The sequence below is a fragment of the Pelmatolapia mariae genome, linkage group LG13 (assembly GCF_036321145.2).
Source record: "Pelmatolapia mariae isolate MD_Pm_ZW linkage group LG13, Pm_UMD_F_2, whole genome shotgun sequence".
NCBI lineage: Eukaryota > Metazoa > Chordata > Actinopteri > Cichliformes > Cichlidae > Pelmatolapia > Pelmatolapia mariae.
This window is the reverse complement of record NC_086238.1, coordinates 11,336,685-11,579,220: the sequence shown is the minus strand read 5'-3', so window position 1 is coordinate 11,579,220 and position 242,536 is coordinate 11,336,685. Positions and strand designations below refer to the sequence as shown.

At 40.0% G+C, this 242,536-nt stretch overlaps 10 protein-coding genes and 1 non-coding gene across 18 annotated transcripts; 6 read left to right on the top strand and 5 right to left on the bottom strand.

Annotated features, from left to right (window-relative positions):
* Positions 1-208: 208 nt before the first annotated feature.
* On the top strand, positions 209-27,834 carry LOC134639693 (ATP-binding cassette sub-family C member 2-like). 2 transcript variants are annotated; one of them, XM_063491029.1, is made up of 32 exons: positions 209-253; positions 949-1,125; positions 6,022-6,162; positions 6,244-6,381; positions 6,565-6,687; positions 6,778-6,833; positions 6,919-7,174; positions 7,326-7,504; positions 9,141-9,318; positions 13,500-13,754; positions 14,245-14,310; positions 14,465-14,602; positions 14,683-14,829; positions 14,909-14,993; positions 15,111-15,177; positions 15,331-15,457; positions 16,392-16,568; positions 16,794-16,961; positions 17,504-17,687; positions 17,920-18,061; positions 18,159-18,261; positions 18,355-18,574; positions 19,884-20,038; positions 21,653-21,808; positions 21,911-22,110; positions 22,220-22,346; positions 22,463-22,564; positions 23,408-23,551; positions 24,568-24,726; positions 24,814-24,980; positions 25,195-25,389; positions 27,705-27,834. In XM_063491029.1, exons 1-32 carry the CDS (start codon positions 209-211, stop codon positions 27,832-27,834), a joined length of 4,707 nt encoding a protein of 1,568 aa, XP_063347099.1. The 2 variants fall into 2 exon arrangements, with proteins under 2 accessions (XP_063347099.1, XP_063347098.1); XM_063491028.1 differs by having other exon boundaries at positions 17,504-17,707; positions 17,931-18,055.
* An 887-nt stretch (positions 27,835-28,721) lies between these two features.
* Positions 28,722-28,815, bottom strand: trnai-uau (transfer RNA isoleucine (anticodon UAU)). The gene is made up of 2 exons: positions 28,778-28,815; positions 28,722-28,757 (listed from the first exon to the last, which is right to left on the bottom strand). It is a non-coding gene; the product is annotated as a tRNA-Ile (tRNA).
* A 1,526-nt stretch (positions 28,816-30,341) lies between these two features.
* On the top strand, positions 30,342-33,281 carry LOC134640417 (pyrokinin-1 receptor-like). Its single transcript, XM_063492213.1, has 6 exons — positions 30,342-30,491; positions 30,686-30,782; positions 31,668-31,873; positions 32,176-32,397; positions 32,478-32,655; positions 32,911-33,281. The coding sequence occupies exons 1-6, from the start codon at positions 30,342-30,344 to the stop codon at positions 33,279-33,281; spliced, it is 1,224 nt and encodes a 407-aa protein (XP_063348283.1).
* A 2,295-nt stretch (positions 33,282-35,576) lies between these two features.
* On the top strand, positions 35,577-40,865 carry LOC134640416 (rho GTPase-activating protein 19-like). Its single transcript, XM_063492212.1, has 11 exons — positions 35,577-35,623; positions 35,944-36,191; positions 36,725-36,805; positions 37,294-37,503; positions 37,610-37,836; positions 37,977-38,063; positions 39,196-39,261; positions 39,640-39,828; positions 39,919-40,005; positions 40,208-40,294; positions 40,860-40,865. The coding sequence occupies exons 1-11, from the start codon at positions 35,577-35,579 to the stop codon at positions 40,863-40,865; spliced, it is 1,335 nt and encodes a 444-aa protein (XP_063348282.1).
* Positions 40,866-47,562: 6,697 nt separating this feature from the next.
* On the top strand, positions 47,563-131,372 carry slit1a (slit homolog 1a (Drosophila)). 4 transcript variants are annotated; one of them, XM_063491087.1, is made up of 37 exons: positions 47,563-48,282; positions 59,099-59,170; positions 61,402-61,473; positions 62,948-63,019; positions 95,394-95,465; positions 96,244-96,315; positions 97,320-97,391; positions 98,181-98,344; positions 102,105-102,252; positions 106,301-106,372; positions 109,115-109,186; positions 109,274-109,345; positions 109,596-109,739; positions 110,751-110,914; positions 111,933-111,956; positions 114,878-115,022; positions 115,177-115,251; positions 115,353-115,496; positions 115,582-115,725; positions 115,811-115,977; positions 116,672-116,804; positions 118,436-118,504; positions 119,122-119,193; positions 119,300-119,371; positions 122,872-122,943; positions 124,233-124,396; positions 124,492-124,616; positions 124,720-124,817; positions 124,898-125,037; positions 125,178-125,271; positions 125,364-125,501; positions 125,604-125,832; positions 125,934-126,064; positions 126,166-126,320; positions 127,415-127,703; positions 127,790-128,001; positions 128,099-131,372. In XM_063491087.1, exons 1-37 carry the CDS (start codon positions 48,074-48,076, stop codon positions 128,335-128,337), a joined length of 4,608 nt encoding a protein of 1,535 aa, XP_063347157.1. In that variant the 5' UTR covers positions 47,563-48,073; the 3' UTR covers positions 128,338-131,372. The 4 variants fall into 4 exon arrangements, with proteins under 4 accessions (XP_063347157.1, XP_063347155.1, XP_063347158.1 ...); XM_063491085.1 differs by having other exon boundaries at positions 126,166-126,359; XM_063491088.1 differs by lacking the exon at positions 111,933-111,956.
* A 1,656-nt stretch (positions 131,373-133,028) lies between these two features.
* On the bottom strand, positions 133,029-158,932 carry LOC134640127 (ligand-dependent corepressor-like). 3 transcript variants are annotated; one of them, XM_063491742.1, is made up of 7 exons: positions 158,815-158,932; positions 150,324-150,389; positions 148,875-148,954; positions 148,359-148,491; positions 147,637-147,957; positions 147,419-147,515; positions 133,029-139,446 (listed from the first exon to the last, which is right to left on the bottom strand). In XM_063491742.1, the coding sequence occupies exons 1-7, from the start codon at positions 158,909-158,911 to the stop codon at positions 134,868-134,870; spliced, it is 5,373 nt and encodes a 1,790-aa protein (XP_063347812.1). In that variant the 5' UTR covers positions 158,912-158,932; the 3' UTR covers positions 133,029-134,867. The 3 variants fall into 3 exon arrangements, with proteins under 3 accessions (XP_063347812.1, XP_063347813.1, XP_063347814.1); XM_063491743.1 differs by having other exon boundaries at positions 158,819-158,909; XM_063491744.1 differs by lacking the exon at positions 133,029-139,446 and adding an exon at positions 140,315-146,029.
* Positions 158,933-162,706: 3,774 nt separating this feature from the next.
* morn4 (MORN repeat containing 4) lies at positions 162,707-168,804 on the top strand. The gene is made up of 5 exons (XM_063491745.1): positions 162,707-162,904; positions 163,857-163,930; positions 166,120-166,234; positions 166,324-166,433; positions 166,508-168,804. Exons 1-5 carry the CDS (start codon positions 162,732-162,734, stop codon positions 166,654-166,656), a joined length of 621 nt encoding a protein of 206 aa, XP_063347815.1. The 5' UTR covers positions 162,707-162,731; the 3' UTR covers positions 166,657-168,804.
* A 1,371-nt stretch (positions 168,805-170,175) lies between these two features.
* On the bottom strand, positions 170,176-172,765 carry ankrd2 (ankyrin repeat domain 2 (stretch responsive muscle)). Its single transcript, XM_063492211.1, has 8 exons — positions 172,700-172,765; positions 172,089-172,235; positions 171,888-171,995; positions 171,704-171,802; positions 171,456-171,554; positions 171,241-171,339; positions 171,048-171,146; positions 170,176-170,372 (listed from the first exon to the last, which is right to left on the bottom strand). Exons 1-8 carry the CDS (start codon positions 172,763-172,765, stop codon positions 170,247-170,249), a joined length of 843 nt encoding a protein of 280 aa, XP_063348281.1. The 3' UTR covers positions 170,176-170,246.
* A 1,311-nt stretch (positions 172,766-174,076) lies between these two features.
* On the top strand, positions 174,077-176,473 carry st3gal7 (ST3 beta-galactoside alpha-2,3-sialyltransferase 7). The gene is made up of 8 exons (XM_063491813.1): positions 174,077-174,155; positions 174,382-174,547; positions 174,659-174,785; positions 174,874-175,211; positions 175,319-175,505; positions 175,645-175,785; positions 175,984-176,136; positions 176,226-176,473. The coding sequence occupies exons 2-8, from the start codon at positions 174,399-174,401 to the stop codon at positions 176,310-176,312; spliced, it is 1,182 nt and encodes a 393-aa protein (XP_063347883.1). The 5' UTR covers positions 174,077-174,155; positions 174,382-174,398; the 3' UTR covers positions 176,313-176,473.
* A 223-nt stretch (positions 176,474-176,696) lies between these two features.
* On the bottom strand, positions 176,697-185,334 carry hps1 (HPS1 biogenesis of lysosomal organelles complex 3 subunit 1). 2 transcript variants are annotated; one of them, XM_063491505.1, is made up of 18 exons: positions 184,998-185,334; positions 183,035-183,225; positions 182,796-182,927; positions 182,224-182,366; positions 182,037-182,145; positions 181,763-181,923; positions 181,510-181,612; positions 181,335-181,419; positions 181,080-181,135; positions 180,823-180,990; positions 180,409-180,579; positions 180,112-180,188; positions 179,886-180,023; positions 179,667-179,731; positions 179,319-179,464; positions 177,571-177,684; positions 177,386-177,468; positions 176,697-177,310 (listed from the first exon to the last, which is right to left on the bottom strand). In XM_063491505.1, exons 2-18 carry the CDS (start codon positions 183,149-183,151, stop codon positions 177,148-177,150), a joined length of 2,031 nt encoding a protein of 676 aa, XP_063347575.1. In that variant the 5' UTR covers positions 183,152-183,225; positions 184,998-185,334; the 3' UTR covers positions 176,697-177,147. The 2 variants fall into 2 exon arrangements, with proteins under 2 accessions (XP_063347575.1, XP_063347576.1); XM_063491506.1 differs by lacking the exon at positions 184,998-185,334 and adding an exon at positions 183,313-183,426.
* Positions 185,335-190,822: 5,488 nt separating this feature from the next.
* hpse2 (heparanase 2) lies at positions 190,823-239,924 on the bottom strand. The gene is made up of 12 exons (XM_063491755.1): positions 239,589-239,924; positions 237,802-237,956; positions 236,549-236,710; positions 213,239-213,412; positions 212,086-212,257; positions 206,732-206,779; positions 200,591-200,684; positions 199,607-199,713; positions 199,346-199,460; positions 196,270-196,415; positions 193,988-194,134; positions 190,823-191,813 (listed from the first exon to the last, which is right to left on the bottom strand). Exons 1-12 carry the CDS (start codon positions 239,849-239,851, stop codon positions 191,651-191,653), a joined length of 1,746 nt encoding a protein of 581 aa, XP_063347825.1. The 5' UTR covers positions 239,852-239,924; the 3' UTR covers positions 190,823-191,650.
* Positions 239,925-242,536: the final 2,612 nt, after the last annotated feature.

Sequence of the window (242,536 nt, the reverse complement as noted above, 5' to 3'; positions counted from 1 at the left end):
TAGAGGGAATAAGCAACTTTTTTTTCTGCTTAAAAAACCTCACGGATCAAAGTCCCTTACAGCAACATCCTACAATTGTCAGTGAAGTGTGGGTGGACAGAGGAGAAAGCAGCAGTATTTGACTCAAACACAGCAGTAGTGGGGCAGAGGGTGAGAGGCGTCGGCTTGTCTGATCAGCTGAGGTTGACTGAAGCTATCACTGTAAAGCATGTGTGCGGCAGCTCTGGAGGAGTACTGTGGGTCCACCTTTTGGGTGAGTTAAACAGACAGAAAGACTGAAGAATTAAGGTAAATTCAAACAAACATAAGACTAGCAACATACAAAGTAAATTGTCTGGAATGTATGTTGAGAATGACAACAAATAGACATATAACACCTTATGATACCATGTCAGGGACATGCTGATGTCATAGTTTTTGGCGTTTTGTTTTTTTTTAAAGATCTTTTTTTTCATTTTTTTATGCTTTGGAGAAATAAAAGCTTTAAGAAAAGTGAAGCTTTTTACAAGGCAGTAAAAATGAAAGATGTAGTTGTAAAAAGCTGTTCATGTTATTGTGTCAGCCTGTTCAACACAGATTGGACAAACAGGAAGGTCATGGTTTCTATTTGTCATAGCAACTATGAAAGACATCTTCCAAAAAGGCAGAAAAGAAAATGATTAACTTTCTGGTTTCAGAAAGTTTCTGGTTTCAGAAAGTTAAGTAAGTAAGTAAAGTTTATTTATTAAGCGCTTTTCACAGACAAACAGTCACAAAGCGCTGTACACAAATATTAAAATAGACAATAAAATCAATAGACATTATACACAACGTAAAAGATCAAATGTAAATAGTGTAAAAAATATAAAATATGTAGATCAGTTGCACTTTTAAGACAACTTTCTGGTTGCCTTAGAAGGGCAGCAGGACTTTGTTATGCATGTGTGTTTGTTTGTATGTGTCCTTCAGAATGCTTCATATCTGAAGCGACCAGACCCAGACCTCCCACTATGTGTGGAACAGACAGTTCTTGTATGGATCCCCCTTTGTTTCCTGTGGCTCTGTGCCCCATGGCACCTGCTGGCTCTCTGTCAGAGCGCAAAAGTAAACACAAAACAGCTGTCCAAGCTCTACATCTGCAAACAGGTAAGAAATACTATCTAATAAAGACATCTTCATAAAAAAATTGTTGTTTCAGTTTATAGCTTAGGTAGCTGTCTTCTAGTTTCAAATGTTTAACTGTATACTGTAAAGAAATATGTTTTACTGTAAAGTTTTACAGAATTTACAGGAAAACTGAATTTCTGTTATTTTTAAATACATAAAATATGAATCAAATTACAGTAAAATGACAGTAAAAGATGACAAAATGACATTAAAAGTAGTTTCTGTACCTTTACTTGGATTTGTTGACAATTAACACATGTTGTGTTTTGATGGAAGCATTTGTTGCACATTCTTTTTATCTTGGTTAAAAGAGGGACATATTCTGAATCCAAGTTTCTAATCCTTTATTGCCTCAAGCAGTTCAACCCATAAGCATGTACATGGATCTCTTTGATTCAGAAAACCACTGTCTGCAAGCAGTTAGCTGTAACCAACGTCCTGACAGAGAGCGACCTTTACTTAACATTACAGAGAATTATATATGACGCTTTTAATTGGTCAAAACTGTTGGGGAGACGCCATGGTTTAGACTTGGCTTTCCCTCGTTGGCCCACAGGCTGGTCGCAGCCTTCTGGCATTCCGCTTTCCTCCGGTCAGGCGAGGACACATCTGGGGTGGTAACCTGCCTCTCCTATTTCTGTATAACAGCCTGGTTTCATGTGATGGTGGTCACGGTAGTATGTGAGATGCATACTTATTCCAGGCTTCGTTATTGTTCACTATACTGCAGCCAAAATCATAAAAATGCATATAAAGTATGATTTATGAAATATTTGACCTCACACGTCATCCCAAGAAAATGGTGACAACATCTATAAATGTTTCTTTCATGAGTAAATAATTTCCATTTAGTATTTGTAAACCCTCATTGGGTATAATTATGTTAATTTCACAGATGGTGCATTTTATATTCATTATGTACTTTTTTAGAATTATTGACCAAAACTGGTAAATATACCATAAACCTATAAAAACAGAAATACATATTTTATATTATTCTCAAGATATATTAATGAGTTTGGACAATACATGTTAAATGCCTATGAAATCACAGGATTGTATAATTAAAAATACTATATGATTTAATAGCATTTTAAATAAAATTATTTTTTTAAATAAAATTTGTAACACTATAATGATCATAATGTATTTGTAATTGCTTAGTTTTTTTTAATACAAAAATGTCAGTAAGAAGTGAAGGGTTTAACTCCGGAAGATTTCACATTTTAGTTTTAAAAAGAAACAAGGCGTGAAGGACGGGCACTTTCCATCCAAGCTTAATAGCAGTTAGCTTTCAAGTCAGCAACGATACAGAAAGGAAACAGACTTTATATGGAGAGGTCATTGTGGATTATGGGATGCTTACAAACTGACAGTTTGGAATTTTTACCTTTTGGAAGAGAAGGTGAAGATTTTTCTCAAAAAGCTAGGGAACAATTCATCAGAGGAAAACTGATCATTTATACAAATTAACCCCTAAAAGACCAACCAGTGCTTAATTTTGTATAAGCACAGGCCAGAACAGTCTGACATTTTTTGTTGTAAAAACAGCAATATCTTATTTGAAAGGAGGAAAAAGGAGCAGTCACAGTCAGCAGCAGGGCACAACCGTATACACTGCACCTGCAAGTCAAGTGTAGCAAACTCATCGTTATTAGCACACTGTCTTTACTCTAGCGTGGCACTAAATCTCTATGACTATGACTAGTACTATTCTATATAGTTAACAGAGGTATTAGTTAGCTATTAAACCAACTCTTTCCCAGCATGATACTGAGAGCAGGCTTGGCTAGTGGTTGAAGTGATGTTAAGGGTTTTATCTTTTTGGCTACCTGCAATAGATACTGTTCAGTACAATTTTTTTTTTTTTTTTTTTTTTTTGCATTTAGGCAGCTTTCTTTATTCAAGCATTCCTCACTGTCTGTCTTTCTTATCCGCCCTAACACCAGCTAGGGAGGATAAGAAAGACAGACACAACATTGTCATCCCCTGTGTAGCCGGTGTATCAGAGAAACTCAGGAGAGTTTTCTCCAAGCACGACATCCCAGTGCATTTGAGGCCCAGCAACACACTCAGACAAAAACTGGTTCACCCGAAAGACAAAACTCCAAAACACAAACTTAACAATGTGGTTTATGCTGTACAGTGTAGCGAGGAATGCCCAGACCTCTACATTGGACAGACCAAACAGCCACTTCACAAGCGCATGGCACAACATAGAAGAGCCACCTCCACGGGACAAGACTCAGCAGTCCATCTGCATCTAAAGGACAAAGGTCACTCTTTCGAGGATGCCAATGTTCACATTTTGGACAGAGAGGACAGATGGTTTGAAAGAGGAGTGAAAGAAGCCATCTATGTCCACTGTGAGCGACCATCTTTGAACAGAGGCGGTGGCTTACAACACCAACTGTCTGCCATCTATAATCCAGTTTTGAGATCCCTTCCCAGACGCCTTAACGCCCACTCACATCCTGGGCCATCTGACCTCAGGAAATCACATGATAGGGTGGGGCCAGGTTTCACAATGAGCTCACCCAAAACCCTGGCTGATTGTGACCCACTCCCGTTTTCACACCTTGGCTCATGTGATTAGGTAGATGATCATCAGGGGGTCCTTTGTCCCTCTTTGGGGGGATACTCCCACTGGGTTTAAATCTGGGACTCTCCACCATTTGACCTTAGAACTGAAGAAGCTTCTCGGATGAGAGGTGAAACGTCTTCAAGCAACTTACAGAAGTCCAGACGCTTTTCTTTCCAAGCTCCTTAGACTACGATGACCTGGATGACTGAGAACCTTCACAGACACCATCAGGACCTACACAAAAATGAGGCACATTGCCAATCTGCACGCTGTGTAGCAGTTTGCAAGTATGAAAAATTACAGTGCTTTAAAGGTTTTGTTTACCGTTACCACTAACATTTTCTGTGACTTTGCAGGGACCTTTGTAGAACTACGTAGAAGTACAAAGTTACCGTAGTCCTGATTGTAGAACTTTGAAGTTTTTCTCTCAGTGTTTGCTCAATGTGCTCATTCAATGTTCTTCATTCTGTAAAGTTCTTGCCTCCCTCTTTCAAACTATTGTTTCTCATTCCCTGTTTTGTTTTTATTTTGCTAGTCATTTGTCTCCTGTCTCTTGCATTTAGTTTTGCTTTCTTTTTAAGTTGTGCTTTGTTCCCCAGCTATGTCCATTTCCCTTCATTCTTATGTGTGGTTTTTATAACCTATTTCCTTTGTTCTTTGTCAGGTCATTTGTTAACCTGCCTTCAAGTGCTCCAAATTCTCTGAAAAAGCTTGATTTTTGCTGTTCATTTCCCCCTATGGACTGTAATCATCCTAATTAAAGATTAGTTTTCACTTTAATCTGAGGGTTTCTCAGTATTGCATTAACATTCCCCTCTTTCCACACTTCATGCTAGTTCACAAATGCATTTTCAAATGCAGAAAAATAGCTACACAATGAAATACACAATCAATACATATATTACTCATTTTACAGACTGTGCAACCCGACTTTAAAGTACAGTAGTATAGGCCTATTTAACACCATATACAGTTTACACGAGACAATTTTATTTCTTATGTGAATGTTATTTATTTTAACTGTCATAAACAGGATGTGACAAGTGATAATAATAACAACTGTACTGCATTAAAACATTCACAGCAGGTGGCATATCCAGTCTTTAAGTGATGAACCCTGCCTTCGGGTCAAAACTACTCTGCATTTATTAAGGCTGTTGTGTTTTTAACATGTTTAATGCTTTGTATCTTGTCCTACTTAATCTGAACAAGCCCCTAAAAAAAGGCAGTGATCACTGTCGACCTCTCTCGGTTTTTATTACCACTATTCATTTTAAAACTCAGTTTTTAAAACCCTACAATGTAACAGCCCAGCCCATGCAGCAGTATATTAATGACCAACCTCGTATTGTGAATGGATTATCTCAGTAGTTCCCCTGACTCACGTTTGGTCCATTTACATCATCCTGACATGTGATTGCATTTGTCCCTAAACATTGGGAAACCTCACGTTAACTTTTGTCGAGTTGAAAAAGTTAGCGTTCATCCTCCAGCTTCACTGTGTTTATATTATGCTAACCATAGCTGTGTAGCTAGCCACCACGTAGCACATCATTATATACCAGCTAGTCCAACTACAGTAACCATATAAATGTCACTGCTGTTTAGTTTCCTGTCGTCATTTATGTCGAAAGTGATAGCAGAGCTTTACGTTTTAATTTTTCAGAAATCCCTCAATCAGAACATGGTATATTATTCAGTCTTCAAAAAAATTTAGAGACTTCCCGCGCACCACTAGAGGGAGCCCATGTACCACCAGTGGTATGCGTACCACAGTTTGACAACCTATGACCTACTAAATTTTATTCAGATGTGTTGCAGCAGGGACACATGGAAAAATTTGGGAACACCGTCCCTCGAGGACTGGAGTAATATGAAAAGAAAAATGTTTTTCCAAAGGTCAGTGTAAAAAAGAGTGTATATATTGAAGCTAAAACACATGTAGTGTAAATTCTCTGTTAAGGTCAAAAACACCAAGAGGCCTGTCTCTGTGAGTTTATTATAAATGCATATACTGTGTATGAAATATTCTAACATGGAAAGGACAAGTCATTTACAGCAAAAGGGCAAAGAGATGTCATTCCAGCGCTGCATATTTTAAGCATCTGTTATCACTTCTCTAAAACCTTGAAGGAATGAAGGGAAAGAACTTAGTTTTAAGTATTTGGTATCTCGTGAAAAAACAAAAACATAGTATTGGTTAAAAGTTTATGCAAAAGATTATAAAAAATTGTTTTTGCATAAAATAACATGATTTATTCTCCTGTCTGGTCTGTGTTTTCTTCCTTCAGCTTGTGGTGTCTCTGTTGTTCCTGACGGCCATAGCACACCTGGGAGTCACACTAGGAGAAGATTTTGGCCCAAACAGTGACCAATCTTCAAAAAATGCTGGTGTATACTACGCAAATCCGGTTTTACTTGCAGTCACATGGGTAAATAGAGCAACCTTTATATTTGATTATTTAAATTTGAAAGGATTTGTTTTTTATGTTGTGATGTGTCTTCTTTGTTAGATCCTTGTCCTGCTTTGCCATGAAGGATTAAGACGCGAAGGAGCAATAGACTCTGCCTCTATTTTCCTCTTCTGGTTGCTCCTTGTAGTGTGTGACATCTTTCCTTTCCAGACCCTCCTACGAGAGGCTGTCAGACTGGTATGAGTGAAGACATTTGATCAAGTTGGATTTAAAGTAGAAGACAAATAGTAGATTTACTCAGACATGGTGCAATAACTTGATATGATTGACTTTTAGCTCTCCATATGTTGCATAACACACTATTTTCAGTTTTTGTCAGGACCCTTTAAAGTTTTTCTTTCTCTCATTTTTGGGAATTAGGGCGAGGTCCGTGATGTCCCACGTTTCAGCCTTTTCTACATTTCTTTTGGGCTTGAACTGATTGCACTAGTTCTTTCTACTGTGGCTGATATCCCCCCAGAAGCTAAAGACTTTATAAAAAAGGTACCCTTTATTTGTTATTGTTTTTGTTTGTTTGTTTTCAGAGGTCAAAGTTCATAAGGAGTCGGACGTTAATCTTGTTTTTATCCACAGAATCCTGAAGCAGGTGCAGCATTTTTGAGCAGAATTACTTTAAACTGGTTAAACAGGTAACATTAAAGTCACTATAGTAGGAATCTTAACAAGCACCTACATATGTGCTCCATGTCTTCAGAGTTCTCTTTGTTTTTACAGTATGGTTTTAAAAGGCTACAAACAACCTCTGGTTCAGGAGGACATGTGGGATTTGAATGAGAGTGATAGCACTGCTTTCATCAATGAGCGTTTCCAGCATTTCATGAAGCCTGAGTTGGATGCAGCTAGGGTCCGCTTCCAGAACAAGATGAAAAAGAAATCAGCTAAAACCAGAGACAGTGCCCAGGAAGACCCACAGCAAAATGGGCTTTCCAGTGGTCTGGGGAAAGGAGTCAGTCAGGATGTACTAATGATGGTGAGAGCATTCAAACAAAAGCACTTCCACTCACATGTACACTATATTGAGCTACAGTCTAAACGGATTTTACTAACACCACTAATCAACATCACTATGTTTTTTTCTGAATAAATCTCATCAACTGTGCTTGAACGATCTGTTCCTTTAGGAGGAAAGGGGGAAGAAAGAAGATGAAAAGAAGAAAAAGGACAATAAGGAGGAAGAGAACTATCCCAATTCATGGCTGATTACCACCATTTACAAGACCTTTAAAAGGATTCTGATTGAATCTGTCTGCTTCAAACTTCTGCAGGATGTGTTAACCTTTGTCAGTCCTCAGCTTCTTAAGTGAGTAAGATATTACAGAACGTTACAGAAATAAAACAACAGATTTAAGAGAAGAACAATGTTGTGCTTGTACAATGTCGCTGGACTTAAACCAGCAACTCAGCTGTGTTGTACCCTGCAGTGGACTACAGTGGTCTCTTAATAGTTCACTGTTCTGACTTTCTGATGCATACTTTTCAAAAAGAAAAGGAAAGTATTGAACCCAGTTCTTTTTATTCTTCTGCTGGACAGAGAAGATGCAGACTCAGAGTGGTCAATGTATTTATAATCATTTTATTCAATATATTATCTTCCGGAAGAGAGATCCGCACGTTGGTAAGCATCTGCAGATCTGAAGCATTATAGCCTATATTATAGTCGGCTCCCTCCTCCTGTTATTTTGGTACTTACACGTCACACACAGTTTCGATCAAAACAACTTCTGCGCTACACTCTGCCTCTGCAGCTCTGCTCTGATGTGGCTGAGGGGGCTCGCCCAGCTTTAACGGTCTCAAAATCGTCTGTATGTCTTTCCTGCTTATCTGATAAAATCCGGGGACCTGAGTAGCCTTCCAGTCCTGGCCTCCGTCAGGAACATAGTTACAGCGGCTCTCCTCTTTATAGATGCGCTTGGTATTTAAGTGGGTTAGCTTTAGAGGGCTTGACAGTAGGCCTCAACTGTATGTTATGCGTAAAGGGCTGAAGTAACCTGTAAGAGCTATTTACATTAAAATGGGTTAATACTCAGATTTTTACCTGTACTGTTTCACAACGGGTTAAAAGGTGAATATCAACAATTTAGACTTTAATTGTAGGAAATTTTAATGAGTTTTTGCTGAGTTTGTTCTTAACATTGGAGAGGACACAGGCACATCCAGCTCTGAAGATGTGCTTATCTCAGTGTTCTGTAGTCCTGGCCTCCGTCAGGCACAAATTTCACTTTGAGATCCAATCTTCTGAACTGTTCATCTCACAGCAGACGAAGGGAAGAGCAAAGAATGCTTCTGGGCGGTCTCTTTTATACTCAGCCAAGTGCCTATTTGCCCCCCCTTCTCTCTCCTCCTATCTAGTCATTCAAACACATTGTTGACATAAGATCATCTGATGTCCAACCACACACTATCTATCTGATTTATCAAAGTTTACTTCAAAATCCCTTCTTTACATTTTCTTCGTAATTCTTAACATAGAAAATCTCATGACATTTGAACATTTAAGAGACATCCTCCACAGTGCTGACACCAATAGGTAAAGATCTAAGCTGGATCATGTCCACAGACACAAAATCTAGACTGTTTCACTACTCAAACTACATTTCTCATTTAACATATTGATCAAGCTTATATTTTGATTTATCTTTAAACAAAAATAAAAAACGATAAAAAATGAGGATAAAAATAAAGATTAAATCTATAAATCACTTAAAAAAAATGGATGTTAAGCCTTTTCACCCTCTCTCCAATGTGATACGAAGAAAGGCAAGGGGTCTTTAATTTCTCTCTGTCCCTCATGTGTTGACGCTAGTCATTCATAACCGATAACAGGAGTGGCAGGATGAAATGAGGACATTGTTAGATAAGTGCTAAAGATGAAGCAGGAGATTAGCATGTGTTGAGGCACTAGATCATGTTTTCTTCTTTTTTTCTATTTTTCCTAGATTGATGATCTCGTTCACTCAGGACAAATCCAGACATGCCTGGGAGGGCTATTTGTATGCAGTGTTGCTGATGGTGGTGGCTCTGCTACAGTCTCTGACCCTACAGCAGTATTTCCAGCGCTGCCATGTGCTGGGGATGAAGGTTCGCACTGCACTTATGGCTGCTGTGTATAAAAAGGTAAAAACAGGAGTGACAGAACACCATTTATTGACATTGGTGTGAAAAAAAAAATCAAATGCTGTATAATATAATTTACTGTTACACATTAGAAGAAAAAAAATTACTAGACATAATTTTATGATTAAGTCAGTTGTCAGATGTTTCAGTTTTGAAGAACTTTTATCAGCACATAGTTGTCACAGAAAAACTATTTACATTATTTCTTTTTTTTTTCTTTTTTTTTTTTTATTCTGTCCCATTTGGTTCTTTAGCCGTCAGAATTGTTGTCTGAAGACCAACAAGGATACCAAATGGATTTATTTTGCCAAATGAATCATCATGGCATTGCCGTATTGGTCCATTTGATCAACTTTTGTTGTTATTATTTATTTTATTTTCAGTAGTTACAGATGAGACAGACATGATTGGGGGATAGGAAAGGGAGAAAGAAAGAGAGGAAGGAAAAGAAAAACAGAAGGGAAGAGGGACAGTGAGAAAGGGCACTTACAAAGACAAAGAGAAAAAAAAAATCTCCTGGATCACCTGTTGAGAGAAAAAGAATAGAAAACAAGCAAAAAAAACAAAGCAACATACTAAACACAACACCATCATGTTAATCTAGCTAAGTGTAAACAGCAATAAATACTAAATATTGAATGTTGTTGTGCAGCACAGACAGCGCACAATGTGCTTTGAAGTAGCAGCTAAGAAAGGTGTAGTTTATGTCTACGAACAGTGAACACCCATGTGCACACCCGTGTGGATCAGCGCGCTTGTATACAGAAGGTTTCCCCATGTAACGGTCTGCTAGAGGGTGTGGAGGGCCATAGCCCCGTCCCCCAGGGCATGAAGCAGGCATGGAGAAGATCCAGGCTCCAGACATCCAGGGACCCCAGAGTGCGAGAGCCCAAGGAGTACCACCGGAGGGGCATCCGTGCCACCCTCCTGGGAAGGGCTGAGGAGATCCCCAGACGAGGGGTCACCCAGTAGCCACGGAGCAGAAGCCAGAGGGGGCTGCACTGGCGCGCCCGCCGGCTCTGCCGGCAGCCAGCTGTGCCAGAGTGAACCGAGCTGCAGGCCCCGAGGCCGGAGGTTCGAGGGCCTCCTTTGCCCCGGAAGAGGCCTGACCGAGCGACAGGCACCAGGCCCCGCCAAGTAGCCACCGCGAGTGAGCTGGTGTATACCTGAGCGCCCAGCCCCGGACACCAAGAACCACCAATGCACCGACCCCTGAGTGCATCAGTTACCGGCAGGGAGTGTGGTGAGGGGAGATAGGCCTCCACACTTTGGAGGGCCTGGGTGTTCCCAGGGAGGTGGAGTCTAAGACCTGACCTGACATATAAACACAGACAAACAGGCACACACAGACACAAACATGCATTCCCACCCTCATGCACACATATACAAACACTCAGCACTCATCCAACGTAGGAATAGACATATATGCACATGTACACACAATCGCACTCCCCAAACATACTCTATACCCCGGGTCCAGGTACCCTCGCCCCCAGAGGGGGAAACGGCACCCAGACCCAAGAGATGTGACCCTTTCCCCCCGGGGTGGAGGCAAGCAGACCGCCCCAGGCCTCGCAGAAGCAGGGAGGCCAATCTGTCAGCCAACACCTCCTCCCAGCCCCCCGCCCCGATGGCTGGCAGAGAACGGGGGTGTGTGAAGACCCCATACCTCCCTCCTCCCGCTCATGTGTAGTGTTGCTGCGTGTTGTTCTAAAGTGCATTTAAAACAGGGGAGGGCATGGTGCTGCTGCCGGAGAGCAGCAGGTGTTAGCACGGCCGCTCCCGAGAACCCTCAATGTCTACATGGATTTAAAATTGAGAGGTGGGCACCGGCGCCAGAGGTAGGGTTGAATACTCAGACCATTCACTGGACGCCGTTGGCGTGGTCACCCTCAAGGCCCTATATATATGTGTGTGTTATGACAGTGTGAATAATGTGGATGTCTAAGTTGTGGAATAAAATTGAGGCACAGGTGGCCAGAAGGGGACAGAGGGGGGGGATGTCTCCCCTGCACCCTGGTGACACACCCACACCCCAAGGCCCTACCTGTGTGGGTGGGTGTGGTGGAGCGGGAAGAGGGAGGCAGCCGGGGATGGGGAGGAAAAGAAAGGAGGGGCAAGATGCTCCTACCTAGGGCCAGCTCCCCCGCTGACCCCAGTAGGCACCCCCGTCCTCTGGCACCCACCAAGGCAAGGGAGTCCAGGCCCATCCAGACCGGGGCCTACGGCAGCAGCACCGCCAAGCCCCACAGGACCCAAGGAAGCCCACCCTACCCCACCGCAGAGGAAACTGTACCCACCCTAACATTCAATCATCTCCCAGACTACACAAGACAACAGACACCCAGGTTAGGTTTGTTCTCCACCTCTCCTATGTCTCTCCCCCACCTGCAGAGTGGACTTCTGCAAGGATGGAACAACCTCCCCGCCAGTTAAAGAGCCCCCCAGTTAGGCCGATGCACCAGAGGCCCCCTGCGCCAGGGCTGAGCCCCCGTGCACCCACCCGCCCACAACCTCGGCGACACACCGACTAGGACCGAAGCCCCAAGGCCCAGCCAGAGCCCCATCACGGAGACGAAGCACCCCCGAACCCCAAGCCCCCCCGCCTGCCCCGGATCCACTCAGGAGCAGCCAGGCCACCAGGCCAGTAACCTACGTCCGCCAGCACAGACCATCCCCCAACCCCCGCTGCACGCAGCCACGAGGAGAACACCCTCTAAGAGCGACCAGAGCCACTGACCAGGTTATGACCACAGCCCCCCGGGTTGAGCCCTCCCAGGATAACGTCTCTAGGGGTCCTCCAGGCGCCCTAAGCCCGTCCCAACCTCCACATCAACCACAATAGCTAAGACGGGACCAAACCACGACCCCCCACCCCCTCTAGGTGACGGAGCCGATCAAAGGAGCCCAGAGGGATTGATCTAATGTGGTGGCAGAGGCTGTATCAAGACTAATGTGATCTATTAGATGGTTTCTATATTGGCTAGAATTAAGATTATTTTTATTTTTCCAGTTCATGAGGATCGTTTTCTTGGCGATGCATAGGGCAGTAAAAACCATGTGGACTGTATTAGTTTCTGTAGTGACAGCATCCAATTTTCCCAACAAGCACACTATAGGGGAGGCTGGAATTTTACATTTCAGACACTTTGATAAGTCTTCACATATCTCACGCCAAAACTTCTGAACTGGTGAACAGAACCAAAGAGCGTGGATGTAATTGTCTGGTGTATTGCCTTGACAGTGTGAGCAGTTGTTGGAAGATGTAAAGCCCATCTTGAACATCCGATGACCAGTATAGTGCACTCTATGTAGTATTTTGTATTGTATTAATTGCAGACTGGGATTTTTAATCAATTTAAAGGTTTTTAAGCATACCTGAGACCAGAAGTTTTGGTCTAAGCTTACTGATAAATCTGCTTCCCACTTTGCAATAGGAAGGGATACTGATTCATCTATTTTAGAAAGTGTTCTGTATATTTTAGATAATAATTTGGGGGATTTAAGAGTAAGAAAATGTACCACACTTGGTGGTGTTTGTAATTCAGCTTGACTGGGGTAAAATTTCTTTTTTACTATGGATTTAATTTGTTGATATTCTAAAAACCTTTTCTTGTTGATCCCATATTGTGCAACTAGTCTGTCAAATGAAATAAATTCTGTTCCCTCTAATATATGTTCTAAGTATTTAATTCCTTTACAACTCCATTCTGGAAAATTAATCATATTATTGTTTTGTAATATGTCAGGGTTATTCCAGATAGGTGTACGTTTGCATGGGATTAATGAAGACTCCGTTATTTTTAGAAACTCCCACCATGCTGTCAGAGAAGAGCTGATGTTAACACTTTTGAAGCATTCATATCTTTTGATGTTTGAGCTGATAAATGGTAGGTCTGAAATCTCTAGATCATTGCATAGTGCCTGTTCAACATCTAGCCAGGGCTCATCTAAGAGGGTATGTTTTACATTATTTCTTAAAGAAAGTCAGCTTTGCTTTCTTCAATATATAGGGTTAGAGTAGGATTGTGATTTAAAAAAAACTGACACAAAGATCCATCTCCTGCTTTGTTGATGTACTAAAACATACAGAGTAAGAAAAAATATCACTTATATGCTTCTCTTACTTAATTTCCACCCCACTTTCTAATTAATATGCCCCTTTTTATCACTTTTCTAAGGCATTAGTGGTGTCCAATGATACTCGTAAGGAGTCAACAGTAGGGGAAACGGTGAACCTGATGTCAGCAGATGCCCAGCGCTTCAATGATGTGACCACCTCTATCCACCTGCTGTGGTCCTGCCCTCTGCAGATCATCATATCCATTGTTTTCCTGTGGCTGGAGTTAGGACCTTCTGTGTTGGCAGGACTGGGAGTCATGGTGTTAATAATTCCAACCAATGCACTGCTAGCAACCAAGGCCAGAAAACTCCAGGTCAGGGGAAATACTTGCCAAATCTTCTTTGCTTCTGTACACCTCTGTGCGAGATTCTAAATCAAATAATCAAGATGAGATTACACTGCAAATTTTAAAGTATTATTCAAGATGTTTAACTAAAGTATTGCATTGACTGTTTAATAGATTTTGATACAGTCCCCCACTTTCAGAGGCTCAAAAGTAGTTGGACAATTGAGTGACGCAGCATGCAGGCTCAGCCACGTGTCTCACAGTCAACATTCAGATTTGCTCTCATAGACCAGTCTCCCTTCTATAAAAAGACCCAAAATATCTTTGGAGTTTAATTAATATTAACATTAATGTGAAGAAAGAGATCTCAGTAACTTTGAACACGTGATTCTTGCTGGTGAAAAAGTTAGGTTTTTATTTTCAAATGAATTAGATAGAATAAATTGCTGTTCAAAACACTTTATTTAAGTATTGTCTTATTGCCTGTTTAACATGAGCTACATGTGTCTCTTTTCAGACAGAGAACATGAAGTTTAAAGATAAGAGAATGAAAATCATGAATGAAATTCTAAATGGGATCAAGGTGAGCTCTTTTGTTCAGTGTATTCATGGTGTATGTAGATGCCTTCCTCACATCTAAGACTTTGATGCTTCATGAAACTGCAGTAACTTGAACCATAAGTGCTTCCTTCTGCCTCACTGCCTCCTCCCTGTCTTTTTCTTTTGTCTCCCACCAGATTCTGAAGCTGTATGCTTGGGAGCCATCCTTCCAGAAGCAGGTGGAAGACATTAGAGGGGAAGAACTAAAAGTCATGAAAAAGTTTACCTACCTACAGTCCATCGCCATCCTTACCTTTCGCTGCAGTCCAGCTCTGGTGAGTTCTGTCAGAGAGCTTCGCAGAGATTAGAATCAAATAGTAAACAAACTTTTTTCTTAAACTGTCTGTACTTGCAGGTTTCTCTGGCCACGTTTGCAGTATTTGTTAGTGTGAGCAACGATAATGTGTTAACTGCTGAGAGAGCTTTTACTTCCATCTCTCTCTTCAACATCCTCCGAGCTCCTCTTGCTATGCTGCCCATGCTCATTGCTTCCATTGTGCAAGTAAGTGAACAGACCTACATGAGGCACATGTATCAAGCCTGTGATAAAATCACACTTAACCTGTTCTTTGAATTTTCAGACAGCAGTGTCTAAGAAGCGCCTGGAGAAGTTTCTTGCAGGGGAAGACATCGACAGTGACATTGTGCGCCAAGACCCCAGTTTCAGTATGTTCACCATTAGAATTTGCACTTGTTCTACAGCTGAAGATTGAAGCTTAGTCACAGTTTTTATGTGTGCGGATCACCTGTTAAGCTCTATTTTGGTCTGTGTTCATTTTTTAGATACTGCTGTGAGTGTATGTGATGGTTCCTTTGCTTGGGAAAAAGATGCAAACCCTCTGCTGAAAGAGTATGTCTGTGTTGGTCATCAAAAAGTTACTAGTTAACTTAATTAACTGTGAGATGTTCACCAGGTTTTTTTAGCATTGCTTCAGTTTTTCCAGTCTGCCTATTTGCCCCTGATGTGTTCACAGCATTGAGTATAGTTATTATGTGTGTCCAGTGTGAATTTGGACATTGAGCCTGGTCGGTTGGTTGCCGTAGTGGGAGCTGTTGGGTCAGGAAAGTCGTCTCTTATGTCAGCCCTCCTTGGAGAGATGCACAGTACCAAAGGTTTTATCAACATTAGGGTAATGGCTTTTTTTTGTATCTGTAGTGTGCGTTAAAAAACATGTAAAATCCAAAACATCTAATTACGTCTTAACTAAAATAACACACATGTTCACACAAATGTTTTTGTTTTGTTTTTTTAAACTCAACATGTAGCATGACTGTGGCATAATCAAATTAAGTTTGCTTCAGTTTTTACTTCAGCGCCTTCCCTCATCTCTCACGAAGGCAGACTTTTTCAGGAGATTATCAGAATCAGAATACTTTATTATTCCATAAGGAAATTATGTTCCTTATCTTTTTGGTTTTTAAATACAGAGAAAATCAATGTTGATTGAATCATTTACTGAGTTTATTTAATGACTAAAAGTATAAAATTCCTCTATATAGCAGTATCTTTCTGCATTCTCAATCATCCAGATAAGGAAATCCCAAAAAGTCCCACTGAAAACAATATGTCTACATGAAAAGCATAAACGTTTTGTGATCTACACAGTAGTAGTTACATTCAAGGAGGACAAAAAGCGTAGAAGAATTTAACAATCACAATACAATATTTTCTTTTTTTTAAAGAATTCAACAATTAAACATTAAAGACTTTAAAAAACAAAGTAAAGATGCAGAAATAAAAAAAAACATCACCAGCCTAATTCATTCAAGCCAGTTTTGATAATCTGGTCTAAACTCATCAGTACTGAAGGAGAAAACAGCAGAATAAAGAAATATATTTTTGCACAAAGTTTTTGAAATGGAGGCAGATGATTTGCTTATAACTCAAACCATTTTACCCACAGAATAAACTGTTCTCTTAGATTTCCAGCAAAATGATTTTTTTTTCACCTAGCCACTGCAGTGTTTGGTCTGGATAAAACCGTGTAAATGCCAGTTTTTTTTATGATAAGACAACAATGGAGTGAGACATCTGTAATTGAGTTATAATGTATTTCTTTCCAGGGTTCTCTTGCTTTTGTACCACAACAAGCCTGGATCCAAAATGCTACTTTGAAGGATAATATCTTGTTTGGATCTCCACATGAAGAAGAGAACTTCAAAAAAGTAATACAGGCCTGTGCTCTTGCCCCTGACCTTGAGCTGCTGCCTGGAGGAGACCTCACTGAGATTGGAGAGAAAGTGAGTTACACTTTAAATGGTTCAGGTTTTAGGTTACACAAATATTTTTCCTGTATGCAAATGCTGTGTATGGTGTTTATTGTAAACATATGTAAAATATTTGTTTCTTAAATACATGACAAAAAAGTAACAAAACAGAAGAGCTCTTCTGATTATATAAGAAAGGCTTCCTTGCATTAAATAGAATCCCGGTATCTCTTTTCCCCTCCTTTCTTCTCTTTTCAGGGTATCAATCTCTCAGGGGGTCAAAAGCAACGTGTGAGCTTAGCCAGAGCAGTCTACAGTCAGGCTGATATTTATCTATTAGATGACCCTTTGTCTGCCGTGGACTCCCATGTAGGAAAGCATCTATTTGAAAATGTAATTGGACCCAATGGAATACTTAAAAACAAGGTTTGTGCTTAACAACATATGCTAAACATTTCACTTTAAATTAATATTTTAAATAGAAATCAGTATTTAAAGTGAAAAAAACTCGCCCATTTCCCATTTAATTTCTTCTGAGGAATCTTGACATGAAATACTATCTGCACAGGATAGTCCAGCTGTTACTTGTTTTACCTCATTTTACCCAGGACCAGAGCATTACGTAAAGGTTACATGAATAGCCTAAATATCACACTAAATGACCAAGATAACTGAATAGCTAATAATGAAAGGTTAGGAATAAAAGCCACTCAGAAATGGAATTACAAATTAGAAAAGGTTTGGCTTTATAAATGCTTTTTAAATGATTAAACCAATTATTGTTAATTCAGTCTGTGAACTGAAACATATTCTCTTTTTGATAAATACAATTTATAAACATATTTAAACATAATTTATGTATTTTTCTTTCTTTTCCTTTAATACTTAACAATGTTGTTGTAAATCCTATCTAACCCTATTTGATTGGTGAATTCAAACCTGAGTCTCATATATCTCTGACCATACAGACTCGTATCCTGGTGACTCATGGCATAAGCTTCCTGCCTTACATGGATGAAATTGTGGTTTTGGAGAAGGGAGTCATTTCTGAAGTTGGATCCTATGAAAACCTTCGTGCCAGTGGAGGAGCTTTTTCTAAGTTTCTCGACACATATGCCAAAGAGCAGAGCAATCAGAGAAATTCAGAAACAGGTGATTACAACCTTTTCTTAGTATATTAGGAATATAATCTGCACACATCACATGTTTTTGTTAGCTGTACAACCAAAACCTATGCTAAAATTATACATCACAAATATGAATGAATTAAATTTCTTTTTACCATCTTTTATGGATACTTTGTGTTGATGTTGTTCACATATTTGACCCAAGTACCATAAATTACTGCCATATATGTAAAACACCATGTATATTGTTATTTTAGGTGAGGGCCAGGACGCAGAAGACTTTGAGCTCATCCCAGATGGAGACAATGCCCAACCTGACGGTCCTTTAGAGGACACTGTTTCTCTTACACTGAAGCGAGAAAACAGCATCCGCCGCAGCCAGCGCAATGGCAGGTTCGAGCTTGTTAAAGTTATAGATGAAACCAGGGAAACAGCTTGTCTCAAACACCATCTTTAGCAGAATGTCCATTTCATTTTTTCCTCAATTTTTCTTTAGTGTCAGATTAAGAAGAAATACTTCCATTAAAAAATCTGCAAATGCTTATGAACCACAGAAAGGCCAGAAGCTTATAGAGAAGGAAACTATGGAAACAGGACAAGTAATATAATGTTTTTTCTCTGCCTAAGTAATGACACAAATAGCACAAGATTACAACAAATGATAGCCTGTTCCGTCTCCCGCTGATTTCCAGGTGAAGCTTGCAGTGTTCCTGCAGTACCTGCGAGCCATGGGCTGGGGATATTCTGCCATGGTTTTCCTCAGTTACTTCACCCAGAACGCTGCTTTGATTGGTCAAAATTTGTGGCTGAGTGACTGGACCGGTGATTCTGTGGAGTACTACAACATGACATACCCTTCCTGGAAGAGGGACACAAGGGTGGGAGTGTTCGGAGCTCTTGGAGTGGCTCAGGGTAACTGAACAGTCATTCTTTTTCTATTTGCAAATATTTTCAGGTTTGTGCAAGTTAACGTTAAGGAACTGTGTGTCTTAAAGACAGGAAAATTCCGTACTCTGTTATTTAGGATCCACTCATTTTTAGAGCGCTATGTAGACAACCTAAACATCCAGTCTTTTTATTGTACTAGAGAACTTGTGCACTGTGTGCGTTAGGTCCTTTGTCACAGGGACCCATGCTGCAAAGTGCATAGGCACCTATAATTTCTTATGTCAATAATTAGGAGGAATTTATTTATATACAGAATTCTGTTAAGCTGAACTGAATCTTCTCAAGCTAAACTACCTAGTGTAATAAAAAAAAAAACTGTAATAAAACTAAACTAATCAATCAAAAACAAAACAAAACAAAAAATAAGGAGGATGCTTCAGAGCTGTTCGGTCTGGGCGAATGATGGGGCTGATGTAGCGGGTGGAGATGAGTATAAAAGTAGAGAGGAGTACAAAGAAGACATTTGTTATTTATTTGTTCTTTAACAGTATTTTATTTGCAACGTTCAAATATGTTTTTTCTTTTCATATGATATTAAAATCACAAAAAGTGTGTACATTTGACATACAGCACATTTCATTTTAATATAAATAAAAATCTAATGGAAGAATAGTTGATATCAACATACCTTGGGAAATTATTGAAATTATTATTGAATTGCAAATGCTTGTACAGATAACAATGAAATAGTGCTGGCTGCTCTTTCATATTGTGAATGGGTGACCAATTACAATGTCAGAGTGATACGTTTTATTCCAGCTGCTTTATATTGTAAAAAGACTGGCAATTTGGACCTTGGTTCATCTTGAGCTCAGCTTTACATGCAGTACATATATTACTGATTGAACTATTTTTTTTTTTTATAAGAATAAAAATTGAATATGAAAAAAGTGAAATACTATTTGATTTGTCAGTATAGCCCTGCGACAGACTGTCGATTTGTCCAGCTTGTACCTTCCCTCTTTCCCTGTGGCAGCAGAGACAGGCTCCAGCCCCTGCAACCCTGAATTTCATACAAGCTAAACTTTGTCATTAAGAATTTCTGAACATCCAAACCTGCTCTGGTCTCCAATTAACAAGATTCCTAGTGATAATTAGCATTTGCAAAAAGAAATATTATTTTGTAATAATAATAATAACAGCCATTCTATATCAGTAGGCAGGAAAAAGCACACCTGAGTGTTACTGTAAGTTCAAGGTTCTGTTCACGGTGGATTTGACTTTGTTAAAAATGTAGTTCTATTATTTAGAAACTTTCTTGTTTTTATTGCAGGTCTCTTTGTGTTCCTCAGTACACTGCTCCTAGCCAATGCTTCCATTGATGCAGCTCGTATCCTGCATTCACGACTTCTTAACAACATCCTGCGAGTTCCTATGGTTTTCTTTGACACTACACCTATTGGAAGAGTGATCAACCGCTTTGCAAAAGTAGGGTCTTGTAGTTCACTTTTTAAGGATTCTTTTCATAGTTTTCAATATTTATGTTACCTTCTTGTGGCTTGTATGTTTACAAATACAAACTATAACTAGTTTTTAATGTCATTTCTAAAATAACAGTGCTAAAAATTAAAAAACTAAACATTAAATTTAAAAAAAGGCTTTCTTTCTGTTTGCTGCGAGTTGTATATCCACTTGTATTATTTAATTTTTCCCACTTTATCTCACATTTTTTAATACAATCCTAAATATTCTTAAAATTGTTCTCTCCTTACGTCGTTCTTTAAAGAGGCTTTCTTCCCAAGTGCCTCCTCAAGTGTATAGTTCAGTTCAATTTTATCTAGTGCTGACACACAATAACAGACGCTAAAGGTACATTGTATTGTAAAGGTAAAGCTCTTACAACAATCGAGAAAAAACCCTCAAACAATTAGATGACTCCCTATGAGTCAATATGAATTTAATATGAATATATTAAATAAATCAATATGCTTTTCAATTCATTTCAATTTTATTTGCACAGTCCCAAATCAACCTAAAAAATCAACCCAATACTGTAATATGTGTGTAGATCTGTTGTCTCTGTTAGCTGCGGCTACTAAATTCAGCCACTTGTAGAAAAAGGGAAGAAGGAGCTAATTTCTCTTGTATCCTCACATCCTGCTTATACCAACAAAAGGGTCTTAATGGACTAATAATTAATCATTAAATTATTAAGTCGTTAGAATGGCTGTAAGTGCCACGGCTAGCGGGCCAAGCCATGTGGAGTTTGTGAGAGAGGACCCAAACGCTGGCACTAGCTTGGACGCAAGTGAGCTTTATTTACACAGAGAGGATACAAACAGAAGTGGCGATGGCATGTGCAGAACCTAAAGGAAACCTAAACTGGGGAAGCTAGTAAAACAAACCTGAAACCTTAATCCACAGAAGGACATGCAGGGGGAAACGCACGGAGGTAACACAAAGTGACTCAGGGAGACAACACAGACAGACCAGCGACGCGCACGAGAGGACACACACTACAGAGAGAAACAGGGAAACTACACACAGGAGGGAGACACAACTGAACCTAGTTAACATGACAAAACAGGGAGGGTGCAAAACTGAACACACTGACATCAGACACGGACTTTCAAAGTAAAACAGGAAATACACAGACTGGTCTCAGAGACAAGGTGCAGACGAAGAACAGAGGGAACACATGAGCAGGGATGACTAAACACTAAACAGAGGAAGAACAGAACCCGAAACCACAAACAGAATACATAATAATAATAATAATAATAATAATAATAATAAACACAAAATGCTGGGTCACATGACCCAGGACCACGACAGTAAGACTGTATTTTTTGGAACAGCTCTAATCTCAGGAACAACTCAAAACTTTAAAAGTGTTTAGCCACTGATGAACATCCATGACTTGTCATTTACATTTTCTCCAATATGATCTTTAGCTTTTATAATACTCGACTTCATTCTTCTAGTATTATTTACACTTAGAATTTTGCTAATTATGTACTTTTAATGTTTTTACATGTGCATTATAAATAAAATTGACGTTTGACTTAAATAAGTACTAACTCTCCAAATATTATCCTAAAGGACATTTTTACCATAGATGAGGCCATTCCTATTAACTTGCGCGCCGGCCTTCTGTGTCTGCTGGGTGTACTGGGAACAATATTTGTCATCTGCCTGGCAACTCCTTTCTTTGCCATAGTTATCATTCCTCTGGCTCTAATCTATTTCTTTGTACAGGTAAGCTAAACAAGGTAAAGAATATATGTAAAAAAGCTACCCTAACTTTCTTATAGTATGAAATGCAAACTGATTTTGTTTTGTCTTTCTCTCTACACCCAGCGCTTTTATATTGCCACTTCAAGGCAGCTGCGCCGGCTGGACTCGGTGTCTCGCTCACCGATATACTCTCACTTTGGTGAGACGGTGTCCGGCCTGTCAGTGATAAGAGCCTACAAGCATCAAGAAAGGTTTCTTAAACACAATGAAGTAACTATAGATGAAAACCTCAAAAGTATCTACCTGCGGATCATGTCTGACAGGTCAGACATTGAACAGTGTACCTGCAAACACAGATAAGCATGTGATGCTAATTGATGAGACCCTAAAATTTGTTTGTGTGCATATTTGTGGGGTTTGTTTTCTTGACAGATGGCTGGCCATACGTCTGGAGTTTGTTGGAAACCTGGTGGTGTTTTTTGCTGCTCTGTTTGCTGTCATTTCCAGAGATTCTATTGACAGTAATGTGGTTGGCCTATCTGTATCATATGCCCTTAATGTCAGTCACAAAAACACTCAGAATTTATCCCTATTTCATCAGTGTTTATGTATGCGGTAATACTAAAATATAGGAATAATGTAAACACAGACCTCTCTCCTGTTGGGGTTCTGCAGGTAACCCAGTCCCTCAACTGGCTGGTGAGGATGACCTCAGAGCTGGAGACCAATATTGTAGCTGTGGAGAGAGTGAACGAATACACTCAGCTTAAGAACGAGGCACGTAGAAATACTTTGTGAGCAAGACATTATTTATCCATCCATCCATTCTCTTCAGTCTATCTGGGTCACGGGGATGCTGGAGCCTATCCCAGCTACCATAGGGTGTGTGGGTGCTAACTACCGTGCTGCCATATGACATTATTTATACTTTGGTTAAATCAAAATCTACTGTTTTCTTAAATAGGACATGAATTTTAAGATTTCTACAGGCTGTGAGTTTATTGTAACTCTGACAGTTCAACAGGAATCTAATAAGCTTGGGTGCGACATCAACTGCAATGTTTGCTCACTGTACAGTGATAATACTTTTATTCCCAGCTGCTGTTTCTCCACTGTTTCTTAACATACTACTGATAACAATTCAGATAATTGTCAAACAAATGAGATTTTGATGCAACAGTTTAATTTTATGTTTCACTAACGTTTGAGTTCACATGTTTGAACTCCACCTGTTATATTTGAGTTGGATTGTTTATTCATAATGGCACCAGAGCTGCACTGATTAGCACGTCCCATCATGCCATTCATACTGAATTTAATCTGAGTTAGAATATAACATTGCACATGTACACTGGGCCTTAATTGTTAATCTTGGTTGCATATTTTCATTTGAGCTATTAAATTTTTTACCAAGCATGACATCTTTTTAAAGTTTTTTTTTTCTTCTTTATTTTAGTGGTGTATGCATGCATGTCTGTATGTATGGTGTCTGTATAATTTAGTTTCTTATTTATCTTGGTTTGAATATTAATGCACAACATATTCTAGAGCTATTTTAGCTCCCTTTGATAACTTTTGTACTATATTACATGTGTTCTGCTTCTTTTTCTGTTGGTACAGGCTGACTGGGTAGCTGACACTCGACCTCCACAGATGTGGCCAGAGGCAGGAAGAGTGCAATTTGAGAACTACAAAGTCCGTTACAGACCTGAATTGGATTTAGTGCTGCATGGAATCACTTGTGACATTGACAGCACTGAAAAGGTATGTGTGTGTGAGCGTGAGAGTCTCCATATATGTATAAAGTTCTTGTAAGAGTTAGATAGAGTTTACTGCATCTGTTATAATGTTCACAAAAGATACAAAAGCATATACTGCTAAAAAAAATAAAATAAAAAAATAAAGAAAAGAAAGAAAGATGTTGTTTTTGGATGGACATTGTTTAAATCATTGGGAGTTTTTTTTTTTTCCCCTCATTGAAAAATCCATAATATATAAAATAGTCCCACTATTTTTTTTAATTTAAAAGGTTAACTATTAACAACTTCTGTAAGTTTCCTGCTGGGCTGAGTTTGGCCAATTGTGTCTAAAATGTAGCTTCCAGTTACAGGCCTGAATATCCTTTTTTTTAATTTGAGTTTAGAAAAGCTGTTTAAAGTTGAAATTTGTAATTTGATATAACTTTGTGCTGTAAGACATTGACATTCTATTGCTTTGGGGTTTTTTATAGACCAATCTATTAATCATTTACTCAAAAAAATGCCACAGATCAATCTGTGTTGACAGTAATTACATATAATAAACTGCAAAAATAATGTGAACAATCAGTTTTTCTTTTAAGTTGTACATTATGCGTATTACTGTATATTAGAATCAGTCATGATATGTAAACATGTAACTAGTCTACGATTAGGGTGAGGTGAAACACTGACAACTTTGTAATACTGACGTCAAAGTAAAAATTAGAAAAGACTGTATATATTGCAACAACATATATCATGGAATCACTGCAAATAGCAGTAATGACTATAAGCACTATAAAATATCTGATGCCCCTGAAAAATGTTGCTTCTTTCTGTAACACATAACATTACTGAAATTACTAAGATCTTTTACAAACTAAGTAAAGACTGAGTATATTTGCTTATTATTGCATTATTTAATGCTATACTGTTAAATACGATTTATATCCAGAAAGAAAAATGTGTAGTTTTTTTTTTTTTTTCAAATATGCGCCAGCTGTTATTTTGATCTTATGTGTTTTCCCTCATTGCATTCAGATCGGTATTGTCGGTCGCACAGGAGCTGGGAAATCAAGTCTTACCAACTGCCTGTTTAGAATTATTGAAGCTGCTGAAGGTCGCATCCTCATTGATGATGTAGATATCTCTAAAATAGGCCTGCATGACCTGAGAAACAGACTCACAATTATACCACAGGTATACACATAAATATAAACAATAACCTTGTCAAAGAATTTGATATTTCTAAAAAGTACACTGACATTTGTAATCCCGTGTGCACAGGATCCCGTTTTGTTCTCGGGGTCACTGAGGATGAACCTGGATCCATTTGACAAGTTCAGCGATGAGGAGATTTGGAGAGTGCTGGAGCTCTCTCATCTAAAGAGCTATGTATCAGGGCTGCAGGAAGGATTACAGCATAAAGTGGCAGAGGGGGGAGAAAACCTCAGGTGGGTAATAAAATTAACAATACAGCCTCTGGGTATAAGTTATATATAAGTATAGGTTTTGCACAGTTCATTATTCTAAACCTTATGTAATGTTCTGCAAAACATACATAAACCTTAATTTTATTTGAACACATGAGTGTCATTTGTAGTTTACTTTTTTCTTTTGGGCTACAAAAACCCTCTTGAGATATTAAGACTAATACAATCTTCCCAGTGTTGGGCAGAGGCAGCTGCTGTGTCTGGCTCGAGCACTCCTGAGAAAGTCACGTATCCTAATTCTGGATGAAGCCACTGCAGCTGTTGACCTGGAGACAGACAACCTGATTCAGAACACCATCCGCAAAGAGTTTTCAGACTGCACAGTCCTTACCATCGCCCACCGCCTGCAGAGTATCATGGATAGCTCTAGGTGAGTTATACCTTTTCCCTTAACATTTTTGGATGATGTGCCCTACCTTATTTTATTTCTGTCAGGGTCAAATTTCTTTCTTTTCCAACCCTTCCTTCTCGTGCACATAATTTATGTGCATGACAAGGAATCAACCACAATTAATTTGGCTTTTTACACATTGTAATATCCTCAAAATTTGACTGCATCTATTTCCAGCATACAGAAAATGAGAAATATTGTGCAGTAAATAAACCCACTACGTCGTACCAATGACTGTATGAATGATCTGATCAAACATACATAATATAGCAGAGTGGTATTTGACAAAATAATCTAAACTTAAGGTTCACTGACTCCTTTTTCTTGACTTGGACTTTACCTTATCCAGAACTTCTATATTTTGCCTAAGAGGGGCCAGATGAAGAGTGTTTCAGAGATCCTCTGTGAGAGCTAACAGGGAACGTTCTGGCTGTTGTTTGTGCTTATGCACCAAATGATAGTTCAGAGTACCCAGCCTGGGTACTGGGAAGGGTGCTCCATCTGGTGACTACATCATGCTACTAAGAGGCTTTAATGCTCATGTAGGTTGATCGGAAGCCAAGTGATGTTCTGTTATTAGACTTCTGTGCAAATCACACGTTGTCCATAACGAACACCAGATTTGAACAAAGTATGTCCATAAGTGCACATGGAACCAGGACACCCTAGGTCCCAAGTTAGTGAACAATTTCTTAAGCATATCATCAGATCTGCAGCTATATTCTGAACACCTGGGTGAAGAGAAGAGCTGAGCTGTCAGCTGATCACTACCTGGATCAAGTAAAGGAGCATGATGCTGGACAAACCTGACGTCGGAGGCCCCGGTCTGCAAGCTTTCCACTCCTGGCAGAGCTTTGACAGCGCTCCGAGGGAGGCTGAAGACAATGAGTCTGAATGAACCATGTTCTGCACCTGCATTTTTGAGGCTCTTGCATGGAGCTGTGGTTTCAGGGGGGTTGGTGCATGTTGTGGTGGTAATCCCCAAAGCAGATGGTAGAGACCAGAGGTGAAGGGAGTTGTCAAGCTTAGAAGGAACCCTATTAGGCCTGGTTAGCTTGTGGGACTTCTGAGCTAACTGATAGATGCTGGCAGGCCAAGCGAAACATAGCTAGCTGAAGCAAAAACTCAAAAACCCTCAGACAATTCAGGAGGGTAATGCCCTACTCATACGGTGTATAGTGTGAGTGTGATGCTGCTGACTTCAACTGAGGATATTTTCGGATAGTAGAAGGAATACTTTGTCAACCTCTGTAATCCCGCTTACATGCAGTCTGAAGATGAGGGGGATGACTTGTTCATCACTAGGGATGAGGTCACTGAGGTAGTTAAACAATTCCTTGGTGGCAGGATCAATAGACTGAATGAGTTCTTTAAGGCCCCAGATGTTGTAGCGCTGACTTGGTTTACACACCTCTCCAAGGTTACGTGGAGCTCTGGGGCAGTGCCTCTAGACTGGGAGAATCGGGTGGTGTTTCCCAACTTTAGGAAGGGGGACCAGTATGTGTACTCCAGCTAAAAGGAGGTCACAGTCCTCAGCCTCACCAGGAAGGTCTATGCCAGGGTACTGGAAACGAGAGTTCATAATTCTCTTGGATCTTTGGATTCAGGATAAGCAATGTGGTTTTCGTCCTGTTTGGGGAACAGTGGACCAGATCTTTATTCTGTAGTCCTGTCAGTTTACAGCGAAGTGTGAAGTAGTGCAAATGTACCACTCCAAGTCTGTGGCCATAGGCCTCAGGCAGAAAAGAGTGCTTAGCCTGAGCCTGAGTATACGTTTCTCTGGGTGTTGTTCACAAGGGAAGTGAGAAACTGACAAATGGATTGGGGGTGATGCTGCAGTGATGTAGATGCTACTTAGGTCTGTAGTCGTAAAAAGAGAGCTGAGCTTTAAAGCGAACCTGTCGATTTAGCAGTCAGTCTATGTCCCCAACCTCACCTATGGTCATGAGTCTTTGGGTAGTGACCAAAAGAATGAAATCATGTCTACAAGTGGTGGAAATTAGCTTTCTCTTAAGGGTGGCTGGGCTCTCTCTTTGAGATAGGATGAAAAGTGCAGTCATTGGAGAGGGGCTCCGAGTACTGCTGATACTCCTCCACATCAAAAGGAGGGAGGCCCCAAAGTAGATCCAGCACATGCTGGAGAGATCATGTCTCTCAGCTGGCCTGGGCATGCTTTGGTGTTCCTCAGATAAGTTGGAGGAGGTGGCTGGGGAACACCAAAGCATTCCCTTATGCTAGACAGTATGGACATTGCTCATTGGATTACTATTAAAGTCTGTGCTTCTTTCCAACAGGGTAATGGTGCTTGATGCTGGAAAAATAGTGGAATTTGATTCACCGAACAACTTGCTTGAAAAAGAAGGTCATTTCTACGCCATGGCAAAGGATGCTGGGATAACACTAGAAAGCAGCACACATTTATAACTTTGTACTTGTTTTATATATGATTTAGCTCCAACAATTTCAGGTTTCAGGTTCCAGAAAATGTACTAATTGTGTTGTGAGATTGGGGTTTTTTTTTTTTTATTAGGATAGCTGTTGGAGAAAAAAAAATCACACAAAAAAATGAAAGATACAAAACAAAAGTGTAATGTCTAGTGTAAGGTGTGATTATAGGAGGTTGAGGGTCATATAAAAACTCGTCTGGGCTTCTTTTGCAGTTGTTGTACCATATGTTGGGTAACACTCTATACAGGGGTGGGAAAGTGATTTTCCCAAGGGACCAAATAAGAAACAGGCTCTGATGAGGAGGGCTGTTGTGAAGGGAGACAGACCCAGTTTCTCATGTGGCCGCTTGGGGAATTAATTGGCCACCATTGCTCTATCCTGTATTGGTTGCAAACTCCCTTCTACAATATTTTAGATTTTTACTTTGAGATTCCTTTAATTTCATGCGAACATCAACTGTCATTCCGTTATGTTTTGATTATTAGCATAATAATAGTGCTATTTCCACATGCTGAGTGCATGAAGAGTGATGTTGGTGACAACCAGATAATATTTTCAATTTTTTTTATTACAGTGTAAGATTGCATCCAAAAGCAGATATGACCTTCTGCTGTAATTAAGTGATATGAGACAATATATTGAGGAGAAGAGCAAAGAGAATGAAAAGAGTTGTTTGCACAAGACAACAAAGCAGGGGAATTGAATACATGTGTCTCTAAAGTATGAAGAACTATACTTGATGTATATTTATTTATCCATTCATCTGCCTTTAGTTATTTTTTGTTTTGTAGCACTTTATTCTAATTAATGGGGTTTTTTCATCATGTAGAATAGGATAGCACTTCACAAAATTGTGGAAAGACTGCTCCAGGTGAGGCTCGAACTCACAACCTCGGCATTGCTCTACAATGTACTGTCATATAAGTACCGCGCGCTAACCGATTGCGCCACTGGAGCTCGTAAATGGTTTCCCATATTGAATTAAAAACATACTTTTTGTACATTGATTGTTTTGTGGCTATTCTATACACACTATTTTACATGAAGCAGCTGTTTTTAGCCACTGCTAAATTTCTACTAGTCAGTCTTGTGACCATCTGGGAGTGTGTGTGTGTGTGTCATAAGAGAGGGAGATGGAGGAAGCGAGAAAGACGGTAAGTGAGCAAGAGGCAGAGAGAAAGAATAAGACTCACTGAGGGAAGGAGGGACCAAAGACTTGTTTTTTTGCCTGTGAAGCCTGCTGCCAGTCTTCATCCTGCATCTTCTCCCTAGAAGGTGAGTCTATATACTACTCATCAAATAGCCTTTACCTTTAAATAGAGACTTTCAGTTGCATATTATAGCTCTAAAATAGTCATTAGTTTGGTTTTAAATTATATGTTAGCTTATTGGTCATGTTACGGGTTGTAAAGAGCATGTATGTCAGCTTCATATTTAACTGAAAGACATGTTTGACATAATTACAGTATACTTTAAATGTTTCTAATTGGTATATTTTTAGAATATTGACCTTTACAGCATATTTTCTCTGCAAGTTCTTAGTTAAAGTGTTTTATCAGCATTACTGATTCAATTTATCCATTTATGAATGCCTTACAATCTCCTAATGTTAAGCTTCGTTTTATCTTCAATGTCTTTTACAAAGATTTTGTAGGTGACAGTAGATTTTTATGGATTTCAATATGAATTTTTTTAAAAGGAAATTAAATTATTTTTATTATTATTTTACAATTGAATGGAAGCTATTAAGCTGGCTTCTCCAATTATATGCACACAAGCTCTCCCTCTCTTCTTATTATTTAGCAAACACACTCTACCACTTTGTTTATTTAAGCTGAAGAAAAAAGAAAAATCTGATTTCTCCTGCTGTTTTAGCCACTCCACCACCCCCATCATCTATCTGTGGCTTTAGTGGATTTATTTTTGCATCACTTCCCAATTTTATGTCTAACATTTTGCAGGGAGTGATGAGTGAGAAACTATACAAAACTATAATTACATGGTTTGCTGCAATAACTCAATCATCAGCAATTTGACTGAAAATAATTCAAAAACATAATTAAATGTAAAAAATTGTGTGTCCCAGCTGCAGATTTATTCCTTCCTTTCTTTAAGCAAAATCGGTAAAGACCTTTTTAGAGAGACAAGTACAAAAATGCCTTTTATTTGTTTATTTGATATTATGGAAATAATAAATATTCCAGGATTTGTATAAAAAAGGCTTATTGAAAAAATGACATAACCTGAATACAAATAACGCTTTCTAATGACTGTTCTAATGATTGAATGATTGCGCATTTATGTACGTATGTATGCATGTATATATTTATTTATTTAAATGTCTGGCAATAAAAAAATAAAAATTAAAAAAATCAGACATTATGGAAAGACATTTTCTTTTTGGTACGCTTACCCAGCTTGGTCGTGAAATTTATGAATCATTTCTCTATAAAATCTCTCTAGTACGTTCCCGCTGCTTCACTATGAACTTCTCAGGGGAGATTTCATTTCTCTTCAGCTGTAACGTCAGCCCAAGTGCGACACCACAACTCGACATTAGTGTCACCAAAAGTGAGCCGCTGAGAATTGCTGTCCCCATGACCATCTTCTACAGCATCATCTTCTTGTTTGGAGTATGAGTATTACATTTACTGGATACATCATCATGCAGCCCAAGGCTATTAAATTGCAATGCACAATGTTGAATGGAATAATTATAATAAAACTAAAGCAGCATCACTAACCCACTATACTAGTCATGAAGAGCAAATATTATGCAGTGTTTCACACTGTACAGCACATAATGTTCTCCCCAAATGCTCTGCAGGTCTTATTTAACGGTGTAAGCATACTGACCCTTCTCATGGATGCCCACATGAGAGTCAGTGCCATTCGTTTCTACCTTCTCAGCCTCGTTATATCAGGTAGGCACTGTTAACACTCTTAAGAAACTCTGTTGACAGCATTAAACTAAAATCATTAAGGGAAATTATTTTTTTCCTATGTATCTGCATTTACTGTCTAAATTCAAAGTTAATAAAAAAAAATTCACCAGAAACAAACAATCAGTGCCAGCGGAAGTGTAGAGCTGCCACCCAGGCAAAAGAAAAATAGAGCTATATCACGTTATAACGTGAAAAGTTTATTGTTCTAACAATATACTTTTCATGTTTGTACAACATAATATCACATTATTACAATATACATAATTATCACGTTCGTACAATATAATATTTATATTGTACGAACGTGAAAGGTTTTTTGTTATAACGTAATAATTACATACAGAATATGTAAAACATACATTTTACATATTCTGTTATTGCCTTTATAATCCTTTAAGAACATCTGCTGCTGGTTTACTCAGTGTCTTTATTATTCATGTTATTTTTTTAGGTAGGTTTCATTTTAAGTCTTACCTTAAATTATTATTTACTCTTCTTTAGTGTAAAGCACATTGACTGCATTTTTATGTGTGAAGTGTCATGTCAATAAAGTTATTGAAGTAGTAAGAATTCTTCAAACATTATTTAATAATAATAATTTTACATTATTAAAAAATGTATGTGTGATATTAAAAATTAAAAGTTAAATTAAGAACACTGGTGTTGTTGTTATTTTGCAATGATTGAGTCTTAAAAGTAAAAAACAACAACAACATTGTTTTAATTTCACATTATTGTATATTTATTTAATAAATTTGCTAAAATATATTAAAATTTGACTGAATTCAGTATCCTCCAGCTTGGATAACAGGGAACCTATCTCCATCCAAATTTGCTAATTAACTTACTTCTATTAAATTTTAGACATTCTGCAGCTTTTGACCATCCCAGTAACATTGTATCGGTATTACTGGGAGAGCTACCCATGGCGTCTGGGTCAAGCAGTGTGCAAGGTCTACTTCATGATCCGCCAGTTGTACTGTGCCACCACAAGCTGGGTTATCGTCACCTTCACCACTGAGCGCTATGCAGCCATTTGCCACACCATGTGGTCTGTCACCAGCCTACAGGTTGAGTATTTGGACAACCAAATACAGTGTCTTATGTGAGGCAGTTTTCTGTTGTAAAATAGAATATTAAAAAAAAGTAAAATCATTAGAATTATTGATCATCTGTACTCAGAGTTGATTAACTTTAAATTTTGTTTATATATCAATAAAAAGTAAAGCATGTATCCAGCAGGATAATAAACAAAATAGGTAGAGAAAGCACAACGTACTGAATACGTTTACTGTTGCCATCTCTATTTTTGTATCATGTAAAGAAGAGTTAATAAACTAATTTTCCTTCCCTTTTCTTGTCTTTTTAAAAGAGGTCTCGAGTGCCGTGCCTTGTGTCAGTATGGATGATTTCTCTGGTCTCTGCTGTCCCCTTTGCACTGGTCTATGACCAGGCACGCGCTTGCATCCTGGACTACACAGCTACCACTCAAGAAGATGCCTTCCAAGTTTCTACCATGTGTGAGATGACAGAGCCAGATCCCGCGCATATCTACAAAGGCGCCTTACTTCTGAGAGCCGGGTTCTTCTTTCTGGTGAGATGAGTACCATTTAACAGGTTATGTTTTTGTGTCGGCGTAAAACAAAGGGACCTAACACGCCTCTCCAACAACAGGTCCCACTAGTGTCCATCTTTACTCTTTATATGCTCATCCTGCACTACCTGAGGAAGAATAGCCATCAAAGGACAAACATGGGTCTTATGCCACAGGATCCAGAAGGAAGGCAAACAATCAAGTGTCACCAGAATGGGAAACTGCTTGTAAATGAAAAGAGAGCTCTAAAACTAATGGGTGAGCGATAAAAAAGTTTAAAATCCTATTACTGCTTTGAAGGACACATACCAGGTCAATCTATAAAGTAGTGGCTTCAGTAATGGCAGAAAAGTATAGGACACTGCTCTTCTTTATCTAATCAATGAGACAATCATAAACAGCCTTGCTGTCCTGCATTTACTCCAGTTTATATGCAAATGAATTACATTAGTGTACTATTAAAAATCATTTCAGAATGTTGAATTATCAACACTCTCTCTGTTCTGCTTTCAGGTGCAGTCGTGGTGGCTTTTTTTGTTTGCAACTTTCCTGATATCGCCTCATCACTTATGCAGGTTTACGTGGTTGTGTGGTCCGACACGGTCCTTTCCATTTACACAATCTTGAAATCGTATTTGTCACTCCCACTGTGGTATATCAACGGTGCTTTGGACCCCCTGTTGTTCTGTATTTCCTCCCACACATTTCGCAGGGCGTGCTGGAGAACCTTGGGTAAGCTCAGACCTCACTGCTACTGGACCTATGGGCTCATGTCTCAGTTGAGACAGAGGTCTACGGAAGAAGAAAACGTGGCAGCCAGAGAGAGGATTGATGGTAAATTCTGTGAAGAAAAATGTGAAAAGAAATTTCAATATAGTGGCTAAAAATCAGATAAGAGGAGTGGATGTGATGGGGATAAACATGAAAGCCTCTTTTCAGTATGAGCTGCATTGATTAGCACTCTGAATTCTGTGCTATACTCTTTCATGCTATTGTATCGCTGCCTCCTTTCATTTCTTTCTCTTGTTCAAGGTTTTCTGAGTCTTTTTGTAAATATGGTAAAATGTTTGACTCTTTCTACAGTACATGTGGAATTCACATTTTCAGAGTCCTTTTTTGTGTAGCTACAGAAGAAAATGATTTTACAGCAACTGGTGTAAAGCTCACGTTGTGGTGTGCAGTCTTACATTTGTATATAAATTTAGAACACAGCATTTGCAAAGGATTACCAAACAAGATATTTATGAGTCTGTTGTTATAAAGAAGTTTCAAATATATGTTGAATAAGATTAATATTGAAGTTTGTTACAGGTCTGACATATTCATTTTTCAACATGGAGAAGATTCATGCGCTTGTATGCATAGCTGATGCTGCACTTGACTTTAACTGTTTTTTTGTTTTTTTAAGAAAAGGTAACTCCCTAAATGAGTCATACATGTGTTGTTTTCTGGCAGCACTGATTACACATGATTATGTGTTTTCTTCTCAGAAAACTGTTTAAAACTGGCTTGACTATTCCTACATTTTTAACATAAGTCAATTTGTCTGTACATTTCACGACAGGATATTTTCAAACTATATTTCAGACCTTTGAGACCCTTGTTGTATGTTTAATGCTTTATAAATTTATGTTTTTGTCAGATATGTTTATGTTTTATTCTTTGGAGCACACAAGTCAAGTTTGTGTTGCCAAGACAACCAAACACCAGGAGACCTGACTTGACTGAGAACACACCGATCAGTATTTTATAAATATAGACTCACTGAAGTATAACCTGTGGATGTATTGTGTTCCTGGACACAGCATGATGTTGATTTATATGACATTTTAGAGCACAAGGCTTCCGTTTAGTCATGATACACTTTTTCATTGGAAATTGGCTGCTTTTTCACTCATTTTCAGTTTAGCCCTTGTACCTGACCATTTTTAGAGGAATGCTTTCTTGTTTGTTAAACCACTTGGCACAGACATATGAATCACAAAAAAGGTACCTACTTTAAGGGATGAATCAGCGTTGTATCTTCAGATAACAGACAACCAAGTAAAGGACTTAATTTAGGTCTTTAGGTTGTATCTTTGGACAGATGAGACAAATACTTTTATTCTATATCAATTACTTTTCAGTCTTTTATTCATTTTTGCATACACACTCCTACACACATGTATTAGAAGAACAAAATGCCACAGATAATGGGCAAAAAAATCAGAGAAAGGGTAAGCTATAGAAATTAATTTTCAGTAGTCTTTTTAATTAAGCTGATTTAATAGGATGAAGGACGCTGTTCCAGAGTTTAGGTGTCAAAACCTCAACGTCTGGTGTTAAAATAACTGGATACCTGGTCAGATGATTGGAGAGACCGGCTGAAGTTATAAGGTCTCATTAGCTCTGCTATATACACAGGAGCAACCCATCTCTGTCTGAGGATCTTAATAATTTCTGCACCCGCCTTTAGAACTCCATCACCTGCTGCATCTGCACCAGACTCACCCTTACACCAGGTGAGCTACCCAACACTGTGACCTCAGCAGAAGTGAGGCAGGTCCTGCAGAGGACTGATTCCATAGCACTCTATAACACTGCAGGCCCTGACAATATTCCTGGACAGGCACTGACAGATTGTGAACATAAACTGTCAGAGGTGTTGACTGACATCCTGAACACTTCTCTCTCACAGGCAACAGTACAGGCCTGTCTTAAGACTTCCACTATTATTCAAAAAATCCACAGTGACAGCCCTGAATAACTATTGACCTCGCACTGACTGTCATGAAGTGTCTTGAAAAAATGGTTATGTTCCATGTAAAAAACTCCACTGATGTCACTGTGGACCTGTACCAGTATGCCATCTCATCAGTGGTTCATACAGCCCTGGAAACACCTGGAAAATAAGAGTTGTATTTATATGTGCTTTTCCTGGATTTCACTGCCTTCGACACAATCCACAGACTGTGGTGCAAAAACTCTCAACACTAGGTGTTTGTTCTGCCAATCAGAAAAGTGAGTGATTGGAGACTGTAAATTGCAGCCAGTCGCTTGAAATCAGAGTGGCGTTTTTTTTGTTGGGGTTTTTTTTTGGAGAAAAAATACACGGAACCGACGTGACGTGTGCATATCTCGGCCAATCACAAGTCAATGGGCGGGACTAAATATGAACCAGCGGAGAATTCAAAATGAAGATGGCGGCTGAAAATGGTTCCCCAAACAATCACAAACTCGAAAGAAAGTAAGGACCTTTTGATTAATTTGACAAAGATGAACAAGTTACAGTGCTGCTGAGTAAACTATGTGTCCATCAGAGGATTAGTACTAATAAAACAAAACAAAACTCTGTTTTCACTACTTTGCATTGGGACTTGTTTTTTCCCCGTTAGCAATAGCCAGTGGAGCTAAGTTAACCTAGCAACAGTTTATACTAACATAAGCTAACGTTAATTCGATAATTCACGCAAAGTCTTACTTTTAACGCTTTATTCTCGGGCCAGCTCGAAGTTTTATCATTTCAAGATGGACATTAATCTATGGCGTATGTGTTTCCTTTAACAGGGAGACAAAATGCAATGTGTTTATCAGTCAGGAAAAGCCGAACCAGCCTGTCATCTTTAACCCGGACTTCTTCGTGGAGCGGCTGAGACATGAACATCCGCAGGCTTTCACGGAGCTGGTACTTAGCAACATCAGTCGAATGATAGATCTTCCTGGGGACGAGTTTGCCCAGCTTACTGGAGACTCCGAGCCTAGAGTCCCCTCATCCAGCGGCTTTCTACGCTCCTTTAACTTCCTGAAACGGAAAGGTTAGGCCATAAGAGTCTTCGTTATGCACGCATTTTAACCGCCTTTGAAACGGTAGTTTGAACAAATATGATTTATGTAATACTTATATTCTTTTGTTATTGATTTCCTGAGGGAGAAAGCAGAGTTGTGTGGACTCACATGACTTTCTCAGTCATGTAATTTTATTTCTAAGCCTGAAATAATTAAGTAGTTAAGCAATCAGTACATAATTTACCATAAGCAAATATGATAAGATTGCTTGTTCCTGCTTATGGGGAGTTTAGGGGGACATGAAAAAGAAGGCAACATCTAACCCTCACAAATGACAAGCAAGAACAATCCAGTGTTTATTTTGGTTAGGCAAATCATCTCTCCTCTAATTATTCATCAGGTGATGAACAATAAAGACTGGAGACTAAAGCGCTTTTGAGTTTCATCAAGTCATCTTGTAGTTAGAATTTGCCTCTCACATCTTTCTATTTTGACTAGAATGGGTCCATTCGTACACAAAAAGCCTGCAGTCAGTCTTGATGTGTCATTTGATTTCTTGCAGACAAAGGAGTTGTTTTTGGTGCACCATTAACTGAAGAAGGAATCGCACAGATCTATCAGCTCATCGAGTACCTGAATAAAAGTGAGTATTGATTCACATGCTCATATAACGTGACATTAAATGAACCGTATCATCCAGAGTGTTTTGTGATATTGCGCCTTTGCATGTGTCACCTCCAGAGGCAAAGAAATTCTTAACAATATTATTTTTTGAAACACGATTAAAATAACTGGATTATTCTAAATTGTATATGTCAAGCATCACACTTTTTACTTGCTCTGTAACTTAGTTTAAGCATTGAATTGCCATGAGGTCATGGTTTATTTCTAGAAAGCAATGATGTCATTCACTGAAAGTGGACACTGGATGAAAATGTTTGAGTCAATAATTTATCTGAAAGCACTTTGCTCTTGCTGACTCCCTCCTTCCATTTACTTCTCTCCATCACTCACCTTACTGCTGTGTCTTTGGCTCTCTGCGTCTCCTTCACTCTGTGTCTGCCTACCTAAACACCCTCCACCCTCCCCCTTTCTGGCTGTCTCTCTCCATCTTTCTCTCCCACCCCTCAGACCTTCATGTGGAGGGGCTGTTTCGTGTGCCAGGCCACAGCTTAAGGCAGGCAGCCCTGAGGGAGATGCTGAACACCGGGGCAGAGATAGATCTAGAGACAGGCGATTTCCACCCCAATGATGCCGCAACATTGCTCAAGGCCTACTTGGGAGAGCTTCCAGAGCCTCTGTTGACACACAGACACTATCATGCTCATCTGAAGATTGGAGGTGCTGGTTGTCTCATGCACAGATCCTTGTCATTCAGATTAATGCATGGTCAGGAAAAATATTGCTAACCTCTGCTTTGTAATATTTTTTTGTCACTTGTTTTTAGAGTTGACTCGCTTTGATGATAAAGGGAATAAGACAAATGTGCCAGATAAGGAACGCCAGATCGAGGCGTTTCAGCTCCTGTTTATGCTTCTCCCACCTGCCAACCGGAGCTTGTTGAAGCTGCTGTTGGATTTACTGCACAGCACAGCTCGCAATCAGCACTCCAACAAGATGTCTGCTATCAATTTAGCCAAGATGTTTGCTCCACACATCATCTGGCCCAAAAATGTAAAGACCTTAGGTTCATTTTGTTCTACCTTCCGAAACACTGTTTGCAGTCAAATGAACCATCACAAATAATAATAATAATGATACTAGCTTTTTGTGTTTCTTTGTGACCTCTTCTTCTTCTTCTTTTAATTGTGCAGGTAATGGCAAGTGATCTTCAGGGAGACATAGAAAAACTCAATAATGGCATAGCATTCCTTATTAGACACTCACAAAAACTGTTCAAGGTAAGCTCCCCTGGCGTTGATCACTTATTGTATCAGTGTTGCTTAACTTATGAAAAGAAAATCAAGAAAAATCAAGATGTAACATTATTTCCTTTTAAAACAAAACCCAGGCAGGTCTTATCAATTAAAGGCTATTAGGTGTCATTTAAACAGGCACCTAGATGGTATCTCACAGCTATATGCCATGTATTATAACAATGTCTTCTCTTTACTTAAAGTTTCATAATAAGGACTATTGTTGCCAGGGTTACAAGTACAAACAAACGTGATAGAGAGCAAGAAAACAGAAATCATGTATGTATGTATTTATGTATGTATGAATGATTATAATCATTTAAATGTCCTGCAATCAGCCGCCATCAGGCTCTTTACCTGCACACATTGTATTTGACAAATTCCTGTCGATATAAAGTTTTGAGTTCAAGCAGGTTTATAGGAAGAAAGAAGTAGGCGGCTGATGTCGCCCTTTTAACTCAGTGTCTGAAGTGTAGGATTTTAAAGGTATTTGGACAGATAATCATCATCAAACTTAATATTTCTGAAAATTGTTGCCAGTCTTTGACCCACAGCCATGAGCAGATGCTTTGTATCTTTCAGGCCATCTTAAATCTCACTTGCTGTGATGTGTCTCAGATTGGAATTAAGATCAGGTTTTTTAATTAGTCTATTGAAAATATTTCACTTATTGGTATTTTTTTATTATAGCTGGGTCTTGTTTGGGCTTTGACTAATATGTTCACCTATATCCTACATTCTTGACTAACATTAAAAGTTTTTTCCCCATTAAACAAATGGTTTTCCTGGGTTTTTCCATGCTACTGATGCATTTGCTGTTTTCTAGTTTTGTGTGCAGATTTTTTTCCCTTTGGATATGCCCAACTTTTGATTTTATATGCTGTTAATTATTTTATATCTAACAAATACTTTATTCAGTACTAATTTGATTAAACTAGTGAAATGAAACCACAGGCCACTTTAATCGGACCCCTTTATGTAGAATGAATTACTTTATTTCAGTTTCAAAGTAGAACATAGTTAGCCTTAACGCACTGTGCTTTATGTCTGAATAGCTTCCACATTAGTATATTTAGTTGTTTCCAGAGGCTTTAATGTTTGTCTGTTTTCATTGAAGGCGCCTGCGTATATCAAAGAATATGCCCGCTTGTACTTCACAGGATCAAAAGCTCTTCAGTCAAATGTAAGTATTTTTGTTTTCTATTTCTAACAGAGTTTGTCTTAGTAGAAAAAAAAAAGAGAGAGTTAGTACTACATTGCATTTAGCAAATTACCAAATCCAGTCACTTCAGTGTTTGACTCATTTTAGACACTTGGATGTCTAACTCCAGAACCTGGAAAGGCTGGTGTCTTCTTCAAGGCGTTTAATAGAATAATTTTCAAACGAACCTGAAATAAGACTTTTAAATACTGGTTTGGTAGTTAGATTTTAAAGCTGTTTGTTTGTAAACTCTCACTTAGAGCAACAAGAAAATCTGTGCAGTTATCTCTCAAAAACTGTTTGATTTGTTTTGTTCTATGAAAACAGAATTTTGATTTTGCTTTGTTCTGACATTTTTAGGATGACTTGACTCTCTGTTCTGGGGCCAAAGAGGACCCTGTGACTGCAGTAACAGTGGCCTCCCCTTCTCCCTCCATAACAACAGTCACATCTGATACTCAGAGTTACACTGAATCAGCCCTCAGAGAGCTTTACCAGCAAGTGAGCAGCATGCCAGAGTCTGCCAAAAAGAAAAAACTCATCAGACAGGTACTCAGTGTAATGCTGCTGTGATAATAAAGACATGCATACAAGGTGCTTGGAGAACCAACACGTAAGGTGGTGTATTTTTGTGTGTAGATCGAGAAACAGACACCCTCAGCAGACTCTCGGGCACCATTCAGCAGGAGGCACTGGCGTTCACGCTCTTGGGGTGGAATAATAAAGGTTTGTTGACAGTATTTGTGTGTCTGCATTACCCGTCACATGATTTCTTGCCAACCTCTTATAGACACAAAGCTTTTCATATATATTTGCCTGTGATCCTATTAATCAGTGCTTTGATTATTCCAACACAAATTGAACAAAAACTAAAATCTGTTGATCTTGTTTAATAGTTTTCTTTTCTTAATTTTCATTTTTCTAACAGAAGAAAGTGTTTGGAAGCCAAATGTTAGCTGAGAAAGAAAATGGCAGACCACAAAATCATCTACCCAGCTGCTCTGCTGATGGACAGGTAAAAGAAGGAACCAGCTGTGCACAAACAAACACAAGTATATTTCAAAATAAGTCTGAGAGGGAGAACCTGCACCTTATTTAACATAGGTTTTGCTGCTGTAAAATATTAGCTAACAGAGTGAAAAAAGTCTTTAGCCCTTTTCTCTTCTGCCTCCAACTGAGTGACTGCTGCTTTGGATACTAGTGATCAGACAGGAAATAAACTGGGTGCAGGTGATAATCTTTAAAAAACAAACTGCTGGTAATAAACCCCTCATAGTAATGATTACAATGTAGAGTGAAACACTTAAGAAGTAATTCTTTTATTTTAACCATGACCAACTAAAATGTCACACTGAAATTATTGGGCACAGTTTGCTTTTAAAACTGTCATCGGCTACAGCGAGAGAGCAGTTTTCCTCATTACTGTGTTGAACTTTTCTGGCATTTCAGCCATCAGTCTGCGGTTCACCACAGGCGGTGCTTAGATTGTTAATGATGCCTGTGCTCAGCTGAAAGGACTGAACATTACCTAATCGTCTCTCTCTTTCTGTCTTTTTTTTTTTTACTCTTTCCTCCACCAGGATTAATTGTGTGTGAAAGGATGTGCGCCCCTCAACTTGGGAACCATCAGTCTGACTTTTATGTAAAAGCAATTAAATGATCATCTCGAGTTCTCTGTAAACAGAAGGTGTATTGTAAGGTTTTCTTTACATACTATGTTTAGATCATCTTTTTTTTTTTTTTTTGTCTCTATTTTTCGTCACAAAGTTTTAGACTTTGAGTTAAAGAATCTCGACCTTTTTTTATCGACCTTTTTTTTCTCTCAGTTCAGCAGATATAATTGGAGTGAGAGTGCTGATATGTTCTTTCTTTTTTTTCACTTCACCTCTTTTCAAGAGTTTCGTCTTACTTTCTTGTTCAGTGATGATGCTCCTTATTATGCAGAGGTAATTGCACTGGTGAAATTTGCATCCTTAGCTTTGTGATTGAGTGAAACATGTCTGATTTTAATTTGAAAAGCATTAATGTATTTATTTTTCATTGGACTTCTGGATGATTTCCATCAGGATCTCATTAGTATAGGGCATTGGATGGAAAATGTGATATACAGAGTTTCTATTTAAATGTTAAAATTGCTTGTAAGTTGTAGGTAGGATAATTAGTTAGATTTGGTCATTGAAAACCAAAGTTATTTAAATCCAAAGTGTGCCTTAAAATGAACATATCCGAAAGTTTTACGAAGATTTTCCTTCCCCAGTAGCTTATTTTATGTGTCGATAAAATAAGGGAGATGCTTAGTGAAAGGTCAGTGGAGCTTGTGTACTTTATGTCAATATTTGTTTCACTTTAGCACAAATCCATCTTGACGCTATGATCCCTTAAGCTACTGCTTCTTTAAACTGTACCTTGGTTTTCTGGGGTTGGTCTTAGATCTTACATCCGGTTTGAATTCTTATGCAGCACCGTATCTGGTTTTATAGCTTTATATTATTTTTTTGTTTGTTTTTTACCTTTGACGATACTGCAAGATTTTTTTTTTTAATCAGTTTTTATTGTTCATATTATAGTTATCGTTATTTAGTTTTAGTTTAAGTGAGTGGTTGAATGCAGATGAAGATGGATCGTTTACTTGCCTTCTGCTGTAACTGGTAATCCAGGTGTTTTTCTGGGAGAGTTTTGGCTACGACCACTTTTAACCCCACTTTGTTGCCTTACTCCATGAGTGAAACTCACTTTTCACTGCTGTTACAATTTAACTATAATGTGACCATGTAAACTGGTGAATCTGGTGCTACTGTGAAGCTATGCAACTCAATGTAATTAAAAGACATCAAGCTGCACTCCATAGTTGGCTCTTTTTTTCTTTTTTTTGAAAAGGCCAAACTTGAGTCATTGAGCATACAAACATAATTGTGAGCATGCTTTCTAATGATTATTATTCTATTAATCATCACAATTTAAGTACTTCTGCCTGAACCTCTGCAATGCTTTTATGTATTTATTTATATTTTTTTCCTGCCACAAGGTGGTGCCCTTTAGTTGTAAATAATCAGTGAGGTACAGAGTCATGGGTAGAGGTTATCCACTTTTGAGTCACTAGTGTATAAAGGTTGCTGCAGCTGTCTGTGTAGTGTAAGCTCTCAGTATTTATTAAAATAAGAAAATGACATGCCCACCATATACTCATATTCATATATAAGTAGCTACTTGAAAGGTTTCCCTGTACTTGAAACTCGTGCTTCTCTAACAGGACATATCAAAACATCCTACGTCCTGAAAGTTGTCAATAAAGTACATATGAGTTGTTTTAATTGTACCAAATAACCTGAAAACCTGCATTAAAAAGTTTAGGCCAATGATCAATAATGAATTTAAATAGAAGAAAACAACTTGCGAATGCAGTTATGGGGTGAAAGTTTGAGTAGCAAGAAAATGTTTTTTCCATAACAGCATGAATGTCTGTTTGTCATTATGGTGTCAATGTATGGTTGGTATTGTAAGTATATGCTGTAAACATGTATGGGGATGTTCCCCAAATCCTAAATATATATACAACAGACAACGTCCCCAATAGGAAGTGTATTGTTTTACAGCTAAAACTCCACAGGGGTTTTATTTAGCAATGAGCTTGATGACTGTAAAATGGCTCACTGGTACTGTAATCAACTTCACATTATATCAAAATATGTTTGTGGGTTTGTGAGTGGATGTGATTTTGCTTTGAATGTATGCATTAAAATGCCTTTTAGAGGGAGCTAATTCTGTCCATATTCTAAACTCACTAACCGTTCATTTGCGTTAAAAGGAAAACACAATTAAAATATTTTTTTTTATGCCTTTCCGAGGCACAGCTGTGTTAAGAGAGAAATACAAATGACTGGTCGGAAGCACACTGTGGAATTTTCTGAATTCTAAATTTGGTTTCTTCGTATTTTATTTTCAAGCATGTGTTGGTTTCTTTTTAGTTAACTACATAAGAACTTCTCAGTAGAAAAGTTGTTTTTTTGTTTCAAGTAGTTTTGGGTGAAAGATGTATGAAAATAGAGATATGCATAAATGTGGGAACCCCTGTTTAAGGTTTCTATAAATGTCAATTATTGAAGTGAGTGAAGGATGAACTAATCACAAATAAGCCTGTGTCTGCTAAGATGAAGATATTGTGGTTTTGTTTTACACAATTATAGAGTGAGGAAAAAAAGAGAGTTGGACAACGCAAAAATTTTATTCCACCCAAAAGGATTGAAGTGTCAGACAAGATGTTGCTCACAGGCATTGAAAAGGTGGTGCAGTTTCCAAAACACTCCTCAATCTTCCTCCTAGTCCCACTAGCCATAAGCTCTTTTAAACACACCTAAAATGCTGAAGAAGAGAAGATGCAAAAATACCTGTTTGCTTTTTGTTGTTGTTTTTAAATCTGTAATGTCAAGAAATGGCAATTAACAGAAATAATGAAGGCAGGCTGAGATGTAAAAGACACAACTTTCTATGAGAGCTATGCAGGATTGAACGCATCACTGCTTTGTGTTTGGGCTGGAGCCAGTGTCACCGGAGTGGATTCAGTTAATTAGCAGCAAATTCTAGCATAGTGTCTGTTAAGGAAAAAAAACAAAGCTGAAGCTGCAAAGAAGAGGATTTATTCAGCAACAGGATAATGATCCTAAACACACCTCGAAATCCACAGTGGACTCGAACTCTTGGAACTCTTGGCTTGGCTCCATGAAGCATTTGCAAGTTGTCAAAGAGGGTATTGACCACACACGGTACCACGCTTTTTGACCTCTGGCTTTTAAAACTGCAAAGATGGGAATAAAACATGTTTATCTTGCTTAAATGAATCAATTATTATTATTTTTTGTCATTTTATACCTTTTGGACTTCCTTTCCTTGGTTGGCTCTTCACAGTAACACAGAATTTAATCATGGGTGCCTAAGCATATGTAATGCTTCCACATTAATTGGGTTTCCTCATTTTATGTCAGTTCTTGGTAACATCTTCTGTTTTGCAAACTCTCCTCTGCCAGACTATTGTAATTGCTGCTATGTCGTCCTATGCCTTTGTAAACAGCAGAATTATTCCTTTTGCATATTTGTGTGCATTCCTCTCAAAGCTCTGTGAGAGCGGAGGGATGTTACCACCACCCCCTATTACCACTAAACACCACTGTCTCCTCTTTAATTAACCATTCATTGAAGGAAGCTCTATACTGCACTGACATTTTTACTGGGACAGATGGAGCTTTTACTGAATTGTTTCGAGTAAGTGCGTACACCTGCATGTGCGCATTCATATGTGCACGTTCTGAACTGGACAAGCATCAAAGCAGACAGATGCACACAAACTAAAATATATCATTACATCATCTGTGACTCTTTATTGTCTTTGTGCCTTTCATCAGTTAACGTGAATGGGGTGCTGTAAAGTTAAAGCACAAACTGCATGGCTCAAGCTGAGCAGAGCCACAGCTGAGGTGTCTGATACACACTATAGTAAAGATTTCAGTATTTTTATATTTTGAAAAGTGTGTTGTTGTCAGTCAAGGAGGAAAGGGTGAAGTGTTAATAATGCATAGCAATGATAATTCTTGACTAATACTTAAAAAAAAAACAAGTTGCAAAACCAGAAACGCAAATACAGACACCAACTCAATCACTTCTTCAGGCATTCTTGTGATAAATGGTGCTAAAAGGCATCTTGTCTTTGTCTTCATTTATTTGAAGTAAAGCACTGCCCATCTCTTGGGAGAACAGCTGATATGCAGTAATAGTGGCCTAAGTATTAATTAATGGTGCTTAATGGTTTATGAAGAGTCTTTAATTAAGTAGATGATCAGTATGCAAAATCGGAGACATGCACAGTGAGGAAGTCTGATCCATGGGAGTTATTCCTTTTCTTTCTTCATAAAGTTTCACATTTCATTTTAAGTTGTCACCTTTATTTTTAATGCTGTTTTGTAATATAAATGAACCCAGCAATTATGGCCTGAACTCATTAAGATCAAAGCTCCATTTTCTATCAAAATCTAGAATAGTGATTTGCAATTCAATGAAGTCCAAGTCGAAATGCATTTGGAGAGTTCCTGAGAGCTACAATTACACTGTCAACTTCAGTCAGTCTCTGATATATGTACACACAGTTTTAACTAAGTTAAAAATATTTATTATTAATTCCTGCAAAGGAAATGATTTCCTACATACAGTGGTGTGAAAAAGTGTTTGACCTCTTCCTGATTTTCTAGTTTTTGGGATATTTGTCACACTTACATGTTTTAGGTCATCAAACAAATTTTAATATTAGATAAACATAACCCGAGGAAATGCAAAATGTAGCTTTTAAATGATTTTATTGATTAGGGGAGAAAGGTTATCCAAACCTACTTGGTCCTGTGTGAAAAAGTAATTACATCTATAGTTAAATTGTGAATTAAATGTGATTTAATTGATGATTTTAGTGTTTAGTGTCACTAAACACACTCAGGCCTGATTACTGGCAGATGTGCTGAATCAAGAAATCACTTAAATAATACACCACCATTTTTAAGACTTTGGGGCTCCAATGAGCCACAGTGAGAACCATTATACACAAATGGAGAAAATTTGAAACGGGTAAAACTTCCTTGGAGTGACCAGCCTACCAAATTACTCCAAGAGTACATGGATGACTCATCCAGGAGGTTGGAAAAGAACCCAGAACAGCATTAAAGAACCGCAGGGTTCACATGTCTCAGTTAAGGTCAGAGTTCATGATTCAACAATAAGAAAGAGACTGGGCAAAAATGGCATCCATGGGAGAGTTCAAGGAGAAAACCACTGGTGACCAAAAAAACACAAAGGCTTGTCTCACATTTTCCAAAAAACATCTTGATGATTCCCAAGTCATTTGGGAAAATATTCTGTGAACCAGCAAAACAAAAGCTGAACTTTTGGAAGGTTTGTGTCCCATCACATCTGGCATTAAACTAACACCACATTTGAGAAAAGGAACGTCATACCAGTAGTAAAATATGGTGGTGGTAGTGTGATGATCTGGGGCTGTTTTGCTACCTCAGGACCTGGAAGACTTGCTGTAGTAAATGGAACCATGATTTCTGCTTTCTACCAAAACAACCTGAAGGAGAATGTTCGGCCATCTGTTTCTGACCTTAAGCAGAAGAGCATTTGGGTTTTGCAGCAGGGCAATGATCCAAAACACATCACCAAGTCCACCTCTGAATGGGTTAAGAAAAACAAAATGAAGACTTTGGATTGACCTAGTCAAAGTCAAAGTCCTGACCTGAATCCGATTGAGGTGCCGTGGCACGACCATAAAATTTTTTTGATGATCTGAAACATCTACGTGCAATAAACATACCAAAAACTAGGAAATCGGGAAGGGGGCAAACACTTTCACACCACTGTATGCCACATATTATTGTTTTGGGTTTTTTTTTTATGTTTTTTTCTATTTTAAATACATATATATTTTTTAGCTTTGAGTCCAGTGCATGATCCTGGCATTAAGAGACAGATTGTGTGCCAGTTGCTCTGACAAATTTAAAAATCAGAGCAGGTAAGATTGGGATTCTAGTGGTTTGCCTTTGCATTTGCATATATTAGATTATATTCTCTGTTCCCGTGGCTATGCTGTGTTAAAATATAATGTTTGATTTACTTTTTATGGCGGTGGTCTGCCTCTCCTGCAGATTCATGATCTGTGGAGGCAGACTGAATATATGTGTTTTTTTTTTTTTTTTTATTCCACTTCCCTGCTGCTGCTGCTGCTTCTGTCTGTGTGGCCACGCTTGATGTACATGTTAAGACCCACACTAACTGATTATTTATTCCGGCTTTTTGCCTCCCCGGACCGAGGTGTTGATTCCTCTCTTCCCTACTGGATACACACACGCACGCATGCACGCACACACACAGACCACTGTCTCCCCACAGCCTCTCCCTTCAGGCAAGGGTTATGCAGTGTCATGCAGGTTAGGTCTCTCTCTCTCTAGGGGTTCGCCTGGAGGCAAACCTGAGAGAAAAGAAGGAGTGGAGTGAGTGAGAAATGAAAAAGAAAGATACTTGGTGTAGATTTGTATTGTGAATAGAGTCAAGGGAATGAAAAGGGGATCTCAGGAATGAGAGTGAGTTCAGGCAGGGTTCTGGAGGGGGTGTTGCATGGGGAGTGAGAGGAGTGGGTGAGGAGAGGAGGGGTAGGGGTGGAGTCGGGGGCTCTGCTATTTGTAGATCCTTGTGATGGATGACTAGTGTGTGTGTGTGAGTGTGTGTGTGAGTGTGTGTGTGTGTGTGTGTGTGTGTGTAAGAGAGAGAGAGAGAGACTGGCATTTTTTTCTTTCCTCTCTTTGCCTATTCCCTCTCTCTTCAGGCGAGCAGAGCAGAGCGGGACTGAGTGAGAGGAGGACAGAGACGCAGACGTGTGCAGACCAGAGCACACCAACTCCACAAAGACAAGAGAGAGGAGAAGAGTTTGCAAGGAGAACATAAGAAACAACTGCTTATTTTTCTTTTCTTTTCTTTTTTTTTTTCTCTTTTACATCTCCAAACTGTGGTGGATATCAAACCAGCATCAAAAGAATTCTACAAGAACAAAAAAGGATTTGTATGGCTTTACAGCAGAGAGGAAAATATTAGCATTATCTCATGTGTAATTTTTTTTTTGTTCATATTCATCAAATATATGAATTTATTCTAGTGGACTTGTAAGGTGTAACAAGACTCTTGGAAGCAGACGTAGAGAGGGGAAGGTGGACACACAGAGAAGTAAGGGCTTGTTAAAGAAGAGCAGGTTGTCGTTCTGGTGAATATGGCCATTAGAGAAAGCTGGTTTGAGGCAGGCATGGGCAGGTTGGCCGGGCAGCCACTCTGGATGTGGGTGGCGATGCTCTCTGCCCTGATAGTGGGCAATGCCAGTGGCTGCCCAGCCCTGTGTACCTGCAGCGGAACCACAGTAGACTGCCATGGACTGGGTCTCAAAACCATGCCAAGGAATATCCCCCGCAACACTGAAAGACTGTGAGTACGATCTCTGCTTTAGTTACTTCTCTGTGTGGGCGCATGAGTGTGTGTTTGTATAAAAGAAGCTTTAATATCTTCGTTTCTTACTGGTTCCCTTCTATTTCCTTGGTACATTGTAGTAGTGCACATGACTTTGCTTAGACTGAAACAGAACAATAGCCCTGCCTGTAAAGCTGCGTGTATGTGTGTGCATGTGTGTCTGTGTGTGTGTATGTCAGAGAGAGACTGTGTGTCACTCAGGCAGTCAGTCACTAACTGGCATTCCAGTCAGGTATAAATAGGCATGAGGGACTGGCAAGACCAGAGGCAGATGTGTGCCTTTCACATGTGTCCATAATTTACTTATTTGTTTACACTTGCAGCATGTAGCTTCATTTTTTTTCTAAATTTTGAAGCTAAAATACATTTAAATCCCCTTTTCTCTTCACTTTTTTTCATATAAATGTAGAGTTTAAAAAGTAAAGTCTGACTTGAAGTTTAAGAACAAGGTTTGACATCCAGTCTGCGCCACACTGTGTCGCTTTGCCTCTTTCCTTACCTCTATTGCAGTTTTTACTTTTTCCGCCTCTCCCCGTTCTCCCGTCTCCCCTTCTCCAGCTCCTCAACACGCACTCCGCAAATTGTTAAATCATGGAGAAAATTAAGCAAATCGGCTACTTAGGCGAGTCTTGCACTAGTATCACGTAGCTGTCTTGTCAAACGGTGGGAGGATGGGAGACGGCGGGAGAGATGAGGCGGATGCTGGCTCGCAGAGTGGAGTTTCTCTGTCTTTTCTGACATTCTTCTGAAATATTCATCAGCAAATCAGAAGTGAGGAGTGCAAGGGGAAATAGATTGTTCTATTTCAGCTTTTAGAATATCAGTGCTGAATAAAACATGCTGTGGGAACAGAGGAGAGAAAGCCTGTGTCAGAGGCAGCGTTGGCATAGTGGGAGCCGGCTGCATATTTTATGGTTTTCATATTTAATTTCTAAGAACACCTTTTTTTTTCCCCCTGCTTCACGCTCTGCATGTTACCAGGTTGCATTTGTGCACATGCTGGTTTAACAGTGAACCGGAGAGGAAACATGGTTATTTTGTGGTTTCCTTTTACATGAATGGCCATTCACACTGGAACGATCCCCTGCCCCTCTGCTCAAGAGTATTTTTGTGTTAAAAGTTGTTTGTTCATTCATAGGTCATGTACAGCTGCACATTTTATCGCCGTAGCATCTCACTCAGGATGTTGCATTTTAAACACAACGTACTTAAAGGTCATGTGTAACTTATTCCTGCGTTGTTGCCTTTTTTCCCCCCCCTCTGGTTACGTGTGTGCATGTATAAGCTGTGTGTCTAGGTCATGTTGAGCGGTTCTGCTTAACAATAGAGACAATCCTCTGTGGGTTGTTGTAAAGGGTGATTCATCAAGGTGATTGCACAAATCAACACCAGCCCCACATGATGGTCCCATGTGCATAGCGAGATTTATGTGTATGTATTGGGAAAATGTGTGTTTATCTGAATGAACTTGTGCAGCCACTGCTGGGGTCAAGAATGAGTAATGACTTTGTCAAGTTTATGTAATTGTCCCAGAAGTTTGTTGCCCTCGTCTGTACCAAACGATGCTAACGGACACTTTCTTTTCATCAATTTGAATCATAAAGATTTTAATTGTGTGATGCTCCAGTATATATAACTGCTGAACTTTAATACAAGGGAATGCAGTATTAGTGTTAGGAGGCTAACTGAAAAGGCTAACGTCATACAAAAATCTGCACTTTACCTTGTAAGGCTGGTTTTGTGCTGCATTTGTGTGAATGGGTGTACTTGCTCTCATGTATACAATACTTTAGTGTGTGTTTGTGTGTATGTGTTAGAGGAGGAGGGGGTTGCTTTTGGGAGAAAGTGTTTGTGCGTGTGTATGTAGGCTGTTGAGACAGACAGCAGAATCCCATTTGCACTTGTCACTGTGGGTTTGGATCAGGTCTGACCCCTGCGCTCCTCAGACCGAAGCCTGTAATGAGACTGTGAGCTCCACGTGTTAAAATCACACCCTGGCGTGTATGGGCCGCTGGCCGCTCCCTCCCCCTTCTGCTTTCTCTCTGCATCCATCCTCTCTCGCTGTCTATTTCCTTGCCTCTCTTCCCCTTCTCTCTTGGCCTTTTATCAGGCAACACTGAGAGAAAATCTCCATCTGTAATGCTGATTAAATTGGCTCGCGCACAGTAAAGGATCTTAGTTAAGCTTTTTGTTTGACAGGTATGAAATTAAACTCTTCTCTCTCCTTGTTTTGTCTTCTTAACAGCCCCACTCTTTAGTTCGAGTGCGTGTCCCATCTGTGAATGAGTTGATTTGAAAAAGGGGAGGAGCTGTGTGTGTTTTTGCGAGTGTGTGTGTGTGTTTGCCTTCATCTAACTGCAAAACGTCTGTGCACTGATTATGTATTTTCTGTGCCAGAAGATACCTTGTACTGAGATGCGGGGGCATGTTGGAGCTCCTCCAGAGTAGAGGAGTTGGAGGCTGCACACCATATGTGTGTGTTTGTCTGTCTGTTGTGCAAGCCTAGATAAATCTGATGTTCGCTTTAGTTTGTGCATAAACCACAGCATGTGCTTCCATGTGTGTATGTGCACACAAGCAGAGAATAAGCGATAGCTAGATGAAAACACATGAGGATTAGTAGTGGTTGAAGATGAGCAGCCCGGTCGCTTTGATAACCACATCTATGCATTTTGGGGTTGGAGGTGGTAGGCGTGTGTGCCTGTGCCAGGGAATGCCTGTAGTGTTTCTGGCATCACCACATAGCTGGTACAACTGACAGCTCACTGGCCACCTGATCCATAATTTACCCTGACAAGACTGAACACAGCCTGCCTACTACCTGCCAACACTGGCTGTGTGACTAAAGTGGAGAGCGCAAGATGGAAAAAGACAAAGAAATGGGGGTGAAGGGTGGAGCTGAGGGGTTGGATTGAACGCACGATAAGAAGCCAAGGCTGGCACAGTAACTAAAGTGGTAATCACTAATGAAAGGATTACTACACCAGAGCAGTTAAGAGAGATGTAATTCAACCACAAAGCTAATGAATGAATAAACTAGATTATGTTATTTGCTATACAGGGCAGAATAGGTCTAGCCCTGAGGCAGACTGAATTTCATTCAGGTCTTTTTTACAGTCTAATATATCCATCCTCATAGCTGGTAATCCCATGAGGAGTGATAATGCCTGGAATGAAGATCATTCAGAGAATGTTTATGCACAGCGGAGCATTGTGAAATTACAGGCCTGGGACTCTGTCATTTCAATTTACTGCCTGTGTAACACAGCTGTGGTCTTTCCTCTTGTACTGAACACTGAGGTGGATGTCCTCTCTCTCTCGCTCTCTCTCTCGCTCTCTCCATAGCTGCCTTTTGAGCAAGGATTTTGTGAGCTGTAATGTACATGAGGTTTTGCAAGCTATAGTTCCTCCTATAGTCCACTGTGCTCTTTCAGTTTTTGTTCTAATAAACAGTGAGTCACATTTTTACATTTTGCATACATGTGTAGAAAGTGTGTTGCTTGACTGAGTGCGATGACTGACTCGTAAGCCTCAAAGCCACCAGCTGTGCTACTATACACACCGCAGGCCCACCGGCCCACTCTTCTAATGAGTACAGCTACTCTGTGGAAGTGTTTAATTGAGCCCGCGAGAGCTCGGAAATGACCCTATCGATATAACTTGAGTGCACGTGTCTATCAGGAAAACACACCAAAACCAAGGCATGCACTTTTTCACGAGGCTAACATATACAGTGTACATTACTGATTGCTCTGCATGCCTGTCTACGAGGGCCAGATTCTCAGAAGACCTTGAAAATCAAATTTGGAAAATCCACCTAGATCACCTTTCATCTCTCAGAAGACCATCTTTCCTTTTAACCCTACTGACTAGCCAGTAAGAAGCAGGAAAGTGGAGGGGCGGGTGATGTCTGTTCGTGTGTAAAACGTGCATCAATGAACACTCTGCTGATATTGTGGATATGCCTTCATAATCCACATTTCACGCTGCTCGAGACACTTCTGTTTGAGAGAAGTCTGTGAGCAAATTATGGGCAGCGTTCCACATGAGCTTGACATCTGCACTGGTCTGCACACTAATTAGATCAATATGGCGCAGGACCGCAACATTAGAGCTTCGATATTTATCAAGTTGTTCATTTTATAATTCTCAATAAATAATGCATCTATTAAAAATAAATAAAAAAATGAATCCACACCTTTAGAACTGATATTTTAAGATTAAATATGACACTAAGTTATTTAGAGCTTCAACTCACAGCTGTTTCTTTCTCATTTTATTTATTATTCCATTTTATTGTCTATCAAATATCAGAGAACTGAAGAAAAATCCTCACATTTGCACAGCTGCAAGCCGTCAGCTTTTGGTAACTGTCTGAAACGAGTAAACGATCAAAACGATGATAGATTTTCTTTTGAAAATATTTAAAATGGCTATGTTTTTGCAGTGGGGGTTATCCGTTTGTTGATAGGCTAACCTCTGCAAAGAGCTGGAGGAATGCTGATATCAGTGTGCTCTGCGGGGGTGAGAGTCATACGTATGGCAAGTCTTTATTCTTCGAGGCCATCAGATTTAAACACATATGGTGCGTCCATCAAATTACCAGTCAGTGCACATCTGTGAGCCAAACATCTTGTCAGTCTTCTGTTTGGAACAAATGAAACATAATAGATGTGGCTGTGCAGCTGTTTCATCCATAGTTTCTAGTCAAAGTACACATTCGTGTAGCTTAAAAGCCTTCATACGGCATGCAAAGCCACAATAGAACCTCAGAATCTGTCACTGAACAAACTACGGTTACAGTACAAACCATGAAAGACCCTTCAGTCTCTGCCTCTACTACAGCCCCGTGTGTGTTCCTTTTCCAGCCTGTGGCCGTAACACACATTGGAACAGATGTTTAATTGATTCAATTCAGCATGAGAAAGTGCCGTAAGTTATCTATGTTTGATCAGAAGCTGTCTGTATGCTACTTTACCCCCTGGTCTTTTCCCAGGCTCCTTAATTCCATCTCCCAGTCTTTCTCTCCATCTGTAAAATTTTTGCGTAGAGCAGCAACTGCTCTGAAGGCTCCCCCCCCCCCCCCCCCCCCCCCCCCCCAAAAAAAAAAAACCATCATAGTATCTTCTTGCCAGGAGTGTTGTTGTCGTCTGAAGGCCCAGAAAAGAGAAGCAAAAGTCAAATGTTTGGGTTTGGGTCCTTGACTTTTACCTGTAGCAAGACAGGATGCAGGAGACCATACTGTGGTCAAGGCTATGAGAAGGAGCTGTGTGTGTGTTTCTGTGTGTGTATGACGGCAATGCATGTGTGAGATACGCTTGATGTTTAACTTTCCTATCAGTAATCTTGCTCCTGGGGCCTGACTGAGCAGAATGAAAACTGTAAATAGCCCTCGAGGAGCCCAGGAGCCAGGAAAACACACTCAGACGGTCTTTACGCGCTGACTGCACACACAGGCAGACTTACACGATTACTGACACACACACACACAAACACACACTGACACACGCACACACACACACACACACACACACACACACCAAAAATGTACGGTTAAAGGCCTTAACTGCTTGTCTGAAAGCCACATTTCAATAGAGGGAATGTTTTGTTCAAGTTGAGCAGAAATCTGACCTCTTACTGTGGACAGAAGTGTTCCAGTTGGGTTTAAGGGTGTATTATTTTGGTCATGGTGGTCTTTCTTCCTTTCCTTCTCATTCTCACAGTCTTTCAGTATGAGACTGTTGTGTGCCCAGTCGACTGGTTACGTACCCCGTTTGACCATCTAGTATGTAGGTCACTTTCTTCTTGTAGTCTACCAGCCATTTAGGCCTCATTTCTCCACTGACATTTCCCAGACAGCCCGTCAGCTCTTCACAGCTCCCATGGCTAACGGCAACCCTCCGCCACACTGCTTCACACCGTCGGTTTTCGACAGCTAACAACGCCGTCAGAGTAGTTTTCTCCTTTTTCTGTCTCACAGTGACTGTCTTTCTTCCCCTGCTGTCTCCACCTGCGTGTTTTACGGCTGTCAAGCCCATATGCTGCCAAGTCTGCGGGAGGAGGAATGCTTTGCTTCTTCACAGCTTCTCAACCTGTTCATTCATTAGGATGTGTGCTCAGCGGTCTGGTCAAAGAGCATCATCAGTGTGTGATTGTGGTTAATGAGCATCCACATTTTAGGCTGTGGGACGTCAAGCTTGTGTTCATCAGATTGTTTCCACAAGAGGAGTTTGGACAGCGCTATGCCACCAATCCTCAATCAGCTGGCTTCTGTCCTCCCTGCCAGGCTAAAGCTGTCCAGGACAAATGGTCCTGTGGCGCTTACAGCAGCGATACAGAATGACTGCAGTTTTCATTTGCGGAAATACTTTTGCTAGCCTGCTGCATAATTTTTTGCAGCTTGTTAGTAAAATTTGCGCCTGTAAATATACGACTGTTAAAATGAACCACCTTCCTCAGACTCTCCTCAGTAACACCAGCAATGGGACTGCGATTATTATAGTGAACTGAAACTTATTAACAACTAATAGTAGGTGTGAAAAAAGGAAAAACAAATAAAGTTATGTAGTTTGAAAAAAACGTAATTAAAATAATAAAAAATAAATAAAGTTTTAATTCAAATAAAAAAAATGTGAATGAAAAACTTTCAATTTGGTCAAATTTTTCATCACAACATGCTTGTCAAGGCTTGATTAAATTGTTTTTTATTTCTTTTTACTTGGATGTCTGCTAGATGTCTGTGTTAATATAACAATATTTTTTTCTGAACTTAAAAAAAATCCCCACAATATGACTAAAACTAACACTGAAATTGATGAAAAATAAAAAAAAAATAAAAATAAAATTAGCCCAAAGTGTGGCAGCTGGGATTGTCAAACTCAATACCGACTCACAGGAAAATATTAGATACTATTTTTAATAGGATTGGAGAAAAAAAAAAAAGACAAATGCGTCTTAATTTTTGTCATAAAAACTAATTGGCTTTTTAAAAAAAATATTGAAACAATAAAAACAATAACATCAACGACAACACTATTTCTAAGTTGCCTGATTAAAAAAGAAATTAAGATTCTCTTAGGTGGTGAAAAAAAGAGAGACTATTTTTAGGCTCTCTGAGGTAGTGCTGTTTTTTCTGGTGACACAAATAATTGTGTTATCCAGCTAAATTAACAGTCTATTAACAATACAGATGGGCAGAACTCATTTGTAACCTAGCCTCCACATAGTTGCTAGCTGCTAGCTTATTGACGACAGATGGCTAATGTGGCTAATCAGATAATTGCTAATAGTTTAACAGCTAGCATTAACATGGGTACTGGCTAGATTAACATTTATGATAACTTTTTAACACCTGAATGTTGTTGGCATGACCTCTGACCTCTTGAAATTTGTCAAAGTGTCAAAGCCTTGTGAACAGGTGCTATTGGCAGGAGGGGCTGTGTGCCTGCCATTCTGCAGTACTGTGTGAAGTTGTGTGTCAGCTGGAGGAGGCAAACAACGTGCTGCTGGTATTAACACTGCTGCAAATGATCGTCTAACCCTTTTCAGTAGTGATTTGTATCTGAGTATAAATTTTTTTTGACAACCCTAGTAGCAGTAATATGGTTTCCGAATGGACTGATTAACAAAACCTGTGAGATGTGGGAACTCTAAATGGAGTTGTTTGCCTTATCCTGCTTTGTTTTAAGTAACTGTCTCATCATAATGACTCATTTGCTAGCCAGTGGTTCTGTGTTTGTTTTTGTTTTGAAGAGTTTCTGGCATAAATCGATTCTGCTGCTGAAAATCTCTGCAGCCAACAGTAGTTTCTCCTGTGACCATTTAGTTGTGATTTGGCTCTGATCTGAACACAATTGCCTGTCCCAGTGGTGCTGTTCATATACACGTCAGTGGGAGTGGTTCAATGCATTCTTTGGTCCCATATATTGAAATTGTAGTTGTATATATGTGTAAGAAAAAGAGCACATGTGGATCAATCTGTGTGAAAACTTCAGTGAGCCACTGTGCTTGCTTATTCTCTGACTGGGAGTTTCATTTCACATAATGTGGCTCAATTTGAAACAGGTCAGAAAAAGGCTCAGCAGAGGGACCCCAGCAGCTGGCAGATATAAACGTAATGAGTTTTTCAGCATTGTAGCAGTGTTTCAAGCTCCTTTGAATTTATAGAGATACAGGGCAATGGAGCATAGCTGCCACATGTCCACCCCAGGGAAGGTGCACCAGGAAATACTCTCAGGCATCAATCTGCTTGGGACAGAAGATGAAGACGGATTAGATTGTGATGTCATAAATCCGTTTTCTCCTCAGGAAGTGTGTCAGCATTGGGAATTCTTACAGAATTTCCAGAGGGTGGAATGGATTTGACTGAGACTGGGAAGTGGAAATCTTTTTACTGTAGGAACTCAGTCTGATACCTAATAATTTTCAGCCTCTAAAGTAATACTGCGGTACTGTAATGTGAAATCCCGCACAAAGTCAGTATCAGAAAACATCTGTATATGGAGGGAGTTAATATGCCTTTGCTGCAGTGCCAAAAGCCATTGCTTAGCTCTCTTTGATTGAAATAACAAAGGAAACAGCAATGACTGATACTGTAGCTAATAAACAGCAGACTTTTCCTTGAACTGGCACTAAATCTGACTTTGGCATACTGTGCCATTATTTAGATGTGGAATAAACACAGAGACAAGCAATGCTGAATCCAGAGTCATGGCTTAATCATGTCTGCAGGGCGTATTCTGCAATCTTTTTGTAGATCTGAACAATGTGACCGTTTGTATACCGCTGTTCTTTATGTGTTTTTCTTTCTTTTACTTACCATAGCTACTCCCTCCTTAAACAGAAATGGATGGGAATGCCAGAATTCTTTACATCAACCGGACATCCAAAAATCAGCCACACACACTGCCCAGTACATATATTTTTGAAATTCATGCTTAGGACAATGCAAGAAATATGCAATCTTACAGCTCAGTGTGGCACTGAACTGTCAAGGATTATGTCAATACGGCATCAATAAGTCATCTGTCCTTGAAGAAGATGAGCTAAGGTGGAAAGATTAATGTCGGGACAACTTTAAAAGGCCTGACTGTCATTTGAGCAATTTCAAGGACTTTGTAAAAAATTGCTTGATGTTTTCAAAATGTCAATCATAAAGGTCAGCCTGTGTCATAAACAGTATGAATCCATGGATTTATCCTGACTAAACACTATAGCCTGGTGGTGGCATTTGAGCATTGCCTAAATGTCACTGCTTTGCTGAACAGGTGTGTCCTTTAAGATGGCACTTCCTGCGGGATACTGCAGCATTTGAAGATGTTTCCAGAAAGAGTTAATTTAGTCCAGCCACCCAATATCAAGCAATATAAGAAGATTTTGAAATGTTGTTGTATAACAGCTTACATGCAGATATTTGACAGGCTTCTGTTTATATAACAAAACAAAACATCATTGCTAAACGGGAAAAGCATTTGTTTTCCGTATATTTGTTCTGTCACCCCTCTCTTTAATAACCTCCAAATCTTTGTCTCTTAGTCTTTCTTTTTTAATGTTGTCAGGGTTTCATCAGCGATGACCACCCTGAAGATAAGACACTGGAAATCCAAAAAGGCATGTGTGTGGGTGTATGCGCGTATCCTCGTAAGCACCTGTAATGAGCTCCACATGTGTGTGTATCAGAGCCCAGGCTAACGAAGCCCAGTCCATTATTTATTTTCCTGTGGTCCTGTCGCTTCGCCTATCGATGCACCTGTGTATACACGCACACACATCCACCATCTGTCTATAATGACCGTTCTCGTTCGTACCGCATAGCACTACGGTCCCTCGAGTGGTCATTAGACGAGAGAGCGAGAGAGTTGCTGAGGAAGGGAGAGCCGTGGTTTCGGTGTAGATTTGGAACTAGTTTTTGGTTTTACTTTGGGAAGGAGTGCCTGGGGGTCAGTGCAGGGTGGACACATAAAGCTCAGAAAGTTAATAGAACACACAAAGTGTGTGTTTTGATTACTCTCAGTGCCTTCGAGGCTTATATGATTTGCTTTGCCTGCTTTGTTTTTCCCTCTGTCAGGAGAATACAATCTACTATTGAGGTTTAAAGTAAATCTTACATTTACACAAACACAACGAATCCACCAAACAACCTTGGGTGTCGGAGTCAACTTCATCTGGTTAGGACTTGAAAACAAACCTAAAATTCAAATCACTTCTTCAATTACTTGATTTCCTGTTTATTTGCAGCAATGGCCAGCTCCCAGCAGGGAGCTGCTCCCATTATATCCAAAGCACTTAGCTTTCTGGCCTTGTGGCCCTACCCAAATCCCCTGTGCTGGCTCCTGCTAATCCCCACCGATTGTAGAAGGACATGGCAGACAGAGAGGGAAGGGGTGGGGGGCGGTGTTCGGTTGGAGGAGGCTGGAACAGAAAGACAAACAGGCAGCTCAAATGTGGCTTTAAAGGACGTCTTAATATCTCCCAATAGAGCTGGAACTTAGCTTGAACTTCCTTTTAGCACCTTGAGCCTCCTTGATTCTTTCCAACAATAAAACACTAGCTTTTAAAGAAGTTCTCAACATTTATTATACCAGGATTATGTTTTAGTAAAAACCTAAGTGCACTGTGTGTGTGTGTGTGTGTCACTTTTGTCAGAAGTGTGCAGTTGTTTTAATCCCTCAAGTGGGACAGCCTCTATGCTGCTATGCGCTCATTAAGCTATTACTGAATAGTTTCAGAGGTAAAATGTAATTATTCATTTTTGTTTGCATCCTTCTCTTTGCAGGGAGCTGAATGGGAATAACCTGACACGAATCACTAAGAGTGACTTTGCTGGACTGAAGTACCTCAGAGTTTTGTAAGTACTCACCTTCTGTTTATGGGCAGTAATGAACTGTTTGTACAGTAGGAGTATCTGTGGAGCATGTTGGTGGCTGAGTTTATCTAGCCATGCATATCTGAATTGTATCTACCCTAGCAGTTTGCAGCTATACTGACTTTCTGCTGATATTAGCATAAACCCACTGAAGTGGCAATGCATTCATCAAGAGTCCTACTCCAAAGTACATTAAGCTCCTGAGTGACTGCAACCACTGATGTAATGGACTTCTCTCTCACTGTATTCTGCCTGTTGTAGTTGCACTTTACCGTCCCTTAGACACACACATGCTCACTTGCCCTCTGTTCCCTCACATCAGCATGTAATGTGCACACAAGCGCCAGTCCTAAATGGGCTCTCAACACAGCTAACACATTCAGGTGAAGTCATCAATTCCCTCTCCTGTGAAATTAAACAGCACTTGTGACTTTGGGTAATAAAGTAGTTATAAAAGTTTCTCTGTGTGTATGTGCACACAAACTGGTGAGCACTGCTATAGGTGTTAAAAACGCTGCTAAAGGAGAAGCGCTGTAGACCCGAACATGTTTTAAATGTAACATGATCTCAGCATAATTCCTATTACCCTGCAAACTCTGACTGTTTTCAATCCTCATGGTTACTCGCCCATCCCCCCTGCCCATTTTTTTCCCTCTTGGTCCCACCGTTTCTCGTCCCCTCTTGTCTTCCTAAGCATGCCCCTTTTTCTGCACCACCTCCTACCCTCATGTGGAGGTTAAATGCCTTCGTGTCGACAGCTTGCTTCTAGCAAGTAAGAAGGAAACAAATTGCAGGGCTACCAAAAACAGAACTTCCCTTGCTGTTAAGCTTGTGATCCACTCTCACTGCAACAGTAAGGCACACATACATACACACACAGACGCACACACACACACACACAAGATTTCCTTCCATATACATGAAGTATGATAAACAAAATGCTGGTACATAGAAAGTCTGTGTGTTCAACAAAAAAACAAGTGTCTACATGTGTTGGCTTTGTGGGGCAACAACAGGTTGACCTCTGATCCTGCCCTCAGAAGGAGCAAGAACAGGAGCAGAGGTTTATCTTTACACTGAGCTGCCATCTCTTCTGTCAGTCTAAAATCAACACGGCTGATTTACATCCACCTATCCGAGTGCTTGGCTCTTCAAAATCTGCAGTGTGTCTGTTCTGTGAAATGCATAATGAGTAATAAAGGAACAATCAACAACAAGTAGATAGCAAAAGAGATCAGAGAAATTGAAGGTTATGCACCCGCAGGTTGCCTCAAAAAAAAGAAAAAAAAAGTTTTCTCAATTCAAAAGTACTCATCACAATTTTTCCGCTTCCATCTAAATTCATGAGAAAGAGATCTGAGATGAATTGCACGTTTCTCTCCATGTTTATGGAGTGTGAAAAGTGATTAGCATTTATATTCGATGGGGAGAAAGCCCAGACTGCTGAGTTGCAGTGCGCCATGGCCTCACAGCAGACATGAGAGGTTACCTTCAACACAGAACAGTTGTGTATGTAATGAAGGAGAGCGCTTGTTGCTTCTAAAGCTGCTGGACACTTTTCTCTCCTTCCTGATTTTGTGTTATTGTAACACTTCCAAAACTATCTAAGCCCCTTTTTTGTGTGTTAGCTTTGGCATTGTACTTGAGGAAGGGATGTGTTCCAACTTGTGTGCATGGATTCTGTGTTTGTGTGCATCCATGTTTGCTTGTTTATGTCTAATAGCCTTGATGTGGTGCCTAAAAACTCTGATATGGTACAGCTATGCTGTTTCACAGGCGCACGCACACACACACATCCCACTTTCCCTTGATTCAGTCAGATGTCAGAAACTTGGAGCTCACCTCACACTTTCTGACCCCCTGCCTACTTTTCGTCTCTTCTCCACCCAGCTACTACACTCAGTGGACCACACTAGAGCACCAGACACACACTTTCTGAACCACCTTGGAAACTTTCCTGGCTGCTATCCCTCCTCCTTTTGCCAAGATTCCCAGTGCCCCTCAGTCCACACCACTGCCCTCTGTGTGTGTGTGTATGTGGAAGAGAAGTGTTGAATATACTGCACCCTACTTGAATATATAAATACTGTACATACTGCAAAATCCCTTGCCCCCTAAACCCTAAAGCCAAGCCCATTACACAATTCTAAAGTCAGAGTGACCCCCTACAGACTTTGACGTGACATAACTTCTCGTTCCCTTCTTTTCTGCAGGCAGCTGGTGGAGAATCAGATTACTGTGATTGAGCGTGGGGCCTTTGATGACATGAAGGAGCTGGAAAGACTGTGAGTATGACCAATGGATGTCTTTAGATAGCCTGAACACACTTAAACTTGAAATGAAAATCCCACCCTTATACTCATGTGTTTTCACTCTCTGTATTTGTTGGGGGTAATGAGACTAACAGGAATGATACATAAAATCTTGCGAAATCAAGTGTGTGGCACTATCCTGGCCTTTCATTGTGGTTGGATGGTGCTAAGAGGGTACGGTGTGGGCTGCGAGTATTTTTATTAGCTCTGCCTGACAGGAATGCCCTCAGTGGGATATGTGGGCTTAAAAGGCCTCCCCCACCGCAGACCCTGGCTCATCTGGACAGCACCAGGACTCCTTGACAGCTTGTAAACTCGCCGGGAAAACACACAGACAAACGCAATCAACCACTCCTTAACCCGCTCATTAGTAAATCAATAGTGCTAGCCACATGGAAACCTGCACAGCAGATGACTTTATGGACCACGCCGTAATGCAGACATAGTGGTTAACTTATAAAAGACTTTCCCCTGATCTGAAACCCACATTAACAGTCTATGTTACCAAACTTGAGACCACGCACAGCTTGCCTTTCCTCCTCCTCCTCCATATTCAACTGATCCCAAACATTGGGTAGACATTTCCATGTGCCAGACCAATGTGGAAATTGAGTGGCTCGTTTCTTTAATGTTTAAAAGCCACTAACCCACCAGCAGGTACAGTTCAGTGTGAACGAAGCAGCAGCAGACCATTAATGTCCATTATGCACTAAATCTCCCTCTCAGCTGGCCGAACACTCTTCTCAGTGTATACAGTGTGTGGCACAAGTCCTAACATCTGTCTGAATTTGTCTGAAGGCATGGCAGTGGCCTCACATTTGCAGCGTCTCTGTGCCACAGTCCTTGCATTCGCTCCCATGGGCCTCAAATGGGCCATTCAAAAAGGAGAGAGTTGTGGTTTTCAACAGATTAGCAACAGTCTGTTCTCCATTGACTTAATTGTTGTATTTGCATAAAGCCTGCCAGTCTGAGATGTTAGCTGTTTGACGTGGAGTCTCTTGCCAACCACCACTCCTCTCAGTGTGTCCTTGGGCTTGAATAAGCTCATCCATTCCTCTTAATTTTACTTAGAAACATCTTTTTTCGATAGATCGTCCTGAATAAAATATTTTAGTGTTCCTATAACTGAATGGATATGATTCACTTTTAAAAAAAATTGGAATGTTGCTATTTTGTTGTTCTGGGAAAGTCAACAGAATGCAAAACAAAGTAATTTAACTGCGTAGCGATAATTTACGGCACTGTCTCTGACCAGCAGTTTTAATTCCCCCGAACTTTCAGTTGGATATTTATGTGACATGCAGAGCACACTGAAACACAATAGCCTGTGGCTAAGCCGATTCTACGGCAGCTAGAAGAAATTATTCACAGCCTACACATTCAAGGACACACATGCATAGACACACACACACAATCACTGGTTGATCATACGTTTTCCTTGCTGCAGGCGGCTGAACCGTAATCAACTGCAGCAGCTTCCTGAGTTGCTGTTTCAGAAGAACCCTGGCCTGTCTCGACTGTAAGTACATTTGTTTTTTTATTAATTTACCTCTTCCTCTCTGTCAGCGCACACTATGCAAACCACCAAAGATGACTCAGTTAGGCAAGTCTGGTGAATTCTGGCTTTGGTTTGATTAGGTATAAACACAATTAAAGTACAAATAGATTTCAAATGCACTTGCTGAAATACACATCAGAACTCTTTCTTGTTGACCGTAAGGCAAAATGAACTGGGTGAGAAGATTGGACATCTAAACTAGTTGGCTTCATATCTACGTTAATGGATTTATAAGCAGTAATAACTTGCACATTAATTTGCAATTTGTCTGTGACGCAGTTTTGAAATTCCTAATCCGGAAGAACGGTCCTTTGTGGGACAGCTTCTGCAGCTCACAGCACAGATCCTGCTCTTTTAAATGGCAAAGATAACTTAGCATTCCAAATTAAAGTCACTATGCCGACAATGCTTGCTGCCTCAAGTGTAACAGCTCTTTTGCACATATGGAAAAAATCGTGGTTGTACTTTGGCTCTCTCATCGTGTGGGTTTGTCTGAAAAATAACATAAAAGTGTCTGAATGACAGAATGGCACCAGTTTAAGAGCTGGATGAAGCCAGCAATGTTACGTATCCCGTGTCTGAAAAGGGCTTCAGACTGTCTGCAAGAGGATCCAGGGGTGACAGAGATTTGATCATACTGGAGCTAAGGGACAAATTAGACTGTGAACCTAAGTCCAGGTGAAAGGATGGCTTTGTTATTTAATGAGATTGTTTTATGTCATGCGAGTCCGCCAGCATGCTCCACCTTCATCATATGAATGGTGAAGGTGGAGCACACTTTCGTTTGCTTCTTGTTAAGACCGGTCCCATTCAGTCACACACCCACGCATCCTTCCACTCATGCACCTCATGCAGTGAGACGATCCCACAGTAATGCTTAACTTTTATTCCCATCTACAAAGAGGCTCTATGTTTCTTTTTCTTTCTTTGGTATAATCAGTGTCCCTGTTGCTAACTGATCATTGGAGCCCCTATTATTTGCGTTCAGATTACCTGGAGCATCTGGGAATAATGAAACAGTGGGACATGGAAAAGTCATTTCCCTTCCTTCTATACTCATAGTGATACTACTAACCCATGATCCTGGCCTTAGCCCTCCATCTGTTTATCTTGCGTTTGATGTTTAACACCATCTTGAATCTATCTGTCGCTTCCTTGCAACTATCTCCCCACGTCACCTATCATTATGCCCAAACCAGCCGCTGGGAATTTAAGGCCTCCTCTTTTGGTACAAGGCTGGTTGTCTTGATGTTTGCTCACACTGAGCAGCACTGAGTTGTGTGTCTAGTAGACTAAGAGCAGACCAAGGCCTCTCAAACCAGCGGATGGCCTTGAACCAGTGTGATTGGTCCATCTGGAGCAGCTGGCGTAGCCAGCAGCCAAAGGATTGTGCTAACACATCCAGTCTAACTTCATGGTCATTATTCTAAACCTATCACTGGGTTCTCAGCCATGTTCTGGAGAGTGAGACTTTGTTTAACATTGCTTAATCGATTCGCTATGTGTCTGTGTATACACTCATTTGTTCTTTATCCTTGGTTAGACAAAAGAGAACAGTAATTGACCTTGAGGCTTTTCAGGTGTGGAAGTGCCTGGCATTTTTTAACAGTTAAAACAAATCCAAGGCCAAGGAATCAGCAATAATTCAATCTTTATGGTGCCAGTGCTTGACTGACAGATACTACTTTGTGAAAGACTTGTAGTCCTTGTTAAAGAAAAATTGGGCTAGTAGCGTGGGATTAGGAGCAGCAGTAGAAGACAAAGATATTTTTTTTCCTAAGGTGTTTCTCAACTCCTGAGCGGTGTTCCCGACCACACCATGGGTTCTGGTTGCAGTCGGATGCGGTTGGGTTACAGCCTCGTCTCGCTCCCGCCAGCAGCTTTTAATGGACTTAAAAGGTCCTCATCTCCCAGAGGAAGACTTTCACTGCTATGTCATGTGTGCATTTATGTGTGTTTCTGAGGACGACAGAGAAAGAGAGGGAGAGAGCTCAATAGACAAAGAGAGTCTGTGGTTGCGTATGTATTTGTGTGCGAGTCTTTGCACTTGCTCAAAGAGCTCACTGGGGCTTGTTAGGGTCTGCCTTTATGATCCCAACAAAAGAGGTTAATGTGAAAGCCCGCTGCCCTCAGGTGTAGCACAAACCCAGATGGTTTCTCTTCTCTTGGAAGCAGGATTAATTGCTCCCCTTCTGCTTTTCTATACTTTTACGCTCTTGCTGTCTTTTTTGCTCTACTCTTTTTTTTTATTATTCTCTTTGCTCATTCTAGAGTGAGGGTTTTAAGGAAAGCTTGTATAACAAAGTGGCCATTTGTCTTAGACACCCTGCTGAGAGGACAAACAGAACGAAGGGCAAAAAGGGGGTAGAGGAGCGAGGGATAGCAGATGAGATTGTCGCTCTCATTAAACTTTAGAGGAAAAGCTACCGGGTTAATAAAAGGGTGTTGGTTAAATGAGCAGTGTAGTGTTGTTTTGTGGGAAGTTTTTAAACACTTGATCCCATGGAGTCATTACGTTAACGGGGTAATGAGTTTGCACTACAAAGGGAAGATGAATTAATCCAAGCGCTCTTGCTAGAACACATTTTTAAAGAGCTCTAGTAAAGCCTACCGTAAAAGAAAGAAATATTTAGCATTTAGAAATAACTGGATTTTATCTTGTGCTATAATTCTGCTAAAGCGTCAAAGCTAATAGGTTTAAGGTGTATAATGTGTCTTGGGTCATTTAAAAAACAGAGAACTGCACAGGTGGATTTTCCAGAGCTACGTACTTTCTCTTGTGAGAGCCAAACTCTTTATACAGACCCCCGCTACACTGCCTCCTATCTTTTCCCATGCCTCAGAGATCCTGGAGACACTGATGCATGGGGGAAATAGGAAAGATAATTGGAATTGATTAGAGATGATTAGGGAGAGACGGAGTTAGTTAAAGCTGCCTGTGATGGATGACCCCGACAAGAAGGTATGGGAACAGTGGCTCGGAGGTGAGAGGCGCTGCACAGAACATCACTGAACAATAACAGTGAAAATAGAGTTGCATTCATCACTGTTAACGACCTGTTGCCCCCCTCTCACCACCCTTGACTACTCCTTATCCCACTTCCACTGCGCTTCAGATCTGTAATCTACTCATCCATGTTTGTAATTAGTGTGCTTTCGCAGTGGGAGAGCAGGAGGAAGGAAGGACCGCAGGATGGAGGGAAAAAAGTGGCATAGGTGAGTAGAGTCGGGGGCGTGTAGAGCAATTGGTCTGATAGCTGGCCCCAGGGAATAGCATCTGGTTTAGGCTGACGATGGGTGACTGGGGGAGGAGGAGACAAAGGGGTATTTTGAGGTTTTTGAGCAAGCGTATTTGCTTGGGACAGCAACACAGGTTTGTGTAGAGGGGGTGTCGCGTTCGATAATGACCAACTTTTTGTATTATGTTGTGGGTTAAGGAGATAATCAGGGAAGGTTTTCCCTTGTATAACTCCCCAGGAAAGATGAGGGAGGTGGAGGGATATGGGAAGGGTGTGGTTGTACCTGCACTACAGGGGAGCTGAGGAAACCTTGGCAAAGGTTTGAAAAAGGGGGTGTGTCTCATCCGTCTTTAAGAAGCTTTTTTACATCCTTCAATTTAATGTTAATGCCTGGCAACGGGTACTCTAATATACACAAACACCAAACGCACACACACACACACACACACATTCACTGAGACACACAGGCAAATGTGCACACACAAGAGAAAGAAAACTGAGGGAAAATGTAAATAACACTAATTAGACACAAACACTCAGAGAATAACACTATAATTAGATCTCTGTGTGTGGATGGTATGCATACACAAGGGATTACGTCCTTTCTGTGGCTCTGACTGTAGATAAAAGAGCCGCTTCAGATATGTGTTGATGCAAAGCTGCTTCTTCTGTGTTTGTGTTGGAGAGATGCTGTGTTTTGTGTTTGTTGATTGCTTGATGCTTAGGGAACAGTAGCTCAGAGTGAAAATAAAGAATTATTTAGGGTAGGAAGGTCTTGAATAAAGTGCACTATCATTAAGCCTATAAATCATCTCTCTGTCACAGTTTTCCCACTTGTTTTGACTTTGTTACCATTCAGCACATATACACTATTTTCCCCTTTTCATTTGCTTCAGATTGATTGGCTTGTAAACTTGCTCCAGTGTTCCAAGACTTTTTGTGCCATAAAGCAAGCAAATTAACTCTTTTGACTTTTGACTTTTTGTGTATGACTGCGTGAAAGACTGAGTTGAATGTGTGTGGGGGGGTTTTCTCTCCTCGTGACCGTTTGTGTTTGTATAATACTGTGCTGTGTAGGCGTCTTTGCATGCATGCATGCATGTGTGTGTGCATCTGGCAGGCTGTTAATGCTTCAAGCTGGTCTTGTTGTTTCCTTCTCTTTGTCTCTTCTGATGAATGACCTGCCTCAGTGTGCTAGGACTCTCTCTCTTCCTTAGAGGACTGTTTGGGCTCCTGCTTGGCAGCAGTCCCCATGGCAACTCATCTTCATCAGAAGGTTTCTCTGCCATCAATGGTAGACATCCTGATTTCTTGACTGTGGTTTGTCTGACACTAAGTAAATAATGACAGCACAGACTTCAGTGAAGCTAGCTTCAGACTTCACACTGTGTGTCCATTTCGAAACTTCCGTTCTAGATTTCCATCTAGTACATTGTATACACTATGAAGTTACTTGCACAGTATGTGAATTGTGACAGTATTGTCATTATGGTAGTACGTTTTTATTGAACACACTTAACAAAAATGATTGTAATGTTTGACTGCTATTGTAGCTTTAGCCACACGTTTTATGTGCATCTTGGCCAGCCTCTGACTATGCATGCTATTGAGATCTTCTATGGTGAAAATGACAGTTTCATTTGGACATCCAACTATTTTTTTTTTTATCTGCTGCTATTGGCTGTTTTGCTAGCATTTGCATCTCTCACTCAATTGCCCAAATGGTCTTTGGGTTTTCTGACAGTGTTTCAAAGCTTTTCTTTGGACATTGGTTCCCTTTTCACTTCATTTTCAGTCCAGTACAGGATGTTATGGCTCATTCAAGCATAGAAAACTTATATCAAGAGACAAGCCAGCGATCCACCATGCAAAACCATCTGATTGGCAAGGGCTTCATTTTGAACATGAAAAAAAAAAAGCAATCGCACACCTCAGTATAAATGAATCAGTGTGAGAGCATCTTGACAGAGAATAGAACAAAAGGCAGCCAACCTCCAAAGAAGAGTTTTGAATGTCCTTCAAAAAGCCTGGAGAACTATTCCTGGAGAATACTTAAATAAATTAAAAGAAAGCTTGCCCAGTAGAGTTCAGGCTGTGTTGAACAACCCAGCAAATCTGATGAAGATCCTCATCACTTTCTTTAAAACTGCCAGAAAGAGCATTGACCTTGGCAAAGGAAATGCTCTCCAAGGATCCTTTGAGCATTAATAACAAAAGACACATGTCACACACATTCATGGAAGAACTCACCTCCTCAACAAAAACCATCAGAGGTGTTTATCTATATCTATTTTCCTAATTTGAGTGACACTGGGTGAAATTTTAACTTCAATGCATGGGTGAGGTTTATTTATTTATTTTTTAAACAGTTTGAAATACCTGACTTGGCGACCAAACTGGCCAGGCCTTAACTTTTTGCCCCCGTCCTTCTTCCTGCCCCTGTCCTTGTCAGATGGTAAAAGTGGCTTTTATGGCTTGTCACTGTTTTCTTTACGAGTCGGACCGTGTGTGAGAGAGAAATGCAGACCAAACCATGTGAGGAGAGCGGAAGCCAAAAGGGGGTAATTTAGAAACCACTCTGCCATCTGAAATATTCACAACCACAGCACAAGGGGAATGAGAAAGAATGAAAAAGAGGACAAAAAACAGACAGAAGAAAGACAAAGTTAAAGAACAGAGAGAGAGATGGTCAGAGGTGCAAAGGAGAGCAGCAAAGATGTAGCAAAAGCAGGAGAGAAACAGCGGTGTTTATATTTACTAACGATTTTGTGTCCTTCCTCATGAATAATTGAACAGATGGATTGAGGCTTGTTAAATATTCACACTCAAGCACTGGGACATCAGTGGTCTGTGTGTGTGTGTGTGTGTGTGTGTGTCCACTGTCTGGTACACGCTGTTCTACATACACACTCATACCATCTCTGATGCTCTAAATATTCATACAAGCAAACATGTGCGCGCACACACACACACACACACACACACATATGCACACATGCGCAAGTTCTTCAGTGGTGACCGTCCAGTCACACACATGCACATTCTTATGCGTTTGTGATTGCGTGTGCACGCACATCTTCACACTGGGGACTAGGCTGGTCATTATGAATTGATACGGCATGAATAAGACATCACAGTGTGGTCTAGATCCGTCATGAGTATACACACACGGGGATTTCACTCGCAGAGCTGCAGAAAGAGGCCTCCTCCTCCTCCTCCTCTCTGTGCCGTTGCCGGCAGTTTGCCTCTGTGACGGCTGGCTTCGCCTGGTCCAGATTGGAACTGACGCACAGAGGAGAAAAGGCTACCCTCATGCACACACAAACACACATATATGCACTTACTCCCTGGAATCTTAGAGCAGGGGTTTGAGGAAGTCTGCTGTCCCGTTCCAGGAATAACAACCAATGCAGTGCTGGTTGGGTTGTCCTGCTTGCGGTCATGTTGCTTAGTAGTCATGTGTGTGCAAAATTGGCGCATACAGTCAAGCAGTATGGAGTATGAATGCATCTATCAGAATGAGAAATCCAGCTCATTCATCACAGCAGTAATAGAGTGCAATCTCCCTGCAGAGAGTGTTTCCCTCACTCAGTGCATCTGTCCACCTCGTTACGGTTCATTTCAAGATCTGGGGTTTCGATCAACACTATCAGCTCTGGATCATCATGTGGAAGTGTCGTGTGTGAAGTTCTTAGCAGGAAGACTTGAGTATTTGTGTGTAATCTCTAGTTATGAGCTGTTAGGGTCTGGATGCGAGAGTCTGGTGCTCAGTGTTGGACGTATCCCAAGCAGACCCAAACACCGCCTCTGATCCCATGGGTGGGGAGGGGTGAAGGCGTTTGAAAACCCTTCCTTACATCCTGCAAAGCAGGAAGAAGCATGGAGCTACCCACAGATGTGCATGTTTAGCTTGCGCGCGCACACACACACACTGTGGAAACCCACACGCGTACAGTAAATGATTAGTCCAGCCCCATCCTGTGGCCTCAGGCTCAGTCTCTGATTCTGTGATTTTGAAAAGCAGAAACAAACAAACTGCAGGGCAAATTATGCCTTCACACACATACACACACTCAAATAGAGACACACACAATCACACAAATGCCACTGCACACATACTTTGCCCACCTCCTGCCGATTTGCTGCTGTAGCAACCAATGCTCTGTGGGGCTTGGACTTGGGCTGTTTACCTTTTCTGAGTAAGCGGAAGACACAGAGAAAGAAAGAAGGATTTGGAAGGTGAAATAGTTCAAACAGCGCCTCATATTTTATGATCCAGTTGCTTGGAAAAAGGGTGGTATAATAGATGGAAAGAGATTTTTGGATTTTTAGTTTTGTATGCATATATAATTATAGGCTTTGGACACATCCCTTTATCCTGTGGAAGGAGAGACTTGGTTGAACTCCTTCGTATGCCCTGTGGCTATATTTCTCTGTGTTTGTGAATTGTGGGATCTGTCACTTTTCTGTCTGTGGTGAGCAGGTCCATTCTCAAGGGTTTTATACTTAGCACACACTCTTTTCTTCTTGGGATGCTACAGGCTAATGAGCTGCTGCTGTTGCTACTCCATAAAGAGTATTTCCCTGCATGAAGATGGCTATTTGTGTGCTTTAGGGTTAATGAGGCTAATATGGTGCTAATGGTGATGGATGTAAGCATGCAGCAACAGGTTTTCTGGGTGGATTTTGATTAAATTTGATTGAGTCTGATTGGCAGTTGTGCACTTATAGGAAAATCAATACAACCTTCAGATTTATACAGCCTTCATGTTATTAACCAGTTACATCAGTGTTGGGGTTGTTTCTCAAGAAATGTAATGGATTGTACATTATTCATTAATAACAAAGAGCAATGATGAAAACCAGCCTAAAGAGACTTCATGTTGCCTCTGTGATTTTAATGTGATTCTACTGTAGAAGTAGATGCAGGTATAAACAGAGGTTACAGTGCTACAAGCGTTAATGCTCGTCATTGCCTTTGTTACCTGTTGAAGAACAGGCTCTGGCTGCTGTACTGGGGTCAGCATACACTCAGCTTTAACCTAATTCTGGATTATTTGCCAGTTTTGTCCTTTCTGTGCAGATGCTTGCAAAAAATCGATGTTCTGTTAGCGTTGTAGTACCGTTACTATCCTGGAGGCAGTCTGCATGCTCTCTATCATTGTCCTCTTATCCTTTACTGCGATAAAAAAGAAGTAATTTTTATATTGCCATCATTTTCCTCATCCTTTCACATTAACTGAAAGCAGTGTTTTATATTGAGAGTGTGCAGGAAGAAAAATACATTGTTGATACATTTTTTTTTACTTTCCATCTGCCCATCATGCAGATAATTGAACAACCTTTGGAATCCCAAGCAATGATGTAATTGTAACTGTAATGTGATTATTGAACTTTGCTTTACATTGGTGTTACAGAAAAATGTTATGTGACAACAGTAATGAGTTACAAAGTAATCTATTATACCCAACACTGATAAGCATGAACAAAAACAAAATTTACTTGTTTACTTTTGTTTATCATATTTATAAGGACTCATCTGTTTCATAAGTAAAATCCAACCAGAGCTTTCTGTCGTGTGCCTCTGTACTCTGTACTTTCTCCTTAGCCATTCTGCTTTCTCACTGAACAAAAGACACTTGTCTGCTTAGGTACACAGACTGCCTACATTCCATTAAAAAGGCATATTGAGCAGTGCAGAGCTGGTGAGCATTGCAAGCAGGAAAATATGAATTCCAGTACAAATGCATATCTGTTTCCAATAGTGGCTCCCTCTCACAGTTCTCTCCTGTTGGTATCGCAGCATGAAGCCGGGATCTCATTAGCCTTGCAGTGCATATGTATGCCTATTGTGGATGTATAAATATGTATATATTTGTGAGAAACAGTATGATATTTTGTGCAGTGGGTGTCTTTCCGTCTTACCTTTCTCTAGTTTAACAAGAAATCGTTGGGGGATGGAATTGATTCCCCTTCCCTGCTGTTTCAGCCAGGAAAATACATGCACATGCACAAACCTGCCCCGCCCAATCAAAGCTTCCAGAAGTGAGTGTTATATCTGAGATGCAGACAGACCTGCGTGTGTTTATTTGTTGTGTAGCCACACCAATTTTACACCTAAGAGGGTGGAGGGAGGAGAAATGCACTGAGTATTGATTGAAAGGGAAGGAGTCACACAGAGATGGAAGTCACATTTGAAAAGCAGGGAGGATGAAAGAAAGAAGAATAGTGAAGGAGAAAGCACTGTATATATATGTGTTTATATTTTCTTATATTTGATTAATTATTTCTGGAACTCAGAAAGTTGATTGTATTCCAGAGAGAACTTTAAATTGTTTTTTTTTTTGCGGTAGTTTAAAATCCCGTACTCTCAGATGAAGTCTGGTGCAGCAATTCAATCAAGCATAAAGTTGGAGAATGCGGTGAGTTGAAAGAGGGTAAAATGAGTTAGAGGGCAATACAAGGACCTGAAAGTGACGGACAGTGCCTGGGAAGCAATAAATAGTGTGGGGATAGACTAAGTGGGGTTGGCAGATAATGTGAGAGAAAGAAAAAAAGGCACAGAGAAGAAAGATTGGCCTCATCTGTAGACTTTGAAAGGATTCTCATCTTTTCTCATCTATATGGCTGTGCTGGGAGACAGAGAGCGAGAGGGAACTAAGGGCACCTGCAGTCGAGCATTAGCCAAAAGCCCCATTATCACTTCAAAGCTGGACTTTGCTGAAGGAGGCCTGAGTGACACCGGGGCCCTACAGAGGATGAAACGTGCACAGAGATAGGAGCAGAAGGCCGCCTTCTCTGTCAGCTTTTTCTTCAATCATCTCCCTGCCCCTTTTGCTGTATCTAACTTCCTCTCTGTCATCTACCATGTCCTACCTTCCTTATCGCTTTCCTTTCCTCTTCCCCTTATTTCCTCCCCCCTGTTATTTCTTCCCAAAGTCTTATCTGTATCTTTAACACCTGGCTGCTTGGATGGCAAGCCCTATAAGAGATCTCTTTCTCTCTTCCATTTCCCCTCCTGGCTGCATTTTTCCATCTTCTCTGGCTTATAAAAGGCCCCGGGAATGGGAGCCCTGATGAGCCCCAGGTTGTGGTAATGAGCTTGCAGCTTTCATGTAGGGATCAAGCCGATGACTGGAGGGGGTGTTGTTGGTACTGGTGTTAGTGAAGTGGATATTACCTCCACGGGATTGTGGCTTGTAGGGTAAAAGAGTAGTGAATCAACTCCAGCCAAGTGTAGACCTGGAGATTCAAACAGTTCCCACGGAGTCAAGACTGTCCAAAGCCAGACACAGATATAAACACACCACTGTCAAAGAAGGCAGCAAGCCAGGAAAGGCTGTGTAAGTTACAACATTCCAGTATTCCAGTAGTCCAATAGATTATTCGAGAGACCTTTACTGATATTTACAGGCCAGAGATGTTCAGATACCTCATGCAGGACAAAGGTTTAGGCCTGACAGTGGCAAACACACAAATCCTGGAACATTTTCTATTACTGCTCCTTGCTTGATTTCTGAGTGTGTCAACATTTCAAGTCTAGAGAAACAAAATTGTGACAAAAGGATAAGTCTGAAGTCTGAAGTTCTTTGATTTGACTTTGCCCAGAAGCAACATCACAATTCCTTAAATCCTTAATGTGCAGCCCTTTAAATCCTTTCAAAATCAATTGTGTGTATGTCTGTGTGTGTGTCAGAGAGAGAGAAAGAGTCTGAGCAGTTATGTTTCTATTAATCCGTAATGCCTAGCCACAGGCCATTACCACTCCTTCCCTGTGACACCTTCATTAGGCCTTACTTCTCTTTTGTAGATTAAGCCTATTTCCTGTCCTCAGCTAATCATAGTTGCTCTGTATTAAAGTTGCAATTGATAATTGTTTTTATTATTTCTTTATTTAGTATGTAGCATGTTGTTCTGTCATTCAGGAAACAGTACAGTGTTTCCAGGTCCAATATCCAATTTATAATGGTTTAAAAACAGAGAAAGGAAGCATTTTTTAGTTTGTATGAATCAAACATTGTTACTGTGAGAGAGCAGAGGAGCTGTGCCCTGGTTCCACTTCATAAAGATGTTGTAAAAGAGAGAAGATCATTGAAGGTTAACAAAGAGCTTTCACATAAACAAGCTAACAAACTGGCAGCCAAAAGTCCTCTGCACATCCTAAACACTCATTTTACTCCATTTGTTTCCCGTCTCTCATTGCTGGCGTGGCTCACTTAAGACTTTTTTAACCATTCATCCAGTAAATTTAAATATCTTTCATTGAAAATGTGTTTCTTTTGGGTTTGTTGATTGATTGAACTGGAATATCAATCCGATGACCGAAAGAGACCTCTTTCAGGAGAAATTTTACTTCCTGAAACTTTGGCTGGAGGTAACGGCAGAAACCCAGTCAAGCACTGATATACGATAAATATCACAGTGAAATCATTACAACTTTGCGGCCTGCTTTCTGAATTGGTTTAAATCTTTCTCATTCCTTTGGCTTTTTATAGTATAGCTCTAAATAGTTTCTATGGAGACTGGATAGGCAGATCGTTCTTATGCTGCAATTTGCCCCCTCGGCAGTCTCACCTTTATTCACCTTCACCTATGTTTCTGAATATAGAAAGCTGGAAAATAGCAGCACATCTGTGCTAGCACCCTCGCTGCTCAAAGGGCTGAAAAACACAGAGAACTGATAAAAAGGTTTATTTACATGAGTAAAGTTAGAATTTTGGAATGTCAGTCAGTTAAAGGACTCTGAGATTTATTATTAGAGTCTAACTGTTATCAGTCCTTCAAAAAGACTGTGCATATAAAATGGACTTAACGGCAATGGTGTCATCCACTGTGGTTTCTTCCGTTCTGTTTAGTCTTTTGGAACCACTCTCAAGTGCAGTCTCACTTTTGGTTTTAATTTTTAACTCCAGAGGATGTTGCTGGTCCTAAGTTACCACGTGTAAAATAACAAAAATGGTTTTAACGTTTGAAATCAACGCAAGAGTCAGTGATGCACCGTTTCATTTTTTTAGCTTTAGGCCCAGTGTCTCCTCATACTGTGGGTGAATGCTGAGCAAAGGTTTGCGTACCAAAAAAAGTAAGAGATAGTTGTGAGAGTGAGTTGAGCAGAGTTGAAGGAAGATGTCCAGTGGGGTTAGAGAAGCACTGCCTTGTTTCCCAGGCAGGCACCCTCTTTGTGACATGGTTAAAGATGTGTCCTAACACCATTCCCATCACCCCTAGTCGCCTCCTCTCCCCACCTTGGCTCCCATCCCTCCATCCCACCCTCAGCCCCCGGAGAATAGCTTGCCCTTTGCTCACGCCATTCCGTCTCCTTGGTGCTCATTGTTCCCTGGTTGCTAGGCAATAGCTGGGGCCTCATTTTGTCACCTTGGATACGGGGGGGAGCCTGGGTATTCGTTATAGGGTCAGGGCTGACAGAGGTGACGTGAAGGTGTGTGCGTCTGTGCGCGACTACGTATGCACACATTGTTGGCCATCAAAGTTTGTGTGTGGGTTCATGTGTGTTTGTGTGTGTGGGTGTGTTTGGTTAAGGGTCAGGCGTGACAGCGCAGATACAATAGGGTGGGGTGTGACCAATCCCTCCTTCACTATTTATTAGCCTATTCAATCACCCACTCCCCTGCTCAGAGCCAGGCTGGGCCAGGAGGCAGCCAAGCTGTCCGTCAACAGCAAGGGGGAGGGGCAGCGAGTGGATCCCAGAAAACATAATTAATGTGTAAAACAAGAGCTGCTGCATTGCTCTAAAGGGGAAATTAAGGAAACAAGCAGCCACGGCGACTGCAATTAGGTAGCACTGAATAGACCACTGTCTTTGAGTTGTCAGTACTGTTTCAGGCACTCAAACCTGCTCTCTCTTTCATCTCTCACCCTCTTCCACTCTTTTTCCCCCTCTCTCAGTCTTCCCTCTCTTCTAAACAGTGTATTTCTCCCATTCTGTAAAACACACAAGGAGTGGGAGAGCCTTTTTGTCAGTCGGCCTCCTGAGTGCCGATCCTCAATCGTTGAGCTAGCCGTGGCTGGCTGTCCTTGGAGAGCCCTGGAGTGGCTTTCACGAAGGTCCACTAAACACACACACATGCAAACCTATATTATTGTTGCCGGAGCTTTAGGACTCATCACGAGAGCACGAGTGGTGAAATGAGCAAATCAGGGAGGTGCTTTTTTTTAAATGAACCCTTATTCAAATTATTCAGCTTTCTACATTTTTATCTTTATAGCGTGTATGACCTCGGAACTAATGGCAAACCTGTTCTTGAATTCATTAGAAAATGTCATTAGAAAATCCTAAGCATTTAGATCATCAATCAACAAGTGTTTGGCTCTCAAATTAAGCTTCATTGTGGATGACTCACTCTCCATGTTCCACGTCTGTGAGTCATCTGTGTTTTATTTAACTTTTAGCACTTGCTACAGGCAAGCATTTCCTTTTTTTGTTCGTCTTTTGCATTCCCTTTATCTTTTGCTTTTGCATGAAATTGGATCAGAGCTGTCTGTTGGCAAGAATGCGAGTAGCGACAAACTAGCACCCAGAATGGATTTTGCAATGCACTGCAGAAAAGGTCTGTGGTTGCTGTGCAGAAAAAAAGTATTCCCTCTGGAATCTGTTTTTCTCCTGCTGCGTCTGCATGTGTGTGTTCCAAAACCAACCATGAAGCTAAAATCGTTGCAAATTACTAGCTAAATCGCTGCATTGTGTTCTCGACACTCATAATGAGTCAGAAGGAATGCAATGTCCTCACCTGAGCTGTAACTGATAGCAGATATAAAGAGGATCTCACATGTCCATGCAGAAAAAAATGGAAAGAAAAAAGCCTGGCAGTGGAGAGGGCATACCTGCACTGCGAGGCAGGGTGTGTCTGGTCTCTCAGGGTTCACCGCTCCGACTAAACCACAGTGGTAATGCAGCGGAAAATGACTCCAGAACCTGGCATATAAACTTAGGATCACTGTGATATTGAGAGAGTCGCTCGTGCTTTTTCCAAGCCTCGTACAGTTTCCGGAAGAGTCATTAAGGAATCATTAAGTGAGGGAGCTGAAAGGTTCATATTCATGAAATTCATCAAAACAAGTTAGTGAAAGCAGCCAATGCATTTATTTAGTCGGCCAGCTGAATTCATCCAATGGGCTGCATTGATGTAGTGTTGACCCCGAACCACAGCGTGCACTGTTGTCAGTATGGCTTTGTTGGTAGTGCGGTAACCTTTCTTTGTGCCCGTGTTTGGGCCAGTAACCTTGCTTTGTGTTGCTGTGTGTATCAGGGTGTAGTGTGACTCCCCTTATCCATAAATCACTGTCAGATTCCAATGGTACGAAGCAAAGCCTTCATCGGAAGCTTGGATAATAGGGTTGTTGTGTGTCTGTGTGTGTGAGTGAGTGTGTGTGTGTTTGTGTACCCAGACATTCATGTGTGTGAAGCCTGTTGCCCTTCATTTACCAATCAATGCCATGCAGGGTTTATGAAAATTCAGTGAGTGTGAGATGAGCTTTTTTCTTCAGATGAATATTGCACGAAAAGCAGCACTGGGTGACAAAACACTCCATCGATTTTAAAGAAGGAAGGAGGCAGTGATTGAGGGAGGGGGGTGGGTGGAGAGACAAGGGTGAGGGAATGAGGTTGATCGCTGGTGCGTGATGGAATAAACTGCAGATTTTCTGTCGCCTTGTGTGCATGTGTGACTGTGTGTGTACGTCCCACACAGGGGTCTAATAAATAAATTATGTCTGAAATCAGAGCAGCTCTCCCTAGACCATCTCCACTTCATGAGAAGTGCTTGTTTACAACTCCACACAGACACAAATACACAATCTCATGCTACATACTGCGCGGCTACTAGAAGGGACCAATATACTGTTGCTCTCTCCAGGAACATGTCTGTCCTGTGAGCCTCTAAGTGTGTGTTCCCGCTCTCAGGCCTTCATCGCATTACTTTCTGAATTCCTTCCATGTTGATGGTGAAGGGATGGGAAGCATTACTGGGCAGGCCAAAGCAAACACACACACACACACACACACACACACACACATATGCATATAAACACCTACCTTATGAGAGGGACTGGAGAGCATTAGTGAGCTCAACAAAGCAAACACGGTGATAAAAGAAGGATTTGGGCAAATTCTGATGAGAGGAAGCGGTGGGGCAGGGAGAGGATTTACCCCCAGTACTCTGCAGGCCGGGGCACGACAGAAGCCCTGAGTTTTGTAACCAAACAGTGTGTGGCGCTGACTCATAGTTCCTGTGTTTGCTCTGCGGGATGTCCTAACATATCATTACTTCTCTTAGGAAAAGCAACCTTCTCAAGAGAGACGGCTGCCTACCTTCCAGACAAAACCTGACCTTTAACTTTCTCCCAGCAGTAAATGAACCGATGCCTTTCTAGATGAACTGCGAGTGTAAATGAGAGATGGTGTTGGAGTGCTTGTGGGTGTGAAGGAGAGGGCAGTCGATGCACAGATGATTCCCACGGTTTTATTGTTTTTGGGAGATTTTCATACATTCCCATTTCTAAGCAACTGAAGCAAAGGTCAAAATGGAGGAAGGAAGACGAGAACAACAGACTAGAATGAGATGGAGGGAGAGAGATGTGTTGATGGTAGGGGATACAGCTCTGGAATGCTGCAGTGGTTTTAATTACAGACAAAGGAATGGGCTTTTTAAATATTTAGAGTACAGATGATCTCTCTGGCTGCATATGTTTGTGTGTTTGAGGCTGTGTGTGTGTTTGTGCGCATGTTTATTCGGATATGTGTGCGTGTGGGGCATTACATGTGTGGCGCATGCAATGAGCCTATAGCCGTTTTTGTCTTATGGTTAAAAGACTCAGTCGTTGTCATAGTTTTAGAGATGTTTGAGTTATATAATTAAAAATTTCCAACTAGCTACTGTTAGTCCAACAGTGCATGTTTGATTTTGTAAAGATTTTTACACTGGATACCCTTACTGACACATCCTTCCCATTTGTTAGGGTTTGGGACTGGGAGTCCCAAACCCAAACTAGGAGTAGATTAGCTTGTAAACGTCTGAGGATGGGTTTGCGTCTTCTCCCAGTTTTATACCAGTAATAAAGCACACCTAACAGTCTTTAAACAAACAAGCAGGTAGGGAAACATATGCTTTAGCATATAGTGACTAGCCTACCTAGCATGGGCTTGTAAGTTCTGAAATTTTCCAGACATGGGAAGTGAGACTGATGCAAATCTCTGTGTCTATGTTACAGCTCTTTATTTTGGCTCGACACAACCAGAAGGAAATAGGCACCACATTGTGGTGCTATTTAAAAGTTTCGCTGTACAACTACTGAGTCAAACTGTCCTGGCGGCAGCCGACTAAGTACGATGCCCCGCTGATCAGCCGAAAACCCCCCAAAACAACCCCTGATAAAATCATCAGTTAAAAAAAGAGAGAGAGAGAGATAGCATTCATGTTGCTCAAACTAAGGAATAGAGAAGAAAAAGTAACACAGTACAAACACCAAACTGATTGTTCTCTTTTGACATCAAAAAGTTTAACTACCTCAGCTTTTATGTACCACTTAAACTAGCAGGCCATAAAAAGTCCCCCAAAACACTAAAAATAAGCTCAGTGAAAGATAAAACTAAACACACAAGAGAGAGGTGATACCAAAGAAGTGGTTTCAAAGTGCTAAATCTTGACAATGTGGGTCGTGCTGTTATAGACGAGCCTGAACTGCTCTCACGGATCTAGCTCTCTGGTCGGCTGCATTTGTCTGACTGACATTAGAGTGCTAAAACATACAAGAGCAGTAATCTCCTCATCATTAAATAGAGACCTGCAGGATGTAAAGACATGTGACTGCAGTCTGTGAGCACTAAACCCCATAGGAAGTCGGGACGCTGGAGTTAAATGGAGCTATATCCTCCTTGCTGCTCTTGTTAAATGAGCGCTAGCATGAGAGAGCCTTCTCTCCTTTCGTTGGTGTATTATGTGTTTATTCAGAGCGATGCCAAGGCCAGTCTAGACTCCGAATGGTAAATAGGCTGTAATTTTGAGGCAGCGCAGCGTACTGCAGGCTCACATTGATCTGTCATTGACGAAGTTAATAAGCGTGGACATGAGGCACGAAGCCTCATACAAAGACATCAAAGTGTCGGTGCAGTGACTGGCCCGCTGTGAGAATGGCCTTCAGGCAGACACCCGGGGAGCCTCAAGCCCCTGGCTTCCCAGGAGGGGAGAAGAGTGGAGGGAGGGCAAGGAGGTGGTGAGGATCTTGGCACTATGTGCAAAAAGTGTCTATCTCTCTATCCTTTTTTTTCTCCTGTCTTCCCTCACACATAAGCACATGTTTTTTGGTACGTGTATGCCATGTGTTTGTGCTTCCATACGAGAGTACAGCAACCTTTGAGCAGCAGACAAGATTCTTTAACTCAGTTCTTTCTGCCTCTGCTCACCACCTGCTGCTTGGAAACCTGCTGGCTACTCACACATATGTATACACACACACATGCAAGTGCAAAAGTCTCGCTACTTGGTAACCTGCTGGCTATCTGCCTTTTCATTCCTTTCTGTCAACAGCAAGTAAGAGAAGGGGAAAAGGCAAAACCCAAGAACAAATATTAGCCCGTGCAGACAAAGGCATTCCAGACAGGGTTTTCACCCCCATTTGCTCATCCTTAAAGTCCCATCGTCCTTCTTCCCTCCATCTCTCCAGCTCCCTCCCCCCAGCCCCTCCCCTAACACTGCTCTGTCCTCCTAAGGTCTCTCATTTCAGCTTAGAGTGGGGCATCTTTGCTGTTATTGTCAATTTCGAAATCCTATCTGACTCGCCATTGCAGAAGTTTAGCAAAATTGCAAATATTTTGAAAAATAGTGAAATGTGCATGTTTTTCAAAATTGTTAATTGCTTACAATAACACAAATATCCAAAATTTCAACATAAGAATATAGTAGAGTTGTCATTTATAATTGGTTGTGGGTATCAAACTTAACCTTCAAGTAAACCTCTGCACTAATAACCAAGACAGAACTAAAAGTGTTGTTTTTCATGATGAAATTGTCTCCATTCTTTTTGTCTTTTTTTCCGTGTTTCACTCAAACATGCTTATATGCTTTCCCAGGCACTTTGTTCTGTAAATACAATCACTGAAAGCTGATACAGCCAGCTTAGAAATAGTTAATCCCTTAAAACAAGTCAGACAAAGACTTTGAGTGAGTGATTCATCGACTGCTCAAATTTTGGGGACATCTTCCCCTCACAGGCTATTATTTCCCAGCTTTTTAGTATTCCTCCTCCTCCTGTCCGTCATCTTTTTCCCTCCCCTGCCTCTATGGGTTCAAGATGTCATCCTCATCCTTGTCAGAGAAGTCTAATGGATTGGTCACGCTCAGGGCCCTCCCAGCCTGACTCATAGAGCTGGGCTAAAAGGTCATTGCTAGGGTGAGATAGGAGCTGCGGGATAACGACATCCGCTTGGATGTTCCCAACTTTTTCTGTGTGTGATTTCAACAGTTTTATGTGTGCAACGTATTATTTTTTCAGTAATCACCTCTGTACCTTTGTGCTGGGTAGCTGGCAGGACAGTTTGCAATGAAAGCAGTCAAACAAACCAAAGAAAATAAAAAGCAAAAGTCAGGGCAAGCATACAAATATGTTCTTACAGACACTTATGCACACATTCCCTGTGTCTGGCATATTCATCACAGCCTCTCTGGGCCTCTAGTTCTTTTTAGAGGTCAGAGGTGAAAATGGCATGGGCGCCTACATAGAAGCAGAGTATACATGTGTGTGATGATCTATTGCCATCTCAAGAAACAGAAACCAAATGTATGTCTGGCAGAAAAAAAGGTAAGTGAACACGTGATGATATGTGGTTTTCAAGTTCTAAAGGGTCAGCGTCGATTTTCCTCCAAACAGTTTGTGGTCTTTCTTGTGGTTTTCTCGATAGTTGCGGGATTTTCTTTCAGTCACATCATTATTTTTTCCTGTGTCACATATATCGCGTAGAAGGATTGCAGCAGACATCATTAATGCAGAGCACATTTCCACTCTGCTGTTGCAAATTTCTTTTGTTCCCTCTTTGACCTGGGCGATATTATATTGCCAGCCTATTGTCTCCTGGCCTGCATCTTAATTATCCTTTGTTTCTCCTCCGCCACCTACTCCTCCTCCTCATCCTCGACTTCCTCCCTCTGATTTTTTTCTCCCTCTTTCTTTCCTGGGTGGTGAGTTTTAATTTCATGCCCCCTGCTCTGGCAGTTGGTCCTTTAGTGAGTGCCAGGCTGGCTTTGTAACACACAGCGTCCTCGGGGGCTAACAGTCTCTTTAACACACACACACACACACACACACACACACATCCACACAGCCACAAGTATTCATGCTCTCAGCCCCGGGCTATGTATCGGCATCCATGCAGAACTTATGGCAATAAAATGATCCCGAAGTTGCTTTCAAGAACACACAAAAACACATGCTGCCAAAGACATGATTACACAAGCAAGCACAGTGGCATGTTAGTTCAGCTAGAGCAAATGGACTTGATTCAGTACTCACACATATGGAACAAAAAGCCACTGTATTCCCACTTATCCATCATCACTGTCATTGTTTCAGTAATTTATCTGAAGGTATTGGCCTCATCTGGCTAGTGACAGCTTGCTAACTGTACTGGCATGCCTTCATTACTTCAGCAGATGACTCTCAGCCCTGGGGAGTAATCAGTCTTTATGCTAATGTTTGGGGATGATGACGGATGTGCTTTAGCCTCCATTGTGTTTGACTCTGTAAGAAAAAGGAAAAAATTATTGGGGTTTTTTTTGTTTGGTTTTTTGGTTTTGTTTTTTTTTTCATTTTGGAGATATATTTTTGTGTATGAGCATGTCTGCGTGCTGGAGTGCGCGTTTGGCCCCTTTGGTAATAGCCCGTGCCTACAGCTGCACCTCTGCAAAGGTTCATTAATCCTGAAAGCAGAGTCTGGCCTCATCTTTATCTCCTGAGCATTGCAGATCACATCTGCAGCTCCAGGCCGGTCACTCATTAATGAACACACCTCAAGGCCATATGCGATGGTTCGAAAATATTTTAAGAAATCCAAGCAGGGAATATCACATACCAAATGAATAAAAGAGGCAGGTAGGCTGTCAGACAGCAAGAGCGATGTGTTTTTCAGTTACGGTGGTGCTCTGGTTAACCTAAAAACCTCACTTGGAATAACTTTAGATCCACCGAAACGATTCACATTAACGTGTGCCATAATTCTTTTGAAAACATGTCTAACAATTCATAGTAAATGATCCTATTCACAAGCTCGAATTGTTGTCTTTGTCTGTCACTGTCTGGTTGCAAAGTTTGCTTCGCTCACTCACTCAGTTGTCTACGCTGTATGTGGGCTGTCAGTGTGGGAGGATGAGGGTATTCTGAAGGAGTGTGGAAGACAGGGTAAACATCCAGAGGAGTCTGTGATGTCCATTGTTTAGCTCTTTCTCTCAGGACGACTCCCACCCACTGCAGCACAGCTGGGACCATTTCCATTGTCCGCCCCTTCCTCTGCCATCCCCAGCCATGCTCTTACAAGCAAAACACACACACACACACACACACACGCGCACACACACACACACACACACACACACACACACACACACACACACACACACACACACACACACACACACACACACACTACTCTCAAGGCTTAGTCACAATTCCAGCTGGGTACCTTTTTGTCTCCTAGCAACCAGCACCTCTGCAGTTTCTGGCCTCGCACCTTTAGTTTGGACTGCGAACCCATCCCAACACAAGGATTACAAACACACTCACCAGATGTGGGTTTTGAGTTGCTGCCTGAGCAAAATTGAATCTGCAAAGTATTGGGCCGTTAGCTCTTGTGGAATGACTTTCTTTATGCGGTGAAGTTAATGAAGAACACTGATAGAAATGAAAATGAAAGCCCAGAGGCTTTGAGGCACTCTGAGTACACTTTTAATCCCAGCTTTCCAAAGTGTGTTTGCAAAACCCCTTATGAGCCCAGGAAAAAAAACGGTCAGCATGAATTCAAACGGGCATCAAAACAAACTATTAATTGAGCAAAATCACCTCAAGGATCAGTATAATTCAAAAGACACAGAAGAAGCTGTGAAGTTGAAAGCTCAATCAAAAGAGAAAGAAAAAACAACATCACATTTGGATGTATATTTTACATTTAGTTTGATAGACTTTGTGTGTCTGTGTGTGTGCATTGTTGATTTGTGACTACAGCCATTTGGGGTCCTGACTGCCTCATGTTATATTCATGAAACATTTCCATAGTCTCAGAGAACCTGCAGTTATTTATTCATACCTCTATGAATACCTCTGCTGACCCCTGACATATACACACACACACACACACACACACACACACACACACACACATCTGTCATAGAATGGAAATATCGCCTCCTCAGATCTCTTCATACACACACACATACACAGAAACAGTGCTAGCTGACCAGTGGTTAACCTTTAGCTTTTTACTTATGTAATAAGATGTCTGGGACAGGCAGTGCAGTCTGAGCAGAAGGAGATGGAAAGTCCCTGAGTAGCTCTGACCTGAAACTCACCCAGGTGTTATTGTGTTATATGTATCCAGTGTACTTACTCTGGGCATCTGTGCTGTATTACTTCATCGTTAGGGTAAATTAGGAGAATAAGTGTATGCTTTTGCCTCTAGATGTTTGAAAAGTTTTGTTTTGGGGGTTTTTTCTAGTCAGAAAAGCAAACAGAAATGATGTCTACACACAGAGTGGGCCTATAGATTGTCATACCCATTTTACTCCTCAGATATGTAACAAACCAAGGCTGTGGCAAACTGCTTTTTATTTTTCTCATCCAAGTTTCTGATGCTGCTAGAGACCGATGACTGTGGAAACATTAAATAAAAGAAATCCTCAGTTTTTCCTTTTTATTAGCAAACATCTTTCAGTAGTAAGAACTATACTTTAGTAAGAAAACCTTTATCGTGGGCATCTCTGAATGAAGTCATGATTATCAAGATGCAAGCCTGATGTCAGAACATTAGAACGCCTTTAACCAATAATTTCAACAACAACTCTACACTGGACGAGCTTATTACCATGAATATTACCATGCATGACTCTAATTCCACCTTAAATTTGTGAAAATGTGTTGTGTGCACTTGGTGATCTTGCCTTTGGCAAACCCCGAGTGCCTATGTTGTGTGCTTTGTGGATTCCTCGGTGCAGAAACATCAGGATGAGACCCCTGACTTACTGCTGATTACATTGCTGCCTTGCTGCCTTGGGATATTGCGTGCATGGAAGTCAAAGCACTGTACATGTGTATGCCTTGGAGTGTGTGTTTGTGTGCATGTGAGTGTGTCCTCTTAAAGATAAGGTGATATACAGCATGCCCAGGGAGAACTGTTGACTTGATGTCAGCCACAATGCACCTGTCTCATACATCACGGTGAGCCAGAGTCTGCAGTCTTTATTGTTCCATCACTTCTCCTCTCCTCTGTGTTATGGAACAACTGCCTCCCACTCAGTGCCTGTTTTTCCCCTCAACATCATAATGTGTATTTAACAGCATGGGTTATATTTAAGTCAGTGCACACCTGCGAAATGTAACCATTTAAATAAGTAATACAAATATATTTAAAATGATTAAAAGTTTAGAGAAGTAACTGTGTAGCCATTAAGTAGCGAGATGGGTTAAATGGACAGCGTGCAGGTTTCCATTTTAATGAAGTCTGTTTAGACTCTGCGTCCTTGACTTTGTATATCTAGGCATGTACCTTTGGGCTGTTTTTAAGTTGAGCTTTCAGAGGGATTTGGGGGGAGAACAAGCTCAACGTAAAGGTAGCTACTCTGCTCACCTTCCCTCTGGCTTAGTCCTCTCGTCTCCTTTTGCGATACTTTCCATGTGTGATGGCAACTGTAAATGCTTAAAGTAATGACTGGGAGATCTCACTCTCGATTTCAGTCACTCTAGAGAATAGACGAGGGTGTATACAAGTTCTTTAGAGAAATCCAGAGGAAACGAGGAGGTGATTTATGCAGGGGTTCATTTTGGTCAGCATTCATCAAATCTACTCTCCTCTGGTTCATGCCTTTTTTTTTCTATTCTCAGTCTCCCGAAAATGTTATCGTCTTTGCATGGAGTCAATTAGACCTCTTGAAGCTTGCTGTTTTTGTGTTGATTGAAATAGCTCCTGAATGTGTATCTTTGTGACAGTCCTCTGATCTGGTATCAGCTGCCTGTGGTTAGGTGCGGTGGATCTGTCATCACAGTGGCTCAATAACACTGACCTCAGACCAGCGCTTCCAGGAAAAGCTGTCATCCGATCTTCGGGATCAGTTTTCCACTTTCTAGGTAGCCAGCCATCCACAAAGAGGCATCTTTAACTAGTTTAGCAAGACCACACAGTGTGTGTGTGCGCGCACAGGCTCATGTGTGTGTGATAAAGGGAGAGTGAGACAGGCCAACCGGATTGACTTTGTTGTTTTTCTAAATGGCTGTCTCCTTCCCTTTTACTCCCACCCTGGCTCTGTGTAAAACATTAGTCCAATCTAGTAAAATGATTTCCAGGCTATTCTGAGAGATGGAGATGATTATTTCTGGCTTGGAGCGAGCCCGCTGGCTAATGCACAGATAGGTAATAGGAGTGATAATGGACCTGTTGAGAGGTGGTTCTACCTCACCCTCCTGGCTTTTCCTCTGTTCTTCTCACATTGTTCTCCTATTGTCCAGCAGGTAGACAGCATGATGGATGGAGACAGGGCTTGGCTGTGCCCCTGTGCAAAGCATCGCTATCGTACACCCCACTGTCTGTTGATAGTGCCTGTAAGCATTTGTCATGATCGATGCTGCTCAGCCCTGCTCCATCATTCAGCCTGACTGCCAATGAAAGGCTTGGACACACTCAGAAACTCAAGCAGACATAATGGTAGGGGGAAATTAGGGTGAATCTAGAGCTCTGACCAAGTATAGATTTTCTCCCTCTTTCTTGCTATAGAAACCCTTTAACTTGCTTCATGGGTGGCAGCAGAGCACGCAGCCACATGTATGCGGTCATATGGGACTTTTAAGCCTGCAAATACACACAGACATCATGAATCATTTACAATGAAAGAAGAGATGTGGATAACAGTTAAACTAGCTCTGTCTTGAGTCTCAGTGTGTGTGTGTGTGTGTGTGTGTGTGTGTGTGTGTGTGTGTGTGTGTGTGTGTGTGTGTGTGTGTGTGTGTGTGTGTGTGTGTGTGTCAGCCATCATGTGGACTTGATAAGTTCCACTGACATTGTGTTTTTTCTTGGTGGTTGTTGAGTGTTCCAGTCTGGGAGCGCTGTGTGTTTCTCATTGGTTGGTGAGCTGCAGATGATTAGAGCGGAGTCCATCCATGAAATCCCCTTTAGGTCCCATCGAAAAGAGACAGTTTGAGGAAGTGTGTGTATGCGTGTGTGTTGTGAGAGTGAGGGGAAGGAGAGAGACAGAGCGTGTTAGGCTAGCTCTATTTTTCAGCATCAGAATAAATCATAAACTCTCCCCAGATGCGTCCACAATGGCCTCCCTTTCCCCTCTTTCAGCATGTGCAGAAGTGCAAGACATTAGAGAGTTAAAGTTATAAACAAGAAGCCTGCTATGACAGTCCAACTGGCCTGCTGGAAATGAGATAATGCTGCTCAATGACATATTTCCTGCAGTCCACATAAATAAATAGAGAAAGTGACACTGCGAAGGAAAGGGGGAAGTGATACGTAGCTCCAATCAATTATTTTCCCTGCCTGTTTGTACTAGTTTTAGTTGACATTAGCTTTCAAAGTAAAACAAAGACAACAAAGACAAACAGATGCCACAGAAATGTGCTGCATTCAGTATTAGTCCAGTATTTGTTTTTCATTGTGATTCTTTGTAGAGCCTATATTTAGTCCAAGAAGAGAGAGAAAGAGTAGGGAAGCAAGACTTTCTCTCTTGGGTTTTTGTGTAAGAGTATTCCTAAAGCAGCCTCGTTATTCTTCTCTTTGTAAAAGAAGCGATTTTTCCGTCCCTGCTTACCAGTCCTCCTCCCACTAAGCTCTCTCCGCCTTTCTCTACCACAAAGGGATGAGAGAGGCACCTTACACACCGAGCATGCTAGTGTACCACATCTGTGTGCGTGTGCATGATAATTTGTGTGAGCATGAATGAAAGATTTTAAGACGTTAAGACGGTGCTTTGACCTGCAGATGATAATGGTAATCACGATGATGATGATAGTGGTGGTGTCTGGCTCGCTTGTCCAGATTGCACTTACTCCTTTGCGGAGGCACGAAACACTGAGGTCAGACAGCAGGGAGAAAGTGAAGGGAGGCACGGCTAAGAGGCATGTTTATCATTTATTTTAGCCGGAAGGGAAGCAAGACGTGAAGGTGTGGAGAGAGCAGGATTGGGGGAGGGCATGGGGGTGAGAAGGAAGGCAGAGACGGTCTTGGCCGCACACAGGAACACTCAGTCACTCTCAGTCACTCTCTCCGGGCCACACAAATTCACATGTTCATGCCTGTGTTTTTGGCAAGGGTCCAAAGGCCCTGCAGACTCGATCTATGTGCTTTCTCACCTCATTGTCTTTATGTTATCCCCCCTACACACACACACACACACCTTCACTCATTTTTGTTCTCTTTCAGCTCAGCCAAAGACATGTCTACACATACAGTACACAAAGCGTGTCAACACATTAAAGTTTTTGTTTATGTCTTCAACACACAAGGTATATTTGTTAAGCTCAAAAATAGACTCATGACTCTTCAGACTCACCTTTCTTATATTTTGCTTTATTTTTGTGTTGTAGCCTCTGAGCGCTGATAATTGTCAAAATGTACCACCTTTCAAACTTCAAGGTTCTTTTTTTTTTTTTAATTAAACTTTTTAAAATCATAGTCACCTTTTGTGGCTTGCCTGCCGCCTCCTTGTGTTGTTCCTGGGATTTTACCCGGTCAAGTCTCTGGTCCAAAAAAAGAGTGTCGACATTAAAGTCAACTTCAAAATTTCCTTAAGTTCTAGTTTTTTCTCGTCTCAGTTTGAATCCCAGACCTTCACTTTAATTGCTAATAAACAGTTAAGTAATTATGCCCCTGACAGAGGAATAAATAATATGTAGACATAAACAGTTTGTGTATGTTTGGCTTAGTTTCTCTATCTGAAAGCATTGCTCTCTATTTGCAGTTGTATCTTGACTCATTTGTTGGTACATTTCCACGTGCAATGACTTCTTTTTGAAGCCCCACAGTTTGTTTATGTGGCTGTTTATATGTGTGTCTACTTGTGGGTTTTTACCATGCAGGGAGGAAGAAAGTAGTTAGCATTTAGTGGCAGCACACTGCCATTCTTTTAACAGCTCTCACACACCTCATTAACTCTCTTAATGAGTAAGTAATCAGACACATTCCCCCTCTGTCTTTCTGTCTTTTTCTCCCTCTTTAAATGGTAGAATAAAATTAAGAGCATTTGGCAAGGGTAAACATTTTCTTATCATGTAATCTAGTCGAGCTCTTGAGAAAACAAACACCCGGCCTAAAATAAATGCACTTACACAGGGACCATAGAGGGAATTCTTTTAGAGAGATACTGTATTTATAATTGCCATAAAATTAAATTAGTAATAAATGGATCAGGAGCTTCTTTTTATTGACTGCAATATTTTTAAAATAGGTTGAAATGTTTTTGTAGCTTGGCTGTATAACTCTTTGTAAAAGAACAATGCAGGAAGAGGTGGACTGAAGAGAGAGTGATGAAATAAGGGCGAAAGGCTGTGAAGCAGCGACAGGAAATCTTCATCCCTTTCTGCATTACTGAGTTGCTGGCCTGTGAAAAAAAGATTTCTATCGAGTGCATTTAAGTGATTTTCTTTGCCTGTGAAATTTAAAAGAGCTATCACCCAAACAAATCTCATCTCTTGATGGGAAGTGGTCTACATTTACCCACACTTTCATACATGTGACAGCATTTCGAAAATAGCTGGTTTTCCCCAAGTTATGCAGCAGTGAAAAGCAAACAAATAAGATGTATTTATTTTATTGCATATTTTTGAGAATATCTCTTTCAAAAACAACCTGAGTTCACCTTGAGAATGTTTAAGAAAAAGTATACAGAAAAGTAAAGTGTTAATAGTGACCAGCAGCTGTAGAAGGCATCAATGAAGTCGACAGAGTGCACACATCTTCTTAAAAGGCAGTTGAAATTTCTCCTAAGGAAAAGCTTTAAAACTAACATATCATAAATATGATTTATCCTCCCATGTATCAAAGCTTTTGACAGCCAAATGTGGAGGCACAAAGTCGGAAACTAAGAAATCTTTCGTGTATGACAGAGGCAGTTATTTGTTTTCACATGTAAGCTCATGTGCAAATATGTCTATGTGCATAAAGGTCATTAAGAGATATAAATTACGCCCACACCAAATATCCTGAAGCTTTGCAGGTGTCAGCCACAAAATGTGTATAAAAGCTGGACTGCCTTATAAGTGAAGCCAATGCACATGTGCCTTAAACTTGCTTTCTTCCTCATGATCATAAGAGGGCAACTTCAGGGATTTCCGAAAGAGGCCCAAATTAATAGAGGTTTTTGAGATATAACACTACTTCGCAGTTGATTTATTGCAACACTCTCTTGGTGAGTTATTGGTTTAAAAAGCTACCTTTAATACGGTATAATGTTCATTTGGGTAATTATGGTCCCCTACAGGGCGGTGTCTCCGTAGTGTAGTGGTTAACGCACTGGCTTGGCAAGCAAAAGGTTTCTGCTTCCATTCCAGACAGAGACACTAATTCCCTTTTGGGTTGTGTCAGCAAGAGCATCCAGTGTAAAACTCTGCCAAATCATACATGACAAGGGATCAGCTCAAAGAAGCTTTCATGATCCCATATAGAGCAAAATAGATGAAATAAATCCAACTACCTTGTGATTATCAAGTTGCTACCATGTGAACATGTAGCTTCCTTAACTTTTAGTCAAAAAATTTAAATGCAAAAGATGAAATGCCTGAAACTTTATACTTTGTTTTTAATTAAGTGGCTGAACTGCTTCAGCATCCCTAGATATTCATTTTGCCGTCGCAAACAATGATTAAAGAATTAAAAGGGCCACAGCGTGTCTTTACGCTGGCGTTTTGATCCGTATATTAACATGAAACCATAGTAGGTATGTGTGTCATGAAGGTGTGTACAGTGTTAGTGTAGTGTACTGAGATAGAGATCAGAGGTTAATGATGTGAATCAGACAGGAACCAGACATTACCTTCAGCGCGGAGCTAATCTCCAGACCAGGCGCCTTGAGCTATGTCTGATAACATTGCTAATTATTTCAGATATAGACTCTGCGGGGATTCTTGTAAACCAGCATATCAGTAGCTAAGTTTATTATCAGAGCAATTTACACTGATTAAACAATAAGATTGTTTGAGGTCTTGAATAAGTGAAACCTTAAAAAGCTTGACCGCAGTATATTAGAGACTGTAGTTCATACAGCGAAGACACACCTGAAAACATGTGTGTTACCGCATCATTACGGCAACAATGGGAATGAACTGTGAGCAACGTCACCCAGAAAGAGCCAGGGGTACATTAATGAACTAACTGCCCACTTGCATGGTATGTAGTGCATTAAGGTAAATGTATACCAGGTCTTGGCTCTTTTGAACACTCACTCTTGTTCACTCAAGCATTGGATCACACACCTATGATGAAAAAAAGGCATGCTGCGTGCAGGAAATAAGGAAAGAAAAAGTTGTAGGTCTAACATTATTGCAGCAATCTGTAAAATGCATGGAGGCCTGGGCTTGGAGTAGAGGCTGAGGGACTGCCTCGGGATATTCTTCAACGCATTGTAATGAGTGCATGGAAGGAGTCTGGGCAGTGGCGACTGCTGCAAAGCTCTGATGGTTTCTTCTACCCCGAACAGAGCTCTGCGAGTGTCATGAAGCCCGGAGATTATAACCGCTTCTCCTTCGTCTCCTGACTTTATCTGCTCCTGCAATCCACTATCTGACTCTGAGGTTAGATAAGTCTGATGCAGTACACAGATTCACATTTTAAAACATATGCGCTGGCCAGACATTCAAATCCAAGATGATTTCATGAAGAAACAAGGCACAAAGAAGATGGAAGTGGTTCCTCTTTAGTCTTTTGTAATTCCTGACTTTGCCAAGATGAGTTCTGAACTATCTTTGGGCTGCTGCACAAGTGATGCACTGTCGTGGTATTTGCTAAAAGGCTTTAACATTAGATTTACTGTCACTAGATTTTGTGTCAAACACCATGGTGACCATTATCTCTATTTGTGGTGACTGTTGTCATATAATCATGTCTGTTTTTGAATGGATCAGTGCTTCCCTGAAATCAGCTCAACTGAAATCAACTAATCAGAGATGTCAAAATTCTCAGCAGCTACACAGTTGGGCCCGAGCTTAGAAAATACCAGTGAGGGGCAACCACAGACTATGTAAAATACAGTATGGTCTCCCACAGAAATGTCCTTTTTGCCATTTTAGGAATGTGTAAATGCAGAAATGTCGAGTTGCTAAATTTAATATTGTTCTGGCTCCTGTAGGAGTTTAACCCGTCGATAAATCCTTATAGAATACAGAAGACTTCAGACTCCAAACCATGACCACTGTGATTATTGTGTTAGATGTGACAAAGGGAGAGAAAGAAACAGGCAAAGGGACAAAAGCAGTATAAGTAAATGAGATTTTCTGGCACTATAGATAGCATCATTTATAGTTGTCATGGGTTTTTTTTGAGGGGGGGTGCACATTGTCCCAGAATAGACTTATATTTTTAAAGTGACCTCCCACGACCTCAGCACCAAATCCAGTCAAACAGCACCATAATTGGTAGTCTATAGATCACTCTAACCAATTGTGTTTTAGCATGCTAGCAGGATTGACGAGTTCACCCTAGAGCTATCATTTTACTACTTACAAAAATGGGATTGTCCTCATATCATCAGAGCTTTCCATCCTTTTCTCATGCCTGTCCCCATATTTATGTCTTTCTTCCTCTCCTAGCACCTACTGCCTCCGGCATTTAATGCCGCCTGAGCACAGCAATTTGTTGAAATTTCCCATTGGAGCCTGGGAGTGAACACACACATACAACCACCACACAGAGAAAAGATATCCTCATATGTCCAGGGGCAAGAAGTCATTAACCAAATGTATGCAGAAGATCACAAAAGAGACATCTTTTGTGTGTTGGTGGTTTTCTTTTGTTGCAGAAAGGTGAAGAGAAGGTGAGGGGACTAATTAGTAATTAGAGTTCGGGTCCAGGTAGACCTCCTTTGATAAGCGGCACCAATTCAGCCCGGGTGCCAGACTGACTCAGCTTTCATTTCTTCACTCATGCTGTTTTGCCAAGAGAACAACAAAGGAGCTGGAGGGAGCACAACCGTTCTGGCTCTCATGCTTGCTAGTTAGGAGACACGAAGCCGGTTTGGTGTTTGGGATATGATCCTGCAAAATATGGCAGACTGACAGAATAGCTAGATTATTGTTGTGTAATTGCCTAAATTGCCTGCTAACTGTGATGCCCTATATCTCAATGAAAGCAGATGTTATGCAGATCTTCCGAGAGAATGTAACTCAGAAACCTCACAGGATAAAATTAGAATGTGCCACTAGATGGAATATTTATGTTCTGTCTGAACACGAGCCAGCGACGTGTGTGTTTCATTTGCACATCTGTACGTGCTCGTCAGGTTTTTGTGTGTTCAGAATAGCAGCCATATAAAGGGCTGCTTATTTGTTCCTTTATCCACTAAATAAAAGTGCCCCTAACATGGTCATTCCCATGCAACATCATTGTAATGCCGTCTTTTAATGGAACAAGACTGTAAACACGGGGCAAGACCCTACAAGTCAGAGTAGACTGCCACAATTCAATCTGACCTCAATATTTCATGCCATGGAATCAAACACACAAATTCCATTTTAATTGTGGTGTATTTGCAGTGGCCTGCATAGTACTCTTTTAATTTTTGCTGTACCATAAAGAAACAACCACCCATTCATTAGATGGATTGCACAACACAACCGCTGTAATGCCTTTTACTCCCCTCTTTTGTATCCTGCCGAAACAATGTCTGTGCGATATTCATTCCCGGGAACATTCTGGAAAGCATCACCCAGTGGGGACACTATGTGAGACTGTGTGTCTTGGGAACTCATTTTAGCATTACCCCATGGGGGTTTTAGCGTGGATATTTGTTGTGTGCATCAGAGGATTGCATGCTGTGGTGCGCATGAACATTAACTAAGCAGGAGTCATCAAAGTCTGATTCTGGTGTTGTGCCTTAGCCCTTCTGTGGGTGACCATAAGTGCTCTGTTTACATCTGTCCGGGCTGTGGGAGCCTTCCTTGCATGAGGCAGGAGCCTCTCTGGTATCAGCCAAGAGTTTCCTTGAGTAGAGTATGTATAGAAGATGGTTGCATGCTTTCTGAGTCAGGTTAGCTCACAATTTAAACAATAGGCAAAATACTCTGCCGATTAAAATAGGTCTTGTGCTTCAAATACTGCTCTTCTCTCTGTTCGGGTCTATTATCACACACACACACTCACACACACACCAAATATTATATGGGAAAATAATGCTCTTTGTGCTACTGCGGGAACACCAACAACATCTCATTGGTCGCTGCCCAGCTGTCTGTCTGCCCAACTGTCTGTTTGTGAACTGGTGCCTCACAACAGTGCATGGTCAGGGCACAGTGAACAAATTATAGCCTGAGTGAACACTGAATAATACAGCCAACAACAAAAAAAATAACATCTTCATTATGAATGAGTTGGCCATGCAGTATCACACCTAAGGGTGTTGGCAGAAGGAAAAAAAAATGCCCATAGCGTTCCTGTTCTGCACCATTGAGTGTGTTAAAAGAAAGAGCGACACTGAATAGAGTTTAATTCCTGCTGCTAGCAAAGCATGCTTAAGCACTAGAAGTGAAAGGTTCACAGAGGAAATTGCTGGAAAATGTTAACATTGCTTCCGAAATTGAGTTATATTGGACACACATCCTCTCAAACTAAAAAAGACCAAACCAAAGCGATAATCGAGGATGGATTGTCTCTAACTGATGCCTTCTTATTGTCTCCGCAGAGATCTGAGCGAGAACTACATCCAGTCCATTCCCAGAAAAGCTTTCAGGGGAGCTACAGACATCAAAAACCTGTGAGTACCTCACTCTTTCCAGGGTAAATGTGCTCTGCCCTGCAATGAACAGTTATCTTCATTATTAAATAAGGATTGGTCTATAGAAGCTTAAAAAAAGTTATGAGGTTATGATGAGTGCATGCCCTTTACTGCTCAAAACCAAAAAGTCTAGCAACATCTGAAAGTAACCACATTTACAAATTGAAAAGTACATGGAAACAGTTAAGTGATTAAAAGTCGCTTAAGGAAGTATAAAAATAACTGGTTAATTAGTTATTAACATGATTCTAACATTGCAGTTATGGCAAGTCAATGAAGAGTCAAGCAAGATTATACAGAATAAATTATTATATTACAAGCTACTGTAAATGAACATTTTCCAATATTTATCCAGTCGGGTTAATGGCCTTTGGTAACCGCAAAACATTATGTACATGTCGGTATGTGTAATTTCAGCAGACTGTGCATCACACTGATTAAGTAGACTAACTACCTTACACATGCTCACACACACACACAGAGCTCCCCAAAGGCGTCTTGTAGCAACACTGATTTGCATCTTTGCACGGACACATACTGTAGATTTATGAGGTGTATCGATGCAGATAAACAATTAGTGAAGTGCTACTCTTGGGGTTACAAGAGCTGAGATGACTAAACCAGTATTGATTTACCACAATCCATCAGTGTTCTGCTCACTGTACCCATGATTACAAATAGCCTATAGGGAGGCGGAAAGATTGTTTACTGTATGTGCCTCGTGTAACAAAGGCTCTCTCTTGTGTGTGATCTGCAGCCAGCTGGATAAAAACCACATCAGCTGCATAGAGGACGGAGCCTTCAGAGCTTTGAGAGGCTTGGAAGTGCTGTAAGTATCTGAAGTGATGCTATTCATCCAACCCAGCCCTCTATTGTTCCATTAAAGCACTTAGTTAAATTAAGACATTGTTTTGGCCTCGCTAATAAGCATAACTAACAAAGCACAGGCCTGGCTTATACCAAAATACCCCCTGTGGGCCTCACGAGGGGAGCCAGCATCATGGAGACCAAGCTCCATTAAGTCACAGTTGACAGCAGTGTTCCCTTCGATCACATTAACACCCCCCACCCGCCCACCACTTCACCTCCATCTACACATCACCCACTTCTGGGCAGGCCATCTGACATTTGGGGGTTCCTACCATTTTACAAAAAAAAAAAAAAAAAGAATCCTATTCAAGTTAGCACTCAATCCTCCATGCATTGGTGACCATGCTTAGCAGTTTTTGAACATTCAATTAATCATGCCTTGTCTAAAGTGTCCAAGCAGTTTCTGTTAGAGCTCTCCACCTGAAACAATTTAGACTTACAGTTCAGGCAGGGGGACGAGGGCACTTTGACAGGCTTGCTATTTTGATAGTGAAAGGCTGTTTTGCATGTGTGTTTGTGTATGAAGGGTTTGAAAAAAGTGACAGCTGCTGTCATGACATGGAGGAAATAGTCATAAGGTTGTCACAGTGGTACAAGCAGGGATAGGGGGTTGTTTTGATAGGGTCTGTATTTATAGGTTTCGTGGGGGGAGGAGGACAGCTTGTGTTGAAAGGGGGTAGCAGGTTGAAATATTGCAAAGGGTTATTAGGCTGATTGAAATGACCCAATTCTCTTTCTGCAGCTGATGCCCAGAGTTCGATGAAAGTGTTGTGATCAGGACTGTGAGCTTGCCTGTGCATATTTGCATGCATGAATGTCTGCATCTGCGAGCAATAAGGTGCTAGACTCCTGATAGGCCATGAGAAGAAAGAGAGACAGGGGGAGAGTTTCAAAGAGACGGGACAGAAGAGAACTGATTCCAAAAAGTTTACTGATGCTAAAATCTTGTTTTCTTTTTCACAGAACGCTGAACAACAACAACATCAGCAGCATCCCCGTCTCTAGCTTCAACCACATGCCCAAACTACGGACTTTGTAAGTCTCACAAATCCCACCACAATACTTTTCTACTGATCCGGAGATATTTCCCATAAAAATAAAACAATATTCCACACACAAACAGGCAAAGCAGAGAAAGGGCTGAGTCCTGTGTGATTTCAATGGGAGTAGACAGGTTCTGTCATTCCAGTCAATGTTGGGTGGCAGCCATAACCACAGAGTACCACAGAAGGGTCTGTAGCAATGCCAGGGGCCATTATTCCCTCCATCTAAAGACAACAACTGGCCCAGATAGACACAAATAGCCCCACAAGTCTATTGTGTATTGTGCATTGTATGTGATTACTAAATCTGAAATTATGCACAAATTAAAACAATTATGCCTGCTGAAACTCTGGACCGTGACTCCACTGCTCTTGCGGTGACATTTTAGGCTCCCAGTGGGGTAGTATTATATGGCTTTTCTGTTTGTGTGCACACCATGTGTCTGCACACATGGGTTTGCGAGTTAACACACATGCTCCAGAGGTCCACCTCACCACGACAAGAGTTATTCTGGACAGGCACAGCACTGCAGGAATGCAGTGTTTGGAGTAGGTTTAGAAAAGACCTCTTTAGTGTTCCTCTTTTTTAGAAAGTGTCATTTATAATCATCCGTGCAGCGTATCATTTGTGTTTTGCCACAGGGATTGGATGTGATGAGTTGTAGGAAAGAATAGACACGTTTTATGCTATTTATGTCTTCAGCTTGTGGTATTTTAGACAGAAAGGGAAAACTTCTTCAATCAATCAACTTTTCTTTTTTCTTCCCCTCTCATTTAACAGCCGTCTCCACTCGAACAATCTGAACTGTGACTGTCACCTGGCGTGGTTGGCCCAGTGGCTCAGGCAGAGGCCTACAATTGGCTTATTCACACAATGCACTGCCCCTCCTGAGCTCAGAGGACTTAATGTGGCAGAAGTACAGAAGCATGAATTCAGCTGCTCAGGTAAGATACACTTACAATAAACTTTTGACAAGCAAACAATGCATTTTATACAAGTTATTTACTTTTTTGTGCAAAAGGCAGCAAACAAAATGGTTCTTTATGACAACGTCTCCCTGTGGAGTAAATAGTTTATGCTCCCCTGGTCACACTGAAACAAAAACACAGGAAGTATCCTGTGTTTTTGTTTCAGTGTGTATTCACCTGGCAGCCACATGACAACCTGGCAACCCCATGCTCTCTTCTGGCCTTTGCATGAGTGCCCACCTCTTGAGGGGCTGGCGCTGGTGCAAGGAAAATGCCCAGCGCACAGCTGGAGCGATGGCTGCCCCCATTGACAGTAGACCCTCTCTCCTCAATTTGTCATTATTTATAGCTTCTCACCTTCTAGCACAAGGATAATCGTGGCTTTGAAATCACTATTTCTTTTGCGGTGTGTGCGCATGTGTGTGCTTGCGCGTGCACGTGTGTGTGGGAGACAGAGAGAGCATGTGCATGTGGGTGTGTCATGCCGTGCATTGGGGTTATCATATCCGGACAATGGAAAAACAGCATGAGAACCTCCACTCCCCACAAGGCCATCTCACTTGCAACGCCAGCTGCGAGGGGTGTTTGTGTCTACGTTTGTGTGTGTGTGTGTGTGTGTACCTCTCTCTGTCTCTCTCTCTCTCTCCATGGGTTGTGATTTTTACGCAGCCATACGGCGTGACAGCACAGATCATTAACTATTCATCGCCCAGGGAAAGAGACTCAAAGCGTGGGAGTGTAACGATTCCAGATACGAAAGGGGAGCAGGGGGTGTCAGGGAAATTTGGTTTCTGATAGGATACTGATAGAGAAAGTTGAGGTTTCGAATGATGGAGAGCTGTAGTTCATGTAGAATACATATAAGCTGCTGTTGTGTAAAAATACCTAAAAAAGTTAAAAGGAGTGTTGTAGACAGACAAACATTGATTTTTTTTTTCTTTTTTTTGAGAGTGTCAATAGCTAATCGTTTTTGTGCCTGCTAACACCAGCAGGAAATCTACCGCTACTATGTATTTGTGTGTGTAAGTACACAGTGATGCACACACACAAACACATACTCCCAGTTTCTTCTTGAGAGGATGAGTGACCAGAAGTTGAACTCCCAGTGAAGGACTCATTAGGGACTGGCTCGCTGGCACACGCATACACACACATACTCCTGTTTTTTGGGGGGGTTTTTTGTATTTTTGATGTTCAGCACTGTGTGGTTGTGCGTGTATTTAGTATGAGCTGTGACCAGGCCAGGCCACCTGCGGGGGATTTGGGGCGGGGTGGCGCTGTGTTGGAAGAAAAGAAGATGGAGAAGAGAGGCGTGTTGCTGTTATGAGAGGCAGGAGAAGGAAAACGGGGTACAGTGTGTTATTCATCGATTCGAAATATGATGAAATTCTGCAGCACCCTGTGTTATGACTCACTTTCTTTCAGTCCCAGTTTTAGGCTGGAAAGCACCACTGTATTGTAAATTTTTGCCTGTAATGAGCAGAGTAACACATTTACTGCTTCGCTTTGAGGAAAAATATTTTTCCAGGCAGTGATTTATCATCAGTCCCCTTTAAAAATGGGGCTCATTCTTTAACAGTTTAAAAAAACATTGCTGTGTGCTGTATATTAATACTTAATGATTAAAAAAATGGAAAAGCGGCTTTAAAAAGTACTAAATCCAGGTGAAAATTGGATTTTAAACAACATTTGCAGAATAAACATTGCGTTATCTCACAAATTTCTGCAGTGAGATGCATTTTCTGTTCTCCAAACAATTTTGTTTCTTCCAAAAGGTTTATAGGTTTGAAATCTGGCTGAAAATCTTTTTTTCCCCGTAGCTGTAGCCAATTACACAAGCGTCAGTTTCTGCTTTAGGATACAGTTACTCCCGTTTGTCTTAATGGGCTTTTCTGTGTGTTGTTTTATTCAAACCAAACATTACGCATAACTCCCATGATCGTTTGCAGCAGATCAAACCCAAAGTTAAAAGGTTTTTGTGCCAACATCATGCTATATATGACAGAAAATGGATGACTAATTCTACCGCATAACTGCTCTCACAATATAATACAAAAGTAAAAATATTGTATTTGAGATGAATAATTAATAATAAATTGCTTCAGCGTTGAATACAATACAACTCTTGTAGTGTGAAACAGGAATTACCCTATAAAAATGGGAAACTGCAGAGGAGACAAATGGGAAGAGGCCAGCGATGGAGGGGAGTTAAACATCAAGACTTGTGAGCACATGGACAGAAGCTAATGGCTTGCAGTGATAAAGAGGCTGAAAATGAGGATGTTAAAAAGGGAGTCTGAAAGTACAGGTGGAGCAGGGGAAAACTGCTGGAAGAAGGAAAGCAAATAAAAGAAGGGCAATGGGAAGGTAACTGGGTAGCAGAGAAGGCGAATGGGAGAGATAATGGGGGATAGGCAGGAAAAAAAAACAGGGGAGGAGCAAACATCAAACAGCTTCACCTCAAGTGTACCTGTCACAGAGCTGTCATTGTTAAGGGCGCTCCAGCTGTGCTCTGCACTCCCCCTGATCCCAGGCCTGTCAGATATGCCATGTTGGATCAGAAGGGAGTTTTTCTCTGCCCTACACCTGATCCCAGATCTGTCAAACCTCTGCCGTCCTCTGATCACAGTGCCTCATATCGCATGTGCTGAGGGACTGTACCAGTGTCACACTCGCGATGATAATCGCTGACTTGATTCCCAGATGTGTCGAAGCATTCCGTCCCATCAGGTAATTGATTATGATTGACCAGATGTATGAAGTCTGACCTTAAACATGTCTTATTAGCTAAATGGTCCAAACGCTCGCGCCAGTAATTTTATGGTAAACCATAATGATTCTGGAGTTATGCTTTCTCTGTCACTGACTTTCACCATCACTCACTCTGTCTTCCTCTCCCTGAATGTCTACTCCCACTTGGCTCTCTCGCCAACATTTTTCCACACAAGCTGAGCGATAGATAGGAACGCGATCAAATATTCATGGTTTGAAACTTGGATTAGTAATGCTGTGTAAATGAGGCCATTTAAAAGTCTGTTTTATTCATTTTATCTGGGTTAGACTTGCGTACACACATCTTGTACGCACACACCAAACACGCTGTACTGGCAGCGCAAGCGCCTGCTCTTCACCACACTGTTGACAGTGCCATAGCTATTTGAACAGGTATCTAGAGACAGTATGACGGGTTGTGTGCTCTGTATGCAAATTAAAAAGTTGAAGCTTTTTAGAAGTGGAGAGGTGGGGGGTTGTAAAGCTGAATGTGCAGAATGGCATCAGTTCTTCCCAGAGAACGCAGACTCAGGAGGAATATTTGCGAAGAGATCAATGGATGTTATTGGGAGACCTTCAATTGCCACTCCAGCTCATTCAAGTGCTTTCTCTCCCCTACATCTACTTCGGCACTCTTTGATATATAACCTAGTTTCTTACCCACTGATTCTAAAAGCTATGTAAGTCTTTTTCTTTTATTTCATTTTCTCATCCCTAGGAATGCGTGTTCATTTGCAATTCAGCTTATAAAACACAAAGGCTTGATGACTTGAGCAGCCGCATAAGAGTTTGAGCTTCAATTAGGAGCATGAGGGGCTTTATATCACCACAGAAAGATCTCCAGCAATTACATCCATTACATCTTTTTATCCTGAAACCAACAAATTCACCTGTGCTCACACACCTGTAGCAGCTCCATATTCCTCTCTTTTATGCATATCCTTCCCTCTGATTGTCTCTTCAGGACACCAGGAGTCTTCAAGCCCACAGCCTTGCAGCACTGGTGGAGGCTCTTGTCCTGCCATGTGTACCTGCAGTAACAACATCGTGGACTGTAGAGGAAAAGGTCTGACTGCCATCCCAGCAAACCTGCCTGAGAGCATGGCTGAAATGTGAGCACACTACTTCTTTCTTTATCAAACATGTGACAAAAAAAGCTTTTACAAAAGAAAAAAAAGTCTTCAAATAAAAACCATCTGTGTCTGAAAAATAATAAGTGCAAAATCTGATACTGCCTGAAGACTTTAGAAATATACATTTTTCATGACTGCTGCACTGCAGCTATCACAAATGTCCATAATTCTTTACAGAGTGTTTTCATGGACGAGTGACTGACATGGAAAAGATTCATTATAAACTCCCCAAAAAATTCTTAACATTCTTAATTTAATTCTCTTTGCATCAGTCAACATTTTCTTTAATTGTAGGGGTTTCACAAGGCCGGGGGAGATATGAGCATGCTTGTTTAATGTACACATGCTGTTCTGGGTTAGTTTTTTCAGCATGAATCACCTGGCAGGGCATTCATCATTTTACTGTGCACTGAGAACGACACATACAGTCTTACGGTCGACTGTAGATTGAGACTGCATGCTCTTATCAGCTCAGATGGCTGTGAACCACATGCGAGTGCTTTACTAACATCCCTCCCTCAGTTTATCAGCCCTCCAACATCTGTCTGAGTATTAACTGTTTACGGCCCAGGATACTGTAATTCCTAGGAATGCATGGCTAGACTTTTCAAACGAGTCTTTTTTAATTCTCTTTATCAGGCTTTCATGCCACTCGCAGAAATCTGTATGAAATGGCACTGCAACATTGTGATTTATGCATGGTGAGAAAAAAGGAGGATGAAGGGAGCAAGCCAGCGGTCGCATTGCATGTTCTTCTAAGGAGCATGTGTGTCGTTAGGAGGACACAGCAAGTTTCTAGGTCTCCTCCTCCCCATGGGGTCTGTTTATAAATACCCAGCTACCATGGAAGTCACAGATCCCATGTTCCCCAACAACCCTGACCCATTTCTAGTGCAGTGGCGTTCTGAATTTCCTAATTTGGACATGCTGGTCCACACTTCTTGTTCTTGTCTAATTAAATGACCACCCAAGAAATACAGAGACATTTCTAAAAGCTAGGCTTCAGGCATCTTGCATTTTTACTTTTGGGATATAATTAATTCAGCCTGATCCTTAGTCCTGGTCTACAAACTGTAAAACATGGAAAAATTGAGATGCAGTTTTGCAATGTTTTATGGTTTGTAGACCTCCTCAGCATGCCCTCCAGTTGTAATGTTCCACAAGTGGGATATCATACACACTGATATGATCTATGAGACTAATAACCAGTGAGCTGCACTAATGGGTGACCAGGGAAGCTTCTGAAGGATAGCTCTATCATGCACATGTTTTATAGAGAGTGGAGTCTATCTGGATAGCAGATGGGTTAGGCCATGTTAAAACCTTCCCTGCCCTTCACATCTAATTGGTGCTTTACTGTGTTCTGCTAATAAACTCTACTATGCTCTGACTCATCTTTTACAAGACCACAAAGGTAAATCACTCTGTTATATTGTGCCTATTCTGTCCTGCCCATCAGGGCCTTACCTTACAGGTTTAATTCCCACAATTTTCTTTCCTGTACCTGTGTCTCCTCCTCTCTTCATTTTTTTTATCACTACATTTCACTCTGTCCTCTCTCCCCCCCAATTGCCGGATTTCAAGGAAACAGATCAACGCCGAATAACTAAAAAGGAGGGGGTTGAGGCGGAGGTCCGTTCTGTAACTTGGTGCAGCAGGTTTGATCTGTGCTTGAAGTTCATTATAAAATCAGTTGCAATTACAGCAAGGGCGGCTGCTAGATATCAAGGCTAGCCTAATACCTTGTTAATGAGGCCCTCTGTAACTCACGAACACACACGCATGCTGCTCTCATTATGTACAAATCGGAGGATTGCGAACCTCTCTGCCCCGTTTTACCCTAATGAATGCCAGTGTTGTGTTTATGGCTGCCGAGGATGTGAGCTGGTTTCTGGTCCTCTGTCTTGTGAAACCAGGCCCAGTTAGCCTGAACGCTACCACAACAGATTATTATGCGCCATAGTCCCCGTCTGCAATGAGTGAATGCTGCCATAAAATTCTCCCCCCTGCCTTTCATCCACACCGCTATGGCTCTGCCATCTACTTCTTACTCACGCACTCACTGGGTGAATACCCAAAGGCATAATGTGTTTCCCCTTAATGAAAACCATGCCCAGGCCCTAATGAAAAGGATGAAGAACATTGATTAGACCGATACAAGCAAGAGAACGCACACACACTCAGACACACATACAAATGTTGAGCCTGATAAATTGGATGCGAACCATTGATCGTCTGTCCACTGGCAACTCTGAGAGATTCTATCTTATTTTTTTCCTGTCTGCCAATTGGACGGAGTAGCTCCTGTGTTGATTGCAGGGATTAAGTCGCTTCCACATATTGATCTGGAAGGAGTGACAATGTGAGAGCTTAAAAGTTGTCAGGCAGGCAGTGTGTGTATATCCTTGTCTGGCTCAGAGAAACACACCGGGATACCACAGCCTGTAGGCATGCTTATACACTGCAGACGTATACATACACATACAAACATCATGTAGAGTGCCAGACTGGTTTGGACGAGTCAGACAGACTGGTTGATGAGAGAAGGCGCTAAAGCCACTTGGCCCACCACTCTGCCGCATGGTGAGGGCAGAGGAACCACAGTGCTGTCACTCCTCTCTAAATCCACAGACTCGCTGGGACATTCAGACAAAAACAGACAGAGAGAGCATGTCCACCACAGGAATCTGTGGTCTGGAATCACTGCTATCCTGAGAATGTCAGTTGGATTTCTATATCTCCCCATAAAGGCCACTCCTTTTGAAGGGGAAAGATTCTTGATTACCAAAAAAAAAAAAAAAAATGTGGAAACCCCAAACTGTTAACTGTTGTGGCTAATGTCCCAACAAAACATTTACCCCCCATGGATAGAAATAAACATAGCAGTGCAGAAGGCCTAAGAGGCATGTAGTAAATCTGAAATGCCTCTAACGGAATAATTAAATCCTGTGGAAATGGTTGCACGCCAAGAAGTCACATACTTAAGAAGGTGATGGTTAAATCTATCAACAGCCATCCTTTGGCCAAAGAGTTTTGCAGATTTTTAAATATTTCTCATTTCCCTGCGGTGACAAATAGCATCTTAATGATTTTTAGATTCTGCCGTAACCGCCGGCCCACCGCAGGCCCATGCCTCATGGTCTGCAGCCAGTCCCTCTGCTGGGAGGCAGAATGGTAGACCAACCAGACAGGCTTGCAGCTGGCTCCCTCTGGGTCCTGCTAAGCCTTGGTAAGGACAGTTTTAAAAGCTGTGAACTGACCTGCAGATAAACAGCCCTCTGCCAGCTACACAAGGGAATTGGTCTGGGACTTAGCTGGGTCCTAAGTAGCAGTTTGAAACGCACATATGCATACCCGCTCTAATGGGATGTCTATTTCCCTGGGCACATCTGAGACTGATTAGAGTCGGTTACTGCTCTGTACTACATGCCCAAGTGTATGTTTGTCTGTGTATTAATTTCATTCTTTGACAGTTGTTTTATGGTAAGATTTTTTTCCGAGCGCTTTCCTTGTCAACTTTACTTCAGCAGCTCTTAGGCTCAGAGGAAAAAGTAAACTCAAAGAAGCAATATTTCACCCTGCTGCAAAGGTTTCAGTAGACACTTTGCAGACACCCTGAGGATAACAGCGAATTTAACAAGAACAAGTGAGATCATTATTGATCTCAGGATCTCATATGAGAACGTAAGTGCTGGAAACTGTAAATGCTATCTCACAAAGAAATATGACTTTTAGTTAAAAAAAAAAAAGGCCTTAACACTCTCACACAAACCAAGACCGAGCATTTTCCCCTCCAGTCCTATTCCTCAGCACTTTAGCATTCACACTGTTTATTGGTTCTGAGGATGTTATGACTCCAACATGCCTGGACCTATTACAGCTGGGGAATAGATCTCCACTAATATAATCAGGCCAATCACTAAGGGTCAGAGGTGATTACTCAACTCTGTTAACATGGAGAACTCTATTGTTTGTTTAAATAACACTATATCTTCTTCTCCTCTCCTCTCCACTCCTCTCCTCTCAGACGTCTGGAGCAGAATGGGATTAAGTCTGTTCCACCCGGAGCCTTCTCTCCCTACAAGAAACTGCGTAGGATGTAAGTACATCAGTACACTCACCCTCAGGGCTAAATAATACAGATGAGAACGAGAAGTTTAGGGCTGGAAAAAGAAGCGACAATTGGCGGTCTTCTCATTCCACATCCAGGGAGCATGAAGTATTTATTTTGTCTGTGCCTTAAGAACAAATTCTTGTTCTCAGACTAGTGGTGGCATGGAAAGCAAGCACTCACATCCTACATGAGCGTAATAACAGCTCTCATTTTTCAGTGCTATATACTGGTATTCCCCTGGTTAGTGTTGTGTCCAGTCTGAGTGTGTGTGTTGTGTGCCTGCGTGGGCAAACTGCAAACCACCGGCTGGGACGATGATGATGAGGGGACAGAGAGTGTGTTGGAATGAGGGCTGAGGCTTCGTTCTCTGAACAGTGACAGGCGGGCAGTTAAACACGGAGTGGTTTTTCACCCGTTGAGCCAGCTGTCCGGCCAACTAGCCAGCACACAACCAGGCAGCCAAACCCATACCTCCAACACCACCAGATCTGACTGACATAGCAGCGGGGAGATGGAGGAAACCGGAGGTCAGGGAGTTTTTCTGTCCTTCTTAAAGGAATTCTCACGGTTTTATCATCCAGCCCCGGGGACAGTTTGAAGTTCAGATGAGGTGAACAGAGAGCAGTAGACAGACCAAAGCAGCTGCTGTCTTAATGTAGCTCCAAGGTAATCCCAAAAATATTTTATATTTTATACTAAAATGAATTAATTTTTTTTGTTTGAGGCTATACTATATATTGGAAAAAATGTCAGCAATGACAAACCAGACTATCCGGTGTGTCCAATGTCTATGTTAAGCTTGAATAAATCCCTTAAACTAAAAAGGCATTGCAGTAACAGTAAGATTAGCAACAAGAAAAGTCATTATGTTTAACTGAATATTGTTACAACCATTTAAAGTTACACATAGAAATTAAAGCAGGGTTTTTGTTGAATTACAAATCCATGAAAACTTGAACCTGGTACAGAAATGCAACAAATGGAGCAACTTACATCCTATTCAAGCAACTAATCACTGAAGATTTAATGACAGAGTCATTCTCAAATAAATCAAATGCAGTTCAAAGCGATTCACAAGCACAAGAGACCCTACCCTAAGCTCAGCCTTACAGGAAATTAATGGTACATGGACTGGTTCTTATATAGGGCTTTTCTACTCATGCACTTTGTACAAGATACCTCATTCAAACAAGCGAATGCGGTATGCGTCTCTATAACTATACATTCGTACTCCACTGGACACAGCTTGATGTTCAGTATCTTGACCAAGGATCCTTAGGATGGGAGCACCCAACCACCAACCTTGCGATTAGCTGATGACCTGCTCTACCTCCTGAGTTACAGCCATCCCTATTAGTGGCATATTTATCTGATTTTTCTAGAGGTGCCAAACCCAATCTGAACGCCTCAAAAACAGAGACAAAATGTATCTAAATCAGTGGTCTTGATCTGTTCTTCTTAACATACATGACCTGCTACTGCTGCTCATTCTGCTTTTAGCAACAACAATGCATGGTCACATATCTTTGTTGACCCTAGAGGCTCTATTGATTCAGCTGGCTATATAGTCGTAATGGCTAGGCCAGTTCTATGTCCTACACCCTGAGTACACAGTATGCAGACAGCATCTATACATTATGATGAATGTCTCTTCAGATTCATCACATAATCTTAACCGGGCTTTCTGGAAAATGACTCACTCAGAGAGGTTCAATATTTAATTAAGAGGCAAAATCAGCTCAGTAAAAGTTTTTTAAAGGCTATTGTGCACTTGTCTGAGCGTTTGCTATTCGTGGTTTGTGCACCGCTTGTGCTGACCCTGCATGTCCTTTTCTTCCAGTAAATGTCAACCCCACACATTCTCTCTCACCTTGTCCCAGTTTGAATGACCTACACATGAACCATCCCTTTAGACAGGGATGCAGTAAGCGGCCTCACTCACCGCCACATGCGCAAACACGCTAGTGTCTGAGTTTACAGACACACACCAGTGCACATGTTGGCTCCTTTGCTGCGTTTTCATTTCCAGGAAACCTCAGTCCTTTGCAAAAAGACAAATGGGCACTTATTTAACTGTTACCCCCAAATGAGAAAATATCCCTCTTCTTCACCACATGATGATTTCCCTTCAAAGGTATCCAGTCGACTCGAGTTCAGTCCACATACTCCATTAACTCTGTCTCTCCATCTGTCTTTCTCCCTTTCTGTCCCACTGTTCCTCGTTTACTGTTGCATTTATTCACACAGACATGCACGCACATAAACACATAGACACACGGGCTTAGTGGTTATCCTGTGGGGAGAGGCCTGTGGATCCTATTAGCAACAGCTATGTTCAGAGGCAGTCTACCGTATTTCACTTTGGATTTTGGCCCTGCATCACATTTTTTTAATTTTTCTTTCTCTCACACACACACATGCACATGCACACATACACATAGCAACGCAGCAGAAGAATGGTTGTTTGCCACAAATAATACAAGTAAATGTTTTGATTGGCTCCAAGGCTCCCTTGAAGAGACGCACCATTAAATATGGGAGAAAGCTGGAAGTCATCCTCATCCAGCTCGCAGTACGTTTGCTTATATTTGATGCCAGCGAGAAGCAGGGGCCATGCATCCGCCCCACCTTCAAAGGAGTCAGGCTTTTCATAAAAAGGGGAAACTGGCCTTTTTCCCAAATTCTCAAATTCCTTGACTAATTTTAATGCGTTCTTCTCCAACACAGAGATCTGAGCAACAACCAGATCTCAGAGATAGCTCCTGATGCCTTCCAGGGCCTGCGGTCCCTCAACTCCTTGTAAGTAGCCCCGAGCTGAGCTTGTGCATGAGTAGCCACTGGGCTGTCATATTCTGACTAAAGCGAGTCTGTGTTGTGATTTTGCAGAGTGCTGTATGGAAATAAGATCACCGATCTGCCTAAGGGGGTGTTTGACGGCCTCTACGCATTACAACTTCTGTAAGTGGATTACAAAGACATACACACACACAGACACACAAGACACTCTGCAGGCATATATTCAATACCAGGCACCCTGTACTCCTATTCAGTAAAGAAGTCATAACCTTCAAATAAACTTTGTTCCTATGCATAGTTTTCTAGATGGAATGTATAATGAATGAATACATAAAAAAATTCTGACAAGTTGCTTTTTCCTTCTTCCCTCCCTCCTTTTTTTCTACTTTTCTTTTCTTCCCCCTTCTCTCAGGTTGCTGAATGCCAATAAGATTCACTGCGTTCGTGCCAACGCCTTCCAGGACCTGCAGAATCTCTCGCTGCTATCGCTCTATGACAACAAGATCCAAACCCTCGCCAAGGGCACCTTCACTTCACTACGAGCAATACAGACCCTGTGAGTGAAACACACACACACACACTCAAACACACACACGCTGCTGTACACGCTCTGACATATGCTGATCCGTTACCATAAAACATGAGCCAACACAGGAGTTGTTTACTTGCAAGTCTGTGTAATAACACAGGAATGGAATCATGAGGTAGAGAGGTGAGTAAATCTATCATCGTCACAAACACCCAGACACACACACACACAGCTTCTCCAGCTAGATAGAGATCAAAAACAGCACATCTACCACACCCAGTCTTTCCACCACTGTTACGGAGACAACACCAATTCATTGAAATTAATGTCTCCTTTTTTCTGTCCTAAGTAACAAGGCAACACAAACACTACTGTACAGATACATACAAATACAGACACCGGACAGGCATCTAAAATATACAGCATAAGGTTTTCTCATTGTCATAGAAACACCTGTTGAGGTTGATAGTGGTGATGATGATGGTGCTATGGCTTGTCTCACCACACATACACACCAACTTAAACAACACTGTGTCTCAAGCTTGTTTTTACACTTGCATTGAAAATACGGGATGAAAGTGCACAATGAGCGTTTCCACCAGTCTCTGGCATCCCCAGACTGGCTACGTAAGCTGGATGCAGCTCGAAGTTAACAACAAAATCAGCTATGGATTGTTTTTCCTCTTGCCTGTAATTCTTGTGATCCATCAGTGTTTTGGTGTGAGTTGCCCAGTTTTGAAGAAGTGTGCTGTAGTGATGTTTGCCTTCTTCTAAATATAATTGAACTAAATGTAACCCGCTACAAAACACTACTCAGAGAGCACTATTTAGTTCTATTATATGTCTTCCAAAGTGAACAAATGACACAGAAACAGTCTAGTTGGATAATAAATGTGTTTTTCAAGTCTTAATCTTAAATTATTGCTCAGGTATGTGTTTCTGTGGTTCCAGGTGAGAGTCTGTGCCCAAACAGGAACATCAGTTTTCATGTGTTTATTCTGTTTCTTCTACTGTCTTTTTATCTCAACTTTTTTCCAGTCACCTGGCCCAGAACCCATTTATTTGCGACTGTAATCTGAAGTGGCTGGCCGACTACCTGCGCACCAACCCGATCGAGACGAGCGGCGCCCGCTGTGCCAGCCCACGGCGGCTCGCAAACAAACGCATCGGGCAAATAAAGAGCAAGAAGTTCCGCTGCTCTGGTAGGCCGGTGGCTCCGTGTCACTCTGCTGAAATTCATCCCTACTGGTCTTCTCTATTTCTCAGACAGGCTTTGTTGTTTTTATGCCACTTGTCTCACGCTGCTCCTCGCTTACCTTCTGTCTTTCTCTCTGCTGGGAGTGACTTTTATCCCTCCATGATAGCGCATTCAATGAGCGATCAGTCCCGGCAGAAGGTTTTACTTTGCCTATCATTTGCTGTGCTGCTGCTACTCAATCAATATCTGCCCAGATGAACTTGGGGCCAAGGAGAGAGGGATTGTTTGCTCTTTCTCCACTTTCCCTGCATAATACCACATCGTGAGTCTGGTTTCACATTCAAACCGCAGTGAGCTGAGATCACCAGTCCAGGCTGGTGTTAGGGCTTAGAGTTTCTGCCTGTGCCCACCATTCCCCTGCCCTTTGCCAGTCATAGGCTCCCATCCCTACCAGCCTCTGTCTCCTCTTGCTCTCTTCATTGCTCACTACCCACCGGGCTCATGTTTCCTTCATGGCCCCTTATTCTCTCTCTCCTCCTCATGACACTAGCCAGACTCCACCATTCCCACTCCCTCCACTGTGTGCCCACCATTGTGTGTACACACTTTGCTACGCTGTCTGGCATTCTGACCTGCTGAGGTTTCACACTTCTTTATAGACTCATTTGTTTGGCTCGATCTGGTGGAGAAGGGAGTCCATGTGTTTTTTCTCTTTGTTTTTACTTTCTTTTTTTTTCCTTTTTGACTTTTTCCTTCTTTCTCACCGTCTCCTTCTTTCCCCTCATGTCACCCTTCCTTAGCAACAGCCAAATATTTACCACCTTTTTACATTGTTACTAGTGTCTCCATATTGCCACACAGAGATAGTCCTAGGCTTCTCTGTTTAATTGTCATATACCTTAAATCATGTGTCGTCATATATAAACTTTATATATGACTGATATGAAGCATAGCAGTGCCAAAGCTATGCAGACCAGACTGGTCTCACTGACATCCGTCCCTCTTTCTTTTCTCCATCACAGCCAAAGAGCAGTACGTCATCCCAGGTGAGTGGCTTGTAAACCTTCACCCCTATCATTGTCGTTCTCTTTTCTCTAATTTTCCACCTGCAGCCATCTACCAGCATCACTTTTTCCATTGCTTACTATTCATTTAAACAAAGTTCTCCCACAAATTAAAGGAAAAAAAAAATCTGTTTATTACAGCCCGGGCCTTACTTTTGTATATCTGCAATTATTTCTAAAAATGCTATAATTGAGTCAGAAAGAACAGCAAGCATTCAGATGATCATGCTAGATATGAACATGCAGGTTAGCCAAACTCATGTGGAAGTATTGTAGGAATCAGTGATTTGCCAATTAAAATGATGTAATTAACAGAAAATAATGCCAAATGTTTGGTGTGCAAATGTCAATTTTTATGAAAAATCTGAATTTGATTTAACAACATTCTCTGAAATATCAAAAAATCATAATAAGTCAGCACTTATAACTGTGTTGCATCACCTCTTTTGAAAATAGGCAGTAAGCATTTGGCAGTTGGAGACGGCAATCGCTGTAGGTTTAAAAGCAAAAAGTTTCCCTCCTCTTTCCTGATCTACTATTTCTGCAGGTTGGGGCCTCTTTTGTCATTATTCCTGTCTAATAAAGCACATAATGTTTTACTGGTTGATAGATTTGGATAGCAGGGCAGGCCGTGTGGTGCAAAATTTGGTTTGGCATTGTCTTGCTGAAATAAGCAAGGCCTTTCCTAAAGAAGATAATGTCTGGACAACAGTTTTCCCTTCACTGTTTCAAAAATAACAACCAAAAAAATAAACCTGGGCAATTTATAAAGTGACAAGTAAAATGTGCCGTTTGTTGAGATACTTAAGATAAAAGTGCACACGAGAATACCTAATAGCGCCCAAGAGTTACTGCCCCTATGTGTGAATTTTAATGTGATATATATGTGTGAGAGCATCTGTTTCTTCTCAACTTTGTTTCCCTGACAGTCTCAGCAGATAGTCCAAAGGAAATGTCTCTTTGCTTTGGCATTAGCACAGACAGTCAGTCACAGAGAGGGACAGAAAAGGAGGCAGAGGGAACGAGACAGAGGGGGAAAGAAAGTGTGTCCTTTCTATCAGTAAAAGCTAAAGAAAATAAAGCCCACCAGAGGACTGAGATTCCTATCGGCGGATGTTTCCGGACCTCTTAACAAGAGCACTTTCAAGAAAATAACCGGGAGGAGCAGTGATGTGTGTCAAAGTCTGCGTGTGTGTATGTGCGTGTGCCTTAGTGGGGTTGTGTATGCTTGGGTGATTCATTGTCTACGCTTGTATATCTGTGTGTACGTGTGTGGAAATTAATGTGTCTTTGTGTGCTAAGTTGAGATAAAGCTTTGCACTGGCTTAGAGAACAAATGGGAGTCCTATATAAGCAGAAAGAAGATCAAAGCGGAACGTGATTAATAAGAATTTAACCCTCCCCTGACTGATAACAATTAAAGCTTCCACAATGGAAACACACGTCCAAATCACTGATAGCATGGGAATTCAGTAACTTTGATAATGGGGGCCGAGTTGCAGAGATTTATGAGAACTTCTGCAACTCCAGCGATGAGTCACTTTGCACCTCAGAGAGGGAAAAACCTCATCCCTCTGCCCTCTATTTTCTCTGATTTCGTGTAAATCTGCTGACAGTAAAAGTGTCACCACCACGCACTTGTGACGATGACGATGACTCAGGCTCACGAAATCTCCCCTGGCTCCTCTACATCCTCGAGATCAAAGCTCTGTGCTGTATTTTCATTGCTTCCTCCATCGCAGGAAATGCCTTTTCCTGTGTCTGGCCTAGCGAGGGAAAGGTTCCTTAATGACCAGCATTACCGTGTCTGTCTGCACCCTCCGCTCCGCTGAGCCACTGAGAAGTGACACAGCTCCAGAAAAAATGTTTTTTGCACAGGCAACAAGAGGAAGTGGTTTCTGGGAATTTTTTTTGTCACTGTCCAAAGGTATTCTAATAAAGTCAGCAATGAGGTTTTGGGATTAGGTCTTGTTTGGACAGATTTTTGATATTCAACTGTAGGATTTTGTCCTGGTTGTTTGAGGTTTTCCTGCTCATGACTGTGGTCTGGGTGCCCCACGCGGTTCCACTGACGTCATCGCTAAACCTCAGGCAGAATGATGCACTGATGTGAGCATGCAAAAGGGGAATGGGACACAAAACAAAGCTCTAAAACAAATTCCGGCTTTTTCCCTCTAAATGGAACACATACGCTTTAAATGCACGTATAAATGCATACATACACAGACACTGGGGCACAATAGACACTCACAGACAAACACACACTGTTCTAAGTAGTTCCCAGTGCTTTTTCATTATTGAGCAGCCATGATGTAACTTGAAGCACACTTTTTGGCACGTAACATCTATTCATAGACAGAGGAGGTGCAGGAAAACGTCCCACATTCCCCTCGCTGCCTCATTCTCGCTCTATCAGGACAGGCGTCTCTCTGCACGTCCGCCCCTCACCTTTCATTTCTCTTTCGTCTTTCTTCTTTTCCTCCTTTTGCATCTGTTTCCTCTCTCTCCTTTCCTTCAAATCCACCTGTCATTTCCTGTGCCTCTCTCATCCTCCTTTCTTCCTTCATCCTCTGTCCCTTGGGTGGTCTGCTTCAAGCTGGCTGTCCAAATCCTCTCTCTTTTCACCCCAATGCTCCATCACCTCTCTCTAAAGTAACTCACCCATTCATCTTCTCCTATCAATGGTAGGAGGGTTGCAGGATGCTCTATAGGGCACCTAAGGTGCCCTAAAGTAGGGAAGTCTCCTCTTCGGTCACAACAGGACAAACTGCTGACACACAGCTGCTGAGGGGGCGCATGCGTGACTGCGAACATCATGGGATTGAAGGCACTTGTGCTGGTTTGGAAGAATGACTGATGTCATATGTTGTGCCGTAACAATGTCTATCTTTTCTCCTGTTCAGGCACAGAGGACAGCCATCTGAACAATGCATGTAACAGTGATCCAGTCTGTCCTCCCAAGTGCCGCTGTGAGTCGAATGTAGTGGACTGCTCCAACCTTAAGCTCACCAAAATCCCCGAGCACATACCCGCATCCACCACCGAACTGTAAGCAAACAAGAAAAAAAAAGTATTTGAAGAATCTGTTGTGTGCTGAAGTTGTAGACGAATCAAATTTTAAAACTCACAGTGAATATCTAAAGAGAATTTGAATGGATTTTTCCGTTTGAATGATTAAACCTTTCAATCTTATACCCACTAGCCGCCTTAACAACAATGAGATTACAACTCTGGAAGCAACTGGAGCTTTTAAGAACCTTTCTCAGCTGAAGAAAATGTAAGTAGAAATCATCTTACCTTTCAGCAGTCACTCTCTAAAGAGTAAGTGCTGCTTTTAATTCTCTGACATGCTTTCTTTCTCCCCCCACAAACACACAGTAACCTCAGCAACAACAAGATCACAGAGATTGAGGATGGGGCATTTGAAGGCGCGTCCTCTGTCAATGAGCTTCACCTCACAGCCAATCAGATGGACTCGGTTCGAAGTGGGATGTTCCGTGGCCTTGAGGGACTGCGAATGTTGTGAGTCACAACCCCATACTTGTGCATATTTGGAAAAGTTTCTGATGGGTTTTTTTTTATTAATGTGTATTTCTTTTGTCCTCAGGATGCTGAGGAACAACAAGATCAGCTGTATCCACAATGACAGCTTCACAGGGCTTCACAACGTCCGTCTGTTGTCTCTGTACGACAACCAGCTGACCACAATCACACCCGGAGCCTTCGACACCCTCCAGACTCTGTCCACTCTGTAAGATCCTGCCACACTCACACGCCTAGCTTTAATTTTAGGTTTTATTGCTCTCACAGTCTGTTTTACTCTCACTCTCTCCCAGTAACTTACTGGCCAACTCCTTCAACTGTGACTGTCGGCTGGCCTGGCTAGGTGATTGGCTGAGGAGCAGGAAGATTGTAACAGGTAACCCTCGCTGCCAGCGTCCTGCCTTCCTGAAGGAGATCCCGCTCCAGGATGTGGCTCTGCCTGACTTCCGCTGTGAGGAAGGTAGGCTGCTTTGAGTGCTTTACTTCACGTTATACCACAGCTCCCGTGTAAGTGGAGTTTTTTCCCTCCTTGAAAAGAGAAAAGCATCTTAAATAGGATATGTTAATCCTTCTCTGTGTTTGAAACTAACCTGGGTGTGACTGATGAAGGTTTTAACCCATAGTATGTTATAAAGACGAGCTGTTTAAAGTTTCTGAGATAATCTCAAATAATGGCCACTGCTGTGTGAGTCTTTTGTTTACTGAATAGATTGATACTCAGCAGTTCCTAAGCTGCTGATCAATGAAATGCTGAGTGGAGCTATTGAGCTGTTTGCCTTATTGATCAGTCACCCTGTTTGCACCTGAATGATTGTTAGACCTGTCTTCACGCTTTAGGCAGCTTCCATTCTTTGCCTTTGCTGGTCAATACTACATTAGCGAGTCTCCTTTCTCTTTCTGTCCTTTAATTTTTGTTTTTGTGCTTTTCACATCTTTTACTTCTTCCTTCTTTATTTTCTCAATGCCTTGTCAGGTTTAATTTATTGTGATGCTGTGCTGTCTTTTGGTTTGCTTTCTATTTTTACTCTATCTACAGTTTGGGGTTTTTTTGGTCAGAAAAAACAGCTATTTTTTGGCTTGTTTCCATTTACGTCTGCCCTCATGGTCATGTTTTCTTTGTCTTCCTCTCTCATATCTCTCTTCTTTTATCCCAGGCCAAGAGGAGACAAGCTGTGTGCCTCGGCCCCAGTGTCCCAGTGAATGTACATGCTTGGAGACTGTGGTGCGCTGCAGTAACAAGCACCTTCACACACTGCCCAAAGGCATCCCCAGGAATGTGACAGAACTGTGAGTTCTTTGGAATTAATTACTCCAATTGCATTTATATTTATCAGCTTGACTTTCAGGTATTATTTTCGCCTCATCTTTCCTTAAAGGAAAGATCATTCCTTAAGGAAGATCATTAAAAAAAACGTAAAGTGGACTTTATGAGCCTCTAAAAAAGATAAGTGTTAACAGCAGGGGCAAAGAAAACACATCTCGTCACTTAGGGAATAGGAAAGGAGTCAATAAACCCTGTAGTTATTCTCTCAGACATTCTTCTTCTATGTTCCTCACAGCCTTCAGGGCTAGCACTGATGTCACTCTCACACTCAGAGCCAAGGATTAGTGTGTGTGTTTGTGTGTGTGCGTGAATATTTGTGTGAGGGCCAAAAGCCTGTCCACAGGAGCATAGGGGAGCAACAGGACATTTTAATGAGCAGTTTTCAATGGAAAGGGGAGGAAATGGAATAGGTCTGGAACTTTCCAATAATGCTTAAAGTGGTTCAGACCAACTCAGGCACACACACACACACACACACACACACACACACACACACACACACACACACACACACACACACACACACGCTGTGCGAGCCTTAAGGCCTGTCATTGTCCCAGCAGGTGTGACCAGGTGTACCCCTCTGTTCTGGGCTTTCATCTTGTCATCTGGAGAGTTTGCTACTCCATCATTATCCCAAGTGTCCTCAGCACTGTCATTACCTATCATTACCACTGAACCCAAAGGCCTCCTAACTACCCACCTCCCCGCACCCACGCACCCTGTGCTTCCCACCCTGTGTACAGTCAAGAACAATAGCAGGAGCCTGCAGCTCTGCTCAGAAGGACCAGGCCCTAAATCAGCCATTTATCAAAGTGACAGACCACTAGTAGGACTTTGTGTTGGTAATCAGGAGGGTGGTTGTGTGCCTTGTATACATCACTCACTTGCATAGCCCACACAAACACAAGGGTTTGTACATCACTTTAAAAGTGCCGGGTCACATTTAGGAATTGTTGTTAAACTGGAAAATCAGAAAAAAGCAAATTCACTGAAAGTAACACATTTGTCTTCTTTTCTTAGTCACTCTTTCACAGTAGAAGTGATTCTTAGCCCAGTATCTGTGTGAAATGGGACTACTTAAACAGCATGTCTGTGGAATGCTTGCTATGCTTGACTTCTAGTCTTGACAAGCAACATTGTGTTAAAACCTTGTAAGCAGATATCCATACATGAATATGCAGAATCTGGCACCAGATGCTTTCTGGTTTTCATTTGTAGACTGATTGAAGTTCTAACTTTTTTTTAACAATCCTGTTTGAGCAGGCTTTGATGCAGTTAAATAGTGTGTAGAAGAGTAAAAGAGGGATTGCACTGTAATCATCAGCTACTGATAATGATTTCTCTTTTATTCATGTTTTCACTATCCCAATATTCTGGTTACTGTGGATCCTCCATAAAATTCACCTCCAGAAGCTAGGTCAGCACAGTAGCCAACTGGTTACCAGAGCCATGAGTGGATCAGTTGAATCTTAGATTGAAAATATATTAAGAAATAGTGCTGGTAAATATTTTCAGTCTGCTGTAGCTGTTCTATCTGTCAATGATAGCACCTGCTGGTTCATTACTAACCTATTTGTGTCTGTCTGTCCAGGTATCTAGATGGAAACCAGTTCAGTGTTGTTCCAAAGGAACTGTCTGCCTTCAAATACCTACAGCTGGTGTAAGTTTTTTATCTGTGTACATCTTCAATCACAAGGTCTAGATCCAGGATGTCAAACTTATATTACACCGTGGGCCACATACAGCTCACTTTGATGTTAAGCCTTTGTGTTTACCTGCACATTTAATCCCTGAGTTATATTAATGCAATAAAAAGAAGTGCAATTTCAAGTATGTCAGTTTTTCTACAACACAAAGAAATGTTGCTTAAGAATGACTCTTTGAGCCTAAAGTCTAAGAAACAGCTTTATAAAATTACAGCAAAAGATCTGGTAGCTCATTGCCTAGACTGTTCTGTAATTATAAAACAGAAAGTTCTTGTTAATTCACAGAAAATATCCAGTCTATTATGTCTTTTTTCACAGAAAGAAAGAAAGACCTTTACTGTCATTTAATTGATTATCTATTGCTTAATTACTTTGGTGTAGTATAAAAAGGTGGGGGGGAGGTCTTTATCGGTTCTTACAGTCCAAAATTCATGCCCTCTGTCACTTGTTCCTAAGTCATCCAGTGGGCCAGATTGGAGTCTTTGCCGGGCCAATTCTGGCCTCCGGACCTTATATTTGACACCCCTGGTGTTGATCAATACAGTGAATGTTTTCCTTTTTTACATTTCAGAGACCTGAGCAACAACAAGATAAACTCTCTGACCAACTCATCCTTCGCTAACATGAGTCAGCTTACCACTCTGTAAGTCTTAACCAGCCTTGACTGTCATTTTAATTTATCTGCAACTAGAAAAGTTTTTTTTTTAATTCTACCTAAATTTGACACTTGTGACAAACTTACTTTGCAGAATTCTGAGCTATAACTCGCTGCGCTGTATTCCCAAAATGGCTTTCAGTGGACTGCACTCACTTCGACTGCTGTGAGTTCATTTTCAGATTTCAGATGAATTGCATGTAGGTACTATTTGTGTTATAAATGTGCTTTTTTTCAAATACAGAATGTATACTGCCTGTGCTATGAGAGTGTTTCACTTTTTTCCTCATGAAAAATCAAATGTTTCTTTGGTGTCACATCATTTCAGGACAGTGTTCATTCTGCTCACTGAGAACATTTGAAGTCATTTTGACAGAAGTGTTCTAAAACAAGACAGGACTTACTTTCAGGCTAAATGAGTTATTAAGGAGGATATTTTTGCAGCCTGCACTGACTACAGAGATGGTGCAAGCAGATGCTGAGAATGTTTGATTGACTCCAGAGGAATGAAACACAGTCTAAACAGTTATGACAGCTTATGAATACACACACAGACACACACGCACTGACACACACAGACACACACATAAACTCCGACCTATTTTCTCTGTTTAGATGGCAGCTGTGGGGGGAAATAGCAGTGTTATTCCAGCTCCCACTCCTAACCACACCTCCTCTTCAGACTTCTGCCCAGTCTGCTTGTTCACCTCCAAGTGCCCCGAGCTCATCACTGCTGCACCATCAGGGCCAAACACATGCTCCCACATCCCACTGTACAAAATCACCCTGACTCTGATTGCCGGAGAATGTTTGCCCCGCTAGCTGTAATGGTTTTGACTTTGCCTCTGGGCTTTTATGAAGTTATGAAGTCTTTGATTGTGCACTCTCAGTGACCATGGGCTCCCTGCGGATGAATCGGTCTGCTAAATAACTGAGATGTAGATCGTAAATGCATTCGACAGATAGATGACGAAATGAAACCAGTCTTTGGAAGCGCACAGCAGCTCGAAGCCTCAAGCTTTAACTCGAATGCACAGTTTAGTTTTGCAAAGGGAGAAACTGAGACCAGGCCCAGCAGCACTCCTTATGAGATTATGCGCGCACGCCGATGTCTATTTGTGTGTCTGTGTGTGTGTGTGTCTGTGTGTGCGCTGATGCCCGTACATGCATAGTCTAAATGTTTGTCATCTACTGGCTTGGTGCCTGTTAGTATGTGTGTGGGAGTGCAGTTATCAGCCTTCCATGTGTGCTCATAGCAGGCACACTTTTTATTAGTGACAACAAAGCTTCAACAAAGCCTCTTTTTACGGTGGGATTCGACTAAAGCCCCCGATCATTACGAGACACAAAGCGTAAGAGCCCTTTTAGCGTAGAATGAGAGTGAAGCTCGGCCATCATTAGCTGATGCCGCCATCGCTACGCCAGGCGTAGAGCTTTGATCTCTAATGAAGCTGTGTGTCCGTTATTTCTGCTGTTACTCACTCACGCCACCTTTACTTCTGAAATTCCCCTGCACAAGTATGCTAGACGCCATGTGAGGCCCTCCCTCAGTGCCACCAACACGTACACACACACCACACAGGCTCAGAACTATATACAATAACACACATATATGCACACAGACTGTCTGGGCTACCTTATTGTCTTACTCAGACGGGAGTCCAAGTGAAGCAGAGAACTTTGATGTCTTTACTGCCCGTGTGATCAATCATAAGCCTCCCATTAAATGTCAATTGAAGCTGTGGCATTTCTTTCTTTGCTTAGAAATACGGTGGGGGGTGCAGCAAATCTCGAGCGACAATGAGCTCAGTTTAATAGTTTAAACTTTCAGACTCCACAAAAAGTTCAGAGTTCAAAGTTGGAAGCTTCACGGAAACCACAATGAGATGCCAAAAGCGTCGCGCTCATGTGCAGTTGCGCACGCCGAGGTGCCAGAGCCTTTATAAAGCTGCACCTTTGGCTTTACACAGCAGTAAAAGAGGAGAAGAATCATTAACGCTCACTTCTTCAAACAAACCAGGGGTCTGAGGCTGGCATGGATGTGGTGCGATTGCAAGCGGCGCTGTGTGAGTGTGCACGCACGTGTGTGTGTGTGTGTGTTTGTATGGTGGCTGTGGTTTAAGCTGCAGATTAATACGCTTCTAATTGGCCTGCTGAGTATTAGGTGTGAGGTGAGTGAGCTGAGACAGCGCCAGGGTGTGGCCCGCAGGGGTTTGAGTAGCAACCGGTAAGAGATTAATGTGATATGAAAGAAAAGAGAAGGAAAAAAAACAATGAATGTAAAGCTTTCAACAAAAACAAAACAGACATGTGGCTCACAGACTTCCCACACTCTGTGTAGACATCGCATTGTCAATCAGTTTCGTTCTGGGAATCGGGCTGCGGATAAGTTGGCATAAGCAACATGAATTGACAGAATGATATACAGCCGTAGCAAAGAAAAGTCAAAAAGAGAGAATGTTAGCAGGAGTGCAGATCAAGTTTCTTCCTGGAGACTCCATGGCTCCTTTTTTCCCATGAGATCTTTCCCTGACTGGCACACTGCTGCTGGCTTTATGCCCTCGGTATCCTCCGACTACCACAACCCACCTACGCGCTCTACACTAATAAGCATTCTCCACGGCACACAGGCCAATTAGCGTGTTGTCTCAGGCAGGTTACACTGTATATTTTTCCTCTAGTATTTAGTATTCTTACACTGACCAACTTCCCGCTCCGCATCCTTTCCTCTGACTCTTCCGCAGTTTCGCCGTGATTGACAGGTCCAACAAAGAAGGCAGTTTACTTTTAAAGTCTGTTTATACATCAGTTCTCTTCATCCAGGCATAGAGAGCAGATGTGTCATGTACTGTTATTGTGGACTGAGCTGTGGTAACATTAGCTCGCGGTCAGCTGAGGTTTAGAGGTGGTAATGACCTGGCGGATTACAATGACCATCAATCATGTAGCCATTAAGCCATGTAGGCTTGTCAACCTTGGTAGCAGTCTGAGAACAAGCAAAATAACAGTAGATTCAAAATAATGCAAAAACACACCAGGATTAATATTAATGCATGTGCCCAAATATGCAAGCACATAATTGTTCCTCGTTGTCTGCACACACACTTACACTGTCCTGCATGTGGTACAGCTCTCTTTAACCCCCCCAACTCTATACCCCTGTTGGCCCTGCCAGCCAGACACGCATAGAAACTTGACACCAGCCTTTTCCAGACGTACAGAGCCTCGTATCTTTGCCAGCTGCACATGGCTCTACCAGAAACACAAACCACCTCCCGCTCATTTAGAATGCCAAGACAACATTGCGCCATTGTTCCTGATATTTCTGGTTTCGGTTTGTTGGAAAGCAATCAACCCAGCACTGACAATTAATATACTGACTCTTTGGTTTACTTTGAAAAAAATATAGCTTTACCATTTGGACACAGGAGCACCGTTATAAATACTGAAATGGGACAGTTCATGGACAATGTTCAAATACTTGTCTTTTTTAAAAAAAATGATACTAGTGTGTTTTAACAAATCAAAAACTAGTTGATTTTCTGGCAGTTGACCAATCAGTAAATCTTCTATTGAACTTTGTTCTAATAGTATGATTTTCTTTCTGTGCTCAGATGTCTTCATGTATTTTCTCTTTTTGTCCTCTCCTTCCCCTTCACCCTTAAGGTCTCTTCATGGCAATGAAATCTCAGAGCTTCCCGATGGCATCTTTAATGACGTGTCCTCACTTTCCCATTTGTAAGTAGTAACACACAACTGTATGGCCCTTTCCAGAACCATTACCATCTGCATTTACCATGTTAAGTGTACATACATGTAGCTGCACACAAAAATGCATACACACACACAGGCACTGTCAGGTACAGGAGCCGTCTACACACACAGCCAGAGTGTGGCTCACAGCGGGCTGTCTGTTGTCCTCTTTGGTTGGCTCTGCATGAGACAAGCCCTCCCTTAATCAGCCGCAGTCCTGCGGTTCAAGCAACACACAGACCCCTCTGCTCTCTCATCTCCCTGTGTGACATCTTTGAAGCACAAACATTCACTGACTTGCACACACATATCTTTCATGGTCTGTGGACTTCAGTGTTTATTTATTTGTCTGCAATTTTGTGTGAGTTGGGTGTCTGGCTGTGCATGGCTTTTGCCATCCAGCATAAATTGTCACATCATTTCGTGACAGTTGCTGATCAGTAGACATATCTGCCTATTAGACAGATAGACTTATCGTGAATATGGAGCTACCAGGCAAGAGGGGAAGACCACGGAGGAGGTAGGATGTAGTGAAGCGGGACATGCAGATGGGTCATGTGACAGAGGAGGAGGACAGGGTGAGATGCTAGATATAGGGTGAGATGCATCAAATGCGGCGACCCAAGAAAGGAACAGCCAAAAAAAGATGATGACGACAGATAGATCTGTCAATCTGTAGGTGTCCTCCAGTTTTGACACTGGAGCTCTGGCAGAAGGAAGCATAGGGAGAACTAAACAAAGACATTTCGTGGAGAGCAGAGCAAGAGTCGAGGCTTCATGAAAATGGGGCGAAGTGAGGGATGGAGGGGAGCCATTGATCCACAGTCACAGTCAAGTGGCTTTCATGTAAGCAGATGTCAGGTGTCAGCTATTGGCTCGGCCTGAAAGATGAGCCTGTGTTCCGCAGTAATGGAACAGCATCGATTCAGGAGTGTTTGTGCATCCAGCGGGAGGACAGAGCGCCATTGATTCACGACCACCATGACAGAAGCAGTTAAGAGCGCCTTCTGTTCACACCTTTGCCTATAATTGAACAGCCTTCCTCCTGATAATGCATGGCCCAAAGTGGCATTGAGCGTTAAACTTTAGAGCTGTTTTATTCTTAGGGAGGCTCTGATTTTTTTGTCTAGGACATCAAGTTGATTTTTAAGTGAGTGTTACTTTATATGAGAATGTAGAGACACCTGCTGGTGACAGAGTGCACTACAGTGGGTAGACTTGTACTGAAAGGGCCTAAATCACTGATTACTAATGACTGATCTCTGAATTTTCAGGGCAATCGGTGCCAACCCCCTGTACTGTGACTGTCACCTGCGCTGGCTGTCGGACTGGGTCAAGACTGGATACAAAGAGCCCGGCATCGCCCGCTGTGCTGGTCCTCAGGGCATGGAGGGCAAACTTCTGCTGACTACACCTGCAAAGAAATTTGAATGTTCAGGTGAGTTATTGTGTTCAGCGCAGGAATTTCGTCTTAGATTGGTCACTTGTGCATGTAAAAAAAATGAAATATAAGCTTTTTGGCATTTCCTCTAGGTGATGTGGACACGGCAGTGTTGGCCAAGTGTAACCCCTGTCTGTCGAGTCCGTGCCAGAACCATGGCATCTGTCACAGCGACCTGGTGGAGATCTACAGGTGCAGCTGTCCTCCGGGATTCAAGGTAACTACACAGTGCTACCACCTACCTTTGAAGACAAGTTAAGAGGTTACCGACGTGAGTAGCATCATTTTTGGTAGATCCCTTAGTCTGGCCTCTGTTTCAGGGAAAGAACTGCGAGACGGTTCTGAACGCCTGTGTGAGCAGCCCATGTGCCAATGGAGGAACCTGCCGAATGGATGCAAATCAAGAGGGACAGTACAGGTGAGGAAATCAGTGAAGGTAAGGAATGAAATCTTAATCAAAGACAGAACTTGATGAGATGGGTTTGTATGCTTTTACAGTTGCACATGTTCACTGGGCTTCGAGGGCCCGACTTGCGAAACCAATGTCGATGACTGCGATGATAACGACTGCGAGAACGGAGCAACCTGCATCGACGGTGTCAACAACTACACCTGTTTTTGTCCCCCCTACTACACAGGTTAGTAGATGCAGCATAGTTAAGATCAAGAAACAGCTGCACAGTAACAAAATGTCAGTTAAAAAGAAGGTTTTATGCTATAAAAAATGTGATTATGCTCTGCGTTAACCACCTTCTCTAAAACTTTTGCCTTTTTGCAGGTGAAATGTGTGAAGAAATGGAAGATGTGTGTGCCCCCGGTCGGAGCCCCTGCCAACACGAGTCTACCTGCCTCATCACATCCTCTGGACCCAAGTATGTTTTACTCCCAGAAGCACCAGATCAATCAATTCTGAAGCTGTATGTTGGGAAATAGACGATTTATATTTTGTGTTTTTGCATTGCAGGTGTGTGTGTTCTCCTGGTTATGTTGGCGATGACTGCAGTGTAGACTATAATGACTGCGAGGAGCATCGCTGTCAGAATGGAGCTCAGTGTGTGGACGAGCTAAATGGATATTCGTGCATCTGTCCTGAAGGATATAGGTGAGGAGAGGACAAGTGTGCCATTATTTTTGGCTTCTTAGTTTCTTCTGCTTTAATCAGATCACACTCCTAAAAATCCCCTCACTGTCTGTCTTCCTTTAGCGGTCAGTTATGTGAGGTTCCCCCATCTCTACTGTCACTGTGCGAGCGGGCCGACTGCCAGAACAACGCCCCATGTGTGGAGCGAGGTGGGCGCGCCCTCTGCCAGTGTCCTCCTGAGTTCGGAGGACCACGCTGTGAGAAGCTGGTCAGCGTCAACTTCATCGACAGAGACTCCTACCTCTTGCTCTCTGACCTTAAGAACTGGCCTCAAGCTAACATCACACTACAAGTATGTGCAGTCATTTCTACCATTTCAGTGTGCTGGCACTGCCTTTCTGTGCTAAAGCCTGAATAACTCAAACACCCAATGCAAAAATGATCTCTCTGTAGGTATCAACAGCTGAGGACAATGGTATCCTGCTGTACAATGGAGACAATGATCATATGGCGGTGGAGCTCTATCAAGGTCATGTCAAGGTTAGCTATGACCCCGGCAGTCAGCCAGGACATGCCATATACAGGTAAGGTGCCACTGCTCGCTCAGTCCTGATGAGCACGTAGCATTTTGTGTTCACTTTAGTGACTGTACTGTATATCTTCAATCTGTGTTTTCCTTTCCCAGTACTGAGACTATCAACGATGGTCAGTTCCACACAGTGGAACTGGTGACCTTTGACCAGATGGTGAACCTGTCCATTGACGGGGGTCTCCCTACCACAATGGACAGCTTTGGGGCAGTGCGGCCCCTCAACGGGGAGGCTCCACTATACGTGGGGGGTAGGGGCCCTCTCCAGAACACACCTCCCTCCTCTGCAGGCACTCTTAACTACTACACTACTGTCAATCACCACCCCTCCCCCTTCGCTTTGTCACCACCCGAATCACTCCTTTCCCTCAACCATTCAACCCTATCCTCTAGCCACTCCATCCCACCTTTAGTCATGACTGTGTTTGCTAGAAAAAATACAGATAAACCTCCTGAATACTAACACACACACACATTTTTTAAATCATGAACAGGAAGCTCATAGAACATAATTCTCAAAAGTAAAGCTACGTTCAGCTTCTTCTGAACCAGGTAGCACTGCATCTTTGATTTAACAGAGGTTTACACCAGATGCCCTTCAGGCTGAAGTACAACCCGCAACCTTTCCCTTGCAAATGTGTTAACCACCACACAGCTGAAGGAACATCATTCTCAAAAATAATAGATCATAATTTAGAGTAAACACACAATGCATCTCTCTATAGACTTTGTCCTTCAAGCACTTTTTTATAGTGTGTGAACTACGCCATCTAGTGTTAGAATCATAATCAAACTACCACACACAGTCTCGACTTCAGATTAGTTTTGTATTTGCATGCATTTTTTTCCCCCATGGTGCACATGGTGTTCATTTGTATAATTTACATGTAATTTAGCCACTCTTGATAGAATCAGACTTTCAAACTGAAAAAATAAACCTTTAAAGTTACACCTTAGATTTGTTGCATTTCAGCCCCCATTAGTGGGTTGATATTGGATCAGGAGTGGCTCAGGCTTGGTGCTGTTTGTTTTTCCTGCTGTGATGTGCTGTGAAGTGTTGTTCTTCATTCATACAAACTACAGGAGACATTTTTTTTTCCATACCTCTCTCCCTTTTGTTGTCCCCCATTTCAAGGATGATGTGTCTTATAGTGCAAATGTAAAAAAAAATCAAAATTAGTTAAAAAAAAACAACAAAAAACAGTTTACACACTGCTGGGACACACGTGCTTGAAAATATCAGTCTCCATTACACTCATACCAGCCCTGTGTTAGCTGTCTGTGCGTGTGACTCAGTGTGCACGTCCTTGTATATAACTATCCTTTCTCTCGTTCCTTCCTCCAGGCATGCCGGTGGACGTGCACTCGGGCACTTTCCGTCTCTGGCAGATCCAGAATAGTTCCAGTTTCCATGGCTGTATCCAGAACCTGTACATAAACAACGAGCTTCAGGACTTCACCAAGACCCAGATGAAGCCTGGCGTGGTACCGGGCTGCGAGCCCTGCAAGAAGATCTACTGCGTACATGGCATATGCCAACCTGATGGGGTCCAAGGACCCGTTTGCCACTGCCAGCCAGGCTGGAGCGGGGCGCACTGTGACCAGCCTGCTAGCAACCCCTGCCAGGGCAGCAAGTATGTCAGCAAATGGAATAGCTTAGGGTGGATCAAGTTTTTAAACTTTATATTTATATTTATTGAGTTTATTGCCTCTTAAATAGGTGTGTCCATGGAAAATGCATCCCTCTGGATTCTCAGTCATACCGCTGTGAGTGTGCAGAGGGTTACCGCGGAGCCCTGTGTAACCAACAAGGGGAGCTGTTTAACCCCTGCCGTCACCTGTCCTGCAAACATGGTCGCTGCCAGATCTCAGACACAGGAGATGCATACTGTCACTGTGAAAGTGGCTATACCGGAGAACTTTGTGATGCAGGTGGGTTTTGTGCATGTTAGTCTGTAGTGATAAAGAAAAACAAGACTTTAAAACAAGTCATGTTAAAAACCTTTTTTTTCCTTTGTTTTTTATTTAGAGATTGAGTGCAGAGGGGAACCTGTGCGAGACTTCTACCAGGTCCAGCGGGGATACGCTATCTGCCAGACGACACGCATGGTCTCTTGGGTGGAGTGCACTGGAGCCTGCGACACAGGGGCCTGCTGCGCCAGCCAGAGGATGAAACGTCGGAAATACACCTTCGAATGCAGCGATGGGACCACCTTCAGCGAGGAGGTGGAAAAGACCATCAAGTGCGGCTGCGTGGGCTGCATGTAGCACAGTTCACTCCCGTTCCCCGTTGCTGCTGAAGAGCAGAAGATGGAAAGAAAGAAAGGAAGTAAAGAAAGGAAAGAGAAGACAGTAGGAAAGTGAGGGAGAGAAAGAAAGAGAGATATTAAAGAATATATATAAAACCTCTATCTATATATTATGGACAACAGTGTTTGTAAAATAGAATATTTCCTCCCCTTCTAAGGGTGTTTGACCTACAGTAAAACAGAGAAACCAACATCACGGGCAACAACGTAGATGCGACAACAGCAGCAAACCATTGTATCCGCAACATTGCTCCAACCCGAGTCACCCAGTGTGAATTCCCCATCCATCTCTGAGGCCTCTGACAGCCCAGCCACCATCTACCATCTTTACTTTGTGGACGCAGAGAGAACAGTGGGGTCCGGCCTGGGAAAAGCAGAAGGCTAAGAGGAGAGCTGGACAATTTTGACTTGGCAAAGCTGTTTTGAGTTGAGCTTGGCTGGGTTGCCTGGACTGGGCTGGATATGGTTTGGGTTGAGTTGAAGTTGTTGTTGGTTTGGTGTAGCAGTTTCTCTGCCAGGATACAGTCATCCATCCACACACGCACACGTAGAAGTGAACAGCAAGGAAGAAAACGTACGATTAAGAGCGGCGCAGACGCCGTGGCTTCGAGGCTAGGGTGGTCTAGTGTCACAGTTGATTTCTGTGAGGTACCGTAACAGAAACTCCATTAAAAAAAAATAAACAAGAGACTGCGCTGACTAGCAGCACTGAAAACAGCAGTCAAGGCACGTCTCTGAAGTACATGATCACACATGCATGGCATACATACATTTTCTGCACAGTCTAAACGCCACACGGGAAGGCTTGTGCGGTGCAACTATTCCAATCAGAGAACCCATCTGGTGCTGACAGTGCCCAGTGCTTATCAGCCCCCAGCATGAATTGCCTCAGGGTTAGGATGATTTGCATAATCCCATCCCCAACCTACTCCACCCCAGTGAGTAGGAGGCCAATCAGTCCTGCTCCTTTTGATGCCTGCAGTATTAAACTTGTGCAAACTGTTGCATGTTTGGAGAAGTTTGCTAACAAATATGTAGAGCTTCTTAATATCCTTATAAATGTACAAAACAAAAAGGTTGCAGAATCATGGTGTGTTGTTTTATTTTTTTATTTTGTTTTGTTTCATTTCTCATAATTTGTTTTTGTTATATTTTTGTGTCATGATGTAACCTAACTCCTTTAGCTGCCCCATCCCTCCCCTACAACCCTTTATATAGAAATGCCTAACAGATTCTAATATATATATATTTGTATTTCATTTTGGTATAGTATTTTTCTATGTTAAAGAGTAAGTCTGTTTCCTGAAGCTTTGGAACTGGTGGAAAGGCGTTCATTTGGTTCCCTAGGTGTTTTTTGTTTTTTTAATTTGTTGTATCTCACACGCTCCAAAAGGTGATTAATTACATTTAATTGGCCAAAAAAAATGCAGCAGCTGGTTGGCCTTTTTGTATAGAAGGCAGTATTGGTCTAGAAATATGTTTAATATTGTATATGTTGTCTTCCATGTGAATATTACATTAATTCATTGAGAGTCTGTGCTTGTTTTTATTTATTTTATCTAATGGCGTTTTCCTGTAGAAAGTGAAGATCAAAAATGTCAAAAAGATTAAAAAAGGTAACTAAAAAATAAATTACATAAAAAACTGTATTTGTAACATCACTTCATAGCAGTGTTTGACCTTCCTCTCTGGCTCAGACATTCCTCGTTTGCTTGCAGGGGCCGGAGAGTTCAGAGATGAGATTAAGAGATGTCCCCCACCTCAAATTTCCCTTGAAATTAACACGTCACACTTAAAAGACTTCTGATTGTTTCCGTGTTCATTTGGATTGAAGTGCTCGAGTTGCATTTCTGTCATTTGAATTTGTGAGCTGGTGGGTTTTGTTTTGTTTTTTTAAAGTTTTTTTTTTTTAAATTAGTCAAGCTCAACTGATCATAAGCTGCTGTCAAGCCAGAAGGAACAGGATGAAGTTGCCTCTGTGGACAATGATCATGTTATCAAGGTGTGTCATCCAAGATTGCTTTGAAAAGGCAACTGTGTGTGAAGCATTACATGCCTACTACTGACAGATAAGTAAACGAGAACGGTCTGGACATTTTCAGTATCTGTCAGTTTTAAGTGGTAATCCATACGAAAAAAACAAAACAAAAAAAAGAAAGCAATGGTGCCAATTACAGTGAACGTCATACCTGAATGTATAAATGTGTATAGATAAATATGACCTATGCTTATTCATGAAGTGGTAACTTTTAGCTGTTATTTAGTTTCCAATGTAAGATATAGAAATCACATCCTGTCGAATAAGTGACAGTCCATCGGGATGGCGTTAAGGTGTTGTTCTCTCTGCAGATCGGGATTGTGTTTGATCCGTTTTGCTGATCTAACTGTTAAAGTCTCTTTATAGTGTGAAAGGCTGCAGATCTCAGCTCATACAATGTCGCATCACGGAGCTCCTATTCATATTGCTACCCATGTTAACTTTGTTTTACATGCTGTCGCTGTGATCCCAGTGGTGTACAAAAACATTAAAGATCCCATAAAGGATACTGATGAACAGTCACTGTAATACTTAGGCTGTGTGCCTCGTAAAGGTGCGCGTTTAGTCAAATGTGACTTTCTTTCCATGTCTCCTTTCCTTCCTCTGCACTAATCTGTACTGGACTGGTGCATTCAACTTCCTGGTAGACATCTTAGTGGTGCTTGTGCTATATTGAGATGTAATTCAGTTACTGGTCACATGACCAGAAACACAGTTTTCTTCCATCCTATGAGCTATATACATAAATGTTATTGTGAACAACACAATGTCTCTGTTGTATTGAAATGGTGCAAAAACTAAGAAATATCCCTGGCTGGGTTCTGTCTGTTTGCGTTTATGTTACAGGACTGATGGTGGGATTGAACTGAAAACTCAATAATGCTGAATGTATGTAGTGCCACCGACAAAATGTTTACCAAAACTCCACTCTTTTCATTAATTAAACTTAAATGTGTGTGCTTTTAAAAATTGTCTCCATCATTTCCTTCTTTTACTTGGTTAATCTTAAAAGTTTGTATTTGAAACACAGTGACACTTTTTTATATATACATATATATATATATATATACACATATATCTATATCTATCTATCTATCTATCTATCTATCTATCTATCTATATATATATATATACACACACACACACACACACACACTTTTGCCTCTGTACAACACCACAATTTTCAACTCCAAGTTTTGAAATTGCATTTGGCAGCACTTCACTGGAATCCTCAATTTGACTTCCAAAGGGATGTTGATGTAAGAAGGGCAGCAAAAGTATTGTTCTCTCATGTCCAAATCACTAACCTTAACTCAGTCAAACACAACATGCTTTCAGTTACTCAAGACAAAAGTGAAAGCTGAGAGGTCCCCACGAACAAGCAGCCACTAATGTGGCTGCAATAAAGGCCTTGACAGACTATCTCAAGGATGGAAACATTTGGTGATGTCCATGGGTTCTAGACTTCAGGAAGTCACTGACTGCAAAGATTTTCATCAAACTTACATTAAAAATTACATCAGTTTGTCCAAATAATTTTGAGAATGGGGGACTATATAAAAATGTCTAATTCCTAAACAGTTAATACTATACTTTTGTTAAACCATTTGAGCTGCAAGCCTGTAGATTCACATCTATTTTGTGTGACTTCAAATCCAGTGTGGTGGTGTACCGGGGCAAAATGATTTTTTATTTTATAAAAATACTTCTGGACCTGATGATATAATTCCCAATGACTTGGAAACATATTTATTTATAATTCATCTGTTGTTTTTGGGTTTATCAGACTGTAGCAACCCTAAAGCTGATGAAATGGACAGTGATTTTACTTTTACACAAAAGCTATGGCTGATGCCGAAAAGAGAACAGGAAGTTGCCGATTTGATTTTATGCCTTGTTTGCAGGTGTTGGCTCTACTTGGCAGAACTTTCTTTTTTAATGATTTGGTAGTAACCAATTACTGACTTAGTAAGGTGGTGTGTCATTCAGTTGGAAAAGGGACCTAACTGCATATCACCAAAAAGGGTAAATAAATTAACTACTTCGTGTCACACTGGTTATAGTAAAAAGTTGTTCCTTCACTGTTTTCTACACTGACAAAGGTTATTTAGGCCAACTGCTTACCAATCGGTCCAATAGCACAGTGGGAGCTTCCTGTGGGCATTGGGGCTATTGCCCTTTAGCCGTATGGCAGGTCCTCTTTATGTAAAATGCCATCAATGCCGTGTTAACTACAAAGTTGAAAAATTTACCATCAGGGGGAAGCATACGAGGTACTAAAGTGCCACAACTTTATTTCAGATTTTCTCACTAGCTTTTGAGTAATTGCTATTTTTGTTTCAGTGGCTTTCAAGTTTTTATTTTACTTTACTAAAATAATTGTATTTAGTTTAGTTAACTACACTAACCATAACCATACTGTCAAGTTCACGTGAATATTCAGGATGCTGTCTGTAAGGACCTCAGAGTATGACTTGTGAATATTTTTAAAATACTGATAATACACAGTTCAGTCCCCCCCCCCGGCCCCAAAATTCATTTCACTTTCATGTACTTGTGTGAGTACCTCCATTGAGGCTGTAATAAAGCAACACTGGTACAACAAAAAACAATATGCATAAAATTCAAACATCTTTATATCAACTCCAGCAAAAATACAAAGTTCTTAACATAAAGATGTATCATTCTTGGGATTACCACAAATAAAGCAGGTATTTCTTTCTAATATACAAAATGAAAATCTTTAAATAGCAACTGTAAAGAATAAACATGTTCAAGTCTGGTATTTGGTGGGCTGTTTTACATTTGCTAAATTCATTAGCCTAAATGGAGTTCTTAAATAACAATAAAAACATGGTAGACCTGTTTTGCATTTACAGATGATTTATCCTCTTAAAGAAAATGATCATAATAATTATTATAATAATAAAACTGTGCTAAAATGGTATTTTTTTCCTTTGACAATACACTAATGTAAGTTACTATGATGGAAGTAAACAAACTTCACATTATGAGAACATCTAACTGTCAGTGAAAATAAAACAAAGAAATGGAAAAAAAAGAGACCATAAAAAGTAAAACTGCCAAACACTTGGATGCACAACTCAGAAAGGGACTAAAGCAACCCCAAACATTTTAGATCCAGCTTGCGAAACACGATTAATGCAAAGGTAATGGCCGAGAGGCCATTATTTTCATACATACTTACCAATAAATACACAAACTGTTCAGGCTTTTGTTTGGAGGAATTTTGACGAATAAGCTAGAATTCCCAAATCATCTCCCATAGTTTTACAGTACAGCTTTTAGTCAACTCTCAAACGGGATTTAGGGGCATAAATATTAATGGGAGGTTTCATGGCTGCATTGTGAAACGGTCTAAACATTAACAAGAATAACCACATGCAGACGCAGGTAAAATACTCAAAAGTCACCAGAATGTGCAGGTAACACTGGGTGCAATTGTCAAAAGTGACCGTGGAGGTACATAGTGACGAAACCTACCTCAAACAACATTTAAAAAAAAAAAAAAAAAAGCTACAAACTTTTGTCATGACACATATATAACACGCATGTCTCTTAACAATTCAGATCTCAACATCTAATACAACTATAATAAGAATAATTTTATGTTAATGCTGTGGGAAAATGGGCACAAAATAAATCTCAGGTGGGAGATGAGTACGAAAATCTGAACGCCTTAATCAACGTGAGAATTTGCAGATGAAGTGTGAGGCACATACCGTGCGGAACGGAAACAGTTTGCACACACTGTGTGTAGCAAATTAATGCTGACTGCCTCTCTGGGAACTGAAAGCTGTTACAAGCAGAGGACAGGAGATTTCACATTTAGCAACACATTCTATTACATTACACTTCATAAATAAGGCACCTGGTCACAGCAGTCACATATTCACGCTGTTGTGATTTGAACACAGGCTGGAGATACAAACTGCCAACTTACATAGGAAGCTTAAACGCAGTGCATGCTATCATCTAAAACGATAATTATATACAAAAACAGCAAAGGAAAAAAAAGGGATCAAAAGGACTGTGAACAAATTCTTATGCATCCCAGCTCGATGCTTGTTCTCCTAACTCTGAAAACATTTGTTAGGCTGTTGTCATCTCCAGCCGTGTCAAGAGCGCTGAAACATAAAGCCAAACGGCTACAACTGCCAGACATCACGCAGGACTGGTTTTCAGTCCTAAAAACACAAACCGAAATCTGAACAATACGTCACATTTGCATTTTCACACTGACCCATAAACAAATTTCAAAATGTGTTCCTTTCTCACATTTACCTACTGAAAAAGGTATTCTCTGAAGAGTTTGGTGAGTACACAAAATAGACTGGGTTTGGTCCTTCGGAGTATATTCCAGATAAAAGATAATAAAGAGGCAAATCCTCTAAACAAAGATGATCTCTCTCTCTCTATCTGCATCAATCTTATTTTGAGAGTGATGTCCTTGTGCGCTTTGCTGGGGTGTCTGCAAGCTCCAGAGCCCTCTTGGTTGCCAGTTTTGTTGCACTGCGTGGACTTCTTTTTACCGGAGACTTTAAAGCTCCACTTCTCGTCAGTGTAGGTTCATCAGTTTTCCTAACTGATCTGGGAGACGCATTCTGTGTTGTTGAGGACTTCGCAGCCCTCTTTGAAACATGACTGGGGCTCCCGCTCGGAGGGAGAGCAGCCTCCATTTTTCTCTGGGATCTTGTTAGCACCTGGTCAGGTGAGGTTGGCACCTTGACATCCGTGCTCTGCTGTGGGGTTTCAGCAGCATTCTCTGCATCTTTGATCTCAGTAGGTGTACTCTGTGACGACTCCCTCGACTGGATTTTTGCAGAACTTGCTTCAGTGTGCCTTTTGTTGTCCGCTTTGCCTTTAGGTGTGTCGACAGGGTTATGTTCGGCTATTTTAGGAGACCCAAGTCTCTGAGAACATCTCTTAGGCAACTCCTTTTTACTTGTATCTCTTGAAGCTCTACCACTGCTCTGAGCCCTCACTGCTTTATATTTTACAGTTTGCTTTGATTTTTTGTTAGCCAATATTTTTCGTCTCTCCATTTTTGCCGATGACTCTTTCATTCGTTTGCTGACAGGTAATGCGGATTTCCGTGCCTTAAGAGACTGCTTAAGATTTGACTTGGAGGACGACTTTGTGGTGGCAAGTCTTTTAATCTTGCTGGTTTTTAATATTTTTGATGCCTTTTTCAGTCTACTAGTAGTTTGCTGAACCTGCATCTTCTCCCTAATATTAGAATATTTCCTCAGGATCCTTGCGCTAGCTGGATTCTTTGATTTTCCAGAGGATTTCTGGGATTCACTTATCTGAGCAGAAGCTTTGGCAGAGGAGTACTTTGTCAAATTCTGAGAACTACTGGGGAGATCTCCTCTCTCTCTCCCTTTGACTGCATTTGCTTCTTGCTCCAGTGCTCTAGCAATCAGCTTCTGACTCCTGGGGTTGCTCTTTACAGGGGAGGCAATGGCGAACTTTTTCAAATGCTTCTTTAAGCGCTCTGCCTGTACGCTTGGAAATACACCCTGAGATGTCCCTGCCACACTTGACGAGTTGTGGAAGCACAGCTGACTTTCTGATGGAAGACGTGTGGTCACCTTCTTGACGATGACAAGAGATTTTGTTTCCGTTGATTCAAGGAACCAGCGACAAATGTTGGAGAGATTAAAACCTTTCATAAAAAGCATTTGGACTGGCGAATATTTCTGATGCTCTGCAGATTTTGGTTTTCGTGCCCTGCGCTTACTTTTCCATATAGCTGCCTGCCGGTCTGCTTTGTTTTTGTATTTTGCTGCTGGCTGACCCTCCTTATCCATTTGCACCCAACCTTTTTGCATTTTATCATATTTAATATTCAGATTTGTAATTAGCTGTTGGCTTTCTTCTGCGGTCAAAGTCTCAAAGAATTTGTTAGTCGTTTGTTTTGGGGGCTCGTGCCTAGGAGTAATGATAGGGCCGTGTGAACTGTGGGACACGGATGCAACAGACCCAGAGGGGGACCTCACCTGAGCTTTAGTTATTCTTTCTGGCATTATTCTGACAGGAGAAGCTACATCATTTTGTCTTGGGGCTACAGTATAAGCACTAGTAGAGGGGACAGGGATCAGTCTTTGTGATCTTAGTGCTAATTTTTTGTTGTCCACTTGTGGCAACTGAGTAACAGACTGCAAGGCTATTTCACCCTTACTGGTCTCATCACTCCTTAATGGCATTCTTCTTTCTGTTACAGATGAATCATTATCTTCTACTGACCCGTCTTCTAAAGCTGCTACATTTGGCTGCACAGCAACATTGCTTGCTTCTGTGTTCTTTTGAAGAACCCGTTTACTTCTTAATGGCATAATCTGTGTTTGCAATTCTGCCTTTACGGGACTTGATACCTCACCGCTAAGTTGCACTTTCTTACTGTCATCTGCTACAACCTTAGCAGATCTTAGTTTCTGTCTGGCCTGCAGTCTTTGCTCTTCAACATTCGTCTCCATTTCTTCAGATGGAGTCTCTACTGGTTCAGTATTTTCAGTGTTTAATTCCACAGTTTCGTTTACTGTGTTTGGTTGAGACAGTTCAGAGGTTGGAGGATCACATGACTCGTTTAGAGGAGATGCAGGAACAGCAAGTGGACAAGGAAGAGGGAGGGAAAGAAGCTGCTCAGGGGGTGCTTCTGGAGATGAAATGGGAGTGACAGGATTTGAAATAGAATTCGATACTGGAGTTTCAGGTGGCTTCTGGTTTGCAGATCTAAGCTGACGTTTGGGCTCAGGGTTTTGAGGATCATCGGTAGGCTGATCATCTTTTAGGACTTTCTTTTGTTTCTGGATTTGTTTAGGCTTTGAATTTGGGCTTGACTGTGTGTCAGAAGGGGGTTCCGTCACCGGCTCAATGACAGGAGCAGTCTCAATTGAGTCTTTAGGTATGCGTGTGTCAGGTAACGGCTTTTTCATATTCTTTTCATTAGCGGTAGAGACAATAGTTACCTCAAAACTATTGTTGGATGCATTCTGACTCGATTTTGCTGCAGCTTTACAAGGTGATGTGGCGTTACCTGGTCTACGACGCAATTTTCTGTCAGAGGCAGATACGGGTCTTCCATTAACGTGACCCACTATCACCACTTCTGTCTGCTTCAGCAGCTTTGGCACTGGAGGTTTGCTACCTTTTTTCCTACGCCAAGGTGGCAACTCCTTCAAGAGTGTGTCAAGTGACTTTGAGGACACATCATAGTCACTATCATTATCATTTTCCATCTCTAAAGGCGCAACACTTTCAACTGCTTCAGGTGTTTCGATTTCTGTCTCTTTCGTCATCATCTCCTCTACTGAACCTGTGGTATTAGCGCTATCTGTCCCTTCGCAGTTCTCATTGTGTATTCGTGTCTCTAGCTGAAGTTCCTGAGGTTGCTCAGCTGGCATTATTTCCTTTTTACCTTCGTCAACTTTATTCACGGGTAATGTGATGCTATTCTGCTGGGGAACGGGTTCACTACTGTGCAGTTTATCTGATGAAATCTGGGACTCTGGTTCTTCTATGGTATTTTTCTCTAATGGCTCTAGGGCTGTTTCTGCCACTGTTTCCTCTGTACTTTCATGCATTTCCTCTTGAGGCTCTGGGTCAATTTCTTTTATTGCTTCATTTGTAACGTGATCAACACTTTCATCACTTCCTGTAGTCATCCCTACATCTGCAACTGCATCCTGTTCTACTTCTGTGTCCTTAACGGTTTCTTGGCTCTCTGTTGGGGTCCTTAATGGAGATGAAGGACTAGACTGCCCCTTGCTCTGACACTGATCTGTCTGACTAGTTTCAACGATAATATCTACTCTACTGGCTGCTACCTCTATGATATCCTCTGTGCCTGGTATCACACTGTCATCTGTCTCCTCTGTAGGCATTTGTTGATTTATTGTCTCCGTGCATGATCCAACAAAAAGCATATCCACAGGTGGCACACCTTCAGGCTTTGAAAGTATTTGCTTTGGAGTGACCAATGGTGTGAGCTTTGGCATTGGATTAGGACAGTTACCCTTTCCAGCCAAAGTACGAACAGTTTTTAACTCCCAGATTTCCTCTGGCCCCAACCACATATGTCCTCTGGTGCTTTTTCTGGCATTTCGGCGTGGTACCATGCTGTGCCGCGGCTCCTTAACACACTCTGTAATTGATTTGTCAATAAAAACAATGTCACAGTGGCCAAGATCAGGGTCAACTATTCCTTTAGATGGAGAGTCCTTGGTCCAATGATCAGAGGACGACCTGATGGTCTTCCTGGCCGTCCGCACAGAGTCTGAAGAACTATTGACGGGAAACAGTTTTGCTGGTGTATCTTTGGGATGTCCAACAGTTACCCTCTGCCTAGCTTCATGTGTGTGGCTACCCTGATTATGTCTTTTTACAGAAGAGCTCAGTCTGGCAGTCTGAGTCTCTGTTCTGTTGGATGAATCAGAGTTCTGTCTCTCCTCCAAAGTGTCAGAGTGAGTAGAAACAGTGGGACTGAGCACACACAGCTTCTTACCAGCAGCATCATTAGAGGTCATAATTTTGATCTTAAGAGGTGCATGATCGCCATGACGGTTCTCTGCATCTACTGGATGAGCAATGGGGGTCACCAAAGCCTGGTTACTCCCTAACCCAGGGCTGCAAAGATCCGAAACAGTGCTAGGAGTTATAGACGATTTCAGCGGCACAGCATTTTCTGGAACATTTTTCATTGCACAACTGCCTGGGACTTCTGGCTTGGAAGTGACTTCACTGGGAAATCTTATCTCAGGGTGTGACTTCTCAGGAGTCACTGCACTGGATTTTGCAGTGGAACAAGAAGTTCCCTTGACACCAGTGGTACAGTTAGAGGCTTTATGTGTACTGGAGGATGCAAGTGCTTTGATCTCCGTCTGTAGAAAACCTATGGCATCTACTATCTGTCTCTGATGGTGGGGGCAGAGCTTAGCCATGAACTGTTCCAGAGTGGAGGTGGACTGCAGGTCTTTAGCCTTTGCGAGACGGCGGTCCGGAGACTCACTGGGAGGAAAAGAAAAAGGAAACATTAAATTCTCCATCAATCTGAAACAACACTGGTTCATTCTTTTGACTGACACGCGGTCTGCAGATAAGTGAGTTTTCATCTCTAGTAGTTAAAAAAAAACCTGAAAACAGATTTAAAGAGGCGAGGGTTTATGTTTGTGTGAAATAATATACAAATTTATAATTTTTTTAATGATATATATTTATTAGAAGAATAAGTGATACTTTTTAGAAGCAAATCATTTGTCCAGTGAACTTGACCAATTACAGTATTACAGCCATTACTTTTTTTTGTTTTTTACATTTTACATTAAGAAGAAAAAAAAAATCATACATGCACAAGACATTAAGTAATGGTAGCCCATTTGGTTAAACCATGTCGAAAACATATTACTTATAATACCAACTACATTAGGGGCAAAAATCAAATATATCAGATTTGTCAAGTTTATATGTCAAGTTTTGTTTTGTTTTAAATGACAAATGCTCAAGTCACCTTTCACAATATAAAATAAACCAATAAAAGAAAAATCAAACATGACTAAAGATATTAAAAAAAACGTGTTACTCTAATACCAAAATTTTATTTATGCCAATGCAAATCAAAAAATTAATAATTGTGCCGAACAGGCATATTTCTGTATTTCTAAGTTACATTTATGTAATAGAGCTATTACAAAATCCCGACACCTTACTACATTAAGAGCCTTTAAATCATAACATTATGCCAAAAATATATCCGCGACTATGAAAAGGTTTTTTCTTTGCTTAACCAAAAAAAAGGTCTTTCTGAAGCTGCACTTTGGGTCTTTAAACAAGAAAACATAGGAACAAATGAAACCACATCTGCATTCATGAGGTGATATGTTACAAAGCTATGCTGAGTAACAAAAAAAGAACAACAGTTTTGTGGGAGCAGCAGATTCTGCCAAGTAAAAGATCAACGTGTCAGAAATAAATGTGAAGTTGTGCTAAATTATATTTTGTCTGAAAATAAACTATAAATCATATTTACACACAACTTTAGCTAATACTGCATTGCCAAGTAACATTGGACAACATTTTTTCATTTTGACATCACAAACCTGAATTTTTCATGTCTTTTGTTCAAGTTGGAACAACTATTGCCACAGCAAGCTAAGGCTGCATAACAAATCAGGTTTGCTATGCCTGTCCTCTGTGTTAGAAGCTACATAAAAAGGAACAAAGTGAAATTTCATGGATCAAACAGTTTATTATATACTAGCAGTAAACTGCACTACATGCACGAGCAAGACAACATAATGGTGACTTTGTTTTTTTAATGAATTTCAGCTTTATATCACAAAAGGTTATTGTATACTCTCTAAAATGAGGGTGTGAAGGCTGTAATGAATGTTCAGCAAGCAAAAAGACTATTAGGTCTTTTCTTGGCTTATTCTTGAATCCCTGACATTCATTGTGTAGTGTAGTAGTCAAAGATGGAAAGCTGTACTGCAGGATTTTTGGCTCTAACCATGAAGCTATTTGTACAGCATGTCAAATATCTCAAAAGTAAATTTTAGAGCTTTAAAAATAAGTTTTAGAGATTAAAAAAATAACATTTGCTGTAACTAGAACATGATGATTTTTTTTGCTAGGCTCGTCAACTTCACATCCCTCCCTGCAAAGTCTAAGCAGTAAAGTGGAGTACCTGAATAACTACTGGTGAGAGTTTCATCCCTGAGGGTTTTTCCACTCTGTTTCTCTGATCATTGCTACAAAACCAAGTACTTTTTCTTCAAGTGAAGTAAACTAGTCAATCTAACAAGCACAAGCAAACCAAATTAAATACCAGCTCACAATATTTCACAAGCAGAAAAATGTGGATGAGTAAACTCATTCACAAAGTTTACACTGTATACAATAGGAGGATAAATAATCTCAAAATTACGATCTGCTATACAAGGGCATTTATAACATCCTTAACCACTGACCAGATTTTTAACTGGTTAAGAAATATTTTAGGCTCAAAGTGAATCTACTTCTTACAGTGATTACTTGACATTAAACACACCAACACCCCATTGTTTGTATTCAGTAAAACAACCCCAAAAGATAAACTTCACCATACAGAACAAAATCCCCAAATGACAAATATGATTTAGTCCAATCATGCAAAAATACACCCAGTGCCATTCATTTATATGCTATTAATGTGACATAAAATGTACAAGATCTGTACATATTTGTATGGATAAGGATACTCCGCAATCAGCTGAAGAGTCTCAACATTTAAGCTTGTAGAGCGACTTCAGTCCTCACATGCAAAACTTTGCCCATAATAAAGTAGTACAGTCTTGCTCCACAGCTATCTCTTATAACAGTTAGATAAACATTTTAAGATATATACACACAGGCTTATTATTATTTGAAGTAGTGTTGAGTTTAATTAAAGCTGTTTACATTCTCAATTTAAGTGTTAACGTTACCTTTTAATAAAAAAAAGCTTAATAAATACTAAATCGACAATATAATAAAATTTGGAAGGTATCTAAGAAGAAATAGGTTCTAATCCCATTTTAGCAACATAGTTCCTTCAACACAGAGGAAATGTATCATGTCACGACCAGAATAAGTTCCATACCCACACATGGGGGGGAAAAAAGTATAGACAGAAATATTTACATATAGTTTAACTTTTATACTTATATCAATATGATTACCACTCTGCTTTAAATCATTTGCCTTTACACAAAGAAATTTACAGTATTGTGTTGTGTGCATGAGATTGCTACATAAAACAGCTTTGAGAACAGTGATAGTGGTGATATCGGCTTTCCAGATGAGGTAGTCAACCACTGGATTTGCTACAACAGAATGTAAGGAGCAATCAATAAATTATCAATAAACCCAAAAGCGCTTGTATGACTTTAGTATATCAACTTAAATGCATTAGACAATAAAGTTTTATATTTTGGCAATGCCGGAGGATTGTCAGTGCAAAAATAATTTTATTACTGAAATCAAATCAGTGATTAGAGTTTACTCGTATATGCACATCTGTAATTGAAGCAACTACTAGGTATTATTTTGTAAACCATGGTAAGCGATTCAGATGTATTACATGTTTGTTTTTTAAATCTGGGGTTAATATCCTTAAACCATAAAAACACTTATTAAATAATAGCTAAAGGTGGAGAATAAACAACAGAAGGTTACTATATTATACTATATTATAATTATAGTTACAGTAGAGTTGTTACAGTGGTATAAATACAAGTGTGCAAGTCCCTGAACTACATCTGTGTAGTGTAAGTTTATGTAATATGACAGCAAATATGATTAAAACCCTTTAAAAACAAAAAACAAACAAAGACTCATTACCAAAACGTGCTAGTCCCCAAAACTTGGGTCGTGAGCCCATAGTGTTTAGCATCCTGAGCTGTAATCAATAGTGCACAATGTGGTGTCCTGATCAAACTAATGGACAAGGCTGGGTCAAAAACCAGGCAAAAATTCAATGAAAATAGCAACATGAAAAAGGCATTCTGTAGAGGTTTTTAAATGCAGCCCTTTCCGCATGGTAACAGCACCGCAATTAAGTATTTGTTATTTTTAATGAAATGGCATCATCGTGAATTTTAGTGAAGCAGCTAACAGCTAAGGAACCTCTTTCTACTGTCAACCCACTCCCCTACATAGTCAGTTTCAAGAAAAGAAAATTGCTGGTGGTTGTCGTTTTGTTGTTCTCCAAATATAAACACATTTTTGGTACAGTAGTCAACTTCACACTATCATCTAATCCTGCGGTCCCCAACCCCCGGGCCTCGGACCGGTACCGGTCCGTGAGTCGTTTGGTACCGGGCCGCGAGAGTTGAGGCTCAGGTGTGAAATGTATGGTTTTCAGGGTTTTTAGCGTTGTTTTGTTATCGTTTTTATCGTTAACTCGGTTTTCCTGGGTCTTTTCACGTGTGTTATGAATAAATCTTCTTTTTTTCGGTACCGGTACTAGTTTTATTTTGTTGTATTTATCCGCGACACCTTAAAGGCCGGTCCGTGAAAATATTGTCGGGCATAAACCGGTCCGTGGCCCAAAAAAGGTTGGGGACCGCTGATCTAATCAATTGAAAAAACAAAAACCCACACATCTCAGTATGTGTGCACTCATGTGCAAATGTACAATCTATTCACAGAAGCCATAACGGTAACAAGAAAAAAAGCCTAACCTAACATTTTACATTCAATAAATGAATACAGCCAATCAATGTATTTTTTCATTGAATTTTTGCCATGGCAACTTGAAAACAGCGTAAGCATGGACTGAGGCATGGTTGTAACCAGATTAGCCAATCTGGATTGTTTACAACTGTTAACAAGTTACAGTTGTCATCCTCACTATGGAATGACAGAAAAAGATATTCTTTTATTATCTCTCATGGGTGTATGTGTATATTGTATGTATGCATGCTTCTGCAGTATTTTTATGACAATAGATAGCAGAAGGTTTTGTATCACATCTCACGATAGAATACCTGAAGTTTGAAGGAGGAAAAAACCAACCAAAAAACCTCCCAAAACATTAAAAAAAATAAATAAATCACATAGAAATGTAATGCTCTGCAGGCTTACACTAGCACTGAAATACTACAGATTACTGAAAATAAGGTTGTTAAGACGAGAGAAAGACACACACTCATCAGTATGACATCCTGAATGTTACCATTGAAAAGGCTTATTTGGGTATTCAATCCTTTACTGTTACAGGTGATTTCTTCGGCAATGATTTAGCTGAGGTATGTAGCTGAGGTATAACTGTTTGTGTAGATGTGTGTGTAGTAATGCATTATTTTAAACTTAACCTGAGTGTATAGAAGGCAATGGAAACTATTGCCAATCATATAGCAGAGTAAAATGTACAGAACTAAGTAGAAGTAGTGGAAAAAAAACCACTGTGCTTGTGAGGATGAGCGAAATTAGGATTTTTTTAAAGGCAGATAAAGTCCAGAATGACATTAAGCTATATTCCATATCTTATACATTTATATAAATAATAGGTTATTATGCGGCCATACTTCCCGCTGTCTGTTTCCAACGATATCTGTAAACTTTTAGAGTCGTTCCATGCATTAATTTACTTCATATGTTTTCACCCAAACTACAGGCTCTGCATACTTGGAACTATTTCATTTAAACATGACCAATATTAAGAGAGAACACTATGGGGCGCCACATCCTTGTACAAGCTTCAGTTTGGCTCTGTAAAGAACAGAGCAAGGAGTGAATTTTTAAAGCTTAATTTGAATCAATAACTAAAACTTAATTACCAGCATGCTATTATAGTTCAATAATTCTAAAATAAAAAGCATGCCCTCCAAGCCACAACATACACTACTGGGAGACACTTGTGTGTTTACGCCCTATGCAAACATTTTTCATGTAATAACTGCTAAATTTAGTGATAAAAATTAAATAAGTTAATAATAAATAGAACTATTAGAGATGCAATAAAGACGGGTATTGCCACGGTCTGGCAAACACAATGATTAAAAAGTACACCGTAGTTAGTATGTTATGGATGCATCACTCATTTGATAAGAGGCTGCCGTCACGAAAATCAGTCCCATTCTCTTCAGAAGCACTCTCTTTTTTGTCATAAAGACTGTGCTGGGAATTTTGGAGATCCTTTTGTTTGGGGGACAGTGAAACGCTGGGTTCTTCCACCTGGCTTATCAGCTTCATTTTCTTTTTGGGGGGATTTTTTAAGGTCCCCAGACGTTCTTTAACTTTGTATTCCAGGGTGCTGTGTGGGATGCCATAAATCGATTGTGCTTTAGAAACACTCATTTTCCCACCCATCACCACCACAATGGCCTCTTCTAGCAGCTCTGTGTTGTACTGTCGATATCGCCCTCGTTTCTTCCTAGGCTGCTTGTTACTTAGGTCTGACTCTGAATCCATTGGATAGTTCCCCCCCAAAGCTTGGCAGTCAGAGGAAAAACTCCAGTATTCCTTCTCCGAACCTGAGCTATTTAAACCTCTGTTGCTGCTGGTGGTGGTTTTCTGGATCTGCCTGGGTAGAATGGAACAAAGCTTCTTTCCCAGGCCATTCTCATAAAGTGAACCTGAATATTCAGTGGACACGGAGTCCCATGACGAATCTGTTCCTGTAGCCAAAACTCGGACCTGGGGAATCTTTAGGTCAAAGGACGGTGAATGAGACAGAGAAAGGCTTTGGTCTCTGCAGGTCTGCTGGTGGCTTCCTTTCTCACAGGCAAGTGACTTTGTCAAAAGTCCGGCAGCTTCCAACAACCTGGGTATATCTTTAAGGTGCTCACTAGCTTCATTTCTGGTTTTGAGCTTCAGCAGGGCTCCCAAATGAGTTTTGGAATTCCAGGAACCGGAAGCATTTCTGAAAACGTCATTGGGGCTGCAGCTTTGGTTATGGCTGAGGGGTGACTCTGGGTCGCTTTCCAGATCGGGTTCCTCTTTGATGCGCAGTGAGTATGCAAGAGATGAAGAAGGCTTATAACAGGTGGAGTGGCCGAAATTCTCCCTTCTCCTCCCATCCTGTAGGCTCCTCATAAACAGCCCGACATGCCCGTCCGCTCTCAAGGATCGCCTGATTGGATGGAAGGAAATTGGGTGTAAGCAGAGCTTGCACAGTGCCCTTTTCTCTTTACTAAGGGAGGATGGGGTGGGGAGGGGAGGATGTTGGCCACTCCTTTATTATATGACCTTGCTTTGGTAACATCACTCGAACAACTTTGTGAATGTGTGTGTGGCTTTTGAAAAACAAAAATAAAAAACAAAACAAAACCCAAAAAAAAAAAGACTCAAGTTAACCTTTTTTTTTTTTTTTTTTTTTTTTTTTTAAAAGCTTGATGTAATTGCTGTTGTTTTTTTATTTTTGCATAAAACATAAGGGAAAAAAAGGAAAGGGCAAAGAAACAATGAAAATAAAAAACAAAGAAGATGCATTTAGTAAAATACACTGAAGACTTGGCATTTCTGTGGCTCAAAAAGCTTGCCCAGGAGAATGGACTATTTGTAACTGCAGTAAGGGAGTCTGCATGTAGATGTAGATGCAGGGCGCAAGATCTATGACATACAAAGTAACTAATGCACAAAAAACTGACAGTTTATGCGTGACGTTACCACTGAACAAGCACAGCAATAAAAGAGTAAGCCAGCAAAGGGTTCTTGCAATCTATCAAACTCAAGCTCTAAGTTACAAAAAATAAAACAACTGCAAATTATTATTCTTAATTATTCAATTAAAGTTATATTGCCCCCCCCCAAAAAAAAAGAAATCAGTTGCAGAGCTCTCAGCAGTTTCCAGAGCCTGACACTGCTGGGGTGCAAACAAACAAAAACAAAAAAAGGGGGTGGGGTCCTTCTAGGACATTATTCCTTTGATTTGGATTTTCACAATTTTATACATCTTAAATGGAAGATAGAGTAAGCCACATCCAAGAATATGTATCAAGTTCATGTACAATATTAAAACAACTCATGTTATAGGTGCTCGGGCAATGCCATTGATAATTATTAAATATTTAAATAACCGATCAATCATTCTCATTTTACTTGACAGAAAGAATTAAGTCCCTGAAATTCTTCTTTAGTTCATCAGTGGGACTTCCCCCTATAGATACTGTTTAGTATAACCTATAACATTCAGTCCGCATTATCTTTTATTCTGAAAAAAAATAAAAACAAACAAAAAACCCCAAAACACTTTCATGTGGGTTTACACATTATGCAATCTGCTACAGTGGTTTATCGCTGTATATAGACGCAAGAATATCAGCAATGCTTCGAGTCATGTAGTAAACTACATTTACCATAAGGCCTGCCTGTATCTTGCCAGAAATTAATTAAAGAGAACCAAAAAAGTCACGCTAGTAAATTACTTCTAAACCACATTTACTCACTACGTAACACACTGCTGCTGATAAAAGGGACCCGTCTTAGTACAGCAGAAAAGAGAGAAAGAAACTGTTCTTACCCCTTCAGCATGGTTGTGGCCGGAGAAAGGCAGGGACTATGGGCAGGCAGGCTGCTGCTATAGCTTTTCTTTTTAATAGATAAATCAAGAACTCCATCTAATTTTAAAAAAGGAAAGAAAAGAAATGTAGATTCAATGTTAAGTTCTGACCACAATCCAGACAGTGCACCAGCTTAGTAATGAATAAACTACTCTGTGGTAGATGTGTTTCACACTACCTTGCTCACTGGGCTCAGCCACAGGCTTCTTGATGGTGAGGTCAAGAGGTGCATCCTGATCAGCCATTAGAAGCTTGCTTAGGACGGGGTTCTGGTTGTGTGCTGGCCCAGCCAGTGTGGCAGCAGGGCTTGTAGCAGGAGGAGCTCCTGAGAGCAAAGGTGGGGTCGACAGGCTTTGGTCAGAGTGAGGCTGGGAATCTGAGCAACTGACCTGAGGGGAGCTGGTTTTTGAGGTATATTCAGCAGCAAACTGTCTGATCATTTTCTGAAGAATCTCTCGAGCCACTACTGGAATTTGTGGGTCTGAGAAATTTGGCACATCTAGGAAGAAAAACAGAGAGATAAATACTTTTCAGTCAGCATTCTTTTAATAGGTCATCAGTCATGGTTAATGAACACACAACAAACATCCAAACTATGTTCTAAGAATACTGTAACAGTAAGGAAAAAAACTCTTATTTATAGCCTTGAAATAAAAAAATAAAATAAAATAAATAATAATAATAATAAAAAAAAAAAACAGACGTTTAAGAGCAAAAGCAGTGTGAGTGAAAACAAACACACACACACACACACATCATTCACATTCACAGAAAAGCCTATTAAGGGACGGATAATGTGCACCACTGTGTTTGCAGGCAGGTTCCTTGTGTTATGCTTTTGGTGTAATAACAATGAAAAACACTGATTTACCCACTCAGAACTAAACCTCTGAGACTCACCTTTTCTGCAGAGGACTGCATTGAGAAATTCCTCAGCCTGTTTCTCTAGTCTGCTGATTGTGATTTGATCTTTACCCAGTAGAGGTTTCGATGTATCTTCCAGCCCCTTGTTGTTTAAGTCAATTAAGTGTTCCTGTCAAATTGGAAAACTGTTAAATTGGTGACCTTCAGCCATTCAACAGGATTCATATAAAGACATTTTTTATCCTTCAGAAGAGTGTTTACATTAAATTAATTAGCCCAACAACTGTAGGGAAACATGATGGATTACAGATGTGACTAAAACTAAACCAGCCATAGCAGACTGCTAACGTTTATCCATCATCTAAGCCAGAGTTTGAAAGAATAAAGGCAACAGATTTAAGTCTGCGTTTAGGTTTCGGAACGATGAAAATCTGGAAATCAAAACATAAAAGGAAAAAAAAAAAGAGAAAAAAAGAGAAAAAAGAGAAAAAAAGAGAAAAAAAGAAGAAAAAAAAACGTAAAAGGAAGAAAGAAAGAACACAGAACTCTTACTTTGACTTTGTCTCTTCTCAGACAGCAAAAGGGACAGTTTTCATCAAATGACCAATCAGACACTGCTACAGGCTCAAAGTCTGCAGGAAAAAAAATATCAATTAAAAAACCAATGACAAGCAATACAACATGACAAAAATCATGGTTCTTTCACTTTTCTAACCAACTAAGCAATATATTCTTACCAAGTCAACATTGGACAATATTTGTTTAAAATCCCGCCCCCAATTTTTTTATAAATATCTGCAGCGAATAACACTGGTTTGGAGTCTTAAGCTTAGCAACCATGATCACAACCATAATTTAACAAAAAAATATACAAAAAAACTCTAAATTATACACACAGGTTAAAGACAACAAAAGACAAAAAAACCTCAGAGGGTTTGAGATAAGGCTAAATAGCAAGTGCGAGGAGGGACAACATGCAACAATGTACAGTCACAGGTTGGGTAACAAACTACAAAAAATTGGGCATGTGCAAATAGCTCAGTCACAACTGCCACTGGTGTTCGTCTCTCCTACTCAACTAAGTAAACGAAAACAGGGGAGTGACTATGGCAGGAAAGTAATGCCATGACGTTGTTGGGGTTTTTTTTTTTCCTTTTTCAAAGAAAGAACAATGCCAAAAAGGGAAATTAAATTTGCAATTTAAAAAAAAAGTGTCAGATGCTAAGGTTGAGCTTACATATGTGTGTTAAATACAATCCAAAAAAACTATTATCTGAACCTATCAAAAAACCGAATACTTACCCAGTGGGAAAAAAAAATTACAATATTTGGGTTCTGCTCTACCAATGCAATCTAATTTTAAACAAAAATAACTTAAATACCTACCGGTACATAAAAAATATCTAACATTCTGTTTTGCCTGTCGGTATTATTAACAACATTCAGTGATCATTTTCTTTATCCATGAGTAAAGTGCTTCATTACAAATAGTTCTTTTCAAACCTACAATGTTCCATTTTCATGTTTAAATCTCACATTCATTTGTGCACAACCCAAAAACAAAGCTCTAAACAGAACTGCATGAATAAAATGAAGTAGTGGGCCATAATGAATATGTGCTGATTTGCTTTAGTGAGACTGACAAAAATCAGGAACTCATTTAATCAGTTCAGTTGAATTTTAAGCAGCAACTGCTACTGCATAATGTCTACTCACTACACAACCCAAATAATGCTTATTATTGTCTCACTAACGTCATACACTGTAGGGCACTGGAGACTTTTACACTGGCCACATGCCATCCAAAACACATACTTTGTAAAGACATAAGCCATCTTTTTTTTTTTTTCTGCAGGCAGTGACAGTGTCTCGTTTTTAGTGAATGTGTACCAGATGGTACAATGCAGTAGCACTGTCATAATAAGAAGACAACAGATTACACTGAAACCACAAAACTGTTGTTCATACACTTGCATGATTGTGGTCAATAAAGACACTTACCCTTAAATAATTTCAGGTCCTCTACCAGCGCTGAACCAAAAAGACCTTCGAGAATGCTCTCAAAACCTGAAGAAACACATGAAGTTCAATAAATATATTTGTTATCAGCAGTAATAACATGACGTGTGTGCAACTTCACTCACAGTAAAGAGCTTGTGCTGAAGTCAAAAACATAGGAAGTTCAAAATGAGTCTTAAAACGATGCAAAAAGGTAAGTTTACCTAAAAATAATAACAACAATAATAATAATAATAATAATAATAATAATATAATAATAAAGTTTGAACCCATTTAATTAATTTATGAGCCAATGTTGATTTTATTTGTAGCTAATGCTGATACAATTGTGATTTTGTTGTTTTTTCTTTGTTTGCATTTTTTGTCAGTCTCTGTTTGTGTCAAAAATTAAAAATGAAATTTTAAAAAAGGAAAGTATATTGCGATAAAATAGACAAATATTAGCAACTGCGATTGACTGATGTTATTTTATGTGAAAGTAGTCTACTGGCACTCAGCAAGCAAAATTTCACATATGAATACAATGGATAAATCAAATTAACAAATGAAGTGTGTCCTAATGAGATGTTATGTTTCTGCTGAATAATAAATGCCTTGATTTTGCCTCTCTTTTCTTTTTCAACTTGACAACTGCTCCGTTTTACTCTCTTCTAACACACATCCGCTTGCCTCGCAGGTTTTTACTTCATCAGTAAATACAAGCCCTCCATCCTGTTGCCAAGCAACTAAGGCACCTACAGAGTTGAGAGTGACTGTATGGTGTTAACATCAAAAAGAAGCAGCCAGTAACAAGATTGCTAAGTAATTCTGTCAAAGTACCCTATAGATTGATGGAGATGATGAATTCAAACAAAAACTAATCTTCACAGTCCTCTAAATGACTGTTTACAGTTCAGGGACTTGGTGGGATACAGCTATATATGTTATATAGACTGTTTCTGAGATCTAATGTGTTATGCTACATAAATCATAAGAGAGCACCAACACAATATAAAATGTCTTCTTACTGCTGCAGGGTCAGATTAACCAATCCAAAACCACTACATGCGTTAAATCAACCACTAAAGAGGTCACACAGAACATCTGTCAGCTGAACTGGATTTTAAATGAGAGTGCACCATTCCAAATGTGCCAGCCACTTTAAGGCCAAAAGTACTGACTCAAACCACTGTGACAAAAACATACATCACATAACACATGGCTACAAAAACATAAATCGGTACCACTGCAAGCCTAAAAATTATTATGCCTGCATGAAACGAGCATCAATCAAGTTAAATCAGCCAAATGAATTAAACTGATCTGACAACACATCATGGCAAAAAACCTACTAACACTTCATCTTCACACAGGAGCAGAGAAATTGGTGATAAAATTATCAGCCCTTACCATCCACTCTCTTCCAAATCTCACAGTGAATTGAATAAAAGCTGTCATCTGTTAAAATGCCTTACACTGCTTCCCTACAAATAACCCACCCACTTTTCAGCAGAGCCAAACATAAAGAGAGGGGAGGATGAAGTAGTGAAGCAAAGCGTTGCCTATAGCTGCAGCATGATTCTGTTTCTGGGTTAGTGCACAGGACTTCAGCTGAAGCTACCCAATCCTATTTCTGAAATATTTCAGAGGCACGAGGAGAAAAGTAGGTCATCCACTTTCGTTTGACAGTGCAGCATGATGACATCAAACTACTTTTTAGGAATACCGTTTAGGGCATTTAAAAATGTGTCACACTCTAAACTATGACTTTGGGGCAATATTATAGTGTTATAATAGCAAAGCAAACCAGTACAGTGGCTGATGAAAACACACCCACCCACAAGCTTCTTTAAAGCCAAACCATTTTGGGACCAGCAAGGCAACGTGAGAAGAGCAGAGATAAAATATTGATAAGAGTGCAGAATTGTCATGCAAGCCCTAAAAAATAAATGAGCTTCTAAAAATTGAAGAAAAAAAAAGGCTCCAGTTAAAATGCCTAATAAGCTGCAGGAAAATACCAACAAGCCAATGTCTTGTGTAGCCACAGTTAAACTTACCAACATGCAAAAAAACAAAACAAAACAAAAAAAACCCCAGAAACTTGATCGTAACCTGCACTTAACTAGTTTGCATTAATGTGAAGGATTTGCTGCATGTGCATTTCCCATCTGAAGGGACATCCACCAATGCAATAACACCAGAAAGGCCAAGCCCTTATTCATTTGTGCAATCTTCTGTTTCACCCCCCCCCCTTTTTTTTATTACTGTAAATACATACTGCAGCTTGCCTCAAATAACTAGCTGAGTGAAGGCACCACTTAATTGATTAGATATGCTGCAATGAAAAATGAAATGAGAACAGCAATTTTTAGAATAAAATAAGACTTTGGTTTCTTGAGTCTAATATTAAAGACATTGAAAATAGAATAAAAGAAAAATGCACTAAGAAATTAAAACTGTGCAACTATTACCATTATAATGCACATTAAATAGATGTTAAATAGCTGATGTCTTAATGTGTAAAAACAAAGCTGTAAATTGCAACCATGCTTTATGGAGTGGTTTAATGAGCTTTATTAAGACGTTCAGTTCAACGCGGCTGTTCCCACATTACTCCAATAACTGGGAATCATTATTAGGACATTTCTTTTTTAAGCGCAGTGAAGTGTATTTCAGATTTTTTTTAAAAAATAAAGTAAAAATCTTTAACCTGAGCTATGATTATGCATATGCACCTGAAAAACCTTCCATTTACAATGGGGCACCTCTGTAAGCAATTGGCTTTCAATCAAAGACTTTCCATGCAGGAAACCCACAGAAACAAAAAAAAGATATTTCACCTAGCCAATATTACCCACAGAGGTTTACCATGAAACTCTGTAGGTATTTTCATGGAGCTTATGCAGGCTCACGGTGAGCAGCAACTCTGTTCAATCTGCTTTAGCCTTCTTCTGACCTACATCTGTAGCCAATCAGGGACCGAAAGATTTGGAGTGTGTGGCACCATGTCCTTCCCAAAGCATTTAGAAAAAGAAATCCCACAGATCTAGGATCAACTTAACCCTACTAAATCCTAACTTTAACCTGCGGTGTACTTTACTGATGCATGGTTTGAAAAAAAGAAAAAGAAAAAAGGAGTCCTTCCTGCATACCTCAGGCAATTTCCTTTAAGGGGCCTATGCACAAAAGCAGTTAGCAAACCCCTTGTTATTTTTGCACCACACTGTAAGTGCACAACACCATGCATGCTCATAACAATGTAGTTAATTCAGTAATGTAATATACATAAACCTGACGCAAATCTATGAGTCACTTAATACTCAAAAATTCTAGTTTATTATAAACATGTGACCCAAACACGAGTGCATTATGAGAGCATTAAGCATATGCGATTGCATTAAGCACAAACCACTGCTGCCTAAACCCCTCTGTACTATAAGGCAAAGGTAAAGTGACAGCAGGAAGCTACTACACACAGAATGAGGCTCCATACGTAACTAAACTGCACTGTGTATTTGTAGTGAAATCTTGTTTTGTATAATAACCCTAATGTTGTATAGTTCAAGTTAATCTTACAATACTAACATATCTCATGTGAGCTGCTGGTTAAAAATGTTTCAATTTTAAACTATCTTTCAAGAAATACTGTATTTTGATCGATTACGTGACACTGTACTATAGTCCAGAACCATTGCTTCCAGTTACCTACAAAAAATGTGTTAGAGCCTCAAAATCAGAGTTTAATTATATTTACAGTGCTTCTTTAAAGGAAATCCCAACTCAAGCTGTTCTACACATTATCTCGGAAGGGGTGTCTCCAAACTCATAGAAGAGGTTCAAATTGCTATGAAGCCAACATAAGCCTTGCAAAAGCTACCATTTTTGGCCACAACCTCAGACTACTGATTCACTTGCCAAGAGACATAATCATTCAGGCCCCACACATTTCACTATAGTCCCAATTTTATGATAAGGAAAATTCAAGAAACTAATCAGTAGGTGATCATGTTAAAAACAACTTACTCTATCTAACAAGAACAGCCCATGCAGGTAACATGAATGAAATACTATCAGGAAACAAATGCCCTTTATTGTGTACACTGCTGTGACCTAATATCTCTGGGGGAACAAACAACTGCAATCTTTAAAATGTGAAGCACTAAGCACTGATGCAGTTGAAAACCTCCATATGCAGCTAATTGGTCTGCAGAAAACAGCCTATCACAATATAATGAAACACTTGCTATCTGATGAGTTCATGCAGACCACACTTCAGCAGAATTATTGGGATAATACTAAAAGTCTTATCTATCCTTCGTGACTTAAACTTAATCAGCTGCATTACTGATAAATGCTTCAGCTATAATCACTTCATAGAAATAATGTGCTGTTCCTTGATTATCTTTGGTGTAACTGCTATTAGGCCTGCTATTATAGCTGCAAGACGTTATCTGTAACTTGTCTACTACCAGTGCATTTATCAGTAATACAGTTGATGAAGATGACAATTTTTAGTTGGAATTTACATTTTAAGTGGGAAACATTAGTTTTACTAACAGAAAAAGTTTGGGAATACTACATGATCAAAAACTGACTGTCAATCTTTCATCTTTTAACAACTCATATTTTGAGATTACAAGAATCCTCAGATTGATGCTCATGAGAACATAATTTTGCATGAAGGAGGTCACTGATTTCCATGAGCAATGCTTTTTCAATATGTAACATGGGGTGACAGAGGAGTGCAGAGATAAAACTGTCATATATGATGATCTGAAACCCAAGTCTGCCCACTACAAAGAGGCCGAACTTTTAATCTAACAAAATCAAAGTCACCAAAATATGATTCTGTTCATCTGGACATACCGTTTTCAGTGGGAGAAACTTTACATCACTCACCCAAGTAACTTCTTCAGTCTCAGCTGACTGCAGGTTTCCCCAATCTTATAAACAGTACATGGGCTGGGAGGTCAGTTCCTTCATCATAATTATTTATGATGAAGGAACTGACCTCACAGCCCATTGTTTCCTTCAGTGGTGCTAGTTTCAGTCATTATGCAAATGTGCTGTTTATAAGACTGGGGAAACCTGCAGTCAGCGGAGACTGAAGAAGTCACTTGGATGAGTGACGAAACGTTTCTCCCACTGAAAACGCTACGTCCAGATGAACAGAATCAACTTTTGGGGGATTTACTTACCTGGATGATTGAGCATGCATCAAAATCAAAGTCATTTACCCTCACTTTGCAACCCACAAAAAAGCAGCTCGCTGTAGGTCAACAGATAAGCTTAAAAGTTACAAGGGCATGAGTAAAAGCAGTGTTTGAAACGTGACTTGGCCACTATGGAGCTTGTTCATTACAAGCAATATGCTGTAGCTGGATCAGGCAATGAGTTGGCAGCTTTGGACAACTACAGCAAGGGAAAGAAAAAAATACTATGAATACTTAATATGATATGATGCAAACTGACATTCAAATGGTGTAATGCTGCACAAAGCATGACTTTGAATAACAAATATGAGATGCACAAATGCCCGAGCACACAGGCAAGCCCACACTCAAAAGGCAGTCACTGAGGTTGTTGGTCATGTCTTGCAAAATGCTACGAGAAATCAGCCAGTTCTTTTTGCAAATTAGGAAGATATAGGCCAACAGAGTGGGCATGCTAGAGCAGAAAACAGGCCATGCCCAAGTTAGACTATAAACAAGACAATATGCTGATGTCAATATTGATTTGCTTGTTATTTGTTTGAGCAAATCTTTCAACCCACTCACCCAAGTGTCAAAGGCAAACATGAATAACTGACATTCCAGGCATTTTTGAATGTTAGCTGGTGTGGTTGAAGTCCAATTTTCTCCAAATCCAGACAGAACACGCATTTTCAGCCACACAGTTTGCATCTGGAGGCTGATGGACCCATGAACACATATATAGGCAAACATACTGACAATTGTTGCCGCTGTTCTATGGGACAATTGTGCTTGTCTCTGCCCTGCAGTTTTAGTGCTCACATTAAATACACAAAGACAAAATGTCCATTTCAGCAACAGCAGGGTGGTGGCGTGCAGCTCTCTCCACCAAAAAGCCAAACAAAAGTATGTCCTTGTTGTCTTGGACAGAATATGCCATTCTACAGCTAGCAGACTGATGCTGTTGTCATGCATTGCAGCTTTACTTATAGCCTAAACACAAGGGACATTTGTCAATCATAAAGGAGGGACTGAATAACCAAACAGTCCTGGCTTTACAGCTAGTCAGAAAGCTACTATTCTCTCTCTATTTTCTTAGCAATGACTAAAACGGCGCTCACCTAGCACTGCAGCTGGAATAAGTTTATTCATTCCACATATTATACATTTCAGTGTTATAACCAATAGTTCATGTTAAGGTTTAGCATTTAAAACAGACAGCATCATATGCCTAAAACAACTAAACCTTTACAGGTTTTGCTGGTCTGTGATAATAGCTTTTCTTCTCTTCCTAATAATGTAATCAGAATTTAACCAACTGCAAAATAAGCCAACAGCAGAAAATATATGACAATCCAAACTCTAGAATTCCTAAATGACAGGAAAACTTAAAACATTAGCTTTTATGCACACACACACACTACTGTGCATGGGTTGCATAGTCATTATACATCTCAGCATGATCTATACATAGCAGCCACATAACAAGAAATTAATTTAATGTGACATTTTGAGAACATGAGAAGTAGGGTCCTGAGTTTTAAAATAGTCTGTTTATTCTATTTCAAGTCTTTGTTTTCAATTCTGTTTACAATTGTGCCAAAAAAGGGAGCTCACAACCTACAGTAATATCTAAGTATGAGTATTTCAATTACTTTAAATTTTCAAGTTCCATCCAGCCAAAAACAGCCCTTAAAGAAGCGTGCTGTATTCTTGTCAGAATATACGTAAAAACATTTCTAATGTGTCCTTACATGAAGTAAGAAAAAAATACATGTTGATTTGACGATAACAACCGGGTTCGCTGAGCAACTCAGTGATTCTCATCTGATCAATCTGTGACAGTGAAATGTCCACACTGGCTGTTGCTATGTTACCGAGTCACATGGATTTAAATGGACTCAAATGGACTCTCCTTCTTTTTCTTCAAGCCACTCGGTCAAACAGTGTAAAACTACTAATACAAACGCCGGCCACCTATCATTATGTGTGGGAAACAATAATTAGATGGTGATCTAGAAAAGGAGGAACCAGGTAACTTCATACTGCCCACAGAGGACTTTAGAAACGGACACCACAGTTAACCCCTGTGCACACCAATCATTTGTCATTTGTAAAGAAACTGAAGCATTTTGTTTGGTTGATCTACTCTGGATGTATTTGCACGGTGCTAGGCATATGCCTTGTGCAGCTTTTCAAGTTGTGTCTGTTCTTACAGGCTATTTTATTACTAAGAATATAGCGTTTATCTGTTTTGTGTGCATTGCAAAGTATAAAGCCATGAAACTTGATAGAGAGGTTTAAAATGGCTCATTCAGCGCCCCTACAGTTTAAATGTAAAGTTTAAGTGTACCTGTATGACAAGGATCAGGGTGAAATACCAGGCTATGTGAGTTTGTGAAGATTTTTGTGTGCGTTTGTTTTCTTGTTTGTTTGAGCACAAACACCGTGTTTGGCTGCAGGATATTAGTGACAGGTAACACACTGCACACAGACTAGTGAGGATATGTAGCTGAACTCATGTGCATAGTTTATATACTTCAACTAAGCCGTGGTTGTCTCAACTCCTAACTGAATTAAGGTGCTATGCTTCCATGTTTATCTTAAAGGGGTATAATGTTTACCATGTTCACTACTGCACGGAAAAATCAGGGGTCCCACCCTCCACCCCGGGACCATACACACAATGCAATGGACGCTAAACGTAGAGCCAACAACTGCTTTTGTAATTACCTGTTTTAACGTCAAATGTTGGAGAAGTTTATATCGTCGAAAAGGGAAACAGATTCTGCATTGGGGTCTCCGCCACTTCCTCCATTCACTAATGCGAATCCTCGAGTAGCAATTTGAGAAGCAAGTAGGCTAAATGTTGACTGAAAACATCACCTCAAGGGTACATGTCGCCCTCCCCCATCCAACATACAGTATCAACAACAACGGGAAGACGTATTTTAGAAAACGACTGCTTTTGGCCGACACACAGAGACACTCCCTTTAAGCAGGACGCCCTTTAAACAAACTAACGTAACGCCACTACATACCTAAAGTCTGCAGTCGACGCATTATGGACGATAAAAAACACCAATTGGACCCAACAAGTAATGCAACATTGTCGCAAACTGCGACATTTAACTAACGAGTCCTGCTGGCTGCCGTGTGAAGGAAACAGTTGAGGACAAAAAGTCGCTGGGAGAAGCCCCGAGTGAGTGCGGTAATAGATGGTTATTTACACCGATAAAGGTCAAACAGAAGTGAAATTCAAGCCGTGCAATTGTGCGCCGTGCAACAAGCATTATCCTTACCTACACATTGAATGAGTTTGTGTGGCCACGAGTCAAGTTCCTTCCGAATGCTGTATCTGTCGATTGTGCATTGCTGCCTTTTACACAGGCTCGCCATTTTCTATAAGTCTTCCTTCTGGCGGCAGCACTACGGAAGCAGGAAGGACTGCGTGAACGCGCACGCACCCTGCGTCAAAGGCGAAATCACTCTCAGTATGCAAAACTGATAGTCTGATTAAATCAGTCTGTTAATCAGTAACTAACTAAATAAATGCAATTAAGTAATCTATAATATTTGTATTACCCATGTAATGACTTTTTAAAATAGTTTCGATTTTAAAGCGTGCTTTTCCTTGATAGACTACATTTTACATTTTAATTTAAATGCTGCTATTTTTATTTTTTATTTTTTTATTTGGCGCTTAAAGCTCAGTAACTTTACTAGAATCATGAATTACTTACAAGGCAAAAGGGTGTCCGGTTTAGTAAGCAAGAATGTAAGTAATTGACAAAAAGTTAAATTGACATTGAAGCCAACCACCTTTATCAGTTTTTGAAGGTTTTCTTCTCTCCACCAGAATCTAACTTAGCTATATTAGAGAAAAATAGCTTCATGGCAATAGTTCATGATTAGCTACAAAATTTCTTATATTGATCATTCTAAAAGAATGAATCCTAATGACAGCTGTCAGGTTACAAATAAAGAGCATTGCCAGGTGAAATAGTGTAGCATTTTTCATTTTTTTCATTTTTCATTTAATACCATCTTTGACTGGAGTACAGAGCGCTTATAGGGATCATTTTGTGAGGAAGAAGAGTTAATTTATATGAACATGCTCAGAGTCTGAAGCAGAAAGTCTGGGTTTACAAAGAAAGTTGAGAACCATCATTGTGATAGCCCTTATATCTGACTAACGTTCATGATTTTGTCAAGCCAGCTAATGCAAAGAAAGCCAAAGTGTGTATAACTGCCTTTACAGTACATCCCTGAGGTCTTACAGTTAGGTAAATACAAGTTTAACTTGAACAAGAACACATGGCATTTTAAACTATAGCATTATTTATGTAAGCCAAAATGAAATTTGGCTTACATAAATAAGGTATTACATAAACAGGTATTCTTGGTATGTTTTCTGTGTTCTTGTAGTAGTTCCAGATCTAGCAGCAGATTACAATCAGGTATAAAAACATTTATGCATTTTTTTTGCAACCCCTTATTGAATACAATTTGCTTTGGAATTACAGCTGGGCTTTGTTGGTAATGTTAGTAGGATACAGCTGTACATACAGTGGGATGCAAAAGTTTGGGCAACCTTGTTAATAGTCATTATTTTCCTGTATAAATCATTGGTTGTTACAATAAAAAATGTCAGTTAAATATGTCATATAGGAGACACACACAGCGATATTTGAGATGTGAAATGAAGTTTATTGGATTTACAGAAAATGTGCAATAATTGTTTAAACAAAATCAGGCAGGTGCATAAATTTGGGCACTGTGGTCATTTTATTGATTCCAAAACCTTTAGAACTAATTATTGGAACTCAAATTGGCTTGGTAAGCTCAGTGACCCCTGACCTACATACACAGGTGAATCCAGTAATGAGAAAGAGTAATTAAGAGGGTCAATTGTAAGTTTCCCTCCTCTTTTAATTTACTCTGAAGAGTAGCAACATGGGGGTCTCAAAACAACTCTCAAATGACCTAAAGACAAAGATTGTTCACCATCATGGTTTAGGGGAAGGATACAGAAAGCTGTCTCAGAGATTTAAGCTGTCTGTTTCCACAGTTAGGAACATATTGAGAAAATGGAAGACCACAGGCTCAGTTCAAGTTAAGGCTCGAAGTGGCAGACCAAGAAAAATCTCGGATAGACGAAAGCGACGAATGGTGGGGAACAGTCAGAGTCAACCCACAGACCAGCACCAAAGACCTACAACATCATCTTGCAGCAGATGGAGTCACTGTGCATCGTTCAACCATTCGGCGCACTTTACACAAGGAGATGCTGTATGCGAGAGTGATGTAGAGGAAGCCTTTTCTCCGCCCACAGCACAAACAGAGCAGCTTGAGGTATGCTAAAGCACATTTGGACAAGCCAGCTTCTTTCTGGAATAAGGTGCTGTGGACTGATAAAACTAAAATTGAGTTATTTGGGCATAACAAGGGGCGTTATGCATGGAGGAAAAAGAACACAGCATTCCAAGAAAAACACCTGCTACCTACAGTAAAATATGGTGGTGGTTCCATCATGCTGTGGGGCTGTATGGCCAGTGCAGGGACTGGGAATCTTGTCAAAGTTGAGGGACACATGGATTCCACTCAGTATCAGCAGATTCTGGAGACCAATGTCCAGCAATCAGTGACAAAGCTGAAGCTGTGCAGGGGCTGGATCTTTCAACAAGATAACAACCCGAAACACTGCTCAAAATCCACTAAGGCATTCATGCAGAGGAACAAGTACAACGTTCTGGAATGGCCATCTCAATCCCCAGACCTGAATATTATTTAAATCTATGGTGTGAGTTAAATGGAATGGTCCAAAATACCTTCAACCACAATCCAGACTCTCATTGGAACCTACAGGAAGCATTTAGAGGCTGTAATTTCTGCAAAAGGTGGATCTACTAAATATTGATTTCATTTCTTTTTTTGTGGTGCCCAAATTTATGCACCTCCCTGATTTTGAATAAACTTCATTTCACTTCTCAAATATCACTGTGAGTGTCTCCTATATGATATATTTAACTGACTTTTTTTTTTATTGTAACAACCAATGATTTATACAGGAAAATGATGACTATTAACAAGGTTGCCCAAACCTTTGCATCCCACTGTATAAAACACGTTTCCCTAGAGGATCTATATGACACTGAATGCTATGCTATGCTATGCTATTGCTTGTTAACACAGATGTCTAATGAGCCAATCACATGGAAGCAACTCAATGCATTTAAGTATGTAGACATGGTCAAGATGACCTCCTGTAGTTCAAACTGATCAGTGGTGAAGAAAAGTGATTTACTACCCTTAATACCAGTTAAACATTATTTAAACACCACAGCCCACCTCTGTATTGCTCATGACCATGTCCACTTCTTTATGACTACAGTGTACTAGTCTTTTGACTGTTGCTTCCAGCAGGATAGTTCACCATGTCACAAAGCTCAAATAATCGCAAACTGGTTCCTTGACAATGAGTCAAGGCACTGAGCACAAATGGCTTCTACAGGCACCAGCTCTCAATCCAGTAGAGCGCCCCTGGGATGGCAGATTCACTGCCATAGACTGCCAGATTCATCATAGATGAGCAACCAACAATTCTGCAGTAACTATGTGAGGTTATCATGTCAATATGATCCCAGGTCTCCAGCACCTTGTTAAATTACGTGCCATGAAGAATTGTTGTGAAGTCAGTTGTGAAGACAAAATGGAGTGCAGCCCAGTAGTATTAAGGCATATTAAATAAAGTGACTAGGTTATTATTAAGAAAACCTCTGGAATATACATCAGTACCATGAGCTAGGACAGGGAGTTTGACCATCTAACTAAAATAAAATCCCGACATCTTAATCAGATTTTAAAAAATAGTAAGAATTAGTAGTATTAGTAGTAATAGCATGTTTGGTCCTATATAAAACACAGCATTGGCCGACAATAATGACAAAAATAATTAAACAGCTTCAGAAAAATGCCCAGCATCATTCTATGATAAATATGTCTGCCACTGTCTGTAACCTGCAGCACACTATGCCAACGGCGTTGTAATGCTACGTTCACGTGCTGCCGGAATTATTAAAACTTAGCGGAAGGGTGGCCACCAACAGAAAGTCGACAACAACAAAACATTTGATAGCAACCAAATAGGGTTTAAAAAATAAAACATGGGAATTTCGCACCTTATAAATTCAACGTGCAAACAAATGAATCCAAAAGAATGACGATTTTTGCATTTTTTCCAAAGCGTGTCTGGCACAACTGCTTCAATCAAGCTTACGAGGAGGACCTGAATGCGACAAACGTCTCTCAGCCGGTGTTTTCATATTTTTACGCCCCTCCGCTCTTGCACGGTGGTTTCCATGCTTCAGAGACGACAAACGTAGTCTGCAGGTAAATTATAGCGTTAACGGGTGTGCAGCCTTTCCCCCCTTGTAGATGAGATATAGGTTACATCAGATCTACCTAGGCTTTGTCATTAAAAGCGACAGCCTTTTCAGCAACATGTTATGTAAGTGAAAACTGCACTGCTCAGAACATATTGGCAACCTAAGTTGGATATTTCCAACAACGTTTCAGTGTTGGTGTGATCAATTATTTATTCGTTTGACATCACGGATGAAATTACACCTCACTCTCATTGTACATTGTACACATTATCATTTATTTCTTTTAAAGAAAGAGCGTCATTAACCATTAAATAGCAATCATCTTTGGTGTATGTCTGCATCCATGCTACAGTAACGCTTCCAGGGTCTGAACCTTTGTAAAAGGCGTTCCTCACAACTGGGCATATCCCAGCGTCACCACTACAAGCATGCACTGTATTATAATCAGAGTTGTGCTTTTGCAGCTATGGGATCAGATGTGACTTGCCTTTGTCTTTTTATAAAGCCTTTTTGATTATTAGCCTTCATATAGTGCATCAAATAGCTCCCCTCCCCCGTGAGCTATTTAATTATAGGAAGCGTATGAAGTTAAAATAATCCCCTACTATTTAAAGAAATTGGAAAGCTTTCTAAGGCTTTAAGGTCTAGAGGTTGTAATAGAAGCTAGATAATGCATTTATTTGTCTTTCTTTACTAAATATGACTGATTAAAGAAAAAGATCATCATAGTAAGTTTATCCTTTAAGACTATTAGAAGCGTTCTGCTTTCATCACGTCTGCTTTATGACTGAGGTCTCCAACCCTACAGTATATGTGTGTACCAAAGAGGCAATTACTTTCCCATTCCATAGACAGAGGGACTAATAATCCCAAAAGGAATTTCTACTCATGAGTATATGTGTGTGCGTTTTTAACTCAGTCACAGAGTGACTCAGAGTGTGTTTGTGTGCTGACAGGAAAACCATGACTCTGACCAGAGGATCTTTCACCTATGCTAGTGGGGAAGAGTACCACGGCGAGTGGAAAGAAGGCAAGACAATCCCACTTTTCAGTTTTAAAGAAAGCTTACAGGATGTCCAAACATGTTTATGTTAATACAAGGGAGACAGGCTGTCACTTGTAGCTATGGTAGTGTGTTTAGAATATGTCTCCAAGGTGTTGTTGCTTTAGCTATCAGCTTAGAGAAAGGTGAGATATCAGCACAATTGAAAAGTCTGTTGAGTCCTTGTTCTGTGAAGTCTGGATGAGGTATTCTTGGATTCAGGTTACAGCCCGCAAAAATTGAACACATAACAACATTCCCCAAAGGAACAGGTCCATGGTATTATAGTGGTATTAGTTTGTACAATAATCTGTAAATTTCTTGAGCCACTCCTCATTTTTTTGTTTTGCTTCTAAAAGCCAGACTATTTTGTAATTTCTTAAAGTAATCTTGAGCAATAGCTTTCCAGACTTTCTAAAAGCCATTTAAGGTTTTTCTGCTGCTTTTTCACTAATTTTTAGTCCAGCTCTGGTAACTGACCATTTTCAGAGGAATGGTTTTTTTCTTTTTTTTTATTAAGCCACAGAACAGGTGAAAAAAAACCATTTTAAATTGTATCATTAGGCACTTTATTACTAGCAGCCTGTTACAAAAACACAATTTCTTCCCATTTCTTTAGTTGAATCTACAAAAAATACCAAAGATATCCTTTTTTTAATCCACCATGCAGTACCATCTAGAAAGCATCTGATTGGCAAGGGCTTTATTTTTTTAGCATGACAATGATCACAAGCACACTGGAAGTGCAGTAAAAGCATACCTGGATAGAAGAACACACAATGAAGCACTATTACTTGTGGATTTGCCACCCCAGAGCTTGTACCTCAACATTATTAAAGCAATGTGGGATAATTTTGACAGAGAACAGAACAAAAGGTAGCCGACCCGGCAACCCCCAAATAAGAACTTTGAAAGGCCTGGAGAGATATTGCTCTCTTAGGAAAGAAAGCTTGTCTAAGAGAGTTCAGGTTGTGTTGGGCACAGCAAATACTAACTTTCAAGCTTTTTAGACCTGTATATTTCCTTGCATGTTTCCAGATATTTCAATAACTTTTAAATAATTTTAGTAAATTATAAAGCATCAGCTAAAGCAGCATCCATTAGATAAGGTAATAAGTAAGCTGCCTCACTGGACTTGATGTTCACCCATCTGTGCTGGATGTTTAACTTCAGAGTACACATAACAGGGAGCTTTGTAAGTGATTTGTATTTACATAAATAATGTTATTACAGGGAAATAGCAGGAAAGTACCAAAGGCAGGGTTATCATGAAGCTGTGGGGAAAACATCTTTGTCCAAATTTTCACCTGTCTAAAATATCACAGGATGCTTGCTCTGTTTTAAATCTCTCTAACACACATACAGTGATGCTACATATAGTGACATGCAAGCTCAAGCTATTAAGTCAAATCCCAATTAGCAAGCACTGGTAACCCAAGACAAGCAGCGACTGAGTTGCTAGCTCTGGCTTTGTCTGGATTAGACTTTGGACCTGTTTTGGAAATCTTAGTGTCCTCTGTCAGCTGCTTCTGAGAAACTACGCCAATATGCTAGGAATAAGACAATCCCAGAGTAATTTTCTCTTGTCATTTGGTTTGTTATGATTTTCAGCTGCTTTTACATAAAAACAACACAACTTAACCTATTGTATTCAACAAATTTTGCTCTACCTGCATTTTTAGTGTGGCTTTTGTGGATTAAACCAGTTGTAGGTGTGTGCCCTCTGATGTGATTATAAGCTTCAGTAGTGGATCACAGGCTTCTAGGAGGGGAGTGCAAGTACATTCCTTGACTGTTTTCACAATCTGGATCCCAAAGTAGAAATCCCTGCTAAAAATCTGCTGGATTAGACTGCTGTAATTCTGAGTGCACAGGAGGCAGATGGGACAGTAGTAAACCTTTCTCTGAGCAAGGGTGGAGGGGTATTTAAATCCAGGCACGTACTAACTCATGTGACATGAGAAGTACCTCTACGGTAAAAGTGAATTTAAATCCCTCGGCCACACTGTAAGTTCAAACGGTAGGCTCGGTTTTCCATCAGTATGTTACAATTTGTTATGTAGGAATAAACCACAACAGACCTGGTGGTTGATTTTAATTAGATTCCTCACAAGTGAATGGTATCTTCTGTTTGAAGTTACTGCCATTGCTCACTTTGATGTTGTGGAACTTTCCAGGTCGGAGACATGGTGATGGCCAGCTCAAGTTTCAGGATGGAACCTGTTACAGCGGTCAGTTTGAGAATGGACTCTTCCACGGTTCTGGTGTACTGCTTTTTACAGATGGATCCAGGTGTGTGAACAAAAAGAGTGGAAACAACAAGAGAATAAATTTTGTACTTGATTAAAAAATAAACTCATGCTTTACTTTCACCATTTCAGATACGAAGGCGAATTTGCACACGGAAAATTTCATGGCACGGGTGTCTTCAGTCGATATGACGGCATGAAGTTTGAAGGGGAATTCAAAGACGGGCGTGTTGAAGGCTATGGTAAGTCTGTCCATCAGGATGTCAGTATTCTCTCTCTGTGATAGCGTCTTAGCGTCCTCTGTCTGTCCCTCCAGGGCTACTGACTTTCCCAGATGGAACTCATGGTGTTCCACGAAATGAAGGCTTGTTTCAAAACCACAAGCTGCTGAAGAGAGAAAAGTGTCCAGGAGTGGTGCATCGTGCACAGGCTTCAGCCTCCAATGCTCACAGCTTGGCGCTTTGACAACCCTGAAGGACACAATCACACTCAAGGTTCCAACACCATCCGAAAGGGCGTCAGGGATTGTACTTGAATATGTTTCCCCAGCTCTTCTCTCAATGTCTTCATCTCTTCTTTTACCATGACTTTTTTTCTTGTTATGCATGATCCTTGCTCTGCTTCAACAGAGGCTTGGAATCCACATGCAAATTGACCAAATAATGACTTTCTGGAAGACTGACATGAAATATGAAGACCATAAAGCACACCTTTAACTTCAAGTTATGAATACAGTGAATGCTGCTGTTCCGGTGTTCTGAACATCGTCTTTTTGTCTTTCCTACAGAATACTTAGCCTTCTTTTATCAAACCATGAAAATTGAGACATCTGGTTCTTTAAAGAGTTTGTAAATTAATTCTATAGGTGGAATTAATTCACCTTAAAAAGGTGCAAGCTATTACAAGAAAGTGAAACCTAAATTTACCTTTTGAATTTTTAACTAGTGGTGCCACTAGCAGTGCTTTTATAAGTGGGTCCGCTTTTGTTCTTCACATTCACATGCACAAGGACGTGCTTGCATGTGCAAGAGCATGGCAGCAACATGATTCACATTCATGACAGCATGCCCACAAAGCCAGTCACAAAGACCGAGGGCTAAAACACAGATCTAAACAATGCACCATTTCAAAAAATTTTTAATTGGCTTTGTAAAGGTGTTATGAGAAAGGAAAAGCATTCAACATGTTTGACGGGTGGAAAAAGACACACACAGCGCGCTGACGAAACGAGGTGAATGTAAATGATTCTGAGAACACTCCAATGGCCGCCTTTAAGAGTCCCTCAACTGAAAATCCTGCTGCTAACTTTACAAAAAAAGGGATCAATTTTTCCACTTTCCCCCTTTTGAAAATCAGTATTCACATTTGCCTTAAAGACATTTTTGTGCAAGAGTGTAGTTCAAGGTTGTCTGATTTTAAAAAAAACAAAAGACGCACAACGCCCTCTCTTTCCCTTCTTGACTCCATTGCTCCGAGACATATTGCTAACCTGGTGCTGAGGTTTTAGCTCTCATCAGTTGCAAGTCCTGTCTCCCATCAACGCATCACATTTTCAGTGGAAATCACAACTAAATGCACTCAATTATGGACCTAAATCTTAAACAAGGCAGCAAATTGAATGATTTATAAATCAGATATATATTTCACTTTGTAATGTGTGTAGTCCTTTTGTGATATGTATAGCTAGTCATCGTCTGTGACTGTGTTTGGTTTGACCTCTGGAATGAATTATTGGTCAGGTGGAAAATTGTACTACTGCGTTATTTAAAACAGTGTAGTTAAAGAACGTGTTAAGAATTTATTATTAACCTTTATAGCTGATCACAGCTGACCTGTGATTTCTGATTATTTCCGTGTACTTGAACAGTTAATAGGCCTTAAAAAGCATTTGTTGAGATGGTTTGTCTAGGGTTGCCTACACAGCGCTTCAACCAAAGACAGACAGAAGATACAGCTATTGAACTCCAGAACAGTCAAGTGTCATGTTTTCCTGAATAATAAAGAGCAATCAGTACGAACAAATTGCAGATTAAACAGGGAATTGAAATCAGATTCTGCTTTAAATATGTCTGATGTTTCGAGCATGGTTTAACACATTTCCAGTTATCGAGTGTAGAGAAAATCAGTTCACAGTCTTGCATTGTTGCTTTGAACACCCCTTTGGTATGGCAGCACGGTGGATAGTACAATCACAAAGACAGCAGTACAGTGAATGCATTAGTACCACTTTATAAAACACACTTTAAGGGTTGAACTGTGTGAAAACAGTGTAATATGCTGCAGATCTCGTAGAGGGTTTTCTTTTTCTTTTCCATTAGACACAACACTTCCTCAAGCCTTCTTTGCTTCCACACTTCTGCCTGAGTGAAACTGGATACACTCGAATCACACATCCTTTTCCAAATGGAAACAAATGGTGCTTTAAAAGTGTGCCTGCCCAGATTTTCACTTGCCTGGAAAACATCATTTCGGTTCTTAGGTTTTGTTCAGTAACGATTTAATGTTGCTTTGAGTGCTCTCAGAGAAAACTGTTGCACAATATCCTGTAACGTTCCTGGAATAAGTCTCACAGAGGTGGCAACCAGTGGATGTGTTTAATAAAGATCTTTTTGCTGAAAGCGAAACGTGTTTTTCATTGAGTGTCACAGTATTTGAATTGAACAAAGAAACAGGAAATGCTTTAGTTTTTATTTCATAGCTTCTCAGGGATTCTAACGTAAAGGGTAAATTATGGGAGAGATGTTTGCATTTCACTCACAAACAGGTTCCACTGGATTTTGGTTCCACCATAGCAACAACACAGAGGGAAAATCTCCAGCTTCCCCACCCCCCTCTTTCTCGCGGTACATCATTCCAGCCCTAACTCGCAACAAAGCAGCATGCAACTCACAAAGAGCTGAGAACATTAAACCTCAAAAAGTAAAAGAATCACTTTTCTAAAACTGTCATTTGATATACACAGATTAGCAAAAGCCGTGCTAAGATTAGGTCGACAAAATAAAACTATAACACTTACACACGGTGTGAATAACCTTCTATTGGTTGTGGTATGTTTTCCCCAGTGTCCCTGACAGTTACACAGCATTGCTTTTAACAGGAAATGTGTCTGTGTGTGATAGTTTATCTGATGCACTGCCTACAATAAGCACAGTGATACATGAAAAAACAACATTTTACACCAGCACTGTGAGAAATACAGCAGTACCACAATATTTGTTTAGGAAGCTGTGCTGGCTATTTTCAGAATATGCTACTGTACTTAAAAGACTACAGTATAAGCAGAGCAGCAAATTGTTTCCCCAGCGTGAATGACAAATGTCCCTCAGGAACATTTGAGCCTCTGATGATAGAAGGAAAATATGTTGCTGAGCTCCTGCTGAATCTCTGACTTTAGCGGGAGGCATACCCATCATCTCTGCTGTTGTCAGCTGGCGTCTCAAACACAGGGCTAATGCGTTCTCTGGCCTGGCCCACTGGCTCAATAAAAAAAGGACCTCTAATGTATATTCAAAAACAACTTTTACACAGTCCCTATCTCTGTCAGCTTTATTTAACTTTCAAAGGCATCCCAAATCAGATGTGAAATATTCAGAGTGTTCGTAACAATATTAAGCACTTTTAAACCTCGTTTCAAAATCCCGAGGCTGGCTTTGTTTTTTTCACTTGTGAGTTGTTTTCTTACTGTTTTAAATAAGCAGATACTTTTCAATATTAATGTTAATTCCCAACTGATATTTTCAGACTGATTTAGAGGTTTTACAGTAACGTCCTGGAAACGCAGATGCAAATATCATTTACACAGCATTACATAGAAGTACAGAATATATTTATATAGAGAGAACCTGAGGCAGATGCTCATAGAAAGTGATATAGAAAGAATATACAATATGAGTTAAGGGTGGATCATCAACCAGGTGGATTTTAGCTCACTGAGAGCCTCAACAATCCCAGGATATCTGCTGGCTTTTAGTTAAATGTGGCAGAACTGTAACCACTCAGTTGCAATGTAAACTGAGGTGATCCTTGCACAGATGCACAGCTTTGTGCTGCACTGTTCACTCCTCCCCTGAGTTGTTAGAAGGCGACAGTACTCCCACCTTCCTTAGTTTCTCAAGCCTCTGCAGGGTCTCCACGATGTCAAACTGCCATTGTTTTACCTGCTGCACTGCTGTCAGTCCTTCCTGTAATCACACTGTCACTTTGTTACCACTGAGGTAGCATGCAGAGTGTTGAGATGTGAGCAAAAACCATGTTAGCTTTTAATATGCAGGCAGTAAATATGCTTTAAAATAGTGGCAATATAGTGTAATAACAAATATAATGCTTAGATTTAAAAATCCTAGTGGTTTGTGTGTGTAAGGCGGTGGAGGCCTGGTCCCTTTAGTTTGCAAATTAGCAAAAGTTAAAGAGATGAATAGGTGTGACACTGGCATGAAACTGAACGTGACACTTGTGATTATGTCATATGCACCACAGTGTTAATATCTTAGCGTGAAGACAGGAAACTGCAAGCACTGTTCAAAGAAAACAGAAGCACATCTGAAGATCACACCTTACATCTTGCTCATTTAAAAAAACAACCCAACCAAAAAAAACAAAAAACAATGCACCAGTCTGACAGTTTATGAGATGGTGCTGAACTACATTTCTTGACTTGGATCAAAACTGCCTTTCGTATGAATCAAAAAGCAAACTGTCATCATTGTCTTACTTTATTATGAGATAACCAAACTACCTGTGTATTTGCACATATGGAAATCAAAACCGTCCTGTGAACCAGGTTCTTTACATTTTCACACCCATGCTAACCTGCACACTAATGAGAATTAAAGATGAAAAAAAAAAAAAAAACTCACATGATTTTTTATTTTTGTGTCAGCTCCTGCAACTATGAGCAGCTTCACTATCTTGTATCTGTTGAGACGCACTGCATCGTGCAGGGCTGTGTCACCTTCCTAAAACCAGGTTTTAAAAAAAGCATTTTTGTTAATGACTTAAATAAACTGTAGAGGTCATGAAGCACAGAAGTGGAGTGGAGTTGCCACCTACCCTGTCCCTGGAGTTGATTAAGGCCCCACAAGACAGCAGGTATTCCACAATAGAGGTGTGGCCTGTTCTCGTGGCAACATGCAGAGGTGTGCTATGCAACTGCAGTACAGACAATGATATAATCTGAGATTGTGGGAATGTGTGCAAACTCATGTTCAATTAGAGGCTGACTGTGGTCTGGTGCAAATGCAGAGCCCACTAAAATTCACATTTACCTTATCTCTAACATTAAGATCAGCCCCGTGGCTCTTCAGGACTTCGACAACCGTCAGGTTTCCCCCTCTGCAGGCCCAGTGTATGGCCCCAGAGCCCAGCTGAAACACAGTAGGAGTCCCCCCCCCATCCCATCCCATTAGTAGTGCAGGCATCAGGTCACTAGAACCAGGAGCTTTAGTTTGAGAAGATAATCTCACTCAATCCCATCATCATCTTTACAAACCTACAGCGTGCACACACGTCTTACTTGATCTTTGGAGTTGATATCAGCTCCTTTTCCTAAAAGCATTTGGACAACTGGAGCATGTCCTTCCAGGCAGGCGCGGTGGAGTGCTGTCCTCTTCAGCTGGCAAATGTAAATATATTATTAGCTGAAATTTTGGCATGCTATATTTTATTCATGTTTTACTGTGATGCAGGGAGAGCCCTACCTCATCGTGGGCATTTGGGTTCCCACCATCTGCCAGATACCTGTCTATGATATCCAGTTTGCACTCACTGGCTGCGTTCATGAATTCTGCAGTATCCACAGGCTCTATCTGTCCACACAGACACACAGAGGAGCAGGAGAGGCAGAGGTTCACTTTATACATCTCTTACATGAAGACACAGCTTCTGAAAATCATTCTCACCACTTGCATTTCCACAGACAGCCTGGGCATGAATGTTTTTTTGGTCTTCTTGTTTCTTTTGCCCAGCTCTGAGTTATCCTGTTCTGCACTCAGGTCCAAACTCTCGCTGCACAGGTCCGATGAGATTCTCCCCGTTCTCTCATCTGCCTGCAAGATGACGGGAACAATAACAAACACAGTTTGAAAACCTAGATCAGCGAGGGAATGTTGGCTTTGGAAGCAGCGGTGCCAAGCAAGCTATGGGGTGTTGAGAGCCGGGAATGACAGTGTTAATGTCAAAACAAATTCACAGCATAGTGCAAACCAGGCTTGACCATAGCAATAGAAACATTTCAGATAAAATGCCTCTCATGTGTTGTTCATAGTCACATTTTTGTATTAGTTATCAGATTTAATGTCAAACAAGCACTACACCTGCAACACTTACTCATATGTTTTTAATTTTTCTCATTAAGAACTTTTTGGAATTTTGATATTGTGTTAACAACAGAAAAATACATTATATTGTCTGTGCTGGCAGAGAGAGAGAGGAGGTGTCAAAAGATTATCATTTTAGGAGTCAACAGGAGAATGACTGCAAAAGCCACAGCAGGAATAAAGCTTTTACCTACCTGGGTTTTCTCTTCTTGTCCTGTCTCATGGTCCATCACACCGGCCCACTGTGCAACCTTTTCCATCCCTGGGGTAAAATATGCAAAAATACAATAATAATATAGTAATATTGAACAACTAAATGTTCAATAATCTAAAATATAATAGAATAAAACTGTCAGATCATACAACTTATAGAGAAGTGCTGTTGGGCACAGTGGCTTGATGGCTTCAGTGACTTCAGTGACTTCATGGTGGGACATTGTGTTACTCCAACAAACAGGTGTGTGTGTACTTTGCCGTGTACTTGCCAGTCCTACATTCTCGCTCACTCTCTTCCTCTGTCATGCCCACACACACACAAACACACAACCCCCCAAAACACACACACACACAATTGTCTTCATATCCTAGTGAGGACATCTAGTTGACATAATGCTTTCCCTAGTCGCTTACCCTAACCCTTACCATCAAAAATGAATGCCTAAACCTAACCATAACCTAATTGTAATGTGACACTAAAACCACATTTTGAGTCTCAAAAATGCCTTCAAGCTTGTGGGGACGGGTATTTTGTCCCCACAGCTATAGTAGAATTCCAATTTTTGGTCCTCACAAAGATATCTAAACATGCTACACACACACACACACACACACACACACACACACACACACACACACACACACACACACACAGAAAAACACTTTAGACCCTTTAGGCATGTCCTACACAGAGGGTATATTCACTGCATAAGCTCCTGGGTTTACTCCCTCCTGTAGCTGCCACAGTATGCCCTTCTCTTTTACTTCAATATTCCTCTCATAAACATGCTGGTTTGAGGGATTATGCTATTTATAAAGGTTTGATCACTGTCAAGTGATATGTCGATTGGTCACTCAGTCTGTTATTTTGTTTGGTTAATTTTGATAAACTGCATCCAGAATTGCAGGTAGGACCAGTGTGCACTGGGGGAGGGTCTTTAGTTGTTTTTACCTGAGAGAGTCAGGCAGCGGAAAGATAAATCAGCAAAGGGCATGGATTTTGTAAATCAACTGCCTTTGTCTGCATACAGTACATGACACAGGGCTGTTTGATAACGGGTTGTGTAGCAGCTGCACAAACACTTCTCCTTTTTAGTGCTTAAAATCTTTTAGGTGTACTTCAGTGTTGTATTTACCATGTCTGACACTTTCCCCCTTTCACATAATGTCTTTGTGCAGATTTTAATTGTATAGACACACACACTCACTTGGTCCCACTCAGTCAGAAATGTTTGCAAATGAGTGACATGTTAATGTTTAACCAGTGACTCTGAAGGAAGTGACAGAGTTCAGAGAGATAGGAAGCAGCAGCAGCCATTTTAGCAGAACATAACAATAGATGTTGTTATGTTCTTCTCCTTCTCCTCTCCTCTCACCCATGGAGCTCAGGCAAGGACACAGTTAACAATCAGCTTGTCTTTTATCATCCTGGCTGTGAGTACTGTTGCTTATATTGCTCAAATTGATGTTGATCTTGGCTCTTTACTGTGTAAAAACCATTTTAAAAGAGTGTACGCTCACAATTTTCAGTTAAATTTACTCTAATGTCTATAATTACAGAGGTTTGTATCTTCCATAGAAAGAGTTTAGTTCGTGACGTTGCTGTTATAAAGTGGAGATTATGTTCACTGCCGTGAGTTCAGCACTGTGTGTGTTTCAGGTGAAAGTACGAGCGCCATGGTAACGCTAAATCACTTGAGTGTAGCAGACCTGGACGACAGCTCTCAGCAGCTGCCTGAGGCTGCAGAAGCGGCAACCCCAAGACCAAGACTTCACAGGAAGAAAGTGGTCCCAAAGACTGACTCCAGAGATGTTTTTCTCAACAGGTGATGCACATCTGTAGTACTGCATTTCCTTTGTGGGCCTGTTATCTGTGCTATTTATAACTAACACTATATTTTGTTGCATTTAAAAAAAACAAACAATCTGCTGTAAAGAGAGGAGAACCTTTTCTTTAGCCTGATGCTGCTGATCGGATGTTATTTGGCTATTCTGATTCCTGCTTATCTCCCCTCGGACAAAGTGGCATCTATCAGAGATGACTATCAACAACCCAAAGATATGGTACAGATGCATCTTTGTACATCTTGGCAAGCATTTGAGATGGTTTCTTTCCCTTTCTTTCAGCTTAAATGTTTTTCCCTCTGTTCAGGCCGTACTAAATCGGTCAGCTTCTCTGCTGGCAGGACCTTGTCTGCCTCGCTGGTGTCTAAACCACCTCAAGCACCTGTCTTGTCCTGTTGGCCTCCAAGACATCCCCGTGTTTGTACAGCAGGAGAGGCGTGAGCCATGGAGTCTGTCTCCTCCTCTTGGGTTTCAGGGCATCGAACAGCATCTCGCTGTAGCGCTCGCCTCTCTGCCTCAACCTGGCCTGCCTCCATCATTGAAGAGAGAAGGCAGCTGCACGCGATGCGTGGTGGTGGGTAGTGGAGGGATTCTTCATGGGAGCCATCTTGGATCACATATAGATCAGTATGACATCATTATCAGGTATGCATTCCTGTGTCAAGTGGACACCAGCGGAAAGACAGACTATGGCGCCTATTTTTAAACCGTTGTGATGGTCGTCATCTCACAGGCTCCATCTGTGTTACCAGACTGAATAATGCTCCGGTGCACGGCTTTGAGAGAGATGTTGGTTCGAGGACAACCATCCGCCTCACATACCCAGAGGGAGCACCTCACTCCTCAAATGAGTACAGAAAGACTAGCATATTTGCTGTGGTGGTCTTTAAGAGCCTAGATTTAGACTGGCTTACTTCTGTCATCACCAAACAACCTCTGGTAAGGCCACATCACAAGATCCTCCACTGCACACGGAAAGGGCATATTACACACACAAGCATCACAGAAAGTCATGTAGCAATGGCACTATACCATACATATACACCCTATATCTCCTTTTATTTTTATTTTTCAATAGAGCTTCTGGTCTAAAATGTGGTTCTGGAAGGAAGTTGTGGATCATATCCCCCTGACACCAGAGAGCTTCAAGATCGTCCACCCAGAGATTATTCACAAGACGGGCCAAGTTATAGAGAAATATGAACTGAACCAGAGAAATGTGAGTTTCTATGTATAAATGAATAATCTGTGGACATTAATAATTGGGCAAATAACAAAATTACTTTCACTTAAAATCATAAACTCACAACCGCTAGGAGGGCTTTTGCTATTATGCTGAGTAATTCTAAAGAAACGGGACTGAACTCTTATGTTGCAAACTACGTCACAGGTCGTTTTTTTTTTTTTCCTCCCCAAGAACATATTGCCAACAATTGGTGCCACTGGAGTGGTGATGGCTTTGCAGATGTGCGACCAGGTAAGCCTGGCTGGGTTTGGGTATGACATGCAGCACCCCGAGGCTAGGCTTCATTATTATGAGGCCATACGCATGGACACAATGAAGTCTCAAGTAAGTTTAGCTTAATGACCAAAGCAGCGGCAAGGAGGCGTCTGAGCTTCATGCTTCGACTCATTTTTTTCCCCTATCATTATATCCAGGTGGTGCATGATGTAACTGCTGAAAAACTCTTCTTGAAGGACCTGGTGGCTGCAGGAGTAGTGACTGACCTAACGGGAGGGGTATGAGTCAAAGATTGGTGATATACAGAACTGAAGAACCCTACACACTGCAGACTGACTTCTAAAATGCTCACAGCATCATGTGGTTAACTGATTGCTGAGCACATTTAACTCCAACTGACGGTAGAGGCTAATTTTTCTCATTACAATTCAATGAACATGTTAAATCACTGGATCCTGTTCTGTAATTCTGATAGGAGAAGCTAAATTGTGCTACCACACAGAAACGTGTGATGGTCTAGGTTCACACTGTACTATTTCAATTGAGTTTACAACAATTTAATAAACATAAAACATAAGAATGTGAGACTACTGATTGTTTTTTCTCAAAAATTATTTATCGTTTATTCAGACAGAAAAACCATAATTACTATTACTATGTTTCCTTCATACATCTTATTACACTGCCATTAGTAAAGGCAAAAAAAAGGGACAATAGCTGCATTTCTTAAAAACAAACCAAAAAAAAAAAAAAAAAAAAAAATCAGCCACAAATTTTAAAAAGAAAAAATAATATCTCAGTAAAACGATACAAATATTTAGATTAATAATAAATAGGAAATAAGTCAAATACATATTTTTAAGAACATATTAAAATACCCAAAAATTAGGAAGTGGAACATGCTTCATAAAAGACGAGGTGTGTACAGTGCACAGTGGGGTTTGATTTATCTAATCAGAAATCAAAGTGCTTTCAAATAAATAATTTTGGGTCTTAGGATTTTAAACACAATACAAAAATACACTGACAATGAAACAGATGCGGAACACACCATGTAAAATAAGAGTTGGTTTTTTTTGTTCTTGGCTACTCTGACCCACTGTGAGAGTGTGGGTCTGTCTACAGCAGTGGGTTGCGTGAGGGCTCCCATAATTTGCTTGCCAGCTGCCTGCAGTGCTGGAGGATGATCTCAGTGGGGATGACTCCCAGGTGAACTGTTAGGAGCTCGTAGCATTTCACTGTCTCGCCCGGGTGATTCTTACTATAGTACCGAATCAGCTTCCTGCAACACGCATCGCTTTGTTTAGTCAGGAGAACGAATTAAAGAAAAATATTTCTATCACACCAGGTTGGTTACCTGTAGTAATTCTGAGCAAGCATCCCGATAGGGGCGGAGTCATCGGGCTTGGTGGGTATGTCTTTTGCCTCCAACTTGAAGCCCTGATTGAAGAGGTATACAAATTGAATTATAGGCTTTTTTGCTGTTTCAGGCTGTTAAATTTGTTTTTATGGATAACAGAACAAAGTATAGCAGTGACTTACAGTTTCACTTTCAAACCAGAGAAAGTAGCAGAAGTAGAAATCTCCATCACGTAATGTTAGAGTGGAGTAACCCTTCTGAAGATAGTGCCGTGTTGTGCTGACCAGGCTCCACATCTTCAGTATGGATTAGAAAAAAGAAATGACAAAAATATGCATACTGTGATTATCCACACACTGTCTTATGCACAGCCTAATGTACGATGAACATGAGGCTACAGATAGCTGGCCTAATTTATCACAAACACTAGGAAACAGTCGACATATAAACTTACCACCACACATAAAGCAAAACTATCTGCACATGTTTGACTTCAGATGTCAAGTGTAAAACAGTTTCACAGGTTTCGGTGTGTACAAATATCATTTGATCATGTACAGTAATTATTTGCCAGTTTGGCTAACAATCGTAGTGAGAAATCATTATAAACTGACATTATACACTGTGCGAAAATCTTGAGCCACCTCTCAGTTCTTCATATTTTGCTTCCAAGAAGTCAGACTTTGTCATTTTTTGAGTAATAGGTCTCCAGGCTTTCTGAAGGTCTTTCAAAGCTTTTCTTTGATATTGCCTGCCTTTTCACCAATTTTCAGTTCAGTCCTTGCACCTGACCATTTGCAGAGTGATATAAAAAAGGCACCTAACACAAAAGAAGAATTAATGTTGTGTCTAGACGTAACAGAAAACTTAGCAAAAGGCTTACTTCAAATTCCTTACTACCTTTGGCACTTTACCTTTAGCAGCCTGTTCCACAAACACACAGTTTGCTGACATTTCTTTAGTTGAGTCTAGGAAAAATGCCAAAGATGAGATAGCTTGATAGACATAAAATTGTATTTTTGAACCAACAATGTGATTCCCAAAAAGCTATTAGCTGAAAACTTGTCATATGCTTAAAAATGTAACTGAAAACTGAACAAGTGAAGGACAAAAAAGAAATGGCAGGCCTAAAACACAGCAGATGAACAGTATGTGAAAGTCATACCCTTAAGAAATGGAAAACATTCCTGCAAAAACCTGACACAACAACTGAGAAATGCATCTGACCATTAGGTCTACTGTTCATTGAAGAGAGAAATTGACTGAAGTAGTGCAACAGATCTTATGGAGTGAGAAATTCAAATTTGAAATTTTTTGTTCAAATAATCATCAATATGTACAGAGATGAGACACGTAGAACAGTCGAGTGTCTACAGTTATCTGTAAAAGACAGTGGAGGCTCTGTCATGGGATTTTGTCAAAACTGACTGAGCTATGAACACAGACAGTACTGTCAGATTTTGATCCACCATGAAATACCATCTGATTGCCAACACCTTCAATTTTCAGCATGACAAAGATCCCAAACACACTGCCCATACAGCAAAAGCATAACTGGGTAGAAAAAACACACAATGGAACACTGTTAGCCATGGATTGGCCTCCCCAGAGTTGAGACCTCAACATTATTGTTGGATCATCTTGACAGCAAAAAGGAGAAAGGCAGCCAAAGAAAAGCTTTGGATGTCCATCAAGAAGCTTGGAGAATTATTCCTGAGGACTACTTAAAAGCTTGCTTAGGAAGGTTCAGGCTGTGTTGAAGAATAAAGATGCTTGATATACTCTATTTCCATCTATGTTTGGACACATTCCAATAAATCAATTAACCCATTTCCCATTTTCCCAGCAAAATAGAAAGAAATGACGAGGGGGCTATTGACTTCTATACTTTACCCCAAAATAAATAAGATGTAGTTCTAGTTTTAGTGACCTTGTTTTTGATATACTGAGCCACTGGTCCCTTCCCCAGCTCAGACGTGGTCCGCTCTGTGATGCTGAGTGATGGCGCTATCATTTGTCCGCTTGATCGGTCCACACAGATAAAATGGATGAGGCCTGGGAAATCCTCCAGGTAAGTGAGATTAATCAGTTAAGATTAATACGCTCAGCATAACAATGGGTTTGTTTTTTGGGTTTTTTAAGTGTATGCATGTTGTTAAAAACCATAAAAATACAAAATATACTTTTACAAATATTACAAATTCTGCTTTGTAGAAAACAATTGCACAGAAATTAGACAAAACAGGACATCACAGAGTTGCTGCACTGAGAGGATATGAGACCATGGTGATGTTCCTCTTGCTTTTCACTAACAGGAAGTCCTTCCAGTCCATCAGTTTCTCCCTTAGAGAGTGAGACAAAGAAGAAGATAGGAAGACAAAGAGGATACAGAGAAAACAATGAAGGACGAGGCTGCACAGTGTCAAAATAAAAAAAATGAAGTCAAGTTGGCAAACCTAAAATATAACAACGAAAATAGTAGCTGACAGACACTCACTGCACCATGGTCTGGGCCCGTTCTTGCAGGCCAGGGGAGAGACGACGAGGAGTGTCGTCTGGTCCAGAGTCAGACAGAAAACACTGTCGGTATATGCCACACAGTTGGGTCTTCATGTTCTTGCACCACGGGATAAGACTGCAACATAAACAGACATTTAAAGCCTCACAGGGTCATCAAACTGTCTTGCTGTCATTTGGCCAGCAGAGGGCGGTAAGAGACTTACTCTCTGCTGAACCCAGGCCCTCCTCTGGAGAAGGCCCGGTTTTTGAATTCGGTCCAGACATTTTGCAACTGTGAGGACTGGTTAGAAGAAGAAAGGACAAAAAAAAGAGAAAAAGATTTGATTGAAACATGTGCAAACATTCTGTGTTTCTGTGATAACAAAGGAGGATTAAAGGAATTAGTATTTTAAAGTCAGTTTTTTGACTTGGGTGTTTGTGGCAAAGGCAGACAAATGCTGAGGAAGTGTAGAAGAATACAGCCACTCAACGCAAAAGCACAACAACACACAAAAACAAACCTGTATCCCATTCAGTGCCAGGGTTTTAAGGAATTTATCCAGCTTGCTGCGCACTTCATGCATAGGCTGGCCTCTTGTGGAACCTCCTTGGCCTTCATTTAAGCGCTTCTCCAGTTTGGCGAAGGCTTCCAAAAATGTATACACAGACATGGCTACTCCACTGTGTGGAAACTGACACAGATGACACAGATAAATATAAAAGCAAAAATATATTTAGATGCGGTGAACACTTCATGGCACAGAGGTTAAATAAATGTATCTCCAAATAAGTCAAAAATACTCCCCCTACTGGCCACAAAACCACAATATGTCTGTGCGCACATACTGTAAACAAGCACATTACTGTACATATAGACTGTACGTGACTTCATATGGAGTCACTGATACACACATTGCTTGTCGGTATTGACAAACCTTAGTTAGCAGCACTAGTGTGATGCCAGGCCACAGTGGGAGACAGTACATGGAGTGAGGCATCATGGGATAGAGGCCATCTTTTTGCGAGACCTCTAAGAAGACTCTGTGAGGGGTTGCTGGATCAGGTGGACAAACTTCTAGAGTACTCAAGCTGTCCTCTGCCATCTGAATACAGTGTTTTTTTAAAGTCACCATTGTGTCAGGGTAACACACAAACAGAAAGCTGTTTACTTTGTTTTCAAATGTATTCTCACCTGGATGTCTGGGTCTACAAACTCAAACACAGGAGTGCTTCCCCTCACTGGCTTTTCTGGTGAGGCGAAAAACAAGAAAAAAAGAAACAAATGACGAGGAACATGCTCTGCACACTTAATATGACTTAATCTGGTCACAGATACAGATGATAGTTTGAGAAGTAGGAATCTGCATTTTGTATCTACTCGGTTTTATCCTTGTCTGTTAAAATCTGTTTGATGATCTGAACACAAAAGCTCTACTCAACAACCCACCTGAACTGCTTGAGTCTTTGTCTGTAGGTGAGGGCTCTGGGGTGTAAAAACTTTCATGGCCAGAACCAGATGTACTATCAATATCCTTCAGGCAAAGTGCACAGAAAGAGAGAATAAACACTCAGTAACAACATGCTTTGTCGGTGCTGTTTGAGAGGCTGTCACCACTTTGTACCTCTGGACTTGGGTCATCCACATCCACGTTGCTAGGATATATATTCTGTGCCATGATGATGAGGGCCAGGAGGTCTGAGGTGCTGAGTATACTTGCATTGCGACTAGAAAGAAATAGGAGATGGTTGTAGCCATTACCATGTTGAATTGTAAAAATGAAAAAAGGTATGTATATGAACTGTAAGTACAAGTGATATACGAGGAAGGGTGTAAGCTATAAAAATAATGTGACAGGTTTATAGAAACATCTGTACCTGGAGTAGAAAGCAAGCAGTTTGGTGTGAACCAGGATGAAGGCATGCAGCACCTCCTCTCCTCCTCTCTCTACGCTGCTGTTGATCTGCTGAACCAAACGGCGCTCCAGGAATTCGATGCACTGCTCACACAGTGTGGGGTGGATCAGCCTCTCCACCGCCTAACAGAGTGATGATGGTGATTTTTAAATAAGATATTAAAGAGTTTTTTAAAAAAAAAAAAAGAAAGAAAAAGTCTATTTTCTAATCTGTACTAAGTGAAAAGGAACCACACCTCCACTAAGAAGCTCTGATCATTCTCTCGGAGGTGGCTGTAGGTCTCCAGCAGACTCTGGAGATGCTTCCACAGTCTCAGCCTTTGCTCCGTGTCCCGGGCGCGCAGTCTGGTGACAAGCAACATACGCTCATACTAAACCTCATGCTGTATTAAAAGCCAATGATAAACAGACAAAATGTCTTACTCTTTCCTGAGGAGGTTCCCACTGAGGGTCACCATGCCAAACAAAACTTCAATCATCTTATTCATCACGTAGATTTTCCTCCTTAGATCCTCCTCCTTTTCCTCGCCGTCTCCATTCACAGCAATGTACAGGCACTCATCAAACTGTAGACACAAAATACCCTAATAAATGTGTTTTTGCCCCAAGCGAATGAATGAGCTGGAAAATAAAGTGAAGGCGGTTGTCTTCTGCTCTTTGATTTCTTTAAGCGATAAAGGGTTTACACAAGAAAGAGCTAAAAGGCTGCTGACGCTGAGTGGACCTGAAACATGTCAAGTGCTTGGACTCGAAAACTGCATCGTGCGCGGCAGGAGGATAAAGCCTTAACAAGACTCACATGATAAAACATGCTGCTTCACAGAGACAAAGGCCTGCATTTAGGTGATTGTGCTGTTACTGAAGCCTGATTGCTTTACAGATCAGAAATCTTCAAACAAGGTCAAAAGAAATTAGAGTCATGGCACAATTTTTAGATAACTTAGGAACTTGTGCAGGGGGTGAAGACAGTTTTTTCTGTGTATGGTGGGTGCTACCTGGTGTAGTACGTAGATGTGGTTGTTTTCTGTCGTGAAAGATGTGTAGCTGTCAGCCTCTGTCACCATGGTGCTGAAGGAGATGATGATGGGAGCAAACAGAGTGCTGATGCTGTCCTCAAAGGCCGGAAACTGGGAGAGAAAAAAAAGCAAATGATCAACTCATTCTAACACATACAGGAAACAAGTTCAAAAGCACATGCAGAGTGTCTGCTGAATACAGCTTTCTTCAACTTTACCCCGTGGCCTTCCTCTTGAGACGCTCCATACTGTTCCTGGATATTCTGCTGAAATTCCAAGTCAGTCCAGTAGAAGAGCATTTCAGCACTCTCACTTGCTATCAGCAAGCACTTCATCTGGACTACAGATGCGTTCCTGTCCTGTTTTAATGCGGTGTCCTATTTACTCCAACTTCTCCACACGCATTAGGCTGTAAAAAAAAAAATGTTAAAAGCACTGAGGTGAAAGACATAAAACAGAGTCCGGGGAGGAATTTTGTGAAGCACAAAGGACTGACTTGATACTATTCACACAGCTAAGGCATGCCCACAAGGAAGATGTTAAAATCTTGAAACACGATTAAACAGAACTCAATCCTCAGATTTCCATTTTATTGTTCCAGCACTTAGAGCACAAGTTTGAGAAATCTAAAAAAAAAGAAAAAGAAAAAAAGATCACATCATTTTTTCATAAGTATTGATCTGAAAGCTCCCCTAAAGAAACTAATGTCTGTGTAAGCATGCATTTATATTTGATTAGCTTACAGAAGCAGTTCTCAGTGTGCAGGACTGGCCTCCTGATGGGGCTTAAAGACAACCAGGTGGCAAGAATATAGAGCAAAATGAATGATATATTCTTATATTGTTGATGATTGTAATAGAAAATGTTTGAGAACTAGTGACTTATGAAAAGGTTGCCAAGTAGACCCTGACTGATATATTGGTGGGGCCGATATTGGCTATTAGCAAGTATATCGATGCCGGCATTGTAATACCCGAAACACCCTTCAACCATGGTGCGTTTCCCATTACAGAAAACTTGACCAGGAAGTTCACTCAAATCTGAGTGTATTCACCCTTAGTTAAGCATGTGTGTGAATAAAGAAGGCATTGTCAATGCAAAAGCCATCATCAAGTGAAAAATCTTAGTTAATGGAGCTTCAATACCACAATTCAATGTGGTAATAGTTAAATAAAGAGCAAAGCTTCCATTTTAATACAGAGGAATATGAAGTTAGTCAGTCTGGGTCATGGCGCTTATTTTGAAAAACAGGACTGTTTCATGGGGCTGAAAAAAAATCCACCCATATATCAGATTTTTAAATAAACAAATATTGCTATTCATATTGACCTAAAAAATCCTATATAATTAGGAAATAGGGATACTTGTTTAAAAATAAAAAAATCATTATAGATTATAGGTACAGAAATTAATGACACTTGTATCTCTGTAGCTTTGGTATAAAGATCATGACTAGCCATGAGCTCAGTGACACTGAGTCATTGTAACAGTATTATTATTGTGAATATATTTGCCACAGGAGTAACCGAAAGCAAGGAAATAAGCCTTCTTCTAGGGTCTGTTGCTTCCTGGCCTAAAGTAGGTAGACTCTGATAGTATATCAATGACGATATCCAGGCTCAGAGGCAGGAAAAAAGTCAGATCGGGAGCAGAAATACCAAAATGTCCACTCTTGTTCACAAAGGTCCTTCTCCTCAACAAAAGATTTAAATAATGTTTGTAATTGTAGTGAGAGCAACACAGTGAGTGTACAGATGGGGTAACAACAGCTTTGAAACAGAAAGGATCCTTAGGGGCTCAGAGCTTTGAAACATAAACAATCTTTTCTTCTCTTTCTTTTTATGTTTTGGCTGTTTTTTTTTTTTTTGTACATCTAAAGCATATTTAATTAATATCTCATGATAGCCAGTTGGGCAAAAGCTGTGAAAAAGGCAGAAAAATCTGATTTGCAAATCTTTTGCAAACCCATAGACTAAAAATGTGCAGTCAGAAACACCTGATCTAACCATGAGCAGCTTATGTTAGTCTTTTTTCATGAAGCTCCGATCCGTGCATTCACATCCCGTGTTTTACTAAAAGCCTTCCCTCTTTTACAAAACTTTTAACTTCCTCCATACACAGTCTGCTGATCCACAAACGTAATGACCAAAGTTACAACTCGTGTCACCGCAAATCACTCACACTTTTCTGCACCGGATAACTCCAGCATCCCAGTCCAGTGTCTCCGTTGTCCTAACAATCAGCCCTCCTCAGTTTTCCGTGCCGTTTGGGGACGTTTTCATAGCGGGTTACAGTTTCAACCCAAGCTGCCTTCTTCCTTCCGCGCTGCAGCAAGCAGCACCACGCCAGCGTTCAGTCATGTGACTTCAGGCAGGAAGTTTGCTGGTGTGAAATGAGCTGGAGCTGTCAAACTATCGAGGAGAAGCGCCCGCCAGACTGCTGCTGTTAAGGAGCTCGTGTTAAGGGGAAGCTCCTTGAAGTGGATTACCCCTCGGGGAGCCCGATGATCAGTGAGGCAGGAAAAAGTCATGTGCTGGTGCATAAAGTGGCCCACATGACTACGGGAGCTATGCTGTATAATAGTTTGGTATTTGTGGCATGCAGCTGCATGATTGAGACTGAGATTAGTAGCGTACTCGTGCCCGCTTTTTTTTTTTTTTTTTAATCTTGGTTTGACATTTAGTGCAAATCTGTTTGCCTGTTGTAGTAAAGCTTCGGGATTTGTATGGAAGCTACTCAGAAAATGGCAAATCTTTGCCGTGTACAGAGGAAAAAATTGAAATGTATTAATTGGATGTATTATATTGTAGTGGGTGGTGGTGGTGGGGGGGTCACAGTGTTTGGCAAATGTATGAAAGTTACATTTATGTGATTAATACTGCATTTGGAAGCTGTTGCTGTCCACCAAATGGACTCCTAGGAGTGAATGCAAAAGAAACAGGCCGTTCTTAGACTGCAAAATCTGTAGGAAAAAGAAAACACTGAGCAGCTTTAAAAAAAAAAAAAAAAAACCCTAACCCGTTCTGGACACTCATGCAAGACAACATTGTTGGATGATAGCAGGATGGTAAAGAGAAAGGCTTTTACAACATCTACCCATTTTAAGAACACTCCCCCTTTCAGTTCATTCACTATAATGTGCAAATCAGAGATCAGCCTAGAAAAGCCAGATTAGGCTTTTCATACCTAAAAAGCTATTCAACATTTCATCTGGATAGACAGATAAACGTGTACATGTACAAAGCCCTTGTAGAACCAAGTCTTGCCACTTGACAGCCATCCTGAAATATCTAAAAGCATTTATTTAGACACTTATTTTGAAGTGTTGTCACTAAAGTTTTCTTTAATTTAAGTGGTCGCTTTGGTGTCACAGTTGCATGTATAAAGTCACCCGTAAAAACATATTTATAAAAAAAAATCTAAAAAGAGTGCTGTCTTTGCCCAAAATGTTTTAAGACTTTTTTTTCACCCTCCTCCGGAAGTTAGACTTCCACCACCTTTGCTGATGATGTTTTCTCTTTAATGATGTGACGGGGAAAGCACCTGTTAAACACACGGTGTAATAAGTGTTTATTGACAGAAGAGAGAAGTAGCCTGATAAATTCTAAACTTTGTGCTCAGATTTAGTCAAATGCAGCAGTGCGTTAGAGCACAGATCTAAAACAAACAGCGATGGCATCACACGAGTTTTTGAAGGTCAGGAAGTGGAATATTAATCAAAATTCTTGATCTTGACCATTTTAAGCTGCATTTTGCTACCTGAAGTCAAAATTAAAGCCCGGAGACCCCAGAAACAAACAACAACTTAAAAAGGCTTGGCAAAGTCTCATAAGAAACAAACCAATTTCTTTGGTGATTTTCATAGATTCCACACTGCACACAGTCACAAAACATTTTTATCTAAGTAGCTTTATATTTCATATTATGTTACGTGACTTCAAAGTGTAATGGTTTGCAACCAAAAGACCCCCAGTTTAATCCCTGGAGGAGACAGAAATAATTTTGGTGTTGTGTCAGGAAGGATAGTCGATATAAAAACTCTATCACATGAAAAAATGTGGAGCTTTTTATTTAATATTATATTAATTTGCCAAATTGCTAACGAGTCCCTGAAAACCAGGGACTGGGTATCAAAATTGTTGCAGTTCTTCAAAGGTTATTGAGGAAACCTTAAAACCTTTTGAATTAAACCAAAAGTCTGCATTTTTGAATCTCATACTTCTATAGCGGTAATGTGACGTGTTTTGATAAATGGCTAAAATAACTAGCTATATACATGGACCTTACTCTGCATGCTGAGCAAAGATTTTAGGAGGTGGTCTGCTGGCTTGGGTGGCACTCCCACAAAAGCATGTTTCTCAGGTTAATTGGTGATTCTAAATTGGTCATAGGCATGAAAATGAGCATGAATGGTTGTTTGTCTCTCTGTGTTAGCCCTGCGATACACTGGTGACTTGTCCAGGTTGTACCCAGCGTCTCACCCAATGACAGCTGGCATAGGTTTGAGCCTCCCTGTGACCTGGAATTGGAGAAGTGGAATAAGGTCAATGGAATGATGGATGAATAGATTAATGTTCTACTTTGTCCAAAACTGATTCTGAAGCATGAAAACACAGTGAACATCCACCCATTTATCACAGTAGGCACAAAAAGTCCTGGGACAGACACTTTGTTGTCTTAATCTTTAGATCAGGTTTTCACTCATGCAGGAACGCCACTTCGGGAGAGCCAGTTACCACAGAATTGACATTTACTAGATCTTAGTGCCAGTGAGAATACAGATGAATAGACCAATAGCGTGACCGAGTGTTTCTAACAAACATTTTCCAAAAAAGGAAAGGCATCTTTTCTGGACTGAGTTAATTTTACAGGCCACTGGGTCAGTTTGACTTTGGGGCCAATGCCATTGGGTCAGTGTGAAAAACTGTTCCTACAGAGACTGTAGGAACAGCTTAAATCTGCACAAGAACAGTTTCAAGTTCTTGGAGGTGCTTTGAACATCCTGGAAAACCTAGGCTGAATGAAAAGTTGGTTTCACGAAATGTTGATTTGAGTATTCTGTTTGATCCATATTGTACGAACTAAAAAAAACAAAATAAACCAATGTGGTTTTATTTATGAAACCATGTTCATTTTTTGGTGCCTAAAAGCTTTGCAGTAAACAACATATTACACATATCTTCCATATAAAAACATATTCAACAAATATCATTATGTTTTTCAGAGAAAGGTCTTCAGCAAATCTGTGTTATATCATAATATTCGGCACTGTTTGTATGCTTGGCTGCTGAGTGGAGCAAAGAACCATAGTAGGATAAATATTTATGTTTTATTAACCTTGCTTAGCTCAAAATGGTTCAAAATACCAAGACTTCTATGTTGCGGGCCAAAATCTAATCTGGTCCATCAGTTTTCTAGGGATCCGGCATCCACAGAAGTCTTACTTAAGCTGTATCCTGTATATACAGAGTAAACATCTAGAAATCCTCAGTGTTTGCTAACAGGGCAAGAGGGCCTTGCATGTCTCAAAATGGATCATGGAGTATAAACAGTGTTAGGTGGGCCTGGGTAGCAGTTACCTCGGCTAAGGAGAGACTGTCACGCAGAAGTGGCTGGACACCATACAGTCCTTCTAAACCACAACAGAATTTGATTTTGTCAGAGGATTTGATGTTTAGCCGTTATTGTCGCAAAGCACGGGTTTATATGAACCAGAGTTTGCCAAACAAAACCATTTCAACCCATTCAGGTTGATAAGATCCTGTTCCGAGTCTTAGGAAGTTCACTAAGGCCTCACTGTTCCCATTGCCTCGGTCAATTATTGCTTAACCATTACTTTCAAGGCAGAGGTACTGCGGGTAGTTAACAAATTCAACATGCTTTTCATCAGAAAGGCATGCAGTTTTATTTTCTGATCCATATCAACAGGTAGCTGATGTAAGAATATTTCTAACCCGCACTGGCAACTGAGATTTAAAGCAATTTTCTGGAGCATGTTGCCCAATTTAATCGACTTATCTTATTCAACTTTAGTATGTCTGCTCTCTCTCTGACTTTACTTTGAAAATAAAGCATGTTTTCATCTAACCCTGTATATATATATATATATATATATGTGTGTGTGTGTGGCCAACACAGTATAATGAATAAAATTTTCTCTTCAAAGATCCCAGATGAAATGGGCCAGGTGTTAACGAGTCTGGTTTGATTCTTACATGTCAACAATGTCGGGCTGTTTAAAATAAACCACATGTGAAAGGAGGCTGTTCCTGAAGTTCATTTCTCAGACCAAACATTTCTGCTCCTTACATGAAAGCAAGGAGCTATTTCGCATGAATGGCACAAAATCTAATTCAAGGTATATGCTTTGGATCAGGCTCTTGAAGGGGTGCCAGTGGTAACGACTCCGTGTCAGGAAAGATCAAATTTGCTCAGTGGAGTTTTTCTTGTGTAGGAGAACCCGAAGGAACCTAGATGACGGGCATTTAACCATGGTCCTTTATTTCCCTTCTATACGAGTCTACCAAGCAGATTCCAGTTGTCTATGCATCAGCGCACACTGAGCCAAGTGTGGCTCAGGTTTAGCCTGTCTGGGTCAAGCTGAGGTCTGGACTTTTAGTTCATCCTGGCTTCATGTTTCCCATCAGCAGCTGCCTCATGCAGTGACAAGACAGCACTCTTCCCGCTACAAAGACTTGCTCCAGCTGCTTCCACAACTGGGGCCACAGAGTCTAACAGTCTCTCTGTGTGTGTGTGTGTGTGTGTGTGTAAAGAGCTGATTGAGTGAGTGCACAAACGATGGTAAACTTTAATACTGTGCCTTTGTATTGGGATCACAGTACAAGGGCATTTCTGCTTTGCTTTGTGCTCTTGTGCAAGTATAAATCATATCTTCCAATCTCTTTGTTTCTTTTTTCTGCTCGTCACCATGTGCTCCTGCAGATCTCCGTCATGTCCCGAGAACCACTGTGGAGTCTGGTTTCACTGCACTTTCACATGATGGGACTTAGCTGTTTGTGCAGACGTAAAACTTCCTCCCAAATCCCCTCTTTAATGCCATAATGAATTTACAGTCAAAGGTTATGGAGTCTGACCTGTAGACAAACTAACATCTGAGTAGGATTACATTCTTTGTTTTAGTGTAGTCTGTGGTGAATTGCTCATTTTTACAAAAGAAAATAAAGAAAGCTTTCAAGATCTTGGGTATTTTTAGGTCTTTATTATTAATGTAAACTTTTTTTTTTTTTTACCAAAAAATAATATAGGCACACTTTACATATATAAAATAATGCTCTCCAAATGAAATATGAACATCTCTACATTAACTATAAACACATTCAGAGGATAATTATTCTTTATATTTTACATGTTTAGACACTTAACCTGCACTTGCTTATCATTGTTCTTAATGGTGTCAGTTTAAAGCTCAAAAGGCGACTTGACTAGCTCTCTCGAGGGGACATTTTCACTGACTGCGGTCTTACTTTTCAGCATAAGTTAGTCAAAATATTTTGAAGTAAAATGAAAGTAAATGCAGATGACAGTCTGTAAACCATCGCAAGATAGTTGGATTTGTGTGTTGGGTTTTTTCCCCCCTTTTAATTAGACCCACCACCATGTGTGTGTTTATTTTTTTAAATCAATGTCAGTTGGTCACCCTGTTACTGAATGAGTACATTCCTACAGGTTCTTTTTTGTTCTTTTGCATAGATTTTGCTTTACAATTGGGGCATTAGTACAACTCTTATATAATAGAAATATAAAGACAAAGCAATATAAATTAGTTGTATACTGAATATAAGTAAACATATCAAGCTTAAAACACTTTATCACTCTTTTTTATGTACAATACATACTCTAATAATATGACAGTGAACCTGTACAATATGTACTGTAAAATATATATATATATAGTATATTTAGTACAAAAGAAACCTAGCAGCATTAAAGGGTTAAAAACAAAAGATCAAGAAAAGAAAAGAGTAAGAAGTGCTAAAATGCACCTGAATAAAATCTGTATTTGATTTTTTTTTTTTTTTTTAAATCTATAAGTCTGATTTAGCTGTGGATCCAGGTGATGTGAATGATGGGTTCACATTATCTATCTGCGCATCACAGCCAAACAGCTAGTGACACATCCTGGCTATTATATTCTGCAGTTAAACTGAAGTGCGCACAAAGATCCTCAAAGCATGCACACAAAAAAGAATGAGGGGAAAAAAGAGATTTGCAATTTTCAGCCATTTGATATGGCAGAGGAAAAAAAAAGTGTGGTTTGAGCGGCACCCTCAACAGACACATCAGTAGCTTTATCAATAAAACACATGCATACACAAACATACACAGACAGCATGGGGTCAAGAAGAAACACACCATGGTATGTTTTCTCTCTGTGAAAAGGATCAAGTCATACTGAAAGTGATTTGTGTAAATCTCCTCATTCTGTAGGTCAAAGATTAGAAATAGAGGCTGTAAATAAACTTTCAAAAGTCTAAACTCTCTAACACAAGGTTAAAAGATGTGTGTTGTTTTTTTTATTTTATTTCTGCAACTGCAGCCTTGTAGCATTTGAGGAACTGCTGGTAAAAAGCAATTGGAAGTTTTCAGTGCGTGTGTGTCTTGACTTAGAAAGCCTGGGTTTATTTTTTTAAATCTGCTTGATCATTTAAATATATATCAGTGCGAATGGAAGCTTGTTATCCAGAGAATTGTTTTGTCTGTAAGAGTACTTGAGAATTTTGTAAAAATTTCTCACAAAGTGGTATTCTAGTCTTTAAAATCTGAGTAAAACTGGTGTTGGTGGTGTGATACTTCATGGGGATAAAGGATCAATGTTATCTCCGACAGGCGTAAGCATTAATATTTTTGATAACATAAAAACCTATAGTCATGGGAGGCATAGCTATTGTTCGTCCCGCCCTCAATGTCTTGGGCTTCAGCTCTGGGAATGTCTCATTGTTCATCATGACCAGCTTTTCCCCATTCAACTGGACATGTCTGCAAAGAGAAGAAGAAATACGGTGTGTTAACTCAGTGAGTTACAACATGCTGAAGTCACATAATCAAACTTACCGACAGTCTTATATTCCAAGTCTTCTTCTCCTGCCTTCTGACAAATAAAACTGGTAGGCCATGGTAAGACTTTTAACCTTATCAACAAAAGACTCCGGATCTTCATTATTTCATGGGCCTTGTATCTTGCTTATCATTCTGCCAGCAGGGGGTGCTGTTGTCACATTATTGTAATTAAAACAACTGCAAAGTGTGAAAACTGACATGTTGAGTGGAAAATACCAAGAGCAAACCCAAGTTTATTTCTCTGTTAACATTTTGGGTCATCTGTATTCCCTAATATTTGGCTTTAGCAGCATTTACTGCAGCTACTCACTGTGATAAAAGTCATAAGGCTACAAAAACTAATATGCTCCTAATATATTTGAAACTATTTTCTAAGACACTCTGTTAAAGTATTATATTGTAATGATTTAGGTTGTCACATTCATCAAAATAGCCCTTGCTACATCTTCAACTACTGTAAAACCCATTAATATTTATTTTTTCTTTTTTTAAGACTCCTGACTAGGCATGATCATAGAAATCTACTTACGTGAACAAATCCAATTTCACAAAGTCAAACACCAGTTTCATTATACCAAATAACAGTCAGTTTGAGTATGACCTTTACTTTTTTAATTCACAGTGGTTCTCTTTATCCATACAGGACACAATATGCTAATTATTATTAATGTAAATGCAGTCTGTCCACACTATTTTCTATCTTGTTATGACTACGTTTTCACTGAGATTGTAATGTTCACAATAATAAAGGAATAAAGGGCAGTGGTTTGAAGACTTTTACATGAACACTGAATTCAAGAAAAGATCAAATAAAATGATGTTCACTAATGAGAAGTTGTAATTCAAACCGGACTGCTCAAAGCCTTTCTTCAACATACATGGGTCTGAAAACTTAAAAAGTTCCACTACTCAAACCAATTTATAGACATCTGGTGTTGCTAAATTCATCGTTAAAAATCTCCCTGCACTCCATGTGGTAAATGAAAGCACTTTAGGCCAGGCACATCGTTAGCTTGCTCTCCTATTAATTGCCTCGCGATCCTGTTCTAACACCTAAAACATCCTCCATCATTACACTGTTATTGAAGGATCATGCTTGAGCTTTCATTAAGGCCGCATGTGGGTATCATATAACAAAAAGACAGACACGCACACACACAGTCTTAGGTCATTAGACTGTTATTTCAGGATTTGCGTCTTAAGTCTGAGTCAGAATAACAGGACAGGGGATTAAGGGAGAGAGTTAAAGACTGAAACCATAAAGTTTTTATTTTAAGAGACATTTTAAGGAAATGGGAATTATATTACCTTGTTACATAAAGTGAAATATATTGTAGCCAAATGGAATGTATACAAAATGAAAAATCGATTGCTAAAACATCTGTTGTAGGCTATAAAAACAGACTCAAAAAAGGACATGAAAACACATTAAAACTTTGCAAAGGACTCTGCGCTCTCTGAAAATTTCCTTCAATAATTAAGCTGGCAAATTAAAGCAGTGCAATGACAATGACCATCTGAACAAACTTAAGTTTTATTTTTTGGTTAGCTTTAATTGTTACACATTATTCTTTATGAGAATGCTTGTCTTCACCTAACTCTAATCCAGATAAAGACAGGAAAAGGTAATTGCATTTAAGTGTACATTTGCATGTTTTGCGGTGTGGCACTCACTCAGCATGCTGGCTCCATATAAATTATACACTGTGGTCATAAAAGTAAATTGAGTCACTGCAGCTCTTTGAAGTTTTGATGTTTAACACCCTATTAAGTTTGGAGGCATAAAGTTGTTTATAAAATCATAATTTTCCTATTCTTTGTTTCAGTGTTTTTCTGACATTTGCACAATGTAATTCCTTTTACAAACCAAGGTTTACTCAAGCAGTGTACAAATAATCAGCTTTTCTTTTTTTCTTTTTGTTTTATATGAGCAATAACTGTCTCTCAGCAGCACATTTCTCTTTTTTGAGCGACATAAATAAATAGAAAAGAACTGTTTCACATAGAAAACAATTACCTAAAGCATGTGTGCATGTTTAAGTTTATATCTGCACATGTGTAACGAACAGAGAGGAAGTGAGAGAGATACTAACTTGGCTCGCAGTCCATCATTGCCATAAGGCTGCAGGAGGTACTGATGGACAGTCTTGTTCCGTAACGTTCCAGCCAATTTGATTTTCTTCCTCGATCGATGTAGGTTGATGATGTAGATCGTTACGGATCCTCTGACATAGTTATGACTAGTGTCACAAAGAAAAAGATGGACACTGCCTCATTAATTTTCTTTTACATTTAGAAAAAAAAAGATCAGGGCACAACAGAAAACGTCGCCTCTCCACATCTGTTAATGGGGATTCATTATATACTACATTGCCATGTTGAATAAAATTCTCTATAATTAAAGATGACTACAAAGAGAAGAAAGTCTTTGATATTTGCATCCCATATAGTAATGGAATAAAACCACGACTCCTTGATCTAATCTGGATCAAAAGGCTTTCGGAAGATTAATAAAGAAAGATAAAGCAGGCTAAAAAAAGGAAATTCCTTTACATAGCAAGTTACTCTTTATTATAGCCTAAAACCCATCATCTACTGTATATTTAGCATCAACATATTAAACTGCATTTCATTTTTGAAGCCTTTATCATTCCAATAAAGTCTATCTAATACAGAAATCCGCTTCTCTTATACAATATCCAGTATTGAAACCTGCCGCTGTCTGGCCCAGGGTCAAATGAGGGGTGTGAACACAAAGGGCAACACTTCTTGAGTTACACAGACAACAGTCTTTGAGTCCCTCTCGTTAGAGCAAAACACCGGGGACACAATTTGATAGGAATACTGGTCAAAGGTAAATAACTCAGTGAGACAGATAAGACAAACATGATAAAATCTAATAAGAGCCCATATATGAGGACAAAGACAACACAGCTCTAGTGAATACCACATGTCAGCCTTGGTGTTCACCGTCTGGTAGACATCGCTCCCAGTTACCACCTCCTAAATCTCATATCTTCAAAGCAATATTGGATTTTGGTTTTATGTTTACCTTTGTTTTTTGTGACCAGGTTTAGCAATTTCAGTAACCCGGCAGGACTGCTAATGTTTAATATATTTACCAGGAGATATAGTCCCGTACTCCTACTGGGAACACTGTATATCTGGCTCTGTGTTAAACTCCTACAGCCTTGTTTCTCAGAAATGTGGACCATGGTTCAGATGGTTAGATGGAGTAGGAGATAATAACCTTTTAGACCTTTAAAATGATGAGGTTCTTAAAGATCCAAACCAGGAACATAAACATGTGTTGATGCTGTTTGATGTTGGAGCATCGCTGGAAAGTGAAAAAAATGCCATTCAAACCACTAAAAGGGGTAAAAGGGCAGTGGAAGTCATATTTAATCTGCAAAGACTGCTTGGACACATTTATATTCTTTGCTCTCTAATACAATTTAGTCAAACCACCAAGACTACAATGGTTTGCCCACTTAAGGGCTGACTGTGTAAAACCACAAAGTAGCAGAAATAATGGCAACTGAAGTGGCTTTGGATTTGAGACAGACTACTTTAGTGCTTCACTGTCTGAACATATGAGTCTAGGGCTGATTGGTATCTTGAGTGGAGCTCAGTGACTCCACATGCCAAGGGCATTTCTCTACTCCTAAATTTACAATACATACCAAGAGACTGAGTGAGTACACTTGTTGAAAACTATTTAGAATATCTGCATGAGTGTCATTAGAACTCACGCTTCTGCAGTATTTCTTGCACATTTATCAACCATCTATCTTTGCCGTGCTCCGATATTTTTCTAAGAGATGCTCCACCTGTAAATGAGCACCGTCTAGAGTATGGCCGTAAGTCTACCCTGGTGCTGACAGCCACTGGCCTGGGTTAAATGATAACCTTGAACAGGCCATGGTGGCACTCTTTATCTCCTCGCGGCACAGACTGCCTTATTGTCCCTCCCCCTCAAATATCCCCCTCCAGCCAATCTGACATGGGATAAAGGCCTAGCACACCTTTCAGCAGCCCTTTGACGACAGGGAGACAGAACCCACACACCTGATAAGTGATACCCGTTAAGTTTTATAGTCTCTGAGCTGTGAATGAGCGGGTGTCTATGGTCTGCTTATTTATGGGAAGCCAAATGGTGGAGTTAGGGATTTTGTTCTTCCTCACCAGACACCAGCCTCAGGTGTTTGCGAGAGGCATGAGGGGGGGTTCTTTAAACTACAGTCATCTGTTTTCTGTCTGACATTCCTGAAAGTATTGCTAGACTTTACTAAAAGTCTATGAGCATTCAGTAGCAAAAAACAAAACCAAAAACTGGAACAGGTTACAAACTAATCCAAGGTAGTTAAGCACGTACTTTTGATAGCTGGTACAGTGGGCATAGATACGTAGTTTGTCTCGTATGACTCGTCCTGGTTGCGGCTTCCTCTGCAGTCCAGCCACTCGCACAGCTAAAACCTTGGGACCAACCAGACGTTTAAACACCAGAGAAAACCAGTAATCCTGTAAATGAAATATCATCACATACACACACACACAGACAACAATTTGCATTATTTTTATGATTGCATTAGTTAATTCATTCTCATTGTAATTTTCAAGACAGGGTTCCAGTAGTGACAGTTGAAAGACACCAGTAAAAAGCAATAGGTGTGGAGAAGACGTTTTACATGCAAAATAAAAGAAAACAACATTTCATTTAAAAAAGAGAGAAACTCTGGATTCCCCTGAAACAGAACAGCTCCAAAATCTCTATTGTTTTTAATCGAGCCATGAAATATCCTGGTGATTGTAGAAACAGATTTGGTTTCGCAAACTGTGAGAGTTAAGAATGTGTCGGTAAGTGGCTAACATGTGTGTAAAGAGAGATGTGGTGCACAAAAACATGAAGTCTAAATACTGGACTTCTAGTTGGAGCGCACTGTCACATGACACACGTCACATTGTATGTAACAACCGCTGACTCATTTAGATTTGACACTTCTTAAATATGACATTTTTACAAAATATTATGCTCTATCATGAATTGCTGTATTCATTATGATTGTTGAGTGGTCCATCATACTAAGTTCCACTCTATAGACTATACAGACTCAACACCTCTTCAAGAGACCCAGAACAACATGTGCTCCTCAGGAAGTTCCCATGCAATCCTGCATATGGCAACATTTAAGGGCTTCTTTTTTCCACTCAGACTTTAACTTAATTTGCTGCCAAGGCATCGAAGAAGCACAGCACAGTATAGAACAGTATAGCGGTGGCCACGACCAGAGGGACGGATGAATGAATGTACGATCCATGATTATTACACAAAGAATAAGACAAAGAGCAGTGACGAGTCTTGGGTTTCATTTATGAATGATGACCAGATTGATTCCAAACTTGTTGCTTTGTTTTTAAATTTCAAAAACACAAGTAACAAAAAACATCAATACACCGATATAATTTAATCTGTGGCTGTGATGACCACAGCAATGATTAGTGATTGTTAATGTGGAATATTTTAGAGAAATATCTGTTGAGGTCCTAGATCTCCAGCTGTGTAACTGTTTCCTTCCTTTTTCACCCTTTTCCGTGTCTTTTTGAAATTTAATTTTGTTTTTTTGCACATTACTTTCCCCCCTTGGATAGATATACAGACAAACATCAACTGCTGGAACAACCATTACTTCAAGAACTGGTAACATGCCAATATAAATAAAATAGAAACACCAGACACCAATCAAACTTCAGCTGCTCAGAGGTAACAAAGGATGATAACAATTAAACCTTTATGGTTAGCTAATACGGACAAATTAGATTCAGCCCACTGCATCATCAACCTGCTTTTGATGTAAGAAATAAAAATTCTTTCTTCTTTAACCGTGAGCAAAAATCTCCTTACTTACTGCCAGTCAGACAGAGTTCTGTTTAAAGAATGGATCTCAGACAAAATCAGCCATCTCTTTAATTTAGGCGTTTACTACTCACTTCTAGAGGGGATGGCTGACACATGTGGAGTCAAAACAACACAAAACAGGAAAGAGAAGCATGATTGGGAAAGAAGAGTATGCTTTAAAAAAAGTAGGAAGGGGAGGGGAGAAAAGTGTGGAAAAAAGATGAAGCAGTTGAGCCATTCAGTGGGCTGGGGGCTTTCACTAGATTCTACCAATGGTGGAGTCATCCTATAGGGGATGGGGCCAGGTCATAAATTTCCCATGCAGTGGACAGGTTGGCGCTGCAGTGAATTCTCTCAGCAGGTAGGCTGGTGGAGCCTTCAGACATCCAGCCATGTTAAAAGCATTGTGATCTTAGCGGGAGATCCCCATTCCCAGAAAAATAATGGAGACAAAGAGGGAGGAAAAAATGAAGCCATCTTTATTGTTTAATATCTTATAGGTGAAGTGAGGTTAAAGTAAGTGCATGCCCGCTAGTGAGATCTAATGAGGGTGTTTCTGAAAAATGTTTTGCAGATGTAATTAGTTCATGAGCCCAATAACATTAGCAGCTAATAATGTATTTTGGAGCTGCCAATACACATTAGACTACCTATTTCTAAGTAAAGCAAAATGAAAAGAAAAAGAATATAAGTCCTAAATAATAACAAATGTTTGATAAATGCCATGACTCCATCATTTTTTCCTTTATTGTTGGAAGAATGATTTACTGTCCATGTCATTAATATAATCCTCTCACCCTACACTGCCTCTGCTTTATATAAACCCATTTTTATTAACTGAATAAATCTTTTTTATGAACTTGGCACGTGGTAGCATTTTATCACTTCTTGACATTTCAGATTTTTTTTTACAAAATGAGATTAGCTAAAAAGCGAGACAATGCTACAAAGCACCCTTTTAAAAAGAATTTAATTAGAGGGTTTAATAAGAAACAAACATCGTGACTGCAGAGGTATACCTCTTACACGTGTTAAGATTATTTCCCCCTCATATTCTAATAATGCACAACCAAGTGACTAACAATGAAACAATAATACGTTTTTGTTTTTTGGGGTTTTTCTTTTTTAGACCAAACCACCGGGGAACTTGGCATTGGGCAGTCTCATTCCACACAGGTTTGCAGGCTATTTGACTAACATGCCTGTGTATCAGATTCTCAGGTTGCAGATCTCTCACCGGCAGACTGTCCCACACAGAGAAGCACAAAGTTATGATGGGGGTTGAGGGGAGCAGTGACACTGTCCTGTGCTACTGATAAAGGGCTAAGGTTACATGGCATTTTGCCCCTGCGTCTAACTACTCATCACCACTAAACACCTTTCATCTCAGCTAATAGCTCCCACGGGAAAGAGCAAGAGGTGCCATCAACGCACCAAGTCTAATAAGGGAAAACTCTTGCATAGTAGTCCGGACAGATCTTGGCCATTTTGATTGCAGCACTAAGAAAGTGAACAGACATTTCAATCTTTTTTGAAATAAAATAAAGAGACTTACAGGTAGAGGGTTAAAATTCTGGTCCACAAGATGTGTGTATCCATAGTCAAAGAATGAGTGACGCAACACAACATCAATGCCATTCAGTGCAGCCATACCCAGTGTGTTCATCCACCTGCAATATGTGAAAAATATGTGATACATGAGAAATAGTCAATATTTTATTAGGAATAAATACTTTTAACTAGCAAATATGAAAGATTTTTTAATTGTGGCTTCCAATGTTTTAAGCAAAGGTAGTATGATGATAACAATACTTACAGAAATCCAGCAGCATACGTGTCAGAGAGATTGCTGATGCCGCTTGCCCATGCTGGCCCAAGTCCACCAAGCCACACCTTCTTACCCGGAGTATGTGTGTTCACAACCTGCGATGAGTCATAGAAAAGAAAATTATCAACAAATTTGGATTTCACATTTTAGGCTTAAGAATCAGTGCAACCTTTTCCATCTAAAATTATCTGAGGACCATCCATCCAACTCAGGGTTGGGCTCGGCTGGAGATTATCCCAGCTGACGTTGAACAAGAGGTGGGATAAGCCGCATCCCTAGTCCATCACAGGGCTATTCTGAGGAGCATTACAATCCTAAATTCTTAACTTTATAAACTTTAATGATGAAAAGGAACCTTCTTTGTTTTGTTATGCTAAATGACTGAATTTTACGGTCTCTGTAAACGAGTGAGACGTCATTAGAGTTTGCAACAAAATACTTCTAGCAATACAAAGAGAACAATAATAAATATAATAATAATAATAACAAATCAGAAAGACATAAATCTGACCTTATTGTTTGAGTGGTGGTACTCAGAGAAATCCCACTCCTTTTGCCTGTTTTAAGTTTTATTTCTTGGTAGTGATTGCTTATTTTCCCTGAGGCACTTTGGCACTGATCATCTTTCAACTCACCCAGTTTTGATAATATTACGAATTGGCAGCCATAACCATCTTACCCTCAGGGCTTACTTTTGTGGTTTGCACATGTGGCTTCTTCAGCAACCCCGCCCCAAAACTATCTCAGGACTGGATAATCCAGAATTTTGCAAACTCATTAGAAATGCAACTATATGTCTGGATTAAAATGATTTTTTTTCCATATCTTCTCATATATTTTGTATTTACACTACAGGTATAGAACTCAAGAGTTTAAGGAGTCATTACAGGCATCCCCATTTTATCAAGCATACAATATATATGCATATGACTGGGATTATTTATAGTCAAAGTTTAAGTAAAACCTAAGTACCTTGGTCACTTTACTGATCTGCTCTGCAAGTGTGTCCAAAAGTCGAGTTTTTAGGAAGTCCTCTGCTTTGTTTATTCTGCCATCCATGTAATAACTGTAATGCAAATGCAAGACAAACAATGTGAAAATATATGCAAATTTATATAAATTTGATATCCTTGATTTGATATCCATCTATCCAGCCATCCATCTGCTTATGTTCAGTCTAACCTTGCAACAATGAACTTTAAACTGTAAAGGTTTTACAGCAGCTTTGATAAACAGGCACTGACATACTCAATTATATTTCAGTGCAGTGATAATCCAATTTTACTGAGATTGCATAATGGACGGCTTGGAAGCATGGACATTTCAGACAGACTGAATAATAAAGACATCAATCTGCATGTGTGTGAGAAAAGGATAAAAAACAAAAAGACATGAGAGGAAAAGAGTGTGTTAAGGCAGCATGAAAAGAAGAATTTATTAGAGCCAAAGTCCTGCTGAACAAAACCCTGTGGGAAAACAGAAATCCCCTCCAACATACTCTCTAAACGAGGGAAAGTCAGTGATAATAGCTACACTGTCTAGTGCATATTCAGGTGCCATAAAAAGGCTTTTTCCACCACTATTTTATTTGATGAGTGAGTTGCAAGAGCGGTGAACACATAAATATGTCTGTTACATTCAACTTTCCAAACGACTTAACACTAAACCAATCTGTGGCAGGTAAACCTCCATGTATTTTGCTGTTGTCCTAGAGTTTTTAATCTGGTGCCTGTGGCAAGACGCATGACGTTAGGAATGCATTTTATATCAACCAGTAATGACCAGCTAACCAGAGAGCTTAAGACAACAGTAATTGTTATGACAAAGAAGGCTACAGCCTTTATCTCCTCCTGGCACAGCTTCTGTAAGGTCTGGCTTTTCCTTATTTGGAGATGTGTATCATAAAACTACCTTAATCATGTTTGTGTAATTACTCTCACTACCAGAGGGGGGAGACAACAGTTGTACACTCAATCAATCAATTAATTAGTCAGTACACTGTGATTGGCTCTCCAGGGTAGAGTTATTTCAGGAACAGCATTTCTATGAACAAAGAACTGCCTTGCTCAGTTATATTGTCAAAAGTATCCCAGACTCCTATATATTAAAAATTTCCACATTTAGCTTCAGTAAATAGTTATGATTTATTTTTAAAAGACAGCAGCAAGTGTTCACCTCTTAAATGCTATCCTCTGGGTATTGTTATAAATTAAAAATGAAAATATTCAGGGTGATCAATGGTATAATGGTGAAAATAAATTACAACTATTAAGCCCCGTGATGTCATTAAATATCATCCTTTGCACAAACATCAGAAAACGAAGCATGCATAGCAGGTGGAATAATGTAGATGTATGTGTCCTTTTCTAAATTTTTAAAAGCAGCACATGTTATAAGATATCAGCCAAATTTCTATAAAGATGGAAGTAAAAAATATTTCATGTAAAATTATTATTTTTTCTCCTCAATCAATTTGTAATAGACACACTCAGGTCTCTTGGAGAATGCTAGTTAGTATATGTCTTAATCAAAATTTCAAAATAAATGGGGACAACGTAAGTAAGAATGGTACTGTAAATACTATGAAAGCAGAGTATAACACCATATAATCATAACAACTAAGGGATCATAAATTCAAAAACTATGTTAGAACCTCTACTGAACCTTTTTGGAAAGGTCTACGGAAATGACAGATGTGCCAACAAAACTGCTGAGAACAGAGCTGAATTTAGTTTATGTGGGGTGAAGCAGTGTTGCAATCTGAGCTTAACCTTGTTGAAATTTTCCTCATAGCACTGGAGAAGTCCCAAGCTCCTGGCCTCAAACTGTAAACAATGCACGGATTAAGTCATAGCCTTACACAAATTATTTGGCTATCCTGTCATCTTTTCTGAGAGCTTACAATAATTCTTCAGTCCAGATCTAAGGGAAGAAATTCCAGTTCATATATGGAAACAGAATAAGACAGCACAAATTCTATCTACATCTTACACTACAAATTACCATTAGGGTTAATTTTGCTTAGAGTATATAAAAGCATCCAGTAAAAAAGCAACACTAGCCTTTAAGATAAACACTCAACTTGGTGGTTCATTAGTGCAGGAACACACACACACACACACACACACACACACGCACACACACACACACGCACACGCACACGCACACGCACACACACACACACACACACACACGCACACACACACACACACAAAAAACAAATTATGCAAACAATGCTCAAGTATTTTGACCAAAAACTTAGAATTAGTATTCAGGTCCAAGCTCCTCAAACAAAACCACAAAATTTTCCTTTGTTCATTCAACGTTTGGCATGCTACTTTGGGCTAAACGTTCCAAAATTCACTAAAATGCAAAAATCTACAACACAGGGCCTGAATGTTTTTAGACAAAGATCTACTTGGTCAGCTTGTTTTACACCGCTCTCTCCAAGTGCCAGCACCACATCAAAGACAGCTCACTTACAAAAGTATCTAGCATTCTACTATCACCAAAATATGGCACAGCCTAGAGACACAGATGTAATCAGTTCAGACAAGGATGGACAGAAGCAGAGGTGCAACTGCATCAGTACCACAGTTTGAAAACTATTTAGCTGAAATGGTCCTACATTTAATTTTTTTTTTTTTAGATAAATGGACAAAAGTATTGAAGCATAAATTTACTTTCAAACATGGGGTTTTGATTTGTAATGATCACAGAAGATACTTTTAGAAGGCTGTTATTAATTTTTGCACTCATGGAATTTGTTGCTAATGGTTTTTTAAAGGGCCTAAACTGTAAACAATGTAGAATAACTTACTTTTAATAACTGCATGTGAGGCACCAAAAATTGTCCACCTGGTGTAGCAAGAGATTTTGGGAGTAAGCAGAGGGGTAGCAAAATAAGAAAAGGATGTGTTCCTTGTGTGTTCCATCAGGATATCATTAGATCAATCATAATTACGTAACGGCTGAAGAATATGTAGCGTCCCTTAGGATTTCACAAGTAAATTTACAGCCCCTTTGTGATTTTCACCTTTAACATCTCTTTCCCCCCTTGACATTAGCTATAAATAAGATACTCAGAGGGCAGGAACTGGTACCACTGCCATTCTGACAGGAAACAAGAAACCTCTGGCTATAACATGTTAGCCTGGCTTGTAAAAAGCAGCACTGCTGAAATAGTAAAACTAACTAACATATATATTTGAAAAAAAAAATGTTTCTAATGCACTTTAAGGCCACAATGATTAAATCAAGAAGGGCTCATTTGAAAAGAGAGGTTTGTCAAAGTGCACCTCTCATTATTAGAGCATTTAACTGAGGGAGCTTGCTTGTTTGCTTCACACCCAGATGTCCACACCACTGGAGCAATTAGTCTCAGATGTGCTTTGCTCAGGGGCAACTAAACAGCAACTTCAAAAATTGTAAATCTGTCTTGTTGACTTTTCTTGGTCATATTTAGACCTGGCACCATGTCCTCACACACTTTAAACTAATTTAAATCTCTCACCAAGAAGCAGCCCCTGTTGGTAAGGCAGTTCACTATACATAAGGCTAGAGGGCCTTGGTGTAGCAAAGTGATTAAAGTTTGTCGAAAACCACAAATGTCAACCACATGGCATGGCTTGAGGATAAGTCAGGGAATCAGCATTAACATCCATCTTCTCAGGAGTATAAATGTTTCACTGAAATCTATAAAGACCTATCGATATAATGTAAGTCAGATTTTGACTGAAATACTGATAGATCACAGTTACCTTAAAAACCAATCAACAGGAATTCCCCCAAAAATCTGTTCTGTTAATTTCAGGATAGATGTCAGTGTTATTGTTAATTTAAATGTAATTTGTTTTAAAACAATATATTTATTGAGATCATTTATATGTCTTATTTTAGTTTAGTGTGAGCTCTCTCTTCTTTACTCTCTGTTTAATTAAGTGCAAATACATTACTGTCCCCCACTACACACTGACAAGAGGTAAAATTAAGTTAGCATTACTTGAGTTAACAGGTCAACAAGCTCTTGCCACTATCTCACAAACATCCACTTCACAAAGCACACTATATGGGCCACCTACACTTTACACCTACATGAGCTGCATGGCCACATAAACCTATGCCGTGAAGTTCCTGGTGCAAAATTTTTGTGCTGATGTTAATACCAGAGGAGGTTAGGAACTCTTTTGTGCACTATGAGCCTCAGCACTCAGTGACCCCGCTCTGTAACTTTACGTGGTCTCCCACTTCATGGCTGAGTTGCTGTGGTTCCTAAATGCTTCCACTTTGCAATAATTCCACTTAGTCTTGATGGCAGAAAATGTAGGAGGGAAAGGAGGAAGAGACTTCACAAACTAACTTGTATCAAAGGTGGAGAATTCAGTGCGCTCTTTAGGATGACCCATTTTTTAAAATATGTTTGTAAAGGCAGATTGCTTGCCTAAGGGCTTGGTTTTACACACCTGTGGCAATTGAACTGAAAACACCTGAATTCAAAGATTACTTTTGTTGATATAGTTCAACACAAAATTCCTAACCTTAGTGTGCACCATCTACTAGTGTAATATTAACCTACTCCTAATCTAAACTAACCCTACAGTAGCTCAAACCTCATGGTAAAAACACGTCTTTGCTGTAAAATGTAATGATTCGCAAAAACTGACCTAAAGTTATATGTGCCTTGTCAGGCTAAAAAAAAGAGGTGCTTTTAAAAGTGCCCAAGAGAGGAAAAAGCACCATTGTCAGCTTGATTTAAAAAAAAAAAAATTTCCCAACATCCACAAAACTTGTTAAAGCAACCACTACTGGGATGTTAGGTCCTCAAAACAGGTCCTGACATTTGGATAGTTTTTTTTACTCAGTGTAGTTCATTTTTATTCACCTCTAATGTATTAATAGAGATGTTTTTTCATCACAAACCTTGGATAAAATATATATCTGGTTTTAGGGTTAAAGCACCTTGACAGAAAAAAAGACATCCAGGCCTCTAAAATGAAAGAAAACTTAATACTGAAGAAAGATGAAGAAAGAAATGTGAATACAGAGAAGACAGAGACAAAATCAGGGAGTTTAATAGAGAGTGACTACACATACTGATCATGCCTTGCTGGTGAATCCAAACATGGATAAGCAATAACTGAGACAAGATGCTGCAAATGTCAAACTACAATGTTGTGGGAAAATGTCATAATATAATGCAAACCACATATTGTTGTTTCAAGATTTAGAGGTACACAAATATTTCACGTCATAACCAACATGTTTCATCACCACAAGTGCCGACTGGACACCTCCGACTGTAAGCCACAGACAGACGTATACTAACAAATTCACAACACTTTCCAAACAGGTTTAAATCGAGTGCTTCGTTTCCTACCAAGCACGTCTGACTCAAAACAACTAGAGACAGCTGCACTAGAGTAAAACCTATGTCGTAGACGTGTTAATGAGTGGTCTCTACTTTTATTAGGTTGGCTTCTTTTGTGGAGGTCAGAGTTTCTGTCACGCAGCCTGGTTAGACTGGAATCTGGACCTCTTGTGTAAAACGGGCTAATTGACAAAGGGAGTGAGCCAGAGCATATGGTTTGATTTTAACAGTGTGGGTGGTGTTTTTCCAAGCCTTACTGACAGCCCTTCCACCTTCTGTTTCATCTAATTTCTCCTAATTAGACCTGACCTTCACCTTAATGACCACTCACTCAGACACAAAGGGTTTGTCTTAGTCTACACTCAATGTGCCTTTTTGTACATATTTTACATGTGGGTGTGAAAAGATACAGATAAAACATTGGGGAAAAAGATCAAACCAGTGATACATTTGTATGCATTCCTACAGTATGTGCAACAGACAAATGGCAGGTGTTACTAATTTAACACACACACTGTCTCTTAGGCTCCTTTTCCTGTTGTTCCACTTGCAGGATAAACACAGTTTGGTGAATATGCATCAGTCTCTCTTGGTAACTGTGCTGACAAATTTGCAATATTGGTACAAAAACACAGTGTGGCCTATGGTTTTGAATTACTCTCTTTCAGAAGAACGCAGGTTAATTCTGCGTTTTTCTGTAGATGAAATAATAAAAAAGGGTAAAAATTAAAGGGTAAAATACCTACTGTTGCCACGTAACTGCATCTACAACAGAGCCAGCATTCTTCATGAACCTGAAAGAAAACACAAATGTCATTAACTGATTCGTTGTATTTTGTCTTCAATATATGACAACCTATGTCTTCCTTTCACAATTACAATACGGCTATATGAATATTACAACATTTTACCCATTTAACCGTTAGTGCTCAGTTTATTTAACAAAAATATTTTTAATTCAAGTGCACATATGTCACCTTCACTTTATCTTGAGAAGAAAACAAAATCTATCTAGGTGACAAAAGCCATAATTCACTAAAACTCTTTGCCCACTGTCATAAAATGTGTTGCAGTGTTCATTCTTTTAGCAGGCAAGCAATTGGTAATTAATTAGACTTTAGAATTAAAGGCAAATTTCTGAAAATCAATCAAGACAAATTATAAATATAAGAAAAGTGTAATTTAACAGCTGAGAGCTCCTTAAAAAGACAGCAAATGGTGTGTATGCATTATGCAGATTTTCTGTAATTTTAAAATATGTGTATGCAGTAGTCTAGATTTGGCTTATAAAAATGAGTTCTTTCATAGTTATATAGCTCACATAGCATAATTACATAGTTTGACAGTCACTGTTAGGTCCATATATTTTTGTGATGCTTTGCCAAACCCTTGCTGCAGCTGTCTTCATTTACTGTTCCTTCATGGCTCTTTCTACCTCTGGTTTTGTCTGCAAGTGAAATGCAGCTCTATTGCAATAACAAAGCCAATGTGGAATATTCCACTTCCTGATCTTTCAAAACCTTTTCACAGATTTAGGTAACTCTCCATCTGTACTGTGATGTGCTAAAGAATTACCTTTGGGAATGAGGCTAAACACAGACTGCAATACTTCATACTTCTGAAATCATTCATCTGCTTTTGTCACATCACCAGCAAACTACAATGAAAGTCATGCTTGTCCATGCATTACACTGCCTTCACCCTTCACCCAAGAGATGTAGTATGCTTCAGATTAAAGGTAGCTCTTAGTCACATCTGCCTACATAAGACTGAGCTGGTAGTGTAGCACCTCTATTTTCACTTGTCTTGTCAAAAGTCTTTTATTATGGTAGATTTTTGTAGTGATTTTATTTAACCATGGAAAGGATACTGTGATCATCTACGACTTATCTTCCACAGTGTCCATGAATTTCTATGTTGTCTAGCTCAACAGTGCACTCTATCCTCCAAATGAACAAAATTGTTGAGCAGGTCAGTTCTAACTATTTATTTTTTTACTGTTTAAGGTTGGTTCCACTTATTTTTCATTTGCAATTTCTGCTAATTTAAAGAGAAAGTAACAGCCTCCAAGTCCAAAATGGAATGAACACCAGAACTGTTTAATATATAAAGATAAAGTATAGAGATATGCTACACCTATCCATAAGACATATAATAAAATAAAATAATTAAATAAGAAGTACAATTAAATTGAACCCTCTGAAAATATTTTGAATCCCTCAAAAGTCAATGCAATATTTCTGTTCAATCGCTTAAAATGAGACCTAAGCACACCCTTTCACGACATATTCAGTCTAACATTGAATTTGAAAATAAACAAATGTACAATGTAAGTATCATGGCAAATCTGCAAACTACTAGTTTTATTATTATTTTTTTAACTAATTAGAGTTGCTGATTCTATAGCTTGAGGATTTGATTTGTTAATTTTCAGTTTAATTGTTATTAATAAAAGGAAAATCATCTGAGAGCAGAATCATCCTGTACACAAACACCGTGCAAACACAGAGTCCCCTCTTTGCATCTGTGTATGTTTCCTGATCTACCTGACCCAAATCGCTCCATATTTGGCTGTAACAGCTTGTCAGACATGCCAAAATGTGCGTCTCTAAACATCATGTCACAGAAACACAACTTTCACTGGGCTGGCTTGTTTAGTCTGTGCAGCTCAGATATTTGGACTCTTGAGCTGCTCAGCATCTAATTAATCTTATTTCCTGAGAGCAGCAGAGTAGTTGGGCTGTCAAACACATGAGCAACCCCCTCGTAACAGTGTCAAACACACAAGAATCGTCGTGTCGTTAAATGCGACACCCATGACCCATGGGTACTCCGGCTCTCGACTCTTCATCTTCTCAATCGTCCTCCTCTTCTCACTACTCATCTTCTATGTCCTCCCTTTGTTCTGATAACACTGCTCATTAATCAGTCTGACTATTACAGTACACATACACACATGTGAGCAAAAAAAATACACCTTTTTGCTTCTGACTAAATCTGAACTGTCAGTGCTCAGTGAGATAAAAGGCAGCTCCTAACGGTTTCACTGATGTAAGTAGTTCAAGTACATAGTGGAGACAGATCCATACCAAATTATTCTTTCTCCATAGTCTTCCAACTACCTGTCAAAATGTGTGTGGCTGCCAAGAGGCTAACCTATATTGAGACATTAAACTCTTCCTGTGAATTTAAGTACACATGTGCTTATATACTTGTACATGTGAAAACATTTTAACACATAAACATATTCAATTTACTTTATAGATGGTATTTTGGTTAAATGACATGCTGACCCCATTTATTCAACAAATTAAAACCAGAACTATGTATCCCACCTCCATCACTTCTAATTGTCTTATTAGCTCTGTAATAAATCTCCTAAACCTCTTGTGACAGATTAGTGGACCGCAGAATATAGCTTCCTTTCAGCCACACAAAATAGATGTTAAGTTTTCATGGTTGCTGCACAGGAGCACGTCTAACATCTGCATTTATTCACCAAAATCTATCAGACATTGCAAAATGTTCCCAACATTGTCATGTTTATGACTGTGTGTATCTGACCAGTTGCTTTTACATATACAAAAGTCTAAGTGGAAGCTAAGAGAGGACAGAGCGTTCTCCATTGCTGCCCCCAGTTTATGGAATAAATGCCTGTGCACTTTAGACAGTCACCTCCACAGCCCATTTTTAAAACACATTTATACTCTCTGGCCTTCGACTGGGCATTACACATTGATCTTACTTGCCTTTGTTTTATTATGGGTGCTTGTTTGTGTTTTTATTCTATTCTAGTTGTTTTTAACGGTCCTGCATTTATTCACTTTTGGGTGCAGCACTTTGTATTTCCTGTGGTCGTTTTTAAAATGCTTTATAAATATTGCACACTGAATGTCTGAATAAAGTAATTAAACTTTAGATTGACTTGATAAGGGCCCCATGTAACATCTTAAAACATGAATGTAAAATATCTATCAAGTTATCAACATCTAAATGATCACAACAACATTTTTCTATATATTACTAGCTTTTTATACACCACCCTTGTGTGTTTAATATAGAGTCTGACAATTTTATTATTTAGGTGATTTTGGCCTATCATAGATATATATAATGTATATATTATCCCCTATGCACCACAACGAAGCTATTTACTTTTTTGCTTGAGATGACGTACATATGGTGTCATTCGTTTGTCCACCAGTGCAATTTCAACCTTGTGGTTTACAGTCTTCTCTCAATGTCTGCAACAGAACCATGGCCACGTGGTTTCTTTGTGCTAAACTTCAAACTGTATTGCTAAAAAAAAAAAATAGCTGAAAATCTAAAAAAATAAATACATCTTATATGTATATATTTATTGGTTGGATAGTGTATGCATTTCCAAAATTCCAGTATTAGTCAGGCTAATTTAAAACAATTAATCAAATTATTATATGCTGATCATAAAGTCAAAAACAAAGGGTAAAAAGTAATTTTTTGATAGTACCAAATTATTTTATTATCCAGAGGAAAAAAGCAAACATTGCACCATACGGTCACACTTTATTTGTATTGTCCAACACTGACAGAGTTGTGTATATACCTCCATGTTTGACTTTCACCCTTTGTTTGTTGTACTGGGCCAGTGATGCATTCATTTTAGTCAAGTTTGTTTCCATTTCAACAGACAGAAAAGCTCACAAAGGCGTTACTTTTTTGGAAATAATGATTTTGTTTGAGGAATACTGTCAGCTGTTTGGTTGACAGAACTAAGGATAAATTTCTTGTCTAAAATGAATTTCAACAAACTAAGACTTGCAGTAATACCCAAAGAAGCCTACATACCTGTGACAGGCAATCTGGGGTTCGTTATTTGCAATGCAGCAAGGTCAAATTACGCTTTTAAAAAAGTTTTTGTCTTGGTTAACAATCACTATTAGATTATCCAAATTAAAGTTCTGCACAAACGTTTCCAATTCATTAGTGAAAAGAGGAGAATGTGTTATTCTCTGATGGCACTGATTTGCTATTTGTATCCAAAGTGCATTTTGTAAATCACCAACTTGATCAACTGTAAGCCTTAAACTAATTTTGAATTAAGATTAGGTTAAGTTAAAGACAGCCAATTACATGCTCACTGCCAGTGGAAAAGTGGTTTGTGGAAGAACAAGATGGGGAGGGGTTTTTTTTCAAATCTTTTGTCATTGAGGTTTTGAGTTTCTAAGGATCACAACAAATTATGTTTCTTTTGCCTAAATTCAAGGGTTTGTTTCAGTGAGCCACACTTTGTAAAATATACTTGGACAGACTTCATTGAACTGATGAATTGATAAAGACAATACAAAATGAGTCAGCGCCTTAAAGGAGGTATTACTTTTCTGTTTTGTGCTCCATATTCCCATCATGATCTTACGTTGCCCGTGAATTGTTAATGTTCTGATTTTCATCTGCCAGATAATTACAGCTTGTGAATGCAAGATAGATAAACCGTGGAGCTACAATATTGTGTGGCTACAATACAACTTGTCCAAAAACAACACGGTAATTTTCAGTGAAACAGAGTCCGAACAATTTAATCTTGCTTTCAGTCAACTTGAATAAAATTTTGTCCAGCTAAAGAAAGTATGTCTGAAACTGTATCAAATGCTGGTGAATAATACTACACAATGACACTGTGACATTGTCTTGGTTGCTCTTTTGTTGTAAAGGTTTGGCTACCAAGTGTAACAATGCAACCTTTGCAGAGGACAGGCTGCAGTTGAAAGAGGGTGGTTAGATAAGCGACCAGAGTCAGTCCAAAGCTGCTGCAGCTTCTGGGTGAAACAAGCAGGTGGGACATTGCGCCATCACGTTATCAATCAGATGACACTTTATTTATGCTGACATGGTATAACTGAAGCTGAGACCCTAAAACCTGCAGAGTGGGAATCCATAAACACTGAATACAACTACAGAGTGTGTGTGTGTGTATGCGTGTAAAACTTTTACTGAGCTTTACTGTGTTTAATGCATAAACTACTGCAGCATACTTTCCGCTACCTTCCCCCTTTCTTTTCCAGCAGGACAGCCTAAGAAGGAGTGGAATCCTGGCCAATCCCTGCTTTACTTGGTGACTCACCCATCCAGCAGCAGAATGGCGTTCTTCCGGGGTCGTCCTGCGCTGGGGCCAAAGAGGTGAGCTCGGTGGTAGAAGCGCACAGACTGCAGCAGGGTACGTAGTTTGGTGTAGTCCTGAGCCAACTGGGTGCTGTTGACCGCACGACCCACCATGCTGCGGTACGCATTGGGCTCTGGAAAGAGAAGACGCAGTACACTGAGGAAGATAAGAGTTTATACAAGCAGCATTGGGAAGATGACAAAGAATGATGTTGTTGTTGTAGTCTGATCCTGCTCTTAGAATATCCAACAGCCAGTAGAAAAAAAGGATAATTGGCCAATTCACAGTAATACAGACAGATGGACATTGCTTCAAGGGAATAGCCAAAGCACACAGGGTGGCCTTGCAGATTCAGTAAGCCTAAGAGATTGAAGGATTTTACAAAAGAAGAAAGACTAAACTTTAGCAGACTCATTGTTGATTAACAACTTCACTGAAGATTTTTCTGTACCAGGCTGTTTCATCCTAAAAACATAGGCTGCTAACATGTGCTTTATTAGTGTATGTTGATATGCTGTTTATGAGAACTATGAAATGATTAACTGCACATTTTAAAAGACAACCTTTAATTCATCATATAAATGTCCTCTATATCTTGTGCTACCTCAGCAATTTACTTGAAATTATTTCTTTTGTTGCAGTCACATATACAGTTATTAGATATTTGCTGCTACTCTTCGGCTTAGGCTTAAAAAAGGGTGATAATAAGTTTTTAATGTGAGGATATTTTTAGATTTTCAGAAAATTAAAAGAAAAAAATAGTTTACCCCTGTGCGAACCCTTGGGTTAACCCTTTAACTGCTACTGAACTTAACAAATCCTTCATTAAATCTGCAACAGTTTACTTTAGTTCTGTAACAAATTTGTATTACAAGTGACAATACAAGCACGAACTGTTCTACTGCATTTAGTTTATGCTTTGAATTTAATTTACTGCACTCAACCAGAGAGAATAATGATATGATTTTGGCAATAAAAACTATACAGGGTGTTACCTTTAAAACACTTTCTTTTCCTTTTACTCCTCTAAATATTTTAAATAGTATAAAAACTGCAGATATGATTGTAACTCATGTGTTTTAGTAGACAGTTTGAAGTGTGTTGCTGTACTGACCATTGCCCAGCTCCCAGGAGATGTTGTATTTCTTGCCAGCGCTGTACTTCAGGAGGCTGAGGGTGGAGGAGGTGTTCCAGGAGTTGTCTGGATTTCTGTGTAGTGCGTTGAGCCCCAGGATCAGGTGCAGGCCAGCACAGTCGGCAAAGTTGTACAGTTTGTCTAAAGACCTGGCTGGGAAAAACCCACAAAGCAGTTGTAACTTTGATTCTTTTTACGCGTCTGGAATCATATGACCACATGAACATGATAGAAAACATGTGTAACTCATGGATTCACTGATTCACATGCCCTCTGTTTCTATATGTTTATGTATACAGTAGCCCTTAAACCATATCTGTGGTGCTTTCTGCACCACAACTATGTATGTTTGCAACCGGCTACATTTTCTTTTCAATAAAAAAAAAAAAAAGAAGATGGAAAGGTGTTGACATTATGTAACATTATGCACTAATATTATACTTATTTTAAAGTCAACTTTATCAAAACATACCTTCAGACTTGGAGGAAAACAAAATTGAAGCAGTATAGGTTTGTGTCACGTGTATACTACTGTAGTTACACTGTGAGTACTATGCAACCTGCTTAAAAACACAAGATAATTAATCAGTTATGACAAAAACAAATTCAAAATGAGAATTCCAATAATTAATTGTTTTTACATTAGCTACTGAACAATATCTAAGCTGGTTCTGCTCAGTTCTTTGTGGATCAACTAATCAGTTTATTCGCATATTCACAGATATCATAGTGAAAATAGAAGTAAATCAACCAGAAATAGAGCCCAGCTTTGAGGAATGTTTATCTTGTCTGTGGCGTAGGTAACATTGTTGTGATTAACTGTGTACAAAGTTGCTTCCACCACTTCAGCTTTCAAACTAAACCATTCAAACAACCAAAGAGGACAACATTCCTTAGCCATACTGTGTAAGTACAGTATAAGATGTACTTGAATAAACTGACTGCACGTGGTGCAGGATATACCTGGAATGTATTCTGCAACCAGTTCTGAATTTCGGGTTTCCATTTGTACACACGACAGCAGAGTTTCTTCCTTCAGCAACATTCAGTGAGAATGCAGACAGACTGATTTTCCCATCATGGACTCCTGTGGTGATGCGCTCCTCAAAGCATCAGGCACAGGATTGTTCTGTTCTGCAGCTGACTGCTCACTCATGTTTATGTCTGCTGTCTCCATCAGAACACATTATTCTCCCTATGCAGTAGAGGATAAGGCCAACTGCAGATGTTGGCATACAGTGAGAGTGCCAAAAGTGTTTGTTTATATTTTAATGTGTGACTGTAGGCTGCTCCTGGATACCTTAGGCTCTTGTTTTGAAATTTAATCTGTTTGGATTCATTCCATTAATGTAAATATTACCCTGAACTCTAACCCTTACTTCCTAGGTTCAACAGGAACCAGATGAAGACTGTGCAGGTCTGGTCCCTGCTAGAATTTGCTCTCAGCTCTGGATTTGGCACCACCTGAGCTTGCCAAATGATAGCTTTGTCCAAAGTGGAATGAAGACAAATGCAGAGCAGACTCGCGTGCATGTAAAAGGTTTGGATACGTGTCAAGCCGATAAAAGGCATAGTATTTAAAAATGGATACAACTAGCTTCAACAGAGGAACACATTTAAATAGTGAGTAATGCTTATTAAGTTATATCTGAACTCAAATGTGTTTGTGTATTCAGCATTTACTCCAACCCTTTATTTCTAGTAGAGCACTGTATAATCCAAAGAGCAAATAGAGAGAACAGAAAGATTGCTTGTTGCACCTGGCATTAATCTGCTCTCTGCTAATAGCAGGACAAAGCCTGAAAAGCAAAAAATGTTTGCAGCAACAATAGCTTTATTCCACAAAGCTCTTTTGGGGAGTGTATATCTCCTGGGTAAACTCCCCGTTCTCTATCTCATTAATAACTATCAATAATGTTATTATCATAACTGCTATTATTGTAACTTCTTCCCTCTGTTGTTGGAATCAGAGTGGCGTCTGTTTGCAGCAGCAGAGTTGAGGGCAACTGGACAGAGAAAGTAGGGCCAGATGTGGCTGTCAAGATGAGTGATTCCAGGCCTTTCCTCACCTGATATCTGAGCAGAAGGCAACCAGCCTTACTGCAAGACACAGCTAGCAGGCCTGCAAACACATCATAAAAGCATCATGAGATGTATCAAGCTACTAAAAATACTGTTTCTCTGCTGGCTGATCTAAGAGCAGTGTGTAAAATAAGAGTCTATGTGTGCATGTCAGGTTGGTTACTGCTGAATTTTTATACCGAGTCTATGTCTTAAGCTTATGAAACACATATGACTGTTGTCATATAAGTTGAAGGTGCTAAAAGATATTTTGCACTCAATAATTTTAAACATAAATTTTGCTTTTCACCTGGACTATTAGATAAATAATTGCATGTTTGACAGCTTACTCATCTAACAGATCTATTATACAGATTTTATAAATGCATATTTATTTATATGCATACTATGGTTCCAGCTTATCAAATGAAAGGATCTGTCATTTCTCCTGTAAGTTAAATGAACAGGGAAAATAAACACCCCCCCCCCCAAAAAAATATATATATATATCTGGAGAAATCAACTTGGTACCTGCAAAGGTATGACCTCTGTCATCTTATCATAATTTTTGGACATATTTTTGATTTTGGTTAAATAACTAGTAATCGAAACGATTAGTTGCAGCTCTAGCAGTCTTAGCACTGTATTTATACTTATTGTAAAGAAGAGTTAAAATTAAGGCTGACCTAGACCCATTTTGTGTGTCTGATTATGGGTAAAAAATATATATAAAATATATAAAATTCTGTTGGTAAGGTCTCCTTTTTAAAATAAAAGCAATCCCCTGTTAGCCCATTGGTGAGCACTTGTTGGAGTCTCTTTTTCACACTGACAGCAACTTGTAAAGAACATACATTACATCATAGCCCAGCATAGCAAAGCTCTTGCTTATCGTCTAGGAGGTGGAGATCATGTGTTTTCTTACAAGCAGAAACGGGTATATTTGTCATCCTGATGTCAGAAAATCTGCAACTTACTGGGGCAAACTTGACCCCCATACATAAAGCTATACAGACACTAAAAAGCCTTTAAGATACAAGTCAGTGATCTTGGTCAGACAATATGAAGGCACTGTAAATTAATCTATTTCATCTGTTACAGCAGATGTGATATCTGTGTGATGCTAGAGCACAAATGCTCCAGGATTCAATGAACTCCAGAGACAAACTGTGGTTGGAATTCTGAAGGGAATACCAGAACTTACTATTTCTGGATAATCACTCACAAACTTAGACACAGATAATCAATAAAGCCAACATTAAATTGTCTTTTCTGTTCATCCCAATTACATTTAATAATATCTCTGAAGCACTTGTCATTATTCAGCTTTCAGTTTTTAAGCAAACTAAATCCTTCAGAAACAGGTCTTACACTGTAATGTGGTTTAAAACAGGTCGCAAAATTGTCAATTACACACAACACAATGAAAGCCTGTCTAAGAGGTCAGACTTTACTGTACTCACTCAGCTACAATCTTCTCTTTTATCTTACAAACAGTCCAGCCAGAAACAAGCAGAACAAACCCCAGAAAGCCGTGTGTGCATTTGCTTATATGTGTAATTCTGCTGGCGTGCCTTTGTGTGTTTGTGTGTAGCGGAAAGAGTGGAGTCTGGATATTGTCAAGCTGTCTATCTGATAGAAAAGCCGGCTCTGTGAAGCAGAGCGGCCAGCAGCATCAGTCAGCGATATGCCTCATTTCTGCAGTTCTGCATATTCCTTCAAACACTGAGGTACACATATGTCTATGTGCACCAGGCCTCTATGCACTCACACAAACAGTGTTTACTGGTTTACATACCACCCACATGAAGCAGACACCCATTTAAAGTTTCCAATGAAATCCCACTCTTTTCTAGTGCTGTGCTTTCACTAGGTTACTGTAGCTGACAGGACAGGTGTATTTTTACATGAAAGTTGTTGCTATTACAGCTGCAGCTTGGATTTGTTTCACTTTTAAGCTGCTAGATTCACCTTCGTTATATCACACAGCCTCACTAAAAAAGGAAATCGCAGCATTCTTACTTGTTATAAGAAAAAGTGGCTTTTGCTTAAGATCAGCTTTACTTATGTAGGTTATGAAAAACAGATTGAGACGAGGATCACACAACAGAGCTTAAAAAAAGCAAGGGACAGCATAAATATAAAAATCTAAAATTTGAATTTAAAACATGAAGCACCATCAGGATTTCTTTTAAATCACAGAGATACTATTTTAACACTATATTTTTATTATCAGTCGACAACCACATTTAACTGGGAGTATACATTACACAAAAACATTGCAACCATTCCAGACTACTCTGCAACATATGTTTTTGTGTACTGGGAGGAAAGTGAATGCAGGCTACAGATATGCAGACAGAACAAGTAGCCTTTCCTGCCTAAAATGTGAGGGATCATTTGAAAACATTTCTTGTGTTGAGCATCAAAAACAGAGAGTATATCCATGCATTCTCCACCATTTATGCCTTGGGAGACAAAAATACCAAGCACAGCAGAAATTAGTTTTCTGTCTCAGGTTTCATTAGATATTTAATTCAATACCGAAACAAAGTCTCGCTGCCAACACAATTTACAACTACTAGTTGAATGGAAATCAGTCTGGAGTGGGCGTGTGCACACACCCACATTCACACACGCAAATTTCAAACCCAAAACGTAACCATACCCTATTCTTAATACACGTCTTCACCTTTAAAATGTTATGATTTATGTCATAGGACTTGGCTTTTGTGCTCATTAGGATGACATGTCTGCATAATGTGACTGTGTAAACAGACCTAGGTCCCCACAACATGAGTAATACCTGGACCGCTCACAGACAAAAAGACTGGAGCTGAGTTCTGGCTTGCTTTAAAAGCCAAATCAAAACCGAATCCCCAAGAGACATGTGCAGACAGGGTAGAAGGCTGTTTAGAGAAATTAATTGTGAGTCTTTTTTCCTGTTTATGGACACAATATGTTTTCCATATCTGAAGATGCACATGTTGCAGTCAAGTTTCCAGAGTTCTTGAAAAGTGTCCACACTGCTAATGAAGATGATCTAAAATGAATTCTAAAACTTTTTATGTTATTTTTCTTTCCTCTAATGATTTCATAACTTTGTAGATGTAGGAGGAAAAGAGAGTTATGCAAGCAATAAAATCACGCTGAGCACACTGCCGCCCTGTTCAATAGATGCTTGTAATTTTCTCTGTCAGCTGTAAAAACTCACAGCGCACTGGCTTAAAGTTTGCAGTGAAACACACACTGTAAACTCAATGGGGAAAAGATGGTGGAAATGGCTATTCTGAAACAATACATCCATCAAATTATTGTTAACATGCCGGGGAAAATTGTTGATGACAGTTTATGAGGCTTTACCAGATGGATTAAAATTAATCTAACATTTATACTTACACACAACACGTGCGGTTACAACATGCAAGACGATGTCATGAAAGATTTGGAATTAAACTGCCCAAATATCCAGGAAAACTCGAGCTCAGTGCATTTATCATCGCCACCTCCATTATGGCTACAATTTCCAGCAGCTCCAGTGGTTCATCTCTGCCTTCTGTTTCTCATTGGTCGGTTCATCCACTAACCAGATCCTCTCGGGCTGCAGAGCAAGACAGTGTGACTGAAGCGAGGTCATCTGAAGACTGATATTTCCAATTATTTCAACAGCTAGTCAAATGTTTAAGAGCAGCTATCGATCAAACCACAGTTTGATAATTCATCCATATCGGTGAAACCCAGACCAGTATACTGTTACGGTCGCTGTGCACAAAGCTATTAAAAGAGGTGTTTTGCTATGTTCGCGTGGTATATCTATGACTTACCCTGACGCTAGCTTGACACTGAATGTTAGGGTTGCGCAGAGGGAAAATGTGGTTCTAATATACTGCGAGTCTGTGCTGCTCCACCACCATGTTGCACAGAACCCAACGCCTCCATGTTTACACAAACACACATCTCCACATGGACTCTTCTTTCATACAGGGGGGCTCCACTTCAGCAAAACCATTCAGGTCAAACCACTTTTGTATTTTGGAAGAATGCAAGATATGTGGTGGGCACCTGTTTTCAATTCTGTTAGTAGAGGGGGACTGATATGTGTGTGTGCGTCCATATGTGTTGAAACCAGAATGTGAGAGAGAGATTATCTCAATCTGTGAATTTGCTCTGACTAGACTTGCGTGTGGCCCCCTTCTGTGAACCCAGTGTAAAGAGATGCAGAGCAGCTCGACAGGACTGGTGAGTAAGATGAGTGGTATGTTAACATACGCTGTTCTTGATGTAAAGTACAACAACTCTGTGCTTCTGTGTGTGTGTGTGTGTGTGTGCGTGTGTGTGTGTGTGCAAGCACTATTTTGCCTAGTGTTCCAAACAAGGCAAGAGGATGCAGCATATAACAAATGAAAGGCAGTGAAAATGACAAAATGACATCAAGTGTCTTTTATTGGCTTTGGGCCATGTAACTCAAACCACTTGTTGGGGGGAAAGGGTGTGAGGGAAATGTGTTTGGGGTGTGAGTGGTTTTCACATCTGTTTGGCAATGGCCGCTGTCTATCACTCCCTAATGGGAAAAGCACGCTTGTTAGATACTAATGACCTCATTGGCTTGTAAAGATACAAGGTGTGCGCAAGGAGTGAATTCCCAGGAGAGAAACATCACGTCTGACGTCATCACATCATGTCTGTTGTATTTGTATGCACTGTGGAGCTACCTATAAACCACTACCAAACACAACCAAAGCACGAGGTAATACAGCAGCCATTATCATTAGCCAAAATTGTTGTGAATGATTCTTTTATTACAAACTGACAGACTGTTTAGTAACTTGTGAATCGAACTGAGGGTTCATCGCTGTCTAAGGCAAACAATTGTCTTAATAACAAGATGATTAAGATGGCCAATCTGCAGCTTCTTTGCAATGTGCAACCAATTCTAATATTTGAACACCCAGCATTTACATTCAAAGTGACACCACAAAAGCGCGCAATTAGTCAAATTCGATGAAGTTACTCTTCTAATATTATTGAATTACAGACAGGAAGTAATAGAAATGAAAGTTTTTTTTGATAAGCAAAAGAAATGCCTCTTGATGGACAGGCTAGTATTGCCAGTTGGCAGGGTGCTGAGACAAAATATAAACTAACTTGCATAACTGTCTGGGATGGATAGTATTTTGTTAGCAGTCATACTGAAGAATAAGCCCTACACCATGTTTGCTGCAAAATGATCTTCATCAGGTCAAGGTCCAACACAAGACATGTGTTCAGACTTGTAAGCATTAGAAGTTATTAGAGTTATTATGAGATTAATGTGGGGTCTTGTTTGGAGTCTGAGATAGAGAAAGGAGGACATTCTGACCAAAAAAAAGAAGATTCAATTACATGAAAGTAATATATACATATGGTCTGACACTTTTGTTCTGTTTGCACCATATGTCCGTACACTTCATGTAAAGAAAAAACTTTAAAGCTTTTTACATGAAAATATGTATATTCATTCTTTTATACTGTAGGATATAAAACTGCAGAAACTGTTTTGTGTTTTCAGCATTTTTACCATGCAACATATTTTACACTTCATAAAGTGTTTACTTTTTTTGGCTAATGCAGGGCAGTTAAGCAAAAGGGTGTGAATGCAATACCTGACAGTTTCACTACCAAAGATTAGTAACGCTGTCACCTACAAAGAGGGTTGTTGTAAAGCTTCCGCCTCTTATCTGGTTAGCCATCTCGTCACACACCTCTGCTGATGCTGTAATTAAGCACTGAATGCTCTGTAGTTGTAGAGAAACAAAACTCCTCCACATACATAGGCTGGAATGAATGAGAGACTAGCCCAGGGCTTTACTGCCCTGAATCATCAAAGAGCTTGAACCTAAAATATTTTCAGGAGTCCTTTAAACAACACACCTGCTTAGGCTTCAGACACAGTGGCTAGCTTCACAAGTTTTTAACAAATGCTTCTTTTAACACCTTCACCATCATATTCAAAAATTATACCACTGGCAAAGGGCAAACAATGTATTGGGGCATAATGGACATCTGCTACATTCCAGTTCAAAAAGGGTATCTTTGATCCCAGGCAGTGTGATGAATGAGGGTTATGAAGACCAGATCCCAAGCGGGCAGCAATGCAAACACACAGTATTCCAGACTCCCTTTCACTGCTAGAATAATCACCATAATCACAGCAATCATCTTCCACTCTCAAACTATATCCACACACATTACTTATGCTTCACTTAAACTGGAGGTTCTTCAGCTGAACGTGCAGAGCCAGATTAAACAGTTACTGAATCACCATCTTGCATAACAACTTTTATAGGTAATTATACATTTATAATATCAGATGCTGGAAAAAGACAGAAAATGTTTATAAAAATGCTACTACGTAATGTGCAGACCATACCGACTACATAAGCCATTTGTTATTTTGCAATTCAGATCTAATCACTTATAACTGCACTAATTAAATATAATTGACTGAATGATGGAATAACATTTTAGAAATGTATGTATTATTTTCATAATAATTCTCAGATAATACCTGAACCAATACTTTGCCAGTGAGTTCAAGCCAGAGAGAAATTTCCTATAGGTCTCTTAAGATGATAAAATGATCATCTTTGCAGGTTTAAAAAAATGATACATTATGAAATTAGAAGATAAAAATTAGAAGATTAGAAGACAAAAGTGCACAATTGCTAATTTAGCACAGTATAAAATACTAAAAAAACTTTTCAAGGTTTTAAATTTACATTCAATGAGACCTTTTATGTTTTTTTCAGATCCATTATATTCTTCTAGAATGTCATGGAATAACTTTAGTCACAAAAAACAAAAACAAAAACTATATGTTATGTTGGCTCTTTACACAGGAACTCAGCAGTTTTAGCTTTAAATCTTGTGGTCACTACTTAACGTGAAAAGATCTAACACTGGTATTTAGCAAACCTAAAATAAGCCCCTCAAATGTCTGTTTGGTAGATATTGTACTCAATGCCTGCTTATTGCGTGACATATAGGTCAAAAGCTGTATATACTTGTGCAACATAGGATGGAATCACTGCAAAGTCCTTTTCTACAGCTTGCACTTGCACGTCTGCAGCTTTATCATGGCTCTCTACCTTTAAAGCAGAGCAAACAGTCCAACTTCTGTGTCAGACTGACTCAAAATCACAATGAGGATCATCAGTGGTGATGAAAGCTGAGGTTTTTTTGACATTCATAGGGTTGTGCACTGAGAATTTGTTACTCACGATCAGCATCTAAGCATGCAGTTGTACTGGTATCTGAAGGAGGAGATTTGCTGCAAATCACCTCAACAATGGTGCGTGTTATTGTACAAAACTGTCCTTTTACCACAAAATTAAATTTAAGTTGAAGGATCAGAGTTTTAACACAGTGGAGGAGATCCAGCACGTCGCATATCAACACAGTTCTTGATCTAAAAACAAGCAGCAGTCCTGGAAGCGATCGTGACATTTACGTGGCCATAATGGAGAAAGCAGTAAATTTTATAAAAGGTGAGAGTTTGCTTTTTATGACTAACGTCGGTCACACAAACCTTCCATCGCACCTTGTTAGATTTACATTAAATGTCCGGTTTGGAAATGCATAATAAGTTGTCAGTTCTACAGCAAGCTTTAAAATTACATCATCATCAGATTTCTCCAGCAAAACAACCTTCAGTCCCATGAGATTTTTACAGCACCCAGTATGACAGAGATGATATTCCTGCCAGATTTTCAAGGAAATAGACACAGAAACATTTTCCAACTAATCACCTTAACAAATCACATCATCAAAAGTCCCCTCAAACCATCCTCTCAACAGTCTTGAGCTCTTGCTGAGTTTCATGATGTTGTCTGCTGAGAACCTAATGCTATAACAAATTGAGCCTATTCTTCATCTGAAAACATTTTTTACTCCATTTGCTTTCCATCTACACAAGGACTTATTGGCAGAGACTTGCATGCAAGTGAGATTTTGATTTGTTTTATTATTATGTTTTGGTCAATTAGTCTGTTGAGATGTTTGCGGTTTAGAAAAATGACATTCTTCTTTAGTGCTCTAACACTTGTGGCGGTACTTTTAACCGATGCAAAAACCATACTGTATGCTAAAATATTTGAATTCAATCACACATATTTTTCCAGTTTTACAAATAAATAGCATTTCATTTACACCCAGTGCAGGAAACCTCAAAAATACATTGTTGTGTCAAAATATTACTGCAAGTTCATCCATCAGAATAAACATTTTTAGCATTAGTGATTTGATTTGCACTATTTACCAGAATATATTTTAGAAAGCAGTCCAAGTAATGTCTGCTCACCAGTAATGCTGATGTACTGCATTTATTTTAGGATTTACTCTTTCCCCTCAAATCTTGATCCTAGATTATTTAACCATTAGAAACAGTGTATGACCTTAACCCCATGAGGGACAAGTGACAGAGTCATGCTAAGAAGTAGTTAAAACAATCCAAATAATTAATAAATAATTAGGATTTTATAAGCATTGGTTTTTTGTACCTGCTTACAGTTGACAGTAATGTGCTTTGTACATTTTTCAGATCCTAAACATATTTTTAGTAACATAATTACATTTATACTATAAAACACAAACGGAAATATGACTGAACTATAACTATATGATAAAATCTAAATCTTTACCAAGTGTGTAGAAGGAGTATGCTTGTACATGCCATGCAGTTTAGACAGCTTACAGTGTCTTTTTCAAGGTTTCAGTAAAGGTTGCCAGTAAAGAGAAGATGCTCAACATCTGGTGGGACTAAGATGTTTACATTAGAACTTCAAAAATGTTTCATGTTGGGGGATAAGAAAATCAGGAGAGATTTTAGAAGATAAAAAGGCAATGTGTCTTGTAATATCTTCAGTATTTACTTTTAAACGCTGGAGACAGCTGTCCTTCATTTGCTTACAACAAAAACAAACCTCTAACAACACCTGAATCCGCTGGATTATTCTAAATGTTTATATTGACAACATTTTATGAGTTTGATCATTCTTTAACATAAACATGCACTGAGACCTTGGCTTAAAATTTTTACCGCTGACACAAGTTAGACTAAAAGCCATCAATTTTTAATATTTCTATAACTAACGTGTAATTATTTTGTATATTAGTTTATTACACATACATAATGATGAGTGAAAAATCAAAACTCAAGGCAAATCTAAAAAAGCATCAAAAAATGCCAGTTGTTTAACATTATAGCAGAATCACATACGGCTTTGCTTCAGTGTTAAGATTCTAATGTTGCTATGAATGCACAGGAGTCTTGGCTCAGCTCTGTTCCCATGTCTCTTCTAGACCTACAGTAAAGGAGTTTGAAGGCAGCAGACTTCAGCAGGGGTAGCCTAAGTAATGCAGAGCCAGGCTATTAGTGTTGTGAGTAGGGCATGCTGGCTCAATCAAACCCTGGGTTCCCTACTCTGCCAGCGGACGGACCAGGCCAAGCCAAAGCCAGCCAAACATCTGCTCCTGGTTAGAGGTGTCGGCTCCTGCCATTCACAGCAAAAGTTCAAAACCTCAGGGAAAGATTTCACTTGGCCTCTTCTTGCCTGGGCCACTGCAAGCAGTCCTGTACTCTCCCTAAGGGAATGCAGGTCTGAGGAACGTACCACGAAAATTCAATTCCAGTTTTCCTTTCCGTGCTTCACTCCTTTGACCGAGGCAAATTTCATTACACACTTATGGACTTATAAAATTCCTTTAATAACAAAGCGCATTGTCCCACAGACCAGGGTTCCTTTAAAGTCAAATAGCGTCAGAGCCAAAGGGCTTTGAGGCCAACCATCTATAAGAACTGAGATGCTTTAATGCATGAAACACACTTTACTCCAATTGTTTTTCCCATCCTTTTCTTTCTACTTTCCTTCTATCTTTATTTCTTTACAACACATAAACAGTTGTATAATATGGTTAAGACATAAAATAAATAAGTTAAGTGGGTTGCACTGCTTAAGTGATGAAAGGCCATAAAATATCTTACATATTTCCTCTGTCATCTTGTAACAATCAATCAGCTGGCATCTAATAAAATCTCCAAATAAAAACCCAAAGCACCAATTACTGGATACTTAAGCCAATTAACAAAAACAGAAACAAAGAGAGACTCTGGAAAATGAGAAAGAAAACAATTTGGTCACACATCTAACATTATGCCTCTATTACTCTTCTAATGAGCCAAAAAACTTTACGGAGGTGACTGATTTTAAGTTGAAGCCAAACCGCTATCTGTTGTTGGTCTCAGTAAAAGTAGGTTACCATCCTAACATTCAAGCATAAACTGGCTTCCATATGTGTCCGTCCAAGTTCCTAATGTTTTTTTTCTTTTTGTTTTTTAAAGATTTACAAACAAACAAAATACAGGCTCTGATAGTGATGTGGGTTCTGACTTAAAGACTTAGACTCAAGGCTCTATCTGATCAAAACACACAGCCCACCGTGCTTCTCTCACTTCAGTTTACAACATTTTTCAAGTGTAAACAAAAAACCCACACTGTAATCCATTACTCCCTAAAGCTGCTCAGTGATCAGAATCTTTCACAATAAACAGAAATGAAAACAAGCAACAAAAAAAAGGAAAAAAGGAAAAAAATACAAAGAGACAATTCCCCTGTGAAGCCAGTTTCCTTGTAAGACTTTTTAGCATTTTCCTGCAACTCTGGATTATGTTGTTTGAGCACTGGATTTGTTTGTGTTTTTTGGGGAAAAGTCTATGAATCATTGCTGTGGAAGGTAGCTGGGCACCTGCAGTTTTAATCTTTCTAGAGGACACGATACTCAGCTTTTGTCTGGATTTTCATTATAGAGATCTAAAGGAAGGAAACAACTAATGTTGTTTATAGGTAACTATATTGACACTATCCAGCATGATGTGACATACTTGAGCCACTTTCTTTGTAAGTTAGAGATGTACTTGATGCATACTCATGTTATATATGTACAGACTGTATTTAAAAGATGGACATGTCTCAGGGTCTGAAAAGTGAAGCAAATGTGCTTTAAACCTGCAGCATTACTAAAGGACGTGGCGTGCACTCGTACTGTTGAAAAACACAAGTCAAATTCATTAAAAGTCCAAGAAAAATGACCCCATTAGTTACTTAGGGCCAGATTTACTGAGGAATTAGTGTATTTCAAATGCAAAAAAAGACATGCTTTCTTTTACGTTAAATATTGGCAAAATTAGCGGTAAACTGCATGTTGCAAGCATTAATAAATCAGTTTTCAAAACTGATTTATTATTTGCATATTCCCACCTCCTTGATTCAATGTTGTTACTGTGTTATCTTTCTACTTTTTAAAAAAACAAAAACAAAACACCAAACCCATTTTATGCTGGTACAATTTAGTTTAAAGCCTTCTTCAGTACAGCATGATTTTTTTTTTCTTTTTAATTAGGCCTTTTAGACAAAGACGGGGTCTGATTTGATTAGTGGATATGCTGTGATAGACAAATCTCCATCTTACAGCCAACATCCTTGACTTCTTAATGCAGAAATATTGCTTTAAGAACAGCAGGATTTGCTTAGTTCAGAGGCAGCTGTTAACAATGAACTGATATGGTTCTGTAACAAATCAATGAGTGCCAGTAAAGTAGCAGGTATATTTGGGGATGTTGCCTCAACACAGTAATTCTTTCTTTTAATTCTCACACTGAGGCACAAATTTATAATGGAGGAATTGCATTATACTGCTGTTTGTCATTTGAGTTATGTGTTGGAAAACAACTTACAATTTACTGAGCCAATACTCAAGCCATTTAAAAAAAAATCTGGCATCAATCTTCACTTTGTTACATCACTTGAATTATTTATTAAATATATGAGATCATTTTGGGATATGTGGGTCAGTGAGTAGATGGAAGAGGACAATAATATATATTGTTAAGTAATGGGTTTCATAATCAAGAATATTATGCATTTTTTCATTTGTTTTGGTTTTTTTTGTTTGTTTTGTTTTTTACAAATAACAGGGTCTTCCGACACCACCTCAAAAACAATATAATTTACACATAATAATTTAGGAAGTAGCTTCTTTACACATCCCTCTGAGGCACCTAGATGTCCTCTTTTTATGTCCAGGTCAAAGGTCATGGACAGCCAGCAGCGAGGCCCCCGAAGCAGGTAGAACTTGCCCTTTATTTCCCAACCACTTCAACAAAGAGACACATACTTTCTCAATTACGGTGTTTGCCCTCCTTTCTTAGTGATAACAAGTTTTAACTGTGATTTCTTTTAAGCTATGAAAATAGAAGTACATCAGAAACAATATAATATGGTATTTTTATAAACATGCCAAAAAAAAATCATTATAAAAATTGACTGTCCTGATTTCCATCCATCAGTGGTAACAAGAAATTGACACAAGCTAGTGGGTTGTGAAAGATTTTTGGAAACACCCTAGTTACTAAAGATGTTTTTGGAAGGGTGCTTTGAAGATGTTATTTGTGCTCTGAGGCTGTTGGGAAGTAACACTTGTGAAGCTACTGATCCCTGAACATTTACAGGTTTGCTCAACCTTGAAGGCACAGTTTACACCACAGGTGTTGGCTTGTGCGATGGATCTTAAGTGCTGGGGCTGGCTGAGATGGTAAAGATTGTTCTAGAGAAAAACCGGAGGTCTCACATGAGGTGAAATGTTTTATTCATCTTCAAGTTTTGCTCTCTTTTTGCTCTTTATACTTCTGTTTTGATCAGTCTGTTGGTTCACTTCTCACCCTATTCATTCCCCATTTTTTCCCCCTTCTCTCTGCTCTCTTATTCTTCACTCATGCTCTTGTTTTCTCATTTTGAGAGTTGAGAGCTGTGCTGTGAATCTCCAACTCAGCAGGACACCATGGAGTGATAGATGGCCTCTGACAAGGTCCAACACAATCCAACCAGCCATATGCTCCAAATGAAAAAAAAAGGAACAGAATTAAACAGGATTCACAAGTGGCCAAAGAAAAACATGCCAAACATGTATGCAAGCAACGTTTTCTGGGGGGATGGGGTTTAGTGCACGATGACACAATAAGCTGAATAACCCCAGTGTTGAATTATGAACACAAGTATGAACCAAAGAGGGGAAAGAAACAATTTATCCAACAGGAATAATGTGAATGATTATGGTTATAAACCGTGCAAATCACATTAGACTAGAGGAAGAACGTCAGTCTGAAAAGGTGGTAAGTAGTCCCATCCATATTCTGCAACTGTGCATATATATTATATATCTAAAGTTACATTTACCACTGCAAATAAGTGTTACACAAACATTAAGCAGAATGCAGGAGGAAAAAAATTATATTAAAATTATTCAGGGAAAACATATGAAAATATTTTTATTTTAATTTCTTAATACAAAAATGTAATATAAAAGAACAGTGTTTATGTACTCATGCTAAAATTTACTCAACTCCTTAGATACGTACTGATGACGGCTCAGCCCCGACAAAACTGTATTCTCTCGCTACAAGAAATAGCAGACACTTTCCTGGAGCACACACACGCATGTAGCAATGTTGCCAACATTTGTGCGATGCTAATGAGTGTGTTAAATTCCAGGGTAAGTAGTTGAGAGAAGAAACATTAGCGTAACATTCTTAAACACCAAGTCAAATCACCTCTCTAAACAGCAGTTACAGCTTTTTAGCCCCTTACCAGGCCCTATTTCCAGTGCAAACTGTACACACAATGAATACATATGGACAGGCACACACACAAACACACACACAGGGTAATCTCATAAATAACGGATGACAGCCTAAGAGTCAAATTAAGGAAATAAAATGTGTCTCACTGGTAATGAAGGAGGCATGTTTTCTGCCTCGGGATAACAACTTCATCTGGACCCATAAGGAGCTGACACATACACACACTTACAGTCTGTATAAACACACACACACACACACACACACACACGGAGACCTAGACACACATATATTCAAGAGGTACCAGCATTCCAGCAACAGAGCCATCCCACTGGTACAAGCTTGCTCAAAGCAGTCAAGAACACAGTGCCATGATTTGAAATTTGACACAAAACGTATGTTTTCTAGAGCTCTGAAGAAAAATGTGGAGGTTGGATGTCATGCCAAACAATCACGGGAGAGGAAGGACTGCTTTCAAACATTTCCCATGCATCAGGCTATTAAAATGACATTCGTTTGCAGGTTGCTGGCACTTGTCTCAGGGCATATTGCAAACACATGGAATTACATGTTATGTCCATCCATGATTTAAACACTGGGTATCCTTTCGATCAAGGAAAAGCAGACACTTCTGGATCTGTGTAGGCCATGTGGAAAGAGTAAGGAAAAAAAGTAGGCTATATGGCAATCAAAAGTTTGTCACGCTGAGATTACATCACTGGTGATAATTGTAAACTGACATGTAAGAATGAGAAAAAAAGCATGTTATAAATTCAGCCAAACACATAAAAAAGGTCATACAAATTCACATGTAGTCATGTTCTGACTGAGCTCCTTTGTCTATAGATAGTTCACTACTTTGTGTTATGCTGTAAATGGCTCTGTGTGTGAAACTGGTTGCAGTGACGTGCCGCAGGGTTTGAGTCCGGATCCAAATCTTTTCAGTGTGCACATGAACATGAATAATCTAATGATGCAAGTTATTTAGAGAATGGTTGTTATTACAGATACACTTAAAATGAACATGACTTTAAACACATCTGCGCTAAGATGATACACATGGCGACCTAGAGGACAAATGCAATGAAGTAAATCCCTGAAAGCCACAAAATATATATGAAAAAAAACTACAAAGAAGGTTATGGTTCTGAACAAAACCCCAAAAGAAAATAGCATGTCTTGTTTCAAAAGATATAAAAGCAGATGGGATACATTTTAAGCCAATAGGTAACTAAAGTGCAGAAAATTTGTTCAAGGTGTGCAAGTAATGAAGACATTAATAATTTTACTACTCACTTTAAATTTATGGTGTTTTTTTTGACACATGGATCCCTTTTGTAACAATAAATCCTGCTTTTGTTAACTGGTTTTCAGGCAGGTCATTGTCAGACAAATATTGATTCTGTAGTCTACAAATCAAGTGTGTGCCCAGATTTCAGCGTGTGCATACCAACAGTACTGTCCCCAGTCTGTTTCTAATGCGCTTTCATAAGTGTGTGTATTGCATCTAATGTAATACTGCCAAAAAAAGCTACTATGTAAAACCTAAGACCAGAAAACAATTCTGAATTTCAAACAGAATTTAACGCTAATTTGGAAAAGCTCATTTTGGTTTTTGGGGGGTATTATCATAATAGGCTTTGTCCAGTTTGCAGTTACTGCTTGAATTGGCAGAACAACACAAAACAGTCCAATTTAAATATTTCTTCTTTGCAATAAATGAAAAGTTTAAAAAATGCAAAAGAATTTAATTGAAATTTGTGAAATTACTATTGCAAAACCTCTTCAACACAAACTTCATATAAGACAGCAGTAATTTTGTTTCACCTAAGTGTGAGTGCAGTTTGAAGGCAGAAAAATACATAAAACTCACACTTCACGTATCTGTGAAAAGAAATGCTATGCTTCTGACTCCCTTCAGCTTTTGGCAGGACAACACAGCAGGGTTCTAGCATCTCTTCTTTTAATAGTACAATGAAGTAAACAGTTGGGCAATACGTTGCATGAAAAAATATGCACACAACCTTTAATGTTTTTTCGACTACCTCCACTCTGTCCAAGAACCGCAATAGCTGCTCATATCTAATAATATCATTATGGATATATACAAATCAAAGCAGATTATATTCACTCTCCTGCTGACATGGCAACTGGCTGCACTGTAGTGTTACCGTGTGAAACTTGGCAGGGGAAACTCTCATAAATCTGTATTCGGCAGTGAGCTAAAGATGGTCCGGGTACTGAAGCAGCTGCAACTCCAAAAACCAAATCCATTACAGTTCACGCCTTGTGTGAACATACTGAGGGAATTTTAAACAAAAAGATAAGGCAGGCGTTGGAGAAACACTTCTGGTCACTCACGAAAGAGTTTAAAGCATACGATTAGGAAGAGGAGCGATAAAGGTCTGGGAGAAGTTGGTGAGCAGAACAAATACAAAGGATAGAGCATGTTTCCCAGTGCTGCGAGAAAATGTGTTTTGATTTTTAAAAAGAGAAAGTTATAACTAGAGGCTATAGACAGCTGTGCCAGTTTGTTTTGATGAAAACATTTTCAAGCCATTCACAGATGTTCAGTGAATTCCCCGTTCTGTTCCTAATGTTTGTCTTTCCAGATTTTTAACATATTCCTGTATGTTAGTGTCTCATTACGCTTTCTGTCAAGAATTTCATTTCGGTTTTCACAGTTGTACTGCACACAGAATAGGAGTTTTTCGCACAAAAAATCCGATTTGATATCTGAGCTGGGGTGAAATATTTCAATATGTGTTTACACATTTGATGTGCAGTTTTACATCAAGTGTGTACACAAAAGTACAGCTGGTTTCACAAGCTAGAGTGCAGCAGTGTGTACAGTATTAATGAAAACAGTCAAAAGTAATAATCAAAGTTTGCATGTCCAGCCCTGTTCATATTTTCTAGCAGGCTTAGAAAGGCTATCCTCTAACTCTGTGGAACATTTGAGATATGCACACAGTGAAATTCTCCTCTATTCTCCCATATGTTGCAACTCAGAATCTGAACACTGACTAAGTCACTGAAACATACAGTCGTTGACAAAAAAACCCTTCAGTTTTACATGTAGACTTCATGTTTAGGTAGGACTGTACACACGCCAAATAAACTACGTGGCCAAGACTTAATTTAAGCATAATGACCTTTATCAAGTGCACAAGCACATTTGTTGAAAAAGAATACATTACATATACATTAACATATTTCACTTTTCTGTCATTCTTCTCATGTTTCCTGGGGAGCTATGCATCTTTCTGTTAGCGGTTTCTAGCCTTGACTGTGCCAACTTACAGAGAGAGGCTCATGGTATTAGTGTCTGATCTACTCTCAGTAATGTTTGCGTATACCTAACAACTGATTAAATCCCGTAAACATTCATGTCACTTAATACTGCGAGTGTGAGATCAGACTAAGAAACAGAGAAAGAGTAGAGGCTAAATTGTGACGTCAGGCTCCAAACCATCTGCTAGATCATGAAGCCAACATTTGACTCATCTTACATTAAAATAATATTCTTAAGTGTGTCATCTCAAACCAAAATTTGATCAAGAGAAGTGATCATCTTTGTCTCACTACACTCAATTAAAACAAATTCATCTCTTTGTACCATCACATAATGACTCCTCTTTGCAATAGTTTGTGCAGGGGACGCTACTAATTTAAAGTCCTAATAACTTTACTCCTTCTGCAGTGATCTTCATTCTTAGCTTCTCCAACAAGCAACAGCTGGCTTTAGCAAGGACCACAAAACTGCCAGTTATCTTGGAGTTTGACATCTTGCCTTCATGAGGAAATCAACTGCTAATCAACTGCCATATTTCATCAAGATACTTCCTCCCCCCAGTGATGTAACTATCCATGCATGTAAACATAAAATAACTGACCAAATAATACTATTACCTCAGTGTCTGGGTAGGGCTGCATTGAATATGACAAATATTGATTTTATGCAGTTTTACAAAAGGTATAAGAAATCATATCATAATATTCAATATTCCCAGTATTGGCTAAAGACAGACTCTGCTTTTAAATTTTAACAGTAAAGAACAGTGTAGCTTTTTGTATCTCTGTCACCATAATTTTTTTCACTGTGTACTTATACAGAAACTTTTGATGCATGCATTAAGTTATTCAATTTTTTTTATATATACACATATAATTGTGTAAGCACAATGCAGTTTTTCCCATTAGTGCAGCTGTTTTCAGCTAGAACTATAAAAACACTGATTAGATGAGTTCTTTTTGTATTTAATGTCAAAGAAAACATTTGAAGATCATTGATACTTCTAAAGTAAAGTAGAAAACTGCTTTCCCATTCACTCTCCTGCAAGCAGCTGCAGACCTCATTACTGACAATGTCCTCCTCTTCACTCTTGCTTCTCAGATTTCTCTGTTTTTGGAAGATTTTCTTCTGGTTCCTATTCACAAATACTGATCTTCCAGTTTTATATGACAAGAATAACACAGTATAGGAATTCCTAAATTGAGTTGTGTTTATCCTTTGAGTATTCAATACATGAACGAGGTTTTCAATGTCCCAAGTTGAACGGACTGGTCGCTTCATTCAGTGTAAAACATGCCTATCCTCATGTGAAATCAGAATAGCTAAACTAACAGTAAATATAAGAGAGGTGCTGTGTTATGAAGAAAAGGAAACTGATAGAGTTAGAGAAGAAAGAAGAAAAAGAGAAAAAGGTCCAGGAAGTGATCCTTGATGGAGGAATATTCTCCTGCAGAGAGACATGAAATGACGCTGGCCATGACCTTGTCTAAGGTCATGGTAATTTCTCAACTTCATACCCCAGCTGAATGTGTGTGTGCATGTAAACTCAGAGTGGCCCCATTACTGATAGCTCTAACAAGCCTAGGCCAAAGGTCAGACAGTGGTGAGTGGAAAAGGATGGAGAGAGACTGTTAAAGGTCTTTAAAATACCACCTGCCTTTACACACACACACACCACAAGCACACACACACACCCACACAAACACACACACCCTCCCACACACACAGATCTTGACTAATTGTTACCAGACCATATTTAAACACATCCTTAGTGCCTCTGAACCCCTGTTTCTCTCCAGCACATAGATGAAGTTTCTGCACAGATTGGACTTTACACACAAACATGTTCACACTTTTAGGACTTTTTCAGTGTCATCAGCGTGCATTCTGGTGACTTATTTCTCAACTAATGGTTGCTCAGTTCCACATTTTTTGTTTTTGTACTTTTAAAAGAAACCAATAGCCTCACCAATTTCCTTAATAGATTCAAATAATTGCTTTTAGCTTAGCCTGTGTTTGGAATAATTAGATGTTTTTGTGAAAAGACATTACAGTATAGTAAAGTGTCTTTTGCTAAATTAAGTGCAGTCTGATAAGAAATGTGGCACCTGCATAAAACTAGCATTACCCTATGGGTCTCCAAACTGAAGTTTTACCATTTAATAGGACATGATTCTCCATGAGTCCTAAACACTTAAAATGTCTCAAATCTAGGAAAATAACAATTAGCTCAGATTCACAAAAGGTTAAATGTATCAATATTTTAAGATTATACTTCATCAACTTGCTTATGCAAATTTAAATACAGTTTTAAAACAGTATTTACAAGATAAAATAACATATATCTTTTAGTCATAGAGACAAGCTGTTGCTTCTCCTCTATGCTGCAGCTGCTGCTAACATCCTCTTTGTGACAGGAAGCAGCAGGGTTTATGGGAAATGTGGTCTTAATTTTGAGCAACATTAGCACTATACTACATGTAAGACTGGGACTAGGTGTCCTGACCATGGTTTTTAAGATTATGGCTATTTCTTTTTCAAGAAACAACAACTCAGACAATACCAGAATGATAATGCAAATGATATCAATGCATCACAACAACATTGTGTGTGTAATAAGTATTTGTTGAGATTTGAACTGCAGAACTGGATACTCCAACACTATTTTCTGCTGATCTTACAGTTTCGCACAGTAGTCATATTATATGCTTTTCTGAACTTATATAAGTTGCATGTCTCAACAAGCTTGGCCATAACATCCACATTACTAGCTGCTCGTACTGTGTCTTTAAATTTGTATTCATGTGAGTACCATATGAGAACAATGCAAGAAAATATAATTACATAATTGCTACCAGCATGTTTGATCAACAATAGATCTGACTGTAAAAAAAAAAAGACAAAGAAACAAACGGCAAAAAACCCCAAAAAACTACAAACTCTCATGCACAGTAGATGCCCCAAAATGCTGGGACTCTGTGTAAAATCTGAAGTTCCTGCAGTGATACAGTGAAATACTGCAAGGCCATGGGTTTTTTTTGCACAGTCAACAGATCAGTATTAATGATAGGGTGCTACAGTAAATAACTCCTGACCTGAACTTGTGAACTGACCCCACACCCGAGCAGGTACAAATTCTTCTTCTGTGTATTTGCCTACTTTGATAAATGCGATATGTCCGTGTTTTCACTGTTGCACTTGAGACTATTTGAAAATATGCAGCTGATGTATGGTCTTCATATCTGCCTCTATCACTCACACAGCAACACACACAGAGGTCTGTCCCAGGGAAGCAATACAGTCTGAATACATGAAAAATACTCTGTAGACCAACTCATGCAAGGCTTCTTTGTTCTCTGCATGTTATGACCAAAAATATTAGTGGCACATTCAACGGGGTTCAATTAACGTATATTTGGATTCTTTATGTAATTTATCAATGACTTTAAGACTCGCATGGCCAAATATTTTTTATGTCTCCAGACAGAGAACACGTGGTCATGTACATCACTGTATCTAATGATTCCCTTCAACTCAGGTCCCTGCTAATTCCCAAGTCCAACATTACTTTTCCAAAAGAAGTTACAGGTTTTGAAACTCTTTTTTTGGGTGGTTCAGATTTTGGTACAAAAATCCCGCCAACCCAAAACACAATTCCGACTCACTGACTTTTCAAGATGGTAACAAAGACAAGAAGGGCGTGTATAAGACTTAACCTTTCCTAGTAATCAACTACAATTTTATTTTGAATCCAAAGTCCTCTGAAACCAAACAAACAGCATGAATTAATTATTGCTGACAGATGCAGCCAATTTATTACCAAGTCCAGGTCTGTGGACTTTTCTGAGCAGTACAATACTTTTAAAACATAAATCCAATATTTTACTTTTGCCTCTGTTACTATCCTCTCCTGCAGCTTCTTATTTCCATCCCAATCAATCACAAAGGAAAACAGATAAGAAATGCAGCCCACCCAACATCAGGACGTCAGGGTTCCTTCTGCGGTCAGGTTGAGTTAACTGTAACCAGCGAAAATGTCAGTGCTCTGTTTACTTGCCTGCTGCTGCACCCCTATATCTATCCTTACATTCCTCCTTTACAAATTACATTTGTCATTCTGAAAGCTGATGGTTTACACTGGTGTGCTTTGAACCTCATGTGAGTGCACATGCATGTGTATGACCAAACTGCAGACAATATGCCAGGATATAATAAGTGCCAAAAAAGACCTATTTTGTGCGTGTGTGTGTGTGTGATCTCCTACCTGTTATTGTAATGTTGCTGTAGATGTTGGACAGCTGCTCTTTTAGCAGAACAAGCTGGGTGGTGGCCGCCTTCTCCCTCTGCAGCTCCAGCATTATGTCAGGATGGCTGGCCAGTTTGCAGCCCTTCTGCTTGTCCAGTGCAATGTCACTGCGCACAATATCTGAAAACCAGAAGAAATGGAAGAAATTATTATTTTATTAATATTTTTGCCATAGAGAAACCTATGTTGCCATTTTTCACCCAAAACTAATTGTACATCTCTTTTTTAATTTTAAATTTTTACTTCAGTCACACTGAAACCAAAAGGCTGCGGCAGTTTAACACACTGCCAAAGCCAGAACATAAAGTTATATCTGTAACCCAGTCTGTTACTATTCAAAGAAACACACGTGTTTTATTGATATCTAGCAAGACTAAGTATATACGACCACCTCCTTACGTCGCCATTTACATCCTCAGTTGTGACTTTTTTTTGATAACACACATTTATCTAAAATGAATACAGTCTAGTGCTCTACAATGTGCCCAGCCTTTATCATGTGTCTAACATGAAGTGTTTGATCAAACTATTTAAATAAAATTAATCCAAGTTCATTTTAGAGTGTACACATTGGGGATGCGTTAAACTGTAGTCCACTGGGTTATACTAAGACGCGTTTCTAATATTTTGTCAACACACTTTAGTGAAGACATGCTATATAAAAATATCTAGCCAAAAATATCTGCCGTTTTTTAATTTTTATTTATTTATGTTTTTTTTTTAATGAAAAACTGAATATTTGGCTTTGCGGACCACGGCGAAAAGCCGCCATTGTGACATGAAATGGTAGGTAAACACAGGTGTTTCTAACAACTTTAATGAAGGTTTTATGCTTTTAAGGTGTGAATCGTAATTAAGGTGATGACACCTGTGTTCATGTCATAACGTCCTGCTGTGAAAAAGGCATAGCCATACTATAGGAGCGATATATTAAAAACAGTTGTAGCGGCTAGTAAAATGATTTTTTTTCTAACTTTTCTTTTAAACTTCTGTTTCTCTCGTCTTCCCTTTCGTTTTAGCTAGGAGTCCTTAAACTGGCAGCGTAGCACAGCGTTTTACGAAGAAATGGGCAACCCTAGCTTCAGAGGATTTAACATTCCGTGAAAGAAATGGGGACTGACATGAGAGCAAACATTTAATCATCTTCTAAAAGTCGGTCTAAAATAAATACTGGGGCCAGAGAGAGAGAAGAAAATGTCGTGTCTAATCACCGTCCTCGTAGTTTTTCAGATAGTAGTCTGGTCCCGGCCCTCTGAACTTGGCGAGGTTCTTCTGGTTGTTGAACTGCAGGAAGTCTGTTCGCTTTCCACCAAAGCGCAGAAACGCGGGCGACAGGCCTCGGGCCAGGGTCACGAGCCGCTTGGAGCTGCGGATACGGGACAAAAAGAAAACACTTCAGCAACTGGGTGGTTTTTACAGAATAGACTCACACGTTAAAACTGCTAACCTGTGTAAATTTATAACGAGGGATATATTTGTTAAAGTCAGTAAAAAGTCGTCGTTCTCTGTGATCTTCCTGTCTCCCGTTCTTCAGTTCCGTTTACTTAAGACCATCCAACTATTTAAACAGATTAGCTACAAAAGAAACTGGATTTTCCCGTAACTGCTAATTTGCTGCAGGTTTATCATAAAACTTTTTTCCCCTCATCTGCAGACCCACGACGCATTTGGCAGCCACTACAGCAGGTAGTACAAGGCCACAAGCTGATGAACAAAGGATTAAAACGACACACGCATGCTTTGTGTAGTTGACGAACAATTCTATCCTCAATATTTTAAATTATAAAATATTTTTCCCAACTAACTTGCTGTTTCTTTACCTATTTTCTTTCATACACTCAAACTGCCTTTTACTTATTCATGTGCTTTATTCACGTGAAATAGAGGCCGATCAAAAGGAGCGTGTATAGTCCATACAAAGCTATTCAGGCTAAGTTCATATTTAGTGAGTATGAAGTTTTCACTTTTTTTTTAACTAATTCAAAGTATAGAGAGAGACTTCTACTTTGCTCGATTGTCAGTCTAAACCACATAATCCAGTTTAATTATGAAAAATGCGGAAACTTACTGAATGTTTAATTTTGGTTGATAGCACACATGAATCCTCGTCATTTCAATGTAAGGGTGACAAACAACAATACGAACTTCAATAATAATAAATATAAAAACCAAAGTTGGAACAGTGGTTAGGTGACACGTAGAAGTGTAACGGCTATGTGAAAAAAAAATCAAATGTTGTCATACATTTACTGTAAAATAATAACCGAGAATGGGCCACGCGCGGATTAAGATGTGCTCACTCTTTGTCACTGAGTGGTTTCCAGTTTATACAAGAAGCTGCACAAAGTACCGAATAACATTATCTGGCATTACTCAATCCATGTCATAGCAGGCCAGAGACTTCTTAGGGTATTGTCAGTGTGTTTAGTTTAAACACACTTTAAAGTTATTATGGAAAGTCTGGGTTTTAATAATGCTGTGCTTCATTATCCAAAATATTGTGACAGTGGCGCGGGTCGTGGTCTCAGTCTGTGCTTTCCTCCAACTGTTCAGAGAAATACTCAGGGTGAAAAGTCAGCAGTAAATAAATAAATAGTTACCCTTCATTATTTAAAAAAATGCAACATAGCTGCCATTGGAAGTGACATTTTGCATTTTAGATTTAGATAGAAATTAGATCATTTTTATCAAATCTTGACGCAACAGTGCACACTGTAGACTATAACAGCAGCAACCCTAAATGGACAGTTTTTGAAGGAATCGTCCACTCTCAGTGTAGTCTTTTTTTAAAGTTAAGCTTTGCGAACCTCAGTCAGAATCAGTATGGAGAACTGGACTGCTTGGTTCCTGGAGTGAGAAAGAAACGTGCTGGATCGATCTATGACAACTCAGACAACGTGGCTGCGTGCGTAATGAATAAAAGAACCTCAAAATATTTTAGAGGAGGGCACCCATACAGATCGATGTAGACGACAAGCAGGAAATGATTATTTTGTACCTCAGAAAGTCCAGCCATCCGTCTCTGATGATCGAGGGGTCCAGTTGGAGAGAGAGGAAGTTTTCGTTGAGGACTCTGATTGAACTGCGGGTGTTGACATCCAGGAGAACCAGCGTCCTCTCCAAGAAGCCTTGGCGCTTCCCAGCGACTGCAGGTCTCTGATACGTAGAAGAGGAAGAGAGCACCGACTGCACCATCAAAATAAGCAACGATGCCAGCCACAGGGAGGGCCATGGGAATACGCGCGGAGAGGATTTGGGCATCTTCTTGGTTTGGAGAGCAGGGGGATCAGTGTGCGCAAAGAAGCTTAAAGGTGGGAAGAAATCAAGCACTAAACAAACTCTGCTTCCGAGGAGTTCGATGGCGGTTCTATACCTCGGTCTCATCGATCTGGATCTGTCTTCCTGTCTAGCTGTCTCACCCCCCCGCCTCTGCCCCCCCGCCCCTCCGAGTATTTTTGGGAGCTGCACGCAAGAGCGCACGCCCCGAGCCAGCCTTTCCCGTTGTGAGAGCAAGAACTGGTAGGAGGAGAGAAGACAGCACCGCCCCTCTAAGGTTCTCCGAGGTATGAGGACAGACTGCTCGAAAGTTTTCCCAGTTCACAAGTATAAGAATTTAGTCTTACGAACTATGATTGCAGTTTTTTTCCCCTAAACACAGAATACAGAGGTCATTGTTTTCTGAAGAAACTGACATGAATCTTTGTTTCTTAAAACGCTGCTATAATGGTAAAATCAAAATCAGATTTTGTAGAAAACTCGAGTTCAGTCCAGTAATTAAGCTATACTCAAATACCAACAAGTAAGAAAAGTACACATTTAGAACCGATTAAGTCCTTCGGGCGAGGATAAAAGGCTTTTTTTCCTTAAAAATGATAAGCCATGGCGGCTGGTCCTTTCGGAAAGATAATGATCAATCATTAAAAAAAAGCTGAAGAAAAGCAAAACTTGGATTAAATGTATGCAATACTGTCATATGAAAAAAAATAATAATTTTAGAATAATCATATTGATAGCGCAATGGGAGACTGTATAAAGATCTTCCAGAAGTTGTGCTTAAACTCACCTAAACTCAGGCTGACCGTACGCAGGCCTCTAATCGCCTGGCTAAACTGAAAATCTCAGTTGTACATCATAGTAAGAAATTATTACTGCAGAGACTGACTGAAGGTCGTTGACGCCCGTTTTATGTCGTATTTCTTAAACTAAACGTTCCAGCAAAAAGTCAAAAATATTAAAAGTAAAAGAATCTCGAGGCTGTTGTTCAAAAGAACAAAAATTCAGCTTCAAAACAAGAACAGATCTTGTCAGCAGCATAACTCACGATCATTGCAAAGGCTCTGCTTTCTTGACAAACAGATTATTGATTGCACATTTTAAAGATGGCACTTGGAGATGCCAGTCTGGATATTTGGCCTCTTTTCAAAAGCATTCAAAACCAATTTGGGATGTAAGTCTCTGCACATGGAATTTACCTATAAATTCTTTATATGGCTTTAGTCCAGATGTTCTTGGGACACTTGTGAGCAAGCACACACCAACCAAGGTGCAGGCTACTGCGCCCCCCCCCCCCCCCCTTATTTATTTTTTCCAGGGCGCAATGCGCCAAAGTCTCCTCAGGCGATGGTCGTTTAAGGTCACTGCTGTCTTACAGATGAGCAACGAAGTGCTTAAGAGAAAAAAAATGCACAAAGTTAAGCTCAATTTAATCGTTTCTTTCCGGTATACAACACCTACTCACGAACCCACGAAGCCACAACACAAAATCATCCAAGCAGTCAGCGCTTTAGGTTTAGGGACACAAAAGTTCCCCACAAAGCAGATTAAAAGAGTACCCTTTGATTTTATTTGGTACAAAGTGGGCTGATATTTCTTTGTTTAAATGCATAGCTTAGTGTCGCTCACGAGTGTCAGAAACTCTGACGTAACGTTCTCTGTGGGGTGGTAGCCTGTTTTCTCCGGCCTGTTAGAAGAAGCAGACCCACGGACAACAAGAGCAGCAGAAAAGCACAAAGTCTGATTTTCCGCATTTCTTCATATTGTCAGTTGGCGCAGATAACATCATAATTAACATGTGCTTTCAATTCAACCACAGTTTTAGTTTTCAGTGGAAAAATATTTAACATTTTCATATAATTAGATCTCAAATGCGTTTTGGGACATCTATGTCACCCTTGAGGATATTTTATTCTAAAAGAAGGAAAAAGGAAACTTTAGCCTATCGAAACAGCACTATCATATAATATTCCAAGAGGAAATGGCATGGATAATGAGGATGAGTACGCAGGGAATTTTTGTCTATTATATTTTCTCTTTGCTGTTGTTTTAGTGAACGTTAAACCACCTTTAACTCCTTTACGGCCCACCGATCGACTGTACTGCTGAAATTTGAAAACGGTTTGGTTTGTTGCTTTTGGATTTGAAACTCTAATTTAAACCAAACAAAACAGCACGGTGACTTTTTACACTCTCAGCTCCTCCACGGGCCGGTATAAAAAGAAGTTATATATAAAGTTATGTTGTTAACTTTAAGCTGTCAGTGGAAGAAGAAAAAAATTCTAGGAAAATATTAAATCAGTTAAACATATTCGGTGAGGAAAAATAATCTGCTACTATTACAATAGTCTAGTTCTTCGATCAAATCTAACCTACTCTAATTTCGGCTTTAATCATTTGAAGGGAGAGGTTAATCATGATGTGCGGTAATGTTCTCGTTGCTTCTTTTGAATGTAAACTTTACAATAGTTTGTTCAGGAAATGATTCGCAGCTTTAATTAAACTGAGTATTTTTGTCTGTTTTGTGTTTAATGTTAAAGACACTGCTGCTGTATAAAAATCAAGATCTGTTGCTGCAATCATGGGAAATTATTGCTTTGTGAGGGGAAAAAAATTACTCGGCAACACTGACCGCAGCAGAAAAGCAGCATGAGTTATATCATTCATCCAGCA

Coding starts and splice junctions, on each gene's coding strand:
- LOC134639693 (XM_063491028.1), top strand. CDS start 209: ATGTGTGCGGCAGCTCTGGAGGAGTACTGTGGGTCCACCTTTTGG. Junction 7,505..9,140: donor GTCAGTCCTCAGCTTCTTAA/GTGAGTAAGATA, acceptor TATTTTTCCTAG/ATTGATGATCTCGTTCACTC. Junction 22,565..23,407: donor ACACTCAGCTTAAGAACGAG/GCACGTAGAAAT, acceptor CTGTTGGTACAG/GCTGACTGGGTAGCTGACAC.
- LOC134640417 (XM_063492213.1), top strand. CDS start 30,342: ATGAACTTCTCAGGGGAGATTTCATTTCTCTTCAGCTGTAACGTCAGC. Junction 31,874..32,175: donor GGTCTGTCACCAGCCTACAG/GTTGAGTATTTG, acceptor TCTTTTTAAAAG/AGGTCTCGAGTGCCGTGCCT. Junction 32,656..32,910: donor GAGAGCTCTAAAACTAATGG/GTGAGCGATAAA, acceptor TTCTGCTTTCAG/GTGCAGTCGTGGTGGCTTTT.
- LOC134640416 (XM_063492212.1), top strand. CDS start 35,577: ATGGCGGCTGAAAATGGTTCCCCAAACAATCACAAACTCGAAAGAAA. Junction 36,806..37,293: donor CATCGAGTACCTGAATAAAA/GTGAGTATTGAT, acceptor CCCACCCCTCAG/ACCTTCATGTGGAGGGGCTG. Junction 37,504..37,609: donor TGCTCATCTGAAGATTGGAG/GTGCTGGTTGTC, acceptor ACTTGTTTTTAG/AGTTGACTCGCTTTGATGAT.
- slit1a (XM_063491085.1), top strand. CDS start 48,074: ATGGCCATTAGAGAAAGCTGGTTTGAGGCAGGCATGGGCAGGTTGGCC. Junction 109,346..109,595: donor CTCTACGCATTACAACTTCT/GTAAGTGGATTA, acceptor CCCTTCTCTCAG/GTTGCTGAATGCCAATAAGA. Junction 124,397..124,491: donor AAAGAAATTTGAATGTTCAG/GTGAGTTATTGT, acceptor CATTTCCTCTAG/GTGATGTGGACACGGCAGTG.
- LOC134640127 (XM_063491742.1), bottom strand. CDS start 158,911: ATGGCGAGCCTGTGTAAAAGGCAGCAATGCACAATCGACAGATACAGC. Junction 150,390..158,814: donor CAAACTCATTCAATGTGTAG/GTAAGGATAATG, acceptor GTGTTTCTTCAG/GTTTTGAGAGCATTCTCGAA. Junction 139,447..147,418: donor GCCACAACCATGCTGAAGGG/GTAAGAACAGTT, acceptor TTTTCCTCCCAG/TGAGTCTCCGGACCGCCGTC.
- morn4 (XM_063491745.1), top strand. CDS start 162,732: ATGACGATTTTTGCATTTTTTCCAAAGCGTGTCTGGCACAACTGCTTC. Junction 162,905..163,856: donor ACGACAAACGTAGTCTGCAG/GTAAATTATAGC, acceptor GTGTGCTGACAG/GAAAACCATGACTCTGACCA. Junction 166,434..166,507: donor CGGGCGTGTTGAAGGCTATG/GTAAGTCTGTCC, acceptor CTGTCCCTCCAG/GGCTACTGACTTTCCCAGAT.
- ankrd2 (XM_063492211.1), bottom strand. CDS start 172,765: ATGGAAAAGGTTGCACAGTGGGCCGGTGTGATGGACCATGAGACAGGA. Junction 171,996..172,088: donor TGTCTGTGGAAATGCAAGTG/GTGAGAATGATT, acceptor CTGTGTGGACAG/ATAGAGCCTGTGGATACTGC. Junction 171,803..171,887: donor ACCCAAATGCCCACGATGAG/GTAGGGCTCTCC, acceptor TACATTTGCCAG/CTGAAGAGGACAGCACTCCA.
- st3gal7 (XM_063491813.1), top strand. CDS start 174,399: ATGGTAACGCTAAATCACTTGAGTGTAGCAGACCTGGACGACAGCTCT. Junction 175,212..175,318: donor CAGTATGACATCATTATCAG/GTATGCATTCCT, acceptor CTGTGTTACCAG/ACTGAATAATGCTCCGGTGC. Junction 175,786..175,983: donor ATGAACTGAACCAGAGAAAT/GTGAGTTTCTAT, acceptor TTCCTCCCCAAG/AACATATTGCCAACAATTGG.
- hps1 (XM_063491505.1), bottom strand. CDS start 183,151: ATGAAGTGCTTGCTGATAGCAAGTGAGAGTGCTGAAATGCTCTTCTAC. Junction 181,420..181,509: donor TGGATGACCCAAGTCCAGAG/GTACAAAGTGGT, acceptor CTTTGCCTGAAG/GATATTGATAGTACATCTGG. Junction 180,189..180,408: donor TGGCACTGAATGGGATACAG/GTTTGTTTTTGT, acceptor TCTTCTAACCAG/TCCTCACAGTTGCAAAATGT.
- hpse2 (XM_063491755.1), bottom strand. CDS start 239,851: ATGCCCAAATCCTCTCCGCGCGTATTCCCATGGCCCTCCCTGTGGCTG. Junction 212,258..213,238: donor CTCCTGGGAGCTGGGCAATG/GTCAGTACAGCA, acceptor TTCTCTTTCCAG/AGCCCAATGCGTACCGCAGC. Junction 194,135..196,269: donor CACTGTACCAGCTATCAAAA/GTACGTGCTTAA, acceptor TTGTGACACTAG/TCATAACTATGTCAGAGGAT.